The following is a 288,358-nucleotide window of genomic DNA, read 5'->3' as shown; positions in this document are numbered from 1 at the left end:
ATACGATAGGCATTTTCGAAACACTTACGTAAACTAAAACTAAGCATATAGCCATAACTAAGCAATTCACACGGTTACCTTTTAGCTTTGATTAGCTTGTGCATATGATGTCATGAATAAAGTATGTTATCGACATATACGTACATTTTGTTATTATAATCGATGCTAAAGATAATTTATGTTTGTACTGCTATGCAAGTACAAACAAGTAATGTGTAGCCAAGTAGCTTGAAGATTTTATAAGTATCTAAGTATAGTAGTGCAAGACTATTACGCCACAAAATGTCTTGGATCAGAGTGAGTAACCATACTCACCATTTGTGTCTAAACATACACTCATATTATAAAACCGCATCTAGAAATTGGTAACTGATGATGCTTCATCGTGATACAAAAGAAGAGGCGCAGAAAGAGGGCCAAACTTCCTGTTGCATGCTGCAAAACTTACCACGGCAATGTACCTATCCCGCTTACACTGCGCCACAAAAGAACAGGACATTGTCGACTACATAAGATCTAAGAGTAACCTGACATTGAGGGTGATATAGCTGGAGTCGAGTACAACGCGAGTTTCAAGGGGTGTCTACATAGTTTGGGCTCCCACCAACATGTTGCCCACCTCCATGACTACTGGATGGACGGTGTGGTGTATCGATACTGCCGTGGCAGTTAGCCGTCAGGGCTGTGACCACGGAAATGATTTATATTTATATTAGTAGCCTGAAATAAATAAAATAATTATTTCTAACAATAATAGTTACAATATTTGTATATATGATATACATATGTATGAACTTCTTTATCTAACATCTGTATAATCTTGATACCGAAATCTCTTAGTAGGCAGTGTCTGTATCTGGCAGTGTTAAGACAACTGTTATGTTAACATATTATGTTAGGACAGCTGAATATGGCAGAAGCGAGTAGTGTAATGACAATATGAAGGTACAAGTTTTGTATAGGTACTCTTATATATTAATAGTAAACATCTTAATAGTTCGTTTGTTTCATTAAACTCAGAAATTACAGGTCTGAAGTAAAATAATTATATTAATGTTGGATAGTTTAATGAAGTCCAAATAATGACGAAGATTATAGGCTATAATATATGAAACTACTACCAAGAGTAGAACATTAAAGAAAAAGTTACAAAAATGAGGTATGTTTGTTCCCCTTATGTAACGTAGACGAAATTGGGTGGGTCAGCTAGTATACATTCGGCTCAAAAAGGTAATTCTTAAGTAACTTTACCCCTCCGTGCTTCCAATGTCTTATTTCACCGACTTCAAAATAAATTGGAATAGTTTTATACAATATTAAACGACTTGTGAAAATCGAACATTTCCTTCTATACATACAAAAAATGTATACAATTAACATTATATAAATATTGGTACACTTTATTAACGTAATAGAACTCAAAACAATCAATGTAACAATTTTTTTCCATGAGTTTATGTGCTCTAATGTCAGAAACGACTTTACTGATTTTTTGCGATTTACACTAGTATTTTGTTAAACAAAATACTAAAAAATCGCAAAAAATAAATAAAATAAAACTTAAAATTTCGTGTCTATTTTATTGCAATTACCACACACGGACCAGGTACGAAAAAAGTCGCAACCACAGATATTTAATAAATAAATATTTTTTTTGTTAAAATGAGACTCAATTTTCCAAATAATTCTAGTGAGATAATGATTAAATTTGTAACTTTTAAAAAGAAATAAAATTGTTTATATTGTAAAACAATTTAAAGCTAAATAATTTCAATAAAACAATTTATATAATCAACTGACAAATAACAGTATCCTAACAAACTTGTTTAACGCGTCGTTACCGGAGCCAAGTGAGATTCTCGGAGGACATTGGGCCGTTATGAAAGGCTCGGTTAATCAAGCACTGGTATGACATTTATTTTAGTCGTCAAGGCGCGTATAATCGAGATTACCTCGAAATGTATTGCCATCAAGTTGTATGTACACTAGACGAATTAGATTTTGAACCGATTAATAAGAACATGATTAATAAATTCTGATTCCTATATGTAATAATATAAACTATGCATATTTATAAATTTGTATAAAGGCGCTACCTTTAAATCTCTTGATGAATATGAGTTTTTCAATACACATATTTATTTTACTAATATTATAAACGCGATAGTTTGTGAGTATGGATAGATGGAAATGGATCAATATTTGTTACTCTTTCACTTAAAAAAATTTTTATACAAGAAATTATTAGCAGTCACACCTTATCTCGTGGAACCATTGTATAATTATCGATAGTACCGATATATATACTGGATCTATTAAGATATATCAATCAACAATCTTTCTCTGCACCACTCATGGTTGCCTGGTAGATAACGCCACAAGGTATTAAGTCAGCCATATGTACACATTGTTTCTATGCATTAAAGTTTATAAATATAAATAAAATAAATAAATATATCTATTATTATATTATTATTATAATAATAGATATATCTAAATATATACAGCCTATGTAGTTCAAGTACTTAATTTTTATAATAGCGTAACCTGAATAAATGATTCAAAATCTCAAAAATATATATGTAAACATACGAGTATGCATTTGCGAAAGAGAAGTAACAATAAACCAATATTACTGACGTATTATTTGATTTATTCCTATAATATTGGATTTCCTGGAAACGTCGTCAATTCATAATATTGGTTTCTGTATACTAACGAAAAGAATTAATTTCCATACAAAACTGAAAGGAATAAAGTTTTAAAACATTATCAGAATAAAATAATAATGTATTATACCTTGCAGTATTTGTTGGTTTTATATATTGTAAACAAAAATTAAAAAAATATACTAGTGTGTGTGGACCTTTATACGTCACTTCGTGAGAAACTTTACCATCTGACATTTTGTTAGTTCAATCAAGTGCACTTTTAGACTTTATTTTGACTTAAAATTTGTACATAATGAAAGCTAATTACAATAATGATTTCCGTATAAAAATATTTTTTTTCAATGTAGTGGTGTAGTGTACATGCAAAATGTAGTGGTACATTAACAAAAACAATAAGGGGGGGCATACCATACATATGTACTAATTACCTTTTAGTAAAAACAGCAGACAAAGGCATGGGTAAAAGCTTGTCATTCAATATATTTCTATAATGTACATCTATAAGAAATTTTATCAATATATGTAAGTAAGAATCTGTTTATCACATACCTAAGTATCCCGCCCTTATCGCTCTCCTTTTATAAATCTAATTTATGTCCTTATTACTAAAAGGTTGTTCAAGGAGCAGGTGATCTTGTAAGACTACGACCTTAATATAGCTCACGTAAGAATATGCCCTTTATGAGAGTTATTTTTATGCTTTTTGTTAGATAAGGGATTTTTTGCTACTTGAATACTGGAAAAGGCTTTCCTTTTAGGATAAGTTTATACGGAAACAGTATTCTGTTCAGTATTTTATACTATTAATGACATATAGATACAAACAAATGTTAATAATAACTTTAGATGTATATTTTATTTACTTTTAGCTTTATTTGTTATCTTTAGTATTTTGTAATGATATATTATATTATTTCTGTTTTTATGGTGCGCCTGGGATACCGAAATTGAGTAAAGAAAAGGTACCTTTTCTTTACTCAACTTCGGTATCCCAGGTTTTTGTGTAGACATTGCTTTAAGCGAGACATCTCCTTTAGTTTAGCACATTTGTAATTTTCTTTGTGAACATTGTTCTGTGTGCATTAAAAAAAATTCTCCATATAAAAAAAATCCCCGATTTCTTTTACATTCACTGTAACAATGATAAAATACGAGTATAGCCCGGCGGGTAGCTTGTTTCTCATAAAGTTAATGATACGATTTTATTACGTATAAAACAGGACAATAGAATGTTTTTTTTCCAAAGTGATCTATGAGTTTAGTAAATCTTTCAGATTTATCATTATAGACTCCTGAAGAAACGTCCAAACAACTTTACAAGTCCTCTGATTTATATTATTAATAGTTGTTAGTTCTTATCTAATACCACTTTCTTGCAAGTAAATACGTAAATAATACTTTAGGTTCCTCATAAATTCTTAAAAATCTGTCTTAGAATATATAACAGAGGTTCCAAGAAAACGTTTTAAGTGATTCAATAGTTTGAACCCCGGCTTTCCAAAGTTTGGAGTATACCCAAGAAGATAGTGTATACACCTATATATACTACGTATCTATACTTTCTAAAATGGAATATTATTCTGCGACAAACCTGAGTGTCCTTTCCATGTAAATGGAATTTGAATCCCAAAATTCACCTTCATCCGTAGGTACGCAAGGATCTCGAGTTATCGACTAAGGCAATTATGTGTACGGAATTTCGTATCCCAATTATTTCAGGTCAATTTGAGCTTGATTCGAGCCATATTTACTTTATTAATAATCGACAGTACCTTAATGAAGATACTTAAATTTTTTAATCAAAATAAAAGATAATAGATGTGCCAAGTATAATAATCGGTTACAGCTAAAAAAATGAGTAATAAAAAGCCTCCTCTTTCTTGCAGAAGGTAAAAAACTACCTGTTCGATGACCTTGGTGTAACATTTTCATAGTGCCTTATTCTTAAAAGGACGTAGGTTCTATCTCCGCATGTTTAAAATATTTCTATTAAACTATTTATTATTTATATAAACTGTTTCCTACATTGGTTTTAACAAAAAGAAATTAGCAAACTACGTACATATATAATTGGATTTTATAATAAGTATTATATTAGCCACTTATACATTTATATATAGAATGATCAGAATAAATTTTCAAAGATAAAAAATATGTTAAAGTGCTTAGAAGAAGTAAATTGAAAGAAAGAAGAGAAACATATTAGAGACAATAAACTACTAGATTTCATAATAATTGCAAAATAAAAAGGTGTATCATACCATAAAATACCAAAGGAAAAATGAAATTTCTTTAACAATAGATAACAATTTCTTTAAATGAAATTTCTTTGTTTCCAACTTTGAATTGCCTATCACTGAACATTTGAATAAACGAGCATAATCATGAAAGGCAGAAATATAAAACCAATACTTCTCGTTTTTAATTCATTTGTGTCGGACAGCCTCACGCTCCTTGTATTCAATTAATCATAGAAATAGGGTGGGGCAAGGAGGTAGGGGGGATGAAGTGAATGGATGTTGAGTGATACGTTGATATATTTATTAGAGCGTCTGTGCCGATAATGTAGTTCTGACAGGTACGCATCTTTCCACATCACGTATATTGCGGTAAAAATCTCAAATGTATTATATAAGAAATTCATGATACTTTATCAAGTATTGTCTGGAAATTGGTTGAATCCATTTCTATCAAACATAGTTAACATGAACTGCATCTAAAGTAACTGTGAATGATGCATTGAATCATAACTGACATACAACAAAACTTAACATTTTTATATGTCAGAATCGCTATAATGTTAGTTTCCGAAAATAGCGTATACAACTATACAGATAAAAATTCTAACTATCATTGTTTTGGACATCTATAGCCTTAAAAGTTCCTAATAGGAGTTGTCATATATCATCCATGCGCAGAGAGCGATCAGTTACATTTTTATTATTTCTACTCACTTACGTATATATTTAAGCTACCATTGCAAGTTATTAGATTAAAAAAATAACAATTAAGGTATTATATATTCTATATGGATAAATATTTTTAATTCTGATAAATAAGTAACATTATATAAACATATCCTCTCCAATGCCACAGATGCTGAACAAATAGGACGTGGGCGTTTATTGCTTTATAATTTAGTTATTTTCGGAATCGTGTAAAAACATTTCATAATCAAATAACTATAAGCACTGAACCAACTATAATTTAATGACCGCTATAAAAACATTTTCAACAAACTACCAAAAGTAAGAGATTATCAATTTGACGTTACCTTTTGTGTGTGTATATGTAACAAGATAACTTGGCCAGAACTGAATTATAGATGTTTTTATATGCACTAAATATAGGTCACACCAGTATTGTTTCTATAGACACTTTGTCAGTATTTATATAGTCGATTTCTTGTAGAAAATAAGTGTTGTAGAAAATAACTTCATTAAAGAGAATTTTCAGAAATTGAGAATTCGTACAATTATTCATTAACCTCAACGTACATGAACTAATAACGCGGTATTAATGTGAACAAGTGAAGTTAACTTCTCGATGGATTTATATTATAAAGTTTAGTCGAATGATGAAGTTACCTTGTTTTAATTAATGCATAGCGTAGTGAGGTCATAGATAAACTGTACCTAAGTTGAGATTTCCGATAAATAAGGTTAATCTATTTCTATTATTCTTATTTAAAATTCTATATGAACTAAACAAAAATTATACAGGAAATTACTTAATTAGTAGGGTAAATAACTAATAAACCGGATGGCTCAGTGAGTGTGCCATAGATAAGCGAAGGTAGTTTGCTATCCGCTCATTCACAGTTGACTGCGCAGATATTACTCGAACATTTAAGAGGAAAATTTTGTATAAAGTCGTTTGAGTCCTGTGACTCTCATACTATTCTGCAACCAACCAGCTATCACCAATGTAATTGGGGAGACTTAACATCTTAGACCTTAGAGATGGTAATGAATACAAGGTTACAATGTATTCTGCGATGCCCATATTAATTCTCGTATCTTTAGTTAACGAATAGCACTTTCCATCAGCTGAGCAATAATTTTTTAGCTATTCCAATTACAAAAGAATATTGTTCTGGAGTTCACTTGTATGCAACCGCTTTCATGCGCTTGTATACTCAACCCGTGCTATTGGATATAAATTATCCATTGCAGGGTACTTTGAAGTCCCTAGCACGTCTCGTCCTGTAAGGCTTCCGGACATATCATAAACATTACATTTGTCCTGTAACATCCATACTGCAAACTTGCACATATCCATAAAAGGCAAAGAGTGACAACATCGATCATTTTGTAAATGGGAATGATAAATATTTCATAAACGCACTCCGTGTAAGCATTCAGTATTCACTTAAAAGTTAATCCGCTCACGTTAGTATCTATCTAATCAGACTTTATTTACCATATAAGTAAAATATATGCAATTTTATTATCAGACTATTACAAAAAGTACATAGCTTCTTAATTTTATTCAACTGTTCTCGTACCTTCTTTATGCCCTGTTATAATTTGTCAATATAAAAGGTTTAACTATTTAATAATTCATTTTACAATTGAATTAATTCCATTATTTTTTCTACACTCATTTCATCACGATGGAAGTTTCTTTAGGTAAAGCAAAAATTTAATTACCGAGGACTTGAATTCGTAGTTGTTTCATTAAACTTTAAATATTAGTGCATATTTTAGGACTTGTTACACCTCAATACGAGTTAATTGGCTCTAGGGTAAAAGTAGTTTTCCAATTTAAATGGCTGTCTTTACCTAATAAAGTCGGTAATAAGTATACAAAATTACAAATTTGGAGTTCGGTATATCTATGGTAAATGAAATTAGCTCACATTGATACAATTTTAAACTTAATTAAGAAGGATTGTTTTAACTACAAACATCCAATTAGGTACATTATATCAAATTTTAGGAAATAAACCAGATATGTTATGGATAGATATGCTAGAACTTATGTGTGCTACCTACCTATTCCATGTACATATGTCCAGCAGTGGATGTCTCGATCTGATGTAGGTTGTCTGTTAGAAATTGCTTAGACCGCCTTTTGTAATTACTTTACTATTTTACTGATTTTCTTATTGTTTCTTTTGTGTACACAATAAAGAGTTATTATTTTTATTATTATTATTATATGCTATTCAATAAAATGTATCATTAATGTCGTATAACCTATTAAACGTTATTTTCTATGTCATTCCAAATATTTCCGAAACGAGAAATTAGAATTACGACTCTACGGATATCTCTACACAACAAAGTTCTTAGTTAATAAGAGTCAAACCCGAAATATGTTAAAAATTAGCTCTTCATTTAAGTCCAGCAATATTTTTTTATGAACTTTTCAAAAAAGACATGAAACAGGTACATAATCATTTGTTACATTATATCAGGTACTATTGACACTTATAAATGGAGCTGAGTGCATTAGTAATTCAATGTAGAGGTCTAATTTCTACCAAGACAATTTGACATGGTATAGATTGTCTTCCACGCTTCCATTAGAAACCTAATTAATTTCTGGTGAATGAACTACGATAGGTTAATTGGTCTGACTTCATACCGTTAGTGCAAACATGTGCACCATATCTATTTATTAATTAAACTAAATTAGAAATATTTATAAATTAATCAAAATATCACAAAAAATATTCAAATATACAACTTTATCTAGCAAATGCTTAAACCAGATTATTACAAAAAACCGTCGGCAAATTCTGGATAAACAGACAAAATTTTGTTGCATATATGGCGAATGTTGCAAGTGATACCATCTGTAGATATTACGACGCATCCGCCGCTTTTATATTTTATCTCTCTTGTGACCGGCTTTTTATGTCTTATTCGTACAATTTTAGGTATTCTGGGTCCACCCACGAACCCACGACCCCTCTGTCTACTTGCATTCCATTCAACCACACGATTATGTACCTCTCGTTATCCAACGCAACAAGAATTACAGCGTTTTATTCGACATATTTACGAGTATTTTGATACATTTTAACATATTAATAATAATAATATAGAAGGAAAAATATTTTAAGACGTATAGGAAAATATAATAATTAATATGAAATAGTACATAAAAATAAATATAATGTTGCCTCTATCATCTCAATATATTATATAGGTAACCTATACCTTTTAAATTTTTTTTTTATCTACTTCTATTACTTATTTCTAAAAACATTAATATTAGATTTATAAATATATAATAAAACGGCCAACAAAATGGTGAACTCAGGCGATAAAAAAAATAATAATCAAAATCGACATATAATTAGTGAGAGTATCAAAGACTTCACATTAAATATTTTTAAGAACTTAATTCTCTCTTATTAGTTATTTATTATTTTAAAATTGTCTGATTACTTCAGATTACGAAGAACATGAGTTAGGTAAGTTATGTATGTGATAAAGATTATTATTAGATCGACCGAAAATTAGTAGGATACTAGATATAGAATACTTTATTTGTATTTTTTTAATGTAAAGAATGTGTTATTGAATATTAAACCGTATTATCAACTGTATTAGATAAGGTTACTATTACCAAGTTCAGAAAATTAGATGCAAGTCCATGTCAATACATCCAATCCTATTGGAAGATTCCGGTGGCTAATCCCGAACATCCTGACGTAAGAACACGACTCCAATCTCGAGATATCTACCGTTGTTATCCTTGTAAGGATATCACCGCAGGGGGCTGAGTTGTTCCGCTATTAATGAACTGGATATGGAGAAAATCAATGCCTATATCTTGGTATAGTATGACCGTGATTACAATATCTATGAAACACAAAGTATAAAATGGCATTGCTAAGCCTTCACGATTATTCTCTGTAGATATAGTCATTGTAAACTGCAATTTCGAGATGAATGCAAAATTCATTTTGCTGGGTATATTTAGATAGAATATGACAGAGTGCAAGACTCGTATTAATTTTTGTTTGTTATTGATGTTATATATATAGTCACTCAGGTATATAAATTAACGCATATAGTTTATGAATGTAAATGTAATAGCCCAGTTTTAGTCTGGTTGACAACCAGACTAAAACTGGGCTACTATGACTACGACGCTTTCAACTAAACATATAATACTTTTAACAATTATATGAAGTCCATAAATCTTGTATTAATGAATCTGTTTGTCATTAAGAATAAAAATAATTTTTCATCTTCTATCTACATAGAAAGACATATATAATAATACTACAATTTATCTTTTTTTAAAACGGATTACGTCATCCGATGCAGACAGACTTCACAACAATAGACACTGTGGAAAATAGACTTCAACGTCGATACTAAGTTCCTAGTACAGTTCCTACACAGTTTTTTTTCTTCTTGGTGTAATAAAAAAAACAGAGAATGCAATTTTTTCAATCGAACATTCGATAGTGTCGAGTAAAAATTTGATGTCACTAATAAACCTATGACTATATTTAATTATGACATAACATAACTACGGAATCATGTTGTTTAAAAATGTGGGTGAATGTAAATCTGTATCTATTATCTAAATGGTTAAATAAAAAAAATTACTTAATTTACATGTATAATTTTATCTATTGCACAGGATAAATTTGAATAATTGTAAAATGTCAATAATGTACAATTGTAAAATGGACACCTAAATACCGGAGCAAATTAGCTAAAATTGTAAACAAATCTTCAAACAGACCTTAACGGGTTGGCAACTTGACGCTGTAATTAGGCAAATCACTCTTGTGATGGAAAGTTCAATACGAGACGCGCATTGCAAACATTTAGAAAAGTTAGCTAATCGCTCTTGACAAACTTTTATGACGGAATCCAAAAATAGCTTCAATTATGGATATTTTCATAAATAAGGACATTATTCTATACATAACTGTCAAGAACAGAAAAGCAATAATTTGATAACACCATTTAATATCTAATGCCAAGGTAAGATTTCGAATAGAACTATAATTCAATACCCAGAGTATTTTGAATTTAGATTTATTGCTATAATTTTGGTTGAATGTTTATGAGTCATTTACTTGTCAACAACTTAGATCTGTTAGTAAAACGGCTTTACAATTTTGACAATCGTAAATCAAGTTAATAAACAACTGTAAATTAAATAATTCCTTTTTATATATCTTCTAACACTAAATCGTCAACGTTATAATTATTTTATGAAGGTAATTAAATTACATAGTGATTAGAATTTTTGTCTATTTGTTAGTGCAATAATAATTAATCCCTGGAACGGCTTAACCGATTTTAATATAGTTTTTACAGATTCACGAATATTATAGCAAACTTAGTGCATATTAAATATATTGATAATTATAACTAGTTACTATCAGTCTTTCTATATTTAATTAATAATATTGACTATAAAAATATAAATATAAATTGACAGCAATATTTATTGTAAATTACGAATGTAATACATATTAATGCTTCTGCTTACAATAGACAAGAATATTCTTTGATCTTTGTCGATTATATAATATATTGACTACATGGGAAACAATGACTTTTGAATAAAACATTTTATTATATATTGAAGTCCTTTTGATAGCTTACGCCCGTTCTTATGAAAAGAGAACGAGACGTTCCACTTCATATTTCTATTTTGATACACAATATTAATTGATTGATATCTTGGAAATATTCTAAAATTAATAAGAACGAAAATATTTACGTTTTATGATATGTTTTATCTGTAATAATATACGATAAAAATATTTTCTATTTTTTTAACTAGAATGGTATGGAATGTAATGGAATAAACAATTGCCACCTGTTGGTAAGCAGCAACCATAGACTGCAGATGCACGTAAAGAACACCATCATTATATGTGGTGCCTGTAGTATCACCGTCTCACGTTGCCATTCCGAAGAAGTCATTTCACTGCCATTTTTAACCTCTAATCAGAATAGCTTACAAAGGATTTGCTTTGCGCCAATTGTTTTGACTTCATCAGGAAGTTTTCTTCAGAGTGAGTACAGTATATATGTCGTAGAGCATCTCGTCTAACACTATGTACAGATACAATTTACTATAACAGTCCATTATACGGAAAGAAGTGAATATTATTATAATGATGTTACCCGATTCACTAGATAAAAATATTAAAAGTAAACTGAACATAAAGTACAGTTTACTTTTATATTGTTAATCTCCGAATCCTTTAGAGACATAAAATTGAAATCGAAGCTACAAATACTGCCAATATTTAACAAATCCAGTAATCTCCTCTTTTGCTAATATTTATAAAAAATATCTTAACTGTGAACTCTACCAACTACAAAACAATCAGAGAAATGTGCAAATGACATTTTTAGTACAGTTATATAAAAAATTGCACTTGGACCTCGGAATTCACAAGAGGCTCTTTTCTAAATCTACTCTTCTGTACTACTTCACTGCAGTTGGCAGATTTTGCAACTTAACTGTATTAAATGTGCTGCACTTCATGAAATAAGTAGTTTTCACTTATTTTACGTCACTTTCAGACCTCTTTGTTCCTTGGCACAGTGCCGCAAAGGCGTGTTTTCGAGTTGAAAGTAGCCTAATGATTCTTTTTTGAATAGATTTTGGTAATAAGTATTATATGGGTATTTTATTTCATCGACAACATTATCGTAGCAATTATTATAACTGATGTACCTCTACTATTGCTGTATCTTTCTCGCTACTGTAGATCACTTTTCATAAAAGAACGTTTTCACGCTATATATAAATATTTCTTAATGATCCCTAGAAGTTATTATTTTTATTAAAAGTCTACAAAAGCGGTTTAGCGTCAATTCTATTGTATTTTGTGGTCAATATTACGTTATATCTTTGCCAATACTACAATTTTGATCATACTACTTTAAATAGTTGATTTACTATGTATAACATAATTACATACTTTTGTAACGTTTGACATCAGCATTTTTGTATAAGAAGTATCATAAAGTACTATTACATGATATTTTCAATATTATACTTTAGAAATATGTGGTGTAAATTTTGTAATCTATGCTATAATTTTCATAGTTCAGACATGATCGAAACACACCTAGAATATTCATCGTACTAGCCGTTATTGGAAACCACGGAAATTATAATTCAACGTACAAGGTTCCATCATAGGCAACACGATATGCGATAGATTGGTCGAATAATTTTGATCGCGGACTTGCCCCTTTATTATACCCCTCAAAGTGATTAAATAAATAGTCCCCTCGTACAGGTACAGAGTTATTCCGTAATTACGCAGCTTTATGGCTTACATAGAGCACAAGAATGTTTTGGAGCAGCGGAGTATAGGCTAGAACGTAACCTTAGGTCAGCACTGTAACTGCCTCTTGCCCGCGGCTTCTCTTGTGGAAATAATGGTAATAGTATTGGTGATACCGCATAGCTGACATGTGAGAGATGTAATAACTGTAAATAACACTCCGCAGAGGATGGTAAAATGATTATGTGTTATTTTAAATTATTGTAATTTATTAACTTTGTGACTTGACTGTTGTAACAAAATTTCATTGTAATATATATATAGTTGTTTTGTTTTACGACTTAGAACTTTGTTTATTAAGTACTTGAATTATTTATCACGGCGTAAGGAATATTTAAGATGCTCGGCGAGCTCTTGAAAGCGTTATGCCGAGAATTTCATAGCGTGATAGAATCTGAAACGACAGTGTTTTCAGAAAAATAGTCTCCGTTATGGTTGAAAGGAGCTATATATACTAAAGTTACGGAAAGGAAATTTTCATAATGGAGGTAAGTGAGCCAATTTCTAGTAACTCTATCAGGTCAACCTCCGTACAGTCAACTTGGAAAGCAGCGTGGGTAATCCCTAATTTACCACCATGGCCTAACTACCTGACTTCATTCTTATTCGTCATCTTGCATTTGTGTTCCGCCAGCACATACTGTTAACACAGGCCACTAATAACTCCATATTCATCCATAAAAAGTACTATATGAGGCGTATACTTTGTGGCAATTCATAAGTATATATTATTGGGACTTTTTAACTATACAGTTCAACTAGCAGTTACAAAATAAATGTTGTTGGTTCTAATTATCGACCGTTGCACTTGGTTCCATTTTGCTAGGCTAGAACATAGTTTAATTTCGTCTATCTATCGCATTACCGACCCGGCGACCAATCTTGTACTTACAGTCACGTTCTGGGGTTAGAGATGTGGTAGTATCGATAGAAAATATTTTAGCGATATCCGATGATCATATATGTACGCGTTTATTTATACATTTCAAGAAATCTTAAACTGATCTCAACATTTATTAATAAAATTATAATATCATTATACTTTACGTATAAAGGTGCAGTAATAGACTAACACTGGAAAAATATATCGATTTTTTTTAATTGCAACTAATATAATAATATTGAATAGAGCATTTAGACTATTCTAATTCCAAAAAAAGTTACCTGATATTTTAGGATTTCTTATTATTTCGTATATATAAACGAACGTACTATTTCTTTGCAACCTAACATTAATATCTTTTTGCATAGTAAGAGAATATCTCTCCTTTTACTTCCAAACTAATATTATTGATATTCTTAAATGTTTAAAGCACTAAAAACTATTACAGTTTTTATTTTTTTAACATAATAATCTCCAAAACAAAATATTTTAAGTTTATAAACGCATATGATGAATATCGATAGGGTTTTAATTAAGCACTATCTGTCCAGTGGTGACGTCACAGCATAGCATGAACGAAGCAGAGGTCGGCGGTCGCTCGACCCAAGTCGCGTCGCCATGTTAGATCCGTATCTTTGGCGCCATAACTCCCCGCCATACCATTTGCACAGATTGCATTCGAAATTCGAATTGCTCCTGTTATTTTCTGAATGAATAATACCTACTTACAATTTGTACACGGTTCAAAACAGGATATTAAATATTCACGGAACAAAATTATTGTATTTTTATTTACTTTTACGGTATAGTAAATTTTAAACTGTGCAAATATGTTTGTTTTTATAAATTACCCCTCTTATAATGTAATCTTATATGTATATAGTTTAAGGAAAGACTATATGTGTGAATTAAAATAAAAACAAATTAAGTGGATGTTTTAAAGTTAGGGATTAGTCAAGGACATACCTTAATTTTACTCCGATACTCTAACTTTTTCTACAAGACACAAACACGTAACAGGGTCAAATATAGATTAACACACATCACAACACACCAGTATACTTCAAAACACAGGGTTTTAATATTATTTAAAATAAAATAATGCTCGCATTTGTCACAGTTCATTTTTGTCCGCAATATCAAGAAATAGAGGTTACTAAAAAAACATACAGTGACTACCTCCATTATTTTGAATAATATTTTAACCGATTTTAACTTTCGTAAGTGTCTACTGCATTTATTATCTTTAATAAACTAGATATACAAAAATATATATAATATTACTAGATACTAGAATGATACTCGGGATGTAATCTTCATTTATCGCATGCTGAGGTCGTCACTATATGCTAAACTCGAGGATGACATGTGATATTAGTCTTCAACATGAGTCACAGATGAGGAGCTACAGTCGTCATCATTTCAGACTGGAAGACGTCCATTGCTGCACAAAGACCTTCCTCAAAAGTCTCCGAGACGATCAGTACTGCGCTGCTCGCATGCAACGCCTTCTAGCGATGGTGACATCTGGTCGTTGGTCCTTTTTGGTAGAGGCCTTCCCACGCTGCGTCTTCCGGTCCGCGGTCGCCACTCAAGGATTTTAGCAGCCACAGTGGATTGATGATATATCTAGTGCTATATATGTATGACAACATTATTCGCGCAACATAGTTTGCACCACACTTACTTGACATTTATGACTATATACCGCTTAATTTACATAATATATGTAAAATTATAGCCTATATGTTATTCTGATGTTATAAGCTATATTACTGTAAAATTTCATCGAAATCCGTTTAGTAGTTTTTCGTGAAAAAGTTATGTTACTTTTTCACGCAGTTTCATAGTAACATACTACATACATCCATCCATACTCACAAACTTTTGGCTTTTATAATATTAGTATTAGTAACATAAACTAACAAATATAAAACTTAAATATAGGTATGCTATAAAGTATAAATTTATAAAACCGTTATATTTTGACACTTTCATTACAGTATTTCAAAGAATATGATTTTGGTATATGGTAGATACAAAGAATTACCTACTTAATCCTAAAATATATTAGCCAATTAAATTAAATTGGTTTATTTAGGAAGTATTGACATTGTTATAGTGCATAATTTACTATTCTATTTAAGGTAATCAATACTAAACACCAGTGTTCTTGAGAATTCCAAGGTAACATTACATTTATAGACACACATTAAATTGGTATACGTACTTGAATTAACTAATCTAATTCTGTAAATATCTGTAATATCTGCCTGTATCTTTACATAGTATAAAATAAAGATGCCGCTGCTGTATGTAGGCTTACATCTTTTAAACTACACAACTTATTTTAATGCAGTTTTCAGCAATAGATAGAGTAATTCAAGAGGAAGGTTTATATGTATAATACATGCATATTATAGTACAGAAAAGCCGACATATTCAAAGATTTGTAATGCGCCCGTACGAAGCTAGGGCGTGTAAAAGATAACGAAAAAAAAATCAGAGATTTCAGATAGACTGACTGAACTACGTAAAATTAAGACAGAATCTGTCTATTCTGAATAAGATTAGAAGGGAATTTAAAAAAATACAGCCTTATTTGTTGTGGGTTTGATATAAAAGTATCAAACATTATTATTTAAAATCTTTCGCGTTAATTCAACTGTGCTGGCTGATGGCTGAACACTAATAAGGACATCACGTTATCATCCGACGGTCTTGATAAATCAAATCAAATATCATTTATTCATGTAGGACATTTTAGCCGCTATATTGCTATAAGTATGAATGCCAATTTCCCCTCTTTTTAGCACTATTACTACAATTGTGAAAAACACCAGGGGTGTCTAGTGTGCGTTGCTGACCGTTACAGTCCAGTTCAGTATACAGATTCAATTAAAAAGACCTGGCAAGGAACTCAACTGACAAAAGACAGTTTATTTACATTGTGTCCTTATGTAGATGTCTATGTCTAACATCAATACCACTCATATGTCGCCATTCTGGAGAACTGATGCCTCTTATCTTAAAATGTCACTATCTCAATCAGCAGCTGCTTGGTGTCTGACAGATGATACATACATATATTACAAAGTCTACCACATTTTTAGTATGAATTAAACTGTATGTATAATAATATTACACAATAATAATACGTTCTTTTATATATATAATAATATATTCTTTTATTAGTTTATTACACAATAATAATACGTAATGTAATGTACATAATCAATTTAAATATGTATAAAGCTACTTGATCGAGTATCTTTTTATTAACTTTTCTTGTTTCTTTCAGGTGTAACAAAACGCCTACGCCGACTACCCTAGCAAAATTACGCGCGTCTCCGTGTATATCTTGCCTATATTTAGAATAAGGCGATGTGTATTTTCACTTATTTACTCAATAAATAGACAGTGTTCATTATGTTAGAAATTTCCTCTGCCGAAACGTAATAAAGTGTCGGAATTATTAGGTACGTACCCTTTAAATCATTGAGAGTGTTTATTCAACGTCAACATTGTTGCTTTAGTACGTAAGTCTCTATCTGCTTATTCGTGACGGGTTCATTGAGATAAAAAGAAGAAAATATTTCTTTTGTCTTCTATTTAAATATATTTTGTTGATAACTTGTTTTTTCCGCGGGATTTGTCTATGTAATCATACCGTATTTTTTCATATAAACCAATTTACAATTGACCAAGTATTACATTTTTTTGCTTTAAAATGAATTCATGGACACCTATGTTTTTTTATGATAATGATGATTTCTTCTCTTCAGGATATGCCTGCGTAAAGCTAAAAGCAAATTAATATGAACTAGATAGTCACCTTTGAGAAAGAATTACGTAGAAGTTACAAATCAGAAATAAAGTACTGTTGTAAACATTTGGTAGCCAATACTCTGCAATTTGCATCACTACCAGTCAAAGAGTTTTAATGCGTACGCAACTACATGTAAATGCTAGTTGAATGTAGTAAAACAAAATTCAACTATCATTTATTGTAAATCATTTTCCTGGTACTTTTATTAAAAGATATGACAAATACGTTTAGGCACTTAACCATAGATATAATAGTACTACCACGTAACGACTACTTAAATCGTATAACATTAAACCCACTCTCGCGCCTACATATACCGAATAAATGTCATACTAGTAAAGACATAAGAAAAATGTATAAAACTTATCCTGAAATAAAGAAAATATTTGTATGTAGGCGATATTTAATTTCAATTTATTTGTTACGTAGGTAGTATTTGCTTGCTTTCAGGTTTATTTATTTGCCTTTTATACAAAATTATAAGTCAATAGTAAATATTAATATTAAGATAAATTTAATTTTGACTTTGACACGTATTCATTAATGTGACAATTTGGAATATTTTTAAAAAAATACTTTAAAGTTTTTCTAAATTTTTAAATTGGTAAATCGGCTTGATATTTATTAATAAAAATATTTACTGGATAATAACTTCTTAAATTTTCAAACTATGACAATTGCAAGTGGAATAGGCTGTATTGTTAATAATTAATACAAACAAAAAACATTATTGTTCTATGAAAGACAAAGGGGTCAATAACAGTATTTTCCAAGAAAACTCATCAAATTTACATGATTTTCCAGTTTTCTTTGAAGTGAGCATTATTATCTTTACTTGCAACTACGATTATATTATATTTTTATTATTATTAACTCAGTAGCTTAGTTTGGACAAACTACTTTCAGAGATTGAGTTAACTCTATTACATTTAGTCTAAAGAGTAATACGAACTATACTTACTCTATGTAGTTAGTTACGAGTACGTAGTCATTACGCTGCAGTTTCTCCGTGGCTCGAGTCAGAATGACTTCTAATAATGCTCTCGGCAAGCAGAATGCAAAGATTCAACGACATAATCACACTAAAAGCATTCCTTGTTATTAAAAAAAGTGGCGCTGTGGGATGTTTACCTGATGGTATCCTTGGAAGGGTGTGTTAACAATGGAAGGGAAATCAAATGTCAAAAGGAAAGTGTAGGATTCTTGAAGTATGCTCGTTTGTCATCTGAAATGGGTTCACATTTTTATGTACTTATATTTCGTAGACAACAAGCAATTTATTAAGAATGTCATTATTGTAACAACATTTTGTTATTAACCTATAATCAAGCTGACATAGTAATTTTCTAGAAATGGTACCAATAGTCCCCATTACTAGATCAATCCTTCCTCCAGTACCAGGGACGATATCAATTAAACCAATCATATATGGTAATCAACACAACACAATTTCCTTGGTTCAAATTTGATACAGGTCGTCTCCAGTTACGGGTCACGTGTTTCTTAGGAATTCTTCATTAAACTCACATACTTTCCACTTCTCAACTGTTCCCTTGTAATAAACGCTTTCAAAATTTAAATGAAAATATTTGAGACGATTTATAGCGACGTTAATTTAAGCAAACCACATTAAGAAAAGCGACGCGTCACGTGTAAGCGCATCGAAACTTTTTGGGGAATGTTCCTTTTAAAACTCTTTAATTTTGCGGAACACCTTTCGTTTATTTTACTTTTATCGTTTTATATAAGTTCTTGAAGTAACTCCGTCCCTATAATTTTAGAATCTCCTGAAATCTAGAATGTTAAGTATCGGTAAAATAAAATGCAATTCTAAAAGATGTACCTAATTAGGACTGCGTTGTTTTCAAAGTACTCTTTATATAATTATCTTTATCAAATTATTGTATTACGAACACTATCATCTGTATACACAATTAATTATTAGATATTATATGAATAAAAATATTCTATTATTGCGTTATCTCCTTTTTATACCTAACTGTATTATTTTCCTGTGGTCATATCTAAGTGTATGAATTCGATAATGACATACATAGGTATATGTTTATTTTCATTGATATTTTTGGACTTTTCACAGTCAAGCGATTTAGATACTACCTTACTTCCAATAGTCGTGAGTTTGATTCCTCATATAGTTCAAATATTTAAGTATGGGGTATGATATGATTGTTTGTATTGGTCTACGTGTTTTCTATGTATTTTATGTATGTATTTACAAACTAAAAGTTATATGGTACTCATAACACAGCTCCACCTAACTTGAGGCTAGCTAGCACTGTCTGAATTGCCCTAGGTTATTATTCTAATTTTTCTATTTAAATCGAATGTCATATACCATACTCGTATATTATAGTATTTGAAGCCAAATTCTAATTATAGTGAGTGTTCGATTAGGTGTGTATGACTACGTCTGAGTACTTCCAATATATCTTAATATTTTTATACAGGATTAGTTAAGAGTAAAAGACAAAGGCAAAGCAATTTTATGGACGTGTGATTATTTTGGTATGACGAGTTCTAAGTTTTTATTCATATTTCTACTTTATTTCCTGGGAAAAGTGGTTCAATTTGTATTGTACCTGGCTATTGACTTGACATACCCTCTACTACTAACTGTATGATTTAATCAATAAACTAGTTTCCCCTTCATGTAATATCATGCACATAATATCTATGAAAAATGTGACATCGATTTAATCGGGAACTCTTTGTGACGTCACCTACAGTCTACGGGAAGTGAAGGGTTGACCTAATTTCTGAACAACGGAATAGGCACGTCCTAAGGGAACTGTACTCAGTTTAATAGTAAACAAAATTGCTTCATATGATTTTTAATCAATAGACGTCAAAAAGCTTTACTAGTTTACTTAATCTTTATTCTTAAGAGCAATTGGAAGAGATCTATTTAGTGATTAGGCCGTAAATTCCATTAAATATGTTTATATCTATCTATTTGGTGATAATAATTCATGTAACTGTAGTTTCTATATGAAGAAGCTTTCATTTCATTCATTTACTTTTTAACGTGATCTGTTCTCATTTCGTTACAATGAAAAATGATTTTTTGTTTTATAATGGTCTAACCATTACCCACGTCTTATTAATTCATATTACACTCCTTCCTCTTTGTTTTTTTAGAGAAAGGATAGCTGTAGTTCGTTCTGTTATCTTCATGTCTAATTTGATTAAAATCCGCTTAGTCGTTTGTGATTACGAGATAAACAAACAGACAAACCTTTACAATATTCATATTTATTGATATTAGAATATTCTGTACCTACTAATTATAATTGGTTTTCGTGGCATTGGTTCACCTACATCAAAAGCCTGGGATAACTGTATTTAATTGTACTGTATATTTATGAATAAAGATTATTATTATTATTATTTATTGATTACTTTATATGTAGTGATGTCTCATTAATTAGTCTTTAATGGATTTATTTGTAATATTATTATTGATTTATACCATTTATTTGTACACTATAAGATTAGTACAAGTCTTATTTATATTAATGGATTCATTATTAGATCAGGAGGTGGGTGCGTTGTACGATTCGCCAAAAGTGACATGAGTATCTATAAAAAATTAAATGTTTTAGATATCATTCGCTCTCCCCCAATGAACGAATCCCAGTGGCCTTGTTTTATTGTTGTGCGTAAAACGTAGCTTATTTTGACACTGGCTACAATTATTTAAGTGGATTTTCATGTTCCTATAAAACGTAACTACTTACGACAACACTCAGCAAATATGTTTTATCGTACAGTTAATATATGTGAACATCGAATTCTGCATAATAACCAGTTACGAGTCTTTCCCTGCTTTTTTGACAAAAAGCAAATTAAACAGGTATTAACTATGTATTATATACTATAAATAGTGATACACTGTGACACTATACTGTTCTATATTAGAAGAAATTATATTGTTTGCTAATCTATACACATTAAACGTTTGGCTATTTATGTCCACAATTTACTAATATAGAGTTTCTCTTAACTTAAAAAAATACTCTTAATTTCATATAGTCGAGCTGGTCAGACGTAGCTGAAGCTAAATGATTTGAAAGATCTAACACTTGTACATAATTAGGAGTGACAGAAAATACAACTAAAATTTAAGAATTAATTGTCAAGTAAATGTTCTTTATGTACTACATAATCATATATATATTTAACTAAATACGGTGTATATCCTCATTTTTTCTTTATTAGGTAAAATATACATTTTTGTAAGCAGATTACAACCCACAAATCATAACATAAAGCTTCTTTCGTATAAATTGTCCCAAAATTATTCGCTTGCTTAATTTAAGGCAAACGCATTTTATTGCCTTCGTTAAATAGAATATTGTTACGAATAAGTATTTGTAGTATATCGTCATTCAGTGTTTACTAATAGTACTTTTTAATAACGCAAGAAGGATAAATTACACTCTTACGTTAATCATAAATTTACCAAAACATATCACATGTACGAGTATAAACAAAGTGACAATATTATCCTAAATTGCATTTAAATCGGTACAGTAGTTTTGGCGTGATAGTGCGACTGATAGACAAACAGAGTTACTTTCGCATTTATAATAGTAATATAGAGTAAATGTAGAGATCTGGAGAGATTCCATATCGCTATATTTATTTTTATAATTACATTACATTCATTGTACCACACAATTACACATTCTTGGATTAATTTTATTTGAGATAATTGTCTTTCCTCTATATAATTACCTTATAATACCTATACCTAATATAATACCAATACTTAAGGTATTGGTATTATATTTAGATTCATTCAGCATTTTGTCGTGAAAAGGTAACAAGAATATAGACAGAAACACTAATTTAGAACTAATAATATTTCGAAAATAATAATGGATAACATCAAAATTAATATAATATTAATAATATAATATTTAAAGAAAATATCATCACAAGTAATTGTCAAAAACTATTAACTTTATTAATACCGCTACTTATCAATTGGATATTCTGATTTCTTTTCTATAAGATAAAATTGTCAAAATAAATTTCGTATTCAAATATTCATCAAGTGGCTCTTGAATGTCCCAGAGGATATAAAAAAACTACCACAAAAACCCTTTCATAAAGTATCCAAAGTAAATACTCGTCACGTAAACAATCTTTAAATCCTAAAGATTTACCAGCACTTTTTCTTCGGTCATATTATTGGCATTTATTGTTTTTGTATTAAAGTCTCTGTTTACAGTAAATATAATACATAGTATTAAATAAAATACTACCAGTTTCGTATAGGTATATTATATATCATTCTGGTAAAATGTATCTATTAAACAATCAAACAAATATTAAAATTGTTACACTGGTAACAATATCCGGTCCCTATTTCCCTAGTTGTTTGTCCGCGAATGACTCCTAAACTATTGAACTGAATGCAAATTTGATTTGCACATAGTGTGCGATTAGATCCAACTTTAAAGATAGGATAGCTCACTTCTCAATTTATAATCGCAATATTATTTTATTCAAGAACCTTAGCCATAGCGCGTGGCCGGGTCTGCTAGTATTAGTATAGATCTACAGGTATTTCAACTAGTTAAAAAGTACAAGTACACAAGTAGGTAAAAAGGTCCCTTTGAAGGAACCTCATTCTCATCTATGTTAGCCGCCATGCGAATTCGGCAGTGAAATTACAGAACAGGAAGCATAGCATCTTACTCCACCAGAATGGCAATGCATCACGGGGGTCCTATGATATCGTTATGTCCGTAGTGCTTGCTCTTCCTGTACGTAGGCGACGGTTATTGGCGGACCATTAGCTTGCTTTCCATTTCAATTACAAAAAGAAAAACAATAAATTATATTTCTATTTATGTTTGTTTTTGCATTGTTGTACATAAACCATTAAACTCCAGAACCAAATTTAATTATGCAATGTAGAACAATGGTTGACACATTTGCACGTAGGACCTTTATTTACAAAATAATTATGTTGAGTTATGAAACTCTCCACTTTGTGGAGTTCATTAGCGCCATGTAGATTCCTATTTATTTATTTAAATGAATATAATATTGTTACCATCTATTCGAACAAATTACGTAATCAAGTTTTTATTTACTTTATAGTAATTAATCCTAATTATGACATAATTTGCTTATTGATAGAAATGTGTTGTATTTACAAATACTAACAAATAGACGGCATTCATGTAAACATTTTATTTTATTTTAATGTGATAATAATCTGATGGCCTGTCACGCGTATATATATATATATATATATATATATAATACATATATATATATGCGTAACCTTTAATAGTAGTGTAAGATTTATATAATTGTATATGCATATTGATAAATCTAATCTTCCAAATAAAGATGGGTGACACTGCATGTTGTCAACTCACCCGGCCGGCCAGCGGTGGTTCTGGGCCAGACGGATAAGGTCTGCCTTGGTGTCACTGTTAGGCAAATTGTAACATCTCGGATGGAGTTGTACAAAAATGGAAATTAAATAAATATTATAATATTAAAGTAAATTAAAAAAGGCACGGACGAATATGTCTGTGGAAAAATGTATTTAAATATAAAAAAAAAAAACCTATAATTTCACAGCTAGATTTCTTCATTCAATCAAAAGTTTATATAAACTACCCATGCTGATTACTGTGTGAAAATTCTTTCTCTATCTATTATCCTTACATTAGGTCATATAGGACACAAAAATCGAAACCCATAACTCATTTCCGTTGTATGATTCTGTTTAGATAACTAATATGATAACACGACAGCCAAGTCACATATATGTAACGATCATCAAATTACCATATTTCATCGCTATCAATTGAAATTCCAATATCGGAAATTACGTTTGGCGCTGATTTTCAGTATGCCATTTGACATTAGCACTATTAACACTCAGTGACATTCACTCACGTGACGAGAGAGATTGTGCACAATAGTGGAATAAATACATAAATATATGAATATTTGTTTATTCTGTTGTATAGGGCTGTTGAGAAAAAAGTAAGTAAGTTAAGTAAAAAGTTAAAATATATATAAATCGAATTATTTTATTCAAGCAACTTGCGTGAAAAAAATATTTTAGATTTTATTTGAACTATCAATAGCAAGTGGGAATTATATAGTCTCAGAAATTGGTGAGTCTGAAGATTTCAGATTTTATATGTAACAGTAACAATACTTCGTTTCAAACAAAATTAACGGCAGGTGTTGTTTGAAAGAATATATTTATAAACATAAATAAATAATTTATACATGTTTTTATTATTGTACTATTTTTTTTCAGAGGCAGATTTGTTAAAAGTGTCTGCGTGGGTACCTACCTCAGTCTGACATATTTCAATTTCAGTTGCGAAACAGCTTGCTATGTTGCGATAGGTTGTATGGGCAACACGTATCGTGTTGTCCGTACTGCTGTTCATTTATAATATATAGGCGACGGTTACCACTTACCATCGGATGGGGTTTCGGTTTATTTTCCATTGCAATTACATAAAAAATATCTATATATTTTTTTAATCTTATTTTGTAAGCAGTAAAAACATATTTTATCTTGCGTATAAGCGCCACGTCTCTCGAAATAGATGGGGGAAGGACAACGCAACAAGTGCCATCAAAGAAACAGGATGTCTATCAAACTGCCGTTTTTTTCACTGAATTTATTCATTATCTTGCTATTTTATCCTTATACTGAGATGTAGAAAGGAAATAGCTTGCTATCTTCGGGGAGGAAATGAGAAAAGTAGCGCAAAATGTTTGATGAGCATTTGAAAGTTTAGCTTTTAAGAGACAAAGTTTCCACGGTACAAGTAATGACGTAAATTCTTCGTGTTTGTCAACTTAAAATAAGATAGAAGCAAGTTTTGTATATAGTAATAAACAGTACATTTTGCTACGCGACTTCGTCCTTATGAATGCTACGTATAGGTTAACCGCGAGATAAAAAAATATTTTTACTTTATGGAATGGTAATCCTTCGTCAATATATCTGCGCCATTATCACAGAATTTGTGAAATAGAAATAAGGTAAAATGAAAGATAAAATACCTAATGATATGTACTCTTAGTATAGCAAGTCGAACGTGCCAGGAATTAACCTATCCAGAGATGACTGTGTAAAATAAGCACATTATATAGAGTAAATAATTGTATTTAAAGCTATAAGGATTTTTTTCCAAATATACTATTATATGGCAATATAGAAGTTTTTAGCTTATGAACACACAACTTCAAAGTAAAATTTAATCTAGACGCCGGAAGCCGAATACCGGATGCCGCACCCCTTAGCCATATACTGGACGACCCATGGATAATGTAGATATGACGTAAACCATTCAATGTGTAGCGTAAATAAATAAGATCATAATATTTTGTCTTTGATGTCATGAACTATTTTATCACATGAATATCCAAATATTAATTAAATTTCCACAGAGGACGCTTTCAAGATGCCACGAATATGAAAAAACCTGTAAATTAAATCAATATCAAACCTCCTTACTAGTATTACTACATTATATTCTTGTGAGATGAAATTGTGGTAATAATAATGTTGATAAATAACAGACAAAACGTTTTAGTTTTGATAAGTCATCGCGATGAAATGTAATTTTTTGTAGATTATAAACAATCTAGATTGTACGCCGTTCTAGTAAAACTGGAAACGCCATCACAAAAAAAATTGTAACAACAGCAGTGATTATCTGATGTATTCACCCTAATCAATTATTTTTCTTATCTTCTCTGTCATGCATTCTTCCAATTATAATAAAAAATATATATAAATTTAATTAGGTAAAGTTTGACATGCATAATAAAACTTACAGGTGTAAAAGTGTCCTTACGACATTACCTTTGAAGAGAATGTGAAACAAGCTAATAAAATGTTGGCAGTAACTTATTTTACGTGAATATTTTATAGACATACATTTGTGTCACGCAATCTAACGAGCGGTGACACATATTAACTAACTTCAAAAAGAAGGAATTTGTCAATTTGATCGCAATCTTTCACGTTTATATCTTTGCTAGTTCTCAACTGATTTCGATTAAAAAGGAACAGGTTTATTCGCATCAAAATTTTCAATTTCATTAGTTTTGTATATTATGAAATTATTAATTAATCACGATTTGATAATACGATGTTTCGAAGTGGAACTTTAAATAATTTTTATTTTTTAATTATTAAAAGACTATTCGATAGTACTTGTTATTACTTACTTTTATATTCGACATCCTTTTTTTGTTTACATGAGGTACGATAAATTACCAAAAAATCGTCTTGTGGAAATAAATAACTTACCCACGTCATATATTCACATAGAATGGAATACTCGTGCATTATTTAGCAGGCCTATAAGTGGAAAAGGTAGGAAAATAACAACGGATGGTTTCACCCACACAATGTGACGCTATACACACATTATAGTTCCTGATAGTTTAGAACCTAAAATATTATACCCTAAAATAACTGGCTATTCGCGTCGACTTCGTTCGTCTGTATTTATTGCAGTAATCGTTTTTTTTTTTAATAAAACGTACCACACAATTGAATTTAATAGAGATGAATTAGTTGCGAAAATCAGCCTAATATTTTTTAAGCTCATTACAAATACAAAGTATTATTTTTAAATAAAAAAAATATAATTTTAGATAATGTCATTTTCATTTATACTACAATGTTACGATGGCTAACTTTACATAAATAAAATAACAACAAATATCTATCATATTTCATGGTATACATTTTTAATATCAATTGAACTGTACTAGAAATTGAGTTGTAGGTATCACTGAATTTCTCATGTGACAATGTCAAAGCTATAAAGTGCATTCAGTATTGCGTTTGAAAAATGTCGACTCCTGTAGCAGCATAGTTTTAATCAACGCTTGCAATTTCGCTCGCGTATATTCTGACGTGTTTTCCAAACGTATTTCATTCAGACGTTCCTATTTCACCTATTCCTGCAGGGAGATTAATTGGAGGAACGATCACTACGGATATTGGTGATATCTACGCCTTTCGAAACAAGTTTCAATACATAATGTGTAATTTACATCTGTATTTTATATAACTCAATAATTATATTCTATGTAGTGAAGTCGTATGAGTATGAATATAATTACGATTCTAATACTAGACGAGGTAGATAGAGACATCGTGAACTATAGACGTCACGTCGCAGTAAAAGCAACACTATGGTAAATAAATTACGACCGAGGATTTCTCGCAATCTTTTTGTATGTTAACAGTGTTTCTATCACTGAAAAAGCAGTCAAAAATAAATTTTGAGGCCAGCGTAGAAAACTAGGCCACGACATTCTCTGATTCATAATTAATTATCTCCAAAAATCTTTACAAAACCCCGCAATCACTCAATGTTGTACTTCAAAAGATTGTAATTACTTTGTACACAAGATAAATGTTGTCTATAACTTAACGACTAACTTTAATAAGTAATATTAATATTTTAATGGCACAGTAATGAATGAGTTTAGTTTCAATTTACTTGTAAAGTAAATACTAACTTCTAATACAATTTTAAGATTGTAATATATTATACAAATGTTTAATTCCAGAGATTTTTAATGTTGTAGATGACAGAAATGCAGAGTTTCAAACATTGCATGACAGTGTAGCATCGGTTTGTAAATCAAAACAGGGCGGGCGGGCGCGGGTAGGTAGGGGCCGCGCAGTCTAGTCTGCCGAGCGACGCCGGCCGGCGCACACCGCCTTACAACCTTAGTGAATATACGTATTTTGCAACCGTCTCTCAACCATCGCAAGTCATAAGTTCACGATCGTATTCGCTTCTATAGTGGAATACAATGGAAGTGTGACATTACCCTTATTCGGTCGGGACCCGTAAAGGTAAAGCCAATGAGTTCTTTATTTTTTCACTAATTTGAAATAATTTTTAAATTTATACAAATATTTTTTTTTATAAATGACAGTGCACAATAAATTTAAAGTATAAATAAAAAGCAGTTGTTTTAACGTATATAATCACTTATACATTATAACAAATACCTTCGTGTATAGATACAGCAGCAGTGAACCCTTACTGTCAACCCTTGGCCTTTATCTCATAAATTAATAAAACGCTCAAAATTTGCTACAAAAATAATTAAAATTCCTGAAACATATTTATCACTGAACCTCGGACACCATCAGTTATATTGTGCTTAATATACACATGAGAATACATATATTTTAAAATTCAGGACGAAAACACTTTAATTTATGATCTTTAGACATTAACGTTTCAAAGTTTCAATAACAATTTCCGATAAATTTTCGATGAAATTCTGTTACAAAAGTCGAACGATTTTCTTAATTGTCTCTCTTGCTATAAAGTACTAGCCTAATATTGGAAACGTGCCGATAACTCAGCCTTCGTTCTCGTTACCGTCTCCAATAACGACAAATCATTGATACCTAAGTTAGGTTTTAAATTGGTATAAATATTTCCTTTTTCTTTCAAATTGTTTTTATGTTATGTACCTGCACAGATAAAATATCGAGAACACCTGCTAATAATACTGTCTGTGCCTTCTTATGACCCTCTTTAATATTGACAAATAATAATAAATGATAGATTAAGTACTCGTTTGTATATTTGTTACAAAGTCGTTAATATTTAGTATAGTTTATTATAATAATGATATTTTATTATTTTTAAATTGTAGTTGCCATATCTATTGTAAATAAATTACTAAACAATAAATTAAATGACAGCAAAATCATATTTTTCAAAATACTGTTGAGATTTGTTAATTTATAAGTAGATACCTAATTATAATTAAATATTAAACGAATGTAAAACATTATGATATTGTTATTTTAATGAACAAAAATGTTCATTTTGCCTGTATAGAAGTCTGAGTGGAGAATTAGTACGAGATTAAATAAATAACGTAAAGTGACAAAATATTTAAAAAAATATCCAAGGCGTTGCGTTAAAAGTAATATCTCAACCATATCTTTATAAATTTAATATTTAATTTGTTTTAAGTTAGATTCGTAACAAAAAAATCATTTTGCCTATAAAAAAATACTTCATATAATAATATCAGCTTTGCTAGTTTCAAATTATTTTAAAATAATTTTAATATTATAATACTCATCCACATGTTTATTTGTTATTGTAATTATTTTACATATAAAAAGCTAAGTTATTAACAACTAACAAGACTATATTCCATACAGACAGCACCGTGACATACAACTAGAGTTTTAAATAAATGTGACCTGACCTATACTTTAGGTGCTTTACGAGACCCATATCATACCATGTTCTTAACTCTGACGTTCAAATGATGTGACGACAACCATAAGTAATATGTGCCATCCGAACTGTGGCGTAGAGTTATTCAATACCCAAACTTACAGCATAAAATATGACAAACAGTAAGACTTATGACAAATCCGCGACCCGCATCTCTTATGTAGATTGCTACCACTTTTACCAACTGGGTTTGCTACAAAAAACTATTGCTTTGATATTAGTTTATACGTAAATATTTAACTACTCAAAAAAAACTATCTTTACTACTGTTATAATAGATGGGGTAGTTAGGAGTAATCAAATTTTATAACGGCGTGGTGTAAGCTATACTATGTCCACATATTACACTTAGTACCTATACTTGAATCCGACATGGCAGGGGATCAGGCTATTGCTTTACATCAGTTTGTTATAGGAGTTTACATCACAGGAGAGTCTGTCAAAATTATTAATTTACACAAAATATTCTTTGCGACTGAGTATTTCAATTGAATTCGTAAACTAGTGGTTTACTATCACAAATTCTATTTGAAGACCACGGCATTCTCATATGTATGATGAAATTACCTTAAGTAAAATATAATAAGTATTTATATTACAAAGAGTAATTTTCCCGGCAGACCAGCTCAAAAATACGTGGGTTTTAGACTGCTCATGACGTACCATTAATTCATTACTTTATTTATTTTATATTTTAATTTACCTTAACATATTTTCATGCCGTTTTCAATAGCAATGTATGATCATATAACTATCTACAAAGAATTTATTTATTCTTCTGTACACAAAAAATGGAATACAGGCTAGCCTGTATATTGCATTGTCATTCATTAATTCTTTTCATTCTCAACGAGTCTATCTGAGCAAAGATAACAATGCGGTGTTTTAATGTAATGTAAATTAAAAACTTATAATTATTTCATTTTATCACTTACTGTCTCTACTAAAATGTTAACTGAATTTTATAGTAGTTTCTCTCAAACAATAGGTATAACTGAAATTTAAAATGTACAATCATTGGTCGAAGCTATAAAATAGCTACAGGGACTAATAATATTATAGAATGAAACTCCATTATGTTCGAACTCTTTTTTCAGATACATGGTTTTACATAGTTAATGGTTGTTAATCAAAGTTTGATCATTGAGCCTCAAGCTCGCTATAAACCATTACTAGTATAAAAGAATATAGTTCTATATTATTTTTCTAAAAGTGTTTATATTTTTTCTATAGCTATATATGTACGGGAATTTAATGTACTTATATGTATTCTCCTTTCTCAATAATTGTATAACTTCATCCGGAAGACTTCTTCAGAGTGTTAATGAAAACATAGTAAGGTTATTAAATTTCGCTAGATAATAAAGAAATAAAATATTTTTATATTATATTAAAAAAAATTAACACACATTTAAAAATAAAATTAGTTTTGTTTATTAAAGAGCCGAGAATAGTTCCAATTTCCACCTATTACCATGCAAATGTAAAATGACGTACAAATTAGTCTAATATTAGTTGTGGACATATTACATTTTGTTTGTCTTTAGATGTTGGATACTGAATTTTGTATTTTCTAACCTAATCCTTCTGTTGCGAACTATTTTTTATACCTTTTTTATTATCTATGTTTTTTATAATATTATATTATTTTTATATGACATTATTACACAATATTTTACGACTATACCATTGTAATTTTTCTCGTCGTCTTGGTCTCCATCCTTCACACCTTCTACAAACGTAATAAAATAACCTACGTTTGTAGAAATTAGAGGTATGGTATCCTAGATACCATACCTCTAATCTCTTTCATTTTACTAAACATATCATTCATCAAGAATTGATAACATCGTTTAATATTTATTAATATAATTCAACATTTTTTCCAGATTACAACTAAATCCTTATTAATACTTAAGTTCAATTATATTTGTATATTAGAAAACGTAAGGCCTTAACGGATTGAATGTATTATCTTTAAATTTCGCTTTCATCTCCACTCTCATTCTGTGGTTGGCTTAGGACCCTCTGAAGGAATTACCACAGCTGACCGAATTACGACCCCAAAAAGGTGTGTCGAATTCGAAATTCATAATCTCTTGTATTGTTGGAGTTTTCATTCTAATTGTTAGCCTTTTCATCGTAAAAGGAGACAGAATATTAAACTTTTAGAATATCGTAAAAAACTTTCTTTTGTGCTGAAAGTTTCAGTTAGGTAAAAATACGAAGGGATTGACAGTTACAGATTATCAACTCTAAAAAGACTTACTTCAGCTGTTTATTTTTGTGTGTATACTTTAAGATACTATCCTCAATTCTACACCAATTTTTATTCTTACATTCATTTATGGTAATGATTTTCTACAGTACGTTTCCATTAATATATCTAACGTACAATCTTTTAAAAGAGAATCCTTCCTGAATAAAAGTAAACTTTTGGAGAGTATAGGTGCAGGTGGTATAGGTAAGACCTACTTATGTAATTGTTTTACATGAAATATCCCTTCGGTATATTAATACTTTTTAACGGAAAATCGACATTCCTATCAGATATAACTTTGAAGTGCTCTTGCTTTATTTTTAATTTGATCTTCCTTGATCCTTATATTGAAATTTTCCCTCTCCAGCTGTGTTTCCTTATTTTATTTTATTGGAACTAAAAGACGAATGTAATACAGTCCTAACTCAAAAAAAGTGAAAGAACCTTTTTTCTTTTCAAGTAACTTCAAAAAGGGACATAATAGACTATAAACGTTTAATTTCTTAGAAGAAAAAGAAAGTATCGTTCGTGTTTTTAATTTAAAAATAAAATAAAAATCCACTGGGGATTTCTCTCATTTTTTTCGTATGGTATAATATTTTAGACATGTATTTATTAAGTATTATGCATACATACCTATTATTTTATTTCTGTAATTCTTATATGTGTTTTCTTATTTTTAAAGATTCTTCATATACTTGCTTCTATCAATTAATAAACTAATAATTGAAATGATATTAATTGCATTAGGATTTCTTTACACTGCTAGAGTGAAATTTAGGTATAGGTATATTTTCTCGATGATGGATGCATCGTAGCTAATTAATCGTAATGATATATAACGCCAATTTTTCTTTAGATAGTGAGATATATTATTCATTATAGGATTAGTTGTATAGAAAAGTAGTAGTAAACTACAGTACCGAGACTACTTTAATATTTTTTTCTGATATTACAAATGTTACAATTACTGTGTAATATTTTATTCAAATCGAATCCGGTTAAATGCCATCTGTACAGAGTTAAAAATACTTGAATTATTTTTAATTAACTTGAATTCACCAACCAGTAGGTACAGAATTTCGCAAGAAGGGAAAAAAGAAAATACAAGTAATCAGCTATTGCATTGTGGATAAAAGTGAGGATAAAAGTTATTGCATAAATTTAAAATTGGTCATAATACTATACAATAAAATTTTATTTATATTTATTTATTAACCATTTGAGATATAATAAGTAGAATACATAACACCTATAATGTTTTAAATAATAAATCTATGTTAAGGTGCGTGACAAAAATAAATTAAATTACATTGAAACTATTTTTTTACTGTAGTTGTATAATGTAGTAAAACATTCAATATAAATAACTAAATTTAATTTCAGTTAATTTTATAAATGAGTACAACATCTACCATTACTACTAACAAATTAACTAATTTTTAATCGGAAACAATAACACACCATTTCAGACAGTCAGCGAACATACATCTTTAGTTTAATCAAGTAAACAGTACATTGCGCATAATGTTGGCTAAACTACAATATAAGAGTGTTCACACACTTACCGGATACTAATCCATTTTTAAGAATTAGTCTGTACTATTCAGTATTATGTACGAGATGTAGGGTAGGGTAAAGTTGTAGTTAACACTATCTGCAATTTCCCAAAAAAAAATATTTACCATATATTTACAGTAAAGATGTAATGATAAATAAGAACATGTCAAAAGAACTGCATTAAAGACTTCTAAGTCGAAGAAGATGACAGGCAGTTAATCCATTCTAATATCGTAAATGTAAATGTGAAAATATGACTGATAATCTGTCTGTTTATTACCTTTCCACGACTAAACTCCTGAACATATCTTAATGAAATTCGATATTAAGATATATTGTATTACGAGAAAATACATACTCTATTTTTGATATAAGAAAAGCAAATGAAGACGCACGAGTAGCTGGTAAATTATATGCCACATGGATAAAAATATAATAATTTAATACCTAAAATTAAGTACCTTAAGGAACCACCATCAGCCTATTGCGATCTCATTAAATTCACACGGTAAATTTCACAGACAAGAAATCGGACTGTGTAAAACTACTCTAATGTGGGATCGTAACCGTATAAGATCATGAATATCAGATACGGATTAATTGAATCAGCTCCTTCCATAGTCCCAAGCTTCTGTAAACTTACAGTCTTGCATGATTGATAATGCGACTCTACTGTTACATAATCAATGGTCTTTATTAAGTAAATGCTAGTAAATATTGTTCCCTACATCATCTCTAACATTTGTTGTAGTAATTTTCATCATTATATACAGCAAAAGATACTATAACATTATGTTATCATTGGTACCTAATGATACATGGTGTTTCAAAATATACAGATATTAAATTATGGAGTATTCTTTAAACCAAATCGAAAGAAAGAAAAATCCTTACTCGCAGGTTTTCCCTATTATCATTATTTATTATACTGATATCTTTTAATTTTTACTTGTAATATGTTGTTAATAATATAAATTTGTAATTTACAAAACTACAAACTACAAAGATATACCTAGACGTAGATTTTGCGTTATTAATATTTTTTTTATTTTGTGAATTAACTAAATGAAGTAATAGCTTACTGCGCCCATTAATTTTAGGATTAAAATAAATTGCATTTAGTAATATTAAAATATACTAAATGGTAGCTTATGTTGTAAGCTATGTAATAATGATTATGAATATCAAGGGCATATCTTTTTAATCCCGTTTTTTTATGGTTTCAATTAATGTATGAAACTATAGCAAAAAAACGGAGCAGATATGTTTATCTAAAGTCTCAACAGGTCGCCAATACATAATAATAGCTGTTTCTAGAGCCACCGTCTGTTTTTTTAGACTTAAAAGATAAGATATATTCATTAATAAAATATGATAGAGGAAAACATTATTATTGTATTTTCTTATTAATTTGACAGGCGCTCTAGTCATAAGTATGGTTTTGATTTTTGTATCGATCTATGTTTTTTCGATGTAAATAATATATCACAATCACCAACCACCTAGTACCACGTAATGTTAGTTGCGGACTAAGTAAGCAAAATTTCGGTTTTAAGTAATATCATGATATAACATTAGAAGATGCACTTACTTAATACGTATAAAATAAATCACCCCTTAATATGTAATTCCACTCCACCTCATCGTTCACAAGGTAATAGGTATCGATACGGCCTCAAATAGCTTTTTGTTGTGTAGTAAAATTGGATCAAGTGATAAGATAGAAATTGAGTCGCGGGGTAATCTTGGGATCTACATGGCGACGTCGCCGCCTGATACCGGCTGTTCGATACCTAATAGGGGTGCCAACCGTGAAAACATCCTCGCATAGATATAGATGTGCCAATTTTGGTATAACTTTTGATTTTTCTACAAGTTTGTACGAAATTTAAATCTACGGAACATGGTCAAAATATGAGGTTGGAGAACCAAACTAAGCGACTTATAGCGAGCGAGTACGTTATCATCTTCCACTGCTCCCTATAAGCCGTCGTATTTGAGCTCCCCTATTATATATATCATCTTTCACATTGTCAATCGTACTTTTTGTCAGTCGTCGTCTCTATCTTCATCCATCCAAGTTCATAATAAATACCTTCGAGATTAAGCTAATATTCGAGACTTAACTTCCTCGTACAATGCTAAATCTTTAAAAGTTGGCAACCCTGATACACTGAATTTACAACGCGCCCTAAAAACACCTGAGTCTTTAGTACGGTTGTAACGTTAACGCTGTACAGTTATGGGATGTAAGAATATGGTTCGCGGGTTTTAGTATCTCCCAAAATAGATTATATTATTATCTGTTGCTTTTGACTGAAGAATGAAGATATTTGAAAACGTATCCGAGTGAAGAATTTATGTGAGTAAAAATAATTATTTAAAATACTACCATCGTTACTCAACGGCATATAGTGTGTGTGAAAAAGATCATACAACTATACGAATCTACCTTAATGAAATAAAATTTAAATTATGTTAAAACCCAGATCAGAAGCCATTGCACGGTTTTGAAAAATTAAGTAAAGAAAACGTCATAGGAAAACGTTACTCTGCTCTAAACTATTTATAGATTAATATGACACTTATTTTACGTATTTACTTATTACATTATGAAAATATTAACTACTGATCCACTGCTGAACAGAACTCTCTCCCATATGTCAAATACTATTTGAGCTAACATCGGCTGTTTTTTAGTTGTGACTAGAGAGATTTAATATAGTATTATAAAGAAAATCATGAGTCTCGGTCACAATAAATACAATAAACAGGAAATAGATTATTAAAATAATATAAAAAAATATAAAAATAATGATGAAAAGATGCCAGCAACAGTGTTCGTCGTCCCAATTCCATTCTCGTATTTCAATATTTATATTTCTCTGAAATTAGAATACTTAAGATTAATTTCAACTTTTTATTCTTTTTATGATAACTTAGAACATTTGAGTTACCCGTATTGTTGTTGAACTATTTAATAGAAACAAAACGGAGGCCTTATTTCAATTTAAAATACGTACCTGTATATCTTTCAGATTCGTAAGCTATACACTGCACTGCAAAATAATAGTAATATAGTAATTAATTCTAATTAGTAAATGTGTTCACGGGAATTACTTGAATGGCAAAACACTGTTCATACGACCTATTCTTAAGCCGGGATTACACTGTAATGTGTATTTAAATATCTAACAGCCCAAAAGTTATATTAAATTGAAAACAACCTTTGTAGTTCGTTCAAACCGTTTACCCCTGTCTAGGTTAGCGTAAAGTTTAATACAAATTCTAGTTAATGACTTAGCTAATCGGACAACAGTTTGGGCAATTTATCACAATTTCTGGGACCGCCTACATCGATGACTCAGCCAATATCACTGAATGGACGATACGAGCCGAAAAATGCCCTTCAATATTATGTAAATAGTCCACGTGTAGGATTCTATGTCTTGAAATTGCAGATTGTTCCGGCGATCGTTAGTAACGTGATTAAAGATTGTTAGAAGGGCGAATGAAAATATCTTTATACTAATTCTCGGAATAGGAATTAATTTCATTTAAATGATTATTCAATATGAAATATATTTATGATATTATACTTATTGTTACGTTATGTTGAAAAGTGAAACTTGTGTATAATAAAAATAAAAAACCAGTGTAAACATGGGTAACAATATCAACATTATTTGTGTTTTTTGTTTTTTTAGCGTTCCGACTTTCCTCAAGTAAAAAAAAAAGATAATAAAATGATACCATAACGTTTTGTTTTTTCTCATATGCACTATACTGATAGATTCTTTAAAATGAACTTCCTACACTACAGATCTACGTTCAGTAATCTAAGGCTTCGCCACTTATACTAAGAGATGGAAGAGGATTTTTTTAATCTTTTAAATAAAAGCGAAATAAAAAACAGAAATATTATTTTATAACCTGCATATAAAATAGTATGTCACTTAATCAATTAGTATACAAGATTAATATTTTTAAATGACAGAATACTGACCATTTATAGGATCATTTAGATGAAGATATACTGTTCTATTAAAATGATAGCAAAAGTAGGTAACTCCAATTAAAACTCCACAAAACATATGACCCACGCAAGCGACAACTTAATATTTTAACAAATACTTACGAAAAACAATGTGAAGGGAAATACGAACATTGTTACAAAACAAAACAATGTTGATGGATAATCTGACACAGATGAGAGTGGAATAAAGAGAATTTGTAACGTTTCTCGCTATGTAACGCGCTTGTCAAGATTGTCGGCCCTACGAAGCCATTTTCAGCGGAAAAAATTAAGGGTACAGCTAAACAGAAGGGTGTGGCCTTATTTGGGGAAAATACGTCATTAAGTTCGTATACAACGTTACTGCTTATATGGTAGAAGATTAAAAAAACCGATCTCTCTTATTAATGACATGTGACTATTTTTACACCTATAATACATCTCTACCTGCGTTACCCCGCTAATATTTTAATTGATGTCTGGAATAAATTTTATATAAATTTTATTCCTTAAAATGAAAGTGACTAAAAAAGCGTGATATCTACTCTGATTGAAAACTTATATATTAAAAACAAATTGTATGTACATAAATGCGAAAGACAAATATATCGTACAAAATAAAAAAGTGGATGGTAGACTCGTATTGGTATTTTTTTAATCCCATTAAAAACTGTAATACCCATAATAATTGCTTGAAATATGTATTGGTGAATTTTACGTCAAGTAAATATTTTTATTGTTCTGAAATCGATAGGTACAAATTGATGTTGCTCTTATAAATTTCCTGCGTAGATTGGTTCAACTTTATTTATTTCCACATTTGTTGCCAATACAATAAAGTAGAGCAACATATATGTATGTACTTACCAATAACAGATATTGAACATTCCATCCTTTGTGTATTCTGTCAGAAAACATCTAAAGAGGTCTGTTTCTCTTCTCGAAAGAATATTCAATGATTTCTCTGATGAAAGGTGCTTCACAGCAATTTTCTTCTTATTGTAAATAGTGCAAATATTGTGTAACTTATTTATAGTCATTACATAAGTTGTCCTAGATAACATATTGTACATAAGTTCTGTGTGCACAAAGCACAAAGAGTTATTATTGATAAATAATGAACATTTGATGAACAGTTTGTACATCCATAATATACATAACATGCTTATACTTATATAACTTAGTATATAAGTAATATTAGCGGTTGTAAATAAATACCAAAGGGACATGTGTATTAGTATTTGTATTAACAGACTAATTTTATTGTATGTACCGTGAATCATTAATAAATATTCATCAAGGAATAATTTCGCAAGTCCACGGTCATAGTAGTGATTTACTTTATGTTCATTCACTGTACACACAATATTAGTACTACCCACAATAAGTTGATATTGTTGGTAGTAATGTGTACGTTGGAAAAAACACTAATTTTGGATTTAACATTCTTTGTCATAAGTTTCATATCTGTGTGTGTATATATACACTAGTATACATAATACTATATATATGGTACACTAGTAATTACTAAGTTAATTCACGAATTTAAGAAAATATATATAAATGTCATTGGGAGAACTGGCATCTAAGACACAGGCACGGCCTAGTTTAGATGCTAGTGGCACTAATAAATTTAAACCAATGATTTGTCTTACATGATATTCTAACATAATAATTATAGCTAATCTCGTTTCACGTACTTGTATAGGATTGTGTCTATTGTAGTCTTGGGATAGATACAATAATACTTTATAATAATGTCCGCTAAGTACCATTTTTACATCCATCTATTATAAAACAAATTTTGTACTATTTACTTGTCTTTGTGCTAACTGATGAATTCTCCATAGTCTTGTGTTGTGAAAACCTTGTGAAGTATAGATACATATTGCGTAAATAAATTCTATATAACATCCGTTTAAAAACCACCTATGATAACTCAATATTAACATTTGCTGCAGGTGCCCAGGTGCATAAAAAGCCTATGTAACGTGAATTCGTGTTAATATTGTAAATAAGTAGGTACTTAGTAAACTGTTGCGTTCTGAATCATGAGTAGTATTATATTAAGATGCACTTGTTCATTACCAACTACACATATGTATATAGTTTTATATAAAAGTGTATTTATTTTTATTTTACAAATGTAAGAATGTTATGTGATGCAAATTTTTGTGATATTAATAATAATAATAATTTATAAATTACGTTAGTTACATCATTTATATGCATGTATAATATTTGAAAGAATTAATAAATCCTACTATTTCACAATCTGACATAATCTACGTTTTATAATAACAATAATATGTGAAACCAGCGATAAAGATAGGAAGACAATAAAATCAGATTACAGTTCGCACAGAAGTTAGCATATCTAGAGGTAGACGGATAGGTGACGTAGCATTATAAGGGTACTAGTCCCCACGACTAACAATGTTCTCCCCCACCTACGTTTCCGGTTCTCCTATCCTCTCTTTTACATCTAATAACCTGAGTATGCTTATTGATCTCACAGCCGACAATTTTAATAAAAATTATAAACAAGATGTTAGAAAGTTATAATATTCAGGTTATATCTACCATTTTATTTTATAAAAGCATGTTTGGAGTGAACAAAAGTAACCAAAGAAACTAAATAGCCAATTAATGAACACCATGAATTTCCAACTTTAAGGGCGTGGCCAAATGGGTTTACAGACAATTAAGCAGCTATTTGGTCTGTTAGATTTGAACTTCGGCTAACGCGAACCGGCTATTGCATTATACATAGATATCAGCTTAATTTTTTATGGTATTTTATTATACCATAATAAGAAAATGTCTATTTCATACTTTCAATCATGCGTTAGTGATTACAATATAGTTTTGAACTGGAACGACATAAAACTTTATTACGCTGAAAAATATTATATTCTTTTATATATAATATACAAATATATATAAACGTGCCACAGTTAGATAATTTTGTTTTCATAAGTGCCTTTTTGTAATGTTTATTTTATGATATAATGTTCAAATCACACTACATTATCCCATGAACATATCGAAATAAAATAAAATTAAAAAATCTGTAAGGGATGAAACAGGGGATGAATGATTTTATGCATCCGAAATCTCGGATAATTGCTGTTATAAATTGTTGCACACCGGACAAGCTGTAACTGTTTTTACTCGTCGCTATTGTAATACCTTCTGAAAATTAATGTTTCATTTGCAATAAAATTCTATTCTCTTCTATTCGTAAAAATTGTCATGCGAGGAGACTAATTTGATAAGCATAAGACACATAAACAACACACAAACTCGTCCCGACAGAAACATTTTTAGCAATATTTATGAAGTTAATAATATTTTGATCAACGAATACGAATAGAGCTGCATCAATCCTTTAAACCTAGTACAAATATTTGCCTTCTGCATATCGTCTTCTTACCTTTGTATTGTCAGCGGTGCAGAGGGCGCCCGATACAACGTCGTTCCGTGTGTGGCTAGTTCTAGAGTGATGACTCTAGAATATACTGAATTATAATTATCACCAATTATTTTATTTAGAAGTTCTTTGAGGATTTAAACTTTAATCGATGAGATTCTTTAATATTCTTTGTCATTTTTGCTTTCTCAACAAACTTTTTTCTTCTAATCTTTCCTTCAAACTTGGATTACAATTTTTTGTGTCGAGTTTGATAATTTCGCGGATTATTTTGTCTTATTCATAGTCTGAGATGCTAATTTATACCAGATATTGTAATCATTGAGAGGCCATCAAGTTTATACTAAATCTTGTTCGAAAACTCGAACTTTTCTTAGGAAAAGCTTTTCTTCCTGGAATAACTTCTTATTATAAATGTGAAAATGAGTTTGTCAATATTTGTTGAGACGTTAATGCTCTAATGGTTAAATAATGTTTTATTTCATAGTAAAGTATTTAACGTGTACGTTGCCTATTTTGTGATAAACTATTTTATAATACAAAATGGAAAAACAATGCATAAATAATTTTATTATGGATTCTATGTAGCTAAATATAAAATTGAAATAAACATTAGAAATTGTAATATTATACATACTACAATTTCTAATCCTTATTTCTATTACGTCTTACGTATAATCTATGTCTAAGATATAATCACATAGTAAAAATATAGTCTATGATGTTTGTAACGTACTCTGTGCAGTTGAGGAGTCTGATGAGATGTCAAAATGGCAGGAACGGCCTAATTAAATATGAAACGCAAATTAGCATTTCATTTATTTTAATATTTAAATACTGTACAGAAATATAGTTAGCAAAAGAAGAACTTGGCTCTAAAAGATTTCAGTCAACCTAAAACAGCGTGACACAGGAAGTGGTTCACAGATGTGCAAATAATAACTGTAAGAAGATTTTATCACACCGACTGACCGACTGTGACCGACCTTATAACGCACTGCCAAACGCGCAATGCCTACTTATTTTTATATGTACATTTTTATATCCAAAATTTTTTACTATTTTTTTTCAAATACATTATTTCAAATAAACTTGTTATACTTCGTTTAAACAAGAGCAGCATCAAAGAATTAGCCCAATAGGTCCCGCTTGCTGGAATTAAACGTTCATATAAGTACATTCCGCACTTTATTTCTATTTGTATAGATAAGAATATAAATACGATGTTTCAATATGTGAATATGTTACGAGCCGTTGCGTATAGCAATTTTAAATGAGGACTCCTTGTAAATGTTTATAATTTTTTTAACCTACCAAACAGCTTAAATAATATTATTTTACTATATCTTTGCCAGATTATAACAATTTTAAGTGTTAATTTTAAAAAACTACGAATCATGAGTAATATTTGCTACCACACTGGTCCCACTCTAGTACCTCTTTGTCAACTATTTAAGCTGCCTTGCCGCTTGCTTTATGTGTGTTTTTAGATATAATTAGTCCTCGGAAATGGAAACCCACTTGTAATATCACCATCGTCACATGATGACGTGACGTCCATAGTTCTGTACGTGTATAGTAGGATATCACTTAGCTGGTGCGCCGTCAGTTTGCCATTCCAGATACATAATAAAAAAAAATTGTGTAAACACACCTTAGTATGTGAAACATATTAAAAACAGATTCCAAATCATCTACCTTTCACTTAAAATGCCTGTACCTCGGTCCTTTATAAAAAGGGTCGCCCAAAAATCAAATTTCAAAGGTCAACGATTATTTTAAATAACGGGCCAAAGTCCATTTCAGCACGGCTGTGTTTATAAAAAAATCTCAATTTTATAAGCGAAAAATGCTTTCAGCCTTTTGAAGAGCATCTTATCACGGTCAGAGAGCATTTTCTTATATTATTTACTGTAAGACGTCATTTTAAAAGTTTATTAAGATACTAAGGTTATTTCATAGTTACATCTGAACTAAATGACAGTACTCTAAAAGGACTAGGAAAAATAATGTGCTATTTCCAAGTATTTGGAAATTTGTAGCTCTGTCTTGCAAGTAGTAATATAATTTAAATTAAATTTTAATTTTACTGTAATAAGAAGTTGTTTTTTATTTACTTTATTTATTTATGTAAATTAGAATTAGTAATATTTCAACTTTATGAATGTTTTTGATTCAAATTATCAAAACTCTATAATTTTAGGATCACCATAATCAGTCACCCGTACTAAAACATTTTTAAATGCTATAAAAGCAATTTATTATGTAAGCGTATATATATAGAACAGCTGGTTTCAAATAATTCCAATAATATTTGGCTTCCGAACTCCAGCGGTTCCTACCGTAATTATTTTCAATGACATGCTCATTATTTTGAGCGATAAACCCCATACAGCCGGTATGGCATTTATGAAACCTGAAAACGAAAAGTTCGACACAAATTTATATGTTTAATAATTTATATGTTTATATGCCCTATATTAGTTTAATATTTATATTTTTTATTGCACTTTTATACAATTGCGTTTTATAAAATATGCATAATAAAAAAAAAATGATACTTATAATTTCTTTGATGTCTTAGTCTGGAAAAAACTAGGTTAATCTATTTACTATTAATCTATTTTACCTATTTACAATGTCTTAGACTGGAAAAAACTATTTTAATCTATTTACAATATTAGTTTTTTCCACTTATTGCCAAAAGTCTCTCCCATATGTTACAATTATCCCTATTCTGGACCACCTCGAGACTTTTTTGTATGCGAATCTTCATAGATCTAATAATGACCATATCTAATATGTTATAACTGTATGTCGTGATGGTCTTGATGGATCCATAAACAGTTCTTGATCATAATTTGTTAGACAATTGTTCATAATCATCTGTATAATTTCATATTGACCCACAAACTGAATTCGCGGTCCAGTTAAGTATTTGACGTAGTGTAAAAACCATAATACAGTTTTAATTTAACCATAGTATAGTTTACCTTATTTTGCACCAATAAAATGAAACTATTCTTACTTAGTCGCACCCTATATTAGGATGAAAAAGAATGGTGATAAATAGCGTTCTTATTCCATCACTATATGAAGGCTCATTCAATCTATATCAATACTACGATACATGTTTCGTCTAGTAACAGTTGTCGGTTAGTAATAACAGTCAGAGATTGATCACTAATAGGATGGGCCACGGAGCCTTCAAAAACCATGGTTTAGTGAAAGCAACAAGTCTTAAGATAACGCAATTGTCAAACATATCACAGAATTTCAATATCTTTAGATTAATATCACATAATACTTAGAAAATATGGAAGAATCTAGGTTCCAAATTTCCTTAATACTATGAATTGCGACGATAGAATATGAATCTCATAACTTTGATTACTGATAATAAATATATGTATTATTTAATAAATAAAGAGGAAAATAATTCAGGATCTCTTTTTAATATAGCGAAATGTCTCGCAACTTAATTTTAAATTCTATTGATTTATAGAAAAGGATATTGCGCAAAAGAACTAAAGATACAAGATAGTATAGATAAATTCACATTGTTTAAAAGTCGGATAAAAATATTGTAAAGATTGTTTAATAATGCAAAATGAAGCCCTTTAATATTGAGATTAATACTCCACTCGCTTATGAAATCAATTTCAAATATTAATATCTAACCCATTTTCGACTAATCCTGTAGAAATCAGAGTGTCTATTACGTACTTCAAATTTCCTTTTTATTAATTTTATATTATACTTTATTTTAAACGTAAGACGCTTCATATTTTGATGATTTTTTTCTTATTTTTTTAGTTATAACATGCAGATGTAGTTACGCATATTTGTGCCTTTAGAAAAAAAAAATAACTTTTAATAATTTACATACTTCCCGCAATTAACAGTTTTTCGAAATAGTCAACTGTTTAATAGATCATACAATAGACTACATGTCCATCCTATGATCTGCGTACGATATATATTTCTTACATAATAATATTTAATCTAATAGAAATTTCTAGATCCAGTCATTTAGATATGGTTAAGTCAACTAGGTTAAGTCGATATTTAGATAATCTAGGTATCTAATTTTGGACATATAATGAATCAGAATCATGCTCATTGACTTGAACTTATCCAATCAAAGGATAAGTTAGTCCAAGGTTTACCAGGTTTTTACAAGGGTTTATAATTAATTAAGCTATACCCAATTAATTATATATATTTATTCTTATTGCCAGACACAATAGATATTTTGCAGAATTCATTGATAATTATAATTCTTTCAAAATGCTTGCTCAAAAATAAAACTCAAGTTTACACAATTAAAACGACTTCAGTTTAATACTCACTTAATATTTTTCTAACAATTGCATAAAAGTATGTTTTTGTCTACATGTCTTCCATATTATTTTTAGGTACAACTACGTATCGCAATTACAATAAACATAATACTTAGATTATAATGAAATAGTAGAATTCAGTAAATAAATAAATTATTCCGGGAAACATGTAACTGTAAAAGCAGACAAACTTATAGGCATGACATTAAACAGTAAACTTACGTTCTAACGTTTTAAATGATCAAAATTGCTTTAAATACAGACAGTAGACTTTATTTTAATGTTATAAATGGGTTAAGTTATAAATTATTAATTTGTACATGAGAATAAATAATTTGGTTTACTATTCGCTCAAATATGCTAACTGGCAAAAGTTTCCATTTAATTATTCATTCAAACTTTAAGTCCGAACGGATTTTCCTTTATTAGAACTCGTTTGTTAAACTCGTGATGCTGACGGAAAATGATTTCTGTAAGCTGTCTAAAAAATTGCTTCTTCTTTGTGATACGATTCATGAACAGACTAAATTGTATTTGACTGTCACATCTAAAACAAAACGCGTTGGGGACATCTATCAAAATTAACTTTCTACGTCTTTCATGTTCAATTCTTTGTCTTTAATATGTCAGGACAGAATTACATTGATGTAAAGCGATGTAAATATATTCAGATATGAGACATGTCTTGTTTTATAAGGAAATGTAAAACTATAGTTGTAACTGGAGCGGGAACACAACTACTATTTTAATTAAAAATCAAATAATAGAAAAAAAATTTTGTTTCCCAAAAGGCCTCATAGCGAAAAAAAGTAACAAACAAGAAGTCAAAAGTGACATATAAAAAATATAAAGTGTATAAAAAAAAGGTAGAGAAGCTGCCAGCAACAATGGTGAATTAATAAGAGATTCATAACAAAAAGCGATTCAAAATAGACATATTCTATTCATAAAAAGCAAGTTGCCCTAAATTACATATCTCCATAAGTTCTTCCGCTGGTTTGGATTTCCTATACTTGTCCTCTATCATTCAATGAAGCTCCAACACCATTAGAATAGTGCAAATATTCAAATTTAGTAAAAAGAAAAAAAAAATTGATTTTTGTCTTACTTTTCTCATCTCTTATTTTCTTGATTCAGAAATCAAAATCAATTTCGGGATTTAGAAGTAGTAAGTAAAATGAAAGACAGACACAGAGAAGTTATTTTACTGATACATATATTTGTCCCAATTTCCTCAGTAACCTTAATGTTTACTACGCAAAAATAAGTCACTGAAATGATGAGTTTGGTTTTGAAACACAAATTGCTATATTACAGGTTTACCGACAAAAAGAATAAATTGAAGCCTAGTCCGATTTGTACGGTTAGCAAACATGCAAATATACGTAGCAGAATAAATATTTATTTCTCATTTCCCTATATAGCACGGTAATCGTGAAAGAAGTTATTTAAAATGCATGCTTTGAAAGAGTAACGTGGGACGGACTCGAACGTTTCTTGCCGCTTAATGTAACTCTTTTAAGTTATAATCATAATTCTATTCTACAGTATATAAAATACGTACAAAACGGGTAATTTAATTTTACCACAGCTATTAATTTTGTTTGTTTTGCTGAAAATTATCCAATTACACAGTCGTAATAAGGTGCTTGACTCGGCACATTTTCCTCGTATTTTACATATACACTCTAAAGAAATGTTTTAGTTCCAAATCAAAGAGAAAATTCCCAATGAAAAGTCGAATAGGTAACTGTTAATTTTACTTTCTTCGATATGCATGTCTATACAACATTTAAGATATAGAAACACGGTTTACCTTTCATGCAATAAATGTACCTATTTTATGATTAACAACTCTTACTTAATAATATTTAATGAAAATAATAATTATTGAAATAATGAATATTATTTTATTTTACAACAATTTTTAATACTGTATAATATTAAAAATATGTATACTGTGATTAAGTCTATTCATGAGAATAAGAATAAATCGAAATAAATCGAATCCTTTTATTTGTTACAGATAAGGAGGCCATAAAACGTTTTAGCCAATGTTGCATAATGTTCTTAGACCATTCAATCAATGTGCCTCTACTACGGATTTGTAACGGGCACAGAATGTGACCAGAGAGTTAGTGAGTGACGTGATGCAACTAGTAATGCTGAACTTCTTAATCATGTTCGATGTGGTGTTCATATTCTTTCTGTTTCTGATTGCGGTGACGTGCGTCATGAATTACATGCCAGGGAGGAAGCGGCAGGAGGTTATAGAGGAGGATGTAGACGATGACGTCATCCCTCCTCCCCCACTGTTTGCAGGTGACGATGACGACCTACCACTGACCAGTCGAGATACATATGTTGTTATTCCACCGCCTCTGGACAACGTTAGAGCTAAGGACGGCTGTCCTATACACGTGGTGTAGTATAAGCACTGATATATTATGTAAGTATCCCTACACCGTTGATTTTAAATCTATACATATTAATAAAATTGGAGTAATTGCTTGAAATATTGAAATAGCCGTTTTATACTATAGGCATATGAATATAAATACGGTACATACACCGAAATAACATCTTTTTACAATTTTTGTCTGTCTCTTTGTCCCAGCTAAGCTCTGAAATGGCTGGACCGATTTTGACGGGACTTTTTTTGGCAGGTAACTGATGTAATAAGGACTAACTTAGGCTACTTTTATTTTAGAAAAATAAAGTGAAATTCCACGCGGACTAAGTCGCAATACCTAGTTATAAATAATAATTATAGAAGTGAATCATATTAAAGAAATAAAATAAAAAGTATGGTGACTTAATTGTCACCATATAACATAATTGCCATTATTGATTTTAAAATAATTATATTTCAATGGATTTACAGATTTTTTTTATTCTTTCATGCAAAAACTACTGAACAGTTTTTGATAAGACTTTACAGTAATATAGTTTATACATCAGATTAACACATGGTCTATAATTATGTTATAATGTGACTATAATTTCAACTATGATGCAGACGAAGTAGCGCGGGTCAGCTAATATACAATAATTTTAAGAAAATAATTAATTCTCTTAGCATAATCAGTTTATAACATGTTTACACATAACTGCGTAACAAAGCAATCGCGGTCTAAAACAAACATGTTCACAAATATTATTTTCATTATATTTATAGAAATTCTATAAATATTTATCAAAATGTAATATACGTGTAACGTGAAATTAACGCTCGACATTTAAAGTAATAAAGTTAAATTTATTAACGGCCTACGTTAATTAATTATATTATGTATATAATTATTTTGAATTGTTTCAGATCAACGTAGGAGTTTATTACGAAGAAGCCTTATGAGAAAGTAGGTGTCGAAAGTAAAAATGTAGTCGTTTTTTACCAAGTAGTCAAATAAATTTTCTTGTTACGCAAAGACTTGCCTACTGGTGTAATTTCGGGACTCAAGTGAAGGTACATATGGATTAAGGTTGTACCGACTTGTACCACGGTTATAGGCGCCACGAAAATATCATGTTATCTATATATTTGGAAAATTATGTCAAAATAAATATAACTTTGATAAATGGTTATAGTATAGATAGATCAAATAATTAAAGGAGAAAACAACCTGATAGTTAAGTTTATGGTGTTGATTTGGCAAACGTAGGAGCCTAATTATATTTTCCTTCTGTTTACGTTTAGCGCTGAACAAATATACTTGTCATTTACGTAATTCTCTGTTACGTAACCAAATACTATGTTTATATAAAGTGTTCAAATTTCGCAGAACAATTGCAAGTGCTTGTTTAAGATGAATGTGACTGAATAATAGATATAATAGATAAATTTTAGAGTATAATTAGTTGTACGTTTGCTTGCTACATTGTATTAAGTTTTGGTGCTTGTAAGCACAAATAGATATAAGCGAATATCTAAATAAATTTGTTGACGTATCCCACTCACTATACTATAGACAAATAGACGTATTCGGAACATTGCTTTGTTTACTAATTTCTTATTAAGAAAATTAGGTCTTTAGTACATTTGCTGTTTAGAAATACCAAAATCATTGCTCTAATTTATTATTATGTATGCACCGGCACAACTTTAGCTCAGCAAACAACTTCGCATTTAAATTTCGACATTCAATTGTATAGTACATAAAATAGATTATACAATAACAGGATAAATTATAACCAACGGCTTGCGGCAATCGCGGTTGCCATTACCATACTATAGTAAAATATATTATATTGCGCCCAACTTAAAGTCGAAATTTAAATGATAAATTGCTTGCGGTGTAGTTGTAATGAGTAACGACCTTTCATTTGAGACTGAACTGTGACAACACGGGTGACTTTTGTGTCGACAACAATTCCTATTTATCCATTTTTTCTATTTATTTTATTGACCTATAGCTTAATAGAATATTTAATTTAATAAATTATTTAATTCTATTTCGCGCCAAGTAATTAATTCTTTAATTTACTTTAATTTTCCACTTGTAACTCAAAACTGACGTTTTGAGATATGAAGTATAAAAGCCTCAAAAGATCGTTTATCTTACGACACGTAATATACCTGCCGAATGAATACTTCTTCTTGACACCAGAAAACTCTGTCCTTAAAGAATTTTAAAGTATTTATTTATATCTTACTTGTGGGACAATGTGGCTGTAGCCTTATTTAGTTTCAATTAAAACTATATCGAAAAAACACTCAAATACGAGACGTTTTGACGTTGCCGATGACGTTGTTCGACGTTTGTTTGAATTCTTTTTTATCTGTTAAATTACTGAAGGGTGTTAATCACCTATTACAATATACTGTATCGTATAAAGTAAGAGGTAATTAACGCAGCGTTATATCACTTACAACAAATAGGAAGCCTATATCTTAAGGAAATCAGTGTATAACAATTAAACTCTATAGGTACTTAACCCCTTTTGTTATGTAAACTTTACGCATGACCTTCCCAAGATTATCGTACTCCCAGTATTATCCCTTTACCATTTAAACCCCAATTAATCATTTTAATATTCATTTAAGGTAAGTGCTGAAAATTTGTGTACCTATATGTACAACACATTAGTAGTAACTAATAATTTTATGAACATAAATTTTTAAACTGTGTTGTATATTCAAAACAAGTCAAATTGTTATTTGTATAAAACAAACAGTTTAGCAATGTGAAATAGCATAATTGTTATAATAATACAAAAGTTACTTTTTGCCGATTTTTGTTAATTTAATTGACGACCTCGGTGGCACAGCGGCTTATCCCATTGCTTTACTTACGATGATCGCAGGTTCGGTTCTTTGTACGATACAAATATGAGTACAAGTGTTTGTAATGATCTGGATATTCTCTATTCATATTATGTATCATAATCTCAGCCCGGAAGACGTCCCCTGCTGGACATAGATCTCCACACCGATCGCTCCTGCACTGTTCGAATCCATCGCCTTCCAGCGATCTTGACCAGATCGTAGATCCACCTTGCTAGGTCTAGGCCTTTCCACGCTGCGTCTTCTGGTCCGTGGATACATTTTAATTTTTTTGTAAGTGTATATAACACAAAAAATTAGGCAATTGCCTAGTACCCATAACACAAGCTCTGCTTAGCTTGGGACTAGATGGAGCTATACGAATAGTCCAGAGTCATTATTATTATTATTCGGTAAATATTTTAAAATTCCATATCCGTGTTCAATTTATCTTAAATTGCTATTAAGTCGTACAGGAACTATAATTTTATTGACTAATAACGAAGCAATAATTTCAAATACAAAGAAATAATCCATGTTGTGTTAATACGTTTTTCTTACGTATATTGAATTAGTACAGTAGAGTAAATATTGTTCAATTCAAAGAACTATAGTGTAGGTTTGTGTATGCAAATAAATAACAGGCACTGTTATAAAACTTATCAACCAATTTATCAATCATTCAGGTATAACGAATGAAATACTCGACTATTTACATATTAATATATAATACATAGTTTAGATTAAGATGTAACATAATAATAAAAAGACAATACATGTATTACGAAATATTTCTCATATCAGTTTTATATCAATTTGTTTTCCGAAGAATATTCATGATGTATTATTAGATGGTATAGATTAATATTAGAGTCTATTATATTTCAAATTCTCAGTAAGGTATGTTTCATTATACTTATTTTTGTTGTTATATATTGAATAATAATGATATTATGTAAAACAATAAATTGTTTTCATTATAAATGATGTACTAGAGTTTTTATGAATATATAGTACAATTGTTAGAACAGGTTTTTATATACGGAATTCTATAGTAATATAATATACTGTATTTAAAAAAATCGGATATTTAGTCATATATTTCCTACTAATATGTTTTTCATTTTATGTTTAAAATGAAAATAATTAATAAAATATTGGTTATTCGCCAACAGTATTAAAATCTGCAATCGCTCTATATGCAATCAACATAAAATTAAGCCCTTTTTAATTAGACCATCCACTACATTTTTATCGAGTATAAGCTCATCTGAAAGTAATTTATGTTCAAGCTGTGTACAATGTTTTTAATCTTTCACCTAAATAATAAGCCTTTATTCATTACTTATTTAAAAGAAGACAATATAATTATATGTCAATTTGGCCTAATTTCTACCATTAGTGTAAAAAGCACTTAGCAGACAGGTTACAAAAGAATTAGCCTTTTTAAGTGAGTTATAAATTAATCTAATTAATTATGACAAACAAAATAAACTGGAAAATATTGAGGCTTTTTTATAACTATTCGTAGATTTTTTTATTTAAAATTGTATTATTTATTGGTAGATCCTTGTTGATAGTATATTTCAAAATTCCGAGTAGTAGATAATAAAAGTCTAAGTATACCTTTTGTATCCTAGAACATAGGATATTACAAGAAAATATAAAAATAATTTTAATAGACTAGTACTATCATTTTATCTATTTTATTATTACTGAAATTATCTCTTTAATTTACAATTAAGTAAAAAAATCTTTTTTATTGTTATAATTTGTAAGTCTATGTAGTGGTGTAAATTAGGTAACGATTTGAGCTTATTTGATCGAGGTACAAAAATCATATGAACCTAACCGAAATAAAAAATAATTTCTTATAACATGCAAACTTTTAGCAAATAGGATTAAAGAATAGTCATTACAAATCAACTTTAAAGTAGAATGCAAAATGTTTACTTAGTACAAAGGGTTTATTTCAAGTTTACAACTAGAGACTGACTTCATAATTTTAACGACTGATATTTCATATTTCTTTTCTTACCGCAATTCAATATGGCAAAGACAATATTAGCCTGATAAATAGTCTTTCTGAATATAATTTCCATGAAATCTTTATAATATAACATATTATCCTCACAATTTCACTATTAGAAAAGTAGATAAATAATGAAGTAACTAACATAATATGAATCAAATTTTCAAAGAATCGAGAATTAATCACTTTAAGTTACAATTTTCGACAATTAAATCAGAAGAGAGTAGAATGAGTATTAATTTTATTAATTATGTAGTCGACCTTTTCACGCAACGACGGTCATTTTAAGATCTTGTCGGACATTGCCGCTACGAAACACAAGTTATATTAAATTAAACAAAGAGTGGACAAATATTTCTTCTAATCTTGGATTAATTTTATGTACATCCATGACTTTACTTTTAGGAAAATAGCTGAGTCAAATTTATTATTATGTATTCTCAAATAAAAGAAGCTTTAATATACATATTAAGTTCAGTTAACAAAAATAACTATATTGCTTACAAAGTAAAATATCTGAGCAATCATAAGTAATAATTTACTTTTATAATTTTCCACGTGAAACTTGTTCCATAAAAATTATTTTCCATTACGTATGATTTGAAATATGTCAGTATTTAAGAAACTTTTCGATGATATGGTGGCTGTCCTCGATATGGCATGAATTTTGAGATAGGTATGACAGCCCCGTACATGCAAATGATATTTGATTATCAAAGTAATATACATATTACTCATACATGTACGAAAAATGAGGAACTAGAACGTGTATTTTTTTTTTAATTAAATTTAATTTTTTAAAGATTATGAAAATTCATTCAAATCTTTTGAAAAATCATTATATACAATGACAGATCAGTATACATTTATTATTTTATCAAAATCATTTACAAATTGTTTAGAATCATAGATAACATTTTATTTTTATACTTTATTCAGTTGTTTCTTATTTTCTATAACCATGAAAGTCTTATGGTACTTCATTAACAGTTAAACACTACAATATTATAGTGTCTAATAATAAAGTTTGTTAAAAAAAAAGTCTTTACGATTAGGTATATCGTTTATTATTCGCAATGTAATAAGAAAAAAATACTATTAAAATTTATTTTAATTATTATAATTGCATCCATAATTAGTTATTCCTATTTTATATATATTATTATTGATTCTGGTGTAAATTTTTAACATATCCCTTTTGTTTACTATCAATTATTTAAATGTTACTCTGGACATAATATTAATTTAAGAAAATAAAAGTAAAGCAACTGTGAAAAAGTACATATACTTAGATATTATATGTCCAGACTAAACTGAGACAGAGTAATGTAAAGATGAGAGAAAGTCAATCAATTACTTTGAGGCAAATAACAATGTTAATAAAATGATGATAAGTGACAAGAGTAAAGGAGACATTTCACAATCTAATAATCTTCGGGCTCTTTTAGATGTCATTTTGGCGGCACTTAAAGGATCCATTACGCTTGCCTATTTATATCAATAGCAAAGAATTTTATTGAGAATTCATTAAATTAGTCTCAAACCTCGAAATGAAGATGGGTACTGATAAAATACTCTACTTAATCACAGTTGCAGATATCACAGTATTTACAGGCAGTACATCAATAATTATTTCAGCATTCTCTATCTATTTTTATCATGTAGTAAAGTATCAGTATATTATATAGACAGTAAAGGATAGATACATTAAGTTTGTGTTCTGTATTACGAGATTTTTCCTTTAAAATCTTGAAGTCCTATAGCTATTCAGATTGTTTGATGCATTATTTTATATATAGTAAAAATATATGTAAGTATTTAGTTTATTTACTGCCTATTATTGATACTGTGATATCTGATATTTAATATTGTTCTTTTTGCAATATAGTTATTTAGAAAATTGTAATTCATTTCAAAATATATTCATAATTGATTGAAAAAAAATATATATTAATAAATTATATTTTTAAATATATTACTTTAATTTTGATTTATTCTGATGAGATATTTTGATACATTTATAAATCAATAGTCATGAAATAAAAATAATTAGGAGTACTAAGTCGCCTAAATAATGTAGTAGTTAAAATAAAAACTAATAATGAATATTTGTAATCAATATAAACTGTTGGACGTAACTATTTATATTACATCAAAATATGGTAGATACAGAATAATAAAGTTTTAAATCAAATTGCATACACTATGTGATATAATATACACAATTTTTAAAATGTAGTTATAGTGACATTGTTTTGAATTTATTGTTATACGAATGTCATCTAAAAGACGGATAATTATGTAATTAATAAAATGCACTAAAGCAGTGTCGTATGCATTGGTTTGTTTTATTAACATTTCTCTTCTATTCCCCAGTATTTGTGTTCTAATGAAATTTAATTAGTTCAGTAAGAATAAATAAACGATTGCATTAGAAACAGAGTGTTCTTCATCCTCAGTTTTTTTAAAGTTACTAGCCGACCGGTCAAACGTTGTTCTTACCATATAATGTTATATGATACCTACCAAATACTTCATAAAATTTCATAAAATCGGTAAAATGTTCGATAATAAAGACTGTCATAAGATTTTTATAAATTTGATTTATTTTTTATTACACTTATAAACTTGTATTATCGTGAATTCAATGCTAAATACCGAACATAGTCATAAAACTTCTTTTTAATCTAGATTTTAAAAAATACTTAGGGGCAGAAGACAACTGTCAAATGCAAGTAGAAGTGTAAGTTTTAACCATCTAAAGAAGCGGATACATCGAGGTGAAACTAAAGAAGGATGACAGGATGAGGATGAAGAGAGGTGAGTTAACTAATCGTGGCAGATTCACTAGAAATTATGCACGATATTTCCATTATAGACCATGTGGAGATCTATCTGGCATGGTACATTGTTAGTGATGGGATCAATAGTTCCTATTACTTACTAACAGTCCGTTCCTTTAGTCGAATAATTATTAATATATATTATTAAAATAAATCTTTATTAATCTTATAATCCTATTAACCAACGAAGTAATATTAAACCAACATTCTCCACATAAGGGGAGACATGTGTGAGTTTATACACAGTTGTATTCGGGTATGATTATCAGAAATTATAACGATTAATGTTTATTCCTCTTCTTTTGATTTAATCAAGACTAAATGTATTTTGCCCAGAATGTTGCGACAACTTTAGTGAAAATGCGACCGAATAGGGCGCATTTCTAGGTCTTCCTTTGTGCAGGATGATAAGCACAAAGGATAGGAAAGTAGGTGGGCAATAGTCAGAGATGGTGCTCCGAAGTCGTGAGCACTTGACGTAATACTCAATTTCACCAAGTTGTACCTGCTGCCTACCTGGTCGCAGTCTATTGGCGGAATAATTTGTATTACAAACTATTCAATAAAAAAAATACTTTAATTTATTTTAATACTTACTGTATCCAAGGTGTTTGCCTGATTACTTTTTTCTTGCCTATTTCACCCGCTAAACGCCCAACTTTGTAAAAATTATTTCGGTTAAATTTTAGTCCTCCAAAATGGCATTGGCAATGGCATCTAATACATAATGAAGTGATATCTGTAACGCCAACCAACAATGTACCTCTAGATTGTTTGTCATTTCAGTTAAATAAAAAAAGATGCTATATTTGGCAGAAGCCGTACATCAATAAAGTGCCAGTACTGCGCCACTTAACCCTGAAACCACAAATATTCGTAGACTGCCAAAGTTATTTATATCGCTTCGTTTCGGCAAGTGGAAATAGTTGGGTCCTGAATTGTTTCCAATCTCTCAATCAATTGAATAATAAATCTCATATTGTTAAATTACTCCCTGTTTTCATCCGCAAATCTAACCGTATACTGACATATTTTATTTGAGACCCTTACATCCGATGGTTGCAGGTTGGTTCCTAGCTCGTTTCAAACATTATGATAATTTACAGTATGCATGAGTATGATTGTTTGTATGGGTGTGTATATGTTTACAAAAAAAGTGTATATTATCTGTTGTCTAGTACTAGGATTTAAAAATATAAAAATACGGAATAAGCAAGAATAAGCATTAAGAACTCCGTACTATGTTGTTGTATGCCGTACTGCTACGTTTAAAATCCCAAGAATACCTAATATTTACCCTAAATATCGCATTCAGGTATTTTTTTCATCCAATTCATCCAAAAAATTTATTATATATTTTGGTATTATTTAATACCAAAATATATAATAAATCTCAGTAAACACGAATAAAATCGTGGATAGTGATCGTAACTAAATTCAATTTAAACGTACGAATTAACAATAAAAAAGTTATTTGAGTTACTCGTAAACTTCTGAACCATCCTAACTTATTAAATAAATAAAAAAGTTTTTTAATCGATGAGTAACTTTAGGGATTTATATCTTTGTTCTTTTGTTTTGTAAATTGAACAATGAACCACAACGCTATTTAAGTGCTGCAGAGCACTTATATTCCGTTACGGTTCGTTATGTAATTTGATATGATTTTCTTTAGGATAAAACAAAAATCTTGTCATTAGTATAAAAATTCAGGGTTATTTATTATTATCTAATCTATTCTAAATACCAAAGTGTTTGTTACAAGTGCATGACTAAACGGCTAAATCAATTTTAATAAAATTTGCTATGGAGATAAATTATATCACGAGGATGGACATAGGTAACAGATACATATGTAGTTAGATAATACCCAGTAACGTGACCATTTTTTTTTTTCAGTTTATAGATATCTCCAGCTTTTCACTTTTTTATTATTCTATTTCATAGTATTTCTTTAGAAAAACTCGGGTGTGATTATGACTTGGCTACTAAAGTAAGGTAAATATTGGATTCCTTAAGAAATTTCATATAAAAGAATTTCCTTTTTTAGGTATTTTGAGAAAAGCCGTTTTGTCGCTTTATGATCGCGATACGGAAAAAATATCACTAAAAGAAATCGTCATAATATTTTTCTACAAAGTGTACATAGGACACCTTTTATAATTCATTTTGTAAAAAAGATTTATTGATGTACCTTAATGGTTTTTCATGTTAATTAATGGTACATTTAAAATATAGCTATATCATTTATATTGCGTAATAATAAAATACTCGTTGACAATTGTCCCGACAGTTCGTTTGCCATTTCAATAACGTAAAATAAGCTTTTAAAAAAAGAAATCAATAATAACTTGATATGTTCGAATTTTTATAGTAAGTATTAATCGTCGCCGATACATACATGAACAGCATGACATTGTGGGACATCACATTGTCTTGTATCGTTCCCGTGATTCACTCATGTTATACCATACCGGAGGCGTAAGAAGTCATATCTCTTATTCACTTTATTTCACCCTTCAACTGAAATACAGTTAACAAATCAATTAAGTATGCATGTAAGCCACTTGGCGATGCAGATGAGACTGAAGTAACCATGCAAACGAGTTTTTACAAAGATTATCTCTTTAAGTGAAATTAATAATTTCAACACATTAAATTTATAAAAATTATTTATTCATGTAGGACCTTTTAGCCGCTTATGAACGTACATTTTTTACATTATAATTATATTTTTCTCCCTACCGTCCAAAATTAAAAAAAAAAATGACTTATTTCCAAACTATTTTCATGTATATACTACTATGTTAAGTAACTTTATAAATGTGTTAGCTGAAAAAACACCGTTTACCTAGAAAAGAATTTAAAAATTTGTAACAAAATATTCTACTTTCATGATCAAAATAAACAATTAATCGTTTGCCAATGAACGTCGAGATAATTTTAGGTGGCAGATAGCCACCTGAGGCGAAAGTTAAAATCGATATTTCAAAATATAGAACAGCACTAGTGTTGTCAAGTATGCTTGTATTTTATTTTAGTAATCGAGACATGTACGTAAGTTTTGATTAGTTTTAAAATATTACATTACTTTTATTTTTTTATATAACTATTTACATTCTGATTAAACGGTTGCTGAATTCATACGTAGAGAAATTAGCAACCAATACGAAAGTCAGAAAGTTAATGTAGCGGACTTGTTAGATTTTGTTCAATTTGGATCTTTTTCACAATTTTCGTTTCTACCTCTGGGATCAAAGATGGAAACACAAGTTTCTCTAATTTAAAAGTATAAATATTCAAGAAATTAATATTTGTTCTGAAGAACTCTACAATAGTAGAGAGAGAAATGTACCGATATTAGAATAAACAATGTCGATTTAAAAAGACATTTACATATTATATCCATATTACATATATATAAATGATGCAGTATACAAATACTGCATCATTTAATTAAGATAATGAACTGTTAGTTATATTCTGGATGCCTATGGATAACTTCTGACTACAGAGAAGTCACTGTGGTATAAATAGATATGTGACAGGATTGTCACGAACAACGAGAATAATACAAAAATGGATCTGCAGGAATATGTATTTGATTGTTATTGTTTTTTTTTCTACTAACTAATTGTTATTGTTGCATCTAAATAGTCGCTGTGCATGTACTTAGCGATAATGGCCAGTTTTATAAGGAGGGTCAACACTTTTTTCCATTCAAAAAAAGTATTTATAATTTTTTTTAATTCAATCTTCTAATTTTTCGTACTATTTGGAAGTATACGAACTTCCGGGTTTCTTTTGTATTTTATATAAACATTATTTATTTAGTTATAGTAAGTAATATAACGATCAGACTAGAAAATCGAAAATATCTTGAGCTCGACTTCATTTTGAACTGAATGTTCTTTACGTATTTCCTTCGTCTGAGTGTTTGGCAGCACTAGACACGTGAAATATTACTGGCTGGCCTACAATGTTTTGTGAGAAAATTTGTTGGGAAAACTCGTTCAAAACGATTGAGTTAGAATGGTTTCGATAACGCTCGGTTGTATATAATTTATTGTATATACTCTACGACCTTTGTAGCCTAGTAACGATAACCATACTAATATTATAAAATATAGTTTATCTGTATTTTGTTTTCATAATGAAAGAAAGGAATTGATGTTACTGAAAATTTATCAGCTGAAGCAAGAATGAGCAAAAGTATGTTTCTGAAGTAATGGCAACGCGCACGAGACACCGCTGGTGTTTCAGACGTCCATAGGCTACGGTAACCGTTTACCATCAGGTGGGTAGTAAATTCATTCTCACAGGAAACTCATTTGTGTATTATTAATATTAAATTTTGCCAGATAGGACTAGAAACCAGTTTTTGCTTTACACATCATTCTCGCTCTTATATCAAAGCAATTTATTAAGTAGCTTCATTCTAAACCTGCGGATCCACCGCAGGTTTAGAATGAAGCTAGTTGTTTTAAATTGGAAGTACCACCACCAATGATTTTAATGTACCACGTCAGATCAATCTCTAGCTGGCCTGTCCTAGCCTGACGACAAGCTCATCCCATCATCATCATCATATTGCATAGGCGGATGTACTATTCTATTGTCGTCTATCAAAAAAATAATCTGCATACATATATACCAAAATTCATAATAAGTGGTTAGCAGTTTATCGTGAAGACATAACAAACGAAAAAAGCGGACTTTCGCAACATTAGTTAATATTCTAAAACCTTTAGGTTATTTGATTTGTAGTAACAAATGACGTGCTCACTGAAAAATAAAGTATTAAAAAAGAAATAACGTAAACAAATTAATGTTCGACTCAGTCTTCTGTTTATGTATTAGTCATGTCTACGTTCCGTGTACGAGTAAAATAAAATGGAGGAAAATTAAACATTTCAACATTCAGTGTCCATAATTTTTCCTATCCTGTGTGTGGTGGCTGTGAAAACAACAATGAAATTAAGAAAATGATTAATTAGTATGATATCAGGATTGATTTTCTTAATTTTACGTGTAAATAATGACATACTCAAATTTATAAAAGTATTTATATCACCACTCATTTTTATGCCTACGGATAAAGATATCATAAGATACTATTATGATAAAAAACATGAATAAGGTGTAAAAAAGGGAAAACTCGAAATAAAACCCTACACTAAACCTAGCAAGCTTGGCGAGGGTGGAAATAGCAGCTAAATCCTTCTCATATAAGGAGAGACCCGTATCACGGAATAGTACATTAATAAAGTAGGAATAACATACTGTTTATTCGTAGTATAAAACAAAAGATAAGTAAGGGAAGTTTATATTTTATACATCACTATATTCCACTCGCAATAAAATGCTTCACAAAAAAGAAGTAATTTATTTCTGCAAATATATGAGCGAGCATTAATAAGTTGATAAAAAGATTCGCTAGCATGCTATTTTATGAATGAATAATATATAAATGGTAAACAATCTGATGGCTCACCTGATGGAAGTGGTAAAGGTTGTATATACATGAACAGCTGCAATATCCACAACGGTAAGGCTCATCATTTCGGAGCACTAACACATCTTACAAATCAGTTTCATTAGTAGCCGATATAGGTTAAGGACTTTTTACCTCGGTACAAAAATTGACTTCATATATTTTAGCTATAAAAGCTTATAGGCCTTACCTTACATTCAGGTGTATAAAAAATTGAATAAAGTAACAAGAGTCAAACAATTTAACCAATAGATATATGTACTATGTTAAGTTTTATTAAAATACTTTTACAGTATCGAATGAGCTCGGTTCCCCATGTTGTTACCGATATTGGCGATACATCTGTGAAGTAGCTAGAGAAGAGAAAACTTTTTAATAATGTGTTCCGAGCTCAAGGGATTAGCTTTCGTTTCTACAGGCTTCTAAACTCGATTTTCAACCGTTATAGCCTACTCAATATTTCCGCTCGGTATTTTTCCGCAATTAAAAAAAATTACACATAACGAAAACGTTTTCAAAATAAACTACGAGTATATTTATGTGCGAATTGTGACTTAGAGATTTACTATACCGACTTAGACCTCAAAGATAGTGAGTTCAAATCGATTAAAACCAAAAATCTTTTATGTGTATGGCTAACAAATGGAAAAAACTTAATTAATCCGAGAGACGGTGGTAAGCTCGCCCCTGTCACATTGCATTCCAATTTTATCAAGCGACATGTAAGCTTATATATTTCGGTCATCACCCGACATTTCCTCTGACTATATAACGGATACGTGAAGATATTCGTTGACGAATAAAAAAAATCGTGTTATAATACAAACAAAAAGAAGTAAAAATAAATATATAAGAAATAATCACTAGGCGCCTACACTAAGAAGTTGCTGAGAAAATTCAACTAAATTTAATAGGTTCGAGGTTGTAGGCTTTCTATAAAACATACAAAACCCTTATACATCAGTTACTAGACAGTTGAAGGGTTTCAAAAAAGCAAAATACAGAATTCGACCCGCACAATTTGTTTATTCATTCTACTGGCGTTAAGTCGAGTTGAAAACGTGCGCATTGAATTACATGCCTGGTCAAACATGCCCGTTACATCACATCGTTGTTATCCGACTGCCAAATACCCAAAGAGGGTTATGTATTTCAGGTGTTAGTTCTTGTATCTGATCTTTCATGAGTTCGCAACAAACCGCATAGATGGGATGTAATTATATCAAAAAAATATTTCTTAATTATATTTCGTTGTCATAGCAATTAAACTTTGTCAAAAGAAACTATATTTCCTATATTATTTATTGCCTAATATAGTATTTAATATAATTCATATTTCGAATAATCAAATTAAATTACTTATATTAAGAATAATTATCATAAACTGTAGTAGATATTGAATTAATTATTTATTGGGCAGTTTTTAAACCTTACATATATTACATTGCTTATTATTCAGAGAAAGTACCTACTCAACTTCAGAATATATGTAGGTTGTATTTGTAATCTCATTATTTCCATATTTTTATTAGCATTAAAACCTTAAACTGATTTAATGAAATATAAATATCTAAGTGAAATAATACATTATCAATATAAGAATAATATGTAATTTGAATAGCAAACAAGTCGATGGTTCACCTGATAGTAAGCAATAAACGTCAGTCGTCAGTATTCATGAAGAAAAATATAGATATCAGGTTGTCATACACCCGTTATACCACTTATGCGTTACCATTCGAGAGGGCTAATATATTATGCTTCTTATCCTGCAATTTCTATACATAATTATATCCTACAACCAATAAACAGCTTACAAACTAAGTCGTTCAGCGGTTAAAATAGGTGCAAAAGAGGTACGCCTTCTACAATGTTTTACCTCGGTAAAAGATTAATAATATTAGAAACAACAAGATAAAATTACGTCATGAAATACGTTCAAATCCCTATTGTTTTTTTCGTGTGAAACGCACAACCAATAATTGATTTCTCTGGAGTGTTGACATAACACCGGTTTGTGAATAATATAAAACACACAATCACCGTTTGTCGCGCTTTGTATTGACAGAGTGCAGACATGTGTATTATTCTCATAAAACTCATGGAATATTGGCATGCTTGCATGAACATTTTTAGACAATGTGCAGAACACGGGAAAGCGAAACTGTAATGAAAATCTCTTTTAAACTAAAATTAAAACTTTAGTTACCAATCGATACGATATTGAAACTATCAAGAAAAGAGCTTATTCCTTCTTGAAAAGTATCGGGTAATTAATCTATTGTTTCTCTTTGAAGAAATCTAATGCTGTTGGCTCAATAAAAATAAATTCCAAAATAGTATTTGATTGTATATTGTATGACGTAGATTTTAAATTATAATATTAAAAATAACTACATTTTCTAACATATCTAACACATAATTATTACGGCGACATGTGTCTTAGGCTTCACTGAAATTTTACGTAATATGTTGATATGTAATTCCAATACAAAAGAGCATGAGCTAAATGACGTTTCCACGATGTAAATAATGAAATTACATCATTTTGAACCTTTTATATAACACAGTAAGATTTTATTTCTCAAATTAAAGCTTAGTTTCTCTCTTTCTATATAAACAATCATTATCTGAACCTACTGTTGCCTTATTCATTAGCTTTAACTGTCGTATTCCTAAGTCCTTTTAATTGTAACATTCGTAGGTAACACCCTCTGTGTTTCCAAACTAATGAAGCGATAAATCTGCCGAATTGTGACCTTATTTGATACGTATTATACACGGAAGTACAATGGGGATTAGCAGAAAGCTTATGAGAATAGAAGCCACCAAGGATCATTGGAGCGAGGATTTTTATCATTTTATGATATTGTAAACTGAAGAATATAGCCTTCTTTTCTTTCGTGCTACTTTATTTACGTGATTTATATTTATTAATACTGTGCCACAATCTTTCGTTGTATAATAAGTGACTCGTTGAACAAACTGCGAACACCTACCGATATTGGCATTACTATACTCCAGCCAGCTCGTGTTAATAACTAACATCTAATGGTATCTATCTATACGTTAAGGCAGGTAAATATAGTTATTAATTTAACATTGGTGTTAAGAACGAATTTACTATAATTTAGTTGAGTGATTTACTTACTGTACATTCTGGCAATGAAAATGTGTGATTTAGAAGTTATTGTTTTTACTCCATCGATGGAGAAGGACCGAACAGATTAGCTAGACAGAGCACTATTTCCCAGAGCAGAGAAATAAATGACATAATAGTGAGGATGGAGATCAGCTAGTTATGTAGCAATATGCAGTCAACAGATCTCTATCGATAATTATATTTTGATAATACACTTTATTTTTAATATTATATATAATAGTGTAACTTATTGTATCACCGGCTTACAAAATTATTTCCACTTACAACGGGCTCACACATATTAGTATCTTTTTAAATCTTCTCAAAACATCACTAAAGAAGTACTACGATCAATTTATGCTTCAAAATAATCAACTTCAGTTGTGAAAAATATAGGTAGTACATATATAATACAACACAAGAAAAAACTACAAAACAAAATCGATACATAAATTGTGTGTGTGTGAAAACAGTAACATTCAGATTTTAGTAATTTTATAATTTGGTTCAAATTGATTTATTTAAAGAATAATCATAGTTAATAGAAACAAACGGAGTTCATGAACTGACGATAAAGTACGAGTAATGGTGAACATAAAAGTTATGGTATTCGTCGCAGGAGGCGTCAATAATACTAAAGTGCCCATTAATGCTGGTATCTACTGTGTAACAACGAAGATTGTAAATCGACTGCCATAAACTGATAGCTAGAAAGTACAGAAGGTTCGAATCACGCAATTTGTCCAAAAAATTCAAGAGTTTTTTTAAACCTGATCTCGAATTTTTTGGACAAATAGCGTGTTAAAGTAAGTAAAATGTACCTTTATTAAAAACTGTAATAGATTTCAAAATGAAGATAATTAAAGGAAACTTCAAGTGTACGATGGGTTTCATTTCACAGTAAGTCTCTATATCCACACTTTATCTACACCAGATCTTTATATTACCACAACTGGCTTATGACCGAATTTATACTATTGTAATTCCTCTGTCAGAAATATATGACTAACTTAGAACAATTACAAACTTTAAAAAATATCAAAATTGATTATTAAAACTGTTAGTCATGGGTTCCTAGTACAAGAAATTATATTAATTTACTAATAGTAAATTTAATATTTCGTATCAATGCCAAATTTAATCAAATAATTAAAAATAAATAAATTATAAACTAATAAACATACTAAAAATCAACTATTGTGCTATAAATCGTGTACTATCCTATGATATATAAAACTGTGTACTTCAGAGCATTTTTTGCTGCACAGCAAAAAGACGGGATTTTATAACAACAGTTTTTCTGTCGCACTAGCTGACCGCGCGACTTCATTAATATACTACACAGAGCATATTTATATAATAATAGTACGTGAAGCAAATAACCTGTACCTCTTTTTACGAAAAAGTCCATTTTTCGTAAAAAGAGGTATAGTAGAGTATGAAAGACGGAGGAGTATGAAATTTCGCACATTTATATTTATATTGAGAAGGAGTGCAAAATTGTATATTTTAATTAAATTATGCTTAAAAAATACATTAAATCAATAGAAAATCCTTAAACACACTACTATATATTTAAAAAACACACGCATATATACTCTTTTGCTTATTACTGAAGTCTGTAGGCAAATTGAGAATATTAATCTACTGTCTGTCTTTATTATTATTTGTCTTTAGTCTTACTATAGTCGATTTTCTACTACTGGGCGACCACTATGGCGTATGTGTTAATATAAGAAATGTTAAATATATTTTTTGCCTCTGTGCCTATTTACTCTGAGCAGGAAGCGAGTCGATGGGGGATGGCAGTTTTACGTCGTCTGTTTCGTTTATTTTTACTACCGAAATATGATGGCATTCGGTTCGAAAAATTTTAATTGATAACATTACACACTGCTGTGCTAAATTGAACATTAAAATTTTTGGTTTGAACCAAATATTTAAAACTAAATTTAAGGAACTAAACAAGATCGCACCATAGCGATGGATGGATCGATTTAATGGATGATAATGGAATGGTGCTCCCACCTGCGCTAGAGGTTTATGTTGGCGGAGCACCAGTGAAGGATGATGAGCATGAGGTCAGGTCAGTTAGCTCATCGTGGCAAATTCACCAGGATTTTTTTTCGGATTACTCTAATGCTTTTGGCCGCAGGTGGCCTTTACAGCTTCACCGGACTATAAGGGGCGAGTACAGATGGTACTCCAAACCCGCGAAGACTTATGGAGCGTCTGAAGGCCAACTCCCGCCTGATGGATACGACTTTAGTCTGAGGGCACCGCTAGGGGTTCGAACCTCGGCTCAGACCGTCCTAATTTCGATGCCTGTTTAAATTGGACGGGGGCTCGATCAGAAGGGCACCGGTGCGGTATATAGCGCCCAGGCGCGCGCAGGTGCCCGGTTGATTGCACATTATATACGAGTATATAGTAGTCATTTTCGTCAGCGAGGACGGTGTCATGTATAAAGGAATTTATCACGATGGTTTCCAGGAGAAACCTCATGGAGGTCGGCCGGTTGGTACATTGCTAGCAATGTAACCCATCGTAATTGGACCGCCAGTATCTCGAACTATTGTAATTTTGAAATCGATAGTTCTGATTGCTAGATTACCACCAATCAAATTAGATCAATAAAATCAAGATAGTAAATCATTCGCTATCATATCACAGTTGACAGACGAACCGACGCGCGTGTAATAAATACACGCTAATGGTTCCGTTATATAATTTTTGATTCAAAATTCGAAAACCGGATACAAAATATATATCTATATTAAAAAGAAATAAATTGTATTAGTAATTTGGAACCAATCCAAGATCATAACAAATTGCGGCAGGAAATTTGAACAGAGAACAATTTACGAAACAAAAGTCCCAGATTAATCCACAATCATTTAACCTCCCGGAAAAAATAATTATAAACAGATTTATTATGCAAATAGCCGCGGGCTCCCAACACACTGCGCAATTTGACAGACGCTCACATGTCATGAGTTATATTTTCCTAATATATATTATATTTATATTCTTTGTAAAGATAACAATGTTTTGGGTCAGTTTTTTTTTTATATATTTAATTTATTAAAAATTTCTACTCTCCTGTACATGATTTGTCGTAAAGGGTATAAACTAAGCCAAAAGTCAATTAGAGTACTTAATCATACAACTTACATAAAACAGAAGTATTTCTCCTTACTAAAATTACGAACGCAGAAGTTTGTGAGTGTGATTGGATATTTGTTACTCTTTCAAAAATTATTGATTGATTTTAATAAAACTTTTCAATAATTTAGCTTATACATCAGAATAACACATAGCCTATAAATTACATGCTATGCCCGCTAGTGTAATAATAAATTTTGAACTCCAAATGTGATTGTTTATCACATCTTTTACCTATTAAACAAACTATTATATTACTAGAACGATTAATTACCTAATTGTAGGATTTGCCAAAATTTAATCAATTTAGAATGAAAGTACAAGTAATTTTGAAATTAATATTCCCGGTAATTGCATACCGTCTAAGGTCGAAACAAATTGCGAGTTGAGCTTTAAGCATAAATAATTTTCTACAAAACAAAAGTTACTTCATAATTCATAATAATTAATGTTAATTAATGGTTAAAATAATAAATTAATGGTTTTTTTTTTAAATAATTAAATTAATGAATTAATTACACTAACAGCTTTCTACTCCATTGCATGAATCTAAAGAAGGGCATTAAAGAATTTTTGTAATCGTATTGTACATATTATTAAACCATTGTTATTTGATTTAGTTACAAAATACAAAAATCAGATAATAGGGGAAAAAAATGAAGTAATTAAAAAGTCTACAGTCTAAGATAAATTATTTTTAATTTTGATTTCACAAATTTTTTTTCATTGTCTCAATTGCTTGTGTTTCATTTTGAAGATTTTGACCATCTCATTATCATTTCTTGCAACAGATTATTTGTATTGACTGCTTTACACACTTCTCCAATATAATCTTCTATTCTTCTTCGTTCTTCACAGTTAGAAGCAGATGGACCTCTGGGTACTAGTGGCCACTCACTACTGGTCCGTAGGATGTTTCTGACAGTATTTTCATGATATGAAATTGGTTTATCAGTAATGTGAGTTATTACTAGGGATATAATAAGTAAATGTGAAGTTTATAATATTTTTCCTAAAAGACAATTTATATATCCATAATTTATTGTTATAAATACCTATATAATTAATTTAAGATAGTTATGCTAATAAAAATACAAAATATTTGGCTATTATTTTTAAACAGTATTTAGTGATTCAAATCTCGCCCGCCTGTTATGTGCAGGTGACGCCATAATGTACGGGAAATTAAAAATAAAAAACCCTACAGAGCCGTGGACCGGTTTTTATTCAGGAGTTTATTAGATTTTATATGGATAATTGTGTTTATAAAATATTATATAGTTATTCAAATATAAGGTAATACTTACGGGTAATATTAAAAAACAATATGTAGATCCCACAAAACAAAGAATTTCTAAAGAGGTGAAATCAGTATACAATCGCTAATCCAAGTAGTTATAAAAATAATAATCGTAATAATCGACGAAAAAGTGGAATATCTATATAGAATGAAAATGCTGTCGAATACTTCAGTATTCTTAATACGCCTTTTTTATAAGTCAGTTAAAGAATATATAAAATATTTGCATAGAGAAAAACAATTGAAAATCGCTCTACCAATATTACATTTATTCCCATATGAAAAAATAGAAAGGGTCTGGAATGGTCACATCCGCGCATACCAACATCGTGAGCTAGGGCCGCGGAATGAGAGCCGTGCATACCATGGGCACATTCCCTTGGAACTTAACTACAATATATACCACTGTTGTCTCTAGCCTAAGTACAATTTATTACATCTTATTCTCTTATTCTGTTCAACAAGCATATTTATTACCCATTTTTTTATAAATCCAACTCTGTTTGTAATTCTATGAACAGGATACATCCCGTAGACTCTAGTAATATGACGTTTGATAAGTGTTTTTTTTAGTCGGGTGACAAACTTCATAGCTGTGCGAATGTCGGGCCCATCAGACCATAGTGTGGAAATCATTCTTCTTTATAATATTAATGTTGAGATGTCAATAACGGGAATGTCTATGAAAGTGTTATGTGTTAAAACCTTTTCAAGATTCTGGAAGAACTGGAATTCTATCTATTTATTATATTTCGTCTCATTATTCTATTATTATATTGTTTAGTAGTACGGCCAAGGCCGAAAATTCTACGTCTGTTAAGTTCCAGTGTAGTTGTAAAAAATATTTGTTGTCTGTCCTCTATTCTCCTCAATACATAAAAGCGTTAGTATACAAACCTATAAAAAATACTTTCGATTTAAGAGCTCAGAAAATATTTAAAAATTTATACACCAAACTATTATAGTATTGCTTTCCATCGTATCATATATTATTACTTATTTACAGTTCATCCTAGGCATGAAATAAGGCTCAATTCATTCTTCTCTTGAATTAGGAACAAGTCGCAATGCGAAAATGGTCCTCAAGTCATAGAGAAAGACATGACCAATGGCTAGTAATAATTAACTAATAGTACATATATAATTTTAGTAAAGTAATAGATAAAACTCTCTGGGATCTGAATAGCTACTGAGGAGTTATTAGTATATTTCACTATTTTATTCTAATTCTAAATATAGAATTTAAAATTATAATGACAATACTTTCATTGTTATTAGGGTTCTTCTTTCTACATCTTTAAAAACCATGAACTATATCACTATGTTATTTATTAAATTAGTGCACAGTTTTATAAAAGTTTATCCTAACTTGTGCAAAAATTATTGGAAATATTCACCGTAAAACATTTCAGATGTAAAAGTTTGTTTCTTTTACAAAAAATAGATTTCCTTCCCTGCAGAACTACGTACAATATATTATGCATACGTTATAAGCTTTTTTATAGAATGAATAACGAAAATTCCGAAACCTTAGCATTCTATATGATCGAACTTTACTTTTTATGTTTATTTGCCAACATCTACATGAATTGTAGTTAGTAACAATATCGAATATATTATTTTATATAATAACAGTATAGATATTTAGAAACTGAAGTACATCATGAAGTTTTTAAATCCGACATAGTATAAAATGAAGTCATTTCACTCAGTTTGTCTGTTCACTAAGATCTGTTAAACTACGCAACGGATTTTATGCAGTTTTTAGCAATAGATAGAACAATTCAATAGGAAGGTTTGTATGTACAATTACATCGTGCGAAGCCGGGGCGGATAGCTAGTATAATATAAATTACAAAATATATTCACTGTTTGGAGACGGTTTAATTTCTGCGGATGTTTACTTTGCATACTTAATCTTACAATAGAAACATGTTCTTGTACCCAAGACTTTTTAAATAATTTCTAGCTTCAAGGAATATCTAGAGAAAATGTAGTGTGTAGAATATGTGATTTGCTTATATTACGAATATATGAATATATAATGCGCCATTATCACTCTCTCATCGCACACGGAGACAGTCTTCAACCATATGTCATAGATATTACACGAGTATGTGTCCATGTATAACCTCAGGGATTTTTAATATATTATTGTCACGATTGATGGTGAAAAAATTTTTTTTTATAATCTCACCTATTTTAACCACTATTTTAAGCGGTGAAATTACAGAACAAACGGTCATGACTCTAAATACTGCGGAATGTTACTACCATTAGTAGTACTTCTATCATGGCGTCACATGATAACGTAATATCCTTAGTGTCATAAGGTGAAGCATCGGCTTGTTTGCAATTTCAATAATATATAAAAGATCTATTTTTAGATTACCTGAATAAAAAATTTAAAACAGATGTCAGAAAAATGTACGAGTACATAGGTACTCGAACTCTTAAGTATAGACTTAACAGGTTTTTTAAATATCTGATAATAAAATTATGCACCCACCTGCACTAACGGTATACACTAGTATACATCACTGAAGACTGGTATGATGAGCATCAAGTTTGCATTGGCACTGATCCATTCACAAGAACTTAACTAATACTAGGACGGGTTCTATTCAAAATGCTAAAAATTATTAACATATTTTAAAATCTGTGTAAAAGAACTTGAGAGAGGATTCCAGACAGGTGAAGATCAAAATACTAGTAGGTACTCAAGCATCCTGTCATATAGGATATAGTACCCTCTAAATATCATGCAGACCAGTGTCACACTTCTCACTTGCAAGAACAATGGACATCGGGCATTATGCCAAATTACTTGGAGCAAGAACGGAATGCAACCGACCTACGGGAACAATGCTTTACCGAACTCATCTGTATTGTCGTAAACAATAGGCGATGACAAAATACCTAGCATTTTTGGTAATGGAAAATTCAAATTTATTGTTGGTGAAAGAATTTATGGTTTATTATATTGAAGGAATAAAAAATAAACTGTAGAACGCGAACGAATTTCTGTCTGAAGTTTTACTATCTTGTTCCTGGTGTCAATTCTGCGATTTGACGTCTGTTTGGTTTCTTTTTCTTTCATTATTTTATGAATCTCATTCATAAATATTTTTATATATGTTGTAGTATAGTAGAGTCTATTACCTATACTTATAATGCGCACCACTGTAATGCTACATGCGTTACTATTCCTGAGATTATGCTCTCCGCATCCAGAAGTTGTCTCTTCAAACCAGAACAGATGTCGTACCTACTAAGACTTTCCTTAGTTCCTATTTGTGTTAATGTTCCTAATTCTTACGAAATTACATGGCTGCAAAAATGCAACGTGCACGATGCACTTTTTAACGTACCGTTTTCGTTATTTATTTGTTATATATGCGCAGTAAAGAGTAATTATTGTTATATCCACATTATTACTACATTTTTTTATACCAAAGTAATGGCTATCAAAGATACGGCCCATGTCACGGTAAATAGTTACCGTAGCTTATGAACGCAAAGGTGTCACATGCAGGTTGTAAACCCTTAAGAAACTTTATTATCAAGAAAAGTTATTAAAAACCCTCAACACTAAATGGTTTAGTCTCGATATTTAGAAATTTAATTAATTTTAATGTATATTTTTGGTATTCTCTATTATCGCCATAGAGTTTGTTTGTTTTTCTCCACAGAACAAGGAATTTCACGAAGATAAGGAAGAAACGCAAACAAAAGCTAATGAAATTAACAAGTATGAAAATTGTAAGAAGGAATGAAAGGGCCGTGAAAGTGTAGAACAGCTATTTAATTTATGTTTTTGCTTTTTAAAACAATAATAAAAAATATATTTATAATTTTATCGTATAGTATGTATGTATAGTTCACAAAAATAATGATATAAAATAATGTATCATTATTTTATTTAATTATTTTTGTGAATATTTCTATATTAAATGTGAATATTTTTGTGGATTCAATGGTCTGTCCGATTAATCAATGACAACGAACTTTACTGAATTGTTTCGGGTTTCGGTTCTCTAAAGTGCGAATTTTCCGCTATCTGTTTTCTTATAGTACAGAATGAAAGACGCTTGATCTAATCTCCAGGACACTGCATTTGATTTATGCACCATAACTTAGATTATTTTAATAATATAACACAGTATTTTAATTATGAACCTTGAAGAGTATTATGTAGAAAATACACAATGAAATTTATATCTTCTTTGAATCTACTACAATATAGTCGTACGATTTGAACTCATTCTTTTAATAAAAATATTTTTTTCTATCGTCTAATCAATATTTAAAACAATATATATACTTTGCATATTTCACTTTACAGTCTACGATTCCGTTTAACTGTTTTAAAATTTTAACCAACTTATAAGTTGTTTTGTTATTTTCGCGTGGTAGAAATATTTACTTTTGATTATGATTGTTTTTATTAGTCTGGGTGTTTTCTATGTATCGTGTGTATGTATTTACAAATAAATAATATATTTCTATCACTTGATGTGTATCCTGCTCTAAAATCATATTTTTTGTAAACAACTGCGTTAACTATTTTGTTGAATATAGTACATAACCATTGCTCAGAATAAATATATAGGAATATCGAAAAATCCTGTTCACAATGTAAGTATTTACTATGGACAAAATGACACGCATTTACCGTTACAATAGAGCTTTTACCACATTCAAGATTCGAAATGAATAATGACATTTTGGCGAATGCGCTGTGAAAATGATAAATTGCTCCATAATTTCTCTGGCCTACCTATTATCGGCTTAATCATGATGACGCAATGTTATTGTTTACCTAAAAAGGGTTCGGGTATGAAGGGTTAACAAAATAACTAAACCCAACTATTTTGTTTATTCTATCATCTTAGGTGGAATGATTGGCAGTTCATTTTCATTTTAAATAGGTAAAGTGTAAAGGTTACGTAGATTTTGATAGTTACCGCAAATTGCTCAGAGTATATAAAAGTAAACTGTATGAAGGAATTCAAAATGTATTTCTTTTCTTTTAAATAACATAGCACTTACCTTTTATATAAATCCGAGATTTGGTTGATATTTACTGTTTTAGACAGACCAACGGTACTCATACAAATATGAAATTTTAGGCCTTCGGTACGGCAAAATTATCGTAATCGTATAAGTAGGTGTGTTAGATCAAAATCTCTTACATGTACGAGATTTGTACATGTACGACATATATAGGTTTGAAGTGGTAGAGCAAGCTGTACGACCACACGTGGTTGTTCAGCTCGATTGGGCCGCTCGAACCGGGAAATACCACACCTCGGCAGAAAACCGGCGTTAAGCGTTATCGCGTTTCGCATGGTGAGCTGTAGGTTCCGGATGCCCCTCCCCCTCCCCCTATCCCTTTCCTACTTCCTTCCCCTACCCACCCCTTTCTTACATACCATGGCAGCGGAATATAAGAGATTTTTACCCCAGGGTGGTACCAGTAACCGTGTTACTGGAGAATCCACCCCTGAGATATCACACTCAGGCTGCCCTGCGTATTCTGGGGTGGGCAATACTCCGCTCAATTTGGCCAACAGGAAACCGAGCAAATCTCCTTCGGCATTTCCCTTGCTCAGAGTCAGTTTTTGCAACATCAGGGGAATTCATTCCAATCTCAACGCCGTCCACCACCACCTAGAGACGGCGAGGCCGGCTTTCCTCTTCCTTACGGAGACGCAAATATCCTGTCCCGACGAAATTTCGTACCTGACCTACCCTGGATATAGATTGGAACACCATTTTATTCCACGGGCCGGTGTGTGCACTTATGTCAGAGAGGATATTTGCTGTCGCCGTCTTGGTACACTTGAAGGTACTGACCTGTCCATTTTATGGTTGCGTGTAGATTGCGATGACCACCCCCGCATCTATGCATGCTTATACAGGTCCCATAGCGGTAACACCGAAACTGACCGACTCATTGAACACGTCCAAATGGCTACAGATTTTTTGCTCCAACAGATTCCCTCCGCTGAGGTCGTGGTTCTTGGTGACTTTAACGCCCATCACGCTGAATGGCTCGGTTCACGTACCACCGACTAGCGCTCCAATGGCGGGCGCCCATTCGATCCCGCGTCGAATTCAAACGGGGATCGAAATTACGACGGCCTGGGCGACTATGCGGGGAGATCTGTTCATGGCTTTGCTTTGGCATATGGTTTGACTCAACTGGTATCCTCGCCAACGCGAATACCTGATGTTGTTGACTATATACCTTCACTGTTGGACCTTCTGCTGACTTCTCATCCGGACGGATATCAGATCTGTGTGGAAGCCCCATTGGGATCCTCGGATCATTGTCTGATACGGAGCGAAGTGCCTCTCACGCGTCCTTCTTTGCCGCGATCTACTGGTCGACGTCGTGTTTGGCATTTTAAGTCGGCAGATTGGGATGAGATGCGAAGTTTTTTTGCATCTTACCCATGGGAGCGAGTTTGCTTCGCACTGGACGATCCTGATGTAATGGCTGAATCTGTCACCGATGTAGTACTTCAGGGAATGGAGATGTTTATTCCAAATTCCCAGGTACCTGTCGGTGGTAGATCTCAGTCCTGGTATGGCGGGTCCTGTAGATCGGCGTCTCGCCATAAGCAGGAATGCTTCCGTGCCTGGATTGCAGCTGTGAAGTCGTGTGATCCAGATACCAGTGCCCATAAAAGGAAGTATAACTCCGCTTCCAGGTCCTTCAAAAGAGTTATTGCCACAGCAAAGTCGGAGCACATCAGTAGAATTGGTAAGAGACTAAACAGTCTTCCATCTGGATCCCGGGCTTTTTGGTCTCTTGCCAAAGCTGCTCAGGGAAATTTCAGTCAGCCATCTTTTCCACCACTGTGCAGAGAGGATAACTCGTTGGCCCGACATGCTAAAGAGAAGGCCGATCTCCTTGGGTCTCTTTTTGCATCCAACTCGACACTGGACGATAGGGAGCAATCACCGCCGGTCATCTCGCGGTGTGAAACTCTTATGCCAGAGGTAAAATTTACCCAAAAGCTGGTACGTAAGTCTCTTTTCTCCCTTGACATCCACAAGTCGAGTGGGCCTGACGGTATTCCTGCTATTGTGCTCAGGACGTGTGCACCTGAGTTGGCTCCGGTACTAACGCGTCTTTTCCGGTACTGCTACTCTACAGGTGTAGTCCCGAAACTTTGGAAGACGGCTTTGGTTCATCCGATCCCTAAGAAGGGAGATCGCTCAGATCCAGCTAACTATAGGCCCATAGCCATCACCTCCTTATTCTCAAAGACAATGGAGTCGATTGTCAACCGTCAACTCCTACGATACCTAGAAGTGAACCAGTTGATTTCTGATCGTCAGTATGGCTTTCGCCAGGGTCGCTCAGCTGGTGATCTTCTAGTGTATTTGACACATCGATGGGCAGAGGCTATTGAGAGTAAGGGGGAGGCCCTATCTGTTAGTCTGAATATTGCGAAGGCCTTTGATCGGGTTTGGCACAAAGCTCTTCTTTCAAAGCTACCATCCTTCGGGTTGCCTGCGAAGTTATGCAAATGGGTCGCCAGCTTTCTCGCAGATCGGAGCATCAAGATCGTTGTCGATGGTGCTTGCTCCGACCCACACTCTGTGAATGCTGGTGTTCCACAAGGCTGTGTGCTGTCTCCGACTCTGTTCCTTCTGCATATCAATGACATGTTACAAATCAACAACATTCATTGCTATGCGGATGACAGTACCGGAGATGCCTTGTACAGCGGCCATGCTAATATGTCGCAGGCAAAAGTTATAGAGTACCGGAACAAACTTGTGTCCGAAATCGAAACTTCACTCCATCAAGTTTCGGTTTAGGGTCAGGAAAATTGTGTTCAATTCAACCCCAAGAAGACACAAGTTTGCGCGTTTACCGCTAAAAAGAATCCATTTATCGTATCTCCTCAGTTTCAAGACACTCTCCTTGATGTGAAGCCAAATCTCGAGGTCCTTGGCGTTGATATATCCAGTGACGTTCAGTTTTGCGGTCATTTGGAGGACAAGGCTAAAATAGCCTCAAAAAAGCTTGGTGTGCTCAGTAGAGTGAGACGGTATTTCACGGCGGCCCATCGCTTGCAATTATACAAGGCACAGATCCGGCCGCACATGGAATACTGTTCTCACCTCTGGGCGGGAGCATCACAATATCAACTACTCCCATTTGACCGCATTCAGAACCGAGCAGCCAGAATCATTGGTAATCAACGTCTATGTGACAGACTCGACCCATTGGCTTTGCGGCGTGATATTGCATCTCTGTGCATTTTCTACCGCATATATCACGGGGAGTGTTCTGAGTAATTGTTCGGATTAATACCAGCTGCTGAGTTTCACCACCGTACCACCCGCCAGAAACTGAAATACCATCCCGATCATCTGGATGAATGGAGGTCTTCCACCGTGCGGTTTTCTAGAAACTTTTTGCCTCGCACAACCACATTATGGAATCACCTTCCAGCAATGGTATTTCCGAACCGATACGATATTGAAACCTTCAAGAAAAGAGCTTATTCCTTTTTAAAAGGCCGACAACGTACTTGCAATTCCCCTGGTGTTGCGGGTGCTCATGGGCGGCGGTAATCACTTACCATCAGGTGAGCCGCATGCTCGTTTGTCCCCTGTGTTATAAAAAAAAAATATATAGATTGTCGTACTGTACGAGATTTTGATCTATCATCTTAGTGATCATTATCGTATCATCATTACGTTTAAATTTCATGAAAATCGATAAAAATACTATGACATACGAGGTGTGATGCCAATTTGAGCAAATTTACCAGATTATATAGAATTTTTAGAATTATAGAATTTTTTTATTAACTCGTTTTTACAGTAATAACATAAGAAATACAAGAATAATTTACACATTAAAAAACGGAGTCACAACTCAGCATAATGCTGGAAATATTTTCCAGCGCTGATTTTCAGTTGGGCCCCCAGTACGGACGCGCAAATATTACAATTAAAGAATACGTATACATTAACTTAATAAATCAGATACTATGCAATTAAAATAAAAATAATAATATCAAGACAAAAGTATATAAATAATAAAAAGTAAAATTATATATTAATAATCTTAAATAATAATCCTAAAACATTATATACGTAATGGATAAAAGAAAAAATAAACAATTACAAAGAAATAAAATTAAAAAAAAAATATATATATATATACCCACAGTGATGCGTACGGTGCATTTTACGTATTCTAATAACGGTATCGCAGTATTAAAATAAAAATATCCATAACACTTGCTCTCTGGTACCAGCAAATAGTTTCAGCCAAGGTAAATGTCGCCACCCACGCGCCTTTAGTGAATCCTTTATCGTTATTATCAATTATTTTTTTGAACTTGTAGCAAATGTTCTTTAAAATGCTTTCGGAAAGTATATTTTGTTTTCACTTCACGCATAGGCGGTGGGAGAACATTCCATGTTTTTGAGGCCGCTATTTTAAATGATCCCCGGCAAAGAGTATATATCTGATTTTTTACTGTTTTGCTCGGGCTCTTACGCCGTTAATTTATGCCAATTTTCAAAATGAACATTATAACATATACAATATAACTATTATCATAAACATTATAACTATTATCCAGTAACAGAGTAGGTACCTAATAAGCTAAGTAAACCTAATAATGTTAGAATGTATTTAATATACATTAAATAAAAGTAATATAAATCCATTAAAGCACTGAAACTCATTAGGAATGGGCGACACATCTTAAGTATGCATAATGTATTATAGGTGAGTCATGTATGTTACGTGAACTGAATACATTACGCACTTATAAGCTGACATCCGCTAAAATCAAGAGTTTAAATATTCCTATAGAAAATTAATTATATATGAAAACAGTCTATGTAGAGTCAATAATGATGGTATATGTATATATTAGATATATATCCACGATGCTAGTAAAGGATGGACAGCGGTAAAATATAGGTAGGTATTTGTTATAAATAAAAATACATACTATATCTTTTCTTGTAAGTTTTTAAGCTTGATACAACAATTTAATAAATACAAAAGATAAAAGTCTTAAAAAGTAACACAAAAGGTGTGTCGCTAACATACATACACTTACTTCCATATCTTCTTTTTATTAAATAGACCAACATTTTTAATGAATATTAAAAGAAGACGAGGAAGAAGTCTATGTATATCTTTGGATAATTCTTAAGTAGCCAATCTCTCTTATACTTCAATAGTTACCAATAAAAAATACAGTGAAATTATTTTGATTATTTAATGGGAATAGATGAAATGATAATGAAAAAAGGGTAGAATTAAAAATACGTTGGCTGTTGAAGTTTAATAAAAGAACTTCTTAAATTAAATAAACACCTACAGCTTCCGGCTAATATATAGATGTGTCTATTCTTTATACACATTTATCTCTTTTTTTTTTAATATTTTACATGTGTCAGAGCATTACTAGGTTTAAAAGCATTTTGTGCAAGCATTCATGTTATACGACATAATGTTGTACACATTACACTACCCGCATCCTGGGGTGTGTAATGTACTAAACTGTAAGAAGTTACAGTTATATTTTTACAAAACTTCAACCAAATGAAAATATATGTTAATAATTATGTTAAACGTTAACTATATTGTATACAAGTAGTTATAATTAATAAAAAGTTAAACATTGTGGTTACAATTTCATTCATTAAACATACTAAGAAACGATAAATTTTATTTTTCCTTCCACTTTTAATAGAATATCTAATAACTCATTTGCAAACATATACTACTTACAGTTAGCTTTACTTAATATATCTGCCTATATGTCGAGAGGCTGGACATAACTCATCACATCATGTACGTCTCTTTACACAATAAAGTAGGTAAAGTATACATTACATACCTTAGTTGACACTACAAATATTTGCGCTTATAGTTATCCTCCATTACTGTAAGCAACTAATCTTCTGAATATAATACAATTTACAGGGACTATTACTATAGGCTATAATTGTTAAAGGGGATTATTTTTAGTTAGCCCTTCGTGGTAAATATGACTATGGTTTTCAGGAGGAACCGCGTGTAGATCAAGCTGATGGTACATAGCTAGCAATGGGGTCAAGAGTCCACATTATTAACAATCCCCTTCCCTTCTATTGTTAAAGGGTAAAAATCGTAGCGAGAATAAATTGCAAGAAAAACTAACCCACTAAATATTTATTATATTTCGTGCAATATTAAATTATTTAAGAAACGTGGTATATTTGTAAAGAACGTTTATTTCTATATATAATTATGCAGTGTTTTAATTACTTAGTACCGTATGTACTTTGAAGAAAACAAAAGTAAATCTATCCTTTTTTTATTTTTCTACTTAAGATTATCTACTTCATATACGTTATTAATTTCCTTTATAAAAGGCCTGAAATTTTTTCCGATAATGCAGAAGGTCATAATATATTTGTCTTTCACATTTTAATAAAATATAGATTTAAATTTTTGGAAAAATGTTTTTTCCTTTTTCTTCTCAGTTAATTTAAACAATTGATAAGCAGTTATACCAAACATAAGAAATTTAGCAACTGTCCCAACATTGTTTCTGTTATTTTCGTAGTATTGTATATTAGAGTCAAAAATGTAATGGACATTATCATAGTAATTCGTCTGACAATTGTAATGGCTATCGCCCGATGAATCGACTTCACCTTTAGTAATATTTTGCTTAAATTTGTTAGTGTCTGAAGATGCTTCAAAATCACTCCGGTGTAATCTGAAGTTGTGGTCTAATTTTTTTAAATGATCAAATAATTTGTGTTCTGAAAAAGATTCTACGCACAACCCGCAAAAAATTTGCTCTCTATTTTTTTGTACTGTTATATAATTTTCGTAAAATAGATTTTGGTAATTCCTGTTATGTTTCTTTCCTTCAATATGTTGATTTGCATTATGTTTGTTATTACATATTAGTACATTACAAACAAGGCATCTCAATTTACCGTTTCTAGTTTTCTTCATAAAATAATAGGCGTTTGTGACCTCCATCTTATGTACTTTATTTCTAAATCCAATTAATTAATGCTTTTGAATATTATTATACGTTAGGCAGTATCAACTTTGTCTTCTGCTTTTATATAGTTCCTTGTCATTTACGTTTGTTTATCAGTATGTTATTTGTATTTACATAAATGGTAGCTTATCACTGACAATCGCCTAAATCATCACCAGTCAAAAAAAAGTTTATAACTCTCGGACACTTCACAAAATGTTTTGTTTTTATTTTTAATGTCTTATTATATACTATACTTATTAAATAATTTTTCTTCGGTTACTTTTTCAACCCTCTTGTGGTTCAAATAATTCTAAAAAAAAATCTATCAACGAAGATTCTGTTGTTAGCTTGGAACTGTACAATAATATTTTTGCTTTCCTAACATATATATATAGGATTCCCTATCTATATATAGATAAATAGATAAAGTTATTATTGATTTTACGATAAACATATTATCATACAGAGAACAAGTTGCTGCAGGCAATGAGTTGTATTTAGAATCTGGGACGTATTTTTCAGTTGGTATACTGAACAAGAAAATTAGCAGTTCGGATTATATTAATGTTACAAACATAAATTTCCACAAAAAATTTGTTTCATGAGATCAACATTTAACAACACAAGTAAAGAATAATGTAAAAAGAAGTTTAACACACAATTCCATCAAGAAATAGATTAAATATGATCTCCACTTATATTTTTATTTTTTCATCTGAATGGTACTACTGTATACTCTGTTACTTTCATCTCTAATTGGTCTTCATATAAAAATAAGGTCCTAATACTATTGAACAATATCAATATTGATCTTGAAAAGTCATATGCTATGCTGCATGGATAAAGGTATTATACTTTATATATTTTTCCTCATTGGGCTGCAGGAAATGACAAATTTTCTGTTATTCGGTAATGTAAGGGAATGTTAAAATATTTTAGGTTATCAATTCTACTGTATTTATTTAAAATGTAACGGATATACCATTAGAGGATACTTCGTCGTTTAATTGTAAAAGATTTTAAGATTATAGTAATTGAACATCAAAAATCTTTCACAATAAATGGACGAAGATTCATCTGCTTTCATTAACTTTCTCGGAATTTAATTCGCTTTTGTTATAAAATAAAATCTTGAGAAAAATTTTTTATATGTGTTCATACTTTTTAAAGTTGGTTAAAGAAAACTCAATCTATTATAATATATAAAAATCACATAATAGTACAAATTTATGGCTTGTTGTTCACATTATGAGAAAGTATACGAAATGGTTCTTACTTATATTGTGTTAGTAGGTTACTTTTATATATGGGTCGTTGAGAAATTGGATTAGGGGAGAAAATTTGGTGTGTCTACTCAAGTACTCATCCCATTTACGTAATAATCTCTTCTAATACATTGAAGTATTACAGCGCATTCATTCATTCTCTGTTTTCTATTTGTTCGATTATTTCATAATTTTTTCAATAATTTCTACAGGGTTATATTTCAGAGGAGAACATAACGTATATTCTTCACAAATAGGTATTATAGTGTTCACTTATTTGTTATTTATGTCTTCTTGTATGTAAGTTGTTATCGACGTAATATCGGCTCGTTAGCCATAGCTCCACGTCTTTACTCCGCGGCGCTTGCGCAGGGAATCCCTTCCCTCTTGCGCACGGCGGTCCGTGTACGCTCGGCTCGAGACGATAGATAATAAACTGCTAGTGTTTCCACATACACTACAGGTATCTTATTTTCACTAATAATGCAAATGAAGATGAGTTTCTAAATTTTTTTCTGCCCCTTAACAGTTATAATTCAATACTCGTATACGGTAGAATAGCATAGGAAAAAGTTGTAAGTTCCTATTAATCAATGTAGCTTGGTCATCAGAATGACGTTCATCAGAAAACAGAATAAAAATTCTTACCCTACTTTTATTTTATGAGTCACTTTAGAATTGAAACTAATCTGAAATTAATCAATCCTTACTTCCTTACTGATATTATAAATGCGAAAGTAGCTCTGTCTGTTTATCTCGCTTAACCATACCACAATTAATTTAAATTCGGTTCAGTAGGAACCGAATTTAAATTAATTGTGGTACACAGATAGTCTGAACCCTGAGAAAGGATATAGGGTACTTTTTGCATTACATTCGAAGAAGGCTGCAAGGGGTTGAAAGGGGGGATGGAAATGGGAAATATGTATGATGTAAATGTATGGAAGAATCGTAATTTTTGAAGCTAGAAGCTTATTTTTATAACCGTTGATAGAATTATATTGAATTTTGTATCGTTATTTTTTAAGCTGAAAAGATGAAACTTTTTTATTTAGGTTAGGTCATTAAATATTTCTTCATTATTTACACGGACGAAGTCACGGGTACAGCTAGTTTTAAATAAAAATATCTTAGCAGAAGAACATAACTACAATAAGTGACACGTATAACCCAAAGGACTAGCAACATGTAATGTAAAATCACAAATTTAGATGAATCCTTATACCTCACTAAAAAACAAATTTAAGTCATCTTCGTCTGAACGACTTCAACCGCCTAACAGCTTACTTTGTAAGCTGTGTACTGTGTTGTAGGATCAGATTGTATATATTATAGATCATGAATATAGGTATCGTTTGCCACTTACCATCTGCTGGGTGGCTAGCATATTCACTATTTCCGTTACAAAAAATATTGTTAAAATAACAATTATATATATATATATATATATATATATGTTTATTTATATACATATTAATAATTTGATTATTTTTTCGACATCTTTTCTAGTTAACTTTCGGAAAGAGAGTATATTTTTCTTTCCAAAGATTATCTGGAAGAGATTTCATTAGCGATAAGACTACTTTTTATACACAATTGCTTGATTGATATATAATCTTTTTTTCATCTTTTTCCAATATTGGTGAAACAAAATATTACAATTATTTAATAAATTTTAGAAAATTTTTCTTTCTTTCTCTCCCACTCTATCTCTAAAGTTTTCCTTTACGATGGTTCACATTATCATTAACTCTTTTAAAGTATTAAATATAAAATAGTTATACTCGAAGTTGTCAATCTTAACTTGTTTCAAGAAAGTTTCAACTTAATTCCATTCACTGACCTCGATAATAAGGTCCAAACCGCACATAAGGATAAAATACGCGTCAGTAAATTTGGCATTATCCGCATTTAATTTACCCAGGCGCACGGACAAAAGGGAGATGGAACATCTAATGTCGACCACCCATTTCATCACCCATCAATCGAGAATATAGCAATTGTATTTATAAACAAGATATACATTATCTGTTTCAGACGCAACATCATTGCCTTGCCTTTATCCCATCATTTGGTGTCGGCGCAGTATGTCATTCTCTTCCACTGCTCTCTATCGGTCGTCATATCGGAACATACTCTTCTTTTATTCATATCATCTTTCACACAATCCATCCATCTTTTCTTAGGGCGTCCCCTCCCTTTACATCCATCCACATTCATATTATACACTTTCCATAAGACATGGTCCTCGTTCCTCCGCATAACATGCCTTATGCCTTATACACGTATGCCTGTTTCAGACGCAATAATGTGATAATATAACATGCGGACTTTATACATTGTGCAGCTTAATTTCGTAGTTAAGGTAGTAAGGATATGTATAAGACCAAGGATATGTATACACCAAGTCTATTTTTATTTGCTTATAACTTTAATGCACCCAATATAATATTTGTGTGGACTTAACACAATGCGGCATTTTTACCAGTTGCTGGTGCAAATACTTATATAATGAACTTAATAATTATTCTTAAATTTACTAAATGACTAATACGCTTTCACTTCCATAAATATCATAAAGCGAAGTCGCTGTTTTTGTGTCCCTGTTTCACTGCCTATATCTATTAAACCATATTACAAATATAATATACTTATCAACAAATTATTTCCAGAATTTCATCGTTTTTTTATATATAATACATACAGACTCCGTTACATACTCTGAGTTGACTTGTGATGGGTTAAAACCAAAATGATTTGCTAGTATTTGAAGGAATTGAGCAAACTACTAAATATATGTTAAAACTTCCTTAAAAAGAGTCCTTTAAACAATTTTACTGTAAAAGTACATTTATTTTTCAGCCTATTAATACAAGTCGGAGAGCCGACGAAATAAACTAAAATAAACCAATATTGCGGTGGACAAGGGCCCTGGACAATAGCTCTCTGTCAGAATGAAGGAGACAAATAGTCTGCAAACACGAAAGAATGCTGATCTACTCTAGACTGGGAATTTCTTTTTAAAACCAATGGAGCCATTAGCTTCGTTGTTATTTGAGTTTATAAATATTCCACTTTCAATATACCGAAGTTGATTTTGAGTTTACTTGAAAATTCGGAACAATTAAGAAACGATTATAGATTTGATTTCGACAGTGAAGCAATGTGGTATCGTACTGTTATTTTTTGATTATTGGTAATGAGAATTGTATGCGGTATTTTACATTTGGAAATCGTTTCAAACGACACATTATTATTATTTTATAAGTACAGACATACCGTCATAACTGTTATCCCGTATAGGGTAGTTAGAGATATTGCCGACCTCATAATGAATATAACACTTGCCATGCCCACATATCTCTAGGTATGTTAGATTCTACACGTTGAAGAGGGTCAGCGTATCACCATCTATCAGGTTAATTTATGTTTTTTTTTAATCGGAAAGTTAGTCAGAAATATATATAGGGGGAAGTCCCGGATACTCCTACTATTTAAGAATATAACCCTGTTCGATTCAAAGTACAAGTGAAAGGGACGCGAAGGGTACACAGTTAAAGCATCACGCGCTGCGGCTCTCCAGTGATGCACAAGGCCACGGCAGGAGCGATTTTTCGTTGTTTTTGGCGAGAAATCACAGCATCGCCTATCGAAGTAATTAATTATGGTATATTTATGCATTTACATTTAAGTGGTATTCAATAATAAAAGTAGTACTTGATTGTTATTCGTAAACTGGTAGAATATTATTAGATTTTTCAAACAATTTTGGTAGGTACCACTCAATGTGCACCGGACACTAAGTAATCCCTTAGCACCGGATAGTAAACATATTGATATTTCTTGTGAGAATTTACGTTATTTATTCTAATTTTAATTTTGTTTTAGAGAATAGAAGAACAAAGAGAATTGAAATGGAAGAGGAGAAAAATAAAGGATCGTGGGAGCTACAGAGCTTATAAAGTGCTATTGTTAAGTTAATGTAAAAAAAACTGAGTGTAAAACAAGCTGCAATGGGATACAATATTCCTAAAATATAACGCCTTTATTATATCATGTAGAATGCCTACATGATAAAATAAAGGCGTTAAATCGAGGAGAAGAAACGATGAAACAATAGTTGAGTAGATTCACTAACACCTTCTCAGCAGAGTATGGACAAGTCTTGGTGGACCACGTTAAAGATTTATCTAACAGATTTATGCCACTCATGAAAAAGGAAAGCAAACCAAAGGAAAAAGCGTAGACAAGGAAAAACAAGCGAAAAACGTGAGTCTAAAGGAAATATGGAAATAAAGTAGAACTATTAACTGAAACATCTAACTCAAACACAACAATTACGTAATTTGTTTAGAAGACACTGACGAAGATTGGATCCAGTGCTTATCCTGTCGTGGGAGGGTGCATGAAGCATGTACAGACGTTCCAGAGTATGTAGATGGCTACATTTGTGATCGATGCAGGCTATTTTGAAATGTCCGGTACTAGGGTGCCACTTTTATAAATTACATTTTTTATTATCCAAGTTTGATTGATAATATTAATTATTTTTAATCAGGGGTTGTGTTTTTTTTTTTATTTAATTTGATTTCTAACTTTGTTATGTACTACTATACTAGTCATAAATAAATAAACATTCCTTAAGATATTTTTTGTTTTATTTATAAAAAACCTTAGGTGTCCGCCACTAGGGGACTTCCCCTATATATATATACATATATCTACTCTAATGTAGAATATATGTAACTTCGAAGTTCCCACTCCATAGATAATAATCCATGATAAATCATATCAGTATATAAAATTACATATCTCAAAATCTGGATCAATCAGAAATATACTTCAGCAAATAGTAAAAGTCATAAGTGAGATAAGGCATCGGCGAAACGGTTTTTCTTAGAAATAAATATCTCATTTCATTTATCAGTATCTAACAATAATTAAGCATTGAAGTAAAACAATTGTTATTAATGGCTGTTACGCTAGTAGATCCCGCCTGTTTCTACCCTATCGGGCTGTTCTACAGAAACCTGATTTATTACCTAAAACTCCGTCACAAAACTATTTTTAGATTAGAATTAATAGTAAAGCACGTAATAGAAATTTTCCAAAAATTTGCCTACACAGTAGTTTTGCCATTAGTTCTGTATTTAATGGTACGGCCTATATTTTTTACATAAATCTAAACACCCCGTTCGGACATGTCATGTCCCTTATACATATAAACACGACAACAGTGAGTGAAAACATTAAAAATACCAAGTACGGTATTGTAACTAACAACAGAGTCTAAAATGTAATACAATAAAAAATGTATCAAAAATTATATATCGTTGATATACAGAATTCTGTATTTTCAAAAGCTTTCGTCGTTTGTCCATTGTCAGCTGAACAATAAGTTACCAAACTATTTTTAGTAATTGGGTTCCCCGTTGTCTTCATGTTCAATCTGGTTGAAGTCAACCAGATTGAACATGAAGACGGGTAAAATCGTCATAATGTACTAACTAACCTAAATTCATCCTCATTAAATTATCTTCCACTGATGTCCCGCCAGTGTAAACACTTAGCACAGATACATCGCACCATTCCATCATTATTTACTACAACCTCATATATACAACACTCACATATTATGTCCGTACATACAGCTAAAACTGGAATACAGCTTGTTTATATTCTTGACACAGTGATGACACCGTTGTCATCACTGTGTCAAGATTATAAACAAGCTGTATTCCAGTTTTAGCTAAAACTTCTAACTTAATCCTCAGAAATAGCACTTGCTTCGCATTAGCGCTTACATAAAAATACATACATATAAATATAATACAAACTAATAGAACTAAGTTAAGGGAGTGATGTCTGTTGGTGATTTACTAATATATTTTTATACAATCATTTTTATAATTTTTCTGAGATAACCTATGTTCACCTTAGAGATACAATATATGACCTTGTTTAATAAAATATTTATTAAAATTCGTACAGGAGTTATTCATTAAAAGACATATTTTCTGATAAATGTATAAAATTTTGGATGATTGGTATCATGAGTATCATATGAAGACATAATATCCATGATACTTCATTACATTCATATATGTACAACATAAATGGTTATAGTTTCAAAAACTATTGACTAAGAAATGGGGAGGCTACATAAGACTACAGTATCTCTAATGGAAAGTACTTAACAGATGTTGGTAAATGAAACTTTAGAGCGCATAGAGTAAACAAACAATAAAAGATATAAACTATAGAACTAAATTGCGTTAAACAGAAAGAAATAACAAAGAAGTACACACGAAATTCCTAACGTATACAGATAAATGATAAAATAGTTCTTTGTAGAATAATATTTGATATACATATACTAAACATTGATATTCATTAGATTATTATCTCGAGATGGTACTTAATATTAGAAGACTATTATGTATTCAATGCTAATATTGTATATGAGTCTATTTGTTTAATTCAACCGATATCAGTGCGTTAATCAGATAAATGTTTGTCCAAGTTTCCAAATATTTGTATTGACTTTAGACGTGTAACGAAAACCGCCATACGCTTCAAAAAGCAAATTTATACATCAATTGTGAATGATAATTCAACCATATTCTTTATACATTACTTATTTCTGTTATCAAACATATCTTTTATACATACAATATACATACACTATATCTCAATGAATACATTTTTTCCTAATTACTATTCCGTTTATTAATATAAAAATAATTAAACAATTCTATAAAGGTTTGTTTTCAAAATTCATTTTTTTTTATTGTACACGTCACGCGGTCTTTTTACCTACTTCCAAGATACGGGATACTTTTTTTTTAATTGGAAGAGTTTAATTCTGGAAAACTAAAACATAGTTAATTTTAATTGACACAATTTACTTTTTTACGGAACAATTTTTTTATGTCTATAACATTTTTAATACGGTAATAAAGGATTTTTAAAATATTACAGTATTCTAGTTAAATTTATAAGTTATAAAAGAAAATGCACAGAGATGCAAGCGCTTTCGTGTGGAAGCTTGAGATATTACGTATTATCTTAGTACATTTCACTTCACCCCAGTTAGTTCACTGGAAATATATGTATTAATCTGATCAACTTTCTAAATCACAAAAGTTATATCCATCCTTATATTATATTATAAATGTGAATCTATGGCGGTGTTTCTTTATTTGTTACCTTATCGCAATGAAAAACTGCAGGGATCTTAGTTAAATTGTACTTCGAGAACGTCTACAGTCTATTTTTTCTTTTAAAAGAAGCAGACGCCGTCGCGAGTAGTGGATTATTGTACAAAAACCATTTTCATGTTATTTTAAGCTCAAAATTTTGTTCATAAATTCTTCTCTATATCAGACCGTTATATAGTTATAATAAGTGGCGACCTACAACTACACAACTACTACAACTCAGGTCACTAAAAAATCTAATAGTGTTTCAAACAAACATATTGAAACTCAATAAAATCCGCTGGTCTTAAGCTCAGTTTCGTGGATGATTGATCGCATTCAACGGTACATTAATTTGCAATTGTTTTATAATAACCTATTGTATTTTAAATGACCAATGTAAATGAATATTGAAATTAAATATTGGCATGATTTGAAATTATAAATATTGTTATTTTCTTAATAGATATATGTGTGTGGGAATTTGTAAATAATTATTGATTGCTAAATAAAAAAATAGAGGTATCAAAATTCAAAAACATTATTTTTATCAAATTCTTCCAGGCCGACAAATAAATATTGGAAGAATCCAAAGGTTTCATATTAATTTTATTACATTGAAGTGCACGGGTAGAGACTGTAGCAAATATTATTGCCGTATATGAAAACGCAGTGTGGATTTTTTACGGTTACTAGTGCGATCGTGATCCAGTTTTACGCATAGTTTTTAGTTCGATTTTCAACTCAGGTTATCCTAGAAAGGTTGGAAATCGAACTAAAAACTCAAATTGTATTATTGACTTCTTACTAGGTTGAACGTCAATACGTTTAGCGATTGAATGTATGATCAATTAACCTGCCTAATAAATATGTATATAAAAAACTAAATAAAAAGTAGTGTAGATTTAATATTGATGGCCTCGGTGGTCTAGCGGTTTAGCACACCGCCTTACTTCCAATAGTCGTGGGTTCGATTCCTCGCACGGCACCAACATTTATATTTATGTGGATGATCATTTGAATCGGTCTGGGTGTATTCAATGTGTATTATGCATGTATTTACGAAAAAAATATATATCTATATATTTGTATCAGTTACTTACTTACCCATAACACCACCTTCAGCTACCTTAATTTGGGTCTAGATAGCGCTGTATGTCCTTTTTGTCCTGAGATTATTATTATTATAATAGTCAAGGCAATATGTCAAATAAAACTATACTAATCATTGACTAAGAGTACTTATTTCAGAATTAAGAAAAGTAAAAAGTTGGTTGTAGAATGACGAACACAGTAAATGCATCTAACAATAATATCAACGGTTGTTAGAATCAATCAATACAGTTGAATACTTAGTTACTTCTACTGTAGTATCACTTATTGATTTTAAACTTTAGGGTAGGCCTTTCAATTGAGTAAACTTCTGCGCTTCCTAACTCAATCTTAATCAGTATTGTAAGATCTTGTGTTATTGATGGAATGAGTTTAAATAGTTACAACAGATACTACACCTACTGATTAGTTTAACTACATTGTTAAAATAATTGTGTTTTAGATTTGTGTTCAATATTAGAGCGATTTGAATATAGAGGTAATCTATATTAAACTAAAAATATTGATTACTTTAAAATCTAAATTTAATCATTCTAACTCCTTGGGGGATACAGAACATCTAAACCGATAATATTTTTAAAATGTTGATAAATTTAGATCAAATCTAAAGCCTATGAACATCAAAAATTTGAATAATATAATAAGCTATAATACTTTCTGTTATATTTTACTCAACGTTAGATAAGAATAGAGCCTAGTTCATCGCGCATAGAAATATTTATTTATAATTTAATAATAAAAAACATAACTGAAAGTGAAAATCAATGTAAGCATCTCGGTGTAAAGTAAGTTCATGGCCTCAAAAATCTATTTTCGCATAATTTACCTTCCGTCATCAATTTCCCTCATTGCCTTCATTCTTTCCTTAACACGTCATTTTTATCTTTCCGCTTAACATAGCCATCAAAATACATTATACCTTAGAATTTATCTGTTGTCAGAGGACTACTCTGATGTTTCACCATATTTTTTCATAGGCTATAAATTTTACTAGAACATAAATCTGCTTTGGAACCAAATATGTCATAACGACAAAACATATCAGTAAACTATGAGAACATTTATATCACTTATCACGCCCTTATCCCTTCCCGTTCACCGAGTGTTTTGTTTACAAATGATATAGTATTTTCAGGTCAGATGTACCACTATATCATCAAGATTAATGGAATGGAGCGAGTTATAACGTTTTTTTTGTAACCTTTAGCTGAATGAATTTCGAAAATGTTTTAAGCTTTAATATAATTTCAAGAGTATGATTATTTGTAAATTGGTATTGTATGTTGGACTCCAGTCTTCGCAATTAGCCTCTCATTCGGGCCGTTGTGCGTGAATAAAAAATATATGCATATATATGTATCTATTTACAAAAAAAATACCAATAGACTAAACATCTAATAGATTTAAATGAAAATTAAATATTATTAAGGAAACGATTTCAATTGAAAATTTAATACATTCGAATTAGTCATTTACTTATGAATAGGTATATTATAATTCCTTATTGAATGTATAGTACACATAAAATTTTATTTATTTATAATTATATACTTTCATTATTTTTTCATAAAATAAAATACAGATATAAATTTCATAATGGCGCACAATCATTATAAAACATTTAATCGGGAAACTTGACAAGTGATAATATCAAAAGCCATTCCATATGTCCACATATTCCTTCCACGTGTCTGCTCTATTCAATACAATTGTATAGAACTTCAACCCTTGTCAATTTCAGTCTGTCTCAATGTTGAGAAGCGAGTGTTTATTTGTTATTTCTAAACGCTCCTCTTATCTCCAAGCTCAATAAACTGAGTTGATTACCCGTTTTGACTATATATAATCTGCTTACATCTTAAATAGAAAATGATGATGGCAATTCATATTTATATATACATATGCATATTTGTCCAACTGGCCTATAACATGTATTTTCTCGCCAAATCCTCTAACTATACATATGTGAAGTGGTACCTACTTATAGTACTTAGTTGATGATTAATTGATAACTTTTTAATCTAATTTGTTCTTTATCTAAATTGTTCTTTTATATTCCACAGTGATGAAAAACAAGTATACGACCCATATGGAGGAAAATGGTCACAATTATATTTAGAAACTTGGGATTCACAATCCACAATCTGAGTGTCCTGATAATTATTATTATTATTATAATATGTAAACCATTTTTTATTGTAAATGCATCTAAATGGACGTGAACAGTGAACATAGAAGGCTTCTAAGGATATTTTCACGATTTGTGTTACAAAATTGATAACATTAAAACGTACCCTACCCTATATTCGGTTTCTTATTTGAAATTTATATTTATAAATAGGCACAATAAAGTTAAAAAAATATTTAAAAATCTTTGGTATCTACTACAGTTTTTGTGTCAAGAAAACAAGTTTCAGATTTAGTTATGAAAAAAATTCATGTTCGAGAATTTAAAGTAGCAGAGGCAATACTGTAAAAGTCACCTGGGTAACTTTCTGGGTCTATTTTCGCTAAGCAGCTTACTTTGTAAATGTGTTTCTGTTGTAGTGTGCAGTTTAGGCAGTGAAATTACAGGTTAAGAAACTAGATACCTTAGGCCTTTTGGAATGATAACGCATGAACGGTATCACGAATGTCACATGATAACGTGATATCCGTAGTGCTGTTCGTGAATATAGGCGATAGTTACCGCTTAGGTACTATCAAGTGGACCGTTAGCTTGTTTGTCATTCCAATTTTGTAAAAGTAGTTGTTAATTTAAAGTATTCATATTCCTCGACAATACAAAACATGGTTGTTATAGTGTCTCAATCAGAGTCACAGTTGATTCTTATCAAATTTAAACTAGCAAGTTATTGTTTAAGAGATATTGATTATTTTTAAATTTATAGAAGCATGCTTCTATTTGCTACAATACAAACAAATAATTAGTTAGATCAACTGACACACAGCTTTCTTCCTATATCTCCATCAACAATAAAAAGGTGTTGTTAATACTGACCGCAATATAACCATACACAGTATCTCGTGCATACAAATTCAAAAAAACCTTTCCCTTATCCAATAAAACTTCTAATAAACATAAAAAGTTTAGCTCAGTACCCGGTATCGTGTGCCGAAATGTAGCCGCCAGTAACCAAACAAATAAAATATCAGATGAGTTCCTGAGAAAATGCCATAATATCTAGAGAATCGAAAATGTTACTTTGTTGAAAAATAGAACCTCCGGGAAAGTAGGTACACTACACTAATAAGGTAGTCGCCAAAGTTATAAACTAAATACTTTGCTTATCTTATTTATCTTTACATATAATAAAACCGTCACAAGGCTATAACTGTCCATTTGTGTGATAAGGTTTCACGTAAACAAGGCTGGTGGAAATGGAATGAAATTTTCACAGAATATATTGTTATATGGGTCAACATATAGGCTGACGGCTAGTTTATATGCTTCATAATAATATTACGTAACAATAAAGTAACTTTATATGTATTCTCAAAAAAAAAATTATGTTATGTTGGTTAAAAAAACTGGTTAAAAAACATTGATTTTTAATATTATAGAGAATTCATTTCTAATACGGAAGGCTAAGGCTAAGAATATATAATATATAACGCATATAACGCTTGAATATTTGTGATCTCACACATGCCGGTAGCAGAAGAATAAAATAGACTTCCGCAAAATAACACCTAATTCGATAAAATATATTGTAGGAAACTCACCTTTAAAAAAATAGCACAATAAATAATAAAATCGGTTATGTATTAAGAATAAAATAACCGATTTTCTCATATAAATATTATGAAGGGCAAGATTATTTTTTTTAATATAGAAATAAAAACTTCATCAATTAAAAATTCAATCAATCGATTCATCCCCTTAATAAATTATCTCGATTATTGTTATTGTGAATTACATATTTACAAAGTTTCTTTTTTCTATTATTTGTTTCTTAAAGTATGTATTGCGTACGTTTACTATTTGGTGAGTGCATTGATATTATACCGTAATACTCACCGAGAGCATGTAATATTATATATAAATAATTAATATTAAATTAGGCATGTCTTCATATTGAGAGACTACTTAACCTTCAATTAATTCTCGATTTCGTTGGTCAACTAACCTGAACAATTTAGTTGAATACCCGAAGGCTCTATAAGCGGCCCATTTCCCCACTCGTTCCGCTTAATCAAACCACGGCTACGCTTTGCGGCTAATAGAATCGGAAAACCATCAGCCGATGCCCCGCACCAGATTAAAGGTTGCTAACAAAGTTATTGCTTGTTCATATTAAAGAACGCTTGTTTGTTGCTTAAGGCACTCTCTCACTTAAGGTTGAGTTAATTTGTACATGACATTTGACATTTCCCTTTTAATTTGCACGTGAAAGGTTTTTGTACGTTTCATGACAATGTAACAAGATTTTTTCAGGTTTAGGTTAATATTGTGAAATATATATAATAATAATAATAATAATAATAATCTCAGGACAATTCACACAGCACCATCTAGACCCAAGATAAGCTAGCTAAAGCTTGTGTTATGGGTACTAGATAACTGATACATATACATAGATTTTTTTTTTTTTTTGTAAATAAATACATATTATACATAGAAAACTCCCAGACCGATACAAACAATCATACTCATGAATACAAATGTTTGTGCCGTGCGAGGAATCGAACCCGCGACCATCGGTCGTAAAGCGGTGTGCTAGACCGCTAGACCACCGAGGTCGTCATATGTCTATTTATTGTGTTTACTGTTACTAACGAGCTAATTGTTAAATACTTACGAGGTAAATAAGTGTAAAGTGTCAAATTACTGCCATTGTATTGCACTTATTCAACATTTGTACTGCAGCCATGCATACGTACTTACTACAGGATTAGGAAGATTATTCTGAAAAGTTGTGGTTAATTAATAATAATACTAAATAAAATAATTAATTAGATGCCTGTAATGGTTTAGTGTTCAGCAAAATTATAAATTACCAAGTAGGTAGTCTGGAACATATAATATAATAGCTACATCATCCTTTACATAAACCACTTACTAGTGTTAGAAAATATCAAAATATGCTCACTTATTTGCGATTTGGTTGATATGCTGCATTATTTGGATCCACTATAGTTATACGTATATGTATGTTATATTATATGTATAATGACTTTCCAGAGATGGTCCCACTCTGCCTATTTATAATAAATTACAGTACAAGCATTTGTTTTGAAGCGTGATTTGTTTTGAATAATACTCCAATACACATGCAATATACGCTAGATAGTATAAAGTAGTATAGAGAATAATATTTAGCTACGTATAGAATATAGGTTTCATATTTATATATATATCACCATCTACTTCTTCCTTATCCCAATTATTTGCAGTCGGCGTAATATGTTTTTCTCTTCCATTCAACCCTGTTCGCAGTTAACTCTTTATTTACTCCCATCCTTACCATATCATCATTCAGACAATCCATCCATATCATATTTATGTATAATTAAAAAGTCCTAGTTTGCACGTAGAAAATACTTATATAACAAAATAAGAATATTTATAAAGTGCATACGTAACACACTATATTTTTTTTAAAGTTTAAAATAAAATATAAACAGTCAATGTAATGTTATTTTTCATTATGATGATTAACAACTTCATCCCCATGCAGAAAGAAGGGAGAATCTGTACTTAAATTTCAAAACCACTTCGGTTTACAATATAATAAATTACATTTGTATATTAGGTACAGTACATATAATTATAATAATTATATGCATAAATAAAATTTACCTGATCAAATAAATCAGACAAAAAACCAACAATATAATGATGAGATACATGCAATATCATATCCTGATTCGATTTCTAAATAAACATATTTTCTGAATGGCCTAAACTCATATCAAAATTGCCAACTGTCACGGACACCTCGTTCCCATAACTCAAATGCTTTGTGCAGTAGAATTACGCTGGGCGTTTGCATATGTATGGATAAATTCGGAATTCTTTAGGGTTGCCAAAGTTGAATTTATTATATTAAAAATTGTTTATGAGAGCTTTGAATACCGACCGCTACGAGAATGGCTTTCAGCTTATACGAGTACAGTGAAATATTTCAAAATTGACATTTTAATTTGAACACCGCTTTAATGAAATGTTATTATCAATGTAATAATAAGGATATTACGTGACTGTCTCAACACAACACAGTATGTCTTATAGATTATCTCATGTTGGATTTACAAGCTTGCCAAGCATGGGTAACCGCCCGCAATCACACACAAGATACGGTATTTGGCTTGGCTCGCGAAGGCTTGCTAATAATTATTGCCAAACCTATGAAGACTTGGCTCTTGTTCAGAAATTAAAGTGAGTTTGCAATATGCATGCTGTGAATCCACAAGATTCTATTTGAAATAATTTATACATTTCCAAATTTGTATACTGTTTATTTTTATTTCTTCTCTGCACCACCCATGGTTGACTGGAAATAATGCCACATGTTGTTAAATGAGCCATATATACTTTGGACTTATGTGCATTAAAGTTATTTAAATAACTTAACGCTTATGTAAACACATATTATACGAACATAAATTCTAATCATTGTTTGTGGTTTTTATTAACTTCATAAAGACCACAATAATTGCCTTCCTCGTATATCTTACGTGTACAGACAGCGATATCGATATATATATATATTTAAATAGAAGGTTGTCGGCTATTTTTATGCCGATCAATCGATACAGTATGTCGAAGGCACAGTTAGCTTAGTTACTATGTAATAGCAGACAACTAACAACTTACAAGAAATAAGAAAATAGCATTTACTGTGCCTATATAAGGTAAGCGATCAATATGAAATTTATGGCCGCGTTAGAGAACCTCGATTTGGAAGCAAAAAATAAAACGATTACAAACCCGATTTCATGCGATCCACGAGGACGTGTACCGAGTGGTGGAATAGCTTCATTAGCTATATTATAAACGGTAATCAATCTTGTGTCGTTTGGCTCTGACAGGATGAGGGACCATTAAATAACGTTTAATTATAGAGTGATTAAATTAATTATTTGCATAAATATATTTGCATAATAATCGTTTACAAATTATGGTTTAATGCCAAAGTATTCAGTGTAACAATAACGTCAAAGCTCTACTAGATATTCTTGTCCCAGTTACAGCAGTGAGTCTGGAGTGTTTATCATCGCCAGGAAGGTGCAGGAAGTTACCTTATAAACCATTTTCTGAATCTCATTATATAGTTATTCTTAAATTGTTATGGGAAAGACTAAAATTTAATCTTGAATAACAATTTACTATATGTCTATTCTATATTTTGATTTCTGACAGGTATAGATGAAAATTATAGAAACATTTTACCACATAGAAGTATTATTAGTAATTCTGGATCAATTTAATAAAATAAATATTATTCAGACCCGGTTTTATAAATAAGTGGCCCAGTTTGCACTTTTAAGAGTAACTATTATTATTATAATTATTATTTATTACATTATTATTATTATTTACTGTTAATATTTGTAGATAAAACCATTAGTATATTATTTCATTAATATTTTCAATACAATAATATATCGGCTTAAACTAATGACTGTTACTAATCCAAGCTGCCATTTGTCTTAAAATTTAATGCACGTACTAGAGAAATTCAGTAACATTTCGCTGCTTCACAAATGTTGCCGTTTTCGCCCTTTCATCCTATATAAACAGTTTCGTAACTAGTTTACGTTAAAACAAATATTATAAAATGCTACCAACTCCTTCTTGTTATAAACGCATCTACACGCCATCCTATATAAATCCTAAAAGTATACTTATATGCTTAAAAGAATGAGCTAATAATACATTGTTAATAAATTTCAATAACTTTAGGATTGTTTCTATCATTCACATCGCACTCATATTTTTTTATTGAAGTAATTTGACAACAGGAATCATTTAAGTAATTTATTACAAAAAAATATTATCTTACAAAAAGGTAATTGGTTGCATCACATACCCCTCGTGATGATTTAGGAATTGACTAACGTCAATTATTCCAATTGTTATTCCATTAATTATTTAAGAGTTAATTGTAATAATTAAATTAAATTGTTTGTTTGTATAAACAAACATAACAACTAATCTCAAGCTAAGCAGAACTTGTATTATGATTAGTAGACAAATTATATAAATACTTTTTTTAAAAAACGTTTGGAAATCTTTTTTTTCAGACCATTAAAAACAATCATATCCATAAATATAAACTTTAGCATCGTAAGAGGACTCGAACCCGAGACCATCGGAAGTACAGCGGTATGCTAAACCGCTAGAGCACCGATACCGTTAACATATAAACAATAGTTTTAATTAATTATGTATTGATGATAGAAATGTAGGTATTGATAAATTTCCGATGAGTATTTACTGAGTTTTTTAATATGTAATAATTGCTGTTGTTACAAAATAAGTATACATCACTAATGGCGATATGGCCTACTTAAAAGTCAGTCAGGCTTCGCGTTGACTTGGAAAAATAAATGTCTTAGCGACGAACTCAATAAGAACCCCCGGATTACCATTACTGAAATGTATACACTTTTATTGCGTCAATTTGCCGACTTTGAGTAACGATTCAGAAAGAGACACAGTGATAACAAAATTCATTCGTTTATCATTTTTTTATCATTATTAACCTAATTTAAAAATCTTAGTAATACAGTACTGTGTGTTTTACTTGGAACTTCATTCCAAGTAAAACACACACGGTAGTAGTAAAGTAGTAAAAACTGACAGTAGTAGTAAAAGAAGTGTGTTATATAAAATAATAAATATTTTTTGTATATGAGAAATTGTAAGTAGTTTCATACTAAGATATAGGTATGTATATACATTAAGTCATTAAGTCACTTCAGTTATAAATTGTATGTATCTATCGGTATATTGATGTCGCATTTATATTGGTATATATTGGTCAGCCATACCCTGAGGGGTTTAATAAAAGCATAGGACAGATGGATGCGGCATCTCAAGACTGTTGAGTAGTACCTACCTACTCTAATTTCCTTTGTCTGTACCTTGTCATCAATTTTGTACAATAGGCTTCTGTTTGCCCACTCTTGCTTCGTTGTGTTCTCATCAACCGTAATTTCGGAGATAGAATGTCTATGTCTAGTTCTGAATTAAGAATGTTTTATATGTGTATTTCCGACTTTAAGAAAAAGGAAGATCTCAATGAGGCATTTGTATGTTTTTACAAATGTAAATATATATTTATTTCACATGAGTATACAAAAACAGACAGTATGTACCGATTTTGTACAGACATGCGAGGATTACCCGAAAATTTAAATCTGATAGAATTAATAAGTCGTATCTTATCTATCGATAGCGAGATATCATAGGTGAGAGAATTAAATATCAATCATCGATTTCTATTTCTACCCTATACAGGCAATTATTCAATCCCAATTTATCTGCACATTCTGATTATATAGGATAAAAATAGCAGTGACATATTTTCTACTTCATTAATATTTTGTATGTCACTATTATTTTTTTTATATTAAAATTTGAGCGCGTTTCACCGCACTAGTTTTTTATGTATTAATAATTCTTAACAATAAGTATTGTGTCTAATTAAAATACAAAATTATTATCCAAATCGATATGTCCAAATATTCATAAATTAATAATTATTATTAAATAAATCAAATGTATTTCAATAAAAAATAAAAGTGACTCATAATAATAATCAGGGATGTTAGGGAGCTCCTTAACCGTAACCGAAACTATCGGATATCCGATATGAAAGAATATCCGTAACCGTAACCGAATCCGAAATAAAAGTGTCGGATAATATCGGTTAGGGGAGGAGCCTAATTGAGACACGTTATGTAACATTATATTACGTTATATTGTATTTTACTTTTTAAATTATTTAAAAAATTTATATCCGTAACCGAAATTATCCGAAACTAACGGATAATCCGAAATAATTTCATATCCGCATCCGTATCCGTATCCGGTATAATAATCATTCCTATATGCGAAACATATCCGTATCCGAAATTTCATATCCATAACATCCCTGATAATAATGTTAATAAAAGTGACCTCTCGTTTCGTCTACTATAGTATGAATTATAACCGTCTCTATAGATAGAATTACATTCCGCGCACGAAGAAAAAGAAATGTAACAAACGAATAATCTATTTAATATCACTTACTGCCCACATTTGTCACGGGAATAATAAAAGAGAAAGTATCTACATAAAAGCTTTTGTCTAGAAACTGAAAGTAATCCAAAACCGACACCACATTCCCTTATTCCATACTTTTTATGTTCGCCCTACCCTCTCAGTGTCGGGATTCGATTAAACATGGACAGTATAACTTTTAAAACATTTGCCAGATCTCTCATCCATCCGCAAATGGGCAGGAACTCGCAACATTTAACAAATCCATTAAACAGATTGTTTATGTCAGAGGTTGTGCGGCGAAAACTAGATAAATTTTAACTGCCATGATAATATTTACAGTAATTATTATGAGAAGGAAGTTAGTTGATGTGGGTGGCTCGGGGTCATTAAGTAAAGGTCTACAAATGAGACTAAGCCAAGAACCTCAACAGGCTTTTAATTTACTTTATTTATGTACTTCTATTCACATATGCGGCATGCTTCAACTTTCTTTAGTGGACTAGTGGTTTAGCACACCGCTTGACAGCCGATGGTAGCGGGTTCGATTCCTGTCATGGTGCAAACATTTGTTTGTATTGATCAGGGTGTGTTCTGTATATATTACATATTAGCTGTGCCAGCAACTTCGTTCGCGCAATTTCTGTTATTATGAACGCGATGAAGTTTTTAAAAGAATATATTTTAAGTACTTCTGCGTAAATAATAACAAGGACCGCCTCCACCGGCCAGCGTAGCGTCTTCTCTTGCGCATCATGCGCGCCGAGTTATTTTAAAATTGTAGTATCTTCTAAGATGTTAATTGAAATTAAATGATGTCAAGGACAATTTTGTTCACAATTGCATACTCTTAATCAACAACACATTTATTTGGATAAGGTTTATATTCTGTTGATATTAATATTATGTTATCTATGGTTGATATAAAACTCTGGCAAATAGTTTGCAATAATGCATTACAAAAAAGGTTACTGTGAGTTAATCCTTAAAATTAGGCTTATACTAACTTGAACATTTTTTTATATCATTTAAAGAGGAATTTCATACCTATTTTGGAAGCACTAAAATATGAAAAATTTTCCTAGTCTTTGCAATATTTTTCACTGCTTCTTCGCATTTATGGGCGTAGCGATTTTTCAATTCGAACCAGTAGTTACTGAGATTAGCGCGTCCAAACAAACTCTGCATTATAATATTAGTATATATGTATTTACAAAATAATAATATCAAAGTATTTATATCAGTTATCCATAATAGTACCCATTATATGACGCATTCTAATCGCAAGCTAAGCATTTCTCAATGCTTAGCTTGCCATTAGATGGCGTGTGAATTGTCCAAGGGTATTAAATTAATTAAATATTATATTGTATTACTAGCTACTCGCCCCGGCTTCACCCGGATCTTTAAAACTCCGCAACGGACTTTGAAGCGGTTTTTTTAATAGATAGAGTGATTCTAGAGGAAGTTTTATATATATAATACATGTACAAAAATTAAAGTAATAGCATCATCGTTTTCAAAATTAATAACCATTAGGGTACCATTATCGTCACAATTTGCTTTATCGATTCCTACATGTATTTAGGCGACTGCTAGTACATTCCATCAGGTGGGCCGACAGTTTATTTCCATTACAGTTACCAAAAAAACTATTGGAGCAACTCAATAAACCTTTCACGAAAGCCTTTTCTGTGTAACATGTACCTAACTCGAATTTCGAAAGTGCGACAAAACTCCGCTGGGAACTTTTTTACATGACTATTTCTTACAACGGAATTTAACATGATCTAGAAATAAAACACAAAAATTATATTCCCTATTGATTATTTTTATCTTACATTGTATAATAGATAGGTATCGTAAACTACAGCTAGTTAAATGGCCTTTCGGAATAAAGATTAAGTTTTCTTAAGTACACCATAGAGACCTTTGAATCAAATTGAATTATATGTATAAGCATTATCATGAGTTGGACAATATTCGTAGCTGTTAGAGAACTAAGTTTACATATTTTACAGCATCCACGGAAATCCCAGAGCATGTTAACTTTAACTAAGCATTGTTAGACGGACAATAGTTGGATGTATGCTTAAACGAAGTTTACATGTACATTCTTAATTATTATCATAAATAACTTAATTGTACAACAAAGAACCGAAAATTAAAAACCTTAAAAAATATAATATAGTAACTAAAATATTTTATTAAAAGGAGTCCCTTTAGGTGGTTCCGAAGATACTGGCAGAGTTCCCCCATTGAATGGCTAGACTAATTCTTTGTCCGTAGCTGTCTGCTCTTCGGTCTTCTGTGATGTCGACTATCCTTTTTCTTATTTCCTTAAAAAGTCTTATAGCGCTAGGACCCCACGGACCAAAGGTCTCGACACCGAATGGGACAAAATCATATTCGGAGTCTGTATTTACATGCTTTAGCTTTTTTAACCTCTTCACAAGCCGCACCAGCTCTGTTGTTGGTTCCATGTAGATGGGATGGGGCCAACGTGTCTGAACAGGTTTTATCGCATACCAGCACCCTGCCCATCTTCCATGGAATAAAACTCATACCGTCCGATCTCTTGCCATCGTCTCTTGCAATAGAAGTCGGCTCAAGTAGAATTGGCATGTTGACGGTGGCAAGGGACCGCGGCGTATGATATCGGTAAGTGCGGCATGTCTTGAGAAATGCCCTGCACTTTTTTGACGTTCTTAATTTTAAATAAAAGTATGATGTCTTATAAATAATCAAATAATTGGTTAGTAACGGAAGTATATTAATAAATAGTGTTTCTTTAAGATTCTGTTGGATCTTCAAAACCGCTTAGAGCGTGGGTGTCGCAGAAAGGTTAACATAATGTTCTGCTATTGAATTATTTATTAGAATTTTGATAGTATCTAAGCCACAGTTACTTGAACCATATTCCTTACATTAGCTTAGTAATCTGTGTATAGGTGACGCGAAAGTATGAAGTAGGTATCCTTACCTTTATGTTTGAATTTAAGAAACTTTTGCACTAAATATAAGAGCCTAAAATAACAAGTTTACCAGTATTAGTAATATTCTCTTTGCAATACATACATACTCTCAAAATGGATATTTATATGTATATTTAGGATTAAAAACCTGAGGGGTATTTGTATTAAGTAACAATAGAAGTTGAACTCCAAAGTGCCTTTCAAATAGATATTTTTCAACAGAAATCAAAACTTACGACAGTCTAATCACCACGGATGTTGGGAGTGCATTATCTGTCAGTAATTTTGAAGAGATCAAATATAAGAGACTAATTGCTCCATTGCTATTAATGTACCATGACAAGTCGACCATATGGCATTAACCTCTGAAAGCCATCGCTTTTAATTCCTAAATTCGCCTCCATAAACAAAGTGACATGATTTCATGGTTATCAATTGTAGCTCCGCCAGCATAAGCCTTTAGCGCAAGCGAGTACACCATTCCGTTAACATAAATAAAACTAAAACACCAATGAATTGTAATCAAAAAGTAATCGAAGACGCCAACCAAAAGCAGACTAATACTGCATTCCTTGAAGTTCATGAATAAATTGAAGCACTCAACATATGTGACGTTGATGTAGCAAAGTTTATGGATAGTTATATTACTTTATATGTAAAGTCGAGAAAGCCTTTAATGTGCCACTCTAGACTATACTCGCATATCGGAAAGTTCCAAACACGCTCCACTGTAGACATGCACGTCACCACATCACGCCAGCATCCTTCAACTTTAATCCTAATAATATTCCCTCTTACTTACACAGTTCTGTTACAGTAATAACAGCTTCATTTCTAAACGTTGCACTTTTTAGATAGAGTCTTTTTGATAGGAGTTTATTTTATCGCACTTAATTTGCACTTAAAATGCTTATTAAGTACTACTAGTAGCACTACTTACTAAGTAGTTTTAGTCGTATATGAAAATGTTTCGCCTAAATTACGTAGGAAATTATGTGTGTCTGTAAAAGATATTCAGAATATACTTGATATTTTTTTCTCCACATAAATTTTATTAGAGTAAAGCTGTATCGTGTTATCGGCATGGACACATAGCTATTCACTATTTCTGCCCCCAAGTATTTGAGAGTAATTCTAATTGTATATTATTTATAGTATTAATTATGTGACAATAAATCAATTACTTTAAAAATGAGGTAAAATCAATTACCTCAACCTTCGTGGCTACAGTTATTGGAGAATCGCAATTTACTCCGAGAATAAATTAAGCGAATCCATTAACAAATTGATGGGAACACCTATTCAATTTACGAATTGTCAGTTATATTAGCTGATAATTAATTATTTCTGGATAACATAAATGCCTAGCTAGTACTCTCTTGTATTTAATATAAATCTGTCAAGCATTATAGCCTATGGGCTAACCCAACTTACCTAAAAGGTTGCGAGTTCGAATCCGACAGACAAAAAAAAATTTATTTATATTTTTAACTGACTCTCTGAGGGGGGAAAGGGATTGTTAGTAATGTGAAATAATTACTTCATCGCTAGCAAAGTACCAAGTCAGGTTGACCTCCACACGGTTCCCCCTGGAAACCATCGTGATAAGTCCCTGATGAATTTGCGGACGATGGGCCGACTGACCTGACTCCAAGTTCATTTTATCATTCTTCACTGGTACCCCGCCAGCGTAAACTGTTAGCGCAAGCGGGTGCATATTTCTGTTATCAGCTGACTCTCTGAAGAAGAAAGCATCGGTAACAAACCAAAAAATAAATTTTGGCTTGTTATCGATGTTGTATATCGCATTAATGCTATGCGACAACATGTATTTAAATACACCCAGCGAAATGTGGGCTTGTCAATTGTTATGTACACCACGACGCCAATAATTATCAATGCTTCATTAGAATTATTATTTTGCCCATTTAGAATTAAAGATATTTCATTTTATTTCATATATGTCTGTAAATTTGTAAGATACGGCGAATTATACACTCTATTTAGATATGGATATAGTTGTATTAAACTTTGTTAAAAAATATATTAACATTATTATTCTATTATAATAATACTTGGTTGTTATCGTCTCAGCCTATATTTATATACCAGCTAATTGATTGCTTCTGTAACTAAGATATCCCATCTAGTTTCAAAACTCACTAATAGTTACTAAGTAGTTTTAGATGGGAGTTGTTAGATCAGGCAAAACAACATGTATTATACTGCATACGTACTACGTACGTACTACAAGAGGATTTAACCGTCTCATTTTAAATACATCATATTTATTTTCTAAACTAAAAAGTTTTTACAGAAAGAACCCCTGTGCAAAGGCTCTCAAATATTTCGTGTTTATTTTCGTGTCGTGATCTCAATTTATCATGTGTTTACACGTCGATTATAGAGAACCATGACTAACACAAAGAATTAACTAAATATATAAAGGATTCGCCATGAAGTGTAGCAGAAGTGAATTATTGTTAAGGCAGCAATGTTCCTAAGCAACGAATACCAAACATTTCCTGTAAGTAGGTCGCAGTGCGCTGAATATCAGCAAAATTCTGAAGTCTGACCGCTCGACTTGCATAGATTACTGAATTGACTTGAGTACCTATCCTACCTACCTTTAATACTTCACTTCACTTTGATAGTTTCATTTTATTCATACATATAAGTATATATATAAATGTATTATATACTATAAATTTTAAAGTAATTACTATATTATCGACATTACGGAAGTAACCTATATCTATGTTTGTGGAGAGAGGGTACTGTTGGTAGATATATGAACAAAATCATAGCTAGCAGTGTACCTCATTAATTGATCTCCATGTGGTCCTCCCTTGAACCCAATCATAAGTAATGCCTAGACAACTCGCCACTATGGGCTAACCTGACTGACTTTATGCTCATCCTCCACTAATGCCCCGCCGGCGTAAAACAATAGCATAGGCGGGTAGTATATTTCATTATTATAAAAAAATGTATAGGTAACTTAAGAGAATAACTAAAAATTTATATAAACACATAGGCGTTCGTAACAGGTCGTACGGGAACCTCATTATTTATAATATCTATAATATTATTCATATACCTAAATAAGTACCTATAATTTCTCACTTTTCATCTTGTTACTTATTAAAACAAGCGAAAATATCTATGTCATTCATATTTCATAAAAATAACGGTCTCTAAATGTCCACTTTTCGTGTGTGATTGACATAAAACGGAGTGATTATATATCTCTTTGTATTGATGGTAGATCAATATTCAAGTATGGCCGTTGACGCTGTGAGTGGCGTCTAGACGTTATAATATACGCAACGACCAAATCATAGACAATGGTTATGTATACGTTAATGCATAATGTTCAACCTTTAAATCTACTAAAACTGGAAGATAAACTTTCAGACAATAAGTTGCGAACCATACTAAAAGAAATTAAGTTGAAAGGGTTAATCCTGTTAGCCACAGCTTCTGTGGTAAATAACAAATTACTATGCAAATAGCCAGGATTGCGTCGTAGTGAAAGAACAGACGGACAGATATATAAACAGATATATATAAACCTTAATAAAACGTTGTACCCAACTGGGATTTACAGCAAATGAGACAAGCCTATTATGTGAATCTTATTTTCATTTAAATCTGCAACCAGCTTGAAGTGGAGAAGGTTTTGAATTCAACTGTGAGTATTTGTTTTAAGAAGCCTATTATAATTGTTACTTCCTTTAATCTTCTTAAAAAGGGAAATTGATCAATTCAAATGTATACTTATTTTAACAAGGCTAAATAAAGGTATGTCATTTTCCTGAAACATTAATTCTGATCTAATTGGTTTACAAAATAATCTGATATTTTTTTGTGTAACTAAGAGTAAAACTCAGGTGTCTGTCTGTAGATTAATAACGAAAATAATCATCGAATATATCATGTACAGAAAAAAGTGTGGGTAACATTATTACGGTTAATATGAGAAAAGGGCTATATTTTATGACTCTGTTACATAACTAATTACCTTACTATATTAATTAAATAGGAAATTATTATTTTTAAAGTAGACGGGATATCCCATGAACGGTACAAAACATAACATAAATAAAGAAGGTATAATAAAGGTAGTTATTTCGAAAAAGATTCCAAAATAAATTCAATCACGAATGCAGTGTTGTTATTTATCAGAACAGAATTCAATACAAAAACTTGTGGTTTTTATTTCATACTCGGCAACCTAGTCATTCCTAGTTACAGAAAGAACATTGCACATAATGAAAGGCAAAAAAAACAAAAATGTACGTTGTAAACATCCTGTAACATAATAACAGCCGAAGGATTGAGTTGGCTCAAATTTATCTCATATTCTGCAGAGCTGTTTGTATTACTGGCTTCATATTTACTTAGCTATCGACATTCCCCTGCTTTCCAGCCGTATCTGTTAAATACTAGACTTTTATTACTGGCAAATAGATTTGTATTATTGTTATTTCATATTTGCTATTAAAATACAAGTGAATTTGCGTTTATTTATTTTTTACCTTATTCTTTCTTAAATTTGGTATACATGATTGTTGTTCGGAATTACCAATTAAGAAAGTCATATATATAAAAATATTATCTAAGCGAATTAATGTAATAAATTTATTTTTGAAATTGTTAGTTAAATATGTACAATGTATACTGATATTATATGTATGGAGGTAAAGTTCGTTAGTTTGGATATTCGGGGTAATCTCCGGTACTATTTGACCCAATTTTGAAAATTCTATTTTTTGTTACATAGTTATTATAATTAGTAAGATAATATAAATATATAAAAAGTAAAAATTAGGTAATAAATGTACATAACGAAGTAATAAATGAGCGTGCATGGCAATAGTTGTTCATGCACGGGATTTTCATATAATGAATTAGACCCAACACAGACAAGGTATTTACATTATTTACTCATATAAGTAAATAATGTTAAGATTCTTCTCAATTAAATCTGTATACTAAACGGGACGGTACGAAAAATAATTATAATACAGACAACTAATGTTATTAAGAGCAACTTAGAAGAATTACAAATATATAAAAATATTATTTAAAAAAAATGTAAAATTACACGCGGACAAAGTCAATGGCTAGTTCTATAATAAAAATAAACAACATATATAACTAATATGTAGATATCTACATAGACACTAAGTAAAATCCATTGCTTGCTAAATTTCTAAAAACTATATAAAATGTAAAGTATAAAATATAATAACAATAAAAATATCTTAAGAAAATCTCTCCAAATCTGCAGGTTAATTTACCAAGACAAAATTAGGTACCAATATAGGTATCTAACAATTCTCCCAGAATTATTCTATTACGAGAAAACATTGAAAACATTCCGGGGGCCGTCTCTTATCTAATTCCGCGGGCATACTCCACTATGAGTGGAATCGGATAACTAAATCGCATTGTAATCGTATCAACCATGGCTGAACTTACTATTACTATAATCGTTTATTGATCGGATAAAATAGTATTATTTCATTGAACGTTGAACGAACAATATTATGCGATATTGACGGCTTCAGTTATATTGCCGTTTTTTATATAACTCGAATGGCAAACAAACTGAAGGCCCACCTGATATCAAATGGTAATCGTCGAATATATATAATAATAATAATAAAAAGAACCAGCACAAACTGAGAGAGTGAGACGATAGAGAGAAGAATAATAATATCTCAGGACAATTCACACAGCACCATCTAGTCCCAAGCTAAGCAGAGCTTATGTTATTGGAACTAGACAACTGATATAAAAATGAGATGCATCCAAGTAGGATGCATTTTTTTCTAAATAAATACATATTATACATAGAAAACACCCAGACCAATACAAACAATCATACTCATGAATATAGTAATAGTAATAGTACCACAGATATCATATCATGTGACTTCCATGATATCACTCATGTGCCATTCTGGAAGACTAAGATTGTTACGCTTCAACGTTCTTTGAAATTAAGTATATTCAGACGTAACATCTTACATCACAAAGGAAGCTAGATACATTTTTGCGATATGTTATAAAAATGCAATTATTATATATCCTAAGATTTTTTTTAAATGTTATGCCCTCCTAATTTTTTTTTACGCTTACACATTACTATACCCTTAATAAAGTATTATGAATAATGAAGTATGACACAATTGTACTTTCAACAAGTAAGTATTTACGGATTTTAAATTAGATTTCGAGGACTTGAGCACTCGTTTGTTACGTACTGAGTATTATGGATTCTTGGAAATGATTAAAGGTTTTAATGGCTATTTAGAAAATATTCTAGAATGAGATTTTCTACATACTCATTAAAACCTTTAGTCATTTCTAAGAATATTAATATATTGGTGAAAACTAATTTGCCTGTTAAATCAAATATGCCTATTTTTACGTTTCATTTCATATGGCATATAATGCCATTTGCTTAGTAGATAAATACGATTGTACGAAATATTATTTATTTTACTTAATAGAATAAAAATGTTCAAATAATATAATAAGCTCTTTTCAGCTGCTCTAAAAAGAAGTGAATAAAATAAAAGTAATCCAGTACTATACAGTTGATATTAGGGATTAGAAAAGATTAGAGACAAAACGGAATTAGGATTAGAGGAAAAGGAAACGAGATCACCAAAATTTACCAATGTATTTCCAAAGAAATTTAAAACAAAAATAGTGCATGATTTCTTTTAATGTCATAAAAGTCGTTCACATGTCGCTCAACGCTCAGATTTTATGACATTGAATTTTACGGTTGATATTTTCTTTCTGTTGTTAGTCGACATTTTTATTCTTATCTTACCTTCATTTTTATAAAACTGTGTTTATTTTCAACTAAATTACTTCAGTCTGCTTAAAAGAAAAAATAACATATTTTTTACAACCTAACAAATAAAAACGTAAAAATCAGAAGGTATAGTCATAATTGTGTATTTATGTGTAACCACAATATACGAGAAAAGAAATAAACATCTATCGTGTAAAATAGCTTAACTTCGTAACACGTTATAAGAAATAACATTGCTAGCAAAATAAATACATATTAATGACATTGCGTACACATGTATATACTCAAGAGACTGCTAACAACTGAGAATAAATAATACCACAACATTAAGAATCTTGTAATTAAGTTAGTTTTGAGATGATGTAACTAGTAGTGCGAAATTTCAGTAAAGAACTTTCTATGCCAGATTTTAATTAATTTTACTTTCTTTAAAGCATTGAAAGCCTAGTCTAGTGGTGTACTACCGACTCACATGTAGAAGGTCATGAATTCAATTCTGGCTGACACAAAGTTAAACTGACTCACCGATGAAGGAAACACCTATTACAAAATTAAAAATTACATAGGATTCAAATATTCCCAGCGAAATGTGTGTAAAATAGGATTCAAATATTCCCAGCGAAATGTGTGTAAAGTGCTGCGTTCACTATTATGTTGACAATTCAAAATGACTAGAACTAACATTTAGATTAACAGGTCCGTAAGTAGGTATAGATATAGAGATTTATAATAATTTGTTTATATTTTGCAATCTCAAGGTGTACAATAAATTAGACTTTATGTGGCCATAGAGACTCGAAGTAAGTCTAGACATAATTTACAACAGGATTAGGTACAGGTGTAACACCGCATTATGTAACTGACGGTTTACAGTCTCAGTCTTTATATTATCCCTAAAAAAACCAATGCTTATCGAATGTCGATATAGCACTAGCTTACTTTTATGAAACCGAGATCTACTTGTCTTAAATTACAAATACCAGGCATAATACAAAGTTTGTATATTAACTTTATATAATGATACTATATGCAAAAATAAAAATTGAAGTACATAGGTATGAATGTGGATGGTTATAAAAGCAGAGGAAGGCTGAAAAATAGATGGACTGTGTGATAGAAAATATGGAATGAAAGGGAGTACATAATGAGATGACTACAAGCATTCATCCCTGCTTGTGTTGTAAGAGAAAAATATTACACCGACCCTAAATAAATGGAATAAGAAAGAAGTAGATGATGATATGTAAACATTAGTACACTAACAGTCTTTATACAATGATGTTTTGCAAAGATAATGTATCCTGGTAGGAAGCAGTTTTTAAGATAATAATAATAATTTTATTTTGCATCCAATATTTACAATTTAAATTGTTCCCTGGTACCTAAACTAAGTGGAAACTTGTATTTTAGGTACCAGTTCCCTCCTCTTACAATTCACAATGTTTGGAATTACAATTTATAAAAAGACAATTAAATAAGTTAATAACACAAGCTTATCATTATTTACTTGCAAAGTGTATGTGTATGTGTGTGTGTGTGTGTGTGTGTGTGTGTGTGTGTGTGTGCGTGTGTGTGTGTGCGTGTGTGTGTGTGTTGTGTATGTGTAAGAGAGAGGATAAGAGAAGAAGAAGGAGAGATAAATATTAATACCAATACTAATACGGGGACACTAGTGTTTCACAGTTTTCATATTCAAGTGGTTTTAGCCATTTCAAAATAATCTTTTTTATATGATGATTAGATTTATCCTTTAATTTATCATTATCCTTGCCAGCAAGTGCATTGTATAACCGAGGTGCTATATAATTAAATTGCTTCTTTGCAAATGTTGTTTTCACAAATGGAATTGGATATTTAAATTTTCTAATAATGCGTTTTGGTTCACATGTTATTGCTGGCACAGTTACACGATGATATCGTCTTAAACACTGATATATGAACATTTTACGCACTGACAAAACATCAGCATGTTCGTATACCAGCGTTGTAGGATGTCTATATGTTAGTGAAAACATAACTTTAATCACCGCCCTTTGGGCTCTCTCAAGTTCAATTAAATATGATTTTGAGGCACATCCCCACGTACAGATGCAGTAATTAATAATACATTGACATAACGCCTTAAAAGTTTGCAGAATCAGATCCTTGTTAGCCACTTCCCTTAGATTTCTAAATATTATTATAAGTTTTCTAATTTTTTTTGCAGTATACGAGATGTGAGGATTCCAATTTAATTTGTTATCCATTAATACTCCGAGGTACTTAATTTTATCAACATATTCCAATTCGGTGCATTTACAATGTGTTGGTAAATGTTTTTCTTGATTACAGGGATACGTGTGTATTCTTATACTGAAATCGGGGGTGGGTCTAGATGCTTTTGTTTTAGTAAAACAGATGTATTTGGATTTTTCAATATTGAGTGTCAGAAGACTATTATCTAGCCAATGCGTAACCCTACAAAGAGCTTCTTCTGCTTTGTTTTTACAACTTATCCAATTTTGCGCATGAAATAGAAGAACAGTGGACGACACTGTTCTTCTATTTCATGTGCAAACATAAAAACATCCATATCTCGCGAATTCATCATACATAAATCATTTACATACACTAAAAACAGGGTAGGACCTAGTGTACTTCCCTGTGGGACTCCATATAAGCAATTAGCATAATCACTTAGATGTCCTTCAACACGAAGCCTTTGTTTCCGATTCGAAAGATAACTTTTAAACCATTCTAACGAAAGGCCCCTGATTCCAAAGTTTTGTAACCTAGTTAGAAGGACCGGTATACACACTGTATCAAATGCTTTTTGTAAATCAAGGAACACACCCAAACTATGGTTTCCTGAGTCAAGATAAGAAGATATTTTGTTTGTAAGATTAAGCACTGCATCTTCGGTAGATCTTTTTTTCCGGAACCCATATTGATTTGATGCCAATAAGTTATTTTTTTCTAAGTAATTAATCAGTCGTCTGTTAACAATTTTTTCTATAATTTTTGATATTGTAGAAAGGAGTGAGATTGGTCTATAATTTGCTGGTATCAATTTATCTACTGATTTATGAATTGGACATACAATAGCTTGTTTCAAATTATTTGGAAAGACCCCCGTTTCAAAATTCAGGTTGCATAAAAAGACTATTGGTGATGCTACTTCGTGTTTCAGAATTTTTAAGAGCTTGGTTGAAACGAGATCCCACCCAGGAGCAGCATTTGTTTTTAAACTGGTTATTATTCTCTCAACTTCTCCTGGATCAGTTAGAAATAGTGACATAGTTTTTAGTGGACCAGCTGTTGACGCTTCACTAGCCAGTTGAGTTGCTGTTTTACCAATTTTATTTAATATATCATTAGCTAATTCACTGCCTATTGTAGTAAAGAAATCATTTGCGACATTAAGAGAGTCCTTGGAAGTTTCTTTGATTTTTAACAACTCAGATGATGTTACTTTAGCCTGACTTATGTTACATACCTCCTTAATTGTATTCCATATCATTTTTGAATTACCTAAACCAGATTTTAACTTCTCTTGATAGTATCGTTTTTTAAGTGTTTTTATGATTCTATTACACGCATTCCTATACTTTACATATTCTACTCTTAATTCTGCATTGTTTAATGATTTTTTTAGTTTTTGATGTAGTTTATCCCTTTTGTTTTTAGTTTATCCCTTAGTTTTTAAAATAATTTTACAAGTTCTTGGATGGTTTTACAAATAGCTATACCCGCGACTTCGTCCGCGTAAAACAGTGAGCTTGACCAAATAATGAAATAATATTTAATAATCTAACCTAACAAAAGCCGAATAACATAGTTTCATCGTCCTAGCTTTAGAAATGACGAATTTTTATACATAATTCCATACAACTCAATCAACAGCCTAAAAATAAGTGTCAGACTTCCAGCTTCAAAATGAGGATATTTCGATACAATCAATCAATCATTCATCTATCAACCCGTTACAACACTTTTTCTTTATTTGTATTTAATGAATAGCCTAATAAATAAGAGTCGAGATACGAGCTTTAAAAATGACGGTACTTCCATGCAACCTTTCATGTCAACCCCTTACAACCCTTTTAGTTATTTATATTTTATCAACAGCCTAATAAATAAGTTTCAAGATTCTAGTTTTAAAAATAACGATACATTCATACAATCTTTCTTCTTCCCTTTCAACCCCTCACAACCCTATTGCTTTATTTATATTTAATAAATAGCCTAAAAAGTAAGTTTGAAGCTAGAAGCTTACTTTTTCAAAATAAGAATGGAACTGTAAAAGGAGGTCTGTCCCCAACATCCCTCACAACCTCTTTTCACATTAATAAGTAACCTATGTCCTTACTTAGTGCTTAGACTATCTATGTAGCAAATTTAATTTAAATCTGTAGTTTTGGCGTGTAAGCGAGACAGACAGGCAGATGGAGTTACTTTCATATTTATAATATAGTGAGATATGTAAAAACTAGTAAACAATTTTGACTAAAATGCAAATAAGATACTAACCCAAATACTAAAATTTCTATCATCCTACCTTGAATAGGTTAAAACTACTACTTTTATTTGACCCATAAGTATTTAATATACATGACAACATTTTTTTTACGTCTCACTGTTGGGCGCGGAATAAGCTGTAGCCTTTTTTCTTAAGACAAGGAGGGATATTAGCCTGCATTTTGAATAGGTGGTTTGTTACTTAGAACATATTACCTTTAATTGTAACAGGTGATTGATATAATAATATCCAACGGGGTAAAATTACATGATAAGAGGCATGTTATTCCTCCAGAGTAGCAACGCATGAAAGGTATCTGGGGCGTCGTATTATGTCTATCCGTAACGTTGTATCCATGGTGCTACGTTTACTGCAACCAACTAGCAAGCTCTTAGCTAGTTTGCCATATATATATATAGAGAAATAATATAGGTACAATACAATAAATACTTCAGTGCAACTGAATAAAAACTGGAATAATTAAGTAGTTTGGAATATTGCTTGTAGATATTTAGGTATTTGGAACATGAAATGAAGGGCGCATAGTAAGTCAATTTACGTTATCTGTTCAACTCTGCATGGTAAATAAAGTATCAGCGTTAAATTTCACACAATTCATCAGCCTAAATTACCTAATGGTTATGAATGAAGCGCTCGAGCTCGGAAACGATTTTTGCTATCACATTTTCCAGTGTTGACACCGTGACGTGTGAGCTCCAGTCAGTGATTTCAGATTACAGAGAATCCCCCCAAATAGGCGATTTTTAATGATGGGCGAAATTTGTGAAAAACAAATGTTGTGATGCTGGTGTAGTTAAAAAATAATGCTACACGTGCTAGAACATTTACGAAGAAGAAAAAACAGGAAATTAAGAATGACATTTTAAAAACAATAAAAACATGAATAGTTGTACTAATACAAGTTTTATTTATTAAGAGTCTTTACATTAAAACCAAAATGTTTTAGGGAATTTTGAACAAAATATGAGGGGAAAGCAAGGCAGTCATTTGGGAACACTGGCTCCAGGCGATGTCAACGCACGAAATGAGCAAACACAATTGTCAAGCAAATTGGTTTGAATAAAATAGGTAAGCTACGTTATTTTACGCTCAAGCGATCGCAGCACCTCATCCATAAACAACGACTTAAACTGATGAATGGATGCAATAAAATGGGCCTTCATCTTTCATTTGGCGCCCCTTCGTGGTTTGCCGCAGGTGGGGGAGAAATTAAATATCTACGTTTTGTAAAACGACTAGCGACCCAGTTTGGTCAGTCAAGTTTCTTTAGCATACTTTTTAAACTTGGACTAAATATTAGCATTTCTATATCCGTAAATACATAGACATAAACTATTAGTAATAAGTTATTATGAATGTGAATGAGGTAAGAATTCTATACTCTATTCATCAAAGGATCCGACGTGAAGATATAACTTGTATTAATAACTCAGGCTCATTTTTATCCTGAATTCCAGATATCAATAATCCATGCTACAATAGGTACCCCATTAACCGTTCATTGCAGAGTACCAGTCTTTTCTCATAAATTACTACACTAACCAAGCGGTATATTAACAGAATTATAATATACTACTTTGAGATTATCTCTTTTCTTTCACTGTTGTAAAGTAGTTGTGGGATGTCTGTACTTATGCCAATAACTACAATACTAATGCCTAATCGTCGTAAAGAGATATTGCTATATACCTATTAGAGTTTTAATTGCTTGTAAATAACAATGTACTTGATACGAATTGATGAATCAATTCATACTAAATCGATAGCTTCGTTATTTATTGCTCAATACATTTCTCGGTTGATGCGATAATGTTCAGAGGGGAAAGAAAAATGAGTTCGTACAAATCCTGTCAAACAACAAGGGCTCTCGTATATTCGCCAAATAGGTATTATTAGTACGTATAGGATATGAAAAAAAAACATGTTGGGATTACATACTGGAGCAATATTTTTGACAAAGAAAATATTTATGTCTGTCTAAAGTACACCAACTCACATCTAATATGGTAGAATCTTCAAATCTGGACAACATAAAAAAATATTGTGTATAATTTAAATTTCTGCAAACTATTCTGTAAAGGAAATACCAATATCAAACTAAAAAAAGGGATCCAAGAGACAGCGCTCGGCCCGCCCTTTGTCAGGTTGGATTGTGAATACCTCTGACTACCCATTTGGTACTACAGTCTTGAAAGTATATTAATTCTGTTCTCGTATGCTATATCAAGTCTCTCTTTGCAGTATTTTGTACGTATTTTATTTTGATTCTGTTGCAACATTAAGGAAGTAATAGACTATTGGACATGTTATTTCTATTATTATATGTAAAGTAAAGTAGGATGTGTGTAACACATACCGAGCCTTTCACGACGAGATAACCCAACAAACACTATTTAATGTTCAGTTGTGACAGATTGTAGTACACAAAAATTTAAAAAAAAATTCTATTATTATTATTTTGAGACCTAAAGTAAAGTTCAGTAAAAATATTAAAGACGGTACTTTAAAAAATTTTCAAGTCATATATTGTACAGTTAAAAAAATAGCTGTATATATATAACATTTCTACCCAAATAAAATAAGTATATACGCCTTTCATGACGTTTAGCTGCAAAAAAGTAACAAAGAAAGAAGAAATATTAACATGTATAAATTTTTCTTACTATAATTTTTGAAAAGATTGTTTAATTTTGCATTTTGACAAGTAACATAATAAGGTAGATAATTTTTTATGGTGAGTGTAAACCGCTATAAATACATACTAGTTAGAACTACGTGTTCTAACTAACAGCACAGTAGCACCATCAAATAACTAAGTTGGCGACCGTCGTTTGCTTGCAAGTTAATTTGCATAACACCTTCTTGCCAAGTCGAGAGCCAGAAGCTTGAGTTTCCAAAACTAACAGTAATTTCGCCCGCCCGTTGTCAACTGTTTCTTATTGTACATTAGCGAACCGCCTCTACTTTAGTCAAGTCATATATCATTACACACCTAAACACAGCATGGCAATCTGTTCAATAGTTTTTCGCGAACATACAATTATATAATTTCAACATCCACGAATACACTACACCGAGGTGATTGCAGAGAAACATTTCAATAATAAGAACCAAAATTACTAATATTATAAACCCTGAAGTTCGTGAAAATTATTGTATAATTTTTTTGTTAACAGCTGGACATATTCAAATATAATCTTAGATTCTTTATCTGTTATCTGATATAAAGCTAGATCAGATTTATTAATTCAAAACCTCGAATTATTAATATACCAGCTGTGCCCGCGAATTAATGTGTTTCAATGTTATTCTAATATATAAGCTATATCATTGTAAAGTTTTATTAAAATCTGTTCAGGTAGTTTTTGCGTGAAAGAGCTACTTACACTCACTAACTTCTGTGTTTATAATATAAGTAGGATTATATATAGTAGTAACAGATATTTGGATCATCAGCAATAATTATTTAATAATGCCATTGGTGAAGAATTAGCATAGTTCAGTATTATTATTATTAATTTATAAATCACACCGTTATTCTTCCTAAAATTATATATATATATATATATATGTGTAACAATTTAACAATATAAAAAATTGTATAATCGAATTTATAAAACGCTGTAACAAAATACAGCACCATGGTTTCTCTCAATTGAATCTTATCGACAATTTCATTTGCCATAGAAATCTACACAAACGAGAGACATTTTGACACATAATTTTGTTGCATAGTACTTTATCTTCTATCACGGCACAATAATGAAACCGAGAATTGATCTTGATATGTAGTCAAATAGCATAATAATATTAAATCATGTATTTGAGTAGTATAATCATAAATAAACATTTATGAGCTGTCTTTCTGCGTAACTGTACCAACAAGGCTGAGTGAGCATGTCAGAGAAATATGGCCGTCACTGTGTATTGTATGAATTTGGCATGTGTGGTTTAGTTGGCTGCCCACATCATATAGTGATTTATAGGAATACTCATTATATTTTAATTTGCATTTGTGCAGCTGTCATTTTGTATGTACGTGATTGTTATCTAAGATATAAATGCAATATAATATATGGTCAATGTTAATTAAAAAAATTGTGAATGCCAGATTAAGATGTACTAAGTAGTCTGCAAACCTTTGTCTCATCTAATGCTGTAGCTGAATTAATTGTCTTATTTATTAGCCGCGTATATAGTGATATAGCAATGACGTCACAGGACAGGCTACCTTAGTCCTCTGCAATAGTGTTGAAACTGCGGCCGTCACAATGTCTATTGTTGATCGTTCAGGGCAGCTAGGTATCTGATGGACATTGAATATTGCGAAAGTATATTTACATGCATAAAAAAAACGGTAACATATATAAATTATATTATTATACGTTTTTATGCCTGTATATTCCTATTATTGGGGTAGGTTACGTTACTGTTATGCCCGGTGGGTTTGCCAGAAGTAGTGTCGACTGTCCACGTTGAAATAAACACTATACTCGGCTGCTCAAATTCCGATATAATTATGTGTATATTTGGATCAAATAGACTCACTATTGCCGTTTGGTGGATTTTGATTGATTTGTATCACCGAAGTCAGAAATATCAATTAACATGACACTTGACACGGCACGATGATTTCATGAAAATTATTATTGAGGGGAAAATAGAAGGAAAGAGGGGGAGGGGAAGACCAAGGCATAGCTACATCAAACAAATTGAGGACAAAATGGGAGTCGTGTCGTATCAAGAATTAAAGAGCATGATGGAAGATCGTGGAAAGTGGCAAGAGCTCCACCGACAAGAGCATAGCTCTTAAATTATGAATGAATGAATGATGTTGATATCGGGCAATTTGAACTCGTTAGAACTATATATAAATAAAAAAAATAAAAATATATATAAATTAGAACTCTTTCAGTATAAATATGTAGAATGGCTAACTATAATATACAAATTGTAAAACTAGAATCACTTGCAGTCTTTTTCTTTAAATAAATTAAAAATAAATAAATATGAAATGAATTTAAATAAAAAGCTCTATACCTCTACAACGTGATCCTAAATAATCCTAATATTCGTTATCTTGACTAACAAATAAGTACCCATCTGATAGTAGCTGCATTCTAACGATTATTGCTGAATTCAATGGTCCATTCCGCTGGAATATAAGCATCACTATTAATAACGTTCATTTGTGAGATAGCACAATTGCTTGTCTTCATTATATGATCGACCAATCATTTATTATATTGGATATAGATTATATTGAATTCATTCAGTCGTGTAGTGTAAAGGCAATAGTTTGTGTAAATGTAGTTCTCGATTTGATATCGAATGAACTGTTTATGAAATCCATGTGTTTGTAATTTCAGTACAATTTCGTGCACAATCATTTCCTACTTAGGGTTGGTCTTAGATCTAGTACTCCTGGATTTTGCTGCATATGGTATAAATATATAGGTATATTTATATCGTATGCAGCAAAATGAAGAATAGTTACCGCGATTAAATCCTACACCCAAACTGAAGTATGCAGTAAGTGTTATAAAATTAATGTTATAAAATAATAATACGCTCATTTTTATTTGAGTTGAACGAGGTTCATTTGAAGAAAACATGGACAGACGCATTTCTTGGATATAGTCGGAAAGTAAACATCGGAATGGCCTATATCCAATAGATTCATGTAGATCTTATAGGTAGAGAAGTACATGTGGGTAGATACGAAATATACTCAATATACACAAACAAACGTTCACCTACGCGTATCTGCTCCATATAAAATTTGCCTCAACAACATGGATTGTTGTTGATGCAAATTTTATATTTCGTTTTATTATTTTGTTATTTCATTATTATTATATTAATATATATTTTTAATTGTAATTGAAATAGCTCTAATGTCTATGTAAATAATAATTGTAAATAAAAGAACTAAAGTTTAACTACAGGTGAGTATGCTGCTCTAATATAAAACTGACTTGTCAATTTAGACTCTCAGATTGTTCATTAAAAAATGAAAACAATTAATTTTGCGTTTAATAGAAAGCAAAACAATAATGACCAATTATTGACACATTTCTAGAACATATTTCTCATGTGATACCGCAAAAGACGACACGTAATGTGGTATTGTGTAAATGAACAGCTGCGCACCTATTAGTATCTACAATGCACATGGTCTCGGCGAATGATCAAATGGAAAACTATGTCAGTGCGAACAGTTGGTGTGTTTACGTCAGATATTACGCTATTTGCCGCAAACAACGCGTACTACTAGGTTCAAGGGGAGCCGGCAAAGTCGGCGTTTCATTCGTTCTCTATTTATAGTGCCTCAAGTCTATTCAGCTGTTCGCTCTCAGTGCAGAAATGTCCGGAGTCGCGAACGACCAAAAACCAACAGTGGCCTCCCTGAGGCATACCGGGGGGAAATTGGTACAGCAACAGAGAACGCGAAATTGTCGCCAACTATTCAAAAGTTCCTAAACTCAATAATTTCCATTTAACGAATGCAAATTAAATTCAAGTGAACTCATTAGACGATGCAATTGCGCGCAATCGGTGCGCACTAACTTATGCAATAATTTACAACATCAAACGTCAAATTATTACAGTGTGATGTTCAGTAAACATGTTACAGTGAGCGAAACTGACCGGTTGTGCATATGTATACATAATCGTAGTAATAAGTGTCAACTGTTTATTATTATTATTATTGATGAAAAACAAAATTGACATTGGTGATATTTAAAGTGGATGCCAGAGGATTGTTGTTTCTGGCAAAATGCCAAAATTCATAGGAACAGCTGATTGTAAACAAACAATTTAGCGACTAATGATAATAATGTTACCAACGTTAGCCAAATTGTATCACATGTGTCTGATTCAATATAAAAATAAGTGAAACGATGTCGACAATAAAAGCTTCAAGTGATAGTGATGGTCCTATAATAACTGATAACATAATAAGGATTCAATTGCGGAAACCTTGTCAAAGGAAACTTCGAACACGAAATCTCTCTCCGGGGATAAAATTTCCCACGATACAACTTTTTGATTGCGACGGAAATCTTCTCGTCGAAACAAATAACGACAACATATCTATAAAGAGCTCAGGTTTTGATGAGCGCACTTTGAAAATGAGTCAGTCATTAAAAGAGAAAGATTACAAACATAACACAAATAAAAAGTCAGGTATAAGGAAACAAAATACAATATCTGGCGGTAAAGTGTACACTCGTGTTTATATTCCTATATACGATAATGAAATTAAAATACGAAATAGCAACTATAGTAACATGAATTGTGATGGCGATAATGAATCAAACATTCCAAGTAAACTTAAACTAATTAAAACTATTCCATATGTACATACAAATAGTTTAGATACCACTCCATATCAATCTGACGGTCTTAGCGAAGTAAGCAGTTATAAAAGTTCAGACAACGATACATATGACAGTGGACAAAAAAAATCAAGGAATAATGAATCAACAATTGAAGACCGTGTATGTTCACAAAAAAGTTACAAAAGTTCATCGGTCTCATCGTTAAGTGAAATTGATCAAAATATTATACCACCCTTCGATGAAAACGAGAATACTTTGCGGTTACATAAATCGAAATCTTTCAACGACACCTCAAGAGATGAACTTCATAACTACAGACCTAATATTGTGCAGCGTTCTAAATCTGGTGTTATGTACCTTCCCTCACACAGAAAAGATTATTTTCTTAATACTTACTTTAAAAGTTTACCTGCTACAAGAAACCATAATCCGGATTGGTTTACAATACATCAACACCCACCAATTGAATTTACGGGAAATTCTCTCGCACCGGTGAAGCACAAAGAATTGCCAAAATTTCCAGCGGATAAATCGTGGCGCTCCTGTAAAATAGACGATAACATGTCTGACAATGAATTCATTAATATTCCAACGGACGATGCCGCGGATCGTGAAATGAAAAAGCGTTTAAAAATGTACAGACGTGGTCTATCAGAAATTGAAGTGAGAAAACGAATCTTTAACACATTCTCAAATGACCGCAGACATTCTGTTACTGGCGCAATGGAGATAGGCTATCACACCTCATCTTCTGAGAGTGTAGACGAAGCAGACTTAGTACTTAACCGGCTAAAGAGGAGGATACTCAAGAACAAGATAAGAGAAAAAAGACGAACTCTCGGAGAAAAGTTTCAGTTTAGTAAGTACTTTACTTTTACGACTGATCTACCTCAATTGTGAGAATGCAAAGTTTTTTAAAGAAACTCGAAACTGTTCTATATAATAATAGATCTTTGTATTGGGTATATTAAGATAGGTATGATGTTTAATATGTCGGGTTATATGTTACATTTTGATAATCCTTTTTCACAATTGATAATAATTTACTACCGTGTTATAATAAGAAACTACTAAATAACACTTCCCGTATAACATTAGTTGCTAATTCATTTAACACTGACAAGCAGCTATCGTTTGCCAAAAAACGTTGGCCAAAATATAAAAAAAAACAAAACCCTTGGCCAAAATTAGAAGTTACCAAATAACCAAATACTCTAAAACAGAGTTTTGTATATATCATAAGTGAGACTTAAGTATAACTCTATTGTTTATACTTAACTCAGCACTACTATATTAAAAAAAATAGGTACCTATATAGTATAATTAAGAAAAGTAAGTATCCATACTACATACACTTGCATATTTCTTATGTTTTCTTTTACTTAAAATAAACTAACAAGTATTCAAAATAAATAACAAAAAATTGATATCATCATCACTACAAGTATAAAACCACAGATAATATAATAATAATAAAACAAAGTCGCTGTCGCTGTCTGTCCATGACGGACGGACAGCGACGTATGTATGCTTAAATCTTTAAAACTACGCAACGGATTTTGAAGCCGTTTTTTTTTAATAGATAGAGTGTATCAAACGGAAGGTTTATATGTATAATACATATACACCCGGGCGAAGCCGGGGCAAGTAGTTAGTACTCGTATATAACCAACAGATGGGAAATATTAGTCTACTGTTATAATAAAAGCATAGGTATTTGTTCTTTATAGTTCGTAAATCACTGAAACAATTTCCTCATTACTATTTAAATACTGGCTGTGTGATATTTATTGAACTCAATCATTTTCAATTCATAATTATCATAAATTATGAAAAAGCAGCATTTTTTTTTAATATAACGTTCTTGTAATTATATTTTGAAGGGTCTTGGTTTCGAATGTAAATGCTGGCAACCCTGCAGTATGTACATCAATAAAATCATTGAACCTGTATAAAAGGTTAAACAGAAAGATCCAGTTACAGAAAGACCCTTTTTACCGGATCTAGTTATTACAGAGCAGTCTCTAAACGTTTCTTTCTGTAAATATTTCTATAAATAGATACATTCGTATGTTATTTTTTTCCTGCTTTGAACTCATAGGATTTATTCAGGTGATAATAGATAACGTGGTTATGGAGACAAACATTTATCAATAATTAATATTATACGTTATATTAATAATAAAAATACCTACGTAATATTTTAGCACGATAAGACCAGTTTTAGAATAATATTTTGTAATGTATTTTTCTAAATTTAATTTAAACATCTTTTATTGGGTTTTAAATAGCCATCCATTGTGTCCCATAAATGGGTCCCTGTGGATACTTTGCCATTTAATACAAAAACTAGATTATCTCATTACTAAATATTTGTAAGGTTATTTTAGCAATGTTGTTTTAAACTTCAATATATCTTCTAAGTTTTTATTAAACCATTGATCAATCTGGGGTAGAAAAGGTGAAGTTATAGCACTTGTAAAAAGAAAGTAAGCACTGTAAAACCTTATACCTAAATATTGGTGGGAGATGATTTTAAGTTACGAACATTGGCCCTATTGCTAGTAAAATACCAGGTCAGATCGACTATTACGGACAGTCTCTAAATCCTACCATAGTCAATTCTTAATAAATTTGCCTCGATGTAGTAACTGACCTGACTTCATGTTCATCGTTTCTTCTTCCACGTGTGTTCTACCAGTATAATGTTAGCGCAGGCGGATTACAAAACTATCTAAATATTAAATGTAACAATATGTCCCATCATTGAGAAACCCTGTAAGTTAATCAGTTATTCCACCGCTTGTTTCGATATAACTAGTATAATCTATGAATAAAGATTATTATTTTATTGTATGTAAAGGTAATAATCCACATGTTATGGATAAAAACAATCTCCTGTCCTATCTATTATTTTATGTACAATATTATTCAATTACCATTACCTAATCCCTGTTATAATGCCCAGTTTCGTTTGAGTTGATGTTTAATCTTAAATTTCTGCTTGACTCTCCGGTGATGGAATCACGGATATTAAACCAAAAATAATTCCAGAGACGGCGGTAGGCTCGCCCTCTGCTACGTTAAATTCAAATGTATCCAGACCCCTCTAATCGATGCCCCGCCCAATCCAAAGGGGGATCGAAATTATGACAACCTGAGCCTGAATTTGATTCCATAGTGGTGCTCACAGACTAAAGTCGTGTCCGTCAGGCAGGCCTTCAGCCGATCCATAAGTGCTTCGATAGGTTTGGAGCGCCATTTGCACTCGCTCTCTATCGTCCGGTGAAGTTGTAAAGGCCAGCTGCGTCCATAATCATTAGTCCGAATAAAAACCCAACCTAAATGTGCCTATGTCAAGTGCTGCGGTCACCACATTGACAATTGCCAATGCCTCTGACTACCCCATCTGAAATTACAGTCGTGACGGTGTGTGTTATTTTTTATGGAATTCAGCACGCGCGTTAAGAAATTTTACATACCCATTGCAAATAGGTCGTGTTTATAGTATACGCATTATAGATGAGACACATTATAATCCTCGTTTAAACATTGGTTTATAGTGGTTTTATAGCCTTTTGTCTCTATGTATGAGAAAATAAATTAATAAAGTTAATGAGTAATTTATGATTATTGTTTTAACAGTAATACTTTGCAGGCTTTTATTCATTTATCTCTAATTGTACATGCATCTTCTTCACATAGTATAAAACAAACTTAACGCCGTTGTTTGTACGCTTAGATCTTTTAAACTACCAAACAGATTTTAATGCATTTTCTGCAAAAGATATGGAGATTCAAGAAGACTGTTTTATAGTAATACTTAAAAATGTATAATACAGAAAAGCTGAGAAATTCAATGATTTTTAATACATCCTTACGATGTCAGGGCGAGTCACTAGTATCACTAGTATACAATAAAATCAGATACACATTATGTATTTTTCATTAATAATTAATGTTAATATTAATAAAAGACAACTATTCTAATTTCTATTTTTAAATAACATATATTTGTCAATCGAACCAATACGATATTGAAACGAATCGTTCAAGAAAAAAGCTTATTTCTTATTAAAAGGCCGGCAGCAATTCCCCAGTAGTGGCGGTTATCACTTACAATCAAATTAGGCTCAAGCTGATTTGTTAAAAAATAAAAATAATACTATTTTCATATTAATAAAATAGACATTTTCTATATATACTTATATTCAAGGCACCCTGACATCTCTCATTTCATCTGATAACCACACCTTCATTTCAGTGCGCCATCTATACCATGTACTGTGTGCTACTTGTGCGATTAAGTTATCAAGCTAGAAGCATAAGCAGCGCCCTCTTACAAACATTATTCGCAACTTATTCAATCTGGCATCAAACAGAACTGCTTTTTCTAATGCTAATCTGTAATGAGATGAAATGCCAAATTGATATAAAAAAAGTTACAATCTCATTTTAAATTTATTTAATAATATTTTATATATAACTTTTTCTGTAAATGTGAAACGATGTGCTACGTTTGTTGTTATTGATAAGGGTTTCGTTCAAATATTTTGGCGTAATATAACTAATAAATTAAGTGTTAATTACACATTTATTTACAACCACACGTACCATTCTTGTAAGTTATTCTTGAAAGTTATATAAATACTAATAAAATTTCTTAACGATTTCATTTATTAATAGTTGTTGAAAATTAGGAATACATATAGGATTCTAGAGAAATACAATAATTTCTACAAGGCAATGTCAAAAAGTAAAAGTATAATGACTTTCTAAAGACATAATAAAACTAAATTGATAGGTACATAATACTACTAGGTAATATATTTTTTTGTTGCCTATGGTTACGAGAAAACGAGCTATTCGAAAACAAAGTAAATGTAGATACGAGTAGTGGTTGAAATTAATTCATACTCTATACTCAATCCAGCACAATCTAGAATTAATAGGGCTGAGTATTTAATGATTTCAGTCTTAATTGGTATCTTGTTACTAGGTCACATAGGTGCTATAAGTCAAAGAAACAGCGATATCAATTAAAATAATAATAAAAACTGAATATATTCGAATGTTAAACATTTCGTGGTAACTAATGATTAACAAATGTCGCAATAAATAGAACAATAATAAAAATGTAGAAATCAAGACCTTGATTAAATCAGTAGAACTCAGTAGACACATAATCGTGGAACCCGAAGTATCACTGCCAGTGGCCACTGCGCTAAGTTTTTGTCTTTCTTTTTTATTCCATAAATCCCAGTAATGACTTCCTTTCTTCCTCCCTCGTCGAAGGGGAAATCACACGAAAAAAGTGACTTTTTCGTGTGACCAACCATTTTGGCTTTATGCCAACATTTCAATGACTGCAACTTTAAGCTTGTTTGCACTTCTGCACAAGGATACAAGATATCTAATAAATCTTAGCAAAATAGATAAATGATACAGCACTATCTACAATTCTTGAGAACATGAAAACGAATCAATCAATGATTCGAACGGGTCGAACAATATAGGATAAATAGCATCGTACCAATAGACATAATATAGCATCTGGAATAAAAAAGGATATTAAAAAGCAATGTTGCTAAAAATAAATTACATTCGCACTCTCTCTTATAATTACATCAGTGTAGATACATATATATAGGTAACTATGAATACTTAATATTCCACTCGCAAACATTGTTATCAGACTGTAATCGATCATCTAACAAACAAAAATAACCCTCAGCTGGAATGTACCGCAAAAGCTATTTGAAACCAGCGAAGTTTAAATTTAACATTTTAAATCTGGTCACACCGCGCTTATTTCTTACGAGGTCAAGGTCAGCTGCATGAAGCCTTACTAAAAGCTCCACATTTTCTAACCGTACCTAGTTGCTAAAAACAAGAAGTTGCTTCTTGGATCAGAGAGCGATGCGTACAAGGAATTTAGCTGTCAATTTGGTTATTAGTGATAATATTTTCTTTAGTTCGTGCGGCTTAAAAACAGAAACACATGATTCAGAACATGCGCAATACCGGCGCCGCAAGTCAATATCCTCCCTCCCCAACTCCGACGCGCCGCCATGACGGTATTCCTTTACCGACACAGTGCAAAACGATAATATGTATGTTTTTGCATTTTAATACAGCGGCACTAATAAAATAATCGTGGAATATTTGTTTCATCATTTGTATAATTTTGTCATAATATATGAAGTACAACATCATTTAGTGAACAGGATTAACACTAAATCGTAATTGTTTTTAAAGCAAAATTATTTAAATATATATATATACATACCGACAAGTCCCAAACAAGTTATTTCTTGAGTATGAAACTCAAGTGCTAAAAAAATTAATTTAACAACAATATTATTTTCTTTAAAAATTAAGTTACACCGCTGTGCGCTTGTGGTGCGTTTAGTTATAAGTTTGTCCGCTAGAGTGTCGCCGACGGAGAACTCCGCTTAAACCAGCTGGCTGGTTGGGTTGTTTGACTTGACAGTACTCGGTGCACGCCGACGGTAGTGAGCGGCTGGTAGTCGATGTTTCTGACTCACGTGTTCCTACAATAAGGATAATGACTGAATCTTTAATCTCCGTGACACACAACTTCTATAACTCGTCAAACTTCTAAATGGCACAGAACAGTGAAAACAAAATGTGTCATGTTTGTGTTTAGATTTGTTATATATAGTTGAATCCCGTTGTGTTGCTCGTGTGGAAAGTAGTATTGTGTGCGTGCATGAACCGCTGTGTGATATTTTTGTTTCGTTCATTTTGAATTTTGGACCATTGTATACAAGAATTTAGCACGCTCCAAAGAAAGGTGGGTGTACATTTATAATTTTTAGCAAAACTTAACTGCGTTGTTGAATTAACTTAAATCATTTTGTAGTGCAGGCTTTAATATTCTATTGCTTTCATAATATTCAATATACCTATCTACGGGAATATATGGGAAAAATATATCTTTAAAACTTTAATATTATGAAATTATTATATTTTAAATTTAAAGTGAAGTAGGTATTTAAGTAATAATTATTATTTAGGATATTATGATCATGTTTGAAATGCAATGGAGTAAGCAAATATAGACATATTTTAATAATCTATGTCCCTCTAGACTAATGTAGGTAGGTAATTCTTTCAATAGATTAAAAGATGAGTGTACTGGATACAACATGTGAAAGGTTTTATCAAATGGACAGTAGGTTTCGGTGATTACCTTCCATATACGGATGGATACACAAAATCGCAGATAGTACTAACTACTATAGTAGAGATATATATATAGCAGATAGTAGTACTACTAACTACTGCTACTGGAGTATCTTCGTATTCTGGTAACAGTAGTTATTATAAAGATCGTACCTACTCGGTCTTTATATTAGGTAAATAAATTGTATTATACAAATAAATGGCTACTTGTTATTCCTCTGATGATTAATACTAAATGATACACATACAATGAAATAGTTGACGATTTTATATTACTATTTCTACATCATCAATATTTCAGTCATTCCTGGTTCATCCACTAAAGTATAGGTAAGCTAACTAACCAACTATGACAGTTTTTTTAATTGTTTACTTGGTAATCTTATAAAGTTATCGGCCGCCTACCTACCTATTTTTAAAACTGATTCGATAAATGGGAATTTTTATATACATTTTTTTATTATAATAATAATAATAATGAGTTTGGTAGTTTAAACCACTGGAATCATTTATAACTATGGAATAAACTATCGCCTTTTTAAAAAAATTGGAGCCCAAATTATAATACGTATATATTTTGTAACTGAACAACTTTTACTTCTCTTATATTATTTGTTTATTAACTTAATATTTTATAATTTACTTGCCTATATTTGGTGAACTTAATGCGGATGACAGCACAGCTCAAATCATTAAAACGAACGTCGTTTATGAAGGCTAGCTAGTAGCTCATAATATTCAACAATTCAATCGCAGATATCATAATATATACGTATGTATTATAAAACGATGTCCCCTAACTTCTGCATCCTAAGTATTAAATTTTTTTTTAAATCAATTTTTATAAGATTTATTTACAGATCAACAGAGCGATTTCTCTGTAAGGTTTGGGTGATTTCGTTTAGCTTTGTAAAATAAATGAAAGACGATCATCCATCATACTTGTAAATTATGGCGAATAAGAACTACAAATGGCAATAGTTTACCAGAATGAGAAGAACATTGCTTTCAACCATATTTAAAAAGTAATATAGGTACCTAGCTACTTGTATCTTTCATGAATTTCTGTATTAAATAATAAAAATCCGATAGCCTACTAGGGTAAACTTTTATAAAGTCGCAAGTATGCATACCTCAGACACAGCACTGTCGCTCTTCAACCAACTTTTTTGTAACATGTATTTTGGTTGAAGGATGAGATAATGCCGTTAAATTGCAGTGTAAGAAGCATAACATGTTAGTTCAACAGTCACGGGCGTCACATCGCGAAAGTTACCACTTACCATCACCTTGTTTCTCATTACACGTACATAAAAAAATAAAGTGTAAAGTCACTACAATGTTTCGTAATACAAAACGTTTAATTATCACGGCTGTATAGACTTTTCTGCTTCACAAACGAGAAAATCTTCGACACCTTTTAGTCAAACCAAATTTACTGCAAATACCTCTATTCACATACAGACAATTCGGTTGTCCCGAGAGGTTTTTATAAATGTATAACAGTTTAGACTATCTTAGCAGGTCAAAGGACCGTCCCTTTGCTCCCCCGACCTGTTAAATCTTCTTAGATATAGCAAGCATTTGCCAAAACCCACTCAGGCATTCTTTCATAATAGATATAACATTTGACCTACGGGGAAATAAGAAATTTTATTTTTACTAGTTTATTTAACTACGAAAGGTATAAAATAGTTAACAGTTATTTGTAGTAAGATTCTAAACGATTCACATTAGAATTCTAATAATTACTTATTACAAATCTACGAGAATCAGTAATTTTTGTATATTGATCTTCGTGAATGCTTCTAAGGATAACTTTACGGACTCCCATAAAAATCACGAAAAGTGACAATATTAATCTCAAGAGATTTTATCATATAATCAAAATAATTTCTTTAATTATTAAAATATCTGTGACTAATAAATAGAATACCTGCGATGCACTCTGGTTTTATAGTATGTTTTATTTTGTTTTTATAAAATATATTAAAATCAGTTATATTTTTTCATTTATCCACTACAAATTTTTCCACTTCATATTAGATTATAGTAGTATATTATTAAAACGTAAAATTAGTATCATTAGACTATACGTGGCTATGATACTTGCTTGGTGGTGTAGTGAAATATCTGTAAAACTACACATGCATAGATATATGATAAAAAAAATTAACTAGAATGTTTCGAATTTTTACTTACACTACTTTCATTCTTTGTGGCTCTTAGCCAGTCACAGATTTAATGATATTAGTGGAGATTAGCCTTTTTTTTATTCTTGTAGATTAGTAATTAACCATAAGATATCTTAAGAATTTGGTAATTGTCCAAGTTAATAAAAGATTGCCTACTAGTATAAAAGTGGAACTTTGATCTGTTCTCTTTTTATAAGAGACTGCTTTAAATATTTGTATGTCTTTATCGAGATTATCCACAAATAATATGTATCATACATATTATTTGGTATATTAGGTAACCAAATTTAAATGCTATAACTATCTTATCTGGATTAACAATTGAACAAATATCGTAAATAAAATGTTAATATGTAAAATAGTTGCGTTGCTATTTTCAAACCAGTAGGCATTTTCAATCAAAACTGGAAAAAAAATATATCAAGTAAATAATAAAATTAGGTATTATACATTTCAATTATAAACTCGATTTGTTTCAGTCTCCTTGCTACATTTGTAATATAATTCTATGACATTGGTAAGTAAGTATATTTCCTTTTGTTTGGTTTGACGTTTTTTATTACATTCACAAGTGCTTATTCTAATAAAACATAATAAAATCGTATCAATTTCTCTTTTTTATTATACATTTATTGTACTTAGTATTTGATCCCCTTGCTGTATTGATGGCATGTTCACATTAAATTGTTTCCAGACTAAATTGTATTTCTTGCCCTAAATACAATACTGTGATATTTTTAGCTGATAAATACTCATAACAGACTTTCTTAAAACAGTACTGGATAATAATCCTGTTCTATAAGTAAATTTCAATGTATTAATAAAATAAAAGGTAACAAACATTCCTCACAGGTTTGCTAAAAATGTTATGATAAGTTTTTCTACGAATAAATTACGCACTCGTACTTACCTAATCAATTTTTTTTACTGAAGTATATACTCTCAACACAAGTCCAAGCGTGATTTAGTATTTTTACCTATTATTATCGTATGGTAAACTTGTTTGTCACCATTATGATTAAAAAAAAACATTCTAAAATAGAACTCATTTAAAATTCAATACTTTGTGCCAGTGTTCATCGATACATCCTTCTATTAAGGACAAATTCTGTTATCAAGACTTTATCTACTATTAAATTGACACTCGTTGTACTCCACTATGTGCTTTGACACATCAGGGATCTGATAGAACTTTGCATCTTAGTTCTGCAGAGTGTTACAATATACGGTAAGTAATGTAGTAGTTACTTCTAGTACCTAGCTCTAGTTTAGTTTACTGTTAAATACAGTGTATTATAGTCACTTGCTATTCTTGTACTGCGTTGTGTTACTTGGTATTCAAAATATTTAATAACGTTATCGCCTGACTACGGTACTTTATTTACAATGGTCATTTGTTCTATATCTAGAATATCGTAGTATTCTATTATAAGATTAAAGTACTCAATACGAGTATACAAACTGGTCACTTGTATTAACAAATCCGGTACAACACATACTAATAGGTAAGAACAAGTGCAAGTAAATGTATAATCAAAAAATTATCGAGGTAACTGATAGAGATATACTTAAAGAGTTAAATTTTTAAAGTTTATACCTAAACGTGTATCAAATTTTATAATAATAATTCTTAAATATCTGTACTCATTCTGAAACCCCATATGTGTAAAAATAAATACTTAAATTATATACACTTACACTCTAAGTAAGCCATATTATTAACCTACAAGAAAAAACCTAAAAAATATATCTGGAGAAATGTATTAACTTGCTGGAATTTATCTAGCAACAATTTCATAATACAAATGAACCCTGGCAGTGAGCAATATTTTTTTTACGCTAGGGCGTATCAGGGTTGTCATTCTTAAATTTTTATTCCCTTGCGCGGAAGTCAAATATCTCGCCTCAATATGGTCAATATTATCTCCTACCTCGTCCATCATATAGGTAATACTTTGTTAATATGACAGAAAAAAATCATAAATCTATCCATGGTATTTGGAACTACAATAGTTAATTTTTTTTTATTTGTAAATCAATTGTTATTTATTAAATAAATACTAAAATTTAGGTGAAGCTAACTATAATAATCGGTGTAGCTGTTTTGGAAAACACAAATAGAAAAACAGAAAAATTCTAACCATAATTTGTTTCGTTTTTTTTTTATTATTTTTTATTTTATTTATATATTTAATTCAGGCTACTATTTTTTTTTGTGTCTGCTATATATATGTATATACCGACTGCGACCAGTTACTTTTATAGAAAAGAATATATTCGGGTAAGTCAAAATCTCATAGAAAATAGTTCGATGATAAACATGTCTTCGATCTTCGTACGACTGGTATCCCTGGGGCGTGTTATCGAAGTTGTCTTGGATGAGGTCATTCATTAGTTGTAAGTTCTTCGAACACGATCGGATAAAACCCAACCACGCGAAACTGCACTGCTAATTCTATTGGATAGGTAATTAAAATTCATCACAACCACATCGTACCTATTGCTTCCCTGGAACATTTTGTTTATGGCTATCTAAAAGCCGTTTCTCTTTATTTGTTAATTCTGATAAACGATCTTAGTCTGCCTTTTCAAGTATGTAACAAATTGCTATAGTGCTTATTTTTATTACAGCTATGTATTATATATACGCATATAATACAAACATGTAACGGTTCGCTGTCTGTACATGAAAGATATATGAGAAAAAACATTACTTAGACTGTATTCGCGAAATAGAAACAATACAATCATTTTTAGAATTTTGTTGTGTGTGTTTTGCCCGAGATAATCTCAGAAATAGCTTAACCGATTTATGTACGGTTTTCACTAGTGCATTGTAGTAAGCTGTACTTAAAGATTTATGTTTGTTTTATTTCAACCGTTAACCGTACCGCAAAAATAAATATGGAGATATGATAATTTACCCATGTCGCCAAATTTCAATTAAAGAAAAAACCAATTAAACATTAAAATATAATGACAATAAAAATAAAAAAAAAATTATGATCTATTAGTCAATGGTCAGAAATTAAATATAAATTTTAATATATTTTATATATGATTATGATGTTGATGTGACTACAGATCTTCTTGATAAATATTCAATATTTTTTTATAAAATTCAATTATTTATTAGACGCAATTAGAATGCATTATTATTTTTCACAGTTTATAGTTTTTACAATTGTACCAAGATGCTTCTGTAACTACAAAGTTAATAACGACATATCCCGGTATTTAATGCCTCAAACTTATGGATAACTTCAGTTTGTCTTACTCTGGAAAATATTGAGAATAGATATAGACATAGCGTACAAGTTAAATAAAAGCAAAAAACATTTCTAGTTCAAGTTGTGGGTCCATTTACAATAGTTGGGACTTATTACCAACTTTTGGGTCTTAAGTTGGGATCTTTCAAAGGACAAAAATAAAAATGACACATTCGTAACTTTAAGCTTAAGTACCTACTTAACATCAAAGTAGTATTAGTGAAAAAAAAACAAGAACTCTATGCAACGATTACAGATTGGACACTGGTTTGGGAGTTTTGATTATGTATTTATTAGTACTAGTGCTCTATCAAGAGCACTAACATTTTGTGAATCCTTTATTTCTGTTCTAGTACTAAAATACTAATTTATATAAGATTAGTTCAGTTTTTCTTATACATATATATATAGTCCTTATCCTATGTAAGTAGAAAACGTGATTAAAATCAAGCACACTTCATTCATGCATAAAAACACGAAACCGCAACCCACGATACCGTGATAACAGACGACGGCACACCGCATCGTGAAATAATACGTTGATAACACCGCGACATGAGATTTTGGAATAATTTACATTTCATTACAGCCGTTGTTGTGTTTTAGGCAAACACCCGCTTGCTGCGCGAAGTAATGGACTAGTAAATAAATTGTCTTTTCCTATAACTTTGGTTCACTTCACAGTGTAACGAAATGGAAACGACGTTTCATTTTGTTATTATGACAGTTCAATTTACTTTCTTACGGAAATCTGCATATCTAACAAATTAGAGATTTGGATACATCTCGACCGTGGGAACGTTGCCTATTGTTTGATGGTTGGTACACAGGAAAGTTTACTTTCTTTAATACTATTGATATTATTTTTTTCCTATTTGGACTTCCACTTTCAGAATTCATTACACAAATGAAGAAACATTTAATCAACAGTTAGGCCAAGTGAAATATTTAATAAAAAAATAATAGAAAATCTTATCAAAGTTTAAAGACAATGATGAAGATCGTGGGAAATCGCAAGAGTACCTCTCTTAAATTAAAAATAAATAGAAAAATTTACTGAAATACTAATTAGTTCCTAAGTATTTGTGGTTTAGAAAATTTTGAAACAGATAGTATACAAATTGACACACTTCTGGAATTATATAACACTTATTAATACTGTACTACTAAACAATTAAATTTTAACAAATGTATATCAGTACAAGATTAAGTTTAAGAGAGAACACTAGTTATAATAAAAGTGTAGTTGCAAATCCATGCACAAAAAGTGTCTAGTTTGATAAGCAAGTGTCAAAATCAAAAATATGTTTTTTAATGCGAGCACGTGTGAAATGGAATATGAAAGTTTTGAAATTACGCAAAATTAATATATACAATTTTTTAATATTTTTAAATATTCCAGAAAATTATATAGTATTTTTGCTTCACAATTTTTTACGAAGAGAAGAATACATAACTTAATTAAATATATAAGAGAACAGTTAGTATAGTTAGTACATTCCATGTTTATATATATATTTCAGTGATTATCTCACTGAAAATAATATAGTGGCTATTTCCCGCGACTTTGTCTGCCCTTTTTTTAGATAAAATATAATCCTTTTTCCAACCTCGCGATACAATATCTATCTCTTCCAAAAATTTCTTTGAATTCAGTCGTTAAATGGTAATAAATAGACAGATATAATTTCTCATTTATAATATTAGTATGGAGAATAAAATGGCAACACTTCCATAATTCACACAATAATACAAAAATAATCTTTTTATTAAAATTTTCGTTCTTTTCTTTGTGTGCACATGTTTTAATAACATGGTGATAAGGTAACCTCTGCATCCCGGCAAGCTGTTAAAATTTTATATTCCATTTTATATTCACCACGTAGACGCTTCAGTATCATTAAATTTTTTTCGTTTGTTTGCTGTGAAATATTATGTTTAACTTCCAACTATGCAAAGTATGTCGTGCCGGGGTGTGCCAGCCAACCTTTGCGTGCCAGCCCTTTCCTGGCACGGTCGTCGATTCAATAATATTTTTAAAACAACTATCTTGCTTTCCGAAAAGTCACCAGTAAAAAGTTTTTATTAATTCTTCAGATTGTCTATTACATTTCTTTATGACGAGTCAATTGGTTATGACTATTTTTTAATGGACAAAAATGGAGGCGTAAACACACGCCTCGGCTAACGGTTTAAGCTGGCGGGGCACCAGTCGAGGATGATAGTGTACCTGAAGACAGGTCAGTGAGGCCATAGTGGTTACTTCACCACGACTGTTTCCAAGGAGGACTTTGTGGCGGTCGACCTAACTTGGTACATTGCTACCAATGGGAAAACTACCCCTATTACTGACAATCACCTCCCCGGGTATCGAATATTAAATTTTTTAATAGGTACTAAACAGTTAGTTCCATTACGGTACTGGTGCGGCTATTGCAGGGAAAACGTATTTTTTAGTATAAAATACCTACACCAAATAAGACATGCTTATAGTAAAGCATGTTTGAACTTTTATTCACTATTTTTTTGGTTCATACATTAGCTACAAACATCAAGGTTTAGCCTCTTTGTAGTAATGTTATTAATAGAACCTACACAAAGTAAAAATATAACTTACAATTTTTTAATAAAACTCACATGGCTCTTAATATATATGAGAAATTCTGAGAATTGAGTCGAAATTTAATTTAATAATAATCTATAATTATCTTAAAACAGAGGCACGTGTGCTGTTACATATAAAAAACGTTTTAAAGCTAAATTAGCCTATTGTAGAATGTTACATACGATTATGAATAAAAATATTTCATGTTCCATATTTGACGAAAGTAGGTAGGTACCATGTCGATATTCCAAATTTGAATAAAATAAACATCGGAATACGACCCACTTTCGTTAATATTGACAGAAGAACAAATTAGGTGCGATTACGGGTAGCTGCCCATAAATTGCGTCACACTTCAAAGGAAAGACAGGGGGTTGGTTGCAACCCAGTTTATAATCCGTAACAAATGTCACAAAACAATACATCAAAGATGAACTCGTACATTATAGTATATAGCTAACTAAAACACAGAAAAAAATATAGTAGTACTTACTAGTATTTGTAATCATGGGAACCTTTTGTTTGTATTTTATTTTTATATTACTTATTTTTGTTTCCGTAACATTTGAATTAAAATACCGTATTCAAAAGAAATGTCCATCTTTCGATAGCTGATCAATTCAAACCCATAACAGAATTAACTGAATAACATTTGAAGTAATCGAATCGAGTTGAATTCTAAGATATTACTCGATTCTATTTGATATTTTCAATTCGATTCGTTGGCGTTCAAGACCGCTTGCAACCTGTGATCTGAGCCCGAATGCATCGGAATAAGTGTGTAATGAACTTGACAGTGGCGTTATTATTGTTGGGTAGGTGGGCGAAGTACATTCCAGCTATGCCGGCTAAGCTATAAATACCTATCACGATGAGCGACCTACTTCGCCTCCCCCGGCCGTCACCCTCCCTTCCCAATCCCGGCTACTCCCAACTTAAAGCGCTCCCTTGAGCGAAAGTACTCCCGCCATTGCATTTCTTTTAATAATAAAGTATACAGAGAAATAGTGATACGTGGAATTATTAACGGTAAAGAGAGTGTGAATTTAGTTGTGCGTATATCGAAGTTAATCTCGGAAACTAGTGTACATCTATTTGAAACATTGTTTCATTGTATGAAATTTGTTAAACTATTTCGAATATAGAATATATGTTATAATTAATATCCAACCAGAGTAAACGTCGTGTGTTACCGTGTTAATTGTTAGCGTTAAAGTACTAAAATATTATTAGGTATGTTTTATTTGCACAAGTGATCATATTAATTAACAGCAATGTATTTTCAATAAATTGAAACCTAAAATATATGAGCATTTGTATTATCTACAAAATGTATATATAATACACACTCTAAAATATCAAATGAAGCAAATCCTTTACATGTTTTTATAATACCCTACCTATTCCTATAGGACCCTAAAATTAAATATATATGGTCGATTATAAAATAATCCCCAATTTAATATCTTTTATAATCTTCAAACCTCTGTATAAGCCTTTTCTTTTGCCTAATTAAGTAAAGGGTTATTATTCTTATAAAACCTACGCCGTCAATAGATATTTTGCAATAAGTATTGAAGTATAAAAAATATTGTGGTTTTAAATTAATTAAATATAAATTATTTCTATTCAACAAGCCCAATGACATAGAGAATGTCGACTTCGTCTTTAAATAACAATGACCACAATTTGTAGAATAATAATGTTACAATTACAAAATATTATTAAATGAAAATAAATGTATTATGTTTAAATGTTTCTTTTTAATAAAATGGTAACGTCGTAAAAGTTCAGAGGGAGCACAGAGCCTTAAGAGCAACATTGTTACTTATCGAATTCTCCGATAAAAAAATATATGATGGGCTTTTGGGCTTTAGGTGTGGGACGTTTAACTTGAGTGGGCCACTGGTATTAGTTCCTTATTTTTGTAGGTATATACAAACTCTCACTAATACAAAATACGGGACGTTGTTATGTACCATATGCATTAACCACATACCGCAATGAGCACCTTGTATGATAGATCAATCATTAACAAAGATTTTATTTTTTAAATAATAATAATAATAATACCTAACATATGACTGCCCACCTGATTGAAATTGTCATTGTCCAGAGTAATGCCACGGTCATTCTTCAAATAAATAAATCTTACAAGAAGTAGGTGAGACATCGGTAGGTTATGCAAATGACTTTGGTAAAAAACCGCATATTAATAGAATAGGTGTACGTCAATAAAATATACACATATATTTAGCACACTAGTAAAGGATGATAGTAGGAGCAAGGTTAGGTCAGGCAGGATCCTGGTGAATTTTGCGAATTGGGTGAATAGGTGGATATATAGAACTGACACTACATTGCGGGACAATGGGGCCAATCGCCATTTAAAGTCCCCCACTACGTCTGTCTGTATGTTTAGCAATAATCTCAAAAATGAACGGATTTTCATGCGGTTTTCATCCATCAATAGAGTGATTATGAAGATGGTTCGGTGAATAATTTGTTAAGGTTTTGTGTAATTTGTCACGCGTATAGCCTCATACACTCATATATTACGAAGAATAGAGCAATACGATACTTTGTTTATAAGTAATCAGTAGCATATTGCCACAGTTGTGCCTCATAATAATAATAGTACAGTAGGTGCTTATGTATGAAACAGGTATGCATGCACAACGTGTATAAACAATACACTTATCAGTTAAGTGATGAAATTTAATAAGTGCATTCTGTCCTTATCGCCTTGTAGGCAATAGAGTGTGCATAATGTAAACAATTTTTGATGCAACAGCTATAACAGTATACTTTATATTTTTACCGTTCCGTATTGAATACAGCGAGGTAGACTGTATAAAGTCGTCTGTAGCTGAAATACCTAGGCGACACTGAAGTACAGTGTCGCCTAGGTATTTCAGCTATTTCATTCTTTCAAATTAAGGAAACAGCGTGAAAGTAAAATACAAAGATTTAAAAGTTTTTTTGTGTAATTTTATCGGTTGTGTCCAACAAGGCACATGTTTTTTATGGATGATAATTATAATAGAATGATTCACCCGCCTTCGCTAACAGTGTACGCTGGCGGGGCACCAGTAGAGCATGATAAAATAAATTAGCATGTAAAGTCACGATGGTCAAAAACCGCTTGGAGTGAATCAATGGAAAATGACACATGTTTAACAAAAAACAGAAGGACCATCATAAATTACATTATAAGCTGTAAACTTCTTGTAAACTCTCGTCATAAACGGTTTGTTTGTTTGTTACCTTAGTACATCTAAGTGGTTCAAACAATCATAACCATACGATATCCAAAACACAAGTATTATATATATGTATAGGTAAGAGAACGACATAGATTACTTTTTATTGCTGTACATCAAGTCACACATATTACAGAGGCGAAATTGCACTTAAACCACGAAGTAAAAAACTACATTTTAATTGTAAAGTTTTGTAATTTCTGTATACATATAGTCCCTACCACAAAAAAGCTTGAACCTATTTTTCTTGAAATCGACTCAAATTAATACGTACGGTCTATTAGACATAATGCCTAATAGTCGATTGAATAAGTACTTGTTATTTAATAATAAAGCTTATTGAATAAGCACTTATCAGGTTATGTTCGATAGACCGTGCCTACAATTTTCTGCGTAAGACTTTAATTAAGATTACTTTTATAAATAAATTGTATACGAAGAATAACACTTTAATAAATATAAAATACCAAGAAAATTAGTTTTTTACGTCGTAAAAAATATACCGCGAACAATATTTCAAAGAACCAGCAAATTAATAGAACAGCTTCTATTATGTTCAGTAACAGTGGTACTGAGAAATTGCGCAACTCTGTATATACATATAACAAAGGATTTGTTAATAAAAAAATCAGACTGAAGAAGTTTCATTTTAAGTTCACCAACTTTTCCAAATAAGCACTTGCTTTCTTGCAAGTTAAAAGCGGAATTATTTTCGCCGCATTGGCAAAATCCGCCGAGATATAGTAAACAATAATTTAAAAGTTTCGACAAGTCTAAGTTTGTGTCTTTTTCAACAGTCTCTGAATGGGGAGAGGGGATTGTTAGTAATGGGGAATAGTGACGCCACGCGATCCTTCCTGGAAACCATCATGGGTAATTCCCGCTGAATTTCTCACGATAGTGTAACTAACTTGACTTCATGTCCACCGGATTATCCTTCATTGATAGTATGCCGACATATAGCAAAAGTTATAGAGTACCGGAACAAACTTGTATCTTTAAAATCGAAACTTCACTCCATCAAATTTCGGTTTGGGGTCAGAAAAATCGTGTTTAATTCAACCCAAAGATGAAACAAGTCTGCGCGTTTACCGCTAAAAAGAATCCATTTATCCTGTCTCCTCAGTTTCAAGACACTCCTTGATGTGAAGCCATATTTCGGGGTCCTTGGCGTTGATATATCCAGTGACTTTCAGTTTTGCGGTCTATTAGAGGACAAGGCTAAAATAGCCTCAAAAAAGCTTGGTGTGCTCAGTAGAGTGAGACAGTATTTCACGGCGGACCATAGCTTGCAATTATACAAGGCGCAGATTCGGCCGCATATGGCCGCCTGTTCTCATCTTTGGGTGGGAGCACTACAATACCAGCTACTTCCATTTGACCGCATTCAGAACCGAGCAGCCAGAATCATTGGTAATCAACTTCTATGTGACAGACTCGACCCATTGGCTTTGCGGCGAGATATTGCATCTCTGTGCATTTTCTACTACATATATCACGGGGAGTGTTCTGAGGAAATGTTCGTATTAATACCAGCTACTGAGTTTCACCACCCGCCAGAAACTAGAATACCATCCTGATCATCTGGATGAATAGCGGTCCTCCACAGTGCATTTTTCTAGAAACTTTTTACCACGTACAACCACATTGTGGAATCACCTTCCAGCAATGGTATTTTCGAACCAATACGATATGGAATCCTTCAAAAAAAGAGCTTGTTCCTTTTTAAGGTCGTACTTGCAATTCCCCTGGTGTTGGTCCCCTGAGTGCTCATGGGCAGCGGTAATCACTTACCATCAGGTGAGCCGTATGCTCGTTTTTCCCCTGTGTTATAAAAAATAAAAAAAAATTGTATAAACAAATTCATTGTTGTATATGGCTCCATTAAAAGAGGTATTAAGAAAAAAAACGCACATAATAGAAAGAATAATTCTAAAAAAATCTTCATATGCATTCAACAATATACTAACCACACTAAATTTATGAGTATTATTTGATTTTTTAATGAATATAAAGATTACTTCTTGATATAATATTTTAAAAGTCTACACAAAGACAATAATTTAATAACATTCTAGTTACAGCACAACATTGAGTCTAAGATAATAATATATTTTCATTGGCGTTCTCAATCCGGATTTACTTTACGATTTCCATTAAACGCGAGTGAGGCTTCGAGCGAATAAAAATGCCAATGGATCTCAAGGAATGCTTTTAACCCTTTTCGCTATATATTTCTCGTCGTCTTAATTGAACTCTAACCTACAAAAGAATTGCTTCTGACCGCTTCGATATACACAATAGGTCGAATGAAAACATAACATTGATTGCTTAGGTAGTTGTTGCTCGTATATAACAGATAAATAGTAAGTATAGCGAAATGAAGTAAATTGTAAACAAAACGTAACACGGAATCAAAGATTTATTTGTAGCTTTTATAGCTGTAGCCTATAAAAGGGAATTATAGATCCCTCACTAAACCCGAAGTATTTTAGACAATAAAATAGTTTGAAGCAACAATAAAATCTACAAAATTGAACATTTCGAATTACCGACCTTAGTTTCTTGTAGCATATAAGTTTCAGTTCTTCAGTTATCAGACCAACAGTAGAAATGAATGGTTGTGATATCGTAAAGTTAATGTGGAGGGGAAGCGCTGCGGCCAACTCATTTGCGTCGACTCCTAATTGTCTTCGCCAGATTTTATTACGACCCAAATCTGGCGGTCGAATTCTTAGGCCAAATTAATATATCATTAAAAGTGTGAAGTAGCATTCATAAGTATGCGGATCATTAAAACTTTTTTCTTTTCATTGACCGTTCTGCTTTGATTCATTGATTTCCTGCCAATTTTATTGAATCTATATCTATGGACTGTATCGGTTACTCATAAACATGGATGTTTGTTATGATAAAACATTAATGATATCGTTTTAAGCGATGCGAAAAAGGTTCTAATGTGATTTTTGGTACTGGTTGTAATGACAAATTTGGAGAAAATTATATAATATTAATAAATAAATAATAAATAATCCTGGACATTTACACAGCGTTATCTAGTCCCATGGTAAGCAGAGCTTATGTTATGGATATATATTATGAAAACTGATATAAATACTCAGATACTTTTTTTTTGTTAACACATATACATAGAAAACACCCTGGCCGATACAAACAATCATACCCATGAATACAAATGTTTGCACCGTGCGAGGAATCGAAGCCACGACCATCGGAAGTAAACCGACTTGCTAAACCGCTAGTCTACCAAGGCCGTGAATATTATTTTCTATTATTGGTATTTATGGGTTTCCTAATATAATTAAATTTTATTACAATAAAATGTACTTATAATCCATATAACTAATATAATTATCAATATTTAAAAACAAGATGAAGGTAAAGAAACTTAAAGTTAAATGTAACAAAACAATATTGAAATAAATGTAGTTAATGAAATCTCCGCAGGTAAACGAAACCCATATAGACAAGATCTTTCAGACAAATAAACTGCGGACTATAAATAACTAAAAGTCACAATGTTTCACAAACATATCTAAGCCGGCAAACAAACAATTCTGGTAAACAATGGCAAGGACGTCTCCATTGCATGAGACAAAACGGTCATTGTGTCACGCATCATTACTCAATAAGCCGTCCCTTGCTGCCTTGTGTCCAGTAAACCGGAACGAAAACTAAGGATAAATAAAATATCCAAGTAAACATTTCTTACTTCATTGACTTAACAAAAAAAAAAATTTACGGACGCAGGTTCCTAAAATATTCATAAAAGGTATCAATTGTTTTTTGCCTTCGTTTTTTCCTTTCTCCGTACGTTACTGTTCTATGCAAACTTTTAAAGAAGTACGTATTTTTGTACATATTAGTTATTTTTTTAAATGCTCAATACGTTTCACAGAGAAAGCCTAAAACCTGTTTTTTTACTGAGGTCCAAATATTTACCCATTTAGAAGATTCGGATTTTGTGTAATTACAATTCAGTGATGATGAAACAGATATTACTACATAAAGAAACGGTCAAGGATGTAAGAAACACAAAAATCTAGTATCTAGAACTTCCTGAACGATCAGAGAGACGAGTGTTTATTATATTTAGTGAGGAGCGTAGTAAATAAAAATCTTGATGCCAATGATACCATAGTTTCAGCTAAAACAGTACCGTAACTGAAAATAATAAAGCAAATCACGAAGAAAGAATAGGATGTTGTTTTTCAATATGTTGCCGATGCGGGAGGGAATATTATCGGCCATAAAAGCTTACGATTGATTTTTTATCCCGAACATAACAATAGCGTGAGGCAGAATGCGATGTACCTACCTGTTCTATTTCATTTGAGGGGGAGCAAGACGGACATTGTGACGGAAGTCCCATTGTATAGGTTGTTGCACCATGCATTATGAGGCATTGTTAACAACAAGAAGTGTTCTTTACATGTACTGTGATATTTATTTTTTGATGTATTATATTTTAGAATTCATGTGTTAGTAAATCTTCAACTATATTTAAAATTTTGCTATCAGTACTCTACTGGTTTACTACATGTCTATCTGTTAGTATTTAAATGAATATGTATCTTGTAATTTAGTTTTATTTAAATTATTAAATCGTTTTGTCGTTTCAGCAAAGCTATCCTTATTAACATTTTGTTTTGGTTCTCTTTATTATGTTTTGTCTGTATGAATTAATTGATTAACATTCTATGGCTATAGTTATAGATTTAGGAAATTATTATATTTAATAAATATATTATTAACAAACTCCATTCAAAACTATGTTATTTGTTTACTCACTGCTCTTGTAACAATTAATTTACGACCGCGCGGATTTAGTGCGAAATAATATTTTTGGAAAAATCACAAGTATAGGAAAAAATTTCATTAGCAATCAAATTTACCAAAAACCTGATTAAGTATTTTTAATCAGCATTATTCTATTGATTGTTCACTTCTGAACACAAATATTCTCATATTTTTTAGATTATTAATCCATTTTGTGTGATGTATTTGCCTGTATACAAGACCACCACTTGAGGACCTCAAGTGGTGGTCTTGTGTCTTTCTAAACAATCCAATCCTATTTTTCTTAACCTGACCGATTAGTTAAGATATTAAATAGCTAACAAATAAATAATCAAATGCACTCTCTTATATATATGATTAGTGTGGTACAGTAAATACTGCTACATTAATTTATGACCTAAGTATCTAATAGATAGATTTTGGTAGATACTGAGGACGTAAGTAGGTAAATTATTTGCGGCATTTGCCTGTGGCTTCAAGCGTTAATAAAATCTCGTCTCGTCTGAGCGAGAGATTCATTAACTCTCCCAAAGTGGCATACAGGCCACTGCACAACTCTCATTATTATAATCATGTTTGGTACAAATTATGTTTAGCTTAGCGGATCAACACAAGGTGTACTAGGAACATTTTCTGAAGTTAAAATAGCTGCCTTAGATTAATCGGTATTTATCGTCGTTTTCGTGTTTATAAACCTGCCGTTAAAACATTCCTAGACTAACAATAATAAACGTCAAACGTAAAAAGCTTTTAGTATAAAACCATTGATAATGTCCTATGCTCCCGTAAGTTTCATGATGTAAGTTCGCTCATTTAAATATTAGATACAGAATAGTCTTTACGCTAGGATAGTATAGAAATAGAGGAGCTTAAATTCAGCTTATACAAAGTAATTCGACACGGGTATAATATAATATACAAGAGAACCGAATAAGTGAATAAATTTATCTCGCTTAATGGATTTCTTAAAAGCCTGCCAAGACTACCGTGGCTGTCACCCATCTTACAAAATAAAGGAAAATTCTTTTGTATATATTTAGTGAAATTAATATATTAACTAAACCGTGATTTGGCTACTCAACTCTGAAATCAAAAAGTAAAAGATATAAGCATATCGAGTTGTTATGAGTAATTACATATCTACAGTTTTGGGTCACACATCCGCCATACATATTAAAAATAATCCCAACTAAATTTTTGTTACGCTGTACAAGATGTTGGTCCGTGTGGACTGATGAGATGTGCATACTTGGGCGTGATGCTGATGTTTCATTTTAAAATATGATTGACTTTAGAAGCAATTAAAATGTTAAAAAAATCTTTATTCTATACCCGACTTTAAATAATATTAGTTAATGATTCCGCCCAAATTTCTCTATCCAGAGATTTCATCTATAAATAGTCGTATTAAGTTAAGTTCGATGTTTGTTTCTTTGCATATTTCTTCAATTGATTTTTATGCAATTTTCGCTTTAATTTCGAGAATTTACTTTTCGCCCAAGCGAGTTATTTGGAAAATATGTCTACCTAAACTGGACAATAGTGAAAAGAAATTATTAATACACAAGTGACCAATAAAATATTATACTTTACTACAGTATAAATGGTTTTTAATTTTGAACCAGCGATTTGCCTGTATTTTTTTTTAATATAAAATACAGAAGCTGCTGTTGGTGAAAATTCATTAAATTTAAGTTAAGTATTTTTAAATTTGTCACGTAATATTTTTTCCCGTAAATTAAGTAAGACTTTATAAAATCAACATTATATAATATTTTGATACGGATCATGATTTTCCTTAAATAACTAGATTTTGTAACATCGAGGCAAATATAGTTTTATACTCAGTGACACCAGTTTTCATCTAAATGGCGGAGGGTGGGGGTCAACTTGCGTCATCCAGCTTGAAGTTAAGACGGTTCTATACCATTATATTTACATGGAATTAAAAACATGAGGAACCGAAATATTTTTGCGGACGAGGATGTAATTACGTAGATATTATTATCATCCGAGGACCGGGTAATAAAAGCAGTCAAAAACACTCGCCTGGAATTAAAAGGAATTTAATAGACGTAGACATTGTTTGAACGCGGCTGTTTTGGGTTTGAAGAGTTTACCGTGTTTAAAATGTGTGTAATGCTGTGAATTACGACACATACATGATATTAATATCAAAAACGTTTATATAGGTAACATACGAATGTACCTAGTATAGGCATGAATATATCGCCCACAGTATATACATACTGTACTGGATTAGCTCGGAAATTTAAAAATAAACATAATATGGATTCTAAACTATGTAATAATTAAGTGGATTGTCCATAGTAACAAATAGATTGATGTATAATCAAGTAGTACAACATTGTAAGACTGTTAGGTTTTATAATGATCTGAAAAGTCGTGTCCTGAGTTAGTGGCCATATCATTTAACGTTCAATGTTTTTAGAGATTTATCTATATATTAACTGTATCTGTTTAATTTTAACTTGTTGTTGAGATCCATGAAATTTTCCTACTTTTTTATAAAATACACCAATTGATATATACAAGACATGAAATTTGTTAATTATATTTTTCAACCTACTTACTTCAAAAGCCACATTGGCTTTCAATTGGTATATATTTTATAAATAAGTAGGAGATTTTCACATTAATCTATATTGTTTGAGTAGTTCAATTATAAAAATTTCTTTTTTAATTTTATCCAGTTATTTGCAATATCTACATCAAATTGAGTAAAATTGTTCAATGATACCACATATGCGTTGCTTTTCCAGAGGATTAAAATGTTATGACTCTGTATATATATATTAGTACCTATAGTTAACCTGCAGACTACTAATTTCGTTATATCGTGTTCACAGATCGACAAAAGTGCAACGATAAGGAGCAGTGTACATCCGTAAAGCGGCGCCATGAGGTCGGCGGGACCCACGTGAGGTCCCGCCACGCTATGGGCTCCAACATCAGCCAACACTCGGCCAAGGGACTGAAGGGCCGCCGCGCCAGATCCAGCGGAGACCTGTGCAATGGCGACAGCAAAAGTCAGACCGAATCGTCGGTTTGTGGCTCTGTGGTGGGTGACGTCATGGGGTGGAATCGGTCACTACCGAACCATCTAGACGGCAACCGACATCTGGCGGATTATAGCAGAGTCAATAATAACTACGGAGAATTTGCTACATACAACCGTAGTCATTCGAAAGGAAGAGGACTACGTTACAGGGTGTCTAAATCTGGTGAGTTAATATATGTGTTACATTTTGCATCTGCTGTGTCAAGCTCATAAAATGGACGCCAAGGTCTATCCTACCATACATTATACCTATATTAGAAATAAACAAATCTATAACAAAAATGCGATAAGAAATAACTTCAACTTTGAACATTTTTTTTTTAATATTAAAGTCCAAAAATTCACAGGTTGTACGTGCAGTAGATTATTATGTCTGTAGTGGAGTATCGTATTAGTCACCTATGTGAGAGTGTGAGTATGATGTTAAAACACCAAATAGCTGCAATGTGTGTTTAATACGCACACAAGTACAACATACTCTGTAACACTACATGAATATTTAATCGAATCTATCTACTGATTGCTATAAAATATTCACAATTTTGCTTAACTTATTTGTTATGTGAATAATACATTTTTAACTAAAACAACATCAAATATATTAAACTGTTTCTATAATAGAAAGTAAGCCATGTCGTCTCATTATATTAGGATTACCACATTTTTAACCTATCCAATATTTGAGTAAGTCGATACTTCTCAATCAGTCGCTACTTATTATTAGATCGTCCCTCATATCTCCATGTTATTACCATGAAAACAAAGAAGAAAGTAATAAAAAAGATAAGAAGCATAAAGAAATATAATAAGCTTAGTATCTTAAAATAGCAAAGTCTTAGCAGATTACAGCCACGAGTAAAACGTTATTAAGACGTATGGTCGACAACAAAAGTCTATTACCGCTCGCTCTACTAAACAAATGAATGTTAAACGAATAAACATTAACAACGTAACGTTAAATGCCGCTGTAACAGTTCAAATAATTTGGCTAATTAAGAAATTATCGTACTTTAACATTTATTGCGTGTTATTAAACTATTTTCTTTGCTCTCAGTACACGGTGTACGATAATAACTTAAGTTATAAAAGATAATAACAAAAAGTTCAACATTTATTACGGCTTACGGCTATTAACTGCAAGAAAGTGGGGCGAACGTGGCGTGGTATACGAAATTAATATCCGGATGAGATCCTTAATTTGGTATCTCTCTAAATATGTACAATGATTAATTTCCAAATGCATAAACAAGTTCCTCCTTTTAAGTTATAATTATTTTATTTAAAATTCGAACTTATCAAATAATTTTATTTTTATCATAACTTGTAAGCGTCATGGTAATTCAATTCGTATTTGTTAATTTTAAATTGTCACTGGCACATTTGCGTTCATTATTCCAAATTCAAATTAAACAGGATATCCCGACGCAGAAAGGCGAGGAGACCCGACCTCGATAATGGTATCAGGGATGGACAAAGATGTAGATTCCAAATTCAAATTACAAATAAAAAGCACTTAATGTATTTCCTCTATAATTTGCTTTTATTACATTGGTTTTTAAATTAATTAGGATTTAAAATTAATAGTACCTAAACTTATTCAGTAAAATTTAAATTTACTGAATAGTTTAGAAATAAGTTTGTATTCCTGTTGTATAATAATTCTCACGATCTCTTCACGAATGAGACCAACTGAATATATACAAATATATTCAGATGACGTTCGTATCGTTCTATTTTAGGTTAATTTAGTTATTAGTTTACATTTTATTACAATCTATGAAATGACTCAACCGTCGTGAGCCAGATTCGAACCTACGATTTTAATTTACTCGGGATAGTGATCCACAATACTATAAAGCTCGTAATTAAAAATTATTAAAATATGATCATTTTTATTAGATAGTATTTTTGACTTCTAAATTCAAATTAGTAATATACTATCGACCTTTTCGGTGAGCAGTACAATATGAACGGACATCTGCCACTTACCACTAAAATAAATACTTCTTTGATCACTCAAAATAATAAGTTCCCAAACAACTTTAAGAATCTCGATCCAAAAATAGAACGCAACGATAAGCACGAACGACAGACACGGCCGCAGGGCCGCCAGGGATAATATTGAAAATATCTTTCAACTGAAATATTATATTTTGAATGAACAGAGCTATATGAGGGTTCACGTTAGGCAGGCGGCCGGTCATAAAAAACTGAAGTCAAAACCATTCTCTCGTAATATGAATTTGAGTGAAAGAATTGATGATGAACAGAAAGTCTATTTTTAGCCATCCAATATTAGTATATTTTTCCATGATGATAAATTTTTCTCTACCGTCGCGTAATATTAGTTTGTTGGAAAGTTTAATAAAAAAAAGAGGCATGACATCTTATATATCTGGAATGGCAACACATGCGTGGTATCCCAGCTGTCACGTGATTACATATTATAAGTAATTATTTTTAAATAGGTCAAGTTTTTCTTAACTTTGTTTGGTACCAACAAAAAACCTAAAATTCAATCTTTATTATATGAGTATAGTAAACTGAAACTTAATTTTTTTGCTTCTTTTAACAATTTCAAATTAAACAGCCAACTGTGTCCCTGAATTCGGTACTGGTAAAGGGCGGGGGATAAAAACCGTAACGACATGACGTAAGACCATCGATCATTTAACCTCACCTTGGGGAAAACGTACGACTGATCGCGTACACGCCGCGAAGTCATTTGGGGTGACACATTGAAAGTCAACTTGACCACAAAGAAAAATGCACCTACATTTTTTTGTCTATAATCTCCTTTATGTGTTTTATTGGTATCGATACTTATAATATAAATGTGACAGTTTTGTTTATCTGTTTTGTTTCTTTTCACTCCTAAACTTCTTTGGATTTCTTACGATTACGAAACCAAGGGTGTATTTGGCAAAAAAAAACTTAAGAGTTTGTTCTCTATTTAGATGTGAATATATAGGGTGATGAATTTTGTAGTGTCTTATACATATGTCCAGAATACGGCCATTTGATGGGAGTCTGCATTCAGGCGAGAAATGTAATGAAGTGCCTTTTATGATGCACATGTACTGCAAATAATGAAAATTGTATTGAGAATTAATAATTTTGGATAGTAATAATTACCTTAATCAGAAAACAGACTACTGGAAATACTACTATGTAAACGACGTCGCGAGTATCCACTAGTGTGTAAATATAAGGCTGTCTCTACACCTTTAAGTTTTATTCACGTAACGTTACATAATCAAAATTTACAAATGTAAACCTTGTAAGTAAGTTATTGTAAGTTACTGCTTACAAACTAAACCGCATTTACGAAGTTTTACTCACGTAGATACTTACGTCAGGTGTAAAGACGACCTAAACAAATACGTACTCCTATATATACATACTATAGCCGTGCCCGCGGTTTCGCGGTTCCCTTGTAACTGTTAATATACATAATAATTATTGTATCATTTTCACTAAAATATTTTGTTTCTTTTAGCAGTGGAACAAGAAATTAATTAGTTCTAAGCAGTAATATTATACACAGCAAGAAATAATAATAATCTCAGGACAATTCACACAGTGCTCTCTAGACCCAAGTTAAGCTAGCCAAACCTTGTGTTATACGTACTAGATAACCAATACAAATACATGGATATATATTTTTTTGTCCAAATAAAGACATGATACAATAAATACGACATTTTGTCTGTCTGTTTGTTATGTTTTCACAACTAAACGGCTGAACGGGTATTATCGATCGTTATATAGACTTACGCTATTATTTATCTAAAAAAAAGCAGACGAAGTTGCGGGTGATAACTAGTTAGAATTTGTACTCAAAGTCTGCATTGTTGACCGCAGTCGTAGGCTATGTCAACAGAGGCGCGAAATGATGACGTCATATTGCGCCTCCCGGGAAGGTAAGGTCAAGGTCATAATGGTTGAAGGTTTAACATTGTCGGATATCTAACACTTGCCTTATTATAAACTAAGGAACATGCAGCGTGGCTCCTATTTATCTGATTAATGTTATTGGATTTCATATAAGTTATTTGAATATCCTATTAATATTGTAAACACGGATGAAATTTTCGATTATTGTGTTATTTTTTCACTCAAAACCTAGAAGTATTCGAATGCAATTTAGTCGACAGATCATATCCCGGATTAAAATCAAACATTATATGTATATACAAAATTGGGCTTGTCTGCCTTTCTGTATTGGTTTCCTTTTCATGGCTTAATAAATCTTAATAAAATTTTATATGACCATATATATACTATACAGCTAGGATGTACACACAGAAAAACAAACTATCGCATTTCTAATTATGTATTAGCATTATTCAGGCAGCGCCACAGGATTCGGTTAGTTGCATATAACTCAACAAGTTTACAGTCCACTGCAACATGTCATAACATAATACCTAATTAATTCTTCTCTAATCAGTAATGAGTTGAGTAATTGGCACTTCATGAATCTTTTCTGGTTTCCTATTAACGATTCCGCGTTACAATACAGTAACAGCTAAAAATATGTCTATATCAGTGATTACCTAGAATTATATTTATTATATTTCTTCGATAAATAAATTTCAATGTCTGAAAAACTCTTAACTCTTATCCACATCTTATATTATTCAATATTGCCCAGACTAAAAAATGTTCTTTTAAACTTTTTTCACGTTTGTTTACAATGGTACACATTAAATAAACGGGATATTTACTATAATAATATTATTTAAGGGTTCCCGATATTTCGATGCTGAATAGTCGACTGTAAGTTCACTGCTAACTACGATATATGTAACTCATAGCTTGCGTTCTTTTCTAGGAGACCAACTACGAGTTATCTAGTCCTGTGTTTACTTGCCAATTTTATGCAGTTACGATTAAACTCGGAATATATCAGTGCTAACGATAGATGACTTCAGGAAAAGAACAAAAATTAATGCTAGCTTGCATTATAAAAAAATATGTGCACCAGAATTAGAGATTTTAATAGTATAAAGTGATTAAATTAAATTGCTATTTTAGGCAGATTTCTGAAAGACCACGTATTGAATAATGTTAATTACCATTGTAAATATCCCGTTTACAGTTTACAATTTCCACAATATTACTTACTAGCATGACCAGCATGACTAGCATGACCAGGGGTTCATTTCCCACAAAGGCACAAATATTTATACGCATAATGAGTTTGATAATGTACATGCTTAATGTTGTATGTCAAACTCATTGATAAAGTAAGATTAAAACGCCCACAAATCGTAATTAAAGGCTTAACTTGATGTATGAAACAGTACTTTATCGCGTCATACGATTTAATGGTCACTGGAATAGATAACCGCGTAGGTTTAGTAGCCACTAAACTGATATTAAGCTTCGATTGTGCAAAGTTTAATTGGAAAACTAAAATACTCGCGATGTCTATCTATTATTATGTTTACATATTTGCAAGGCGATTGTTCAGTGAATGTGTTGTTGACTCGAAACATAAATCGGAGAGCTAAAACTGTGAACAAGGCTTGGGTTGAATCACGATGTAAACCAATTTAAATAATTGCTGAGTTAGTTACGACTACAACGGACTAAAGCAAACATTTGAGCTTACATTTAAATCAAGTTCTACAATAAAAATCGTTATCATACAATCTATAATTCCAACCATCTCCAAACACCAGGTATTTTCAGTTTGTTATATTTTTTTCTAAATTATAATAGCATTGGCCTTAGCTGGCTTAAAATGTAAAATCTTCTCCGGACTAAAATAGGGGCGAATATGGAGAGCACTCCAAATCAACTGAAGAACTTATGGACCTAACTTCTGCCTGATGAGTACGACATTAGTTTAAGAGCATTACTAGGGGGTCGAGCTTATGCTCAAGCTCGTGTAAGATAGACATAGAATCGTTCTTAGTTTGTTCACAACTGTTAATTGTACAATAAGTATTGAACAATTTACACATAGCGTTAAAAAAATTATTAGTAATGGAACCACATTTTACATGGGATCACGTGGACGTACCATGTTTTATTTGTATTATTGATTACCCAATATTTTGGCAGTGTTACGACCACGATGATCATATATTTCATTCAAAAGTATTGTATATTTTTTCACAATTTATTGGTTCTTAGGGCGCAATTTATCAGTACGAGTATCTAGTTGAGATTTCACTGACTTAAATACTTAATATTGTGTATAAAACTTAACAAATAATGCAATAGTAAAATTATCCAAAATTTCTTTGATTAATTAGGAGCACATAAACTGGTAACGTTTCCTCGCCCAATCCGTACCGATTTGTCTTGCTTGGCGTCTAATCAGTAAGAAATGCCTCTATTCTTTTGGGAGACGGTTGTTAATCCCAATTTGCCGTAACAATTGGAGTTCACTCGACGTTGATGTATGGGGCCGTTTGAATGAGAATTTTGTGGGATAGTGTTTCATTTTAAGAATACATAACTCTCTACTGCCTACTATTAAAAAAACCATGTAATCAGTAAAATAATAAAATAAAGAAAGCAAGCTAGTAAATCATAATTAAAAAGAGTTATAATCACTTCTGAGATTTCTCCTTAAAAACATTACACACAATACTTAACTTTGATACAATAGTTTTTCCATGAAGGTAACTAAAGTAAAGAAATAAAATCTAAAACCAAACCAACCATCATAATCAGTTAATAATTGACGATAATAGCAACAAACACAGTTGAATTGAGTAGCATTTATTTTTGTATTCATTTGTAAATAAATATAATATATGACAATGGATATATGGAACGACCTTATTTCTATTATGAAGCAAAACCTTTCCCTTCTGAAAATAGGGTAAAATATAGTTACTGATTTTTGTAGTGTAAAATTACAAAGAATTTACCTTCAAGGACCGAGGAGTTAGAAACGAATACATTATCCCCGTCGCACCTGAAATCTATAGCTTACAAGTGCTACTAATAGTTATTTAGGCCTATATATGTACGCATACTAATAAATAAGTTTGTAGATGTTTCCTTCCAATTTTATTAGAGGCCTAAATAACTATTTTTATTTATCAGTAGAACATATATTTTTGAAACATTAATTCAGTACAATAACAAGTATTCTTTTTTTTATAACTAAAACGAAGACTATTATATACAATACTTCTCTTATTAATTTTAAAATATCTCGTCGATCATTTAGTTAAGTGGAAAAGTCACATAAAGAAATACATACAAATTTACATTATACAGTTTAAAATTGACAATACAGCTTTACACTTAAGATGTTTTCCACAGGATAAAAAGGTATATACAGTTTAAAATCAACTACCAATGATCTCGATACTGTTGGAATAATATTATGTAAAATGTTCGCGCTAAGATTTTACACACAGACATTTACTCTATAGATTTATTGTTAAATTTTAATATTTTATATTTATGTACCTACTAGCTGTTCTAATCTAATGAAAAAAATATTTAGTAATCTACCTTTAGTAAAAAGACGGTGTCTGTGAATATAAATAAAGCTTGTCAATTTTACACTTACATAAATCCCAGATCAATGAGTGTTGTAATTCTTTAAGTTTCTACAAAAAGAAAACATCTCACACAGCTTCGCTATATTGCACTGACTAATTTGTAAAAACTTGCGACCTTCTACAAGATAGTGCTAACGGAAAGATTATTATCAACTCTTTTCTCACGTCGTTAATGCTTGAAAGTCGTGCTGCGTTCTGAATTTAATTATATTTTTTCGTTTGTATTGCAATACCGTGGATTTGCCATTAATACATGTAGTTACATCACTACATTAATTTTCATATTGTTTAGGAGTTTAGTGTCACAATAATTACTATACAACATGTATGGCGCTAATTTTCTGTGCTCAAAAGCATTATCGTAATAATAATTTCAGATACAAATATACAAGCATGAAAGATATAAAAAAACAGTATTGCACTACAGTAACCTAAAACAGTGAGAAAAATAAATATATAATGATAATTGTTGAAAAATTTACATCAAATGAATTTGTATTTATTAAATTCTGTTGTATAGACGAATGCATGTATCCATTGAATGTCTGTAAATTTTAATCTACCTTAACATTGATATTCATTATTGTAGAACCATAATATAATATATAACGAAGTAAGTTTTTGAAAGTTTTTGAAAACGCTGGACTAAATGTATTTATCATCATCAAACTCCATTCTGTAGACGTTAAATCGAATATCTGTCACATTTAATCACCCCTAATATTGATGTTAATTATAACAAACACTGTTATCCTCCAGAATAATATGATTAATGAGGCAATGTGAGATAAGTTAGTGGCTGCTATAGGTACAATTCATTATCAGAGCGTAGGTGAATCTCATGATAAATATTTAAACGAATCAAAAGTCATGGCCGCTTCCAAATATTCGTTTCGATAAATTTTTAAAATTCTTTATGTTCCCTTATTTTCCTCTTTCGTGCTAATGTTATTGGTTATATATATTTACATGTACGTGTATAATATTTATATATAATGGTAAGCCATTATAACCCTTATTACCCTTTATAACCCTTTCTCTTGTTTATTCAATTATATCTCAGATATTACATGAAACAAACAAGTCCATTGGAGGCCTAGTTTTATTGTTACATTCTTCATATTAACAATAATAAAAGAAATAACACTTTTTTAAACTATTGAATAAATGAATACTGTTTTTTATTTATTTTTATTATTATTTCTCTTTCTCTCCTACATTTTGAGTATTACATTACATGTCATCGACGGATCTTTGACTGAAAGAGCTAACGTATACTGTTTGTTTTCTCAACCATGAATATGTCATTTAATTTTGCGAAATACAGAGCTCGTCTCGTCTTATCTATCTGACGTTAACGTTCATAGAAATCACGATTCGTTGGAGGTGTGGGTGTTCTGAAGGACATGTAAATACAGTTACCGCTTTATATGTCCATCATGGTACTTTAATGCAAAATTAATCATTGTACCTGCTTAACTGATCGACGACTGGCTTCCTTGGACTAAAGGCGAGACAACATTATAAGCAGGTAAGAACGAGCTCTGGAGCTCACTAAATAATATTGAAATTCTGGTAAAATAATAAAATAAATGTGCTACTAAACAGACAGACAGTCTGTCCATTTATTTCGTCTTTTAGATAAAGAACTAAACCATTTTCACCAAAAGACTTCATATCTTCAGACTAAGTTAAAATAATCAATGAAATCATGTGACATTCAATGAAAGTCATGGTTTTCTATCTGAAATTTTACTCTAAAAATAAATTGCCCAACAATGGCAAGTCTAGTCTATTACAAGGTTAGTCTTAAAGGGAAACCAAGCCGCAAGTCAGTGCCAGTATTCATGTAGCTGTTGATGATTAATTTAATATCAATTGGTTTTTCCCATTTCAACTTTGTATTTTACTGAAAATGGTACAGTCATGAGTATTCTACCTGGTTTTTGACTATAGATTTAGACTATTCTTGTCAACTCTACAATCTATATAAAGACTACTTCAAAGAATTGTTGATTTCTTTAACTCTAATTCAATATTATTATAACACTTTTGTACACTACTATACATTGAGTCAGACAGAAAGGCGTCGCAAGCTATTGTCACCGTTATCACGTCCTAAGATTGGGGACGAAAAGCCTTTATTTTGTCCTCTATTGAATATACTGTTGTAAGTTGTCTCTTGTGCACTTTGTCATTAATGAGAAATAGACGTATATATACATGTAATGTCGGCCTCATAGAAAAGCAAATCGCTTTGCTTGAAAGAAATTTGAGATAGAAAATCCAAATAAGTGTTGTTCATGATCAATCAGTCCAAAGAAATCCAATGTATGGGAATGTACAATATATTCGCATCACATTACCACCATCACTCCTGTAAGTGCATAAAAAATAAAAAGAACGAGTTATTAATTTTATAGTATTATAGTCTATACTATCTCAAAATTACATACACACGCTGACAATTTAAAATAATACCCCGAGCACTTTGATAAAAAGGAAAGAAAAATAAATGAAAGCATATAACGCACAAAGCTAAAGCTTATTCATAACACATCGGATATTGGATCCAAAGAGAGGAATCGTATAATGGCGCGCCATTATTCACCTTTCGCAGGTGTAAATCAAACAAAAGACCTGGTACACACGTACTATAAGACAAATAAGCCTATATTTGTGGTTTATGTATGTTACGTTGCCAATGTTGCTAGATTAGTAGCATAACATAGTACCGTTACGGCTGGATAAACGAAATGTTCTTACAGAAAAATTCGAAGTAAAATATGCCACATTTCTGAATTATTCTGCTTTCAGCCCGTCGCAGCCGTGATACGTGGCATTTTTTAACGACATTTTTCTGTTTATGCTTTGAACGGGAGCTTTTCCGGTTTCAAAGATTTTTCGCTTTAAAGAATTATTCGCAAAGAACTTTAGTATGAAACCATTATAATCAAAATCTTAATATTTACCATACATATTATTTTGGACTATATGATGAAACTATAATTAAACCAATTAGGTAATAGGAACAGCTTTATGATTTTATAACTATGTGAAAAATAGTTCACTTTACAGATAATCTATTCTCAAGTGACATATATTAATTTCGCGTTGTATTTATATATTTTTTTTACTCAAGTACTAAAGAAGTATTGACTTCTAGGTATACTTTTTTATATATTGATACACTTATTTAAAGTATTTAGTAATTAGAATAAAATCTTTATTACCCAAATTATAACAGTCTACATAGAGTAATATTTCCCTAGCCTCCACCTCGAATGTTGTACTATTATTATTACGTAACAAATATACTCGCTGCTTTCAAGCACCTGTAGGATTTAATAACGAGAATAAAGGAAACGATTCTACATAAAATGAACATGAATAGACAGAGGGGAGAAGCAATACCTGTTCGTAATATTGTGTTTAATCGACATATACGCAACCTGAAGGTATAGTAGGTAATAAGCAAAGCCATTGTTACCTTATTCGTAATGTGGGATCTGAAATATGTCTGTTAATTACACGTGCATATTCAACAATGTAATGTACCTACATACAGCGTATAGGTATTTAGATTGAAGCCGATATCACGATTGAAGTATGCAAAAACAATAGAACGTCAAAGCTCTGATTCAAATACAGCTTTTTCGTTTTATATATTCGTCGATCTATTCACACAAGTTCGCCAGTTATGATGACTTTTAATGTATTAAACTTCATTAAACGATGAAAATTTCATACATTATTTGAATTCGTATCCAAAAAATATTAGTATTCTTTTATTTATTTAATTATTTCTAACTTTTAATACTCTAGTTATTTGTACTTATAGCACAATAATATTGTTATCGTCTCTCAAATACATTATTCTTTTTAATCATTGTGGGACAAACAAATAAGACCTTTCTAATAAAATGGAAGCCATTTTGTTAGAGTAACGGAGGTCAGAGAGGATGCTAACGAAAGGCAGATGGTTTTTATCAACACATTACCTATTCGATAAACGTAGTATACGTATCTACGCATATGTATATAGTGCATGTTGGAAACTCCAACAAAAATAGGTATTAAAACCTACTCAATTATTTACTTCGTAATATTTAAATATAGAACGCTGTGTTCTAATGGTTACGATTGTCATTTGTTTTATATTCTTCAATATTTTTGTTACACCGCTAATTAGATCGACATTTTAATAAATATATATAATTACGATTTAATTTACAATTTGGTGTTTTATAATTATTTACACAGTGCATATTTACATATTTATGTTTTACATACTCCAAATAATTAGTGATTGTTAGTAATATATTAATTCTAAAACTGTAAGGATTTAAGAATTAATTAAACAGCATAGGAGACAATATGTCACAATACTGTCTTAGCACTTTTTCATACTGTCATTAATGAGATCTTCGCTTGTTATCTAATAAATGTGAAATTGAGTATTTATATATTTATTACCTCAGACGCCATAAAACACCTCAATCTATATACATGTGATAGTACATTCATTCCGGCCATTATTATAAACTATGGTGTTATAGCTCATTTTGGAACATATACTGTACTATTATAACTATAATAATCCGCACGAGCGATATTTCAAAGAATATTAAAAACTACTTGAGAAATGTAATTTCTTATTCGCATATACATTTCCATAAATTTCTCCATGCAATGCATATAGGTAAACAAAGTCCATTTCTGCTACAAATGCCATAGGAAAATTACTTGTTCGATACTTGTGTTGGCGCCCGTACCATAGCATGGGGCAAATGGCGTAAATCAAAGTTAGTAATGGCGTATTCTAGGGAAACGCTTTACTAATCCGATGCACGCAAACCGATATTTTACCAACCTTCCTCTATACATTACGTTACGGTAGGTATAATTTAGGTATTCTTGAAACCACACACGGCCATTACCGTATTTTAGAGAACCGCCAATTTCACATTTTGGACGAAAATCGCCTCCGTATTCGCATAGGTGGGTAGGCATTGGCCATTGCTTTTCCGCATTTGGTCCACTCTAATAATTTTCCGTTATATTTTGTTTCAATGAGCATCTATAGTTACTAAATTTATCTTGTGAAACAGTACCATGCTATAGTTTTTTTACATTCTTCTAAAGAGTTAAGTACATACGTATATCGGTTATATTGACGTTGATTAAACACGACGTCCGACTTATCCCTGAAAAGGATTTCCTACAGTTAACCTTGGAAAGTCTGATAGGGACGTGTGTAGCGACAGAACATCTATAAAAGCGTCATAAAAATATTATATAAGAGTGATAGCAGCAATAAGAAAATTATTTATGATATGAATTTTATGTGAAACACATAAACAATGACTGCTCTAAGAAAACACTATCAAATTATTTGCATCGAAACTGATTTGTCTGATTATTATACTTTAATAGCATTTTCTTTTTATTTAATTTTTCATATTTTTCCCGTTTAATATGAGAACGAAATGTTTTCCCTGAATAATGTAATACAAGATTTTATAGGAAAAATAAAACGCCCACGCACCAATGATTAATTACTGATACTACCAAAACAAATTTATTCAGTCTCTGTCTACAAATAAAATGGTTTATGTATATAAATATATACTGTTCGTTTAATTTAATACTGTAACAAATTCATCGGTATAGTTGACATTCTTCAGTGATCCGTCTTTTCTTACATTATTCATACTTTCTCTTTACTGTTTTAATATAAAGTCACCTTTATATGATAATATCAGGAACTTTCTTATAAAAATGAGGTCCACGTCACACAGTCTACATTTTCAGCAGGATCACTTACATTAAAACAAATTGTTGCAAGCCGTGCCCTGTGGCACGCCTAAGTCAATGTTTGGAGTAACTGTTTACATAAATTTAAGTTCGTGGATTTGTTTATTTACACGTTTATCATCTTCCAAGTCTTCTGCAATCTAAAAGTTCTGTTAAAGAGTTTTAATGTATTTACTTAGGACAAGAAGTTTGCTAAAGCACCTGCTTCTGTTAAGGTGGTAAACAGTGCTCTCCAACTTTATAGCAGAAGGTGGTTATTCATAATATACTAAAGATAGGATAGTTTCACATAGATACTAGGTGTGTAAAATATCAAAAAATATTTTTATGTAATAATTTGTAAATAGCCTTCATTATGTTTTCTTTGCTGCAGCATTTGTAGCAACTGCAGCGCTGTATTTCAGCACAAATTCTGCAAATACCCACTGATATAGTATAAAATGTAATTGAAGATGCAGAAATCTAAATCCCATATTCTTATAACATCTATAATCCAATATTTTTATAACATTTTACAAATTTTAATAAGAAGAAAAATAAAAACAGTCTTTATATATGTACGGAATATTAGACAATGTTGCTAGCAAATAAGCATAATACAATGTAGATACTTGGTATGGATACCATCAAAACCTAGAATGTCGTGCGTTTTGCGAACATATAAGAAACCATATTATAACCCTAAAGTAACGTAAGCGCTCTAGGGAAAACCTCAACGGAATCTAATCTACAATCTGAGCGTCCGCAAGACGAACATCCCCTGAAATCATACTATACGTGAGCGTACTGCACTGTACATGTACAAATTGTACAATCGCCATCTATCATGGTTGAGCTTTCAACTAATTTTTTTTTTCGAAAGCGTCGCCATGCCTAGATTGCCACATTTAATATTTTTTATGTAATTGGAATAGTAAACTGACTCCATAGGTTTACCAATGGAGGGTAAGTTATGACCATTGCCTATATACCTGAACATCACGTTGACATGTGACATCCGTTGTATCGCTCACGCGTTGCGATTCCGAAGGGCTAAGGTGTTTTATCGTGTAATTTCACTACCTTTTCTTATACAACAGTAAAACACAGATTACAGAACAAGCTGCTTGGCGACTGAAATAAAAAAGCCAGGAGACAGGCCCATGCAGAGAACTTTTTACAAAGAGTACCTCGATTCTTCATTTAACCTATAAAGCAAGACTTTGTTTAAATTTTATTTTTGTGAAACATTAAATGTTTTGACCGTGGTAGTTTCGTTTGTAATAAAACAAATAAATTGTTGTTAAATAAAATTGTAATAAAGTAAACTTACAATCCTGGACTTTTTACCTTTTGTTATTTCCCAGTATTTTTATTTTCTGGTATAATGATTAATTAAACCTTTTTTTTAACAGGTTCAGATGCAGAGCCTGTGTGGAAACTCCAAGATCCTGGTTTCGATCAAGGTTACGGTTCTGAACGATCGCCTGAAGATGACTACGTACCGCCTATAATTCCACCAATCTCACTGGAAGCATATGAAACTGAGCTTCGTGCCGTCTATCCCTTTATCAATGATGGTAAGTCTATTATCTATCACATTAACACTTTATTTAGTAGAACAGGGAAGGTTTACAGGATAAAAGGCAGCACTTAATCTTTTTTAATGGTAACATGTGACGTCACATGTATATAGGCGACGATTAAAACTCATCATCAGGTGGAGCGACAGCTTGTTTGACTGCAATTACATGAAATAAAAAATATACAATTTTCTACTACAACTTCAATATATATATATATATAATGGAAATGAAATAAATATAATGGAAAACTTATTTCTTATTTCGCCAATATAAGACATACTTACCGTTTAAATTAGTATTGTATTATACGCTCGTGTATTATTATATTATATTAATTTAATCTTTCCTTAGAATCGCTTAACAAAACCAATCCTCAGTTGATTTGGCTTCAAAGCTTTTATCTTCAAAGCCACTGGATTATTGTAATGTCATTTTGAAGTGCATATATACAAGATTTTCCCTCCGGAAAATTTCACGTTTGAACTGTACAATCTGTAATTTAATTCGTATATAAGCTTTAATAATATTCATTTATCCTTTATCTCTTACACATTTCTCATGTTTGAAGTTCTGTAAGAATGATGGGTTTAGGATTCCATTTATGTATAACACATAGGCACTTCGAGTTATGGTATATACTTTTTAGTCATTTTTTATTTAGTTCTTATAAAGATTACACATATGTGATACGAGAATGTGTTACAAAAAATCCTTAAAACGTAAAATGTAACCCTGCTCCCTAAATTAAAATTAAATATTTAGAACTTTATTGGTAGATATAAAACTAGTAACTTTGTATTATTTTTAACTGACTGTATTGAAGATAGGATCTTAAATATCATTTCTATCATTTTTTTCACAACACCGTCTGACACTAATCATAACTGGAATGACTTAAACTGAGTAGGATTTTAATTAACACTACTTTGACTAAATTGGTATAAGCTTTTATTTAAAAATTTCCTCACATTAGTCTAATCACTTCTTGCACTATCAACAAAGAATTTGTTTCATGAAGATCAAGATCAAGTAATTTTCAAAATTAGTACACCATTTGTGAGTAGCGTCTAATTCTTTCACAGTTTCACCCGACGCACTGTCAAAGCGGCCTACCCGAAACTTCTAAACAAATTCTCAAAGTTGCCAGTAATTGACGTCTTGTTGTGTCAGGAGGTGCCTTGTCACTGCAGGCTTAAGAGAACCCTTATAAAAACATTTTAAACAAGACAATTTAAAACCGATAATAATGACGCACCTGTTTATTGTTTAATTATTTTATATTCCAATAAATGTACTAGACCATTTTCATTTATGTTTTTTTACAAAGAGCCAATTCTAATGGTAGCAAGTTTATAAAAGATAAGGGTAAGAAATTTACATTCCGTAATAAGCAAAAGTAAATTGCTGTATAAAAAAGTGTAATATTTTATGAAAAAATATATTCCAGAGTATAGTTTACAGTTGTTCATTTTACAAGCAACATCAATTTCCTATGCCCGTCCGTTTCAGCGATAAGTATCATGGGCACCTAGCAATCTGTCCTACTATTTCTATGATATTTATCTCGCAGTGTGAAATGCCGGTGAATTTACCTTATTCACGCGAAAATTCAAATGTAGCTTTTCTGAATAATCACACCAAATATCGAAACCACTCTATTCCGTATGTTTATTATGTATTAACTCCTTGCAAACTATTTGGGTATTTATTTGACGGCCTCGGTATTCTATCGGTTTAGTACACCGCCTTACTTCCAATGGTCGTGAGTTCGATTCCTCGCACGTTACAAAGGTTTTATATTTCCGAGTAGGATTGCTTATATCCCTTCGGGGTTTTATATTATGTAAGTAATAACTATATATATGTCAGTTGTCAAGTACCCATAACACACGCTCTGCTCAACTTGGAACTAGATGACGCGGTGTGAATTGTCCAGAGATTATTATTGTTACTATATTGAAATTCTACTAGGTTAGTCTCGTACTAATATTTCATCAAATATTCTTTTTATACAACTGGAATGTCAAAAAATGCCCACCTTATTGTAACTGGTAACTATCGTCGGTATATAAGAGCAAGACCACGGCCATCATATTATCATATGACGGCCTTAATAGCAGTCATGCGTTGCCATTCAAGAGAAATAAGATACTTATTCATTCAGCTTCTGTACCATGTAAGGTAACTGCCTTATACCTTCAGGTGAAAATTTTTAGCAAGAAAACTGCTGCAGACGTCTCGACGTAAAAAGTACAAAGTCTACCCTGGTAAATATATACACATATATGTTAATCTAATATGATAAATAAACTAATAATTATTTGTAATGTATACATAAAACATTTTAATTAACAGTGGGTTAATTATCTGATAATTTCCATAACCAACTGTAAATCGAATAATGTCGTTCGTCGTTGCGCTATTACTGCAATTATATAACATCGAATTAATTACAATAATATTGTTAGGATCAAGTAGATATTCAGGATGAATATATGGCAATTTTCCGTAAAATTTCAAACTGTTTTCAATATCTCTAATTATTTATTTATACACTACTATTGGTCTATGTTATTAGTATTAGTCTATGCTCAGATTAAGTCATTAATAAATGAAGACGTTCTCAAGGTGGCTGCTTATTTGAACCCTCAATAATCCCTAAAAGTAACACATCATATAACATATAATGTAATCAATATTTCACTATTATTAAGTATTAGCTTATTAACTGTTTAGTCCTCTGTAACGGTACAAACATTTTTATTATTATTAGAATTTTTTTGTATATATAAATAAGAAGCGTCTTTAGGTAAGGAACTAATGCAATGGAATGGGCCAAATCGTATTTAACTGAATTGAATATCTGAATAAAAATCACCTGTTCCAAAGCTCTGCTAATTCAATTTCCTAAAGGAATATTGGCGATATCGATACAAAATCGAGTACCGTTAAAATTTCCGATGTTGTATTAACAGGATATTGGGCAAAAACGTGGCCCGAATCCATTAACAGACACCATTAACTTTTTAATTAACGTTGTCCCTTGGCAAGCACCAAAGAGTTCGAATGACCATTAATTACAGATTAGTCGATATTTCAGAACTGTCTACAATAACCTTCAGTGACCAGATATTAAAACACACCGAATGTATGATATAAATGCATTTTCGAAACAGTGATACTAAAACATAAAGAAATTACATAGTGATGCCCCAGTGGCGATCGATCCATAGAAGGACTATTAGGAACTTAATTGATTTACTGTTTTTATATACTAAAAGATCTTGTGGTCGAAAATACAAAATTTCTGATGCTCTATATACCTACATATATACAGCGACAGAAATATAGCATTAATATTAATATGTATTTCATAGATCGTGCACCTTTTGCATTCACAAGATATTGTTAAAGTAAATGGCGGAAAAAAAAATTCAAGTGAAAGAAAGAGTAATTACGACCAACATTGGAATAGTTTGAAGAGAACAACACTTGGATTCGTAGAAGGGAGTTCACTATCAATAAATAATGTTTATAAATACGAGTTTATAATACATTATAATGTTTATCGTACACAGTATTCGTATAAAATGAAGTACCTATATACTTGTGTCGTTTATCTTTACCTATATTTGTCTATTTATGTCTGTGTAATCGATATCCATGCCATCCAACATATTCCAATGCAAAGTATGGTCTTACGTTTGACTGACACTCGATTTATGTTTACAGATAATAGGATGAACCCAATATTTTGAACGTTGGCCTAAGCTGTCGTACCCCTAATCCTAATCCCACTTGACGAGAGAACATCTATTTTAATACAATCAATGTTATTTAAGCCTCACATAGTATGATCATCATATATTCTATTAATGATCACATTCATTACACATTTGCTACATTGTATATACGGACACTTTATTTTGTAACTTTATATCAAGGTTTATCGTTGTGGCTGCATTATTATACCCGTTCATGTGGAAATGTATCGTGGTAACGAGGGAGATTCCATTATGTGTAACACACACTGGGTTTTAATGAGTTACGCATTAAAGATTGTTATACTGTAGTTACATTAATGGCGTGTCGCATACGTAACTCTATGCTTTACAAGTTCTATATTTAAAGTTAGCATTCAACATGGAGGGCGCGATTCGTAGAATTCTCTCTGGTAAGGTAAAATATTAAAGTAAATACACCTACTCTAGATTTTAATATTATAATGAACCGACCGGTGCTGTACAGTCGGTTCTGATTGGATTGTTTTGGATGAAAAATTTTAATGGGGCATTTGCAATACAATTGATACTACCTATTTATCCCTAGTATATCAGAAGACGAAAGCTACACGTTCAATAAAAATTATGATCTCCGACTTACAGTGATATTTTAAAGACTAGACTAAATTATAATTAATAATAATAATAATAATAATCATTTATTGAAATATACTTACATAGAAGCAGTTTTGAATAGTCATCACTTTTATTTTATATACCGCTCATTCGAAAAGCTTTCCCATCACAAGAAGAATGACTAAGAAACTTGCGTGTCTTTTAAATAATTTATTTCTAACTTTACATTTTTAACTTGATACGTGTGAATACAAACCACCAACAAGCAGCAATTCATTAGACTCAAAATATTAAACACACAACTAACTGGTTGAGTAATTAAATAGGAGTAAATCAGTCGTCGTGATTAGAGCAGACCAGTCTCCATAAACAGCACTCGCTCACGAGTATGACGGATGAGCCAGCCATCACTCTACTCGACCATATTTTAGGGTGCCCAATGACCCTAAACTAAATTAAAAATGAAGCTCAATATGGATTGCATGCATGCAGCCTTCACCTAAGCAACATGAAAACAAGAATATTTTTTTTATTAAATATTATAAGCTCGTTGTACCAAGATATCAGACCAGTGAGCTACGGTAGCTACGATAGCACAAAATACATATTATTTCGCAATTATGAGCTTACCCTTAACACTTAATCGTAATGGCAATTACCTGTGCCTAGCTGTGGAATGTTAATGAATATTTATAATAGTAATGACTTAGTAATAAGGATTCTAATTTATCAATTTGACTTTTATCAGAATCCGTTGAAATACTATTTGGAAAAAAATACTCGTAGACGGCAGAAAGATTTATTTAAGAAAAAATATTATATCCCTTGTTGTGTTTATGCTCTAGGCAAGGACACGTTTCATTTGACTGGCGTACGTACCGACCGTTCATATTTCCAATATTTCTTATATCTGGCCAATTGTTTATTTATGTCGCTGAAAGCAAATTGAAATAGACCGTAGAGCATTAAAGTGAAATTAGACAAAAATTGCTCTGATCAGAGTATTAAAAGATCGCAAATTATCGCACTACTTTTGCCTATATTTGTGTTATATTCTATCATTAATTTGTATTATTATTTTATCTTTATTATTACCTATATATAGATTACTATTGTATTCATTTGCCACTTTTTGTCGGTTTTTTCTTTAACCGAAGGTTGTTTGGATGAGATTTCCCGAGCGATAAGATCGCTTTTTGTTCATCAAGATCTCTGTTCAGTATAATTCTTATATTAATTGTTTGGTGGAATAATGAATTAATATATATGATATACGTAGATAAAAAAAGAATTCTCCAGTTGATGAACCAATAAGGTCCGCGTAAGTGAGCTGCGTCGGTTGCTGGTATATCTTGCTGGTATATTACAAACAACATAGACAACAGCGCCCGTCGCCGCTGGCTAATCCTTTGGGAAATAAGCGTGACAGTTTGGAATATAGTATTATATTTTTTACTTCCTATATCCAAGTTTATTGCTGTTATACATAACTAACAACAGTCGTATACCATGATATTTCTTTGTGACTCCCATAAATACAACTGAAATATTTAAAAAAATATATAACAAGTACATTAAGATTCTAATTTCTCGGTACAAAACTTGGAAAAAATAACATCTAAAACATCTAACCTTGAAGAAAACATTGCTCTCTAAAATTGTGGCCTGGTTGGCTATTATCGGGGTTAACTTCAACCACCTCAGCGAACCGGGTGTTATCTCATTTACAAGTTCAATTTGTATGCAAGGAATAGAGCTCCCAGGGTATAGCATGCCCCAGATCAGTTACGCAACTACCGAAAGTTGAATTGTAAAAAAATCTGATTTCCACTTCGTATTTTAAACATTACCGAAATATCCAATAATTTACATAAATAATTCATATTTACAGAAATCGTGTGTTAATGTGATACTTATTTTAAGATAGTTAATCATGGATAGTAGTTAGTTCTCTTTTTATTATATAATATAGTGACTACATTTATTCCCGAAACAGTATATTGCTTTATCAAATAGTATCTAGTTGTCTCACTACCTCTTACAATAAGAACTCAATTAAAACTAATAACAATGCAGTTTTAACAATTGAGTACTTAACTAATGCTTCTGTATAAAGAATCTTGAATGCGCTTCAAGAAAAGCTTTTACAAAAGGAAATGTATTACAGTTTAATTGTTCTCACATTTCAATAAAAGCTATTAACTCCACGACTTAACTCAACAGAATAGCAAATGAAAGCGCAAAATTCATAAACCTACATAATATAAGAACCTACTGTTTTTATTTAATGCAAATTGTTAGGTACCTACTGTACAATTTGTTTGCAAATTTTCTTTTGCTCAAGTGATTTGCTTCGCTAACTTGCTTCGGATTTTTAGCTGCTTTTTATTTCGTACAGTTAGAGAATTCAAGTAGCTTTTTCTTGAGTGCCTACAAACAGAAAAGTTGTCGAGCGCTTAGTCCTTAATTAAACGACAGTAATGAATGAATGGTAGGACTGCGTTAAGAACACTTGGCGTTTGGGCTGTGGCTCTTATGAGCATTCATATCGAAAACTCTCAACGTAGTGGTTGTGCATATATATGTATATTATGGAAAAATTGTAACATAGCTCAATATTCCTGAATTATTATTTAAAAAAAATCCATTTGTAAAGAACAAAATCGGTAATCGTGTATTTACTAGTTATATCTTAGGTTAACATTAACATAGCTGTCTTGTTCTGTTATTTAGCATAAAACAATGTGTTAACTATCTGAATATTAAATCTGAATAAGAATTTATACATAAAGCAAGCTCTTTTTCCGCTTTTTTTTTATAAAATTCGCTTTCATCAAATTCTCTTTCAAGTAAAAGTAGTTAAGTACTTTTATTACAACATGATGCTCCTGTCAATTTGCCGTCATTTGTTTTCAAGAGAATATTATATTTCTCACGACAAATGTTCAAGTTACCAGTTTCTGAGATTCAAATTTTGTTATCAACAATTTATGTCAAAATACCCAACCTAACCTGTGACCTAACAAAGAGATTTTAATGAAATACGACGTTTTAAGCGAACCTGTGCATATGTGTTAAATACATTACTGGGTTAAAATGTGCTCTATTTTCCACCAGGTAGGTAATGGTAGTTGTTACTGTTTAAAAGTTGTTGATAAATTGTAGTTATTCGGACAAATGAATTATTATCCAAAATTCTCTTATTATTTTATCCTTAAATACATTTATAAAGATTATGTAGTATCATAGTTGGAATTTGGAAAATATTGTTTTAAGTTAGATATCGTTTAACAACCACAATAAATGGGATAAGGAAGAAACAGATGATCATGACGTTTAACAATATATTCCGTGATATTTTTTATTTATTGTGCCTTTTAAAAGTAAAACATTTTACGAAAAAAACCCTATCTTATTTTCTGGAATCTAAACGTGGTTATGAGCTTACTTTCGACTTGTCCAGTTCAAAGTTGTACAGAAGTCAATTCAATAATACGGTCTCCGCAACCGGCAATTTAAGTTGTGAGTTTTCTACAAAATAGGTTCATTACGAGTTGTTTTGATCCGAAGGGATTCGACCCTCGTCACTCGCCACATGTTCAACGTTTCCATTCACATCGTTCATATAAATTTAGAGCAATCCACGCAGATGAATCGCAAAGTTCTGCCGATAATGATTTTGGTCAGGGCTGGCTGTTAGCGTATAATTGGCCGACTCTAATTGTTATAGATAGTTACAAAGAGCAAAGTTAATAGTTTCAAAGCAAATATAAAGTCAAGAAGTACACTAATAGTGTTTTTTTTATGTTGATTAATTTATTTCCGGCCAGACATTTTAGACCTCTTGAATGCCAACGCATTAGTAGTATCACGGGTGTCATGATAACATGATATCATCTATGTTAGCGATCCTTACAGCTTTCGACCAGTTTGTTTACCATTCCAATTATATTTAATCTCTATATATAATAACACTGTAGTACGTATTATCGTACACTTAGGCTTTTTTTATTGAATCCAAAACTTTTTGAAGTCCGTTGAAAACACAAATTTAATAAGTAGAAACTTTGTAGAGAAATGGTAAAAGTTTAAAACAGTATAATCAAAAAGGCAAACGAAAATTCCTTATACAGATAAAAAAAGGCAGCAAACAATGTATTTCTGAATTAAATAATAATTTATATCACACCGTCTAAATTACAGAACCAATTTTTTATGATTACTCTCTCAAATACTCTTATGTCAATATTTTCCGCTTATTCTTTCTCATTAGCTTGTGATATTGAGGTAAAATGGAAGAATATGGCATAACGACAATGTTATGTTATGTATTACGTCGCTCTTCCTCGTTTTTGTCGGGAAACTTGAGGGCTTATTACAACTCCAGAACTTATGTTGGCAAGAAATTACTTTTGTTCTCCTATCAATAACAAGTTATTGTTTAAGAGAAAAGCCATTTTCCTGATAGCGAGATAAGTAATTATATAAGTAGTTGTTGTAATCCGTTATTGATTTTATCCGCTTTTTTATATAAAAGTTAGCTTATGTCCGTCCTCGTAATACGATATATTTATATATCAAATTTTATTTTATGACGTGTTTAGCCGTGAAAAGTTACAAACAAATACACAACTGCGCATTTATAATATTATTACATTTGTAATTTTAGTATGAATTGTAATATTAGTATGAATTGTAATATTAGTATGAATTATATGATACAAATACAAATTCTTAGTATAATGGAGTACAAATGGAACAACGAACATTAATGTCATACAATACTACCAAGCATACTCATGACATGACACTAATTGCTGCTTGCAGTCGGTTTCCGAATGATATCTAATATGAAGAGAGGTAAATTCGTCTGTTACATTTCAACCGACTTTCAATAAGGAGGTGCTGGGTATCAATCGATTTTATTGTTCTACTTAGGTCAGTGCGTTCTTACCTCTACATCGCGCGAGTATAATAACATATGTTCTACTTACGTTAGAACAATAAAATCTCTTATGCATGCCATAATCGTTTAAATGTTTATCATGCAATACCTCCGTAATTTTTTAGCTTTATGATTGTTAACAAAACATATCGTCTGATGTCGTAATTAAAATCGAGTTTCTTTAGAGAACAAAATCTTAAATTGTTATATTACACCGTAGATATGAAAAATTTGATGGAATAAAAACAATTGAGTTGAACTCGGAAAGCGATTTATAAATTAAGATGCGATCCCCGATCTACCTAAATCTTTCTTGGTTAAATCTGTGTGGAAATTCAACCATCGTAATGGGTACGTTTGGGCAAGAATAATCCGTGACGTTCATTTAAATTAATGATAATGCCATTGATTTTCATTTTATGTAAAGAATTTTCTTTTATAAATCCTCTTGGATCTGGATATCTTGTGGCGCGCCGTCAATTTACTCTAGAGTGATTTGTTTAATTGTCTGTATAATTTATCTTTTCTTCTTTTTTATTATTTGTAGTATGCAAATAAACGTGCTTTTATGCATTATTTGCATATTTTTCTAACAGTCTAATTAATAAAAATAAAAGCGTTGAAAAATAAATATCTATAAAGCAAATAAATACAATAGATTTTTATTCTTGAACATATAACAAATTATTAAAACTTCACTCAAGTTTTATCTTACTTCTTATTTTCCTTATCTTACTTATATTATAAACACGGAAGTTTGTGAGTATGGATGAATTACTATTTCTCGCAAAAACTACTGAATGAATTTTAATGAAACTTTACAATAATGCAGCTTATCTATTAGAATAACACGTGGACTATATATTTCGCGCAGGTGAAACGGGCGCAGCTAGAGACATTATACTATCTAATCAGAATTGACATAATTCTTTATACAATAATAACAGATCCCTATTATTGTATAACTATAAACGGAATAATAATTATTTCTATTCTAATCATAATTAATAGGGATCTGCTATTATTGTATAAAGAATTATATTAATTCGGATTAGAATATAAATAATTATTACTCTAACAAACTTAGTAATTACAAGCACTTGTGAATAGTCATTATCTTTTTATTTCACCACTCAATAGGAATGCAGATTCAGCACAAAATAATTAACAAGAAACTTGCCTGTTGCGCTTTTAAACAAATCTGTTGTTTCAACTTTACATTTTTAAGTTTTCAAGTAAACTGTTACCTGTTACTATATATATTTAACAATCGTTATTTACTATATTGTATGGAGTTTATCGAATAATACTAACGGCAAAATAATGTAAAAAAGCTTTTTATACAAACACGCTATTCATGATGGACATTTTCCAACGTAATAATGTTAATTAAAACTAATTGCTAGTTATATATAAATTAGCATCGTAATACCTATAGATAATACCTATAGAAAATATTCATTAAAACAATAGTTTTCAATAGCTTTTCCTATTTACTGGTTTTATAGTTTCCCTTGAATGTGTTTCGCTTAATTGCGTTTTAGAAAAACAGAACAATACAAGGTTAGTGCCATAAGGAACTAGGCGTAAACAGGGCGTTTACCAAGAATTTATTACGTAATATATTATACCCCATATGCATAGAAGTGTTGAATAGATGTATCTTTTTACTAAAAGAATTATATAGTTTATATGCAATTTATGATTTAAATGGTATTTACATATATCAAAACCGTTAGGAGTCGAAAACGGTCTGTAGGTATATCTCTTTATGTGTTACTAGAAGAGTTAGTGAAAATTTTCGCAGAATATGTCTTAATTATGGATCAACGTATAGTCCTTAGTACATCTGGAGTCACTGGCAATCAAACTACCTAAATATTTAAATGTATCTACATTTTCAAATTGTAAATTGTATCTTTTTACTAAAAGAATTATATAGTTTATATGCAATTTATGATTTAAATGGTATTTACATATATCAAAACCGTTAGGAGTCGAAAACGGTCTGTAGGTATATCTAAATAAATTCTTAATTATGGATCAACGTATAGACTAAATAAATTTAAAAAAATAGATGCCAAAAGAACAGTTTGTCAATATTTTCAATACGCGTTCTACTATATAAATATTGGCGTGTTGTAGATGTTTTTAATCTCCGACGTAAACAGAGGGTTGTTATATATACCTCGTGTTCGTTCACTTGTGTGCCTGTCTGTTGAATCGTAGCTCTCGAAATAACAGTCTTATTATGATGTAGTTTTTTTATGATGTGTGATACTAGTATTTTTTTCTTGACTAGTATTTTTTATTCGGGAGTTACTTAACATTTTTAATTTTATAATTATCTTTATTGTTGTCGTTTGGTTATGATGATGATGAGCGTCTACAAAAGTACAAGAATAGAATAGAAAATCATTTATTCAAATAAACTTACATTGAAGCACTTTTGAATAGTCATTACATTTTTTTAATCTACCGCTCATTCGGAAAGCTGTCTCATCACAAGAAGAACGAACAAGAAACTTGCGTGTTGCTCTTTTAAATAATTTTATTATTACTTTACAATTTTAAGTGTAAGTGTGTGAATATAAACCACCAATTAGCACTAATTCAATTAAATACACACGCGCAATGTCGCAGAAACAACTAGTAAAGAATAATACGGATATCAAAGATTATAGAGAATATTTTTTAATCGGATTACAAATTACAATGCAATTTATCTATCAAAATACAAGGTGAACTATATTAGATATACAACATAGATGGAATATAATCTGAATGTAATTTATTATTTAAAGCGCCGTAGCATTACAGCACGGTATTGAACTTCCGCGGAGCCTAATCGTCGTAATTCCAATGAAACTTCGATCCCGTTGAGATTAATTAATCACTTGTTCATTAACACACAACCTGATTCTGCTGAATATATAGGTACGCCTACTGAGAATGCATCAGAGACTGAAATATAATAAATTAATTAGGGACTACTTTCATTTTCAATTAATAATCTAATTCTCATAATGCAAAAAATATTACGTTGAAAAATACCGTCTTCTACTTATTTTATTTAACTATGTGTAAGCTGTACTATTGCAAAGTTTGACCAAAATCGGTTCGGTAGTTTTAAACGAAAGAGCAACAAAAATTCATCCTTGATGGATATATTATTGTGCCATTCAAATAAACTTTAACCTTTATAATATTTTTTAGGAAGTAGAATTATATTGTAATTTATTTAGAAATCTGCCAATAACTTACTAATTCAAGCTCAAAGTTTTATAAATTTTCAATTACAACAAAACATGTATAAAGGGAGAGTTTTAATTAAAGGCAGATATCATTTATGATCGTAAGTAAAGAATACCGTATATGTAAAATTACTAAGATACCTGTTTAACAAAAACACATAATAGAACACAATCCGAAAATACTCATATTAACTACATGTTAATACGGCAGTCAGTCAGGCAGTCAGGCAGTCAGATGTATGTAAATAATAATACATAGATCAATATTAAGCCTCGCTGGTCTAGCCTTTTACTTCCGATGGTCACAGGTTCGGTTCCTCACACAGCACAGACATTTGTATACGTGATTATGATTGTTTGTATTAGCTTGAATTTGTCTATGTACAGTATGTATGTATTTAATATACTAGCTGTCCGGCAAACGTTGTTTTGCCTTAAAATAAAATAAAAATTAGGGGTGGACTACCCCTAACATTTAGGGGGATGAAAAATAGATGTTGGCCGATTCTTAGACCTACTCAATACGCTCACAAAATTTCATGAGAATCGGTCAAGCCGTTTCGGAGGAGTATGGGAACGAAAACTGTGACACGAGAATTTTATATATAAGATATCAGTTGTCTATGCCCATAACACAAACTCTACTTAGCTTTGGAATATGAATATGGCGCTGTGTGGATTGTCCAGGCATAAAAAAAATACAAATATGTAAACTAGACAAACTGCCTGAAACTATTTAACCCGTATATGGTGTACAGTCCTTGCAAACAAATCCTAATCACACCTCTTGTACATGAGGATTTTTAGGTACATTTATTACACAATATTTCAATGTGCCTACAACAATATATTTAAATTTTGTTCAATATGCCTTCGTATGTATTTTAATAAAATAATAAATATTAGTTATCGGAATAGTCACGTCTGTTGCATTCCATAACTGAGCAGCATCTCAACGTGCTTCAGATACGTAATGGCGTTTGTCTCAGGATTGCTTTTAATGGACACCAATCTTTAAGATTCTCCAAGAATGTTCCAATCTTAATAGCATTTTGCATAAATATCGAAATACTTGAGCGCAGGGCAATCAACTTATTTTATTATACATTTCCTGAATTTAAATTAAGCGCGATGCACCTTTTATATAATAATCGTAATATCTATAGTATTAGAAAACTCTAATAGCTTAATCGAATACTTATTAATAGTATTAGATATAGCTAATATTAGATAGTCTAATGTAACACTGTTTCTCATTGTTTATTAAATTATCCTTTTTCTTAAAAACCGTTTATTTTTCTGAGATTATCGCGCACAAACGCAAGCAGACAAAAATTCTAATACCTTCAGGTTCTGTTAGGTTGATAAATTTAGGTAATAATAGTTTTCTCATATTACTTATATTAATTATAATATCATATCTTACATATACACATAGATATACATAAATATATATTTTGATTTTGATTAATAGATATTTTGTAAGATGTACATACAATAGGTACTAATCTAATGTTTATTTAAAAAAATCGTACACATTGAAAGACATTTCATCTATCAAATTGATAGATTACTAGGGCTATTGACCTCATTCCGACCCGAAAATTGGAAAGTGACGATGAGGTCGAAGGGGAGCTCGCAGCCCCGTAAACAATCTTTTCACATCATCCCTGAAAAGGGTTATATTATAAAAATCTTGAAAAACATATGTGTAGGAAGAAAACTATATTCAATCTTAACCGTTCATATGAACGACTAGCTATTCCCGCGACTTCGTCCGCATGGAATTTAACTTTATTTTTCTAAAATAAAAGAATATTCCAAAAATAAGTGTAGCCTAAGTTACTCTTTATTACATCAGCTACTTGCCAAAAAAAGTCCCGTCACAATCGGTTCAGCCATTTCAGAGATTAACCGGAACAAACAGATAGACAGTCAGACAGACAAAAATCTTTAAAAAAAATATTTTGTTGTATGTACTGTATTTATTTACATGTACATGTAGTAAAAAAAGGTTATTTTAATATTACAGACACTCCAATTTTATTTATATGTATATAGATAATAAGAATGGAAGATAAATAGATAAACAAATTCGTGAAAATTTTAAACAGCCTATACGTAGGAGTGCTATGTACTCGATGTATAATATCCAATTAAAAATTTTATTTAAACATATTACTATATTCCTAAAATACACGAACAACCCTAACACACATTAAAGGAAGTTTAATAGAATTATAAATACACTTGTACATAATGTTAAGTTTATTTATAGGATTTCAGTATTTTTTATTGATATAGATTGGAAGGCATACAAGCTGACCATAATGATCTCAGTCTGTTTCAGAATATATTTATTCGACTTTTTCTTAGGTACTGTACATAAATATTACTTGAAGAAAAAAGATATTATAGAGCAGAAATACCGACCACTGGTAAAAATAAAAGATCTATCAATCTATCTAATCAGTCTTATAAAGTATAATTAATGTTTAAAAACGTGCGTCGTGTACACGTGTAGTATATTTTTTACATTACGTCATTCTCGAAACTAGGTACTCTATTCCACCTCGATCTAAACATGTGTGCATATATAGTCTGAGCTTGTTTGTTTGAATGGTAGCATTTCTGTCCGCTACATTAATTCCCTGATTTACTGCAAAGCGAGTGGATAGCCAATATCTAGTTAATCTATCGATCAGTGATTACCCATTATCCATATCTGTAGTGCTAGTACCTTGTCTATTGAGACCTCATTTCCCTGAGCCATCATAATTTCTCTGTCTTTGTTCTAATGGCTCAATAACCATGAGAAATAGTAATTTCTCATAGTTATTGAGACAGTATCTTAGATTTATTGTATGTGCATGATACTTCCGACTAGTTTCTAAGTTATGGTAATATCTTTATGGGCTTTTATGACAAAATTTTTCTTTATTACCTTTGATTCACAAATGTTAATAGATTACAGATAAAGAAATATCTTCATGACCGCACTGTTCAAAGATAAAGTTACATCTTTATAAACTGATATAATTTCATTTAAATATATGTCCATGAAAATATAATACTTTTCTTAAACATTGTACATATATATGAATCACTGTTTCTAACAAACTACTATGTACTAATTTGTTTGTTACAAACAATGATTATTCACTCAAAGTATACTTTTGTACTATTTCTTTTGACCACCATACGATAATGTGTTTTTAATAAAATAAATCTAATATTTAATTATAAAGTAGAATATATATATCTTCTATATTCTGTAATTTCTGATACGGCAACTCCTATAAGTTGCAGTATCAGAAATTACAGAATAGGAAGCACAACAGCATAAACCATCAAAAAGGCATGTGCGGTATTATGAACCACACAGGATCACGTGATGTCCGTGGTTTTGTTCTTGTATTGGAAGATGGTTACTACTCACCACCAGATAGTACGTCAGTTTATTTCCGATTTCAAACACATAAACAAAAAACATCCATTAAAATTACAATAAGTTGACTATATACCACTACTTTATTATTTTCTCTATTTCTGCATACCGGATTTGATAATGTGGAAACTTTTGTCTAGAATTAGAGTGAGCTCACATTATTTAAGTCCACGTCGAGGACGCCGTTGGATTGGCGTATTTCCAAAGAGGGTGGAGCGTAGCAGCCTATTCGCCAATCGAATGACACCTTCGACGTAAACCGTCGGGTCTGAACCTGATAATGTGAGTCCACTCTTAATCTGCCGGTGTGTTCAATTACCCCGTCACGAAGCCTTCGTGACCAAAACGCGTGCAAGCATATAGTCCATTGTTCCACACGGATCTGCCTGTTTGAAAGGCGATATTGCAAGCGGTTTAATCAACTCTACTTATATTAAAGTGAAAATGTAGTGACCTAGCGGTTGCCTACCCCAACTAACACCTAGACTAACACATTAAGTTATGAGATCGAATTTAGACGACGAAACAACTATATGTCAATTTACTCTCCCATAATGGAAATAAGAAAGTAAACCAAATCGAGCCTTTTTGGCGTGTGTAAGCTAGTTTACTGCCAAATATACCCAGAGGTATATGTATTGCATTCGAAATGACGACAGTAGATAGTGCCTCTTGATTGGGATAATAGTTGTACCTTTAGATTTATAATGAAATGAAGCTATAACGCATATATTAAGTATTTGTCAAAATAGACATATTTATAATGAAATGAAGATTTTCTATAACACAGATATTAAGTATATATTTGTCAAAATACACATATATTTCCTTACAACCGATTTCTGTTAAAATAATTCACGATAATTCAAACCCGGAAATTCATTCCAACTCACACTAAACTTTGAACAACAGTAAAACTAACCGCTGTTTAATTAACGCAATTCCCGACCATTGGTAACCTGACTGAAAACAGATGGACCCATTTCACGAGTTCCTTTTATTTACTTGCCAACATGAGTTTGCAAATTAATATCTTGTTTTGTACTATAAATAGACATAGCATATTATACACATTATACATATAAATAGATATTAGCTGGTTTATATTATATATTTTTGTTAATTGTTATTAGGTAGTACTAATTTAGACATCAAATGTAAAAAATATTTACCTATATGTACAGTGAATTATTTTCTATACATTCCATCGCAACTGAGAAAATTTGTGAAACTTTTTATTACATATTACGAAAACAATTTGCCAGCAAAATAATACTTCCATGTTCATACATAAATATGCGAAAGAAATGTGTATCTAATATGCGAAAAAATTTGCACGATAAATATTTTTTAGAAAGTAATAACAACAGCAATCTAGAATAAGATATCATTCGCCATTCGTTATATAACTCTACTTTTTCTGTGACGCATGAATGCATGCACAATTCTATTTACATATATATTCTTCAGATATTGTGCAACGTATGTATATATGTACATACAAGGAAGAAAACCTACATCTCCAGTTATTATAAGATTCCAACAGTACTACCTAAATAAATAGATCTGTAATACAAATTTGATTGTGTAACAAACCCCTAAGAGATCACAGTAACTAGACTCTAGTACGTACTATAAAAGGATATACCAATCTCGCCTCGGGAATTCGAACTTTTATTTTAGCACCTGGGACAAACTCTGAGCCAAGTTTTCTTGCCAAAATCGATCCGCACGATTTTCACCATTATGTACTCACATACATTATGGACAGACAGAATATATTTAACCGACTGCTAAAAAGCAGGTTTTTAATTTAACGATATTTTTATTTTCATGTCATATCTTTAAAATACATATTTCTAACACAAAGCCAGTTGTTTCTTTGGGAAGTATTAAATATAACATTGTGTTATGTATTTTAGATAGAATTACTAGGCACAAATACACTGTTTTTATTAGGAGCAGTAACGTAGCGTTTTTATGAGGAGTGGTGTAAAAGATATTGCAGTATCTATATTTAGTATTATTCCAAGGGCTGTATAAGACTGTAAATGCCAGTTAGCACATTCCATAAAGCGAGCCGTCGTCAGTGTGTTTGCTATTCCGAACTTAGTAAGACTGCCAGAGGTATCCTATACAAGTCTACGTGATCCCTACCTACCCTATCTACGTGAGTACATCAGTCTTACCTACGAATATTTCAGCCGTTAAGCGCTTGCTTGCTTTGTAATCTGCATTTCGGATGTTAGAGTGCGATTAGGGTGTGAAAGGAGATAGATAACAAATGAAATAGGAGAGTCATAACATCTTAGATCTCTGGAATGGCAACGCATAAGCGGTATCATAGGCTTCACATGACAACGTCATGTCCTTAGTACTGTTCATGTACATAGGTGACAGTTACAACTTTGTTATCAGATAGGCCGTCAACTTGTTTGCGATTCCAGTTATATAAATATACTAGCTTTTGCCCGCGGCTTCTCTCGCGTTAATTTATCCCCTTAGGGGTGGAATTTATCAAAATTCTTTCTTAGGAGATGCCTACTTCATAGTAGCTTTATGCATGCAAAGTCTCAGCCCGATCGGTTTAAAATTGACAAAGTTTCATACAAACTTTCATCCCCTATTTTATCCCCTTGGGGGTAGAATTAATTAAATTCCTTAGCGGATACCTACGTCATAACATCTACCAGCATGCCAAATTTCAGCCCGATCCGTCCAGTGGTTTGGGCTGTGCGTTGATAGATCACTATGTCAGTCACCTTTGACTTATATATATTTAGAAGATATTTTACTTTTAAAATTCTCCAATATCGAACGGTTAAGCAAAAAAACATTAAGGCCACGTTCAAGAAAGGTGTTAGGTACTACTATTAAATGTGTATGTGGACCGTTTAACACCTGTAGAATAGCCACAAAACGTGTCGTTCCCAGTTCCCAACTGCAAACTGCACTTTACAATTCCTCTGCAGTCGTTAAGATCACATTTTGCGGTCAATTCAAGTCGCTTAAACGGTGCTCCCATTACATCCTGCAGAATAAAGATTTATGGCACGGAAATTTAAGAGATCGTCGTAGCGTAATTGATTACTACCCCGGCTCTGACCGAAAAGTCGTCAATTCGAATCTAATATAATATATCGATATGTTAATATATTTTAGCATCGGTACATGAAGTAGTCATCACAACAAATTTTAATTCTCGCCCGGGTAGAAAATGAATGTTTTATATAACTGGAAAGGCAATCAAATGGAGCATCTTATAGAAACATAAGTAGCATCATGGATTTCAAAAAATCAAATGGTTGTCCTAAGGAAAGCCAAAGTTGAAAATAATTTCATTGTCGCCATTGCCATTACTAAGGACGAAGGTGTCATACCTCCAAACGCTATGATTTCACTACCATATCTCAACATTCAAATCGGAATCCCAGAGTGCCATGCAAGATATTAACGGTAGAATTAGATGAGTAGATTTCCCACTTGTGTTCGCACATGATAGAAATATCGTCTTCATCAAACCACCAGCCTTTAAAAATGGTTACCCGTTAGAATATTGAATACCTCAAACTCTATATACACTATGCGTTGAAAGCCAAGTTGAACAAGAATGCCAACATTCCGATATAAACTTAGACCGCTAAATTCAATAGCTATATTACTGAGATCAAATGCTCTAAAGTAATTATTCAAATGCACTAAAGCTATAAGTAATTAAGCGAATCGCTTAGAATTTCCAAGACTTACGAACGCAATTTGAGTATTTAGCAGCGATATTGGGAAAACGCCTCTAAATGTATTGACATTGAGTTGCTTTCGGCTGAATAGAAATACATTAGACCGAGTATTATGGTGTTAATAAACTGTTTTGCTGGTATTAAGCGACATGTAATCTAGAAAAGCGATGAAACCGGTGACGAACGGCCATTTGTGAAATTGTAATTTATTGAAGTCATTAATGTCGTCGATTAATTCTTAGGATTAATAGAGGTATTTTCAAGCAGATATCTAATGGCTGGACAGCTATATATTTTATATAACATATGTTAAAGACTTTCGACCATTTACTCACAAAAGAGTGAAACGGGAATTTTGTCTTAACATCGTATTTAATACGCGACATCCAGTCTAAGCCAAATCAAACCGGAAATTAGACCAAGCACAGAATGAACTATTCAATTGTGTATAGATAAAGGATGATAAACATATACATAACTATATGTTAATACAAGATTTAATATATATATATATATATATATATATATATATATATATATATATATATATATATATATACTGTTATTGACACGTAATTGGTAGAGAAATGTTCAGAACTTGTACCCATGAATAACTTTAGAGTTTAGATATTGACTTTCAACTACACAATATAAAACTTAATGTTGCCGTCTGTCTAGTAGTTGGTACTTAAGATAAAAGAATTTTTTGTATATATTACATACAATACTATGAATAATTATGAACATTCGCTCTCTCTAGTCTTAACTTTTGAACAGAAATGTATGTATGTACGAGAACTATGTATATAACATTCTACTGCACAACCGGGATGTTGTTACGTTAGACAACATATAAACTATGAACTAGAGTATTCAACTGATGACGCCCGCAAAGTTCTTCAATAGTGGTCAGCTAGTGCTATTGTTCTCTCAAGCGGTTTATTACCAATGCTATTATGGTAAAGTTTTAATCGTACTTGCATATATTAGATCTCTTATTATGCGGGTAGATTTAATAGTCTTTAATAATGGAAATAATTATTTTGTTTTTAATTTTTTAATATTGCACATCTAGTACAGTACTATATTAACCGAACAAATAATGAACAATGGAAAATCCGCGTTAAGGCTCTAGCCTTCAAGTCATATTTCAATCATTTTTCATTTTTAAGGCAATCTGGTATTGTTCTATTGTAGATCAGATGTCTTCAATGAAAAATTGGATTGGAAAAATGGCGTTACTTTAGCACGCCATCTATCGTCATTCTTAGGCAATAGTCATTCTGTACTACAATTCTACATTCAACGGTTAGCGGTCATAGTGTGTAGACAGTGTTAAAACACAATATCGGAGAAATTCGTGAACCAGATTAGTGTTGATTGTGTAATATTGTAGTTGTATCCGTTGTGATACAGTGACTGTACGTTTATATAAAAATAAACGTTGTATATTAACTACGATTTTCTTCGTTTAAAGTATACCAACTCGTTTCTTAATAATACTTAAGACATTTGAAAATATTATCATATATTATATATGTAGATAGGATTTATTCTGTCAGCCGTAATTTCAATTAATTATGTACAAAATAATTTCTAACTCCTGAATCAATCAAAAGTTCGTAATCCTTACAATCCTTTTGAAGCAATCAGACTTATTTAGAGATACAACGAGCCACAACGAACAATATACATTCAACTACAAAGGTTACAAAGTACTTTAAGTATCAATATTAAAATAATCTTTGACTAAACAAATCTACAAAGCAGAATATACACAAGATTCGGAAATACCAAATGGAATCAAATGATAGGTAATTCAGAGGCGAAATGACTGCTATAGACCCCCTTAATGTATAATTCATGTTCAGACACCCACCGAGGTCCGTTACTGGACTAAAACGACTAAATTGACCGTGAATCGACACTTGTCTACCTTCCATTTGCAATATTGAAACAGAATATTAATTATAAATGATATTTCGACCCCTCTTTATACTCTATAGATACCCTTAAAATAATTCATCCCTTAGTAACTAAGGCCAGGGATTTCATTGTTACTTTACCTATTCTATAAAACAACAACGCAAAGACTGATAGCTTATACGTGAGTTCTTAAATGTAGAGAACTAAAAAAATTGCTATAGATAACGATGACAAAGATAAATATCATGTTAAATAGGCATTGGCATAAAATAGGGCTTTTATAGAACATATAATTTTATAAAACATTGATTTATAAGAAATTAACATAAAAAGAAAATTATTATTGGCGGAAGGTTTAGACAAAAACTCAAAAATGGTAAACTATAATAATAAGTTTATTCTGCAAAGAAAACTGTTACAAAATAGACTTAACTAAGTTTTTATCCAGTAGTATTTAAGTAATAGTAACATCTACTTGTAATATAATATGTAAGCATACCAAGTAGCGTCATGTTTGACTTTTTCTAATTTGTTTAACAATCTAAACTCAAACGCGCATATTTGCTGCTCTTTGTCAAATTTTCCGTATAATTTCATTAAATTCCAAAAAAAGAAAATTGTGACAAACAATGCGAATAATGTGCTGCAAATTCACAAAAAGAAGATAACATTCAATTACTTAACAGGAAATCTCTATGATTGTCTTCTATCTTTGTTTTAAGACACAGAAATAAAATGTTCTACATTAATATAGGCTTAAACTACATATATTTTTACGTATATCTTTATATCATATTTGTAAATATTGTACCCACATTTTTTTTTAATAATGAACTGAATAATGTACTGCTATAACTCTGAAAAACTGCATAACTACAAATCCAGTTACCAATTTAAAGACATGGAAAGTTGGTTCCGTTAATCCGAGTTAGAATATATTAAAATTAGTACACAATTTCTGTGACATTCCTAAATACTACTATATAAAAGGTGCATTAATATTTTTTTTATTTATGATTTTTCTGAAAAAATATACCGTTTCTTCAATATCATAGTTTTCCTTTTCTTAACGAAATTATTCGTGTATCTGTGGTAGGTTCTGACTAATAAAATTACATAAAACCTTTCAGCCTTTAGATACACACTCGCCACAGCTAATTTGGCGAGCACAGAACAGTAGCGAGTAATCTTATGCCTCTTTTATTAATGGCTACAGTAATTGGGGCTCATTTTATTATCTTCTGTAAATCTGTATTCATGTAATATTAATATACTAATATCCTCTCTATGCTGGTTCGGACTCACAGTGAACTATCAACGCGCAGGCTAAAATACTAAGGCATGAAATTTTTTGAATATATTTTCTTTTTTTGACCAAAGATTGACGACACTAATGTATTGCATCTATTCCTAAAAGCGTCGTCTTTATTTATTCACAAGTAGTTGTGTACTTCCCCAGAAATCGCACCTGTTTAATGCAGTATGAAGCTATTCGCCATTAGTTAACAAACATTTTAGAGAACCTCAACAAAATGGAACACCACGTCACTCCTCTAACCTAAAAGGGGATTTAAAATAGGTCAGCATGGTTTCTCTCGGCCGCTGTCTCATCCCTCGGTAAATAAGCTGTAAAACAGTTACAGCGTTACGGCTGTCACGAAATTCGTTTCTCAAGTTTATTGCTAACGTTACAACCTTTTAAGCTTCCGTACTTAAACTGAATCTTCGGTAACACTAGTGTCCTCAGTGAGGGACCGTTGTTTGTAGCTGTTTATATTATCTCTTCCATCCTTTTGAAGTACTGTTACGTGAATTCCTTATAAAAAGGTCAAGTGCGAATAGAAATAGGACTCCAGGGTATGATTCCGTACAATGTAACGTAAAATGTAACTTGTTATTTATTTAAACTTGTAATTATATAAATTTTTATAAATTTTTTTTTCGGTAATGTTAGCAAGATCTCCAATAAATATTGTCAATAACTCAAAAATAAATTCAAAAACAATATAGATGGCCTCGTCTAGCGGTTTAAAAAGCGCTTTTCTTCCTACGGTTAGTTGGATGGTTCGATTCTTAGAAAGATTTATATTCATAATTGTGATTGCATTGGTTGTTTAAGTATTTACAAAAAAGTATATACTTATATCAGTTGTCTTGTACCGATAACACAAGATTAGCTCTTAAATTGGCTTGGCACTATATGGCGACGTTGTGTAAATTGTTTAGGGTTATTCTTATATATGTTATATTGTAATCTGCGACACTGGGATTGCCATGTTCTATCAGAAGAAGCTAATAATACTATTAAACTATAGGATGATCATTTATAGCGTGTATTCATTTCAAAATTGTTTCGGCTATTCCGTCACTGTTTATTCGAATTGTCTGTGTATATGTATGACTGTATCTTTTTGTGGTTTGTAAATGTATGTGCCCCTTTTGATACGTTTTATTTTTATTTCAAAGCTGACGTGATCAAGATAGTTCTTAGCTATAATTCGTTATATATTTTATTTTATTGAAGATTAATTTATTCTTTTTAATTTTATAATTTAACAGTACAACTAGATTCGAATTTACTAATAATGTTGTAGGACAGTCTCAATAAATGCGTCTGGATCTAATCGCATCAGTCTTTGTATCGCATACGATATTTTTTAATAAATATGAAATACATTATATATATATATATATATATTAATAGACAACTAATGGATATATTTTTTTTGTCAATACACAGGAAAATTCCTATATAAACCAATACAAGCACACTTAGTTACTCATAAATACCAATGTTTATATTGAGCGTGTAGGTATTAAATTTCAATTCCACTGAGATCTTTGACGTCATTCCTTCATATTCACAAAATGGATATTATCTTATTTATGATGAACATAGAACAATTTTCTAACTATAACCATCGAATAAAAACATTTACAAAAGTAACAGCTGCTATTTGCTCTATGTTTACGCTCTAGAGACATATCCATATGTAAATCTCATCACGTTCCTTTTATGCATTTATTGGCAATAAGAACAACAAAGGAGAATTGGCATGAAACTGGCTTTCAAATAGTCGCAATGCTACATTGTGTTTTATCGCCATGATAGGATTCTCGCTTTCCTTATTTGTCACAATGGCATCTACACAAAGGTAACTTGGATTAAGAGATTTTTCATTCAGAGCAACGAAAGAAATATGGCAAATGCATTCATAATTTATTTATATTCTGTTATTTGACGAACATAAACTGAATGCAGCGTTTGGCGAGCAGAATTGTAAATTTGTTTTTTTTTAATTGATGAATGTGGTGCCTTTGCCTGCTCTAATTGTATATGCCGGCAGTACACTGCTCTAGTGCATTGAATAATGATGCAATTAGGTCAGTTAACCCATAGTGGCGAATTCACCAGAAATTAGCTACGATGGTTTCCCTGTTATTAACAGTCCGGAGAGGACTGTTTCTCTGAATAGATTGTAATTCTGGTGTAAAAGTTATATCTATATTATTTTAGCCATGACTTACAAAACCAAAATATGACCTAGAGACTAAAGAGGCGTTAGTCTAATTACTAATGAATTTAGTAAAATAGTTGTCTAATATTATTATACATTTTACCTCTAAAACGTGAAATATAGCAATATATATATTTACCTTTCGCTCTTAAAATAAGATAATCTTATATGATGATGAATTACATTTATTCCGCAGAGAATACATTTACCGTGGTGGTGGAGAAGGATGGACGAGGTTTGGGTATGTCAGTGTGCGGGGGCGGAGGCCTGGTGAAGATACGAAGACTGTACCCACCGCAACCAGCGTGGAGAACGGGACGCCTCGCACCGAGGGATCTACTCCTGTCAGCTAATGGAGTGCCTCTAGCTGGACTTAGTACTTACGTGAGTGGGTTTAGAAACCAAAACATATGATAACCTTGTTACCATAACTATTATTAAGTTATCAATTTGATTATACCTAATGCGCACCTCGTACTTACTCCAGACTATAGCTGAAAATCAGTGTTTATTTCTTGGACAAAACTTCACTGAGCTATGGCCTATTTGCACTACTGCCGCACACAGAACCAGTAACGTACAATCGTTGTGTGTTATCTGATACTAACACTGTGGCGTTCACTTGATTTTTCTTTGTTATTATTTTGTTATACTATAATATTTATTGGTTATTATTACATGTATTATTTTGTTATATATGTGAAAGTGCAAATAAATGATTTATCGATCTACATGTAAAACAATCCCTACTATGAGAAAACCCTATTATGGATTAAATACTTAAAAGAAATTTTTAAATTTCCCATTCTTAAAGACAAGACACAGAACAGTGTTAATATATATTTTAATTAAATTTTATAGTATATTACTTCTTATAAAAAAGCATAGATGATAACATCATTATATAGGATTTTAAACCAAATTCTTCACTGTTCTGAATATTTGTTTAAACGTTTAATAGAATGTGTATGTACTACCTTATGGAGACAATTAAAAACAAAACAGAAAAAAAATCACAAATAGTACTTGAAGTGGCTTCTTTAGATACTTTCGGCAATTGATTTTTATTTATTTAGATGTTGTAATATATACTTACACATTATAGAGACATAGACTTTCCTCTTAATTGGGGAAAGAAGTTCCGAGCCCACCCGCCCTTTTATAACTCGCAACCTTTTACAAGTTTATCGTGAAACAGCGTGTCGTGACTAACGAAAATAAACATTAAGTCATGTTAAAAATGCCGTTTGTTGTCATAGCACTTTCCACGGTCCGGGACTAGGTTATAAACGTAAAAATTTTATGAAAACATCAACATTGCACGCGTCAGGGTCGGGTCGAAATGTAATAAACTGTACATTGTGGGGCCAAACGGTTATATGTTTAAACCATAGACGTATTATTGATGTACATCGTTACCACTATAGGTACGGCCATAAATAACAATAGTCTTTTATTGATCACTAAGGTTTATATGCTTCTCGTAATCAAGGAATATTGCGAGTCTTAATATTAGTTGGGTAAACACTATACTTCTCTTTTTTATCACAGCTGCTGATCAATAGCTTTCTGTTTGTATCCAAAGTTACCATTACCATTAGTTAATAGAGATATGTCATTAAACGACAACTGTATATATCATTTGATTTTTATAAATTCAATTAAGTTTAATATTTTGCAAATTTCTACCGTCAATTTTCTCCAGTCATGCGGACGCAAGGACGCGTATAAACTAATTTGAATATAAAGTTGTTAACAAGGAACAAAGTTCTATACTTTGAAGTCACAAAATATCATTTTAGTGTAATTCTAATTTATAAAACTAATAGGAAGCGCTGTATGAGATTACTTCGCCTTCTAAAACAATGTGATATGAACATTTTTGCAGAGGCCATGGGATAATTTGCATTCTCTCAGGGTACGTTATCACGTACTTTTTATATTGCTTACCGCCATTAGTCTTGATAAGACTTTAATATGTCATATTTGCATAAAGAAGACATTGATTTAAAGTTTGTCTAAATACTTGTCTAATAAATTTTTACCTTGTTGTTGCCGATAGTATTTAAGTCACTCTTTTACTTGGATGATATTGCAGGAGCAATAATTATAGCAGTATTTAATAATTTGGAAATATTATTTCGTATATTATTAATTAGCCGCCCCGACTTCGCACGGGTGTACATGCATAAAACTGTATTAAAATCTTAGTAATTTATAAGATCTAAGTAAACAGATAGCGGAATTGACTTCATTTTGTATATACTATAAAGATAAAATAAATTTAGAATTAAACAAAACAATATTAATAATTAAGCAAAAGTTATTATAGAAATATAAAAGAATTAATTCATAATTTGTCTTCTAATTTGCTTGATGTAAATTTTATATAATTAACATTAATCTTACCGTAGTAAAAATATCTATAAATTAACACAGAGTGAATTATGATAATGTAATAGAACAAGGACTCCATTTTTTATCTAGCTTCATTATGTCTGTAACTTCGTCCACGTCGATTGGCTACAATTAAAAGTCTAAGTATATCGTTCTCAATCTGAAACACTAAATGAAGGCCTAATATCTTACTGACATTACTCCTTTCCAGTTGGTATGCAGTATGTAGTACGTACCATGGTGTTATATGTATAGCCTTCTACGATACTTGGGACACCCCAAGTATCACTAATCACTAAAATAATTCAATTCAAAAAGGTAGTTTATGTGATTAGCGCGTTCTCTTCTTCAATTCTCTTTTTTTACTTTCTTTATATTTTAGTATAGATTGAAATTATAAGAAAGCATACCAATATTTCGCTTTTATTTTTATTATAATAATAATATTGGTTAGATTTTTCAAAATTCGAAATGAAATGCGTAAATAATAATAGTAATCCAATATTTTATTAAATTATATGTTTTATTGCTTAATAGATTTATATTATTCTGTTTAATTCTGCTACCATTACCATGTGTGAGACAACAAATACTATGTGCGTAAACCTGACCTCCGCTACTGGAAGCGTTACGACCTTCTTTATTGGTGATCAAATTCCGACCGTTATTGAGTCTACACCCATATTGCGACGCATGTTTCGCCCCTGAACGCATCATCAGGTATTGAATAAAATATAACTTAGAAGCCTAGAGTTAACACTAGGCTTTCAAGCTATATCCGAGCTTTATACAATTCGGCGACCAAACTGCACTGTCGCATACATTATAAATCCGTTAGCGCTGACTAGTCCCATACTAAGCTTGGCTACTGAAGTTACAATGCATATATTTTTTTGTTGTGTACATAGGAAATTCTCAGACGCAAACAGATATACTGACGAATATATGTCTATATTATGCGGGGATCGAACCCGCGAATATCAGTAGTGAGCCGGTGTGTTGAACCGCTAGACCACCGAGGTCGTTAATTACCGTATAGACAATAACTCAATAAAACTGCAACGCGACCGGTATAAATCACAGCAATATCAATTATATAATGTTATCAACACAACACTTTCCAACGGTCCGGGGATTCAATATTTATAATAAATAAATGGGCCATTAACTCAATTTCGTTTCGGAAATTCAGTTATTTCCCCTTATAATGTTCTCTTTGCCGTCCGACGGCGCCGCGGGGTGTGCGCTGTTTCAAACTGATTCGAGCTGATGTACGCCGCGACACAACAAATACCCTTTTGTGAAACGCTGACCTCATTCACATTATAATTAATGAATTTTCTTTTGTTATACATAGTATCGCAAATTCATAAAACGATTTAAAACCTAACGTGAAATACGCTGGCGTTTTAGCTGTTATTCAAATAACTATGTCATATATTTTTTTTTGTGATGGAATGGTACTCACGTCTGCGCTAATATTATATGCTAGTGGTGAGACAAAACCACAACGGAAGATTACAGTGTGTATATCTATATTATTGTAGGCAATGGTACAAACTGTATGATCCAATTGCTACATTATTGAATACGGAGGCAAAACATCTTCATCCTCAAGTATATCATATGAAGTATAAAATGTATGAAGTGTAGAGCTATACTTCATATCTATAAGTGATAGTTACCATATTCTACCACTTGCAACTAATTCCGATTAAATGACATTGAATTGCTTGCAATTGCACTTGTGCAATATTATTTCCATATTGTGTCATATTTAAATGAACTAAACGCAGTCGTAATCGATTGATTCAGTCTTGATATCGTTTAAATAGTAGTGCATGTAATTCGATTGGATTGAAATGGTTGACGGATTTTACTCAGGAGTATCTGGGTATTTTTATGGATGATTATGGAATGCGCGATGTACCCGCCTACGCTAATGGTTTACACTGGCGAGGCACAAAGTGGACGGTAGTGTCAGTTAGCCCATCTTGGCAAATAACAATTTACCACAAAGGTTTCCAGAGGAATCGCGTGGAAGTCAATCTGATATGCTACTTTGCTAGCAATGGGATTACACATATTTCTAACAATCCCCTTCTTCCTTTAGGTTCAAATTAGATGTGCGGACGAATACTAGCGCTCCCGTACGTCCGGCGTATTAATCGCGGTGTGTAGGAACACCGAGGTGTTTTAGGTCGTAAAAGTCCCACAGTATCCGTCCGCACTCTCTCATAAAGGCAGGCGGTTTTGTTATTAACATTTCCCTTATAAAAAAAGGTTCAAATTAGACACAAACCTATAAGCCTTTGAGTTTTAGTTCTTTTATTTTAAAAATGTTCTAAGATTTTATACAAAACGAAATCAAATGAAGAACGATAAAGCTCCTTAAAATGGTTCTTTTAATGGGCCGACCTTAGAGTTTAATAGTGGTTTACGCACCAACAGGAAGCTCTAGAGGTACTGCGGACAGCGTCAGCGAGGGTGGAACTCCGGGTATGCCGGCCACCGCCGGACACATTAGAGAGTGTCACACCGCCCGACCCACCGACACCGCCCACCCGCACCCCGCACCCCCCTAATTTGCCGCCGCTAGACCCCCTCAACTGCCATCCAATGCATGCCAGGTAAGTAAACAAACCTTCATGAAAATATTCGTTGTTTTTTTATTCAATTGAATGGTGACGAAACTGACGGCCTTTGCATTATATACATGAAGAGCACCACGGTCATCACGCTATCATGTTATATCCGTGACAACACAGACTTCAAGAAATTCAAGTTCAGCGCATATACAGAAACAGTTAATAGGAGACCGTGTAACTAATCGCACCCTCCATGGAAAAGAATATTCATGAAACATGAATGCATGTACTTTACATACATACACTAATATATAAATAAACTATAAACTAAATAAGCTTGTTAACCAAATAGCAAAAAATTACCACCCTTGCTAGATAATTACATATTCTGTAACGTCTATGAGATCTTTAAATCTAACCCAAAGTAATACTTTTTTATTTAAAAACTAGCTGTAACGATCTGTTCTTTTTTTTATTAACATATTGAATTGGAATACTATTTTTTTTTAAATAATTAAAATTAGTAAAATAAATGTACTGTAAGTCAAACCATATAACTTTAGCTAACTGCAAATGAATATCCCGTCAAAATCAGATTCAACTATTTCAGAGACTTGCGAACGACAGACAAAAATTGAATTATTTTTTTATATAAGTGCAGTACATGCTCGCATTTGCATATAGTGAAAAACTGTTAATTTGCAATTAAAAACAGACACTAAAACTTTATTTATTTTTATAGATAACGAACGTAATTTTTGTTACACATTTTCGCTGGGCATCTCACTAGCAGAGAGTATTATAATGGCAGTTTATTGATAATTATGTATATAAAGTAACTTAAATAGTACAAGAATAATAAATAATCCTCTCTACTGTAGAAATACTCATGTAAATGTCTCCAGAAATTCTCAGGGTTTAAGATATCAAAAGATACTGTTCCTATTATTTATTGAAAAACTTTTCATTCAATAGAAAACTGCAGTATGGCGAAAAATCGCTGATTCATTCATACATATTCCACTTTGCTGGGTATATAAATTTTTATCAATATAATAATCCGTATCAAAATTCCAACATTCGTTCATACCATGCACCTTTCATTTATTAAAAGCTTTACCCTTTTCAACTGAAATCAAAAAGGTATCAGAAATAATTGACGAAAATGATACTACTCGTATATGAGGAGAGTTTTGTATATACGCAATAAGGTTATGATTGGTTTGATTTTTGATGAGTTTACAAGGCTTTATTTCAGATTAGTAATTTCTCTCGATTTCGTCTACTTTTTTAGACTAAAGGTACTCTCTCTCTGTTCTCGGGTTACAATTTATTCTCGTGTCAAATTTCATTAATATCCATTAATAAGTTTAATCGACAAAATTAACAAGCAGACATACAAAAAAAGACACTGGCATTTAAAATTTAATTTTTTTATGGATAATCCATCTATAGTCAGTATCTTATTATATTTTGAATAACTAGGGATGGTGTAATTGTATATATATAATTATTAATTATATACTGTTTCCATAGATTATCTCAAACTACCAGCAGCGCGACAACCTCCTCATCGGAAGGTAGAGGGAGAAGAGAAGCGAGCCCGGAGGCAGAACGGCGCGACCTTCGACTACCGGATCTAGGTAGACCTCTTCCTGTATACGACGTGCAATATGGGGTGAGTAAATTAGTATATCCAGAATAGAATATGTATCAAATCAATAACAGAAAAGAAAAGAATTAGTATTGACGTACTATTTACATCCGTGTAACAAATCAAGCACAACACAGCCGTAGTCGTCCAAACATATTATCATGGCATCTACTCCATTCACCGCAAACCTATATGAAAACATTTTAAATCCGTCTTATATTATATTACTTCCGATAAACTTTACAAACACCAACTCGCTTTCCAAGCATGGTGATTTATGATCAGAAACTTCCCAATGAAAAGCACCCAAAATGATATATGTAAATCTGGCAGCTATTCCTGCACACAATGAAAGGCAGTTGGAAAAACATATATCAAACAGTGCATAAATATAGGCCGAGATGTTAATGTTTAAAACAATTATTATGAATACAATTCGCTTTACGTTACTTATGTCTAATTGCGCAGTATTACATTATATATGATTAACATAATGACCCGATCAGTCGAACAGTATTGTTTTCCCACAAACAAAACATCGAACTGCCCATCAAACTTCAGTTCAGGTGTGGCTATACTAATGAGCCCATCTCTATATTATAGTTGCTATTAGATACTAACTTATATTGCCTACTCTCGTGCCTATTAATTATGCATCCAATATAACGGCCCACCAAAAAAAGTTGTAAAAAATAGTGTCTTGTAAACACGCTTAGAAAATAACATTTGTAATTGAATATATCGTATGTCAACAAACACATTAACTGGATAAGTCCGAATGCGTAATAATGGATGTCTTAATCAGAGCTCCAAACAGCTTGTTTGTTTTCGACAAATGTTCATAATTGATGTTAATGGAGTAACTTGGAACGCAAATGTGGATATCGTCGAAAACAAAACATTTTCAAATTTCTAAATTGACCTAATAAGAACTACAAACAGTAATACAGTGATGAATTTTTTAATACAACTAGAATGTTGACGACTTACTAGGTGGAAATGACTCAACAATTGGCAATGAACATGGACGGCGCCAAAGATATCCCAAATACACTATTATTCTCATGGATAACCACCATACATTCTCTATCATTTCTAAGATCTGTTAATTATCCGTACAAATACAAATGTACCAAACAATTAAAATCCTTTGTTTGTTCTATAAAAATTGTTAAGTTTGAGTATAACATGTAATATGCTTATACATATTATAACTACTTCATAAAGTGACGTGTATCAATATTACAATGTACTTACGAATAATTACTGCTGATTGATTATATTTTTGTTTACGCTCCTCAGAATGACGGATCTGTGGTAAGTAAGAAATAAAAATGCGCTAAAAATATTACACCTAAAAGTTACAGCAAATATTCATTTATTTGGAACTTGGTATGGCAATGGATCTTCACAGAAGCTAATATAATAATATTTAATTGCAGGAATTTGACATAGTCATGACAAAAGTGAACGGCTCGCTTGGATTCACGTTACGGAAGGAAGATCATAGCGCGCTGGGGCATTACGTGCGCGCGCTAGTGCGGGAACCAGCACTAAGTGATGGCAGGATACAGCCTGGTGACAGGATAGTGGCGGTATGTATATGAGATAGAAGTTTATATTTCTTTTCATATTTTACTCTATATTCAAGAGTTCTACTCGCTCTACTCTTTTTTTTTTTGTTTTGCACGTGTGTTTCTCGCACACATCTCTGTTTTTCTTTCGACGTTCCAGTTTATGCATTTATATATAATTTTATGTCCCCCATATGTATTACGATTATTATCCTTGGGAACAAATTTTATGAAAATTCGGCTAATATAAGTTTGTTTCCAGAGAATTTACTTCCCGAAGTAAGATTCAAAGTTAATCCAAGAGATTGCTTGAGCGGTAAGACCGCTTTGTACCTTATTAGACTGTAAAATATCTAATTTTAAATACAGATCCAATTATTAATAAATATATAATTAAACTATCTTTCTCTATAGAAATATACGAATCAATGTCTTTTATAACTTTATGTGAGGATCAGACAAATATCTATTGTTTAAAATTTTTCATGTTTTTTTCATTAAACATTTTGAAGACCCTAATGCATATTATATTATCTATGCAAATACGAAGTGATGCAAGATTTACGATGCTAAAAGCATTTGCGCTGCAACTACTCAATTCGTAATCCCGGTTGCTAATTCAAACTATTATAATTTTATTCGGTACTTTCTTATTCTACTTTAATTAGTTTATCTTAAACTTCACTGAGCGTAAGCATCCGTTAAATCTAGCGCTGAAAGTGTTTGCTGAAGTCAGGTCATCGACTGCAGTTAAAATGAATAAAATACAAACATCGATTTGTCATGGTTACACATACTTTAGGTCAGTAGAGCGGACATTGACTTTTCACTCAGCTATATTAATGCTGAGTTTATTATGGATACTTATTTCATTTTTTACAATTCAACGCTAATTCTTGCCGTTATGTTTGGAGATAGAGAAAGTACAAATTAGGTGCAAGCGTGCAAGGTTAGGAGTCAGTGAAATACCTCAAATTTGCTGTGATGCTTTCTTCTTCAGCCACTAGCAAACACGACCTAGAAGTATAAATATTTACGAAAACACACCAATACACTTTAAAACAGGAGACTTCAGATATTTCTTATGAGATATTCACAAGTGTGGTGGGAAAGTTGGGTTTTGTCTGCATGTTAGAGAACATAGAAAAGATGCAAAAAAATCAATCTATAGACTTTTGGCCTAAAATAATCCATGTGAAGAAAAGATATGGGACTATTTTCTTCTTAAGTACACCCACGGAGCCGGGGCGAGTACCTAGTTTAGAATATTGTCAACTCATTTACCAAAGTGTCCGTGTAATATGTTAATGAATATTCTCATCAACGTTTTTTTATATTTATTGTAAAGTGTAAAATCTGATTTGATGTTATAGTAATATTGTTGCGATTAATTTTCTATCTTATTTCATGAACCAATATAACCTATGTTATAATACTCAGTCTCATTTGAATATCCTATACATTATCGCACTCTATTAACTCAAAGTTTATGTTCAATTACACAACTCGCGTGCACACATTGTGACTGATTCATTCATATTCACAAAAGTCGTTGGACCGTTAATATCCGCCATATAACAACTGATTAAATATAATATGGAATGTAGCAGAGGTATATCTTATGTTAGTATTAGTGTTATAGAACTATAGCTTTTATTATGCGGCTGCATGAACAAATAAACTTGTAATCAGGTTATGTAAAGTCACTTCTTTCTACTGGCAGCACCTTGCTTTGTTAACTGCAATCCTGTATGGCAGTTAAATTTAAAGGATACCAGGGAATAATTTTTAAAGTGAATCTGTTTATCTTGTGGCGTTTGTGTAAATTTTATCCAAATCTTACTGGTACTTTGTTGAGTTATCCTTTATAATATGATTGAATTCGGTGGTTTTTTGCGTGTTTAATTACAGTAATAATATAATAATAAAAAATAACAACAGCTACAGCTACCTCATAAGTGAGTTATAATAAATTTTGTTTTGTCCGTGGTAAAGTTTCCTGTATAAAGTACTGTGTACTCGTACATCACAGAATATATTAGATAAGATAGATACATTAGATAAAATAAGATCTTTATTACCAACATTGACAAATTAAACTAGCATAATGGGATAATACAACAATAAGAAATAAAACACACAAAGTTGGCAACAGGGGCTGCCTCATTATCACCCTCGTTAAGTGTTGTCATTCATGAAGATAAAGAGGTTTCAGTAATTTGCATGGAATCATATATGTAATGTCATTTACTTTTCTTCCTACATATTTCTTTCTGATTTTTCTTCGTCTATTGTGTTTTATTATTAACCTTGTATATCTCCTCATACAACTATAATAATTAACCCAATATTTTTTTTATATTATATCGTAATTATATGTGATTCATTGTAGATATTGCCTATTAGATTACAGCATTTTAGCACACCACTTTTCACAACACAGACATTTGGATTCAAGAGAATGATCTTATTGACCTGGCCTTTTTTTATGTATTCTATAAGTTGTCTAGTAACCCTAAGACAAGCTCTGCTTAACTTCCGACTAGATGGCACATACCATATAGCATAGGGTATTAGTAATTTCAGCTATGTAATACACGTACCCACGTACGTACCCAGTTAAGATTGGCACGTAATCCGACTTATTCGCCTAACACAGTGCCAAAACATGCCGTGCCTAGACGGAGACAGGTGGTTACGGAGAAGGTAATCACTTCTAAATATACACACATCTTATTATAATCTAACAGTTGCTAAAAATATCTATGACATAAAAGGTAATTCATCTCACGAGACGTCTGCCGTGTACTGACCTCACAAAATAAACACACAGGTCAACGACACGTCAATGTCAAGTATGTCGCACGCGGAAGCTGTAGCGTTTCTGCGAGCGTGCGGCTCCGAAGTGCGACTACGATTGTACCGGGACCACGCTGCGACGCCGCTCTCTCCGATGTCGCCTAAAGAAGAGGGCCCTACAGATTCCGACGGCCCAACCAATAGGCCCAAACCACCACTCAGGTATATGCATTATTTTTACCCTTTGTTAATTGCTTTAAGGTTCAGAATATAATTTAATTTGCAGTTACTTAGTTTAGATAAAAGATATCCTATATCCATCCTCGTAATGCAATCTATCTTCATGTCAAATTTATTAAGATCCGTTCAGGTGTTTTGTTCGAGAAAATGTAAAAAATAGATAGACATTCAGATACCGTCTTCTATTTATAATATTAGTATGGATATATACAGTGTGCAGGCAATTGATAAACGATTGCTTATTCGTTCAAAGGAGACGTAGTAATAAGCCTACCATCTGTGGTAGACAATAAAACGCTCTATATATCAATTTGATTGTTGTTGTTCGTTTTACCTTGTCTTCAATCGACTCATAAAGTAGGAAGTTCTCTTTGCTATTGTATACTTCTTTGTTCACTTTTATATTTCTTGTATTTCATGGTAAGTTATACCTAAATCCCGATATTATTCTTTCTAATTTTCTTATTTTTAAATGCCTAGTTAGTAGCTTCTGTACAAATTACGACTTTTAGATCTACTCTGTTTATTAAATTTTCGACAAATTAACTCCTTTATTAGTAGCAAGCAAATTAATGCGGGACTTTTAATTACCGAGTTTTCCAATAGTTTTAATTAAGAATGAATCAACAGTCTGTCAAGTGATGACGGGTTGTTTGAAATGAAATATTTTAAAGCATCTCGTTAATCTCAAGAATTTTAGGTAAGAAGTAGCATAAAAACCAAGAACCAATCTTTTTCCGCTTTTATAGAGATGTACTCATTCAAATATTACTAAAAAAATACTGGTACTAGAAAGTGAGTGACAGAATTCAGGAATCAGTTTCCTGGATACTATCACTAACTTTTTTTCTCCCTGGAAGTAAATAGAAAATGATGTCTAAAACCCTACAAACTGCAACATGTGACGTGATCAATTAGTTATAGAAGTAGAAAAAATATTTTCATAAATCCACGAAATATATGAAAATAGTTGCAGATATGTGGTCGAATGAGTGGAATGAGTGGCATAATGATCTCCTTTGTAATGGCAGCGCATGAGTGGTATCGTGAGCGTCACGTGATAAAGTGAAGACTGTGGTGCTGTTCATATATATAAATAAATCTGTTTGTTAGTAAATCTTAAGAGGAGTTGTTCGCGCAATAAAATTACGATGTCTTAAGTAGTAAGTCTCTTAAGTATTCGTTCTTCCTTTATTCGGACCTTGCGTCTCCCCTCACTCAATCGCGGCCAAACATTTTCAATCAAAATTTCGCCGTAAATTACAGTATGTATTTACTGTAAATAATTTTTTTTTGTTATTCTGAAAAATCAATATATATAACTCCAATAACTTGCACATTTTTTTAAAATTTATATACCTACTGTCTTGGATTATTCATACAGCTAACCTAAAGTTAGGTTATTTTTTAAATAATAATCCAGTGTTTAGGTTTCACTGGAAGGGTCGTATACTTTCAGTCTTAACGAATACTAAGGTAGGTAATAATGTATACGGGTCTCTTCAAATAAGAGTAGGATATTAACCTAGTCTTACTGACAAAAAATAGTGGTTAGTGCAGTTGGTTGATTTTATTTTACATAGTCTTTCTGTTCTTTCTCATATGTTGGTCTTTTAGTTTATTCTTTTAGTCGCCCTTTCAAATGTCCTAGAACTAAAAGAAATGAAAACAGACTGTATTGTGATTCCGAATAGCTGTACCTATTTATGTTACTCTTCATGGTTGAAAAATTTTATAGCAAATATTTACTTCGAGTAGCTACTTCAATATGTACATATTGAAGTAGCTGGTGCACTTGACGCAGCATAGCAAATGAGCCCTTTGTCGAACTAGTAGCTACACTAGGTACATGATTATTCGGATGCTCTCCGTAATATTGTTTAACAATCATTAAGAAAATATAAAAATAATACGAGTATATTATAAGTAACTTGCCAATCTTACCATGCAACTTTTAATCCAATCAAATCAAAATATCTTTATTATTTTTCAAATCTACTTAAATAACTTTATTTAAAAGCAGCATTTTTGCCCTTTCTGTAGTAAAACAGTAGAAAACCTACTGTGTAGAATTAATTGAAATTTTTGCCACACAAGCCTTGCTATATGAGCTCTCAAACCATATAAAAATTATACTGCTTAAGTGTGAAGTTGGGTGGAAAAATACAATTAAATCCTTTGTCATAAAAAACCAAATTACTTTCCGAACAACATAATAAATAAAAATACATATTCATAAATACATATATTATTAAAGCATACATTTATTATTTGTGCAGATATCGAATCAACGACCATCGAAATCTAACGCTATAGATATTCATTCCTAGCGCCAAAGTGTTGTTAGAAATGTGTATACTTTTTCCTATTAAATAGAATGTCTCGTTTACCTCGGATATAGATTAAACTTATTATTTACTAATCCGACTTTACTCAACAGTGCATATTTACATAATAGTAATTCAATTCAAATAATCCTTGACAGAGCTGAAGCAGTATCAATGCTGTGCGACTTGGCGGCACGTAGACTGACGCCTGACACCGTCGACGGCTCCCGTTCGCCTTGTTTGTCCCCGCGAAAATTCCGCAAACTCACAAAAGAGACCAACCACTATGAACAGCCAAACGGTATGTATCTGCACACATATATAATAGAAAAATTCGGACAATTTTATTTCTTTTCTATGCCTATTAATAAAAATCAATTAATGTTTATAATTGTAATTAAAGTTTTAGGTGGAGGATATTTTCAGATTCCAGCTTGTGAATAATTTTTCTATCGATATTGGTTATTTGTAAAACTTATCGTTGTTATACAATTGTTGGAATAACATTATTGCTTATTTTATGCTAATAAGAGGTAGATGAGTTAGTTTTAGTTCCATACAAATAACGCAACCAAATTATTGTTTAGCAACACATTATACAGAGTAAACGTGTTCAGCATTTTCAGACAAAATAACAAAGTAATTAACTGTGGTAGACTGGGTTCATTAGCTAATCCGTATTAATATTGCATACACGGAGCGTATTAACCACAAGCTACTCCAGTTTCGTAGTAATTAATTCTGTTTCTACATCTCAATAATACAGACAAGATTTCAATATAGGAGAACTTTCAGCAATAAGGAATACATAATGTAACTATTATGTACTTATACGCCTATCATAAATCACTAGAGCACAGCTGGCTTACAGTCACAATGACACGATACACACTAAGCTAGGTAGATGTTCCGCGCAGATGTTCCGAGTACCATTGCGGTAACACAGTCGGAAAATTCCCAAGTAGCTCAAGAGGTGAGACGCCCTCAGCGCGCGCAAACTGTGACACTCGCCAGCCCGACGGCTCCACCTTCTTGTAGAAAACAAAAGTTAAGCCTGACAGGTGAGACACTGTCGGCCGCACTCTCGTATCCCATCGTACTTCCATCTGCTTCACACCTTCAATCCGCAACAGCGATATGACGACTGCCGGATTCCGTGACGTGCGAAAACAATACGTACACAACCACACAGTAGCTATAGTTCACCGTATTATTACCAGCATCTTCATAAGTGTGCTCCGATCATGCCTCTGGTCAAAGATACGCTAAAAACGAAACTTTTCTGTGTATATTTTCGTTGCATCTGTAAATGTTACATCCTGTGATAAACGACAGTTGTAAGATAAGCATGTAATGTGTTGGCATAAGGCATTAATGCACTGGCCGCGCCCTATGCACTACACTTCATAACACCTGTTGATCATTACTTCACAACAGCTATTAGACATTTCAAACTTCTTCGTATTAACTATTCTCAAACACTATATAATTTTCTGCAGCGTAATTCAAGTTGCCTTGCATTTTTCTCTCTCCTGTAGTAAATTTGTTTAAATTTTCCTATTGGAATCCGATACATTTGTTGTACGTTCAACTATAGTCATATTTATAAGCCGTATTGGATAAATCAGGTAAATTAGTGTTCATTCAATCTGTCCATCTTCAATTTTATCTCTTTCATTTATTAATTCACGTGCCTAGTTTTTTATTCAATCAACTCAAACTCAAAAGTCACACTCAAAGTGTACAAATAATTTCCAGTGCCACCGCATGGATACGAGCTGAACAATCTAGACAACGACGCTCTGGACGCGCCTAATGTGTATAAAGAAGATTTGAGTAGGCAGCGATATACCGAACCAGTTTTCCCTGTGGACTCGGACGAGCCTGTGTCGATGCCAGTAGATCTGTCCAGTGATGATACTAAATTCAAACACTCCAATCCTGGATACCAGAGTGCAGTTCTGCACTGTACTAGTAGTGATACAACCGATGGACATAAGGATGACAGTAAGTTTTCTAGCATGCAGTAAAGCTTTCGCATAAAAGAATCATTCATTAATAATTCATTTAGTCCGTTACATTAATTCAGATCAGAATCATTAATAGATTTGATCTCGCTTTATGCAAATTGCCTAATGCGTAATAATATCAATGTATAATAATATTATAAAGAGATAAATTCTGACCGACTGACTTCTACCTGTCTGCTACTGGTGTTACGTAAACTCTATTAGATTATTATATTATTTGTCTTTTAAATTTTATCATAGCTATTTTAAAAAATATCCCTGTACATATAGACATGATTTAATAGTTAAAGAAGTTTATCAATTTTCCATATAAAAATCTTCTCTGTTATTTTTTTTTTTTACGAATTTCAAAGCTGATTCTTTTATTTATTCGTGAAGTAAACGAATAATTATAAATTCCTGGAATATTAGACCTTAAACTCATAGGTATATAGGTCTAAATGTATGGAATTAGATCCTTAAGATCACTCCCTTATTCCATTTTCAAAATTCGCTAAGTACATGCATAGCGGTGATATGCCCGCCAATCATTGCTATTTTATTTATTACACATTAACGTGGAGAATTATATAGGCACATCATGTCGCGTTAACAAAACATAAAGCACTGTGTACAACATGTAATGCGAAAACATTCACCAGTTTGCAATCAGAGCGAAGACAGCTCCCCCCACGACGGAGAAAGGCGCGAACTCTAGTTTCATCCATTAGTAGATTAATATTATCAAGCTTCGTTGCTTTTATTTTAGATAATGGCTTAAAGAAATGGAAAGGAGTCGCATTGTCGCCAGATAACGAGAGGAAGACAATGGAGCCGCCGCCGCCTATGGTCAAGGATATCCATACCGTCCAGAAGGAGAACATCAAGCCTGAAGATCTGACGGACGACGCCAGTACTGAACCTACAGTAAGTAGATTATTTATGTATATAAAAAGATTATGTGCTCTAAAATTCTTTTGCAAATATGAATAATATTATTATACATATTTTTACCGATTTATACACAGATAACTGAAATTAACATAATTTTAAATTAGTCTTAGTGACTTTGTGTTTTAGTTATAATTCTGCACTGTATGGTTGACTAATGCCACTACGGAAGTGTTGAAAATTACAAGGATTTTGAATATTTTATACATTTCGTTTGGATTGAAATCAAATATAAAAATTAAATTATTTAGCCCAAATTTGCTTAAAATTATGTCCCGCAATAAAAAGAACATATGTACATATAAATTTCATCTGTAAGTTCAAAAGCATAGATAGAAATTTCATAAATGAGGTCGTAATTATTTTCTATATCTTACCTTACTGCTGCACTTAAAATAGATGTATATTTTGATTTTATATATTTTAGGTTTGATAATGGCCTTATGACTTTGGTATACTGGTATTATGACTTACATATCTAAGTCAGTCTTAATCTCGCTAATTAAATAAATGTCATTTAGATAGTGACCGTGGAACTGAATCGTGGATGGAACAGCCGACTTGGATTTAGTGTACAAAGTCACCCAGAATCAGGGCAAAGCTACATCTCAGCCGTCTACAACGACAGTGTGGCTGCACGCGACGGTCGTTTGCAGCGAGGCGATGTTATATTACAGGTAATTTGTACTAAATTAACAGGATAATTACTACATTTTAACAATCTATGTAATCATTTCAAATTTTTTTTCATATGTACTCTATAATTAATTAAAATTGAGACGTTATTGTAAAACGGACAATGTCTAAATTTGTCTGCATAGTTAATTAATAATAGTTGGTCAGTATGACCCTTAACTCTAAATTAACCGAATAGTTACGAGAATTAAAAAAAAACCAAAACTAAATATTGCCAACAAATGTCAGTGATACAGTTACACAATTATCCAAAGTATTCACACTCAGCTGTAGTACAAAATCAGCTATTGCTGGTCTGATGTGCGCCCAGGGCTGGTTTTCAGTTTTACCTTATTATTATTATTATACCTTATTAAGAACATATATTAGCAGTGCTTTTTTTTACTACTGCCTGTACTTACTTAATGACACAATGTTTTCTACTTATTACCAATACTTTTTTAAACATTTCATTTGAACTCAAACTGTTTACAAACATTTACGTATATATTATAATTCTTTGTAATAATGACTTTCTAAATTGTTTAATTTTCAAGGTAAACGACGAAAATGTCACTTCAATGAAGACCCCAGAAGTAATTGATCTCTTACGAATACTACGAGGTTCTATTTGCATCACGGTACTGCGACCGCCCAACCCACAAACAACATAGCGTGATAACAACCTTATAGTGTAATAGACAATTTTGGGACTAAGTGTAAAATACTTCTAAGAATCTCAAATATACCGCGAGCGTTCCTATTCAAGAGTCGCCTAAAATCCTAAATCCTCCAATTTAAGAATCTATTACATGTAATTGCAAAATTATATTAGTTTATAAATATTGTAATGCCGAAGTTCTATTTTTGAATCTAATTTCTTGTGTAGTGTTCTAACTCATCATAGCAAAAGAACACATCTAGCTGCTAGAGACATAAAATTTTCTGTATATTGTGAGATTATTGTATATTGCCTGTTTACTAACGCACCTAATCATCAAAGTCATTAAATCTAAATTACATAATTAAATATGCTTAAGATTGATAATTAATGACGATTGATGGTGCTATCCACAATCTAGAAATATTTTGGTTGGTTTTAATCCTTAAAAATGATAACATATATGGCATAATATCAACGTTTGTAGGTAAATCTAGAAATCTATGATACATTTAATCACGCCGCCATTGATAATTTCTGTAGTAATAATGCACAATAAGGAATGGCAATTTATAGCAATGGAATGATCATAATATAAAATTAACAATACAATAAGCAGAGAATAATGAATGGAATCAATGTAATGTACAAAGTTCAAGTATTCAAATTAGAAACAGCTTCATTGTTTAGCTTAATTTCTAACTTCTATATCGATACAAACATTAATACTTAAGGGTGATGCCATCTATCAGGTTTTATATATTTATTCGCAGTACTATTCAGCTCAAAAATTTATTTCAATCCTTTATCTTATATAAAAAAGTTGAATTCACATGTAATTTCAGAATTTATTTGCGATCAATAGTGAGGTGAGATAAACAATACACATTTTTCTTTATTTATTTATCATGTATGTTGTATGATTTCGTTGATCGTCCTTTATTTCTTTCATGCAATAAAGTATTGTTACGAATGTCTTAATATCACCCATCCACGAGATTAATAATCTATAAAATCAACTAAAATATTTGTGTGCCGCTTTCAGATTAAGTGTAATTTGATAATACAGATTCATAGAATCTCTTAATTTGTTTAGAACTGAATAACATAAATATAAATGAAAGTATATAAATTCTGTCCGTATATGCGTAATATAGATTAATAAAGTTTAAAATTTTAATATCACGGTTATATGCAATCTGCTTTTTATACATTATCCCATCAATCAAATATTACATGCACAACTAAACAATTTGTAATAGTATAAGTTAACTACATAACAATAATGAAAATAGTACTATAGTAGCCAATAATTAATTGTTACTAATAGCTTTTGTACAAAGATCGTTCTATGTTATATATTAGATCGATGAAATGCAATACCATTTGTCAGTATCACATGTCAACATCTTTTTCATTCAATATTAAGAAAATAAGTAATATTGTCACTATTAGTTTTAATATTGCTTAAACCATTAATTAAGCATGTATTAAAGATCACTAATGTACTCAACATTTTGGTAAAGTTCCTAAAGGTAGCTCTTATTTAGTAATTCGTGTCTAGCACAAAGAAAATTAATATAACAGTAATAAGGAACACTAGCAAATTGCACACGACTACCTACTTAACTTTTTGTTGTAACATAGTGACAGATATAATATGAATATTTTATATAGTGACATATATGAGGAACTTGGTATCTGTGTCGTTACTTTATTCATATATTATATATTAATTCATTAGTTTTGTAGTTTTGTATACTGTTATTGTACAAGACATCATAAAAAATGTAGGTATGTTCGTGTCCATTTTGCTAATGGTTTACACGTACTTTATTGGTTATAAGTAATAAAAATTGACTCGGAATTGATCTCTTTATAAATATCAGTAGAAGATTAGGTGAGCAAAATTTATTAATAAACTTATATATAACAAAAAAACTAACATGAAATAATATAATCGTTAATCCATTGCAAAAAGCAAACCGACCAATGAAAGCAACGAAACAACACAAATTATTATTTTTTTATCTACATAGTGTCAAAATAAAACAAGAATGGCCTTCTCTTTACTCGTCATACCGCTATACCAGAAAAAATATTTAAATATCTTAGCCGTATAAATTCGAAATATTTAATTATTGACTAAAAAAGATAGTTAAACCTACTTGTTTACATTATAATTCATTCAATACAACTAAAAAAAAAATTTCGTCAATGTACAATGTGGTCTATGCTACGCGGTACTTTTAAATTTACCATATCATTATTTACGGTAAATTTATCATTATCGTTGCCAAAATATATTTTAAAACGATCTCATTTCAATCTCATTGTATTTCTGAGTAATACCTTCACATGAATATTATTCAGTAAATATCAAATGTTTATTATTTTATGTAATCGTTCTCGCGTAACACCTTTAACAGACTTTGTATCTATTGATTACGGAAATAAATATAAACAAATGGAATATCACACATTCCACAATTTACATGTTGGATATAATGTACAAAGATAGTTGAAAGTAGTTGTTTACTGTTAATTCTATTAAAGCAATTTCAGAGATGTTAAGTCATTTTAAAATTCAATAATATTATATCACTGTAAATTAAAGTCATTATTTTATTATATTGCCTATAGCCAAGCTATTTTTACTTTAGAATTTGATCTATTGCTGCATAGAACATAGCTCTTTAAATGTTATATTAATTGTTATCATATTTATACATATTATTTCATTTATAAAATAACGTGTATATAAATGATATATAAACGTTCTAAAGTCGACAAGTTCAAGTTAGGACAGTTATTATTTTAATTGCTTATTATAGAATAAATTGAAGTTTTATTCGTTAATAATGTACATAATAAATATTATATTTGAGTATGAAAAATATATATTTACATAGATTATATCATTTATTTGGCCTAGTACCTACTGTGTTTAAGAAATATTGTACATTCATATGTAAATAAAAGTACCAACCAATTATTCACTGTTAATTGTTTTCGAACATAAAATTTATAGGAAAGTATACAATTAAAATTAAAATTTTAAATTACAGTTATAAATACCTACTTGCCTTTCTGCCAGTATATAATACATATTTCATTTTGGAATTTAATTAAAGTACTAAAACGAAATAATTTAACATTATATAACAATTTTACATTATTTAACATCAGAAATCTTTCTGTTTGAGATTTTTTTTTAATTTATTGTGTAAATTTGTGATTATTTTCTATACTACAAGGTTTATATGATTATATATTCTGATGCAATAATGCATCAGAATATATAATCATAAATAAATTCATTCGATTGTAAAATAAAAGTCTCAATCCTAGTGACTTATTGTATTTATACTTATCGAAACTATGATAATAAGATAGAAGTGGAAATAAAATTTTCCTTGTAGACACAGATATTTTGAGATACAATACATATTTTCGCTATTTAATATTAATGTATTTCTTTCTGTCTAATGATAATACCTACCAATTAACTATATCGATACATCTATCAATAATAATATATAAGCAACGCATGTACACTATAGACTATATTGTAGTAACTACAGTAACCATAGCATATTATTTTTGTATTTCACATTTTATACTACTTCCACTTATTGTATTATCTTATTATATATGCTTTGTATATCATTGAAAATGTTTTAGAACTACTGTTATATGGTATTCTTTCTTCTTATAGGCACTGTGTATGAATTCTAGTCAAAACCTTCATGAAAAGCACAGCCTCAGGATATGTTATTCGATTCGTATATAAATAAAAATTTTAATGTAGCTTTTAATAAATATACCTAAATATTGCGCTAAATATACCGACTTGTTTTCTGTTTAATAATAGATAATGTGTTATCGATCTAAAGTATTTTATCAACAAATTGAGTCATAAATCTATTTTAATAATGACATTAGAAAAAATATTAGATGTAAGATAGAAAATTGTGTTGAATTGAAAATACTTCCACATAAAATAATCTGAACGAAAGACAAACTGATATTCTAAAGTTATTGTGATGGATATGTGTTAGATTTACCTAATTAAGTAAATTTTAGACGAATTAAATAATGTATTGATGAATCTAATGGATATATTATTATTTAGTATAGACGCATAGATGGGCCCAGGTAAGAAATTTAAAAGTACGTAGATGTTTTGGGTCTTCGCAGACAAGAGACAAGTCTTGATATACAAAGTAAAACTCAAAGAACTGCAGATTCCATTGCGTAGTACACGAGTCAAGCAGTTGCTTTTTGGACTCGACGAGAATTTTTGTCTCTTATCTGCACTGTCCCATAGTTGTATTTATATTAAAGTGCGTAGATAGCCCAAGTTATGCGCCAATCGATTGTTACAATAGGTGCAGCTTGATTAGTAACACTTCCGTAATAATATCTATTAAATTCAATTATTTTTCCAAAGCTTGTCCAAACAAAACGACTCACTTGCTAGAATTATATCTATTTACAATCACAATACACGAGACAGGTAAATAAATAAGGTATTAATGAAGAAAGTAAAGAATATTTTTATTTAACAGAGTTCTAAATTTGACTCTGTATGTACCTATATATAATGTTAATACATATAAATAAATGTATGATGTCCTGTAATGCACATTTTGATTTGGGTTTAATTATTATTTGCATCATATCAAGCTAAATGAATCTTATTACACTTATAAAGTTTAACACGTAAAATAAACATATGTTTGTTCAATAAAAAATAATCGCAACTACAGTTAAAGTTACTAAATAATTGAATATATAACTCTATACTTATGCTATCTGATTGCATATTTTAAGTACAAGGTATAGAAAAAAAATCTATACTTATTGTTAATAGCAGAGAAGAGATAATAAACTATTACGTAATTCTAAAATTTATCATAAGTATTATTTTGAGATGATTCGTATAGAAAATAATACATATATAAAATACAGAATATGTAATAAATAAATTGATATTTTTGTTCTATTTATCTATTATCAGAATGTAAGAGTTTGCTATATAATAAAAATAGTATCTTGAACTTATAATAAAACTACAAAATATGAACGGAATTATGACAACCAACAAATAAGAATTATATTGAGATAGATATGGGAAGGCGAAATCAAGGTGATCTTAAAAGTAGCTTACTTTACTATATTATCAACAGATTCGAAGTAAAACTATCATTTAATAAGTTTGTCAGATATTGGCAATAAACTATAAATTTATTTACAAAGTTTTAAAGATATTTCTAAAATTGTTTACAAAATAAACCAGCCCCTATTAATTTTTACCTACTCAAAATAAAAATATTCAACTTCGTTGGAAAACTACGAATATTTGATTCCATTAGTTCCTCGTAGTCCATTTCGAGATCCAAGGTAACTACATAGTTATACAGTTTTATCAAAAATCCAGTCATAACAAATTAATAAATCATTCAATTTCATAAATCATATTCAATTTTCAGTTATATTCGTAATCTGATTAACACACTAAAATGTCTGTGTTATTATTAAAAATGTTAAATACGGACGTATTAACATAACAATATAGTATAATAATTACTATTAAATAGAATATCTGCAATCGAATAAAACCTTAGCTGTTGACTTCGTAAATATAATATAATAACAATAATCTTGGACAATTTATACAACGCCATCTAGTCCCAACCTAATATGAAATGATTAGTGATTAAACCTCTTACTTGTAATTCATAAATCAAGCTACGTACTGGGTAATTAAGAAATTTAACATCCACTGACTAGACTGCGCCAACCTAATTTAAATTCTCTTAAGAGCCACAAGTTGAAACTTTACTATTAAAATAATATTGGACCTCTGTAACACTTAACATCCTCATGAAGTTGAATATGTTATCTTGAATGTATGTATTAAAAAGACCGACTAAGTTTTATAAGTAAGTGGCTTAATTATGATCAGATTTTTCTAAGAACAAGACATATAAATTAATGTTCTAATTGTTAAACAGAAAGAGATAAATTCAAGCCTCGTTGCTTTCGCTCTCAAGTTTTCATAGAAAAATCAAATTATAACTCTTTATTGTTATTTTTATGGTGCTCAATCATATGGTTAGCTCGTATAATTGCTTGCTAGTCTTGCCTTAATTGAACGTCTGGGCCGTAGTTATCATGTGAAGTGTTGATTTTATGGAACTACTGCGACAGTCATAGAGGCGATATTGAAATGTATTATATATTATAAATTAATTAGATATTATATAAATAAAATAATTATGAGAAATATTTATTCTTTTATTTACACTGGTATGAATAAAGACGAATATGGACCTAACTGTAGTCCACATTAATAAAAAACGAAACATCAGATACATAATAGATAACCACCAGATGTAAATTGTAAAGTCATCTGCGTCAGTTTCTCCTATTTCAGCAGCCAAGAACCTTGCTATGTAACCTTTAGTTCCGGTTGTAGATTGTGTGAATAGATATGCAGTGAAGTGAAATTATAAGAGGCACGACATCTTAATACTCTGAAAGGGCAACGCAAGAGTGATATCGTGTGACAGCACTAGAGACATCACGTTATCATGTGATATATATGATAACGTAATGTCTATAGCGCTGTTCACATATCAGGTTGGCCGTCAGTTTGACCGTCGTTTCAATTACATAATGCAAAATAAAAAAAAGATTATTTTATATAGCTTGATATCTAATGGAACTGAAATATATATATCGTTATCGAGGACGTTTACATTCACCTATCATACTCAGTTCGATTTTGTGCTTTCTATTAGGGGAGTCACGACCGTCACGAGTCTCCAGAACTGGCGTGTATGCACGAAACGTGTTATGGAAGTAGATGAACCAAAAGCTTTGTGTAATGATGGAGTTGTTTATAACCCCATACTAAAGTTTATAATAGGTTCCGATTTCTTTAGTTTGTCACCGATATTTCCATCGATGGAATAACTAAGAATATAAGTAGACACATACGAAGCTTTCCTTAGTGTCGACCAGATGTGAAACCTTAACATTTAAGATTGATGTCGGCTTAAGTACAATTAAAAAGAATAATTTGACTTTTAATTTTAATCCATTACAATATACGAGTTTTCATACTTTTTCTTATAATCTTATGCAATAATATGGAATATGCATACCTATCTATACAAAACCAATAGCCGTGACAAGAACGGTGCCCGCATGATCTTCATCGATCCATGTCTCTCGCATCAGTAATAATAATCAGTAACTACGTACATAGTACGTACTGTTTAAGTAGATGGATACATTATGAGTTTTTCACGTCATTGTAATTGAATGTTAATCAAAGTTAAGTTATTACGAGTTTTTTTTTTTATTAAAAAAAATCGTATAACAACTTTGGATTTATCAAAAACACTTCTACGTATAATTTCAGAGAAAATTCTTATTCACCACAACATCTTTTCTTTTTTATTGGTCTACACTTATGCTGTTTGCCGCAGGACGCGACAATAGCTGACAATGCCTCCTAACAGCCTAAATAGTCCATCAGGGATTTATTGTTATTATTATTATTGAGTGTATTTCAGACAATTGATACATCAAGTGCAGAGGTACCTAAACTACCTACCTTTTATGAGTACTAAAGGAAAAGCCCTAGTCCACAAAGAGTGCCAGAACCAGTTCATTATCTAGCTAATATATGGGGTACCTATCTACGCAGGATTATGGGCCTGACATATAGATATGGTCGAAATTTGTTAATTGACATGTACAATGTCGAATTGTAAATGAAAGCTTTGATCTCATATCCTTCATTACTCGTAGTACACCGGCGCGAATATAGCTAGTTATAAAAATATCTGTTTATGTCAAATTCTAAGTGATATTACCTTTGTGATCTTATCTTGTCATGTAAAGAGCAAACAACGTATATAAAAGCGACGATTTAATTTACACTACCGATACATAAATATGAGCCAGTTGGCACTTGCACATATTTTCTAACTCATTGATAAACAAATTTGCAATTTCACTACTTACTTTCTTACCATTGAGAAGTAACAGTTACATTTAAATGAAGTCAGCACTTGGCCGGTAGCATATGGTTAACGTTACGGTCAGCGCGCGACTTCGTCGAGCTTCGCTGACCACAAGCCGTACTCTACCGAAAATACCAGTACTAACATGCCATAGCATATTATAATAAAGTAATATACATAACGTACACAAAGTTCCTTTACCCCGCTACAGAGCTAAGTGTTATTAATTATTTGACGCGGCTTCTACGACACGAAAACTTCAAGTATATTACAATTCCAATGGGAATGTCAAGAAATCGGGGGGAAGGGGATTGTTAGTAATGTGGATTAGTAACCCCTAGTAATTGCTAGCAATGTATCATGTCAGGTTAACCTCCACGCGGTTCCCCCTGGAAACTTTCGTGGAGAATTTCCATTTGCCAGGATGGCCTAACTGACCTGACTTGATGCTCATTTTATCATTCTCCACTGGTACCACGCTAGCGTAAACCGGAAAGGCGGAAAAACCATTTCATTATCATCAAAAAATATATACTCGTAGACCAAGAAATACATAATATATGGACGCCTATGTAAAAAAATTAAGTAGGTATTCGAAATATTAACTTTCTAGTATACCGATAGTAATGACTTCGGACTGTTTTTGGTTAGTCAGTCCACTGAATGAATAGTGAGGATCGGTTTTTTCATATAATAAAGATAATAATAATAAAATAAATAATTAAAAATTCGTAATTTTTAATCATGACACTGGCTTAGTGTATTATTATTGTTTGTTTTCTGTGTGCAATTGTTATAACTATAGAAATGTAACAGTAAGCTACAATGGCTAATATTAGTGGATTATTTATTAAACATTCAGTACATAGATTTTTTATGTTTGCTATAGTTTTATTTAGTTTTATAAGGGAAAGGCCATTTTCCGTCTCTAAATATTCTATTTTGATATATACCTATTGTTCTAAAATTTTTAATAAGTTACAACGAAACAGAGATTACTTTATTTTTGAATTTAAGTATATTAAATGAGAGCCATTTAAATGCCAATAACTTGACCTGACGTAATTGGGACCCACATTCTTAAGGAACACACTCGATCCGCAAATCTGTGTAATAGTGCTGTGAATCCTATCTAATCGAGATACTCATAGGTAATTTTCTTCCAATAAAAGTAACATTAAGTATTATCCGAATCATTACTTTTTTTTACCGAAGCCAGAGCTAAATTTGACGACGACGACCACTGGCGACAGTGAAGATTGGATTTGATTTTTAACACAGCCAACAATATGCAAACAGAGTTAGGAACTTAGCATATTGTCACAAACAACGTAGTAAATAGTATACAGGGGGTGTGCAGAAACGGATGCATGACTGTAAGTGAATTCAACGAGACAGTCACGAACTGTTCGCGCCGCACACCTGTCGTACGGAAGCGTTCTCCGCAAACGCGACGCGCCGGAAACGAGGAAGTGCAGTGAACGACTATTTGAATTCCATTTTCGAATATATTAAAATTTCGTTCGATTTCAATAACCATAAAGTGAATATATATTTACCAAAAAGGTTAATAGGTGAGTAATATTCAACTATATCAGATTTTCGATTCACAATTTCTATAACTATTATATTGAAATATTTTTATACAAATACAAAAGAACTTTATCGATTAGGTCTGTGTACCGATTGTATTAATGTTATATGCCTTTTGTGCAATCATTCAGTGATACCACAGATAACATAATATTGTGATACGTTGTCCAATTTACAATGTTTCATAAAAAATATGAAGGATTGGTAACTTGTCCGCCGAACTTCAGTATTTATTAAATCATTAATTTAAATTGACTAAAATATGATTAGTATACACTTAGAATAATTTAGACCATGATTATATAAATTATTTGTTATTCAATAACTTTTTGGCTTCCTTGTGCAGAAATAATAAATTAAAATTCAGAAATCAATTCTTTTACTTTCGAATATCAATATTTAAATAAAATGCAATATAACATATGATGCAATATAAATTAATTATTCATTCACAACTTTTATAACATTTTATTTATTTCGGTTTCCCACGGTTTCCTGATAATATACCTACTTGTATAAAATATTATGCTATAGTTTTTATTTAATTTTTTAGATCATATATTATAATTATATACATTAAATAAATATAATTAAAAATATAAATATAATCATAATATGAAACTATCTTAGGATATTAGATGATGATATAGAAAATCAAAACCCTATGTGTGCGTTTATAGTGATGAATAAATTCTGTGAATGCAGAGGAATGTTTATGGTTCAGCGAGTGAGGTTATAAATATCTAAACAAAGAGCAAAATCTTGTCCACCAGAAAGAAGGGAAAATGCCTCAATGGTAGTGATGAAATTATAATGAGAAATACTCCATAATGAGACAGATAGTCACTTGCTCAGCCATCGTCAAAAATTGTGACATGATGTCCGTTCCGAATGGTGAATCGCGGTCAACAAAAATATCCTATACATAATATTACATCTGCATAAACTTTGATTGAAACTAACGTTACAGAGCTCAACGTTAATATTTCCAAAGACCAATTCTTTGGAACGAGTTGTTGTTGTTGAGTTCTGTAGTAATTATTTTATGAATTCTATTAACAGTACACGTTAATTTGTTTAAAGTGGACAATATGAACAATATTGTCCATCCCAAATGTCATACAAATCATCTATCGATACATACAATACAGTAAGACTCTGTTTCAACTGCTAGTGTTATTACTGTGGCAATAGCTATCAAGAAGTACCTATATTTTACAAATATGGTAATGTTAGACTTTTTACAAAGTCTAACATAATCCCCCTGCTTTAATAGGTACTACTTGATTTTGTGTCCCGTATTTCAGCAGCCACGCAGCTTGCTCTGTAAGATGTGTTTCGGTTATGTCATACAGTCTTATCTGTGGTTTCGGTTAAAGGGTAAAGTGCAGAAATTACAGGATAAGAGGCGTGACATCTTAGTTCTCTTGAATGGCAATGAATGTGTGGTATCGCTGGTATGATACCGTGATGTCCGTAAGGCTATTCAAATGTATAGTCAACGATTAGGTTGGCTATTATTATACCTATTTATTATATATAATATATATAGTAAATAAAAAAAATATTAAATAAAGTTCCGAAGTTTCCTATTGCTTGTTTTGTAAGTTTTATAATGATTTTCATGATAGTAAGCACTGGTTACTACATCCACTATGTGAGAAGTCAGCTCAATTGCCATTCTAGTCATAATTACCGAATTTCGAGGACATTAATATTAAGTCAGTCAGCATCGTGGTCTAGTGATTTATAATTTACATCGTAAATTCTAATGTGACCGTCACCAAAAAGATACTTAACGTAACTCAAATTATATTTCTAGCTCCTGAACAATGAAACAAAAATTTTATCCTAGAGACGGCGGTGCTTGCCTCCTGCCACGTTGGATTGATATATACCCAGTGAAATGTAGGCATGTCAAGTGTTACGTTCACTGTGATAACTACAGTTGACAATGCTCCATCTGGAATAACAGTAGTAACGATATATAATACATCAATATAATTTAAAAAATAATCATAAATCAAAAATTAAAAATCATTTTTTATTTAATTTAATTCATTCCCATTTTTGGTTCGTTTAACTTTATTAAAAATAAATTTAATTAAATACGAAACTGTAAGGTCGCCCTGTGAAACCTGTGAAAACACCAGAAGTCTAATTCGTCTCTGGAAGGAGCTTGGCTGGCTACTCTAGTAGCCTTGGGTCTCACATGCTCACGCACAATGGTCCAAATTAGACGGTAAATGCGGAAACAGAGTCCATACAATACAATCAAATATGAACTGCGAATTGATATTCCAAGAAGGCCGAGAAGAATTAAAAATTCACGCCACTCATCCACTGGCTTCGCGTGAAACATTTAGCGGTACCACGTGGTACAGAGCGCGGTTAGTTCTGTACTCGTATACCCAAACAAATTATAGCGGCAAGTAGACCGGCACAGATCGCAATTTATGGGTCAACAAATTTTACTTTTAGGTTTATACAAATTGTTATTGCAAAAGAAAGTTATTAACAACTGTAGATGTATACAAATTAATCGTAAATTAATTCGTCAGCCATTACTTGATGTATTCATAACTAATCAATTGCATTTATGCAGCAAAAGTTATAAAAAAGTATACATTTTTATATGATATCTTTGGCACTTGGCCCTCTCTGTCTACTCCATAAGTTATTTTCTCTATAAATTACACAGTAAAATAAAATTAATCGGCATGAAAATGTGTATTCTATATGTATACACAAATTAGTGCAAGTTTGTATTTTTTCCATTTAAAAGGCTATCTAAAAATTGATAAAAAAAAATTAATTCATTTCAAAGTAAAAAAAATATATAATTTTGTTTCGCTGACTTATCAGCATAGAAACGTTCCCCAACACCTTTATAGTAGACATCCTAAGTAGTATCTCTAAGTGCTTTGTATTGATAATTATATAGAGCACTATATATTTTCGCACTGAATAAGCACATACAATTAGTCAATTAAAGCGAGGCAGAGCACTTTCATTTTTATGTGAACATAAAATTTATTGCTCCACGCAACAATAACAATCGGCTAGTTAAGGTGTAATCTTACGTAGATAGTTCACATCGTTCATGCAACACAAAATGTCGTATCTAAAATCTTAATTCATTTTTATTAATATTTCATAATAAATTGCATAGACAGACCGACAAGGTGATGTACTTATACTTCTTCAAATCATCAACGTCTATTGTTAATTATTATTTTAGATAAAAACCTTTTTAATATCTACACGGCGGTGCATTTTGACGTAGATTGGCCCATGGCATTATTGGGATGAAAATTTGCCAGAGTGGTCTTAGCGTATTCTTTTAGGTCAATGTCTGATTACTTTCAAGAATATATACTTTAAAACAATCAGTCGATTTGAGATTACTCCTTTCAACGAAATATCTAACATAAACTACTAACCATAATGAGTATGTATCTATCAGTACAAATTAAATAAAATTATAATTTTCTACAAAGGTTTCACTGACATAGAAGCAGAACCATCAAGAACAAATCGGTACCACCTTTAGGAAAATCGATTGTATTGTGGGGCGCGATCTCTTTGACTTGGAAACCGTGAGATGTGATTACTGTTACAATGGCCTTATCTCGGGTAAGGTGATCGGTATACAATTAGAAATTGTTACAAATAACAATGTCTTGTTATCGACAAGATACTTCTTCGTTACATTATTTCAAAAGTAAAATTTCAAGTAAGTTATATTATCAATTTTAGTTCTAGACACAAATAGAAATAAAATACTCTACACCTTCTCCCTCTAGACCATAACCCTCTCGGAATACACTACGATGTCAAAGTACTGTCTTCCTGAGAACAAAGATAACCAGTAACTTCTTGTAAGATTTGTATGACATATTCCTATGCTAAACTGAAAATGTGCTTCGACTCTCCACAGGATTCTTGTACATATTATCAGGTTAAGACTTTATTAAACATATACCCCGTAACTACTGATTTTCATTCAGTAATCTTTTGGTCAAAATGATAAGTCCAATTCTATCCCTAATTCTAAATTCTATCCTTGATAGGCTATAACTGATACCCTATCAAGGATATTACAAAATACATATATATGCTATCAATTCCTAAAAACTAAGATGCTAAAGCTCGTGAGTTAGAGATAGATTATACAAATTATGCATATACTCGGTTGACTTCTGCCGCAATTATTCATTATCATTTTCAAACAGAAATCGAAATTGCGACGTTCGAACCCAAACAGCAGTCGTTTGTCATTCGTCAGGACAGAACTGGCTTTCATAGTTTCCGCGGATTCGGTGTGATTCTCGCCTCCATTTCGTTCGTCCAATGAAGATATTCCAACTATAGCCAACAGCATTACAATATTAAAAAAAAGCATCTCAATTAAAATTAATTTCAATCCTTACTTAGATAGATCTAGTATGGCTAAACATGTACACCATATTATATTCTCATTCGTAAATGGCAATTGTGAAACACATCCCACATATAAATGAGTAGAAAAAAGAAGAGTTCCTTGTTATATCTGCATTTTCGTGAAAGTAAGCATTACGCTTGTTATAAAATGCAATAACTTCATAGATGTCAAAGATCAAGTAAGAATATTTGAAAATAAACATTAAATTTGTAATAAGCCCAATCAATGAGGCAAGACAAAATAAGAGGAATAGTTATAAAAAGATCATTTGAATCGATTACGTAACAGTATCGAAAACGAAAGTTTAGTGGAACAGGTACTTAGAAGTTGGAAGTAACCATCAGAGTTGCGTGTTCTTAATCTGTATATTATGCTAGTGGTACGATGCGATGGCATTTTTTAAAGTATTTTCGCTAAGGAAGTTCCAATAAAGATAAGAAACGCCATTTAGACTTGTTAATGCAGCAAGATATAAATCTTTTATATTGTATTATATAAGAATAAATCCATACCAATATAATATTATAGATACGATAGTGTGCCAGTTAGTTTATTCCTGGTGAAATTGCCACGATGAACAAACTGATGTAACTTCATTCACATCCTATCATCTTCCACTTGTACATAAGGCAGATGCACCATTTCATATTCATGAACACAAATAAAACATAGCTTTTCCGGAGTGGGGAGGGGGACCGTATGAAGTTCTACCTGACACATTGCCTCCAATGGGTGGTCCCTTTCACACGTCTAGATCCGTACTAACAATCCCTTCCCTTCTCCAAAAATAAGTACGAACGGAATTGTGACCACGCCTGCGCCTGACCAATGCTGATCTATACCAAGAGAGGCTTAAAACAGAATACGGAGACTTTACTTAATTGTTTTATTGATTACCACTGTGTAACAACTGAAAAAGAACATCGATGTTCTAGATATCTATTTTTTTTGTTATTGGAACCATTCACTTTTCTTAAACCTATCTGTAACCATAGCCGATAGGATACCGGATACGAGATTACCGGTTGCGGGATGAGTGATCCGTGGTTCGATTCCCGGGGGAGGCACGCTCGGACGCGCCGTCACGGTGGTTGCGCCCGCGCCGCTTCGCGCGCCTCTCACCTGCGCAGACATACCAAATGTTATGGGTAAATGCCCTTACCGAATTCAATGTAACGAGCAATAAGTATTATAAATAAATAGTATTATACATTTCTTTTATAATTATTAGTATTAGTTCAAACGAGTACGCTTTTATGTTGGTCAGGATACACCTTTACTAATGTAGATCAGGATTTTATAATAAATATGAATACGTTATAAAAATGTAACCAAGCACAGAATAAATGAATGATATTATAAAACCAAAAACAAGACTATCAGCGTAATAGAACCCTAAACAATAATTATTGGAATTTTGTGTATTTGTGCACACTAAATTCAGAAACAACTTAACCGATTAAGTGGTTCTTTTCACTAATGTAGATATTATGATAAACGTCACTTTTGTGTCTTATTTATTCCAATCGATTTACAAACATAAAAAACTGGGGGGAAGGGAATTGTTAGTAATGTGGACAGACATAACCTCATTGCTAACAATGTACCATGTCAGGTCACCTCCATGCGGTTCCACCTGGAATCTGAGCCATAATGTAAATTCTTTATTTCCTCACCAACAATGGCAGTTGATAATACTTTATTATTATAACGGTATATACCCCATTTATTATGATGAACCCGTTGCTAGCAATGTAAAATGTCATCCACGCAGTTTCTCCTAGAAACTAACATGAAAAATTCCTGGTAAATTTATTATGATAGGCTAAATTACCTGAACTTTTATTTATTTTTATTATCCACTACTGGTGCCTCGCTAGCGAAGACGTTAGCACAGAGGGTTCAACATTCCTTTATCATCAATTACAATTATACTATAAATGTCTCTGTAGTTTCCATTGCTACTAATTTCCTCTCTTTTGTATAATAATGTGAACACATCTGTGTATTTCTATAATTAATAAGTACAATCAATTCAATTCTAAATTACACCTTGCGCTCGTCATGCTATAGAGAAATTAAGGCGTAACATGTTCTTGTTTATATCTAAAAAGGACGGAGATGCCCTGTAATTAACAGTAATGGCAAAGACCCACATACTTCCGTGTAAAAAGCGGTTCACCTGCTTTATATGGCCACCGGATATCTGTTTACAATATTCCCACTGTCTGTGCAGTACAGGTACAAAGCGTTTAAAAGTGAATCACCTTAAATAAATATAAACAATGAACACATGAATCAGAAATAAATAGGCCTTAATTGGTATAATTCTTTTATAGTTCTATTTAAAAAAAAAACAATATTTTATTCTATACCATATCAACTAACATACAGGATTAGTCATAAAAGATAAGCAAAGTTAAAAGCAGTGTGAAAATTAATTGTAAAAAAAATATAGTTTAACTTTTCCACTATGTAGTAAGAAATCCAAAAACCGGGTTTGCTCTACTAAACCATCATTCCATCATTCAAGCTCTACTAAATTATCAATAATAACTATGTTATATAAAATTAAATGTTTTGCGTTTGTCTTATGGAGAGCACAAGGTGGATTATCTTAAATTGGAAGAATATAAATTAACTTTTGAGATAAAAAAAAGTGGAAATCAAAACCTGCATAAATTTTTTTCTTGTAACATTTGATTCACAAATGCATAGAAAATTAATTGCGGCCACAATACTTCAAACTTAAGTACAAACCTTAGTATAAAAAGCTTATAAATATTCATTCTTATAAATGCAAAAGCGTGTCTGACTGTTTCTTGTTCTGTTGCCTGAACAAGTCTTATTGTAATTTGATATTAAGATAGATTTATCAAGAGGACCAACATAGAATATTTATTGTCTCAAAAAATAATCTGGAAAGGTGGAAACAAAGGATCAAAAATTCGCGTAGACAAAGTCGCATATAAATAGTTATTATTATATAAGTTTTAAAAAATAAAACGTAGGTAGGTATTTTTTTATTTATTGCTATGCTATTTGATTATATATCTTACCACAGCAAGTGGAGATGCGACACATATTTTCTACTCAAGATTAAGTAACAAACGAAGTTTCATTTGTTTTTGATAGAAGTAAATTATATATAATAAATATAACGATTCAAGTAGTCTGTCATTAGAAAGAGATTTGTTGCGGCTGTAGCCGCCACAAACACGTGGCTACCATTAAAATATAGAGCGAAAACTGTTGTTGTTTTTATTATTGAGAATGTCTAAGAAATCAAGATTGTAGGGACAATGTATAATAAAAATGTGAACACCAGATAAAAGAGATTTTAAACAAATATGCTCATTTTTTACGTTATATATTTTTGTGAGTTCTAATTAGTGCGTTAATTAATACGTTGTTATTTTTAATAGACTTCAAAAAAAGAAGAGGTTCGAGTTTCTTTATATTTTCTCCTCAGAACTTTTTGGAGAACAGATTTTAAAGTTTCTTTTTTATTTGATTTAGTACTTACTAGTAGTTTTTTATTTGTCCTTAATAATGTATTTACCCGTATTTACTCATATATAATTAATTATACTTATCCCTGTATAAATTTTTATTGATTATAGTGGTGACCTGAACACGTGTTGCACATTATTGGGGACAAAAATATTTTTTAAGCCAAATGTCGCGTCGTTTGCATTATAGAAAACTTGATTTTGTATCTAGTAATATTATTAAGATATTACTTAATGAGTGGATCCATATTTTTTCTCCTCACTACAAATACAATTGAAACTAAGTGAAGCTTATTTCGGGGATATAATTTTTATGCAAATCTTATTGTTATAATACTATTAACCCACTTGTATCATATCTATTATACTTTTACGAAATTTCCTACCACAATATTTTTAACTTTTTCCCTAGAATTCTTCCATGTTAGGCATACACATAAGAAATACTATTCTTATTATTTTTTGTGCACTCAAATATTACATAGAAGTGGCACTTTCCAAAATAAAGCAAGTAGGTAGTATTACGGATATGATATAGAAAACATCAATTTACACGCAACGGACTTTGAATTGATATCTCTGGGTTACAATAGTATTTTCGCCTCTTTCGAATAGTGAACACATTATACCAGTATATTGCTATAGCTATATACAACAGTAACAAATATGAACAGTTATCGATTACGAAAAAATATTTTTATTACAGTGGTGAAAAAGTTTCGATGTTATAAAAGAAGATTATTAACATAGCGAATAATAATAAAATATACCATAAACCAAAATAAACATGTCATGGCATAAAAAGTCAATAACAATCTTTGTTTACTCAAAAATATTGAAATAAGTTCCCATTAGAATTGGCCACAATTGCACACATTTGGCTACGGATATTCAAAAGTATCATCTTACGTTTTCTCTAGCACAAATTTTACAATACGTGCAAACGTGAGAATATGTTTCCATAATGTTACAAATGTTCCGTAACAATGTTATTGTTTTTATAATGTATATTTACAATTATTTGGATTTTATTGTTTTAAATCATTTCGCAATAAGTTCCTCAACACGTCGACATACATGTATAGCAACGTTCATAAACATTAATTATTATGAATCTATTTCAAAACACATACCAATTACAAAAGCACAGTCTTCTAGACATAACCTGCACCACGGATATAATAACATACACTGCAATGCTTATGGTACTCGACATAAAGACTAGATAAAGTGTTATGTCCAGTAATTTTTACATAGTATAAAACAATGTAGCCGCCGCTTCTGTGCGTTTTAAATTACGAAACGGATTTTAATGGAGTTTTCAGCAATAGATAGAGTGATTTAAGAAGAAAGTTTATGTACATGCCTGTTATGGTATAGAACAAGCCGATAAATTCAAATATTTATAATGCAAGCTAGGACGGGTCGCTAGTTTTAGTAATAAATAATGCAGATATTCAATTGTCTACTATTATTCAATCTACTCTTCGAAATGTGATGTGGCTTGCATCTGGAACATATATATAATTATATAAAATAAAGAATAGTTTTATGTCCATTACATATAGTAGACACTAGAATACGACATGACATTTAAAAAAACTACTATCAATAGTTACATTGTAGTTTTATTTCTTTATAACTTAACCAAGGAAAAGCATAAAAACTGGTCCATAAAATTAAATTACTTTTACTTGCTGCTGCCGAAGTTCACGTACGTGGGCGTGATATTACGCGGTCTCTTTTTTTAAATAAATAAAGCGCAGTGACTAAAATCACTTAATAGTCCGTAGAAAATTATGATAAAAAAATACACTCTACTATTACAGTTACATAACTAAATATCTATTGGTAATATCGGAGTCTTTAAATATAAGATGCAAAATGTGAATATTTCACGTATTAAGTCAATTCTACATTATTATAGAGATTTCCGCTACAAAAATTGACGTGAGAAAAGATTAAGAGCAACCAATAATTAGATCACTACTCCTTTTCATTCCCAGGATATCCTTAGACTATACTAGGTGAACTACGGATAAAAAGAGGAAAGTTTAAATAAAACTCTATACTTATGATGATCATTACTTCTTGATTTTGTCTTGATGTTATAGGATAAGGTTAGGATAGTTCCCGATTAAAATTAGAATTATTATTAATTTCTATCTCATTCTGTATCATTCTATTAGTGTTCAGTGAGTTATAATGAAAACCATTGAATATTAGATGTATGTGTATTTAAAGGATAAACTAATAAATGAGAAGGAATACTCAATGAAGCTTCTTCTTTATCATACCACCTGACTGACGTAGTACTAATAGATGTGGTAAGACTTCTTTACGAGTAAAGATTTGTAGGTGGCAATAGAGCGAAATATACGATGAATTGTTATATAGTAATACAACTGATAAATATAAAACATGGTGACAAAATAAAACCAGCTTTAATCAAATTATAAATTACGTTAACAAAACAATGTAAATTCGTCTCAGAATCTCAGCCCTAGAGCGACACAATTACCACAGTACAACTATTTATGTAATAACTGACAATCCATTAACAGCTATTAACCATTATGTAGAGGCAATAAACATAATACGTAACGGCACTACCCTGTTGTATTATTACAGTTAGTGGACAGTCAGTAGCTCATTATCCGAGTCATTGAGACCTACTTAGTACTTAGCGGGCTTGACCTCAAATTACTACAGTCTGATTAGTTACAAAGAACGCTATTATAAGCCTACAACAGACCTCTTATAAAATTGTTGCAGCCTAGTAGAAGCTTTATCATACTATTCTATAGCTCCCTTATATCGTATGCCTTGTGCCTTATATCTTGTGTCTCAGCTTTGCTGTCCAATTCCAGGATATTGATGTTCTATTTAGAATTAAATAACAAAAACTTTATATAAACCTCGTGTATAAAGAATACTTGGTACTTAAACACCAATTGCCCTTTGTCACTGCTCCAACAAATTAATTGTGATATATCTAAATATAGTACTATAATTTTAAATATCGTTATCACAGTAAAGAAAGAATTATCTGTCAATCTCTTATAAATATTATCTCAACGCATTTTAGCTTTCATTTAGGTAATAAAATAAAAAATACCTATATTATTATGAACATAATGGTGTAAATTCTAATATTATTCATGTGTTTAGCGAAGGGTGGAAGCTTTCTCTTATTTCGGCCACAGTGCCGTGCTCCTTTCCACTTATACTTTGCTCTAGAGTCACTGTAACACTTTCCATTAATAAACTTAGTTAAAATTAATTTTTAGAATCATAAATACATTTGCATTCTTTTCTATAATAAAAAAGTAAAGACTTCTCTATACATGTGAATGTGTATACCTACCTACCAGTAATATGCACTTCATTGTAAATAAGCTTCTACAGAATTAAAAATGGAAAAGTAATTCCGTAATTATCAAAATAAAATTATGGCATGACCAGTAAATAGGAAGAAAAAGTATGTCGAATAAAACAAAAAACTTAAATTGATACAGGTTTAAGTTATTTTGTTTTATTAACCCTGGAACCTTCATGACGCATCATCCAAGTGTCATCAATAAAATCTCATGATTCCACTGGTACATCAGTGAGTCTAAGGTAAATCTTTGCAAACAGAAACCAATTCTCGTCATAGAACAATGTAGAAAACTTACAATTTAACATATAAACCAATACATATATTGAATTAGTATTTTTATAGTCAAAAGAGTGTATTCTAAAACGTGTATACACATTAATTATGATAGCAGGTTAAATATTCTTTGAGCGAATTATCTAAATATTTTTTTCTAAGCTAGCATGTAAACAATTAGGACTATTGTATGTCACCTATAGAATTCTTTATTCTTCCACAAGTTGGGTCTTTTTTACTGACTATATAAACTCTACAACAATCTGAATTATTTCACTACCTTCTGCATTCTTTAGAAAAAACTGGATAGTAATGGCGAGCTAGTTCGTGGCTTTCCAAATAAAAGATTTAACCATATAATGTGTTTCGTCACTAACCAATACATTGCGGCTACATCATTAAGGTATTATGTACTTAGGACATAATAGCTCAATGGGACATAAATTTTTATGGTTCTTAACTTTCTTCACAGTGAAAGGTTATATTCTGACAATGGGACAATAATTATGATAAAAAGTAACCATGCGACTGTAGCTCAATGGGGGTAGTCAGAAATATTTGATCGACTTTATTTGTGAATGAATAATAAACATGTTTATGTACATTGATAGTAGTTTGTGTGTACGAAATTTCTATTATATATTCATACATGTATTTTCCGCTATATGATCACTTTAATAGATCTACTGTCCTTTTTTAACTGATCAATGACTACCTGTTACAAAGTTACTAAATATTAAGTACCTAAGTACACTGAAATTATTAATATGGGTAAATATTAATAATATCAATGCGAAAGTCCGTCTGTTTGTCTGTTTTTTAACTTTTGTTATCTTTCCACGCTAAACGGTCCAACGAATCGAAATTAAATTTACTACGAAAATAGATCGTATTACAATTACGAACATAGATCAAGTAGATATTATCTCAAAAAAGCAAATAGAGTCGCAAGTATGAGCTAGTATATTTGTTTTAGATAGCAAATTTGAGTATGGGGTACCATATATCACAATAATATAACAAATTAATAGTAATCATACCGAAAATTCATAAATGATAAAAACAAAGGTCAGTCCCCGATAGCTGTCTCACTCATACACAATAGGTGCTGGCCTTCGCACCCGTTGCGCTCGATGCCCCTTTTGTTTCACTGTGCGGGCGCAGGACGATGTTATAGCCGAAATACGTCAATGGTTTTTCGAAATAGGGCTGCCAAAAATAAAAAAAACTGTATGACATATACATGTCAATCAAATTAATTATACCGCTGTTCGACGAGATACTACTGATTCCTTAAACTGCTAATATTGTCGATTATATCATAATATAAGATAAGATATGTCAATATATTTTCTTTACATTTACTTTGTATCATTCTCTAAAAATTTAAAACAAATATATACCATATCTACATTCTATCTAATATATGGTTAGGAACAACCCTAGATAATGCGTACGTTACACATCCGCCAGAGGGCGCGAGGTCATTTTTAATTGTTTTTTATGTAATTTACAATTGTTTCGCAAGAGCGCGATTCGTGTGAATGAACCTTGTTAATCTGAATCACACATTTGATACCGTTTGATATAAGATCTATGTGTGTCGTCAATTTCAATGAACTCTACAAAACAATCAAATCTCATAGCAGGGATTTTTATTTGCTGTGCTATTTATTCAACAATAAAATTAAATTTCGTTATCTAATGACCTCTGGATAGATGGCAGAAGTTTCTGGAAAGGAATATAAGGGAAATTTGGAAGCATGTTATAGAAAATTGTGAAGAAAGTCCATGTATATGTGTATATTACAGACTCTTACGATATGTCACATCTGCCATCAATTTAATTATTACCGTTATTAAGTAGATTATTTGAGCATTCTACGAATATCAATATAAATAGATGATATAGTATGAATATACGTCAGAGACTAAAAGAAGTAAAGGCAAATTGAAGCGGCTCCATGTGAAGCAAACTCTCTATAAACATACCAATAATATCCCAAATTTTCTTTGGAAGAATTTATATATATATAAATTTAATGTAATAATGATGATAATAGCACGACGTGTCGTTTAAAAATATATCGTAGTAAATATATCATATCCATTACAGGCCATACGTTCCTTATTAGTTGATAAATGATCAATACTAATAACATTTTTCCACATATCTAATTATAAACTGTAGCGGTAGACTTCGCTTTCCACTCTAGTCTCTGTTTTTTTTTATTATTATTGTCAATTGGACTCAGCCAGAAATGAACAAGACTAAAAAATAAAACATTCACAGAATATAGCTCATATTTTTATAAAATCTGTTGCAGGTAGGAATTTCCACCATTACATAATTATAATTAAAAATAATAAACGACATTATAAGAATACTTGTGCAGCCATAGTTATCTAATCGACTTAATACAATGTGAAATCTAGGGAAATTCAATTGTTTCATTATAATAATATTATTGTTATTATTACTTAACTACATTTTCTCTATTATCCGTTTACATTTTTTATTTTGTCTACTTTATGGAGTCTTTGTTTTTTCCTCTTGTCGGTCATTGCTGCCATTGATATTGTTGCTCGGAACTATCAAAATCAATTTATTTTATTATACAATACATTAAATTAATTTTATTATATAAACAAAATTTGGAGTACATATTAGTAATACTTGAGAACTATAAGGTCTCTAGTTCTCAGGCGGAAAAAGCGAAAAATAACTTAGATAGACAATATAGCACGCTAGGCAATATTGGAGCTAGAGTTTAAAGTTAAAGCTTTAGATTCGATTTCCCACAATTTATATACTTTTTTTAAATGCAGTATTAATTTATGATTTAATTCACAGTACCATACTAGACATATCTGTAGGCGTTGATAAATTATACCTAGTATTACCTAAGTTCTTTTTTGTTATTTTAAATTGACTTCATCTTAATTGTATCAAAAATCTATCCAATGTCATCCAATGTCAGTGAACTAAATAATAACAATCGTTAGTAATGCTATGGGTACCTGCAAAGTACATAGAGATGCAAACAAGAAAACCATTGCCTTGTTTTTTTTGGACTCCTCTAATGCTGTTGGCCGCAGTTGGCATTTACAGCTTCACCAGACATTAGGGGGCGAGTGCAGATGGCACTCCAAACCCGCGGAAGGACTTATGGAGCGGTTGAAGGCCAACTCCCGCCAGATGGATACGACTTTAGTCTGAGGGTACCACTAGGGATTCGAACCTGGGCTCAGGCCTTCGTAATATCGATCCCCGTTTGAATTGGATCGATCGGAGGGGGCCATTGCATTGTGGCTTATTTTACAAACTCATCTAAGCGTCTTTATAAACTTTCGTCTAAGAATTAACTTAATATTGTAGCCTTGAAACCTGTAATAAAAGCACGATTTAATTAGATACTAGACTTTCAATCATGTTCGTAATTAAAAACATGTGACGTAAATAATGTTGATTACTCGATTAGATTTCTCAAGCAAGGCGTTTACAAACAGAGACAATGAGATACGCCGGTTAGCATTGCTCAGCCTCTGACACGCGCTAGTTCATTCTTAAGATAACCCACATATACATTAACCCCCTTTGTGAACACATGAATAAAACATTAATCACTGTCAAAAATTTTTAAATACGTATTGTACTTAATGTATTACTAGATGTTCTGAAGTTATTTAATAATACAGTCCCAGTCCCTGCCACGTATTAAAATACACACACACACACATATATATATGCATATGAAAACAATGCATGCGATAAAGAACCAATTAGTTAATAAATGCATTAATTATATTGAATAGTAATTATATTTACGTATACATTATCTGTGCTTATACGAAAATAAATAATATGAATTATTCTACCCCTTTTGTTGAAAATTTGTAGTCTAATAACAATTTGTTTATTTTCGAGTTTATCTGGCATTGGTGTCTTCCTTTATAGAACCGTTGATTTTTCAAGTATGAATAAGATATTTTATATAATATTTATAATTTTGCATAAAATTGGTGGTTATTACATTTTGTTCTGCTTTTTGTATGTATTTCTAAATTTTACTGAAATCGTTTTTTTCTAATTCAACAACAATTTAGACATATTTATAGGACCTATATTCAGATAAGTAGGTATTTAATTACCTAATATACGCCTATCATATCGATGTAGATTCGTCAGTGACACTTTCTGGTACTTTCGATTTCGATAAAACAACATAGCACTTGTTTCTTACAGCTACTCGCGAATTCTTCATCACGTAGAGAACATCAAATATTTCGAAGAGTCAGCAGCGTGAGGTGACAATTACTTTCACCGGTAGAGCACGCTCCGATGTTCTCACGGTGAAACCGTGCGAAGAAAACTGCCAGGAAAATGCACATGGTGGCAACAAATATCTGGGCTCGATGTGCCAGGTGATCCGCCATGCGCCAGACGGTGCATCCCGACTGGGACAAAACGCCAAAAGTTCGGTTAAAACCAACTCACACCACACTAATCTGGCTGTTGGCATTCCTTCAAATAGTCGCAGCGAACCGACCACCACGTTTCCTCATAGATGGCCAGTCAGAGATTGTCGTTAGACTTAAGGAAGGACCAGATACGCCAATTGGTAAGTAGCTACAATTTATTTCTATCAATAAATTAACTATTTAGATATACTGTATCAATTTCATATGCCTTCTTAGAAGTATCTAGGTAAATATTGTCTCAATGAACATTTTTAGATTATTACTAGCTGTCCCGGCAAAGGTTGTTTTGCCTTATAATAAAAAAAAAATTTAGGGGTGGACTACCCCTAACATTTAGGAGGATGAAAAATATATGTTGGCCGATTCTCAGACCTACTCAATACGCTCACAAAATTTCATGAGAATCGGTCAAGCCGTTTCAGAGGAGTATGGGAACGAAAACTGTGACACGAGAATTTTATATATAAGATAAACCAATAAAACATGAATTACACATTGACTCTTCATTTATGTGGTATCACGAGTTACCTATGTTAGTATTATAAACCTATTATAGTTAAAAAGTAAGAGTTATTATACTAGTGGGTCAACTGTAACTCTGAGCTAATTAGAGTTAATAATAACGTTGAATTGTGGTAAATGATTACAAGAAACTCTGAAAGGGCAATCTACCTGATGGAAATAACGTTGCACCTATTGTTATAACAGTCTTCTTCAGTGAATTGTAATTATAAGTAAGTATTAGGACTATTACTTACAATTATAATATTTAAAATCGACTTGCTATGTACCGACTTAATCTTATAATTACAATCATAAAATATGTATCATTACTTCCTTCTTTTAAATTTTAGAGTATCTATGTATGTAAAATTCTATGAATTCATGTCAGTTTGCATCTCATCCTATACAAAATCCAGTTATCAAGTGAATAGTCAATTAGGTAATACAACAGTTTTTCTATGAAGATTCTCAAGCATCCATTTAATAAATTGTCTATGTTAAAATTTAGCTCGTTTAGTAGAAACATAATATGAACAAAAAGGGAACTGACAACCGGATATTACCTGTTCATGTAGGGGAACAGTAAAGTGGGGTTACCAAGACAACTAGGTACCAACCGACACAATCAAACCCTACAACTGCCGCCGCGCCGGCACGCTTCATGGAACCTTCGCTAATCGTTTAAACTACATTATGACTAAGGATTTGTTATTTACTTGTTATCATGTATTACCCTACTTACTTATGAACTTATTGCATTTCTGTAAACTAGCTGTTGTATCTACATAATTGAAAATGAAAAAAAAACGTAGGTATCGTATATCGATATATCAATATATCTATAACTTCACCGTTTAATTGTTAAACCTAATAATAATAAACCTAACCTAATTTAAAATAAAACATTTAAATGTCTTCATATATTCTCTCCTAATATTACATAGGTATTATATATTGAGTATAAAATTGTAGTCCACTATTCATAAAATAAATGTAGGTACATCCATCCATTTGACTAGATCATTGATTTAACATTGGGTTCATATAAATGTGTTGCGTGTAAAGTCATGTATTGCTACCATGAAGAATTGCATATAACAAAATATTTCATAGAGTTTTTCATTTTCCTAATATATTTTATTCAACTACATCTTCGACTAGATATACATATTAAATTAGGTACTGTTCATATTTTTTTAGTGCTAAAGTCTGTCCTTCAGCTTTTTTGTTACCTTGTCACATGTAAAAAACTGAAAGAAAAGATCTCAATTAAATTTTATCAATTAATCGAAAACATAATCTGACAAGGGGTGAATTAAGGAATGAAAGTTTATACAGACGAAGTCGCGAGTAGCGACTGGTACCCTAGAAAATCACATTATGTATCATTACAACCTTCCGCCTACAAAGGTCTACATACGAGTATGTTTATTATTAATTGTGTATAATTAACATAAACTATTAACCTGTACCACTTTTACATGAAATCATTGAGACCGTTAATTCTATTTCAGGTAGCTTAATATACCGGCTGCGTGGTATTGACCCAGATGGAGACACGTTGTATTTTGGAATTAAAGATCAATTGGGTAGTGATATTTTAAGATTAGAAGCCATTTCATCCAACGAAGCTAATATTTATTTAGTTAAGGAATTAGATAGAGAGGTATTTATTTTTTTCAAAACCCGTAGCTTTCTATGCTTAATATGATAAAAAGTAGAAATTGCTATTCGTGATAAACTTTGTTTAGACAGACATATAGTTACGTAGGCTCTAGGAAAGTTCTTAATATAATAAATAGATATAATAAGCCTAATGAATAATAAAACCGTATAATTCCGAGTGGATATTGGAAAGAGGATTCAGATACGATTATGGTCCATAAATTTTAGACTAACACTACCTTAAGTCACTCTAGTAACTAACTTCGTGTAAGTGCTTATTCTATTTATGAAATTGAACAAGGGACCTTATGTATAATAATTTTAAAATATGCAGCTACCTAAATGTTTTTTTTTTCTTTTAGACCCGTGATGAATACTCTTTTGTCTTAACACTAAGCGATGGTCATTTGGGGGAAGGTAATTTCATCACACAGAGCTTTCTACTCTTAGTAGAAGATGTAAATGACAACGAACCCATTTTCAAACCATATCCCTCCGCGATCACCGTGAAAGAAGATTCACCGCCTGGTATATTGGCTACAGTGGAAGCAACAGACCTTGACGAAGGAGCTTATGGACAAGTAACTTATAAAACAGATTAAATATTTTATAATGAGTTTTTGTTACTACTGAGCGAAATAATGTTTTAAACCACTGCACTATCAAATAATGGTCAAAGACTCGATCCCCGAACAATATACATGTGTTTATATTTTTATAATTATGAAAAATTTATTAAATATATTATTTTATAAAAACTAAATATATTTACAATAAACCTTGTACCTACTTACCTATCATTTGTTACTAATAACAATAGTACATCCGATGCTTAATTTGAGGCTAATGTCTCCCATTTCTCAAGTTTATTTCATTATTACTTGTTTGTTTAAAAGAAATTTGTTAACAATAATTAAGTTTACATCATAACTACTTGATGTTATCTGAAATCCGAAATAACAAAATTCATTGAAAACTTCATTAGGTTCCATAGATGTCTTAGTGGTTACTTGCTCAGTGAACAAACTCTGTGCAGGATTGATTGATTGATATACAAATAATGTCAATTTTAAAGTCAAAAGTACTCAAATGACAATGACATATACTGAATACGAAAGAAAAATGTAAACAAAATGACAAAGAAAATAAAAATATTTCACATTTATTTCAAATTCAATACAATAATATAATTGAATATAATTATATTTTAGGTTTTGTACAACCTCCAAGAATTGGATGGAGATATAGAAAACTTTTCAGTACAAACAGTTAATGGAAAAGGAGTGATCCGGTTAACCAATCGTTTGGATTACGAGCGTAAATCCTTGTATCAACTCCGTGTGTTGGCTGTAGACCGGGCGAATCAAGGACGAGTTAATACGGGTACTGCAGCTATATTAGTGAAGGTACAGGACGTAGAAGACCAACCGCCAGAGTTTGTTGTTGCCAGCCCTGTTACTAGAATTAGCGAGGATGCACCGATCGGAACTTCTGTTTTGCAAGGTAAATAAACATTGCAGCTTAGTTATTTGCTAACATATTCTAATTATTTCAAATTTAAAAAGTTATTAATAATTTCATATGAATAATGCGTAGTGCATTATTCATATGAAATTATTAATTATTACACCAGTTTTTTTTACAATAATTTACTACTAAAAATCATATCAAAGGTATTGTATATCCAATCAGTTAAGAATATATCTATATTCAATTTAGAATTACATATATTGGTTGAATAAATTAAAAGCATAATTAAAATAATTTCTAATACTAACTATCAATATAGAGATTATTCTGTATTTATTATACTCAACCACAGGAGCTATTATGACATTTCGGATACATATACCATTTCATGTGCTGATGCTGCTGCATGTGCTTCCAAATAGAAAAGTTACTGGAAGAAGTTTATTTACCAATGTTTGAATTGACAGTAACATAATAGTGAATAATATTACAAATGAAATAACTTCTAATTTAATTTCAGTGCGTGCTATTGATGGTGATAGAGGCATCAACAATCGTATATCATATAGCATCATATCTGGTGGTGAAGAGCATTTTGATATAGATAGCAGCTCAGGTGTGGTGTACACTGTCAATCAGTTGGACAGAGAGGATCCAAATAACAGCAATGGGGCTTATATATTGGAAATACTGGTTAGTATCTCTCCACTTATCTACTGGACTTAATACCTATTATTATCATCATTACATTTTGTCATTCATTACTGATCTTATAGCTGATATTGGATAATATGGAACAATATAGAACAGGGCAAGAAATGAATAGTTGGGGGAAGTGAAAGTATTTATGTTCAACATAACACCATGCACACTCAGGAAATAAAAACATGCCATAAGTTTATTGTACTGTTAATGTCTATAAGTTAGACCTTTTGATTCAGGTTGTCTATCAGCTGATTTAGACTTCAAACCCTAATAATAAAGACGTTAAAATCATTACTAATCAAATAAAATCAATACTAATATCATAAAAATACCAGTTTTATTTGTTTTCTTTGACAGTTTATTTATTTCTTTATAATGGATAAATTTAGACAATTTGGTGACAGTTTTCACTCATATTATCGGCTTGTTATTGAGTAGACTAAAATTGACAGTCTCAAATTAATTCAATAAAATGTTATACATTCATCTAACAGTACATATTCACTTTCAGGCCACAGAAGAATCACTTACAGTGTCTCCAATGCCAAGTGCAACCACTGAGGTGACAGTCATAGTGACAGATGTGAATGATGAAACACCAAAATTTCGTAGTGATCGCTATGTGTGTGAAGTGATAGAGAATGCACAGCAGAATACTCCCATAACTTTCCTTCAAGACGCCATACCAGAAGTGTTTGATTATGATCAGGTTTGGGATCCCTGTATGATTAATATTATCATAGAAAAACAAATGCATATGTTTAGTGAGTGCTTGGTACACAACCACTATATCAGCATCTCTGTCAATTTACCTTGCACATTTCATTTCTGTAAGGAAGTATTCAAATCTAAGAACAGATATTAGTAAGGTGCTGGAGTTTCATAGTTATTATGAAATAAATACTAATATTATGAATGTCTGTCTGTGTGTATAATGTTTATGTCCTTATTTAGAATAAATAGCTGAATGCATCGTAATTAAATTTAACATAAAGATAAATCATATCAAGCAGATGGGTCTGCTATCTATCATCTTTTAAAAAGTAGATGACGCCAGTAATAGCTAATATTACGAAATATATTTGATACTTTAGTTTGTAAAGTGTTTAAAATCCAATTAACTGTCCAATATCTGTTTTAATTTAAGATTTACCTTTACAGGGTAAAAATGGAACTTTTGAATTATATTTAAGAGGTGATAATGGTGTGTTTGATGTTACACCATTTAAGGGTATAAATGAAGCCTCATTTTTGATAAGGGTCAATGACCCATCTTATTTAGATTATGAGAGGGTTACAGTAATGAATTTCAGTCTAGTCGCCAAAGAAATTGCTGCCAAAGATCCTAAAATGAGGTATGTTGATTAAGATATTATTAACTATTCTTTTAAAGCTATAGATCTAAAACATTGTATTGTTTTGATCTACATTTTAAGAATTGTCAGTTTTAAGTTTTATATGCTATGCATAAATGTAATAAAAAATCTTAAAAATACAATAGTAGGATATTATTGGTATGAATAGTAGTAATATTAATTTAAAACTTAAAGAAAACTTTAGTGAACTTAAGACTACAAAATATGAAAGTTGGTGCTCAAGTTCAATGTTAGAGCGTCTACTTTATTGAAGCATGAAGCTACCATGCTCCAAAAAACATGATATTATTATAACTACGTGCCTCAACAATACAGCTACACAGGTGTAGCAGATTTAATTAAACTTTTATAAATCTATTACAAAATAATATAAATTAATTTCTGAACATAAAGAAATCTATAAAATTTTGTATACAAGTATATGCTTAAAAAGTGGTCAACTGATACACTTTTTTAGTACAAACAAACATATGTTTTTATCGTGCGAGAATAGAACCCGCAACTATTGAAGGTATGGAGGTGTAGTAAACCGCTATACCTCCAAATTTGAAGCTTATTTTATCCATAGTCATGTTTCTGATAATCTAAGCAATGATGATGCAATATATGGTCTTAAAAGAATCCATTGCTATCTCCATCCTAACCACCTAACCTATATGCTTTTTTATACCAAAATTCTTTTAGTTACTCTTGTAATGTTATATTGTCACTATAGGATCGGAGGACATTGGAACTAGCGACTAGCGACTAGTGACCTCCGATGATAGCAATGTGCTATATCATGTTCACTCCATGCAGTCCTCCCAAGAAAATCCCTTAGTTCATTTTTGTAGAATTTGCCTAGATGAGTAACCTCACCTGACTTACTGCTCATCCTATAATGAACATATGCGCTGGCGGAGCATCAGTGGAGCATCTCCACTGATGCTCCGCCAGCGCATACCGTTAGCAAATGTATTAGTTATATTCAGCCATAAAAACATATTAAACTTAAGTTTTATTTTGTGGAGTATTAAATTCAATATGATATTCAACTAAATATTTTCTTCTTTACAGTATAGTTCCAATAATGGTCCATATAAAGGATGAGAATGACAACTTTCCAGAGTTTACAGAGTCACTATACACAGTTTCTATACCAGAGAACTGTGGTGTTGGAACAACAGTCGCATGGGTGCAAGCTCTAGATCAAGACTCTGACAATTATGGAACAAGGGGTATCAGATATACAAATTTAGGAGGCAGTGTTGCTAATTTGTTAGTATTTATTAATGTATTTTTAATTTAAAGTATTTTAATATTTTTGGTAAAAAAAACCAATTATCACAAAATTTTAATATATTTTTTAAACCCATTGAGATTTACTTTCTTTATTTTATTTAGTTTTTTAAAAATACAAACATTGAATATTTATGATTTATAATTCAAAATACATTGCGTTGTACCTATTGATGTGCAATTATGTTGAAGACACTATTTTATTATTTTTTATTTATATACGTAATATATAATATTTATAAATTTTTGTTTCTAGTATACTCATGTTTATAGATGGGCCTGAAATTCTATCAAATTATGTAATTTTTAAAATAAATTTGTAACACCAGTTTTAATTTATTTATAATCTTAATTAATTAAATAATATCACTTAAAATTATATAATTCTGTAATTTTCTGTAATTTTCAGATTAAATTTAAACCCAATATCAGGAGTGATTACAGTAAAGCAAGCGGGGGGTGACAGTTTCGATCGAGAACTCGTCTCTCGCCATTATTTGACCGTTGAAGCGCGGGACGACCTCGGCAAAGGTATATGTGCAAAATAACATTTTTTTTATCTAATATGACCATAAAAGAAATATAGAAGTGTAATAAAATATTAGGAAGCCAATTTTTCTGTAGCAAGGTGAATAAGTTAATTTGTGGCTGAGACCTTTATTAAGCCTACGCTTAAATTACAAAATGGAATGTCAGATTCGTGTGATACTAGACCAAACCATTCTTCATTAACTCAAATAATCTAAAATTAATTTTGAAAATAAATATCCTATATTTTACTGCCAACTAAGCAATATTTATAAACTTTAACAAATATCTTTATTACTTAATTTCAAGGCAATAGAAACACCGCTCAACTCATTATAAACATCGAAGACGTGAATGATAACGCGCCTATGTTTCTTGCCAACAAGTACGAGGCGAGATTGCTGGAAAATGAACGCCAGTTTGAGAACCCGCTAATTTTAGAAGCTAGGGACATGGACTTAAATGGTATGTAATAAGAGATCTTTATACATTCATCACAATATTTATGTGAATCTATTATATGTAAACTAGCATTAGCATTTGAAGGCCTCAATGGTCTAGCGGTTTATCACACCGCTTTACTTCCGATGGTCGCCAGTTCGATTCATCGCGCGATGCAAACATTTATATTTATGAGTATGATTGTTTTTATTGGTCTGAGTGTTTTCTATGTATATTAAGTATATATTAGAAAAATATCTCAGTATTTATATCAGTTGTTTAGTACCCATAACACAAGCTCTGCTGAACTTGGGACTAGATGACACTGTGTGAATTGTCCAGGATTATTATTTTTAATACTATTGTTGTTATTAACTCTCGTATTTTACTATACACCTATATATTATATTTATATATAATAAATCTATTACTTAAAGGATTTAATGCATTTTCACGCACCTAAAGTTTTATTTCTTGCGATAAATGAGGTGCTATTTCCTTCGATATAGATTAATCTATGTCTGTTTGAAAATTCATCAGAATTGATACAGTGGTTTAGTAGTTTAGTTTCACAAACCACTAGAAACAGTAAACATAACAGCAGATATGTTTATTTATCTGCTGTTATGTCTATTTGTTCCGGCACTCCTTCAACACTCTTGAACGCAATATATTTTAACTGCAAAAAGTTGCTATTTAAATGTTCACAGGCGTATTGGATTTGTTTTCGATGTACCTGCGTTATTTTGTATTCTCTCACTTTTTCTTCGTCTACAAAAATCAATCGGTCTCCTCAAAATTGTTAAAAATAATTATTAAAATTCAATATTAAAAGTAAATTTGGGTTTCATTTGAAACTCCGATGTGTTAGCGAAGACATATTATGGTGGCCCATGAAAAGAACAAAATTTTACCAAGATATTCGTAAATCAAAATCTCCTATACAACTACGCAACGTGGCGGACGTGTTCTACTACGTCGTATATCATCACAAAATCATCACGAGGATTGAATCGAAGTCAAGATTATCTGGGAATCGTCTTCATGTAATGAACAGTGAAGCAACAAAAGCATCACAGCATACACAGCGGTCCTGACTAAAAGATAAGTGCCTTCCCTCATTCCTTTACAATTATCCAAATTACTTTCATACAAAATCGCTTCTAAAACATATTTAATCTATCTTATTTTTATAAAATATATATTAATTATAAGTTAGTTATATTATTTATAGGTAACTATTGCAAAAAATAGTATAAATATACGTAAATACATAAAATAAAAAGTAAGAAACCACGAACAAAAGTGAGTAATAAACTTTTATGCAATTTGCTTAACACATAAATGAGTAATTAGTTGATATATTTTCTTATTTCTCATTTTATATTGTTTCTGTCCACTTATATTAAAACTGTCTCTCTTTTGGGTATACAGAGACTATTATATAAAGAATAAAAATTGTGTAACCTACAATTCATTCCTGCTATTTGGTGAATTTATTGTGCAAACTAATTGTTGAACTTAAAATACAGCTATAGAACATGTAATATTGTTATATGTCGACTTATAAACATCGTAAAACTAGTAACATTATTATATTTAAACTCAATAAATATTAAAATAGTTGATTTCCAATATTAAGCAAATTAAACGGGTAGGTATCCGTATTAAAATTTAGGTCAGTTATTACAATGTTCTAACGTAATTTTGCCGACTAATTCCAGTGACATCTATCGCTGCGCGCGGGGTTGAGCTGTGCATTGAGTGACAGCGCGACGTTAAGCAGCTGCGTGAGCATCGCCGGTTTCGCTGAGCAGTGGTAGCCAAAGCAAGGAGCGTGAGAATTTTATTTGTTTTCTTTCTTACTTGATTACAATAATTATAAATAGTCACAAATTATACTTAAACCTAATTCAATATAATAACAACTAATACTTGTTTTGCAAAATGACCGATAAAGAGACAAATGCATTGCCATTATCACAATCTTCATTAGGTACAATACGAAGTAATTTAAAGGAATTAGTTACCAAGCGTAGCTCAATAAAGGGACAGATAACAAAATTTAAAAATTATTTGTCACAATTAAAAGATCAAGATCAATTTTCTAATATAGAATTAGCAGAATTAAACATCAAAATTACTAAATTTGAAGGGTTGTCTATAAAATTTGATAACTTACAAAGCGACATTGAAGTTTTAAATGCAGATAATATTGATTTCGAAATTGAAGAACGTGACAATATTGAACGTGATATTATAATTGGCATCGCAACTGCTAAAACTTTAGTCGAGGCTTATACTGATAATGCTAAAGATCAGTCTCAGTGCTTTCACGATCATCAAGAAACGAGCTTTAAGCTCCCGCAAATCCAAATTTCTAAGTACGACGGTTCTTATTTGCGGTGGCTAGAATTTCGTGATTCCTATGAAAGCTTAATTCATAACAATAGCCGTATCTCACCCATTCATAAGTTTCATTATCTTACATCATATTTAGAGGGAGATGCAGCTAGAATTATTTCTAATCTCGAAGTGTCATCTGCTAATTATTCTGAGGCATGGAAAATTATTTGCGATAGGTATAATAACAAAAGATCATTAATTAATCATCATCTTAAATCATTATTTAATATACAACCACTCGGTCGCGAATCTGACAGGTCGCTGAGATTCTTAGTGGATCATGTAACTAAAAACTTGCGTGCGTTGGCCTGCTTAGACCAACCGACAGATCACTGGGATATATTATTGATCTATATGTTGTCTACTAAATTAGACAATATAACATTAATTAAATGGGAGGAACATAGAAATACTCTCGACGATGTTCCCACTTTAAAAGAATTTTATAAATTTCTAAATGATCGTGCCGATGTCTTGGAGTCTTTGACTCATAATAAAAATGATAATAACTTTCATAAAAATATACCCACAAATTCTCGTCATTCTATACCTATTAATAATACAAATAAAATAAATTCTCCAAGCTCACATCATAATCGTACTTCATATACAAAGTCTTTTACTAGTATTAATCAAAATAGTAATAAATACCTATGTATCATATGTAATGAAAATCATAAAATATATGATTGTTCCGTATTCAAATCTAAGAGCATACAAGATAGATTAACGGAAGTGTCCACATATAAGTTATGTCCAAATTGTTTAAGACAAGGCCATCCATTAAGTGATTGTCGTATGGGACCTTGCAGAATATGTAAGCAAAGGCATAATAGTTTACTTCATAATCCTCTAAAAGAGATTAAAAGTAACGCCGCTGTGAGAGATAATGATACAGTAGTTAACTTTCATAATCAAACACCAAATCAAGTTATACTCTCTACAGCATTAGTGGAAGTTTGTAATCCATCTACAAACCAATCAGAGAAAATTCGTGTGCTTTTGGATTGCGGAAGTCAGTCTTCATTTATTAGTAAATCTCTAAAGGAAAAATTATCTCTAAATTCAAATCATATAGATACTATAAGAGTTATTGGCATAGGTAATAACTGTACAAATAATATTATAGAAACATGTACAACGCAACTAAAATCATTAAACAGTTCTTATCAACTAAATTTATCGTGCTTAGTCTTAGACAAAATAACAAGTGAGATTCCTAAAGCTCCTATAAATATACAAAATATTAACTTACCTGAAAACTTGCCTCTGGCCGATCCTGTATTTCACAAACCTGCCTGTATCGATGTTCTGCTAGGAGCTGATGTCTTTTGGGAAATAATAGGTAATGAAACTCGGTGTATCGGTGAAAGGGGTCCTAAATTGATAAATTCAAAATTTGGCTGGATAATATCTGGTCCCATTCCTTCTAAAAATAAAAAATATAACAAAATATATTGCAATCATGCTTTAACTAAATCATCATACAATGATATAGATGATATCATTCCTAAATTCTGGGAAATCGAAGAGCTTCCTAAAAGGCCAATTCTCAGTAAAAACGAAAAACTATGCGAAAAACATTTCGTATCAAACACGACTCGTCTAAATACAGGTAGATTTTGCGTCAGATTACCTTTACATGACACTCCCGATTGTCTTGGAGATTCCTATAATCTTGCTAAAAGGAGACTACTAAATTTAGAAAAAAGATTTAGACGAAATCCATCTCTAAAAATCGATTATGCAAAATTTATCAATGAGTATACAGAGTTAGGTCATTTATCAAATTTAAATTGTGTAAAATCACTTAATTCATACTATTTATGTCACCATGCAGTCATGAAGGAAAGTAGCGAGTCCACAAAGCTCCGTGTTGTTTTTGACGGTTCTGCTTCCACATCATCAGGATATGCTCTCAACGATATTTTGATGGTGGGTCCAAATATGCAGGATTCTCTCTTCTCCATATTAATTAGAAGCAGACAATATAAATATCTTTTATGTGGCGACATAGAGAAGATGTATCGCCAAGTTGAAGTAAACGAAAATGATCGGGCGCTGCAACTAATATTATGGAGAGGAGATGAGTCTGAACCCATACAAACATTGAGTCTTAATACTGTCACTTACGGGACTGCAAGTGCCAGTTATTTAAGCACTCGATGTATTTGGCAAATCGGTGAGGAGCAGAATGATGAACTTATCAAAACCATTATAAAAAAGGACTTTTATATCGACGATCTCATCACAGGTTGTGACGATGAAGAGCAATTACGCTACATAAAACATTCAGTAACAAAGGCATTAAGTAATGGTTGTTTTAATTTAAGAAAATTTAAAAGCAATTCTAAAATTATATTTGAAAATAATTCATCTAATTCACAAGATAATTTGACAATTAGTGAATCAACTAGCACCCTCGGGCTTGGCTGGAATCCTTCTAGTGATAGTCTAAATTTTCCACTAAAAAATATACCTAAATGTAACATGGTGACTAAAAGAAATATTTTATCAATTTCATTCCAAATATTTGATCCTCTTGGACTTTTAAGCTTGTATCATACAACCAAAAATTATTATGCAAAATTTATGGAAAGAAAAGTTTCAATGGGATCAACCTGTACCACAAACTATCAGAGAGAGCTGGCAAAAATATTGTGACAATATACAGTATCTCAAAGAATTTCAAGTACCAAGATTAGTTCTATGCAATAATCCAATCGAAATAGAACTACACTCATTTAGTGATGCTTCTCAGGCAGCATACGGTGCATGTATTTACATGCGATCCATAGACGCTAATAATAGGGTATCTGTTAAATTATTATGTTCCAAATCTAAAGTATCACCAATAAAACCAATAACTATGCCACGCTTAGAGCTTTGTGCTGCTCTTTTAGCGGCTAGGCTTAGTGGAACGGTTATAGAATCCCTACGATACAAACCAAATAATGTAATCCACTGGTGTGACTCCAGTATAGTAATTTATTGGATTAATAGTGATGTTACCAAGTTAAAAACTTTTGTTGCTAATCGCATAAACGAAATTCAGGAAAAAACTGTAGCATCATCGTGGCGTTATGTTCCGACTGATTCCAATCCGGCGGATTTGATATCCAGGGGCGTTGATGCAGGCAGGCTGGTGTCTATGAAGCTGTGGTGGTTTGGTCCGCAATTTTTATCTGAAAATAAAACAAAATGGCCCAAATTAAAAAATAATAAAATAGTTGTAAACTTACCTGAAGTGAAGTCGAATCCTGTAGTTGTTGCTGAACCTGTAATAAAATTTGAAAGATATTCAAAATTAGATAAAATTATAAGAATATTTGCTTATGTTAGACGTTTTATTTATAATACTAAAAATTCTACAAATAAAAAATACGGTAATTTGTCATTAGAAGAATTTAATGAGTCTTTTATATTACTTTGTGCTATGGCTCAAAAACAAACATTCCCTATTGAATATGAATTATTACTAAAAAACAAACAGCTTAGTACTAAATCAAAACTATTACCTTTATCTCCATTTATGGACAAGGATAATGTAATGCGAGTCGGCGGTCGATTGGAAACGTCTGATTATCCGTATGAGAAAAAACATCCCATTCTATTGCATTCAACTCATCATTTAACTAAACTTTATTTCGAAAAAGAACATCTGCAAAATATGCATGCTGGACCACAGCTTCTTTTAGCTACGGTTCGAGAAATCATTTGGCCTATCGGTGGCAGACATTTGGCAAGAAGAACAGCTAATAAGTGCGTAGTTTGCAGACGTGCTAGAGGTACTACTCTCCATCCTAAAATGGGCGAGTTACCACTACAAAGGGTAACACCAAATTTTCCCTTTCTGTCGGTCGGTATAGATTTTGCCGGTCCATTTTACATAATTAATCGTAAAGGTCGGGGTAATAAACTTATCAAGTGCTATTTATGCTTGTTTATTTGTTTACGATACAAATGTATCCATTTAGAAGGAGTCAGTGACTTGTCAAAAGATGCATTCCTTATGACACTTCGACGATTTATAGCGCGTCGAGGAAAGCCAGCAGAGATCTTCTGTGACAACGGTCGTAATTTCGTTGCTGCCGCTAAAGAAATAAATAACTTTTTAAAGGACAATGAAGATTCTTTACGTCATTTTGCCAATCAAGAGCAAATTCAATTTAAATTCACACCACCTTATTCTCCTCACTTTGGCGGGCTCTGGGAAGCCGGCGTAAAGAATTCTAAATATTACATAAGACGCGTGATCGGAAATAGTCACCTAACTTTCGAAGAGATTTTAACTTTATTTTCTCAAGTAGAGGCGATTTTGAACAGCCGTCCCCTATATCCTCTATCGTCCTCTCCCGATGATTTCCTTTGTCTCACTCCAGGGCACTTTCTCATTGGAAGACCGTTGCGTGCACTGCCTTCCCCCAATCTACAAGACTACAAAGAAAACAATTTGCAAAGATACCAAAGAATTGAGAAATTACGTCAGCATTTTTGGAACAGATGGCAGAAAGAATATATATCGGAGCTGCAGCAAAGAACAAAATGGAAGACCAATACTGCAAAATTGAAAATTGGAGACTTAGTCATTATTCAAGAAGATTACTTACCTCCTTTGTGTTGGAAACTGGGACGAGTATTACGTTTATTCCCTGGACCAGACGGCATTTCGCGTGTAGCTGATGTCAAAACTGCAGGAGGATGTCTACGACGCCCTCTAGTTCGATTTTGTCCTCTACTAAATGAAGAGGATTTTAAATATTGAAAGAAGCCTTTCAAGGTGGCGGGAAGATGTTCCGGCACTCCTTCAACACTCTTGAACGCAATATATTTTAACTGCAAAAAGTTGCTATTTAAATGTTCACAGGCGTATTGGATTTGTTTTCGATGTACCTGCGTTATTTTGTATTCTCTCACTTTTTCTTCGTCTACAAAAATCATTCGGTCTCCTCAAAATTGTTAAAAATAATTATTAAAATTCAATATTAAAAGTAAATTTGGGTTTCATTTGAAACTCCGATGTGTTAGCGAAGACACTATTCTATACATAATTCTATATAATACTAAAATACTATTTCCTAAAAACCACCGTCTTTTCTTTCTCACCTGTTCATAAAATGCTAAGAGCATCAGATTGTAATTAGACTGTGGTCCATCCTTACACTGTCGTTGGTATTTGGATTTAAATAGTAATAGAAACTTATTTCCAGGTACCAAAAACAGTCATATAGAATACTCAATAGTTGGTGGGGATTATAAGAAGAATTTCTCTATCGACCCCAATCTGGGCATCATCACGCCGGTCGGTGGACTTGATTTCGAGCAGATACCAGGCGACAATACTAACATACGACCTATACATCTAACGGTAAAAATTTTAATAATAATTTTACCTTAGTTATTTCAATTTTCTTCATAAATAAATAGTTATGACAGTTAATATTGTCGTGGTTTTATTACGCATGGCCCGTTAACTTAACTAATCTTCAATTGATTTTTAAATAAACAGTAAAATTTTGAAAGTATTAGTTCGCACCAGCTTAAATTTGGAAAGTAAGTGAGTAATATGTCATCTATTATATACATTAGTTTATATAGTTATATTGGTCTGGGTGATTTCTATACACATATAATATTATTTACATAAAAATGTTTCAAGTATATAGTGTTTATGAGCTGCTCCGTATACTATACCCCATCTCTTATACCCTGCGTTATTTGGGACTTGATGGCACTGTGTTATTTATCCAGAGCAATATATTTATGTATTTATTTAATTTAATACAATTACTCGTTAATAAAGTTACATTGTTAGGTGCGAGCGCGTGACTTTGGTGACCCGCCTTTGTCTTCGACGGTACCTGTCACCATCTATGTGCAAGATGTGAACGACCACGCGCCGCTGTTCCAGCAGATGTTGTACAAGCGGTCCATCCCTGAAGATATGCCCGGCGGTACTAGTGTGCTTGAGGTATTGACATATACTGGAATCCGTTAACTAATATAATAGAACGCAGAATCAACCTGACATGGTACATTGCTAGCTATGCAGTACTACAGTACATACATACATTGTACAACAGGTTGTCTGCTTACTAGATAGCGTTGTACAAAATCTACACGTACCTTTTTGCAAAATTTGCTTAGAACCAAAATATGTATTATTAAACTGTCATTTCTCTCAGGTGAAGGCTCGCGATGCTGACGGTTCGTTGCCTAACAACCGGGTAGTGTACCGCATTCAACGCGGCGCTGGAGACAAATTCGTCATAGACGCAAATTCCGGCGTGCTTGCAGTAGCTAACGGCTCCACTCTCGACCCGGACAAGACCAATCCTAAGGTCAACCGGTACACACTCACTGTGGTCAGTGTTATGTTATTTATTTTAATGTTTAAATGAATTAAACTCTTTACATTTTCTTAATTATTTTTACACAAAATTGTATACATGGCGGGCTTAATGCATGATGGCAGTCTCTACCGGTCATGTATTCCTCTCACAGAAAATATAACTAAATACACAGTTATGTATAAGGAGTTAAAAACATATAACAATAAATAAAAATAAGAGGTGATAAGGAGCGGCTTTATCGCTAAGCGCTCTCTTCCAGGCACCCTTAAGATGGAGAGAAGTAATTAGACCTGGGTCTGGTAGAGGTGCAACAATTATACTTTATTTTTTACAAGGAAAAGTGTTATTAATATATATAGATACAAAATATATTATAAACTTACATATACACATAAAATAAAATATATACAATCATAAATGCGTACAACAATAACGCTACTATTATAATAACTTACATAAACACATATTTATTTAAATTTATTTTTTATATTGTTTTTGTTCCTTGTATATCCATATCCGCAATCAATAAGTGTCCTATAATCGAATTGGTTGGCAAATGACAATACGAGTCAACAATCCAATCAATGCATGACTTTAATAGTAGTTTGCCATTATATATAGCTTATAAAAATATGAATAGCAATAATATTTATGTAGATAATTTTTATAATAACTAAATATTGACCATATGTAGTAAGTACTATAAATTAATATTTTGACTTATAGGTGGCGTTAGATGGCGGTATAGGAGATCAGCAATTAAGTGCAGCTGTACTCGTTAATATCACAATAGTTGATGTGAACAACAAACCTCCAGTACTTGTCGAGCCTGGCACCATTGTTGTCAGAGAAAATACGCAGGTTTGTGTTACCTTGCCATTATTTTTTTGAGAATACAAATTGTAAGATATTACAAATATTATGTTTATGGTTCCGTATTGTAATTTAAAACAAATAAGTATCTATATACTTTAATATTTCAATTTGAAGCAATCGAGTACCTAGGTATAATATCTAAAAAATATAATGTAAAAAAATAAAGATGTATTAATGATGTTCAATATGTTGTATGCTCACGATAGTTTGGGTGTCAGGATTGCCTCTAACTACACTGATGAAGTTTTAAATAAATATTATTGTATTGCAGTGTATGTTTTGTTTGAAATATAGGTAGGTACAGAAATATACCGCGCCGAAGCTTATGATCTGGACGAACAACCGGTGCTACGGTTTGCGATTGACCGTAGCGGTAGTGTGGCAAGGAACGAGGACGGCGTTATAGTACCGGTTACCGAGTACGACTACCTATCGCTTTGGGACCTAAACTCCGTCGATGGAACGCTAAGGGTTGTGAGGTAAATAAACATATATTTATAGTGTTTTTTTTTCTTGGATGAAAATGGAATGTTGCACCCGCCTGCGCGAGCGGTTTACGCTGGCCACCGCTAGCGGCACCAGTGGAGGATGATAAGATAAGCATGAGGCCAGATCAGTCAGTCCATCGTGACAAATTCACCGGGAATTTATCACGATAGTTTCCAGGGGGAACCGCGTGGAGATCAACCTGACATAGTACACGATCTAGTAATGGCCTCATGAGTCCACATTACTGACATTCCTCTTGCCCCCATTTATAGTGGTTATACTCTTAATAGTAATGTAGGTTAGGTCATAATCTAGAGTGTAAAGAATTTACGCGACGATTCTTTTTTCCAGGTTACTAGATAGAGAAAAAGTTGAAACGATAAAATTAGTTATTACAGTTCAAGACATGGCAGCTATAGACGGCGGTCCACTACAAACTGCCACAGGAACTCTCACGATAATAGTGGAAGACGAGAATGATAACAATCCACGCTTCAGGAAACCATTTTACAGGACCTCAATACCCGAAAACTCTAAGAACGGCGTCAATATTGTGACGGTTATAGCGGATGACGCCGACAAGAACAGAACTATGACATATTCTGTGGAAGGTATATAATAACTGGATGACTCGGTGTACGTTGTTATGCCATACAAATTAATATCGTTATTAAAAAATAGGGGTTGGTCATAGAAGACTGAAACATTAGGAGTTTATGTATTTGTTAATGACACATATTAAATAAATAAAAAAATTGAATATTTGTCAACTGGTAACTGGTTAACATACGTTACATCTTAAGTAGTCGAAAAACAAATATTAGTATTGTACAATATTATAAATTACGATAGACGTTTATGAGTGAGATTCTAATATATGATTTACTTTTAAAAATGCCTAAATTAAGTTTGTACAACATATTCTTTTTGTAATATTAGTCTTACTGTGTCCTTGTTTACTCATTCCATAAATGAATGTTGAATCAATATACCCATATATTTGACAATTGGGGGAATAGTAGATTCCATTTCATAGGTTGGTTCATAGGTTCCATATCCTACTTAAACTCTATACTATAAATCTAATAATTATAATTTGTAACTTACAACCTCCATACTTTTTAATGACGGACAAACCTACATACCACCATGCTACCGTACATTTTGATGAACCAACCATGTTAGCATATCTTTCTAAGCACTTTTAAAGATGTTAATGATGACCATTTCTAGGTCCTGAAGAACTTCTCAGCATGGTGCATATGGAGAGCGCGACCGGCGAATTGGTGGTTGCCAACAGAATCGATCACGAGGTGTATCCTTGGATTAATATCACCGTAAAGGCCATCGACAGCGGCCTGCCACCGCGGTACTCAGTCGCTGAACTCTTTATTCAAGTATGATTTTCTATTATCATTACATTAATATGTCACTTTTTACTAAAATTTGCGCGGACGTAAGAGTATGAAATTTCGCACACTTAAAGTTTATATAGTGAAAATAGCTGATATTTTTTTATTTATGCATAGAAATACATTATATCAATAAAAAAAAACTACATATACTACCATGTATTTGACACACACACATATACATATACTCTTTTGTTAAATTGTTATTGCTGGTTCAAAGATCTTTATGTATTTTTTGTTATGGTCGAATTTCAACAACCGGGGAACCACTAGTATTTTTAAAATAGTAAAAAAAAAAATTTAAAGGAAAATAACAAACTTAGTGCTAAAAGAATACCAGCCATAATTAGTGATCAGGAAGGTATGATATGCAACGACATTACGCTTTGTACAGGTTTTGGATGAAAATGACAATAACCCGATATTCGAGTCGTCCGCGTTCGAATACAGGGTGCGTGAGGATGTGGAGCCGGGAACAATTTTGGCCAACGTGGTTGCCAACGATGCGGACTCCGGCGAATACGGCACAGTTACCTATCTGCTCGACCGGATGTCTACGCAGGTACCAGTTTAGTTTTGTCTGTGCCCGTAGACAACTACAATAAGTGTCAGAGGTTAATTTGTGCAGTTAAGTTATAAGAAATGTTGTCAAGTTGTATAATTTTGCAGTTATTTTAAAATTCCTAATTCTTAGTATTTGAGATTGGTCGCAAATATTTTTTATGATATTTCTTTGTTTTCGACTATATATCTACTATTAACAAAAGTATAAAAAATTTTAGACTTAGACCAAATTGAATTGATCTGTGAAACTAAAGTTTTGTTTCACAAGGTGTACTGTTTGTCTTCGTAATTATCAGCACTTAGACACACACACCACTATTCACTTAGCGTTCACAGCTTAATGCCCGCCTGAATCCAGCAGTGCGCACTAGAGACCACATAATGCTTTCTTCTCTATTATATACAAGGAAACCTTTTTAATTAAATACTTACCAATTTTGTGACATATTATAAAATTGTGTAGATACAATTTAAATATAAAATAATATAAAATTGAAAACAATTTCTGTATTTTCTATTTTATTACCTTTCTTTCGCTTTAATATATAATAATTTTGTTACTCAGGGCAAATTCCTAATAAATGCGGAAAGTGGTGCGTTGACAGTGTCAGACTGGTTGGACCGCGAGACCCAACCCACGTACAATTTAGTGGTTGAAGCATGGGACAATTATCAGTTTGGATACCTTAGTGGTGAAAGCCGGAACGCGTTCAAGCAGATTGTGTAAGTTGAATTTCAGAAAGTAATTTCTGGAAATTATTGTTTTTTGTTTTTTTTTACGACGTAGGTGGCAAACAAGCATATGTCCCGTATGGTGGTAAACAGTTACCGTAGCCTATAGACGCCACCAACATCAGGGATGATACGTAAGCATTCTAATATACCTTTATTGATAAACCCGATGCTGTAGTCTCTCGAGAAAACCTCGAATTACATTTGGACAAATAAATACTCGTAAAGTACCTCGTTAGTATACATTGATAAATTAAAATAGTAAAAACAATAGATGTGTAGAAACATTGTTTAAAGACATTGATTTTTATTTGACATTGGATTTTTCATGGAGACAACAAGGAGGTGTTCATATACTACGAAAAGTGTTTAAAATCTGATGGACAGTATAGTTCATTGCCACCACGGTGTAAAAAACGCTGTCAGTTTAATTTATTTTCAATTGCAATTATGATTTTTTGTTTCTATCAGCGTTCACGTAGAAGACGTAAATGACAACCCTCCAATACTAAACATTCCGGAAGAATGTACAACCATCACGGAATTCCACAACTACCGTGAACCGATAGTCTCCATATCAGCGACAGATGCGGATGACGCCAATTCGCCCAACGGCCGCGTGCAGTTCCACTTAGTTGGTGGAAAGGGTCATGGTAAGTGCTAGTTATTTAATGTATAATAGTTATCTATTGAAGTCTCTCTTCATAATATGGGCCTGCTTTTAGGTAAAGAAGGTATAACCTACTATTAGCACAAACTGTTGTGGTTGTAGTAGGTTCCTTTCATTTCTTTCATTAAACACCATCTTCCTGTCAATTTTCAATGTAATGTAAATGCCTTCTGCATCCAACAGAATTACAGTAGTTATTAATTGACAGTAAAACAAAATACCGTGTAATAAATATAAGAAATACCGTGGTATAGGCAGTTAACTATTTTTTTAATGAATTTTTGTTACGACGTGGAATGACGTTCCATTCCAGGTTTATTACTTATTCTGTTCCATTACAGGTATTTTATCAGTTTTAATTCAGTCCTTCATGCATATATTTTACTTTATTTCCTCTGAGATTTCATCGCAATATTTTTGTAGAGCTGTTCCGGTTTGAGCAAGTGGGCGGAGATGCGAACACGGGGCGTCTGTTCGCGAGGCAATCCCTGCAGGACCGGTTCGGGAACTACTCGCTGTCGGTGGAGGCGCGCGACCTGGGCGCGCCGGCGCACGTGGCGCGCGGCTCGCTGCGGCTGTGTGTCGCCGACTACAACGACCACGCGCCCGTGTTCGTGCAGCCGCCGCACAACGTCACCATCAAGGTGCCAGAGGTAAGCGCCCAAAAGGGTGAATTGCGATATTACTGTAGTGTCAAGACTACAGCGACTAAATTATTACTTATGTATCTTTATTATTATTATTATTATAAACGCGACAGTTTTTGAGTATGGAACGGATTTCAGTGAAACTCTACAGTAATATAAATATACATCAGAATGACATATAGGCCATAAATTTCACGGGGGTGAAACCGCGGGCACAACTAGTTATTTATATTTATATAAACCTAACCAAATATACTACATATATAGTATTGCGCCTACATGTACTAATAATATTTCTGTCGACTCTCGGCATCCTACCATTTGTTTACGTAAAGTCAATCCGCACGACGATTACGCGTTATCAATAAACCATGTAGCACACTATCAAATATACTTACTAATGTACTACAATTATTACACAATTAGTACTTCTATACTGCAAGGAACATAATAATATATATAACGTTGCAGTGGTGAGATGACACCTATTAATGCTGTTAATGTAGTCTATGGACGCCTAAAACTCCAAAGATGTCCCGTGCGTTTTGCCGACCCTTTAGAAACTCTAGTTTTGTAAATGTTGATGATAATCATTCCCAAACCGGAGAGAATATGTTATAATATGCATTTCTAGGATGTCGCTGGTAACTTATAAAAAATCCTACTAATCTACCGCTCATTCGGAATGCTATCTCATCACAAGGAGAACTAGAAAATAACTAGCGTGTTGCTCTTTTAAATAATAATATTCTTTTTATAAATATTGAATCGTTTTGATCCCATCTTGAAAATCCGTCTCGGGTGTCGTCCACGTGTTTTAGAACGCGACGGTGGGCACGTGCGTGGCGACGGTGCGCGCGGTGGACGCGGACGTGGGCCCCAACGGCGCCGTGCGGTACCGCGTGCGGCGCCAGCCCGGCCGCGACTGGCGCGCGTTCTCACTGCACGCCGCCACCGGCGCGCTGCGCACCGCGCTGCCGCTCGACCGCGACCAGCAGACCACCTACCAGGTGCGCGTGTCTCTTGTCTACAGTCGCAGATCGTGAATTTGTGGGGCCATGAGCTAAATCTACTTAGGAACCAACCTAATTATATTACTCGACTAAAAAATACTCCGACCAGAAATTACCCGTTCCTTTCGATAGACGCGCACTTGCATGGGTTGATTGATCTCAGGGTTGCCAACCTTATAGATAGAGATAGGTTTTTTAACATTATAGATATTTTTTTATAGTCAATATCGTTTCAGTAGGACTGGGGGCCCTGGGCTGCAGCCCAAAAAGCCCTTAGGTAGATCCGGGCCTGCTTGTCTATAGTTGTTATGGATGATAATGGAATGGGGCACCTGCCTGCGCCTACGGTTTATACTGGCGAGGCACCATAGTAGAATGATAAGATGAACATGAGGTCGAGTTGGTGAGCTCATCGTCGTAAATTCACCATGAATTTAGCACGTCGGTTTCCAAGAGGAACGAACGGAGGACGATTTCCACGTGAAGGGCAACCTGACATGATATTTTTCTAACAACCGGGTTATTAGTCCACATTACTAACAATTCTCTTCCCCTCTCTTGTCTATAGTTTTTAATGGGTGATAATGGAATGATGCACCTACCTGCGCTAACGGTGTACGCTAGCGGGGCACCAGTGAAGGATGATAAGATGAACATGAGGTCAGATCAGGGGGAACCATCGTGGAGGTTAACCTGACATGGTACATTGCTAACTTCTTGTTTATAGTTGCATCCGGCCCATTCTTGCGTACGCCACTAATTCTTAAGTTCCCTTTAAAATATACTTTATACGTTAATTCTTGCCCTAAGAGGCTTACAATCCTGCTACGCGAATTGATATATACGCACAAATCTGAAGATCGGCCTACTAATACTACTACATATCTTTCCTTTCGATAGGTATTGTTTAAATACAGCAGATTATAAGTGAATGCTATAATTAATACGTATTTTACAGCTAAGAATCGAGGCGTACGATCTCGGGCTCCCGACTCCGCTAAGTTCAGACTTGGATCTCACGATATACGTACAGAACGTGGACAATTATCGGCCACGGTTCCCAAACAAACATTTCTACGTAAATGTCACAGAAAACACACCAGACTTCGAAGTATATTTGCCAAGTGTTATAGAAAGAGACGAAATAGATAGAGGTGACGAACCAATACTGCCTGTGTGCTTCTTTATAGTAGAAGGCAATGAGAACGGAGCTTTTGAACTACACAGGAATACACATAAGTGAGTATGCGTAACGTAATAAACAAAATGTTTTATGAAGTCTCATATTTTTTATTACACTTGTACATATTCCAATTCACTATAATTTATTATTACCATACGAAATGTCGCTACTCATTTTAACTCTAGAATGTGGTAAAAGGAGATTAAGGCAGCAAAACATAAATACATTAGTACAAAAGAAGCAAAACCTGAAATTACCCGCCTAAATAGTACTTAGCAGTAACCTTAGAAGTATAGACACGTACCTGCAGTCGGACTGAAATAGATCGCCAGTTTTTTTTTTTATAAAAATCTTCATCTGACACCTAACTTTGTTATGAAATATTTTTTTTATCAACAGATCACAATTTTATCAACCGAAATAAACTTACAAATTGTTTCACTTTTTTATTTACAAACTTTTGGTAGAGGGGATTAAAATAATTAATAAATTAGTTAAGCGTATAAAAATAAAAGACAAATTCGTTTGATATATGCGTACCATATATCTCTAGTCGATCTTTTCCAGAATGCTATATTTATAATAGGAATCTATAGAAATCTCTGTCTGAGGCAATGTTCACAAGGCATCGCTAATAGGCATTCTTTCTATGAATACTTGCAGATTATCCACAATCAAACCACTCGATCGAGAGCAAAAGTCAGAATACGCACTCACCGTGTTGGCTACAGAGGACTGTATAGCGACACCCAACTATCAGAGTGACGTGGACGCAGTCAGTGTACTAAGGGTGAATGTAACCGTCAATGATATCAACGACAATCCACCAAAATTTACGAGCAAGATATTCACTGGTGGCGTGACGACAGAGGCTGATTTTGGTATTGAATTTATGCATGTGAAGGTAATTTTTCAACTTTGTGTGCTAATTTGTACAATTTTAAGTCGTGTGTCTTTATAATTAGAGTCCCGTTCGGAACTGCGCTCGGGTTGAATAAATTACAATATAGAGTTTATATCCATATAAAATACAATTTATAATTTACTGAATGTAATTTAAATAATGAAATATTTTTTACTATCAGTACAATGGTTACTAATTATCCTCAACACTCAAAAAGTCACAAAATTCGCAATTTATCATTATAATATTTATTAGATTAGATTCACTATTGAACAAATCTTGTCTATGTTCTTTTATACAGGCGCTAGACATAGACGACGGTGACAATGCAAAAATAAGTTACTACCTCATGGGTGAAGTAAAAGAAACACTAACGGAAGGCCTTGAAAATTTGGCGGTGTCACCCTTCCTCGTCAATGTGGACACCGGCGCCATATCATTGAATTTCGACCCACAGAAAGGCATGAAAGGATATTTCGATTTCAAGGTACCAATTTAATAATTCTTTATCTATGTAGTTGGAAGGAAATAAATATCACAAGTTATTTTAATTGTCTATGACATATATTAAGGAAAAAGTACGGTACAAGTAAGGAAATCTGTGTTGCTAAGTGAGAAGCAGGTTACAGGAGACCACATTGATTGTAGTTTTATTTGTCAAAATATTTTTTGTAACAATATATCAGAGATAGACCTCTAATATATTATTTATTTACTGTCAATTATTTTATACATTTGTCTATAATTTTATTTTTTATTATTTTTATTATTTAATTTATTTCGATGGTACTAGAAACGAATTATTTGGTAAGCACCATTACCATTAAATAATTGTAATTAATCAATATATATATATATATATATATATATATATATATATATATATATATATATATATATATATATATAAGATTACCAAAATACTGTAATTAAGGTTAGGGGTATTTCCTCTCTGATACATTTATTAAAAATAAATATATCCTATTAAGATATAAAAAATATCACCTTCAGGTACTAGCCAACGATACAGGCGGGCTTCAAGACGAAGCGCATGTCTTTATATACTTACTGCGCGAAGATCAGCGAGTACGGTTTGTGCTTCGCTCGCACCCGTCGGAAATCCGTGAAAGAATACCCAAGTTCCGCGACAAACTGGCCCGCGTCACGGCCTCCGTAGTCAACATAGATGATATAAGAGTCCACGAGAACAAAGACGGATCTGTGGATAATACGAAAACAGACCTCTATTTGCACTTAGTCAATGGCCAGGACCATTCTGTTTTTGAAGTGGAACAAGTATTGAAGATAGTTGATAAGAATATTGAACAACTCGATGATTTGTTCAAGGTAAGTCAAAATAAAGAGATTGATCTTTGAGAACTTTGTATTTAAGTTCCTGCCATGATTCCTATACAAGCTAATAAATGGTACTTCTTACAAAGGAATTCAATCTTATGGATGATAATGGAATGGTGCATCTCCCTGCGCTAACGGTTTACGCTGGCAGGGCACCAGTGGATGATGTTCAGATGAGCATGAGGTCAGGTCACTTAGGCCATCACTATTTATCACGATGGTTTTTCTGGGGAACCACGTGGAGGTCAAACTGACATGGTACATTGCTAGCAAATGTGTTATTAGTGCTCATTACTAACAATCCCATTCCCCTCAGGAATTCAATGTCTTGGACACTCAACCGGCGGAGTACCAACCGCTAACCGCCGAGACGTTGTCATCAAACCAGACGGTCTTCTGGCTGGTGTGGACGACGCTATTCCTCGCCGTGCTCCTCGTGCTGTCACTTATGTTGTGCCTGTCTCAACGGGCGGATTATATTCGAAAGTTAAAGGCCGCTACAGCCACAGCTTATTGTAAGTGCAGTATACATCTGATGTGTACAGTATATAGATACTACAAATCGTATGTTTAAAAATGTGCTTCTTTAAATCACTAATATTAAATCAATAAATAAATTATTTCTTTTAATTAAAATAAATTACTTTCATGATATTTAACTCATCAATGAGGAAGGTATTGCACTATATTTATCTTTATCTGTGTATGTTACGCAATATTAATAGACGACCTCGGTGGTCTAGCGGTCCTAGCACACCGCTTTACGACCGATGGTCGCGAGTTCGATTCCTCGCACGGCACAAACATTTGTATTCATGAGTATGGCTGTTTGTATCGGTCGGGGTGTTTTCTATGTATAATATGTATGTATTTACGAAAACAAAAATCTAGGTGTATGTATCAGTTATCTAGTACCCATAATACAAGCTTTAGCTAGCTTAACTTGGGTCTAGATGACGCAAAAAAATGAAAAAAAACATTTTTTTTTTTATTATTTCTTTACAAACTATTGAGTTTACACCAATGTTGATACCAAAATTTTACCACGATTGTTAAACAAAATACTACTATATACTATACTTCACTACATACTTTTTCTACACTTTGTATATTTAACTATTATATATATACTTTTTTATACCCAGCTTCACCAACACCAGGCGAATCTGATATGACAATTCGCAGCTCAGGAGGACGTGTTCCGAACACAAACAAACATAGTACCAAAGGCTCTAATCCGATCTGGCTACACGCATACGAAAACGATTGGTACAAGTCTGACGACCAGCTGAGTCATTCCGAACGCGACTCGCTTGACGAAAACGCGGTTGACCAAGACATATCCAACGAGAAACCGTATTTCATCACAACCGGGGCTTTCCCGTCCATCGATTCTAATGAAACTGAGCCACAAAGTAATCAAGCAAAATACGATTTTTACCAGCAACTAGAACAAATGAAGAACGCAAAAAATATGGAGACAACTGAATTATAATGTCATATATGTATATTATATAAATTGTATGTGCCTTTGTAATATACATATGTACCATACTAGCAATTCATTTCGCAATTGTGTTACAATGAAAGACAATGCTCTTCTATTTATTCATAATGAAAACGTGATAAAAATAAGTTTATACCAAATAAAGATGTTTTATTTATAACAACAATCAACGATATGTTCGTGCCAAAATGAGTGTTCGATAAGTACTGCGAATTAAGTTTTGGCAAACGTGGATTTAGGTGTAATTTGGGTTGAAAATTTAGAATTAATTCAAGATAAAAACTAAAACAAACCGACCTTAGAATCAAAGATAATCTACATTCCATTCAGTCGTAAGTCTTCTAATTTCGTCATGATTGTAATTGGTTCTTTTGTGGTTTAATTACGAACTTGTAAACTGTGTGAAGGTAAATAAACAAATAAAACAAGATTTGTTATGGACACCTGTCTTTTCGTCATAGTTATCCTTGATTTCTATTTGTGTAGTCGTCTGTATTTGACGGCGTCATAGCGATGATTTTAAAGTATAAAAAATAACTGTAGAGTTGTAGAGTATTACAGAAAGGGAGGTAGATACAATAATTCAACAAAAATTATATAAAATTAGTAATTTCTTTTTGTTAAATTGGATAACCACATTATTACGGGTGTGTTTATCGTGCCGAATAGTACATTTTACCTTACTCTTATTGGAGTTAAGGTCTATTTTCTATAGGGCACATTTTATTATGAACAATTATATATGTAAAAATCTATGATCACTAATTTGTAAAAAAATAAATATGATCCTGTAACCATAATCCCATAATGTATAGTACTAGTTTCATTTGTGTACCTATAATATTACATTATTTTGCAAAAGGTAGGTATAGCAAAGTAATATAATACAATAACCAACCCTTAACTACGCTGTAAGTATATATTAATGAAAAGATTGCTTTCAGCAATAAGGCCGCCTTATTGTAACTATACATGTCCTTTAATATATTGTTTATGCCTTTTCTTTACTGTGTGTTGCAAATAAAGTATATTCTATCTATCTGTCTAATGCATTGAGAAAACCCTTAATAGCCAAATCTGATTAAAATTAGGCTCATTGGTCGCTTTCCCTTATATAGCAGATGCGAGAGATTGTTTCCATTTACGCCAGGTAAGTGTACATAAGTACAATACATGGTAAATTTATCGACCTTATTATTGTTACCTACAAATTCCAAATGCGTTTTTATATAATTATAATTATAATATATATAATTATAATTAAGAAATTAAATAATATGAACAAAATGTAGTCTATATAAATAAATTAGTCGATAGTATATGTGGCACTTGCAAATTGACAGGTTACAACTGCTTTAATAGTAAAATAAGTGGATAGATAGTTGTTCTGTTAATATTGACTTTGTGATAATGTAGGTAAGCTGCATGATACAAACGTTTATTTGTATTATCGATTTGAATAGTATTATTTATTCACAAATTTAGTTTCGCACGCCATGCTGGAAGTGCCACTATATATCTATAAATAAAATTGGAGTGTCTGTCTGTTTGTAATATTAAAATAACCGTTTTGTACTACATGTCTATGAATATAAGCACGGTACATATGCCAAATTAACTTTTTTTTACAATTTTTGTCTGTCTGTTCCGGGGTTCCGGCTAATCTCTGAAATGGTTGGAGCGATTTTGGCGGGACTTTTTTTGGCAGGTAGCTGATGTTACTTTTATTTTAGAAAAATAAAGTTATATTCCGCGCGGACGAAGTCGCGTGTACAGCTAGTTATCATATACTATTAACTGTAGCATGTTGGCAAATTTATTGTGAAGAATTATGGAATCATTATACTTACACGCGGATTATATAGAAAAGTTGAAGTCATTCGAGCTAAGCATTATATATAATTTGAATAGTTTTTATAAGACTTATTCACAACTTTGTATAATAACAATAATATTGCTGATAATTAATATACATGAGGCGGACTACAACCACCTAGTTTTGTATATACAAAGACCTTTAGGACACCAATTTTTATTTTATTTAGACAGCCTTATTTCTTCAGCTCCTTAAGGCACTGTTAACTATATCAACGTCAACGTCAGTTTTAAACTCATAAGTATCATTATATATGAACAACGTCGCCGATGGCAGCCCAGGAAGCAAGTGTGATTACCTAAATATATTATAATTACCGCATACAACATACTGATTCGATGCGGTGTAAAGTACAGAAAAATATAATGAAAGGAGATATAGCTTAATAAGTGAAGTATCGTTTACACTAATATTACAAATGAGAGCTGTTCGGTCTGGTTGGTACTTATTCACGCTAAACGCCTGAATGAATCTCATTGACGTATTTAACAGACATAAAATATTGTCTCTTTAATCTCAAAAATGCAGACTACGTAGGCAATTGTATAATTAACATGCTTTAAAAATTTTATTTGTCATAAAATATTGTGAAAAGCAACAAACTTTTGAGTGCCTTACCTACGTGCGTGAGAATGTGGAACGTCTCACGTCTTGTCATACTAGTAAAAAAATCATGTACAGTGGTAATATCCAAATACAGATTTTGTTTAATGAAGTTACGTAATTATCAAAACAGACAATAGAATTTATATTTCCCGCCGTTGATTTGAAAGTTTCTTAAAAGCGCCATCTAGTGGTATATCAGAATATATAGGATATTGAATGAAATGTTATAATTTATATAATGTGCAGTTTGTATTTGAATCCATGCTAAAACAAGATTCACGAAATAGACACACAGAGAATCAACGTTTGTCATTTTAATTGATATACCTCATAGAAAACACTATATAATAATATTATTATTATATATTATGAAGTCAATGGTTGCTATTTTTCTTTTTTATATATTAACTAATAGCAGTAGAATTAGTACTAAATCTCTGTGCTGAGCACAGGTGTACACCACAGGTGCTTAAAAAAGTTACCGTCATGAAATGCAAAATGGTTCGAAGCGTACGATTCTTATATTAACATTATCTCAAAAATACTTGATAAAATAAAACAAAGAGACGTCACTTCGCTTGTTACTGTTTCTTATTTTATTCCACTTTAGATGTCATTTACCTGAAACCTAAATATGATTGTGATGGTATAAAAAAAGACAGGACATAGCAATTTAAAAAGTTGTTTAAAATGTGTTAGTTGGCAACAAGAAAATATTACTGAATAATATATGTAACAAATATTTTTCAACCTACCTACTACGTCACAGTAATAAAGTGTAGATTATTATTTAAACTCGACCACCTCAATACTTCACCTTTTAACTTTTTCGCGCGGACTGTTATTATAACTTTTAACCTAATGATGAACACAATATGTACGACTTGAATAGGAAGTGATAAAGATGAGAGTTCATAACAAAAAGTAGCGGCGATGTATGCCGCCTATTAAAAACACATTAGTGTCACAAACTTCTCCAACAATAATGTGAAAACTCAAAACTATTTACAGCTGCATACTACGAATCAGGTTGCCTAAATAAATCTCAACTTGTTATTTACATACACAATAATTTATTGTTTCTTACAATTTAGTCAAGCTAAAATACAAGTTGTTGATTGATTACAATTTGAAAAGCTTTAAATTTAATCTCTCCCAGTGTTACAAGTGAACAAAAGCTTCATCTTGCAGCTGTAAAATAACACACCATATTTTGCCACTCATGCCTTGACACATTTTTATTTTTGTTCATTTATTAAATTCGTAGGACAAGGATCATCGACGTAGATAGGATTGTGGAAATCACAACGCAGGTATCCTTACAACCACAATATATATTAGATAAAATTATAATAAAAGTGGGCATATTAAAAAAAATCTAGATTAATCGTAACTTATTATCTTATGAGATACACTGTAATTTATACTGACTGTTGCAACTATTGGAGCGTTTTCCATCATAGTAAAATATTGTGGATGAAAGAAAACTGACCGCTTCAATCATTGTCAGTCGCTTCTGTAGCGCGCTACAATTACTAACTTAAAAAGTTGTTTCCTAGTAAAAAAAATTAACACTCACTCCGTCAACGAGCTCATTTTGTAATACCACTTACTTACATTACCCAAAATGTTCTTAACACTTATGAGCTTTACTTAACATTTCATTGACAAAATTCCTAAGTGAACCGGACAGTGGTATGCCAAGGAACGCTCCATTACCTAAACATATGGCTATTGTACAGTTTCACAATGCAATTTAGATCTAGTTAAAGTACAAATTCTTCAGGAATTACATGATATCAAATTATGTAAATTTAACTAATCCTCAATTAAATGAGTGTAAAGACAACTACTGACACATCAATCATTAAACAGAAAATAATTTTGCTTATAGAAAATGCTTCTTATTTATATAGAACAGAAATATATTTGCACATGTGTGTGTTTTATTAGATGCATTATAATTCACAGATTATTCAATACCAGAAATGACAGAAGTTAGGCTGATCCTAATTGAACATTTTTACAACTTCCAATAAAATTGGACACTGATGGGAATTTTATAGGAATAGGGAGTGGGTTTAAAGGAAGGGGGAGGAGGGGGGGGGGGGTTAGAGCCCGGGCTGTGGCGATGTGTGTATGTGTTGTTGATGTCACAACTGACTCATCACATGGCATACTTCCTTGTCCACTCACGGGCTAGTTCATTGTACTTTTCTCTGTCTGTTTTGTAGATCCTAGCAATTTCTGGCACCAAAGGATCATCTGGGTTTGGATCACATAGCAGTGAGCAGATTGAGAGCAACACTGGAAATACAAACAACATAAATTTAACTAAACAAATTAGAATCCAATTAAATTCTTGTTCTAATATAATGCTAATAAGAAGGTAAATGGTTTGCATTGATTATATATGTTCACTTACAAAATCAGTATTACCAACCTATTAACTAGTTTGTTATATAAATAATATACTGTGCAAGTATACAGGTATAAAATAGTGTTTATTTATAATATTAATTACTTTTTTTAATTGCAATAAATATAACAATTAAGTTAATACATTCAAAAGATTAAACATTCTTAAAAATTACCTTTGGATATGGTTAGTGCTGGAGACCACTGTGAACGAAGAATATCAAGGCAAATTGAACCATTACTGTTTATGTTGGGATGATAAATACGTGTTGTGAATGCAACTTTTGGTGGTTTGAATGGATAATCTGTTGGGAAGTGTATGGTCAGGAAAAATACGCCTCCTTGGTAAGGGCTGTCGACCTGTAAATATAATAAGAAGTTCTGATTATACCAAATTATCATTCAATTATTGCAGCTTATAAAAAGATATCTGTCTATTTGTGATAATAAATTTCAATTATCATTTACATAAGGATATGATAATTCTCTTTGTTACTATAGAAAAAATGTTTATATCTAAAACACCATTAGAAGCATAATTATTTCTAATCTGCCATGTCTAATAAATAAGTTAATATAAATAAATACAGCAAAACTACTGTACTCCACATTTCATGTTAATGACTGCCTTAAACTTTTTCTTGTTTAAGTGACATTTAATTTCTGGTGACACAAAAATTCATAAAAGTTTAATGCTATTAAACTTTTATGAATTGAGAATATTAATTGATTATAACAAACATATTCATTATGCATCACCAATGTCTATTCTACAAAATCCTCAACTTATATATATATTACATATAATTAAATGTAACTTCATAAAGACATTAATTCCGCTGAAGATTAAGGAGCCAACAGTAGCCAACATTAAGTATTTATATGACAGGTTGTCAAAAATGTGTTGGAATTTCATTTGTATCTTAGGATATATTTTATCATTTTTTGTAAACAAAATAAATTATATACATTATATCACAATATTAATATTCATCACAATCTTTGATGGCTATTGTTAAAGAGCCTGAAGTTAAAATGATTAGCATTTTCAATCTTTATAGGTTATGACTTGTCAAAAAATAAATGTGTACCTATTGTACAATAAGATTATTTACCATGTTAACAAAAATATACTCACTGGACCCATAATTGTGGCTTGCCAGTGGAAAACTGAAATAAACAAATGTATAATTAGTAATGCCTCCTATCCAGTTCACTGGAACAAGTTCATTGACTCATTCTATTGGGATGGTACAGATAACCTACATCAAAATGGAAAAATAAAGACAACAATGGAGTAGAAATAATAATCAGTTTTATATTACTGTACACTATGTTTAAAGTATATTTAAATAATAATATATAGAATTATTCTATAAATACATCCCACATCAATAAATTACATAAAAATCGAAAATAATTTTCATTTCATTATTATCTGAAAGTTATTAGTTAAAAATACTTCTCACTGTTGCACTCAAGCCATTTTTTACTCAATGACCTGATTCTAATCACAGTTTCTGCCTATTATTATTATCTGTCACAATGAGTCACAAAAACTAGTAGGTAGAATAATGGATACATACGATCTTCTCCGTGTGGTCCTGCAGAACATTGTGCTGGAGGGTCTCTGCCGAGGTCTTGTAATTCCTGTGCAACAAAACATTACCATCTGTAGGTGCACAACAATACCAGAAACACAATACCACTATCAAAACGACATGTCACATCATCACTTGGAAAATAAACTGACGGTCAACATATTGAGATGAACAGCTGCTTTAATATGAGTGAAACGTCATAAAACACTAATATAGTATTCTCGCAAGCATCTTCGCGTCTTCTAAAGAGAGATGGGTGAGAAAACCTCAAAATTGGCACATAATTCCGACATTTTATGTACGCCGTGTGCAGAAATTGTCACCTACATTTACCATTAAAACACCGTTAACTCGTTAAAAACGATTACAAAGCGTAAATCACTTTGTCACTTATAAAATTTAAACAAAATCATAACACACTGGGAATTATCCAGAAGAAATTTCGATAATGGGTATTCACAATGACGAAACATTCACTACGAAGTCTTGTTACAAATTTTACAACAGCATTTTCAAAGTCCAATAAAGCCGAAATAAACTATACAATAATGAATACGTACCCTATTAATTCGTTTTAACGCCATTTGATTATTATATGACGGATTATATCGACTTTCAACTAGACAACGAAACTGTGAGCCAAGGACCTTTGATTAGATTGCAAGATGGCTCCCGTCTAAACGCAAAAGTACCACCAAGTCGTTTTATGTAGTTTTATCCGAACTCCAATAATTGAGACGAATCATTAAATGCTTATATAAAAAATAATAATAACTTATAATAAGAAACAATAAGAATTAAAACAGATCGCGGATTATAACAAAATTAACGCACTATCAACGAATTGGAGAACAGTGAACAGGAAAATCGACCATTTCCAAGTTGCGTTCACAATGAGTTAAATATTACGGACTGTATAATTTAAAAAAATATATCTTATTGATTATTTGAGTATTTTTTTTTTTAATTTTCAGTGGACATAATTATATTTAAAACTTAATATAATTAATAATAGTCTTTGGGATTAATAATATTCTATATCACTACATTTAAATTAAAAATACGTATATTTTATTATTTAGAAGTCTATGGATATTTTTTTTTTCAATAGCAATACTAAATATGTTTCGGAAACACGTCATGAACGTCATGAGTCGCGCTATTTTTGGATGAAGTAGGTACCTACACAGTTATTTTAGCTCACATTTTTGCAATTTGAAACTTCCCCAGGTGTAAAAATGAATTCATCACAAATATGTGAACAAGGCTATTTTCAGACAGGATGTTAAAAACGGAATTTGTTCAGAAAATACGTTAATATTTAAAAGCAACTGCGCCTGTATATTATTTTTCACTAATAATCAGCTAAAAAATGTTACTTAATACGTAGAGGTGTAACTTAAAATATGAGAAATAACATAGGCTACTGTTGTAAATATTTTTTATGGGTACTATATATATTTGTACACTAATAAAAAAGAAGCAATAAAACGTATACATATTTTAACTAGATTTATATTTATATTGTTTTTTTTTTCTCATGAACGAGGTTATTGCTTACTACTTTTCAATTATTTTCAGTAGTTTTTGTCCAGTGTGTTGACATCGGTTGCAAAATTTTAATGAATTTGAATTACCTGTTTACGGCTACTTCTGTTCGAAGGGGAATCCCTAATTTTGCTTCACACATGCAGTAGTATAGAAACTTCTCACTATTAATTAACTTGTAAACGTAATCGATTGAATATTGTGAATAAGAGACGAAGGATACCAGAAGTAACCAACAATTTTATATGGGATATATTATATATCAATATATATGTATGTAGGTAATGTATTTTTAGTGTTTGTTCATTATTGTATTTTATTGTATAAGGTGTATGAAGTTAGTAATGGCATTGAATGATCCTAATTCCATGCACGTTTATTAAGCTCCTGCAATAGTCACATTAATATTTTTTGTGGTTAAAGTTTAGACGATCATATATATGATTCGTCTAAACTTTAACTTTTTCAAATTATTTGACTTGTAAATTATATCTACCCATCTAGTGTAGAATAATATTTAAATAATCTTCATGAATTAGATATTATTAATAGTCATATTGCTCAAAATATGATGGTGCACAGCACAGTGTCATTTAGGCTAAACAAAGCTTGGAGCCCCCATGGACGGCTACTAGTCAACATATGACCATAATTATCTTAGTAATTTGTTATAATTTAAAGTTAAAAAATTTCACTCAAATAGGTATAAAGCCCTTGTAGAGTTTTTTCAGAATTAATAAATAAATAATTACTAGTTACCTTTACTCTATTTTTATACTGGCAATCTTTGCGAAAGAGACATAAGGTTTAAACGTTGTGATCTCTGTCTAGTCCAAGTTACTTTTTAAGTTAATTTGGAATGATAAATATAGTTTATTCCGTCTCCGTAAGGTTTATTGTAGCATAAATTTACTTTTGCATACTACTTCTAATATCGAACTCCTTAATTTTGACATTTAATAATTTTGACATGTTTGTTACTTTGCTTAATAGTACCACATTAAATTTATATTATCTTCAGTTTCCTCGGTATTGACAGTTGTAATGCAGTCTTTTTTCTTAAAACTGTCTTCGTTTTTAAATTAATATTGGAATATATTTATTTCAAATATATTTATTACAGAATTCAAAATTCTACTTTTTGTGGTGTGAGTTAAGGATTTCATTTGAAATTAGAAATACCTATATAAGTGGAATGTTCTGTTTTGCAATTTACAGATCGTAATTATTAGTGATTGGCTTATTTAAGTACATTAAAAGTTTCAATTGTGAAATTCTAAATGCAATAGTAACGTACAAAACAAAGTTTAAATAATCTTCTGACTCTGTTAGAAAGATCCTTCTTGACTCCTTTAGTTTTAATTAGGAGACTCGGAAGAGAAGTGAAATTATGTCTCTGACTATGACCAAAAAAGTGATAGAATGCCAAGCAGAAACTGTGCAATTTATGCCAATAGAAAAAGTAAGTCATATCTGTAAGTTAATAATTAAAAAAGATCTTACGCTATCTAAAAGTATTACATTTAAGTTTTTAACCGTCACTTAAGATAGTGGAATGATAGTAAATTATTTGTTTTGTTTAATATTTTGTTTTATGTAAGATTTCAAAGAAGTATAACTAAGATCCTAATAATTATAATAGGAGTAATATTAGTAATAATAGATTTATTACTGTCCCAAACTGGTATGGTTTATTCAATCAATTTTGAACAAGAATCTATTGTTTCAATAAAGAGAAACAAATATTATTCCAAATAGACATACGTGTTTTTGTTTTAAGGTAGAAAATGAATGTAACACAGAGACTTATAGTTCCGGCAGCACCCTCCTCAAACGTGGCAAGAAATTGGAAGACAACAATAACTTGACCAAAGATGATTTGGAATATATTAACTATAGACAGTTGTTAAAGTATGAGGAGGCACCAGAATATTTGCAACATAATCCTTACATAAGAGATGGGTATCGGAAATTGTTGCCAACAAAATTATGCTGGGAGAGGTATTTATACTTTTTTATTATTTACTACTAGCTGTTCCCGTGACTTCGTTCGCATAGAATTTAACTTTATTTTCTAAAATAAAAGTAGCCTAAGTTACTCCTTATTACATCAGTTACCTGAGAAAAAAAGTCCCATCAAAATCGGTCCAGCTATTTCAGAGATTAGCCGGAACAAACAAACACACAGACAAAAATAGTAAAAAATGTTATTTTGGTTTATGTACCGTATTTATATTCATATGCATGTAAACAACATGTAAAAAACGGTTATTTCAATATTACATACAGACATTCTAATTTTATTTATATGTATAGAGTATAGATTGGACATCACCTGTAAGTTCCTTCCATTTATCTTAGATAAAATCATCTTGCATAGTTTCATTAATGTAGATAGGTGTAATATTTGATTTACATCCCCTAAACATTACATTTAATGATGCACATACATACATAACATATAGTTGAAATACATAGTAGATTTTTCTTAAGTAGTTTTGTATCCTATTATATTTGATTATAGGTACACAGATATTATATATCATCAGATTCCAATGTATGTCCAGCAACACCTAAAAAAAACTCCAGTGAATGCCACATAACTAACCCTGTATGCATCCAGCATTACACTATCCAGTATAGAAAGATAGAATATTACAGATATAAATATCTACAATTAATAATGAAAAGTGTGTACTGTTACTAAATAAAATTATATAATAAATAGATATTAATATAAGAGTATATATAAACATAATAATATACTACATACAAACATATCATGATGCATACATTAATATATATTCTATAGACAGACTACATATATAAATAAGAAGATGATTATTCTCTTTTTTCGCTGTGAACACATGACACACATGTGTATCAGCCTGTGAGAATCTTGTTCACTAAGTTACGTTTTAAATTACATATATGTATGATTCTTGATGATACATACAAACTCTAAACCTATGCCACCTAGATGGATAACCATGCGTGACTTTTTACAGAGTAGTTTCTTACTGTCAGTTACCTAGTACTTTTTATTAAGTAATATTATATAGAACTTGAAACATGTCATCATCATAATTATCCTACCTATTTCCCCATCGGGGGTCAGTCCTGATACAGTTTTACGTTACTTCCTGTGTTAAGTACATCATCAGAAGATTCTATTGGATAGTTCGAACCCTGGTATTCGATCTCAGCCTTTGTCTCGATTGCCGCAGATAATAATCATCACTTGTTTGGTTTGAAAAAAAATTGCTTTATTTCCCGAAAATTAGGTGCTAATAGGTGTGCTCATTTACCACATAATCTGTAAGTGCACGGCTGATTGCACGAACACTCTTAATTCAATAGCGACGATATTTGATCAAAGAGCAATGTATACAACATGTGAAAGTGATTATGTAATTTGATTATGTTGACTTAATTCCGGTACGTCTGTATAGTGTGGCATATAGGCAAAAACTTATTCACCATTCCACAGTTTTGAAAACAAAAATACTTATATGGGGAAAGAATGAATGAGTTTATTTAAAAAAATAGTTATTTTTTTAAAAATCTTCCTCTTTGTTTGTGGTATGGAAGTGAGGATGTATGGAGGTTAGAGTACCTATTACATTTCTGTATAGGGTATTTTAGGTTCTACATACGGGATTATTTTAAAATAAAATTCTTTATCAGTCATTAGGCAGGATCGTCATACGAAAAAGGTACAAAAGGGAACTTTTAAAATAATTTAACGAACGATATTATTGTTGCAGTGTATTCTGGTGGACAAATGAAACTATGAACATATGGACCCACGTATTCGGGTTCCTCCTAATCATGTTTCTGACAATCAATGATCTCTTACTTATAAATATTCACGCCACAGTTACGGACAAAGTCGTGGCAGCTATATTGTTTTCTTGCTTTTTGGTGAGTACTCTTTATACTGGACTACTTTGACTATTTTTTTAATGGATGATAATGGTATGGTTTTCCTGCCTGTGCTAACGGTTTACGCTGGCGGGCCACCGGAGGATGATAGGATGCGCATAAGGTCAGGTGGTTAGCCCATCGTGGTTAATTTATCAGGAATTTATCACAATGGTTTCCAGGATGAACCGCGTAGAGGTCAATCTAACATGGTACATTACTAGCTATGGGGTCATCAGTCCACATTACTAACAGTTCCCTACCCCCTACTATTTATCAATTAACATAATACTATGTACTGTCATTTGTAGTTAATAAAAAAGTTATTTATCAGCTTTATTTCATATAAAACACATGTGATATAGGAGACAAGACATTTACTTACAAACTTTTGCTGTATGGTGACATGTTGCAGGTGGGTATAACATGAATGTAATAGAGTTTTTTTTATTTTTAAGTAAGAAAATCGATCTCAATAAAATATTTGAAGACCTTCAGGATACTGCAATGTAAAATATTATACCATAATTTTATATGTACGTGAGAATAATATAAGATTATGTAATTTGACTGTATGTTCACAATACAATAACAGAAAGTGGAGAATTGAAAGAACCGGTTATAAACTATACCTAACTATAGAAACGTACGTATGGAACGAGTGGGCGTGACAAAGAAAAAAGACACTTGTTTAGTATTGTTATATTTTTATTATGTGTATTGTTGGTTAACGTTTATATCCTGTAGTTGAAGTATTCCTGCAACTAACACTAACTCAACCCGTTTATAAAAACGTTATCAACCCTTTTGCTTAATAATTTATCAGAAATATTCGAACATATTTACACTCGAAAAATATTACACACGTTTCTTTGACTGTTAGACAACAGTAATTCTTTTGGGAGATTATCGAAGGAAACTGAAAAACTGCTACACGCCATTTTTTTATTCTTTATATTCAAATATTTTGTACAGGGCTGAATAACTTATTCCAGGGTCCGTAGGTAATATTTAATATACGACACAAACGACAGAGTCCCTCGCTGTTTAAATAAAAGTGAAGAGGTAACTTTATATCTAGTGTCGGTGATAATTTTATATCTAGACTAGATGATAAGCCGGTTAAAAATCATCAGTTATTTACAAATTTAGATTGGCATGTATTTGAATAAAACATAAGTTTTGTTTATCCTAATTTACGCTACGAATCGCATCCAAAGCCTGTCGATTCGGGGCCAGTACGCATTTGCTTACTCTGCCTAATGTTTAATCTGGCCCTGTTTATATTATATATGTAATACTAGCTGTACTTACGACTTCGTTCGCAAGGAATAGAGCACGAATGAGAAATTTCCATTTCATCCCCAATTTTTTTTTTATTATATAGATAAAATTCTTACAATTTTTTTAATGTCATATTGACAGTCAAAGACTTAAATAAGTTTCAAGCTTCTATCTTTACGTCCATAGAACGTTTCATCCCCCCTTTCAATCCTTTACAACCTATGTCCTTTCTCAGGGTCTAGACTATCTGTATACCAAATTTCATTTAAATCAGTGCAGTATGTTTAGCGTGAAAGCGAGACAGACAGACAGAGTTACTTTCGCATTTATAATATTAGTAAGGAGTAAGGATAGATATATATTACCACGAAATATTAATGTTTCCTCAGATTTTTTCTGTACTTTGAAGAATGCATCTTCTCATCTTCACATATTTTTCTTCGAACTTCGCAATTGAGTTACGTGTCGCCAGTTGTCACCATTGAACTAAATACATGAGAATACTAGAGAACACGTCTTTCTCGGTCGCTATGTAATTTTGTGGTGATGACGCCACACTTCACATGCCAGATGCTATAAATGAGTTATCTTTATAAAATTTGTTATGTAATGTACATAACAAATTTTATAAAGATTCCCATTGATATAACATATATATGAATAATATAAGTGTTAATGACTAAAATTTCACAATGTTTTTTCTCACATATGGTCATACATGTAGAATACGCTAATACCAGATATAAATATCTTTATATTTCTATATGAGAATTTAACTGATACTCAGCTAATCGCGACGACCTCGGTGGTTTAGTACACTGTCTTACTTTCGATGGTCACGGGTTCGATTTTTTGCACGGCACAAACATTTGTAATCATGAGTATGATTGTTTGTATCGGTTTGGGTGTTTTCTATGTATAATATGTATGTATTTACGAAAAAAATATATATCTATGTATTTGTATCAGTTATCTAGTACTCATAACACAAGCTTTAGCTAATTTAACTTGGGTCTAGACGGCACTGTGTGAATTGTCCTGGGATTATAATTATTATTATCTAGCACTCACATTGTAGTAAATACATCAATGGTCGCGACATTACGAAATACCCATCGCGAGTCGCGTCGACGATCTCGAATGCTGGGCCATGACGCCTCAGATGTGCGACCTGCTTTTCTCCCAGTGAAAGTACATATTATAATACAATCATCAAATCAAGTATTGCAAATCATTTTACGAATAGCTATATAGATTTATTGTGGTGTTCATTAAAGATAATGCCTTGTACAAATCCATTTTGACTTATATCTTTTTTAATTTGTGACTTGTACTTTATTTCAAGCTAATTGCACATTTACAAGAAAAGGACAACACAGTTTAGTACCCAAAATAGGTCTTGTGTAATATTTAATTACTGTTGATGAGGTTGATATTACATATCCGTATATAGTATAATATTTCTCATGACTTCACTTGTTGTATGGGATAAAAGATACATAGTCAATTATATTAAAATAATTGAGAAATTAAACTGTAGTTAATTCACTTTGATAGCCATAAAGGGAGTACTTTACGATTTTCTTCAAATCTGCTAAACAATAGCAGAGGTGGGCATTTTTATACTGAGTTTATTTTATTGTAGTATGCGTTATTACAAAGAAAATCGGTATAAAAGTAGAAACGTATATATTTTTTTATAATGTTTCATCAAATATGATTAAGTTCCAAATTAGAATATATATATTTATAAATATTTCTATCAGGTCTATCAATATTATATAGTTCTAATTAAATAAAAAATATGTATTGTATTTTATACTATATCATTTGATTAAATAGTATACGTTCCGAAACGATCATTCATTTAATAGATGTATACTTTCTCCATGGAACATGAAATCTAGTTTTACTTTCTAACACCTATTATATATATTAAGTATAGTATAATCGGTAGTTAAGTATTTTTTTATACTGCGATGAGAGCAAACAATCATACGGCCCATCTGATGGTAAACGGTTACGGTAACTTATATGTATCCCACTTGAAACACCAGGGGTGCCATGGGAATCCTTAGTATAACATTTTTGACAACCATCATGCTGTAATCTTTAGAGAAAGCCTCGGCAGGTAGTTCATTCTACAATGTAAGTGTACGCGGGAGCAAGCTCTTCTGAAATTGCACTCTCAGAGACTACTTAGATTCTAGTGTGTAGAGAGGAATGTCGATTGTAATTCAATATATAAATTTGATACAATGTCATATAGTTAATATAGTCAATGGTTATTATCTCCGTCTCAATGTAAAACTAAAAACCAAATTATATCGGTCTAGCCATATTTTGTTTAGAAGTTACATAAATATCTTTTTAACTGAATCTGTATTAAAATAGCTAAGTACGGTAAAAGAAGATATATTATTTATTGTAGCCTGCGACAACACGTGCCGCTTACACGTGGATTCGTTCATTATGATCTATCTATGTACTTTTTTATATCAAATTACGAATCATGTTATTTACTTGCTAGTTGTTCCTGCCTTCTTTAAGAACGTCCAACGATAAATTTCTCTTAGTAAGCATGTACATACTTAATATAAATAGGTCACGGTAACCATTTACCATCAGATAGGCCGTATGCTTGACTGCCATCTTCGTATTGAAAAAAAACAGATATTTTACTTAATGACCATGAAAATACGTGACTACATGTAATAATAAATTGATAGATTCATTTAGAGATAATAGTGTTATTTCCGTTATTGATATCTCGATTCAGCTGCAATTGTTTATAAATAATTTATTTGACGTCAATCTTAAATGTAAATATAATTACATGAACCTATTTTCTTTACGAAAACTGGTTTTGTATCGACGAATGAAAACCGTTTGTTAATGTGTAACCGGTTTTCTATAAATGAACAAATACCGTTTATTGAAGTGTAAGTTGTTGGATACTTTTTTTGCTGGTCCGTTAGTTAGAGCTAGTGAGTTCCGTCCTGATGACATTTAAGACAATAAAAATAAGTTATTATTCCGAATTACCATGCTATGAAAGAATTAAGAGACGATTATTATCATTACTATATATTACCCTTAAAGTTTCTTTACTTACATAGTAAATTTGTGTGTATCTATTTTCCTATGACTTGCCCATGCTATGGTTTGTATGTACATATATGTAGTAGATTTAAGCTAGATATAGGTAGTAGATTTAATCACTTTATTTGAGAATAAAATATGCCTTTAAAAATATTTATCTACTAGATAAAATTAAATGCTTTCTGTATCCTATTACGTTAACTAATATTTAGCTTAATGTTGTAGTTTATTCATGTAGTAATAAGAAAAAAGACTAGGTAAACGGATAAAAATATATATTAATAGAGACTACTGACATAACAGAATAGAAATGAAAATAACAAAACAAGAATCTACAAAAGACTATAAATTTTAAATACAAATTTAGAATATAAAACATTTCTTCATTAGTCAGTTACAACACTTAATATACCTACGTTATTTTTTATATCAAACTAATACAGTGTCTATTAGTTTGATATAAAAAATAACATAGTAGTAAACCGACAAAAATTAATACAGAATATTTTTAAGAATTGTCGTATACCTATTGTTAAAAATATGTGAATTACAGTCTTGTTTATATTATCATTATTAGATAGTATGAAACAAAGTCGCTGTCTGTCCGTCCCTATGTATGCTTAAATCTTTAAAATTACACAACGGATTTTGAAGCGGTTTTTTTAGTAGACAGAGTGATTCAAGAGGAAGGTTTATATACATATATAATACATGTACATCCGTGCCGGGGCGAGTAGCTAGTTATTATAATATTTTCATAAAATTGGCCATGTTCAAACAAGTAATATTTACAAGTATTTTGGTACCTACTATACAACATGATGAGACAGCATTCCGAATGAGCGATAGATTAAAAAAAAATGTGATGACTATTAAAAAGTGCTTCAATGTAAGTTTATTTGAATAAATGATTTTCTATTTCTATTTCACAACGTAACTACACCACTACTACAATTCGCATTAAGAATTAATATGCAAGTACGTTGTTCCGTGTGCTTGGTCAATTACAGGTAAACTTCGTAGTATTTATATCATCAAAATCGATAACGTTTATATAGGTACTGACCTTTGGTTCTATAACCTAGTAAAAATGAATCAATAGGATTCAGTTTTTGTCTTCATTATGTCTTTCAATTTAAACATAACGTCAACACTAATTGACAAGAAGATGAACGGTAGGAAATGAATAATGATTGTAGACTATGAATATGATGGCTCTTATAAAATTTTATATTTATTAATTTCGTGCACTATTATATGGACCATATAATATTTAACTTGCAGACTAGCATACATATAAAATAATAATAATAATTGTTTTACCTGTTAACGTCGATATAGGGCAGTCTCTTTAACGTCGATATACCATTTATCATGAATTTATAAATACTAAATTCACGTATAATTTAGTCTTTATAAAAATAGAGCATGTTTATAAAGACTAAATTTCGTTAATATTTACATATAGCTCCCCATTAATAACGCTCAGAAGATTTATTTCAACGAATCCTATACATGACTATATCATAACAATCATCGATAATTTCAGTTTAACTAAAAACGTATTAGTTCATTTGCGTGCGGTCTGCACATTTTTTTTCATACTAATGTTGTCCTTCGTAATTAGCCAAATATATCAAGCTATTATGAAGTTATGCACTTACAGTTAATTGATATTTGTATATATAAAATTGTATTTCATTTGTTTCAGATATGTATGGCACTTTCGGCATTGTACCACACATTCTCTTGCCGCTCGGAGACTGACTATAACACTTTCTTGATGTACGACTTATTTGGAATAGCGCTTTCATTGCTGGCCATATATACATCCGGAGTATACTACGCGTTTTGGTGTAATTACGTAAGTAGTGCTTAGTATAAACACGTAATATGAACTATGAAGGTTACCCTTGAATTGATAGTCGAATTTCAACTTAATGAAGTTGGAATATGAGTGCAATTTTAAATATCAACAACGAATTATTCAATTTATTGCCTTCTTTAGTAGTTTATGCATGAGCATTATACGTTTATATACCACAAATACAGCGTGTTTATATTTTACGATGGATTGGAAACTTTATAATTTATAGAAAGGAGCCACCTGACGAAAACCAAAAAAATACATGGTCATTCATTGTTGATGTATTTACCTGATCGGGTACATTGTTAGCAATCAATCACTAGTTGCCTTTACCAACAATACTTTTCCACAATGTTGCGTTTTTATTGTTTATTTTACTACACGGCAGTGCATTCTATGATGTTCATGTCTCTGTTAATACTCTTACATTATACACATACACTTACACTTTTTAGATACTAAATGAAATTAATTGTATTCATACCAGCATACAGAAATAACAATTTATCTTAGCACTAAAACATGTATATTACGTGACTACCATAATTATACTTATACAACACAATAATTATTTAAATACGATAATGAAATCATTTGTTATATAAAATGATAATACGTTAATCAGATTATAAGATGTTAATAATAATATAATTTGAATATTATAATGAATAACAAAGTCGAAAAATCTTTAGATGATGATGTTACGAAAGGATGCAAGTGGGTTAGTTTACCTTAGGGTGTTTACTTGGCATCTTGAAAGTAAATATAATGAATGAAAATCTATTATGAATAATACCATTTATATATTTTGGAATTTTCTAGTGTCAATAAAATGTCACTTTAATATATTTAAGTATATCGTATTGCGTAAAATCTCTCTTTACAAAACATCGCCTTGTTGGTTGGTATTCCTATTAAAACTGTAATACAACATTAATGCAGAAGTTATAACCCATTTTATAAGCATCAACGAAAGAAATAAGAGTTTAAACTTTTGCGTTTTTTTTTTTACTTTCCAATTCAAAAGACGGAGAAAGTGGCAGCCATAGGCTGACCGTTAGACTCTCACTAATACCTGTCAATGTTTTTATAAGAGATGCAGTATTCTGTTAGTTTAGTCCTAAGGGGCATATTATAATAAACTGTAGAATTTTCTTTATATATCTATCTTTTCGTAGAAACAAAGTGGTCACATCCATCATTCCTAAGCTGTACAATATTTTGTAAAACATTCTACTGATATTATAAGTGTGTCTATTGATTTAGAAAAGACCTCATATATCATATATTTAAATTGTCATTACAATATGACAACATACCATTATGGCTATTATCCGAGAGAGGGATTATTAACTGTCGATGTTATGAACACGACACTTGATATGTTCCCTGATTACATATCCCTGTAAGAATATATTGAGAAATATAGTTAAATTAACGATATTTATGGGTTTTTATTTTATGAGTTATAATAAATTGTAATACCACTTTTGGCTGATACCTGAGAGAGTAGAGTGATAATGGCGAGGATGAAATTAGGTCACCTGGCCTATATTTTGAAATTCACTAGAAATTAACTATGGTTTACATGGAGACCTCGTGGGTTGGCTTGATGGTGTATATATTAATAATAATAATATATACACCACCAAGCCAACCCACGAGGACAATTTACACAGAATCGTCTAGTTCCAAGCTAAGCAGACCTTGTGTTATGGGAAAACTGATAAAAATACATTTATAAGTTATATAGATAACACACCATTACAATTATAATCGGAATCTAACCTATTGGAAGTAAGACGGTGTGCTAAACCAGGGAAGCGCAGCGAGGCCGTCATTATTATTGTTAGACCTATAACATTACTATAAAGACTGAGGTAATAATGACTGCGTGACAGTAACCTAACATAATGTAATATGTTTAGATTGGCAGACAAAAAAATATGATATATATTGTCTGTAGTATCTGTATACATATAATGTAAACAAAATAAATACGTAGAAATACATAAATATGTTGAATAACTTCATTATTAACATATTGTATAATCTTTGTAAAATTCATGCCATACATTTTATGGGATCTACGTAATTGTGTTCTGTTCAAACGATTCTCTTCGTTACTTCTATCATACCGAAAGTTTTTTATATTGTATCTATATGTAGACAAAAATAATGTAAAAGTTTAGAACGTATAATTAAAATAATATTGAGAGTAGCTTTGTACCGAACAGTAATTCTTACCAACAGGTACTCTTTTCTCTACCTAGAAAAATACTTACCAATGGAAAGCATTTTCTTCTTCTGTTTCCATTACTGATTGGTTGTTATACCTTTATAAATTGTTATTGAAGTTGATGTTTGCATAAGTCATTGACCCTGGGTATACGCTTATAAAGACTAGTGAAGGCCAGTTTGTCTTACAAATACAACTATCATGTGAGGAATTTGACTTAAACAACGTTAACATAAATGGGGCAGTAGTATGTAAAATATCGTCATACAAAGAGAAAGAGGTTCTTGATTTCGTCACAGTTCAAATCGGTTTTCTTGTGGAACAAAATCTTAAATATGTTAATGTGAATATAATCTATTTATATATTTTAAAAATTCTCATTTGCGGTAATTATAATGTTATATAATGTTTTCTTATTTGTTCATAATCTTAATTGAATATTTTTTTTATATATTTTAATTATACAGGCATTGATAATCTTCTTAAAAACTATTGAAGTTGAGCATGAATGTAGAAAATTAGGTAAACTACGTCTTTTACATGCAAATGTAAATACTCTTTGTCTGTGGGTTGTAGTAATACTACAGAATATATAAGTATAGTCGTCAGTACCTACATAAGGCTAAGGTATGACGCTAAGAGATCTAATAAACAAACAACAATATGTAGTGTCTTTTTTATTTCATACGGAACCCTGAAACTGGTGTAACGAAATTTCTATAACTCCATGCAGTGCCATTTTTGTGGTTTACTTTCACCGCGTTTCTAACGACTTCTAAACTAACTTTATACAAGACTCGTGGTCAAGAAAGAAACGCGACAAAGAATAAAATAAACTAAAAATCATGGACTATTGTACATAAGTTAGCATTTCCCATAAGTATATATGAAATAAATAAATACTTATATTCTTATGTATTTACATTACATGACAACAGAATTTAGTTTGGGGACTGTTATGCACGGTCGGAAATATATTTTTAATCTACTTAAAAAAGGAGAAAATTCATAAATCTTAATTAATAGGAAATAAGCTGATAGTGCACCTGTTAAAAATTAGATTTTATAGTGGAAAAATATATGTATTTATAATAATATATTATACAATTTTATTTAGTAAACTAACCAACCGCCTTAGAGTATCTCTGCACTCCCTAAGGATGGCTGGTAGAGAATGCTATTAGCATTCAGCCGCCTATTGTATAAAAATTTCAATAAAATTTAAATAAACAAATAAAATGTAACGGAATCGGCTTGCGGGGCACCAGTGGATGATAGTACGCGCAGTCTGAAGTCAGGACATAACTGACCTGACTTCATGCTAACTAATGCTTCGACTAACGTTCATCGTGGCGGATTTTGTTGAAATTAACCACGTTCGTTTCCAGAGGGCCTCCACGGGTCAACTAGTCTCCATTATTATCAATTACTTCCAACAACAATTAAAATGTTGTAGACAACTAGTAATACAAAGTTTTCATATAAACTGAACTACATGCTTCGTCTAGCTCTATCTATATATGTGGGAGTTCTTTTTCTTTTACTTTTTCAATGTTATTATATAAATTTATACTGACTACGAAACGTAACCTTGAACTACGTTTACAATAAGTACTGACATTGATTCAATTGTTTAGTAATCTTACTGGATTATATGCCGCCGACGATGAATTTAGCCTGTCAATGAGCACTTAACGTATATCAATATGCGTTTGCGCATCGTAAATGTGTGTAATGAACGAGCGTATTACGACACCACAACACCACGAGTGATCGCGACAGTGGCCTTTTGTCAGCACGTAGAAAGTTGCAGCAATTACGTACACATTGGTATGACAGACAAATAAAATAAATATATTTTCTATGTACTATCAGTTTTACCACATGTGGTTTATATGCAATCCTATCTCAATCGCCGATTCAGATAGGACCCCTTCTTTTCATATACTACTATAAATTTCATAAATTATTACAACGTGTAGTGTGATTTCTTCGAGTCTTAAAACTCACGAGTAAAAAACAAACAAATTTGAGAATATCGGCTATTAAGTAATTACTCGCGAATTTGTCTGTACTTTTTTTTAGATAAAAATAATATATGTCGGTCTTCGTCACAATCTATCTTTTCCATGAATATTATCCTTTTAGCGGTTTGGTAGTAAAAAGCTAACGAGTAAACATATAAAGAAATATAGTTTCGCATTATAAAATTTGTATGGAATAGATTTATTCTACTTGGAGTATACTTATTACCTAATTAGAATTTACTGCACTGACATATTCACCGTGTCCTATTAGAGAATTGGTTGTTGTACTACTAACGTTGTAATACTATATAGATCGGAAGGCGTCTCAAGCAAACTGGTACCTATTTGTTTTTAAATTATTTTCACAATATATTTATGTAAGAAAAAGCTTGCGAAATTAAGGTCGCGATTGTCTCCAGAGCAAATAATTACAAAGTACTATTATACGATATTATAATTACTTAATGTTTACAGGAGCTGAAAATGTTCTACATGACGTCAGTGACGGTGATATTCGCCGTTGCGATGGCACTGCAAATACCCAGGCTGAATGTGCCGTATCTGGTGAAGATGTGCGTGTTCATCGGATGGGCTGCGTACGGTGTGCTGCCCACGCTGCACTGGACCTACACCATGGGTGGTTTTGATAATCCTATGGTTCAGGTCAGTTGGATATTTCTACTTTCCTATTGTCAGGTGCTTTAGATCTTTAGGTCTACAGGTCAGGTCGCAGTGCAGCAGCAATCGACCTAAATAGATCTATTATGCCCTTCGCCCTTTTTCAAATTTCGCTACCTAGACCCGTCAGAAACAAGATTTGAAGGATATTCTTATGAGCGCTGGTTTTTATGTTCTTTAGATAGATCGTTTATGCATGAGTGGCTTACAACAATATTTCTGCTAACAATAAACATTATTGCCCATTAAAATAGTATCAAACTATATTCAACATTTTTTAATGTTGTAATGCCTATCTCCTGCTTACTCCTTGCCTATTTATTACTAAGTGAGCGAGTGTATATAAAAACGTCTTTCTGTATAGACGATTTATGGTTTAAAAACAAGCCCATCCCGACCTCAGGTCTAAAATAATAAAATATACTAAAGTATACATAAAATTGAATTGAATTTTTATATTTACTACTACACACTACTAAGTTTCATACCAAGTTGTATAAGGTGGTACAAATAACTTATTTTTGTCCATATTGTTAAGGATCTATGACTCGTACCGACTACTGCGTACTAAAAATGAAACTGATAGAATCCATAAATAAGGTTAAAGTTGACATTTGTAGGTAACTAAACCAAACATATAATATTTATATTTCAGATATTCTTCCCAAGAGTTATAGGAATGTACATAATTAGTGGGACTGCATTCACAATATATGCATTTAAGGTAAGGCATTCATAATATACGCATTTAAGGACTTAATGAAATATAAATAGTGTTATGAGAACAATGACTAATTATATGGAAGATTAACAATTTCACTCAAACCAACAAACTCGAAACAGACAATGCTAAATGAATTTACTCAGATAGGGTTGTCTTGAAACCCATAGACTGTTAATTTAAAACTGACGTTGACCTCGGTGACCTAGCAGTTTTGCTTTACATTCCACCGCTTTACTTCCGATGGTCACGGGTTTGATTCTTCGCACTGTGTACAAATATTCGTATTCACGTATGATTGTATCGGTCTTTTTCTATGTATATTATATATGTATTTATAAAACAAAGATATATCGAAGTATTTATATCAGTTATGTAGTACTCATAACAAGCTCTGCTTACCGTGGGATTAGATGGCGCTGAATGTGAATTCTTCAGGGATATTATTGTAGTACTATTATAATTGGATTATATTTGTTAATTGCAGATCCCAGAAGTTTGGTTCCCTGGTAAAGTGGACTACATCGGCCACTCTCACCAGTGGTGGCACATTTTAGTACTCGGTGCTCTTTACTACTGGCATAACACTGCGATGATGTACGTTCAGTACAGAATGAACCACGGCTGCGCGAATACCATGAGGATATTTTAGTTCAAGTATTATATAAGTTAGCTAGTTATAATTTTATAAATATGATTATTATTAATAGGGTATTGTTTTTCATGGACTTAATAAAATAGAAGTAGTGTTTTTATCTATTTTGAATTAAAAATAACCCTTGTGATAACTGTCCATTATAATATTTAAGCCAATATGTAGCTTGACGATTTTTTATCTAAAATATTATATAGGTGTAACACCTTGTCATAAGGATTTTGAATTGCAAGAGGTATTAATTGGTAAGATATATTGAGGGATATCCTGTGAATTATCATGAATTCGTAAAACCTCGAATTCTTGTTTAAACAACCGAAACAGTGTTCGAGATTTTACGAAAAATGAAGAAGGCTATTTGACCCTGTTACTTATAAAATAAAAATTTTAGTTCAAAACATAAAATGAAACAGAAACATAAATATTAGATAAATTTCTGCCCATGACATTGTTGATATTCCTGTATTTTATTTATCATTTATTCATTTTTAATTTCGATTTTATTTTGCGTTATTAAATTATAAAAAATAATATTCAAACTAGGTGTTAGAATATACGTAAAATGTTTTATGTACTTAAAAAATGTAAATTATTTCTTATCACATGTCACACACGTGCCGCATATAGATTTTTCTTACCTTCTAAAAATTATCTTTTGTTTTACATTTAAAACTCACTCGATTGTGATGATTAAAGTTTCTTTAAAAAGAACCTTTTATATAAAAGACATTTTTCATATCCCGCGTTAAGTTCGCATGAATGTTCAAACACTATTTTTACGTTATGACTGTACTTTTATGACTGTCCAATTTCTATATGGTTGCTGTTTTTTATATTGTTATTCTCTTATTTAATTAATGCTTATTTATTAATTATAAATTATGTAAGATTTTTCATAATAGGTACATTAATATAAATATAAGACTTAATAATACCACCTCTTATATGTGTCTGCTACTCTAGTATATTGTTACAATTGATACTATATATAATTTTTTTATATATATCATTAAGCATTTATAAACTCTATTTCTCTACCAGCTGTACACAATATAATTTTAGTAAATCTTGGCATGTACTTTTGTGGAGGTATTGGCGCACATTTTGTATAAACGGTTACAATAATTATATTATAACTATTATCTTATAATAGGAGTCTTATTAATTAAACAATGTTTTGATAAAAAGACGTGCTCAAGAATACTAAAAATTACTCCACTTATAGAGAAAACTGAGTAAAACGACTTTATTCATTAACTACAAAAATGGTTGCTCAATATTGATTATTTGAAATTAGGCTAATAATATAGCAAATTAGATTTTAATAATATTATTATGATTTTTTTATATTGTTACTTTTATAAAGTTAACTATTACCATCTGTGATTAATATTTTTTTTATTGATTATATTGCAAAAACATTTTTAAATTTTATTTTACAGGATTTGTTGGTTTTGGTTTTTTATACTGTATAAAATTTTACAAATATATTGCTAAAGTTTTAACGAAAAGTTTTATTTTAGCATCTTAGAAAAGAAATAATCGCAATTTCATCTGTGTTATATTTGGCTAAATTCACAATCAGTGATTACTTCACCAATCTTCACTCCTAACAGGACTTTATAAAACTACATTTAATACCTAATAGGGGGAAAGTAGATTATGGTCTAATAACCCTATTGTTAGCAATGTACCATATTATCATGTTGATTTTCACGCGGTTCCTCCTGGAAACCATCGTGTTATATTGCTAGTGGCTTTCACAAGTTTTGCTACTGACCTGACCTCATCTTAACATCTTCCACTAGTACCTCGCTAGCGTGAACCATTAGTAGAATATATTGCATCAATAATATTTAATAATTTTAGAATTAACTTCAAATCCAGAGCCACCTATCAATGAATAGTATAACTAAATCAGAAATACTCAGCAAAATCTGAACACTCTATTTGGCACTAGATGGCGCTGTTTCATCAGTTCTTAACGAGTATTATGCAAAAGATGTCGCTACTGAACCTGTTAAGAAAATATATTAGGAAAATTATTCTTTTGCCAATCTGTAAATTACTTCTTCCTATATATTAAACTTTTATTTACGTATTTGCTAATGATGCATTCAACACATTGCAATGGATACTCATTTAATATAAATAATATAATTAATGTTACGTTTATTACTAGACTCGCTGCTGTAGTGGTTTTCGATGACATCTCTTAATGGTTACCGTAGTAACCATTTATCATCAGAAGAGCCGCATGCTTGATTGCCACCATCGTAGTGTAAAAAAAATACTGCAGTGTGGCCCAAATAATTTTATACCTACCATTACTTTCCGATATAGCCACTGATTTTAGAGTCGTAGACATGTAGACCGTATTAATTATACATAGTTTCTAGGTATAGTTGTTAGGTACCACAGTACTCAAGTACCTACCTAGGTGCTTCATGCATCTTGAATGATGAAATGCCGACCGGCATGCCTCTGCAATATCTAGGTAACTTACTCTCTTACGTGTTCCTGGAGAAGTGGAGTTGAAGCTTAAGAAGTAGGTTTTTTAAATAGATGAATGGTGCAACCGCTCGCGTCTTCGGTATACGCTCACAGGGCACCATTTAAGACTGATAGATGATTATCTATCAGTCTTAAATGGTGCCCTGATGTTACTTGAGTTAGCCTATTTCGTTCTGAAGTTAGTTCGACCTGACACGATACTATCCTAGGAATGGGGATCTTTATTCGCTCATTACTAACAAACCATTCGCCAGATAGGTTTTCTGGTCCTATATAAGAAATGCCTTGGCTTGGATCTATTGTTCTTGGATCTGTGTTTTCGTGGTTTCAAATTATCATCGCATTCATAGCACAGACTAAGCCAGTTCTTTGTGCCAGGTAGAAACAACAACAACAACAAAGAACAACAGTTCCTAAGAATGAAACCAAACCTTAAGAACTGTGTTCACAGTATGATTATAAGTAGGTATAGATTTCATTATTACTAGATATGGGTACCTATATATATAATGCGTTTAATAGTGATATATATACGAAATTACGATTACACATATCAACGGATGTGAAATCATGCATTTGTTGCAATAAATGAATTCTGTCGCTGCAGAGCCCGTCTGTTAAACCGAGAGGTTTGGGATGGGGAGTAAAAGATAAACGGGCAATATTTTCATTGCACCGATGAATGGGTTCAATGTTG

General features: G+C 31.5%; 4 protein-coding genes and 1 long non-coding RNA gene across 5 annotated transcripts; 4 read left to right on the top strand and 1 right to left on the bottom strand.

Moving 5' to 3' along the window:
- Positions 1-28,435: 28,435 nt before the first annotated feature.
- Positions 28,436-50,010, top strand: LOC131849481 (uncharacterized). Its single transcript, XR_009357799.1, has 3 exons — positions 28,436-28,587; positions 47,642-48,064; positions 48,935-50,010. It is a non-coding gene; the product is annotated as an uncharacterized LOC131849481 (long non-coding RNA).
- Positions 50,011-121,928: 71,918 nt separating this feature from the next.
- Positions 121,929-207,696, top strand: LOC131849485 (uncharacterized). Its single transcript, XM_059199565.1, has 15 exons — positions 121,929-123,228; positions 148,602-148,976; positions 163,563-163,727; positions 189,116-189,303; positions 193,768-193,946; positions 195,441-195,582; positions 196,861-196,875; positions 197,001-197,153; positions 199,966-200,153; positions 202,657-202,799; positions 203,416-203,559; positions 204,257-204,505; positions 205,277-205,434; positions 205,980-206,135; positions 206,691-207,696. The coding sequence occupies exons 1-15, from the start codon at positions 121,929-121,931 to the stop codon at positions 206,805-206,807; spliced, it is 3,672 nt and encodes a 1,223-aa protein (XP_059055548.1). The 3' UTR covers positions 206,808-207,696.
- An 8,558-nt stretch (positions 207,697-216,254) lies between these two features.
- On the top strand, positions 216,255-261,810 carry LOC131849393 (cadherin-23). Its single transcript, XM_059199461.1, has 29 exons — positions 216,255-216,410; positions 232,287-232,662; positions 234,541-234,692; positions 235,054-235,272; positions 235,903-236,194; positions 236,682-236,854; positions 237,378-237,575; positions 238,028-238,221; positions 239,299-239,499; positions 239,930-240,051; positions 240,358-240,513; positions 248,106-248,263; positions 248,711-248,866; positions 249,081-249,260; positions 249,975-250,109; positions 250,419-250,603; positions 250,965-251,224; positions 251,847-252,010; positions 252,420-252,587; positions 253,155-253,312; positions 253,793-253,974; positions 254,415-254,644; positions 255,460-255,648; positions 256,610-256,890; positions 257,498-257,738; positions 258,040-258,225; positions 258,750-259,085; positions 259,411-259,609; positions 260,240-261,810. Exons 2-29 carry the CDS (start codon positions 232,476-232,478, stop codon positions 260,587-260,589), a joined length of 5,652 nt encoding a protein of 1,883 aa, XP_059055444.1. The 5' UTR covers positions 216,255-216,410; positions 232,287-232,475; the 3' UTR covers positions 260,590-261,810.
- A 2,508-nt stretch (positions 261,811-264,318) lies between these two features.
- On the bottom strand, positions 264,319-267,993 carry LOC131849451 (ubiquitin-conjugating enzyme E2-17 kDa). The gene is made up of 5 exons (XM_059199530.1): positions 267,663-267,993; positions 267,088-267,151; positions 266,640-266,671; positions 265,678-265,861; positions 264,319-265,390 (listed from the first exon to the last, which is right to left on the bottom strand). Exons 1-5 carry the CDS (start codon positions 267,684-267,686, stop codon positions 265,251-265,253), a joined length of 444 nt encoding a protein of 147 aa, XP_059055513.1. The 5' UTR covers positions 267,687-267,993; the 3' UTR covers positions 264,319-265,250.
- Positions 267,994-269,688: 1,695 nt separating this feature from the next.
- On the top strand, positions 269,689-285,369 carry LOC131849433 (progestin and adipoQ receptor family member 3). Its single transcript, XM_059199509.1, has 7 exons — positions 269,689-270,112; positions 270,431-270,651; positions 272,418-272,574; positions 278,672-278,824; positions 283,568-283,756; positions 284,427-284,495; positions 284,980-285,369. The coding sequence occupies exons 1-7, from the start codon at positions 270,041-270,043 to the stop codon at positions 285,142-285,144; spliced, it is 1,026 nt and encodes a 341-aa protein (XP_059055492.1). The 5' UTR covers positions 269,689-270,040; the 3' UTR covers positions 285,145-285,369.
- The last annotated feature ends 2,989 nt before the right edge of the window (positions 285,370-288,358 follow it).

This window comes from Achroia grisella, unplaced genomic scaffold (assembly GCF_030625045.1).
Source record: "Achroia grisella isolate CSIRO2021 unplaced genomic scaffold, CSIRO_AGI_Agris_v1 utg642, whole genome shotgun sequence".
NCBI classification, from domain to species: Eukaryota; Metazoa; Arthropoda; class Insecta; order Lepidoptera; family Pyralidae; genus Achroia; species Achroia grisella.
This window is presented reverse-complemented; position numbering and strand designations above follow the sequence as displayed.

Excerpts from the sequence above, each read along its gene's own strand:
- LOC131849485 (XM_059199565.1), top strand. The coding sequence starts at position 121,929 with ATGTCGACAATAAAAGCTTCAAGTGATAGTGATGGTCCTATAATAACT. Across the intron at positions 148,977-163,562 it reads TTACAGGGTGTCTAAATCTG|GTTCAGATGCAGAGCCTGTG; the intron begins GTGAGTTAATAT and ends TTTTTTTAACAG. Across the intron at positions 193,947-195,440 it reads TGCCATCCAATGCATGCCAG|ATTATCTCAAACTACCAGCA; the intron begins GTAAGTAAACAA and ends CTGTTTCCATAG.
- LOC131849393 (XM_059199461.1), top strand. The coding sequence starts at position 232,476 with ATGCGCCAGACGGTGCATCCCGACTGGGACAAAACGCCAAAAGTTCGG. Across the intron at positions 235,273-235,902 it reads ACGAAGGAGCTTATGGACAA|GTTTTGTACAACCTCCAAGA; the intron begins GTAACTTATAAA and ends ATTATATTTTAG. Across the intron at positions 249,261-249,974 it reads ACCGGTACACACTCACTGTG|GTGGCGTTAGATGGCGGTAT; the intron begins GTCAGTGTTATG and ends TTTGACTTATAG.
- LOC131849451 (XM_059199530.1), bottom strand. The coding sequence starts at position 267,686 with ATGGCGTTAAAACGAATTAATAGG. Across the intron at positions 266,672-267,087 it reads AGGACCACACGGAGAAGATC|TTTTCCACTGGCAAGCCACA; the intron begins GTATGTATCCAT and ends TGTTTATTTCAG. Across the intron at positions 265,862-266,639 it reads AAGCCACAATTATGGGTCCA|GTCGACAGCCCTTACCAAGG; the intron begins GTGAGTATATTT and ends TTATATTTACAG.
- LOC131849433 (XM_059199509.1), top strand. The coding sequence starts at position 270,041 with ATGTCTCTGACTATGACCAAAAAAGTGATAGAATGCCAAGCAGAAACT. Across the intron at positions 278,825-283,567 it reads ACGCGTTTTGGTGTAATTAC|GAGCTGAAAATGTTCTACAT; the intron begins GTAAGTAGTGCT and ends TAATGTTTACAG. Across the intron at positions 283,757-284,426 it reads TTGATAATCCTATGGTTCAG|ATATTCTTCCCAAGAGTTAT; the intron begins GTCAGTTGGATA and ends TTTATATTTCAG.